The 287,605-nt window shown below is 43.5% G+C and overlaps 3 protein-coding genes across 15 annotated transcripts; 1 reads left to right on the top strand and 2 right to left on the bottom strand.

The window, feature by feature from the left end:
- Window positions 1-41,136: 41,136 nt before the first annotated feature.
- On the bottom strand, window positions 41,137-51,609 carry LOC138662317 (cholesterol 7-desaturase nvd-like). Its single transcript, XM_069747800.1, has 7 exons — window positions 51,181-51,609; window positions 47,044-47,232; window positions 44,547-44,725; window positions 43,942-44,067; window positions 42,927-43,046; window positions 42,093-42,269; window positions 41,137-41,924 (listed from the first exon to the last, which is right to left on the bottom strand). The coding sequence occupies exons 1-7, from the start codon at window positions 51,581-51,583 to the stop codon at window positions 41,763-41,765; spliced, it is 1,356 nt and encodes a 451-aa protein (XP_069603901.1). The 5' UTR covers window positions 51,584-51,609; the 3' UTR covers window positions 41,137-41,762.
- Window positions 51,610-78,802: 27,193 nt separating this feature from the next.
- On the top strand, window positions 78,803-236,571 carry GRIN1 (glutamate ionotropic receptor NMDA type subunit 1). Of its 13 annotated transcripts, none has more exons than XM_069747793.1 (21): window positions 78,811-79,643; window positions 135,391-135,525; window positions 135,653-135,829; window positions 157,164-157,226; window positions 158,092-158,192; window positions 170,041-170,162; window positions 170,301-170,475; window positions 171,962-172,106; window positions 172,416-172,499; window positions 193,929-194,064; window positions 194,147-194,274; window positions 195,043-195,207; window positions 199,915-200,033; window positions 200,297-200,409; window positions 201,353-201,501; window positions 205,732-205,889; window positions 207,257-207,418; window positions 214,641-214,750; window positions 216,273-216,418; window positions 217,881-217,929; window positions 218,013-218,446. In XM_069747793.1, the coding sequence occupies exons 1-20, from the start codon at window positions 79,194-79,196 to the stop codon at window positions 217,881-217,883; spliced, it is 2,841 nt and encodes a 946-aa protein (XP_069603894.1). In that variant the 5' UTR covers window positions 78,811-79,193; the 3' UTR covers window positions 217,884-217,929; window positions 218,013-218,446. The 13 variants fall into 13 exon arrangements, with proteins under 13 accessions (XP_069603898.1, XP_069603887.1, XP_069603899.1 ...); XM_069747785.1 differs by lacking the exons at window positions 217,881-217,929; window positions 218,013-218,446 and adding exons at window positions 220,983-221,093; window positions 235,063-235,222 and having other exon boundaries at window positions 79,097-79,643; XM_069747787.1 differs by lacking the exons at window positions 217,881-217,929; window positions 218,013-218,446 and adding exons at window positions 220,983-221,093; window positions 234,962-235,032 and having other exon boundaries at window positions 79,097-79,643.
- A 6,595-nt stretch (window positions 236,572-243,166) lies between these two features.
- Window positions 243,167-245,538, bottom strand: LRRC26 (leucine rich repeat containing 26). Its single transcript, XM_069747799.1, has 2 exons — window positions 244,749-245,538; window positions 243,167-243,749 (listed from the first exon to the last, which is right to left on the bottom strand). The coding sequence occupies exons 1-2, from the start codon at window positions 245,359-245,361 to the stop codon at window positions 243,481-243,483; spliced, it is 882 nt and encodes a 293-aa protein (XP_069603900.1). The 5' UTR covers window positions 245,362-245,538; the 3' UTR covers window positions 243,167-243,480.
- Window positions 245,539-287,605: the final 42,067 nt, after the last annotated feature.

Below are 287,605 nucleotides of genomic sequence, written 5' to 3'. Positions count from 1 at the left end.
ACTACAAACCTACTGACACATGGCCATCCACCTGACATCCCAAGCAAGGAGAGCCGAGAGGCCCATGGTCATTCTGGAGGAGCTGCAGAGATCCACAGTTCAGGTGGGAGAATCTGTCATCAGTGCAACCATTAGTCATGTACTCCACAAATCTGTCCTTTATAGAATAGTGGCAAGGAGCAAACCATAAGAGTATGTGCACACGTTGCGGATTCCATTTTGGATTTTTCTGCGCGGATTCTGCAGAAGGGGCTCTGGTCAGATGAGAACAAAGTAGAACTTTTTGTGAAAAATGCAAAATGATAAGTGTGGCAGAAAACTAACAAGGCACATCACCTTGAAAGCACCATCCCTACCATCTCACATTGGTGGCCACATCATGCTGTGGAGAGGGAGGCTTTTCTTCAGCAGGGACAGGGAGTTGGTCAGAGTTGATGGGAAGATGGATACAAATACAGGGCAATTCTGGAGGAAAACCTGGGAAGGCTGCAAAAGACACGAGACTGAGTAGTAGATACACTTTCCAGCAGGACAACGACCCTAAACACACTGCCAGAGCTACAATGGATGGGTTAGATCAGAGAATTGGAGGGGAACCTTTTTTCTGCCAAGGGTCCTTTGAATATTGAAGCCTTCCTTCGGGGGCTGTACAAATTGTGTACTAATTTCGCTTACACAGTAAGTTGTGATGCTGGCATCAGGATGTAATCTTTCATTGCACGCACCTCAGTAGTGAATGCCGCGTGGCCTGTGGCTATGAAAGCACAGCTGCTGGCTCAAGCACTATGATCCCCAGAAATCTGACCGAGAGCTGAAGAAATCGCCTGAGGTTCCCCACCCCTGGTTTAGCTCAAAGCATATTCATGTGTGTGAACGGCACAGTCACAGTCCACACTGAAATCCCAGTGATTATCTGTTCTAAGACTTGAATATTGCTGATCACAGACCTCTTCATGCAATCTCACCGAAGTAGAGCACGTGTTCAAAAGGGGGCAAAAATATCACCTCTACATGTGCAAAGCTGGTAGAGCCAGACCCCAAAAGGCTTACAGCAGTAATTGCAGCGAAAGGTGGTTCTACAAAGTATTGACTCAGGGGCTGAATACAAATGCACCTCACATTTTTCGGATTTATATTTTTAAATATTTAGAAAACCAGGAATCATTTCCTTTACACTTCACAAATACTTGCTACTTTTGTGTTGGTAAATCACATAAAATTCCAATAGAATATTTAATATTGTAGGTGTAACGGGAAGAAATTTAGAAAAATGTTCACAGGGTATGAATACTTTTTCAAGGCATTGTATCTTTGTCTGTGTATAAAAAATATATAGTTTTATTTTTTAGGAGGGGGTTTAGTACCACTACTTGCTTAGTAATCTCATTTACTGTTAGGCAATGAGCAACTATCCAACACTTTATAATTGAATTTGAGAAACATGGAGGCAAGGCAGTCTGTCTCTAAAATATTACTACATCATATAATAACACTTTAAATATCAATAAGGATAGATAGTAATATAGAAACATCAAGATTATTAATGAAGGACAACGGTAAGACGAATCCAGCTAGGGTCAACACTAGTGATGAGCGAGGGTACTCGTTGCTTGGGTTTTCCAGAGCACGCTCGGGTGGTCTCCGAGTATTTGTTAGTGTTCGGAGATTTACTTTTTGTTGACTCAGCTGCATGATTTATGGCTGCTGGACAGGCTGAATACATGTGAGGATTCCCTAGCAAGCAGGCAACCCCCACATGTATTCAGGCTGGCTAGAAGCCGTAAATCATGCAGCTGCGTCAACAAAAACTAAATCTCCGAGCAGTCACAAATACTCGGAGACCACCCGAGCGTGCTGGGGGAAACCCGAGCAACGAGTACACTCGCTCATCACTAGTCAACACATAATATAACGATCTGGGGGAATGATGTTCCTGAATCAAGAAGGCAGTCTCCATCCCAATTTGTAAATATATGAATTTACCTTTAAAAGTCTATATATTAGGACAAGTGTCCGAACTATCGATCTACGTGGTGCAGTAAACTTACATTCATGTTGATAGACTAAAAATGAACCTGTAAAGGACATGTTTGTAAACTAACTAGTTCTTACCCATATGGACCCCTGTGTGACTCCAGAGTCACGGCCCCAACGCGCATTTCACGTGGGATTCCTCAGGGGGCCGTATGAGGAAGCCCACGCAAAACGTGCATTTGGGCTGTGAATCTGGATTCACACAGGGATCCATATGGGCAGCACGGTGGCTCAGTGGTTAGCACTGCAGCCTTGCAGCGCAGGAGTCCTGGGTTCAAACCCCACCAAGGACAACATCTGCAAAGAGTTTGTATGTTCTCTCTGTGTTTGCGTGGGTTTCCTCCGGGATCTCCGGTTTCCTCCCACATTCCAAAGACATACTGATAGGGAATTTACATTGTGAGCGATTATCAGCGATGATAATGTGTGCAACCTGTAAAGCGCTGCGGAATATGTTAGCGCTATATAAAAATAAATATTAACTATTCTTGAACTATTTAGTTTACAAACATGACTCCAATCGGAACTGAATTTTGAAAATTTCTCTCAACTCCAATAGACTCCCTTCTTGATTCAGGAATACCATTCACCCTATCCTTATATCATCATGTGTTGACACTAGATTCGTCTTACCGTTGTCCTTCATTAATAATCTTGATATTTCTCAGTTGCGATCTATTCTTATTGATATTTAAAAAGTTATATGATGTAATAATAAGATTTGTGCATTTTATATACAGACTGCCTTGACTCCATGTTCCTCAGTATTCAATTGTATATTTCGGAGTGTTCTGTTGCATACGTTTCTATGTGGCTGCTAAGCCCTGATTCACATTTTTTTTGCTATGATTGTTGTTCTGACATATGTTTCTATACCACAATTTATGTAATGACTCCAGTATATGAACAAAAATATATCAACACAGAAATGCAATGAGGATATTCAGGTAGCCGGGTTGTGTAGAAGGTCAGCGCTCCGCAGAGTTACGTACTGATCTGCTGGGACTATAGAAATCTGCCCACCACCGGTGGGAAGGGAAAGAAAACGATCTTTCTGCTTATCATGAATTATTCATTTTGTCATATTTAGGCATTTGCTTTGGTTGCTAGGGTTGGCTGTGTATAGCAATCGGCTCATCTTCACGTCATTAGAGGAGCTTTTAACTAGGCTTAAACTGGGCGATTTTTTTTTTTCTAGTTGTGTGCATTCAGCCAAGTTTTACTTATTTTTTCCCAAAACACTTCTCTGATGGAACCAAAGCTAATTTAGATTTTAGGTAACCAAAGGGTAGATTGGGGCTTTAAGAGGAAGGGGGGGAATAAATCTGATGGGGTTCCTCCCCCCCCCCCCCCCCCTTGTTTTTGAGATGATTATCCATTTATCTGACATTCTGCACGATTCAAGGATGATACATTGAACCTCGCAGTCTACACCTATGGTTGTCCACAGCTGAGATTTAGAAAATACCAGTGAGCCTCTTCATTGCTTAATTGTAAAGTGCTGCGGAATATGTTGGCGCTATATAAATAAAAATTATTATTATTGCCAGTGCCCTGTCCACATTGTACTGGCCTCTAGCAATAGATACAGCATTGCACACCGGTGTATGGAAATTTGGTGGAACATTATGGAAATAACAGTGAAATACTAAACAACTTACTGGTAGCAGAAAACTGCAATCAAAGGCATTATCTGTTCCCACTCACTTCTGATGCACTGATGACCCCTTTAAATTATTTACAAAGAAGTGAACGGCCCAAAAAAATTAGAAAAATTCTAAATAAAAAGATACGTTAACTGACTTTTAGGGATGCACACACATCGCCTCAGTTTCCCATCATCATTTTAGTGCCACAGAAGCCTTAAAGTATATGTTTACCTCACACAACAGCTAGGAGGGCAGCTATTCTGTAGGATGTGCTAATTTATGGAGAAATGATGTGACTTGCTCCTACCTTGCCACCTCCTACTGTGGTGAGGACATACACCGCAGACCTTAGGCAGCGGGTACCTTACAGGGCACTGGAATATAAGGTGAAGCCAAAAAATTCTCTGAACTCTACAAGTTTTCTAGTGAGCTTTAACTTGAGGATTAACCAAATTATCTACGGTTGTACTAGGCTTTCACAGAAGCAGGGTGCAGAATAACACGTCTATCTCATGACAATACACTGACCCACCCCCTTTTTATATAGCAAATATATGAAATTTAATTTTTTTTTGTACGGCTAAAATTCCGAATTGTGTAATTGATTTTGTGTCATTTGCTTGCCAGAATACTCCTTACCTCTGTGTGGTGCGTCTATAATCTATATGGAGAATTGTGCCGATCCTGTACATATTTAGCATCTACAGAGAACCTTTAGTCCACGCCGATAATGCTGCCGTATGGTCAAATTTCAGCAAAATCTTGGGTGGTTTGCCAGTCTGAGAAATTTGATAGATGATATGGACTTTGCACTTTGTTAAGATGGAGCCCAATTGAGAAAATACTCAGCGGAAAATGTGCGTGTGGCAAATCGGCAAAAAAAAAAAACAAACCTAATATTTTTTTACTTTTGTCTTGTAAATGTTTTCAAAATGTTAAGAGATAATGTGAAGGGAAGGGTGTGATGAAAGAAGGAGGGGGGAAAAAAAAAACACAAAGTTGATGGCAATACCACATGTTCACTCCACAGCTCGACAAGAGTCCGGACAGAAACCAAGAATCACACAATAGATTTTCTACGCCGGGTTTTCTACAGGTATTAACAAATATTTTTCGTAATTCTTTTTCCGTTTGGTGTGTAATATTTCTTAATACCGGTAGTGTGCGTTCCTTTCTACTTTTTTAGTAACAATATTTTTCTACAGATCACATTGGCCTGCGCGGTGCTGCCGGTTGGGACGTGCCGTGCATCAGCTCCACATACTGTTCGTCTGGTCAGATCGCTCTGAAAACTTACTGTCTTACAAAATACTTGTTTGTTTTGTTGGCGCAGAGCAAGAATCTCACACATGAGAGCAATACTGCATGATGAGCAGTCAGCTTGTTGGAGGGTTTCTTTGGGTCTTTTCATAAAAATAAAAAAAACTGAAAAAAAAAAATTTATTTGTAAATTTTTGGTAAAATGTGCAGCCGCGAGGTAAAAATTGGAGTTGTAAAAAAGTTTCAATTTGCGGAGTTAAAAAAAAAATTAGCTTTATTTATTTATTTTTTTTTGAATCTCCATGTGATCTTAGGGAAGTGCCATTTTATAACAGATTCACCAATATTGTTAGGTGGTACTAATAGTTACCATGTTATATTGTTGTAAATGGTTTATCATTGACCAGATTCTTTTTTTATTTAAGGATTATTTAGGCTGTATCACATTGAAGGCTGTACTATATAATTATCGGGTAAGATTATCAAAGTGCTACATTTAAATTAAAAAAAAACAACAAACTTCTTCCCTTCTCGTGTTGTACGAAGGCTTCCTGACGTTGCAGATTTACAAGCAGCCACAAGGACAGCACGTGGTTTTCTGTCCTTTATGATGCTGGTATCGACGAGAAGCTGTTTTTGTTTTGTTTTTTACATATACGGACACTTCACAAAAGTTCTATATTAAGAATTCTATAAATAACTATATACAAAACTGAACAGTTTTTCAGTTTTACCAGCTCCTTGTATAAGTTCCATACTGATGGTCCAGGATCACAGGGCGATCACTAGGGGGAAAATAGAGAGCTCATGAATAGTTAATGCAGCAAATATTTTCTGATGCCAAGACAGACGACACATTGTACATGTGAGGACGACCCAGTTGCTCGCTGACTTTGTCTGTGATGTATTTATGGTTTTACAATAAAATTCAGTTCTAAAAATAAAATGTGGTCTCGCATTATATGGGTGGGGGTCTTGATCATTATGTTCATAAACAAAAGTTGAAAAAGTAGCGGCACTCACCAGTCTGCTCAAAATTATGTCTTTAATGTGTCTTCAATCCATAGTACAGATTATGCGGACACAATGCAGGTAGTTACGAGGGTGCGGGGAGTGAAGGGGGACGACGGCCGTTTCGTGCGCTCTGCACTTCGATTAGACCCGTCGAAGTGCAGAGCGCACGAAACGGCCGTCGTCCCCCTTCACTCCCCGCACCTTCGTAACTACCTGCATTGTGTCCGCATAATCTGTACTATGGATTGAAGACACATTAAAGACATAATTTTGAGCAGACTGGTGAGTGCCGCTACTTTTTCAACTTTTGTTTATGAAGATTGGTATTACCTTATTAGCTGAGCACCGCATTTCAGTGGCTCTTTGCATACCGCATGTGTGAGCGATCCATGTAATGAGTGCGAGGAATATAAAGCTGCAATTGATATCCTAGTGCCATTCCCTTCTCCAAGGAATTCTCTTGATCATTATGTGTTGGTCACAACTTCAGGATTTCTGTTCCAGCCAGAGAGGCATGGAGATTGGCATGAACCTGGCCTCATGAGAAGAGAAGTAATATAATGTGTACAGTAGTGTTCAAAATAACAGCAGTGTCCAAAAACATGAGTTAATCACAAAATCTTTATACTAGTTTTTATGTCCATGCATTGGGAACATTGCACACTGTTTTTCTAATTTAGAACATTAAGAGAAATGTATTACAGAAAATAAAAAAAAACATTGGGCTGCTAAGAGAAATAGCAGTGTCTGCATTAGTCTTTACAAACTCACAATGTGTACTATTTTGTGGATTTAGCGTTCCTGTGAATCATTGACCTAATATTTAGTTGTATATTCACAGGTTGTTTTCTTTTTTAGAATGGTTTCACATCTATGTTCTATTCACATGTGTTCTATTGGATTTGAAGTCTGGGGATTGGGCTGGCCACTCCATAACCTCAATTTTGGTGGTCTGGACCCAAGATTTTGCCCGTTTACTGGTGTGTTTAGGGTCAATGTCTTGTTGAAACACCCATTTCAACATCCTCTTCAGCATAAGGCATCAGAACCTCTTCAAGTATTTTAATATATGCAAACTGTTCCATGATCCCTGGTATGCGGTAAATAGGTCAGGCACCATAGTAAGAGAAACATGCCCATATGATGCTTACACCACCATGCTTCACTGTCTTCAGAGTGCATTGTGGCTTGGATGCAGAGTTTGGGGGTCGTCAGGCAAACTGTCTGTGGCCCTTGGACCCATTACTTTCAGCAGTCCAAAAATGTTTCTCCGTTTCTCTTGAGGCCAGTTGATTTTTTTTTATTTTTTTTATTTTTTTTTTGTTGGGGGGGGGGAATTGTATCCACTTCAGTATTTATTTTTTTTAACAGTGGGACTTTGCGGTGACTTCTTGCTAAGAAATTAGCTTCACACAGGTGTCTTCTAACAGTCACAGTGCTCACAGGTAACTTGAGACGGTCTTTGATCATTCTTGAGCTGATCATTGCCTGAGCCATTGCCATTCTGGCTAGTCTTCCATCCAATCAAATGGTAGGCTTCTGTTTTCTTCCGCATCGCTCTGGTTTGGCTTTCCATTTTAAAGCATTGGAGATCATTTTAGCTGAGCAGCTGATCATTGTCTGCACATAATAAGTTTTACCCTCTCCAATCAACTTTTTAATCAAAGTACATGGCTCTTGCAAACCATGTCTTGAACGACCCATAGTTCTTAGGCTTTGGGCTCCTTTTCACTTGCGAGAAATACGTCCGAGTCTCACAGGTTAAAACCCTCCTCTGGCGCCGGCACTCCAGAGCGGAGCGTGCGGCTGCACAGCAACACATGGAGCTGTACGCTCCACTCCCAAGTGCCGGCGCCAGAGCTTAGTTTTAACCTGCGAGACTCGCACATATTTTTCACAAGTGAAAAGGAGCCTTTAGGCTGGTTTCACACGTCAGTGGCTCCGGTACGTGAAGTGACAGTTTCCTCACGTAGCGGAGACACTGACTCACGTAGACACATTAAAATCAATGTATCTCTGCACATGTCAGCGTGTTTTCACGGACCGTGTGTCCGTTTGAAAAACACGGAGACATGTCAGTGTTCGTGGGAGCGCACGTATTACATGGACCCATTAAAGTCAATGGGTCCGTGTAAAACACGTACCGCACACGGATGCTGTCCGTGTGCCGTGCAGGAGACAGTGCTACAGTAAGCGCTGTCCCCTCAGCATGGTGCTGAAGCCGCCATTCATTTCTTCTCTCCAGCAGCGTTCGCTGGAGAGAAGATATGAAAAAAAATTTTTTTTTTTTTTTTTGGTGTTTAAAAAAAAAAAATCCCTGTCCCCAACCCCCTCCCCCCCCCCTGTGCGCCACCCCCTCCCCCTCCCCCGCTGTTAATAAAATACCCGACTCCCTCTCCTCGCCGCAGCTTCTCCTGTATAAGCGGTCACGTGGTGCTGCCCATTACAGTGATGACTATGCGGCTCCACCTCCCATAGGGGTGGAGCCACATTCATCACTGTAATGAGCGGTACCACGTGACCTCTCATACAGGAGAGGAAGCAGCGAGGGAGCCGGGTAAGTATTTTATTAACAGCGGGGGGGGGGGGGGGGGTGGGAGGGGGTTGGGGACAGGGATCTTTTTTTTTTTTTTTTTTTAACAAAAAAAAAGTTCATATCTTCTCTCCAGCGAACGCTGCTGGAGAGGAGAAATGAATGGCGGCTTCAGCACCAGATGCAGGGAACGGCGCTTAACTGTAGCGCTGTCTCCTGCACGGTGCATGTGGTACCCAGTCGGCACACGGATGCCGCACGTTTGCCATACTGATGTCCCACGTGAGGACACGGATAATTCCGGTACCGATTTTTCTGGTACCGGAATTATCTGGACGTATGGGACAGGCCTTAGAAGGAGAAATGCATGTACAACATGTCCTGGGTTCACCCTTAAATAAGGGCCACCTGATTCACACCTGTTTCTTGACAGAATGATTGACCTCATTACTCGAACTCCACACTGCTATTATTTTTAACCCCCTAATGACCACTAATACATTTTTACTGACCTGAAATTAAGAGAATAGCATCCCCATACAGGTGACAATCCAGCAGCAGTCGGATGTGCACTATAGCTGACAACGTACTGCATTAGCCACGATCAGTGTTGGCACCATCCATATGTTTAACCCCTTAGATGCTGCTGTCAATAGTGACTACATCAGATAAATTGTTAAGTGTGAGGGCCTCCTCTTTATTCCCATCGGCACCCTGAGAACATGATTGTGTGATTTTAATCAGGGCTGTGGCGTAGGAGTAGGAGCCCATTTTAGTGTAGTCTGAGTTGGTATAAAATGGACCGGCTCCAAAAATATAAATTGGGTACAGTAGTTCAATGCAGTTTGTGGGGAATATTTTTTTCATAAGAATTTGGGAAAGTTATGAAATGATCTAAGGTCTAGACCAGTGTTTTCCAAACTCCAGTCCTCCCAGACCCCAACAGGTCATGTTTTCAGGATTTCCTTAGTATTGTATCAGTGATGGAAGTATCAGGAGTTTTCCCACTTGTGCAGCACTATGGAAATCCTGAAAACATGGCCTGTTGGGAGCCGTGAGGACTGGAGTTTGGGAAATACTGGTCTAGACTTTTAGCTGAAATGCTGCAGTTTATGTTCATGAAAAATAGTGACGGTCCTCTACAGATAAGGGGGAAAAATAAAAAAAACCACAGGGACGGAATGCCTGCATTCATCTCAGAACTTCCGAAGTCAACAGGAAAGCAGGATTAAGGTAAGGGTTAAAGCATATCTAAACTTTCAATACACTGTGCATAAATCAATAGTTCAGTACATGTTGTCGCTGTATGCTTGATGTTTTAGTTTGTTTTTCCTCTTCTTTCATGTTTGGGGAAGTTAGCTGCTCTGATGACTTACATTCCATGTATAGTGTGTATATATAAGGAGAAAAACTTTTCTAACGTCTCAGATTCAGAAATACAGTAACCTGATCAATGAGGAGTATATTTTTTTGTGTGTGTGTTCTGGAATATGATTCAACACAAACATGTTCCTTCCCTCCCTCCTCTCTTCATAGACTGAAGAAATGTGATGTGAAGCATTTAGTGAGCTGTACCCTTAGACAAGCCTGACTGTGAAAGTTCAAAGTAAACCTAACACATATTTTACAAACTTTATACTTATCGGTCTTATTGATTTATGCAAAGATTGTTTTATTTCTAGCCTAAATTATACAGTGCATAATTTCCTATTCTTGCAAAAATTACAATATATATATTTTTTTTTACAGGACAAAGTTTTGAGAGCGAATTTACATAATTAAAGTGTGTAAGAAGCATCTTATGAAGTCAGCTGTATTTGGGCATTTCACAGTGACTCAAGATAAAAAAATAAGTAAATAATGTATGTCAGTGTATGTGACCTTGATGAAAACAAATGCTGTGATGCCAAAAATCTGTGCATACTCAGGCAGTGATAAAAATGCTCCTTCAAGAACTTCCAATCTAAAAAGACATTTACAACGCTGCCACCCAGAAGTTTACAAAGCTGTGATTGAAAAAGATCACAGCAGCACCAAGAAACCAGAGACCAGCACTTCTAACCAGGCAAAGGAGGAGGAAAGAGCATCTCAAACATCAGTTACAATATATTTTGTAAGTGACAAAGTTACTGTAACAATGACAGATGTGTTTAAAAAAAAACAACAGCTTATCAAGCTTGTTGTGAAGGACAATGTACCATTATTATTTGCACAACCAGCTTTTACAGCTCTTAATGGAGAAATGTCCTGCAAACTTTATTTCTCTGGCCAGAGAAAGTATTAGAAAATTAGTGATTGAAGAAGACCTTAACCAAAAGGAAGATCTTAAAAAGACTCTCGAGACGCTTTGTGTTTCTTAAAATGGATGCCTGCACACGTCACAGAGTGAACTATGTGACAATAAAAATTGTTACTAGGAGGCTGGCAGTAAAAGATACTAAAGCTCATCACAACAGCCAGTTTCTCCAGACCTTAGTGGAAAAAAGTTATGCAAGATTATAAACTCAAAAAAAGCATTAAGCTACTTACTGGTAGCTGCATTTTTCAGAGGCCCATGACAGCACACGAGAGAGGGGATCCGCCCTTAAGGAACAGGAAACCTACAGATACAAAAGGGCGGCACCTCTCCCCATGCATCAGTTGTATTTCAGAGCCTGAGAGGACTGCCGCGGTTAGTGGTACACAAATATACATTATATACATTATATACATTTGAAACAAAATAACCCATTATTGTAATAAGACACCATACGTGAGATTTACATATTACGCTATATACATATCAGGAAGTGCTACCCCCACGTGAATAGGGAGGGAACTAAGGGTGCTGTCATGGGCCTCCGAAAAATGCCGCTACCAGTAAGTAGCTTAATGCTTTATTCGGACTCCCATGACAGCACACGAGAGATTTACAGAGATGTAAGCTACCTTAGGGAGGGACTATAGATTGTAGCACCCTTAACCCAAAGGAAAGATCAGAGGAGGACCCCAAATCCAACCGATAGTGTTTAAAGAAAGTGGAAGGGGATGACCATGTGGCCGCCTTACATATCTGCTCCACTGACACTCCAGATCTTTCTGCCCAGGATGACGCCATGGCCCGGGTGGAATGTGCCTTTAGGTTCTGCGGAGCTGGCCCCCCACCTGCTGTATAAGCTAGAGAGATAGTTTCCCTAATCCATTTAGCCAGTAAATATTTCGATACTCTAAACCCTTTCCTTGGACCTTGGAAGGAAAGAAGCAGTGCCCCATCTTTCTTCCAATTATCAGTAGCTGAAATATACTGAAGAAGAGATCTCCTGACGTCTAACGTATGAAGCTCCTGCTCTTTAGGATTAGAGGGATTAGGAATAAAGGACGGCAAAACTATCTCCTGTGATCTATGGAACCGTGTCGCCACCTTTGGCAGATATGCTGGGTCTGGTCTAAGGACTACTGTCTGACAAGATTTCAGTGTATGGAGGAGCTCTGGAAAGTGCCTGTATATCCCCTATCCTGCGAGCTGAGGTTATGGCGATCAGGAAGGCTGTCTTAAGTGTCAACATTTTGATCGAGGCCTCCTGCAGAGGTTCAAAGGGGGGTTTAGTTAGAGAGGACAGAACTAAATTTAAATCCCATGGAACTGTTCTGTCTTTATGCAGTGGTGTAGATCTACTAACTGCCTTCATAAACCTCGCTATCCAGTAGTTATTCGCTATATTACAGGAAAATAGGGCACCTAAAGCTGAGACCTGTACCCTAAGGGTACTAGGAGAGAGTTTTAACTCGAACCCCTTCTGTAGGAACTCTAGGATTTGTTGTACTGGCACCCCGTCTTGGACATTAAACTTTGAACAAGACAAGAACTTTCTCCAAGTCCTAGAGTAGATTCTCGTAGTTATTTGCTTTCTACTCTTTAGGAGCTTCTCCACCAAGTTTGGAGAGAAGCCTTTCCCCACTAATAGTGACCGTTCAAACTCCATGCCGTCAAATGGAGCCCCGCCACTTGTGGATGGGAGATCGGTCCCTGAGAAAGCAAGTTCGGGATCTCTGGCAGTACCCAGGGGACCGCTACAGACATTGTCTTGAGCCAGGCAAACCAGGTTCTTCTGGGCCAAAAGGGGGCGATAAGGATGACTTTCGCTCGATCCTCCCTGATTTTCCTCACCACTAGAGGTATCAGGTTCAGTGGTGGGAAAGCATAGGCCAGTGGAAAATCCCATTTTATGAGAAACGCGTCTACCGCCAGGGGATTCTCCCTGGGATTTAGGGAGCAAAAAAGTTTTACTTTTCTGTTGTTTCTGGTGGCGAATAGATCCACCACTGGTTGACCCCATCTGCGGACGACGAGATTGAAAATGTCCTCGTTGAGAGACCACTCTCCCTGTTTTAACACATTTCGGCTGAGGAAATCTGCTGCCACATTTTCTTTTCCCTTGATGTGAAGAGCTGTCAAAGATAGAAAATTGAGCTCTGCCACCTGGAACAACCGATCCGTGATCTGCATTAAAGTTTCGGAACGAGTTCCCCCTTGCCGGTTTATGTAAGCGACCGCCACTCTGTTGTCCGACAGAATTCTGACGTGCTGGCCCTGCAGATATACGAGGAATTTTTTAACAGCCAGTTCAACCGCCAACAACTCTCTTTGATTTGATGAAAATGTTGTGAAGGGTTCCCACTGTCCCTGGACCACCATGTCCCCCATATAGGCTCCCCACCCTGAAGAGCTGGCATCCGTGGTTATCACGTGGGTGACCTCTACCATCCAGGGAACCCCTGCTGATAAATTTTGTTTATCTAGCCACCATCTAAGGGAATTCAATGTTATCGGCCTCAATGTCAATTTCCCATTCAATGCGCCTCCTAAGGCTCTGTCATGGAACAGGACTTCTTTTTGTAGGGACCTGGTGTGGAACTGAGCCCACTTAACTGCTGGGATGCAAGATGTGAGTGACCCAAGTAGAGACATTGCTTGTCTAAGTGTCATGGAAGGTGTATTGATTGCTCTTAATACAAAACTCTGAATTTGGTCCATTTTCTCTACAGGGAGGAGACACTGCTGTGTCACTGAATTCAACATTAACCCCAGGAATTTTTGAACATTTAGGGGCTGTAATTTTGATTTTTCAAAGTTTATGATCCAACCCAACCGTTCTAGTTTGGTTTTAGCAATCTCCCATTGTGACAGACAATGATCTACCAAGTTACCTACAATGAGGAAATCGTCTAAGTAGGGGACTATAAGGATATTTGACTCTCTTAAATGCGCCATGACTTCCGCAATTATTTTAGTAAACACCCTAGGTGCCGAGGTGATCCCAAAGGGGAGCGCTCTGAATTGAAAATGTTGAATCCTACCCCCCATTAGTATCGCTACCCTCAGGTACCGTTGGAAATCAGCATGAATGGGTACATGATAGTAGGCATCTTTCAAATCCACTACTACCATGAAACAGTTGTTGAAAAGCATTTTTATTGCCGAATTGATGGACTCCATTTTGAAAGTGTGTTTCACCAAAAACTTATTGAGACCCTTAAGATTTATAATGGTCCTGTAAGATTTATCAGGCTTCTGGATTAGGAACAGGGGAGAGTAAAACCCTTCCCCTGCCTGAGAATACGGCACTTCTACCAAAACATTTTTGGAACAAAGAGTCCTCACTTCCTCTTCTAGGGCGAATTGTTCACTGGGAGATGAGCGCCAGGGTGTTAAACTAAATTTGTCCTGCGGAATATGAACAAATTCCAGCTTGAGACCATGGGAAACAGTGTCTTTTATCCAAACGCTGTTTGTGATTTTCGACCACTCTGCCGAGAAACGCAATAGTCTCCCTCCCACTGGAATTGCCAGTCATTGGTCTTGTTTTTTATTTTCCGTCTGGTTACGGCGAAACATGAGACCTGTACCTCGCTTTCGCCTATCCTCCCATCTGGGACGATCTCCCTGGTGAAAAGGCTCGCTTTCCTCCCCGGTTGAACCTTCTTTTGTTGAAGGGACGACGGTATGGATTGAACAGGTTGGGAAACTTTTTCTTATCATCTCCTGCTTTCTCCAGGAGTTCATCCAGGGTAGGCCCAAATAAATACTCGCCTTTACAAGGGATAGCGCAGAGCTTCGCTTTTGCCTGCATATCCCCCGGCCAGCATTTCAGCCATAGGGCTCTCCTTGCAGCATTAGAAAGTCCTGCTGCTCTAGCTGCCAACTTTACGGAGTCAATTGAGGCGTCTGATAAAAAAGCCGCCCCCTCCTGGATTACAGGTAATGCTGAGAGAATGGAATCTCTAGAGGCCCCTTGTTTTAATTGGGTCTCCAACTGGTCCAGCCAGACCATCATTGACCTTGCCGTGCAGGTTGAAGCTACCGCAGGTCTTAAGGAGCCAGCTGCCATCTCCCAGGTTCCCTTCAGGAAGGTATCCACTTTCCTATCCAGGGGGTCTTTAAGTGTTCCCATATCTTCAAATGGGAGAGAAGATCGTTTAGCTACCTTGGCAATTGCTGCATCCAGCTTTGGTGCTTTCTCCCAGTTACCTACTGCTGGGTCATCAAAAGGGTATCGACGTTTTTGCGCAGGTGGTAAGGAGCCTTTTCTCTCCGGTTTTCTCCACTCCCTATTAATAAGATCTTGTATTTTCTCATTTAAAGGAAACACTCTGCGCTTCTTTTGCTCCAATCCACTGAACATCATTTGTTCTTTGGATAGTTGAGGCTTGGGTTCCAATATACCCATTGTGCCTCTGACCGCCTTTACCAATTTGTCTATCCTTTCTAGGGGTAGGCAAAACCGAGCAGCGTCTTCTTCCGAAGAGGAGGATGATGCTGCTGAATTGTCTGATTCTTCGGACTTGTCCTTTTCCATAGACGAATCAGATGCCCACTCAGTTCTCTGCCTAGAACCTCCTGACTGTGAAAGGTTTTTAAAGGACTCTTTAACCTCCATTCTAATCATCTCCTAGAGACTGGCCGTAATAGAGGAGGATTCTTCGGCTACCTACGGGGATAAGTAAGGTAGACTAGAGTGTAAGATCTACATGCTATACCCCCTCCCCTCCTTCCAGAACCTCACCGTCTGCTGGATACAGGGGTCACATAGTTTTTTAGGGTGTGAGTTAGGCAAGGGAACCCCGCAGATGGCACATTCCCTATGCTTCGCCTTACTGACGTTTTTCCTTCCCTACATAAAAACACATGAGGGGAGACTAGTCACTAAGTGAACTTTCTCGAAGATCACTTACCAGTGGCTGCTCACACCCAGAAATACCGAAGCACGAGGGGGATCCTTTTTGGCTGACCCTCCAGACCCCTGTCTGGAGGAGCTTCTGCGGCCCGAACCATCGCTCCTCTTTTCATGTTCCTTCTCCTTGGGTTTCTGGGATGCTTGTTCCAGCAGCACAACCTGCTGATCCTGATCTGAATCCATTTTCAGTAAATTGGAGCCAGAACCCGGGAACATGCTGCTGGAGCCGCCTTATAAAGCCCCTCCTTCGGTCAGCGCATCCTGCCCAGCTTGCTTGTTTAATTTTCCCGCCCTCCCGCAGCTGTGAGGAATCAATCGTCACTCCGGAGGGATTGCGGCATGATCTCCGGTGGGCGCCGCCATCTTGGAGCCCCCGCGCATGCGCAGGAGCTCACCGATCCGGAAGACGTCGCCGGCTCCGCCCCCCGACGTCACCACAGCTTTCAGCGCTTCCTGTCAGCGCTGCAGCCCTCGTGGAACGCCGAGGCCGGCCAGCTACGATCCGATCGGCGCCCCCTAGATGCCGCCGCGCCCCCCCCGTCCAGAGAGACCCACAGCCCACGGGAAGGGCGACTTACCAGACGCTGGCCCCGGAGACCGGACACCCCCTGGCGACCGCTCCTCGCTGCCTAGTCACCGCCGTGCCGCCCTGCCAGGGCCACCGTGACTACATCAGGTACCCGCACCGGCCGAAGTGGGAGACCCCCTCGCCACCAGAATCGGTCCGGCCGGCCTGGACTCCTGTAGATTCTATAGGCATCCAGTCCCTTCAGGAACAGGAAACCAACTGATGCATGGGGAGAGGTGCCGCCCTTTTGTATCTGTAGGTTTCCTGTTCCTTAAGGGCGGATCCCCTCTCTCGTGTGCTGTCATGGGAGTCCGAATAAAGAGGTTATTTCTATTGTAACTGATAATGCTTCAAACATGATAATTACAATTAAACTGATGAGAATAGTAGATGGGGAAAGTCTCCTTCAATCAGTGGAAAAAATTAGTGAACGATATAATTCCATATGAGAACATATTATACAGGAACAGAGGATGTCCCCAGAAATTTCACAGAATTTGGGAAAGGTGGTGCGATTCACCCCTGACGCACCTAGCCCCTGGTGCTGTGATTTCTTTAATCGTGAGATATAATCCCAGTTTCTTTTTCAGTGCATGAACGTGATGCTCTATGTGGACTCAGGAATAATTGCTTACTATAACCTGAACTGTTACACGCTCAGAACCTTGATAAAGAACTTCTTGGCTGATGGTGCTGCTGAGAAAACATTGTGTTTAATGTTCTATTTTACTTATTTCATTTGTTTTGTCATTGAAAGTATGACTTTATCATTGATATTTTGAATGATAATTTGTTGGATTACTCTGATTTTACACTGCAATGTCACTTGCCTGTTATATTATTTTGTGGACTCTTTCAATAAAAGATTAAAAAAACTGATGAGAATAATGAAGGTGAACAGCAGCTTAGAAGAACATTTCACATTCAGTATGTTGGATATGGAAGGCCACAGTCCTGTTCCCATAACGGAGGAACAAACAGATATTACTTCCGAAGAACAGCAAAATGATTCTTTACAATTAGATGATTTTATGAAGCCACTTCACACCTCTTTTCTATTCATCACATGCGCTGTGTTGTGCACACTGCAGCTGGCAATAAGAGATAGTCTGCTACTCAGTTCCAGCATGTCCCTCTTGCAAAGTGAGGAAATTGGCTATTGCTGCCAGAACACCAAAAATTGTTCCATCTTGAAGAGATGTGCTGGAAAAGGGGCAACTGTGGATCAAGCCACTCGGTGGGGCTGCACCTACTTAATGATTGAGCGATTGCTTGAGCTGAAACCCTCAGGTAACATTACATGAAGGTCAATGGACACAGGTGGCTGAACTGAAGGAATTGCTTCATCACCCATTTACAGTGACTAAAATCCTCAGCTTGTAACCTTTTAATTTTTTTTTTATTTACAAAGGAGTGGAAGAGCTTCTTTTGCCTGTCCCAAAGAGGAGGTTTAATCGCAGATAGCATCGTTGCTTCAATGAAATGGAGAGACACTGCCATTAGAAAATAAAATTCTTCTGGCAGCTGTTTATGTGGACCCGAGTCATCGTATATTGCTGGATGATGAACCGCTTACTAAAGAAAAATCGTAGTTACTTACCGATAATTACAGGTAATTCTCTGATCCCATGACGGCACCATGGAAAGAGAGGGATCTGCCCCTCAGGGACAGGAAAACCTACAGATAAAAAGGCGGTACCTTTCTCCCGCATCAGTTGGTTTACAGAGCATTATCAGAATTAGACTACAAAAAATTATTGACCAAAATATTTGTCAATAAGGTAAACTTAATACAGGCACCGCGTGGCTAAATGTTCAATTAACTAACTAGTTTCAGTGTGCACACCCACACGTGAAGGGAGGGAATGTACGGGTGCCATCATGGGATCAGAGAAATACCGTTATCGGTAAGTAACTATGATTTTCTCTTTCCCCCATGATGGCACCACGGAGAGAATTACATAGATTGTACATTAGGGTGGGACCACCGCCTCCAGGACCCTTCTCCCAAAAGTAAAGTCTGAAGAGGCCAGGTCTAGCCGGTAGTGGTTGAAGAATGTAGAGGGAGAAGACCAAATAGCTGCTCTACATATCTGCTCTATCGAGGCTCCGGCTCTCTGCCCAGGAGGCCGCCACAGCTCTGGTCGAATGGGCTCTGATCCCTTCTGGAACAGTTGCGTTACACTAGGAATATGAAAGGATGATAGCGTCTCTTATCCATCTCGCCAGTGTGGCCTTCGATGCTTTCTGTCCTTTCTTAGGTCTCTTTGTGTGCTTCCAGGGTCCAATCAGATACTAGACTAGGCATCTTCTAATGTGTGTAGAACTTCCTCTTTTTTATTTCTGGGGTTGGAACAGAAGGAGGGCAGGGATATTTCTTGTGACCTGTGGAACTGCGATGCAACTTTTGGAAGTTAAGTTGGGTCGGTCTTAAGGACAACTCTATCGTCCAGTATCCGAGTTAGAGGTGGGTACACTGACAAAGCCTGTATATCACTAATTCTGCGTGCTGATGTTAGAGGTACCAGTAGAGAGGTTTTGAGGAATATGATTTTCAGTGAGGCTTGTGAAAGTGGTTCAAAGGGAGCTTTGGTTAACGCGAAGAGTACGAAGTTCAAATCTCAGGCAGAAGTAGTGTGATGGGAAATGGGTCTAGATCTACTTGAGGCCATAATAAAGCTTGCTACCCAGCGATTCCCGGCTAGGTCGCAGTTGTAAAGAGCCCCTAGCGCTGCAACTTGAACTTTTAGGCTATGTGCACACTTTGCAGATTCCACTGCGGATTTTTCCGCAGTGGAATTCCAAAATCCGCAGTGAAAACCAGTCGTGGTTTTTACTGGGGATTTATCTACAGTACCCAGATAGATTAGCGAAATTAGGATTATTTAGTCTAGAAAAAAGACGACTGAGGGGCGATCTAATAACCATGTATAAGTATATAAGGGGACAATACAAATATCTCGCTGAGGATCTGTTTATACCAAGGAAGGTGACGGGCACAAGGGGGCATTCTTTGCGTCTGGAGGAGAGAAGGTTTTTCCACCAACATAGAAGAGGATTCTTTACTGTTAGGGCAGTGAGAATCTGGAATTGCTTGCCTGAGGAGGTGGTGATGGCGAACTCAGTCGAGGGGTTCAAGAGAGGCCTGGATGTCTTCCTGGAGCAGAACAATATTGTATCATACAATTATTAGGTTCTGTAGAAGGACGTAGATCTGGGTATTTATTATAATGGAATACAGGCTGAACTGGATGGACAAATGTCTTTTTTCGGCCTTACTAACTATGTTACTATGTTACTATGTTATCGCGGTTTTTACTGCGGTTTCTTCTGCGGATTTTCATCTGCAGTTTCCTATTGGAGCAGGTGAAAATCCGCAGAAAAGTGACATGCTGCGGAATGTAAACCGCAGCGTTTCCGCGCGTTTTTTTCCGCAGCATGTGCACCGTTTTTTGTTTCCCATAGGTTTACATTGTACTGTAAACTCATGGGAAACTGCGGCAAATCCGCTGCGGATCCGCAGCAAAATCCGCAAAGTGTGAATATAGCCTTAGTGTGCTCGTGGCTAAGCCCTGTTCAAGCCCATTCTGAAGGAACTCTAGAATTTTTTGATTGGCACCTGAGACAAATAAATCTCCTCCAAACCTTCCCATATGCTCAGGTAGTCACAGGTTTCCTACTTAGAAGAGTGGAGACTAGGTTTGAAGAGAACCCCCTCTTAAAGGGAACCTGTCACCTGAATTTGGTGGGTCCTTTTTTGGGGCATATGGGTGGTGTTTTCGGGTCTTTTATTAACTCCTTGTTTTTCCCGCTGGCCGCACGCTGGTCTCGAAATTGACCTGCCGTTGATTCACTTTTCTCCCTAGTTAACGCGTGCCCAAAGCAATCTTGCCTTGCACACGTGCAGTATGCTTTGCCCAACTGCGGGTAAAGCCGAAAACTATTAGTGCGCATGCGCCGGCGCACTATGTCCCGGAAGTATATTGCTTTGCGCACGCGTTAACTAGGGAGGAAAGCGAATCAATGGCAAGTCAATTTCGCGACCAGCGGGAAAAAGGGTAAATAAGACCTGAAAACCCCACCCATATGACCCAAAAAAGGACCCCCCAAATTCAGGTGACAGGTTCCCTCTAAATCAGAAGATCCCTTTCAAATTCCAGGCCGTCATATGCAAATTTTTTATTTACGGATGAATTACCGGCCCCTGAGACAATCTGTTCGGAATGTCTGGGAGAACCCAAGGGTCGGATATGGACATTATCCTCAGCCACAAAAACCCATGCTCTCTTTGGCCAAAAGGGGGGCTATTACAATCACTCTCGCTTTGTCCTCTCGAATCTTCCTCAATACTAAAGGGAATTAGGGCTATCGGAGGGAAGGCGTAAGCTAGCTGGAAGTTCCAGGGAATTGAAAAAGCATCCATAGTCACCGGACTCCCCCAGGGGTCGATCAAACAGAACGTGTGTTTTCCGGTTTAGGCTGTTTGCGAATAGATCTATTTCTGGACGACCCCAAAGCTCTACTATCTGATTGAAGATTTCCTGATTCAATTACCACTCCCCCAGTTGTGAAGATTTCCTGATTCAATTAGACTCCCCCTGCCTCAGTTGTGTTCGACTTAAAAAAATCTGCCGTCCGAATTTCCATGCCTTTTATGTGGAGGGCTGATAATGAACCTAGTCTGGTCTCTAACAGAAGCATGGATTTAGATCAGGGGTGTCAAACTGCATTCCTCGAGGGCCGCAAACAGGTCATGTTTTCAGGATTTCCTTGTATTGCACAGGTGCTAATTTAATCACCTGCACAGAATGATTCCAGCACCTTGTGTAATGCAAAGGAAATCTTGAAAACACGCATGGTCTGAGGCCCTCGAGGAATGCAGTTTGACACCCCTGATTTAGATACCTACATCAATGTTCGAGACGTGGTGCCACCCTGGTGGTTCAAATATGCCACCACCACCCTGTTGTCTGAGAACACCCTCACATGGTGGGATTGAAGGGAGTTTAGAAAGTGGATGATAGCATATTTTACCGCCAATAGTTCCTTCATGTTTGAGGAAACGAGTTTTTGTTCCTCTGACCAAGGACCTTAAGCAATCTGATCTTCTAGGTGTGCCCAACCCCAGGGGCTCGTGTCCGAGGTTAGAGTTTTGGATATTGGCCATACCCAAAGGACACCCCTGGCTAGGATGTCTGGATCTACCCACCATGCTATGGAGCGTACCATTTTTATAAGATGTTTAACTGCTTTTCTAATTCTCTGAGTGTCCCTGCTTCTAGTATTTCCCACTGTAGCTTGTTCAGGTATGGCTCTGGGCCCACAGGACCGCCGGAATACAGGCTGTCATTGACCCTAGTATAGACATTGCTTTGCGCAAAGAGGTGACATGGGAGATTCTCAACTGTGATGCCAGCTATATCATATTCAAAATTTTTCCCCGTGGGAGATGGCATTCTTTTCTCTTCAAGTCTATCATTAGTCCCAGGTACTCTTGTACTTGCGTTGGAATAATTCGGGACTTGGCTAAATTTAACAGCCATCCTAGGTTTGTCAAGAGATCTCATCACCTTGTCCAGTTGTTGTTTGAAATGATGAGAGGATTTGCCTATTACCAGGAGGTTGTCCAGGTATGGAACTATCAGGAAGTCTTGTTCTTTTATGGGGGCCATGACCTCTGCCATTATTTTGGTAAACACCCTTGGGGCTATGGCTAGGCTGAAGGGGAGAGCCCTGAACTGGTAGTGTCTTAGTTCCCCTTGAATTGTTGCTGCTACCCTGAGGAATTTGATGATCTGAGTGGATGGGCACATGGTAATATGCGTCTTTCAAGTCTATCACAGTCATGAAACAAGACGGAAAAAGAATTCTTACACACGTCTTTATTGTCTCCATTTGGAAATGTTGAGTTACCAGACTTGTTTCTTCAGACAAAACCAGACGGAACATACAGGACAATTATAAATTAAAAAAAATAATAAACAGAGGGGAGTAAAATCCCTTACCTTTTTCCTGGTCGGGGACGTCTTGCAGGACATTTTTTTCTATCAAACTTAGGATCTCCTTCTGGAGACCTAATTGTTCGGCCTCTACACTTCTTTGAGGAGTTATCACAATAAACACATGCCTAAAGCTAAAATTCCATATCATTCCTTTATGTCTAAAATCCATGCACTCCTGGATATTTTTTCCCAGGCTGGGAGAAAATAGGCCAATCTTCCTCCCACCTGGGGAACACCTTCATTGGGGTTTTTGTTATCTGGTTTGTTGAACATGAACCCCTTTCCTCTAATTCTTTTGTCCTCCCAACCCTCCTTCTGATCTTTTGGGGGCTTTCTCCGCATAAATCTTCTGACTCGAAAGGGCCATCTATAAGACTGGCTGGGAAACCCTGGGACAGCTTTTTTCTTATCTCCTGCTTTGTCAAAAATGTCATCTAGCGCTGGCCCAAATAAGAACTCGCCTTCGCAGGGGATGGAGCACAATTTAGATTTCATTTACAGGTCTCCTGGCCAGAATTTAAGCCATAAAGCCCACCTTGCCGCGTTTGAAAAGGAAGTGGATCTTGCTGCTAATCTAACTGAATCTACAGAGGCGTCTGCTAGGAACGCTGCTGCTGCTACTTTCATTATTGAAACTGAATCCAATCAGCTGTGATTCTAAGTGGTCCAGCCACACCAGTTAGGGTACCGTCACACTTTAGCGACGCTGCAGCGATACCGACAACGATCCGGATCGCTGCAGCGTCGCTGTTTGGTCGCTGGGGAGCTGTCACACAGACAGCTCTCCAGCGACCAACGATCCCGAGGTCCCCGGTAACCAGGGTAAACATCGGGTAACTAAGCGCAGGGCCGCGCTTAGTAACCCGATGTTTACCCTGGTTACCAGCGTAAAAAAACAAACAGTACATACTTACATTCAGCTGTCTGTCCCTTGCCGTCTGGTTCCTGCACTGACTGCTGGCCGTAAAGTGAAAGCAGAGCACAGCCACAGCGGTGACTCACCGCTGTGTGACTCACCGCTGTGCTGTGCTTTCACTTTCACTTTACGGCCAGCAGTCAGTGCAGGAGCAGACGGCAAGGGACAGACAGCTGAATGTAAGTATGTACTGTTTGTTTTTTTACGCTGGTAACCAGGGTAAACATCGGGTTACTAAGCGCGGCCCTGCGCTTAGTTACCCGATGTTTACCCTGGTTACCAGCGAAGACATCGCTGAATCGGCGTCACACACGCCGATTCAGCGATGTCAGCGGGACCTCAACGATCAAAAAATGGCCCAGGCCATTCCGACACGACCAGCGATCTCACAGCAGGGGCCTGATCGCTGGTACGTGTCACATATAGCGAGATCGCTACTGAGATCGCTGTTGCGTCACAAAACTCAGCGATCTCGCTGTGTGTGACGGGGGCTTAAGACTCTGGCAGTGCACGTGGCGGCTATGGCTGGTTTTAATCCCCCCCAGCTGCTTTCCACGAGCTCTTTAAAAATAATATTTCTGCTTTTTTTTTTATCCATGGGGTCTTTTAGTGTCCCCCATGTACTCAAAAGGCAGGGCGAATTTATTTGAGGCTTTTGCAATCGCTACGTCCAATTTTGGCACTTTCCTCCAGAAAGAGCATACGGGATCATCAAAGGGGTACTTCCTTTTTGGGATTAGGAGGACTTGTCTGGTCGTTTCCATTCCCTTTTAATCAAAGACTGTATTTTCTCATTTATTGGAAATGCCCTTCGTTTCCTCTGTTCTAGCCCACTAAACATTAAGTCCTGAGCCGTGCTTTAAGGGCTTGTTTCCACTTGTGAGCGGAGCGTGTGGCTCCATGTGTTGTTATGCGGCCACACGCTCCGCTCTGGAGTGCCGGCGCCAGAGCTTGGTTTTCACATGCGAGACACGGACGTGTTTCTCGCAAATGGAAAAGAGCCCTTAGGCCGAGTCTCTACAAGCCTCATCGTTGTTCTGATGGCCTTCACTAGGGCGTCTGTTTCCTCAATCTGGAAGCAGCTGCGACCCCCTTCTGAGGATGAAGAGGACGAAGGTGAAGAAAGTGAGTTGCTCGAGCTAGAAAGGTTGCTTTCGCCCTCACTTGATTCTGGGGATCTATGTCTGTATCTGCGCTTCCTCTTTGAACCTTTAAGACCCTTAAAAGCATCTTGTACCTGATTTTTAATAAGCTCCTTTAGGTCTGATGCAAATTTTGGAGATTCTTCACATATAGTTTGTTCTATGCATATAGGGCAGAGCTTTTTCCTCCCATGCTCCATGTTTGGATTTTGCTGCGCATTTCTTTCCCTAAGACAGTGTTCTCCAAGTCCGGTCCTCAAGAGCCACCAACAGGTCATGTTTTCAGTATTTCCTTAGTATTGCACAGGTGATAATTGCATCACCTGCACAGGCAATAATTCCAGCACCTGTGCAATACTAAGGAAATCCTGAAAACATGAGCTGTTGGTGGCTCTTGAGGACCGGACTTGGGGAGCACTGCCCTAAAAAGACACAACAAACCCCAATTTAAAAAAATGAACCTTCACGAAGGTCACTTACCCTCCTGCTGTAAGGGAGGTACCGGCTCTGGCCTGAGGTTTGTTTCCACTACTTCACCCGCTTTTGGCCTTTCGGATCCACCGGAGCCTCTGCTGCGCTGGTATCCTAAATGACTGCCCCTGCTGCGACGCTGATAAGAACCATCCCCGTTGCTGTCGCCGCTGCAGGTGTTGGCGCTGCTGCTGTTGTCAGTGTTTCTTTGGAGGGGACTGCTCCTGTAGGATCTGCTCCTCCGGTTGCTCCTGATCACTGAGATTTTTGAGCACCGGGTTTGTGCTGGCGCCCTTTTTAACGCTTCTTCCGGTTCTTCCCTGCATGCGGTGCTTCAGATCACCGATTACGCAGTGATGCACCGTGCTGACCCCGGAAATGACTCCCGCACATGCGCACTACAGAGTGCCAGTAATGCATTGCGGCGGCGTGCGCACCGCACATTTCCGGCGGCCAGCTTCCTGGAGGGACCGTCGAACGCGCCCAGAGGTAACCTCCGTTACCTTATTCCTGGGTGTTGATGGCGCTTCCCTTCAGGCGGCCGCTGCCACCTCAGTGCCCTTGAGCCGTGGATGGCCTGGCGGTGGAGCCCCCACCTATTTGCCGGACATAGGAATATACATCAGGGAGAGGCAGACTGGATCTTTCTTCACTGCCTCTCCCCCCGCACACCCACAAGGCCCGCTGACCTTGGTACTGTGGTGCTTTGGGGAAGAATTGAAACCACTCCAACCGAGAATCGGCCGGATGGCCACTGGCATCCCACGACGATCTTACAGGTATGCTGTAAGTTCCCCGTCAAGGAACTAATGCGGGAGAGATGTCCCGCCTTTTTAATCTGTAGGTTTTCCTATCCCTGAGAGGTGGATCCCTCTCTCTCCATGGTGCCGTCATGGGGGAAAGAAGTTCTGACTGAGGTAGCAGAATGAGTGGGCTACAGGACAGCCAAGAGCAAGAGGACTCGGGTCCTGCCAGTGCTGCAGCTTTTAAACTCCTTATGAGGATGAATTTTTGAAGAGTATTAGGACAAGAAGGAGCAGCAAAGCGTTGCTGCAGGAAGAAGGAAAGAAAAAAGAAAAAAAAAAAAAATGAAATTGTTAGAGATGTTGCCCATGTGGTTATCGCTCTGCCACCATCCCAAGCTAGTGTAGAGAGGTTGTTCTCTAGCCTTAAAATAATTGAGGTCATCTATGAAGGAGGAATTGATGAAGGCAATACTATTTTTCAGAACAAATTGATGAAGTGCGCAAATGTTATTCAGTACATTTTTGTTGAAAACTTTTTTCCCTCCTGAGGGAAGGGCCCCTTTGGGTTACCCTGTGAGTTGAAGGTTCCCTCTATAGTTTACCACAATATCTCTTCTAGGATCACAAGTTTGATTCTATTAACATATCACAAATAGTGGTTTACTTGAGATATCGATGCCATCTGTAAGTCTATGGATACACCTGGTTTAGGTCTTGTTCCTTTTAGTCTGTTTATTGTGTTATATTCCCCTTGTTATTTGTACAAGCTCATGTGTATAACTATGTTTATACAGGAGACAACGTTCACTATAATCTATCGAACTGTGAGTTTACCTTCTTTGTATATTTAAAATTTACAAATAAAGAATTTAAGAAAAAACTGTTCCCCCCACCACTTACTGCATAGTGTATAATGAATTGTAAATATGCAAACGTTTTCGTTCTAAAGTTGTATTCCAATAAATGTATTTTATGTTCTATCTAAATGGCTTGGATATTGTATCATAATGATTAGAAGCCAGATGTTACCATTTTACTACAGTAAATTTTTTCACTTAAACATGGGCCATGTATGAGGAAGTCCTGGAAATTGAGGAGTTGGAGGTTTGGCTTACCGACTCCACAGCCCTGGTTTTAATGTTTGCCATGGCAATTTACATCCAAATAGCAGCCTTAGAGTCTGCTGGCTATAGCGGCCTTGTCAGAAGTTAGCGTCACTTAGGTGGTAAAAATTCACTTTTTCATTCCAGTCATGTCACTTTTCAGTAATTAAATGCAAAGCACATGAAGGGTTAATCTACCTGACAGCAGTTTTAAATACATCAAGGGGCGCGGTTTTTAAAATGGTATCACTGCTGGGTGGGTTACAATATGGGACCTCCAAAGTCACTTCAAATCTGGATTGGTCCCGAAAAAGTTTTTTAAAATTTCCTTGGAAAAAGGAAAAAAAAATTGCTGCTACATTTTTAAAACTCCTAAAATGCTAACAAAATAAAACAACATTTTACAAATGGTGCTGATGTAAAGAAGACATGAGGGAAATGTTATTTATTAATGGTTTACTAAGGTATGATTATATGGATTAAAGGGATAATCAGTCAAAGTTGCTAAATTGACAAATGTAATTTTTTTTTTTAATAAACACTATGATAATGGTAAATTTAGGTCGATATGTTTAAAGTAGTATGTGGCAGGAAAAAAAATAAAAAACACAATCTCAATCAATGGGATACATTGAAGTGTTCCAGAGTTACCGTATACTCGAGTATAAGCCAAGATACCCAATTTTGCCATGGAAAACTGGGTAAGCTTATTGACTCGAGTATAAGCCAGGTATGCATTGTCCCCTCATCCCTGTCCTGCTCTGCGTGACTCTTCCATCATATGCATGGCTCCCCAGTCATACTCGCCCCTTCTCGATCCGTTGCTGCACATCCCTGCATCTCCGTTGTCCTGGCACGGAACTGGCAGCTCTCCTGTGCTGAGCGGTCACGTGGTACCATTCATTAAGGCAATGAATATGTGCTCCACGCCTACGGGAGTGGAGATGCATACATATTCATTACCATAATGAGCGGTACCACGTGACCGCTCCACACAGGAAGAGCTGCTGCGCCTGGACAACAGAGATGCAGGGACCTTCAGCAATGGACCGAGGAGGGAGAGTATGATGTCAGAGCCAACAGCTCCTGCTGACGTTCTGGGACATTAACTCATTGTCACGGTTCACGGGGAGGATACAGTTATCATCCCCACCACTCACACCAATTTATCCAGAGTTTGGTTGACCCTGGTTCTCTCTGAAGGGGATTTATCTATATCCCACTTCCGGTTTGGAACTTGCAGCTCTCTGGCACCCCCCTCACGTCAGACAGGGTACTGCACCTAGGATAGTCACCAGAAAGGCTGCCTTACTTTGTACTGGCTTATGGGCACACTGCAGTGAGGGCGATACAACTGCTCCCACTCAGGCAGGAACAATAATCATCAATTCCATTAATCGCTACAAAGCCTCCCAAACGCACAAGACAAAGCTGCTGCCACCAGCTCCAATTTCTTAATTATTAACAGGTCCGGAGCCCACCCAAATTTGTAGCGCAATTCACTTCAGAGGACATGACCGTACATTATAGAGCTAGGAGAGAAAGCTAGTAATTTTATATTTTACGCCAATAAAGGTAGGCAGTGTTTACAAAAGTATAAAAAGCTTATAAAATTAGACAAGTCATATGTACAGTAAGTTGAAAAAACCTTACATTTTTGGTTATAACATTTCATCTCATGGCTGACCATGTGCTGTGGGGGATGGGCGAATATATATCCAGATGCATTACACCCGTGTCGCAGCTAGACCCAGGACAAAAGACACTGGAAGACTGATGTCCCACTCAGTTATCTCCCAGCTCAAAACCAAGCACTCACCCTGTGGTGACCTCACTCAGAGGCTGAATCCTCCCCTTAGAGCTGTGACAAACCATTTTTATACATAGCTTGCTTTATGAACCTTGTATCCTTACCACACAATGATCAGGATGTGCACCACATCGGAGGGGATTCTTTAAAGTGTCAACACAGCCTAGTTACATGAACTACTACGGAGAAACCTGCTCCTTGCACTCATTGGATTTAGCTCCTAGCGATTTCCATGAGCTATAGATCTCTCGATGGCCATCTAGAATATATATTCCTAGAACTGATCGGTGCCAATATACCTAGCTTTACCAGAACAAAAAAGACTCCCATGCTTGTCCAGTGTTAGCCAGTATCAGGTGGGGAGGGTGGATGAGGAGTTTAAGGAGCCTGGCGTTCGCAGCACCAAGCCATATAAAATTCCTGAAGGAGGGTGGGGGGTGCCGGGGAGAAGTATAGGATTACACATGCAGGCAGAGTGAGAAGGAGAAAAGTTTTTTTCTAAGGCGAAGGAAGGCTGTCATCACCCACAGGCATGTGTCTGAAAAGCCATAGACCTTATAGGTATATACTCAAAACCAGTTTTTACGTACCGGTATTAGGATTTTACAGAGTCCACGACAGCACCCACAACGAGAGAGGGGATCCGCCCACCTTCCGGACAGGAACCTACAGGTTAAAAAGGGGCGGTCCCCCTCGCCCTCCAGTTTGTGTTCCAGAGTACAAGGGATACCGCCAATGAATCAGTACATGACAATATTATCTTAAACACTACTAAATACCACCACCTCTATAGAGTGATCTCTAAGGCACACCTTCCAACAGAGTGCAGGAATAAGCAACTAAATACGGGGGGGAATGTATGGGTGCTGTCGTGGACTCTGTAAAATCCTAATACCGGTACGTAAAAACCGGTTTTCCTATCGCCACGACAGCACCCACAACGAGAGACTTTCAAAGACTATTTAACTGGGAGGGACCACAGCACTAAGTACTGAACGGCCAAACTGTAAGCTGGAATTAGCAGATAGATCAAGGCGATAGTGCTTATAAAAGGTGGAAGGTGATGACCAAGTTGCCGCCTTACATATCATTTCAATGGGGACATCTGCCTTCTCCGCCCAGGATGATGCCATAGCACGAGTAGAGTGCGCTTTGATGCCCTCTGGTGGTGTTACTCCCCTGGCAGAGTAGGCAAGACATATTGCTTCTCTAATCCATCTAGCGATAGTTCTTCGTGACACCAGAACCCTTTTTCCGATTCTGGAAAGAAACAAACAGAGCCCTACTCTGTCTCCAGCTTTGTGTCCTATCCAAGTATTCTAATATCGCCCTCTTTACATCTAGGGTATGATATATTTTCTCCTCTTCTGAACCTGGATTTCCATAGAAAGATGGTAAATAAATCTCCTGACTTCTATGAAATTTAGTTGCTACTTTTGGCAAGTATGCAGGATCAGGTTTTAAGACAATCTTATCCTGGAGAATTATTAGATAGGGAGGATCTACTGACAACGCATGTATATCACTGACCCTCCTGGCAGACGTTAATGCTAAAAGTAGAGCGGTTTTTAAGGTTAAATTTTTTATCGAAATAGAGTCTAATGGCTCCAAAGGAGGTTCAGTCAACGCTTCAAGCACCAAATTTAAATCCCAAGGGGGGTATTCTTACAATATGGATTGGGTTAGAACGCCGACATGCCTTAATAAACCTAGCAACCCATCTATTACCAGCTATATCACTGTTATACAGAGCCCCCAAGGCTGAAACATGAACTCTTAGAGTGTTGACTGCTAAACCCAATTCCCAGCCTTTCTGAAGGAATTCTAAAATAGCTGAAATCGGAGCCTTATCTCCTAATGGTTGCTGATAAAACATAAGGAATTTTTTCCAAATTTTTGTATAGATCTTTGTAGTGACCTCCTTTCTGCTTTTCAATAAGGTGGCTATTAAAGCACTAGAGAACCCCCTCTCCCTCAGAAGCTCCCTCTCAAGTTCCAAGCCGTTAAGTGAAGAGTCTCCAAATTTGGATGACGAAATGGACCTTGAGAGAGGAGTTCCGGAACCACTGGCAACACCCAGGGATCGGTGACAGATATTGTCCTGAGGAGAGAGAACCAAGGCCTCCTGGGCCAGAAGGGGGCGATTAAAATCACTCTGGCTCTTTCCTCCCTGATTTTTCTGAGAACTATCGGAATCAGACACATTGGGGGAAAGGCATATGTCAGCTGGAAGTCCCAACGGACACGAAGGGAATCCACTATGAATGGTTGGTCTGCTATGTGTAAAGATGCGAACCTCCTGACCTTCCTGTTCTTCCTTGTAGCAAATAGATCTATTATCGGCAATCCCCACAGATTGACTATCTGATCGAATATCTGTTGGTTTAGGGACCACTCTCCCTGACGAAGGGAATGGCGACTGAGATAGTCCACCTCTATATTGAGTTCCCCTTTTATATGAACTGCCGACAGGGATTGTAAGTGATTCTCGGCCAGAGACAATATCTGTGCTGTAGTGGTCATTAGGGATCGTGACCTTGTCCCCCCCTGATGATTTATGTAGGCCACCACAGTCATATTGTCGGTTTCTATCTGTACATGCGAATTCCTCAGGGATGGTAGTAAGCAAAGAAGAGCCTGATTGACCGCAGCAAGCTCTCAGATTTGAGGAATTCTGGGACTCTTGAATCGACCATCGCCCTTGGGTTAGAATGTCTCCCATATGGGCTCCCCAACCGAACGGACTGGCATCTGTTGTAACTACGTTGTCCGGAGTGATGGTCCAGAGAACTCCTTTTGATAAATGTGCTAGATTGAGCCACCATCTCAGATCGTGAAGAGTGGCGGGTGATAATTTGAACTTTCTGCTTAGAGCACCGTGAAGATCTTTCTCTGCTTGAAGAACTTCGTATTGAAGCATTCGGGTATGAGCCTGAGCCCATCTCACCGCCGATATACACGCAGTCAAAGATCCTAGTAGAGACATTGCGTCTCTTAAACTTAAGTTTGGAACTTTTCTTACGGCCATGATCCTTTGAATGATCTTCTGCTTCTTCTCTTCCAGTAGGAAGGATGACTGATCTTCTGAGTCTAGAAGAACTCCTAGGAACATTTGACGTCTTGTGGGTTCCAGTTTTGACTTTTCCCAGTTGATTATCCATCCGAGTTCCTGTAGGGATGATATTATGGCATTTACCCTAGTCGTACACTGAGCAATTGAATTCCCAACTATTAAAAAATCGTCTAGATAGGGCACTACAAGGGTTTCCTTTTCCCTGATATGGGCCATTACTTCCGAAACAACCTTTGTAAAAACTCTAGGTGCCATAGACAGGCCAAAGGGCATTGCCAAAAATTGGAAATGTTTAATCTGATGGTTTACCCATACTGCCATCCTGAGGAATTGCTGGTGATTTCTGTGAACTGGAAGATGGTAGTACGCATCTTTTAGATCCAAGACCGACATGTAGCACCTAGGAAACAAAAGCTTAGTTGTTGATTTAATGGATTCCATCTTAAAAGCGTGGTACTGAAGATATTTATTCAATTTACGTAAATTTATGATAGTCCTAAAGGACCCATCAGGTTTAGAGATTAAGAATAGCGGAGAATAAAAGCCCGTCTTCTCCTGATGTTTTGGTACTTCTTCAATAACTCGCTTTGTAAGCAATTGTTGAATCTCCAATTCTAAGGCCTGTTGTTGGGCCGGAGTGTCCAGCGATGTTATTACAAAATGATTTGGGGGAGTTCTCAAAAATCTAATTTTAACCCTGACTCGACTACCCCCATTATCCAGGCACTAGAAGTTATCTTTTTCCATTCCTCTGCGAAGAACCTTAGTCTTCTCCCTACTGGTAGATCTGTTCTATCTGTAATTACGTCTACGTCTTGAGAAAGATAAAGGGTTCTTATAGTATCCACCTTTCTTCTTTTGATCCGAGGTCTCCCAGTCACGATTATATCCCTGCTGGTCTGACTGGAATTTTCTGAAGGGCATGCGTCTCCGGAAGGCATTCCTAAAAGTGGGATTAAATGTTTTAGGAAATCCCTTCTTTCTGTCTTCTGCCTTTGCAAGGATGTCATCCAGCACCGGGCCGAATAGGTACTCACCCCTACACGGAATGGAGCACAATTTGGCTTTTGCCTGAGCATCCCCCTTCCAGGTCTTTAGCCATAGTGCCCGTCGGGCTGCATTTGAAAGACCCGCCGATCTTGCAGCTAATTTCAGGGAATCAATCCTGGCATCCGCTAGATAAGCCGCTCCTTCTCTGACCGGAGACAGGGAATTTAACAATTTATCCCTGGGTACTTTAGCTTTAAGCTGTTCTTCCAGTTGAGTTACCCAGACCATAATTGATCTAGCCGTACAGGTGCCTGCGATTGCGGGCTTAAAGGCTCCAGATGATGCTTCCCACAACTTCTTAAGGAGCATGTCAGCCTTTCTGTCTGAAGGATCTTTAAGGAGTCCTACATCCTCTAATGGTAGCGAGGCTGTTTTCGAGGTAGAGGCTACTGCCGCATCTACTTTTGGGATCTTCATCCACTGGGATAAGGTGTCATCCTCAAAGGGGTACCTTCTTTTTGCGGCCGAAGGTAAGAACCCTTTATCCAGCTTGTCCCACTCCCGTTTGACCAGATCTTTAATAGAATCTACTACCGGGAAAGCTTTGCAACTTCTCTGGCTCAACCCTGCGAACATGATCTCCTGGGTTGTTTTCGGTTCTTTACTCTCTGCAACCCCCATAGTTGCACGGACTGCCTTAATTAAAGTCTCCATATTATCAGCGGAAAAGCAAGGCCTTCCCTCCTCATCTGAGGAGGATGGTGAAGAACTCTCCGAGCACTCGCCCTCTTGCAACGAAGGGCTGGAATCGGATACCATCTCCATACTGCTCTTCTCATGCCGTCTAGATTTAAGGGACGATTTTATTTCTTCCCTTATTACTTCCCTCAAATCCGATACACGGAGGGGGGCCTCTTCCTCTAACGTACGACATATACACGTTTGACATAATTTCTTTAAATAAGTGTCAGGTAGAGGCTCCGTGCATAACGCACACTGCTTATGCTTAGATTTTGAGACCTTATTCCCCTATAACAAAGCATAGTATAGAAGACAGTTGTATCAGCCAATGGCTCAGATATAACACTCACCACTGCTGTTGCAATTAGAGTACCGGTTTCTGAGGGGGTCAGGTGCGACGTGACGTCGGGTTGCCAGGGTCCTGCTGCCCACGTGCCACATCTCCACTATGAGATCTGCTGCTGCTCCTCTGTTCTCCTAACTGTCGGTGTTCGGCGTCTCCTGTGGAAGACATGTTGCCGCACACCACTCACCAAGCGCTGCCTTCTTTTCAAAGGTCCCGCGCTCCTCCTCCCGGCCTCCTCCGGAAGTCGTTGGTTCACTTCCGGGTCATAAGCGCCGACCTGCTCCTGCAGCGTCACGCGCGCACGCGTGGACGACCCAGGGCGGCATGCCTTCCCCCGGGAACGCCACCGCTCCTTGCCAGACGAGGGGGGAAGCTGGACACAGGACTTCCCCCGACGCTGCTTCCGGGCCCCCAACTCTGCCGTTCTCACCTGGACACCGCACAGAGGCTTGGCGGACCCGGGTAAGCGAATGAAACCTGTAGGCTCCCGCCGTCCGGACAGGAACCCAAACTGGAGGGCGAGGGGGGACCGCCCCTTTTTAACCTGTAGGTTCCTGTCCGGAAGGTGGGCGGATCCCCTCTCTCGTTGTGGGTGCTGTCGTGGCGATAGGAAAACATGGCATATTCATATTATTGTGACACTCGTGTATTAGCCGAGGGGCACTTTCAGCACAAAAAAAAAAGTGCTGAAAATCTCAGTTTATATACGGTATTAACACAAAGTGTCACTGGTCAGATTTAAACAATTTGGCCCGGACACTAAAGGGGTTAACACCACCTTTCAATTAAATTATTAGCCACCCACACATTAGACCTGGTCTTCACCTGTTTATGCTCCCTAACTTCACAACCTTCCCTCCATCTGACCACCATATACTCACTTTCTCATCCCTGTCCTCCTCACCTATCACCCATGTCCAGCACCATGCGCACCCATACAGGAACCTCGCAAACCTAGACACCCACACACTGACTATCCTACCCTGTCCTCTATATCCTCACTCCACGACAGACACCGCTTTCTACAATGCCACTCTTGCATCAGCTATTGACATGGTCACCCCTGTCATGCATACGTAAAAACCGGTTTTCCTATCGCCACGACAGCACCCACAACGAGAGACTTTCAAAGACTATTTAACTGGGAGGGACCACAGCACTAAGTACTGAATGGCCAAACTGTAAGCTGGAATTAGCAGATAGATCAAGGCGATAGTGCTTATAAAAGGTGGAAGGTGATGACCAAGTTGCCGCCTTACATATCATTTCAATGGGGACATCTGCCTTCTCCGCCCAGGATGATGCCATAGCACGAGTAGAGTGCGCTTTGATGCCCTTTGGTGGTGTTACTCCCCTGGCAGAGTAGGCAAGACATATTGCTTCTCTAATCCATCTAGCGATAGTTCTTCGTGACACCAGAACCCTTTTTCCGATTCTGGAAAGAAACAAACAGAGCCCTACTCTGTCTCCAGCTTTGTGTCCTATCCAAGTATTCTAATATCGCCCTCTTTACATCTAGGGTATGATATATTTTCTCCTCTTCTGAACCTGGATTTCCATAGAAAGATGGTAAATAAATCTCCTGACTTCTATGAAATTTAGTTGCTACTTTTGGCAAGTATGCAGGATCAGGTTTTAAGACAATCTTATCCTGGAGAATTATTAGATAGGGAGGATCTACTGACAACGCATGTATATCACTGACCCTCCTGGCAGACGTTAATGCTAAAAGTAGAGCTGTTTTTAACCCTGCTGTTCTGTTCGGTCTGGGGAGACCTATTTTGAACTTTGGTATTTTTTGGGGTGTTCAAGATGCGGTTCTGAAACTTGTGGTTGATTGACTTAAATGAGGATGGGTCGGTCGGCCACGGGTTTCAGAGCCGCATCTTGAATATTTTAAAGAATATTGAAGTTCAAAGTCGGTCATTTTTGACCAACAACACAGCAGGGTTAAGGTTAAATTTATCGAAATAGAGTCTAATGGCTCGAAAGGAGGTTCAGTCAACGCTTCAAGCACCAAATTTAAATCCCAAGGGGGGTATTCTTACAATATGGATTGGGTTAGAACGCCGACATGCCTTAATAAACCTAGCAACCCATCTATTACCAGCTATATCACTGTTATACAGAGCCCCCAAGGCTGAAACATGAACTCTTAGAGTGTTGACTGCTAAACCCAATTCCCAGCCTTTCTGAAGGAATTCTAAAATAGCTGAAATCGGAGCCTTATCTCCTAATGGTTGCTGATAAAACATAAGGAATTTTTTCCAAATTTTTGTATAGATCTTTGTAGTGACCTCCTTTCTGCTTTTCAATAAGGTGGCTATTAAAGCACTAGAGAACCCCCTCTCCCTCAGAAGCTCCCTCTCAAGTTCCAAGCCGTTAAGTGAAGAGTCTCCAAATTTGGATGACGAAATGGACCTTGAGAGAGGAGTTCCGGAACCACTGGCAACACCCAGGGATCGGTGACAGATATTGTCCTGAGGAGAGAGAACCAAGGCCTCCTGGGCCAGAAGGGGGCGATTAAAATCACTCTGGCTCTTTCCTCCCTGATTTTTCTGAGAACTATCGGAATCAGACACATTGGGGGAAAGGCATATGTCAGCTGGAAGTCCCAACGGACACGAAGGGAATCCACTATGAATGGTTGGTCTGCTATGTGTAAAGATGCGAACCTCCTGACCTTCCTGTTCTTCCTCGTAGCAAATAGATCTATTATCGGCAATCCCCACAGATTGACTATCTGATCGAATATCTGTTGGTTTAGGGACCACTCTCCCTGACGAAGGGAATGGCGACTGAGATAGTCCACCTCTATATTGAGTTCCCCTTTTATATGAACTGCCGACAGGGATTGTAAGTGATTCTCGGCCAGAGACAATATCTGTGCTGTAGTGGTCATTAGGGATCGTGACCTTGTCCCCCCCTGATGATTTATGTAGGCCACCACAGTCATATTGTCGGTTTCTATCTGTACATGCGAATTCCTCAGGGATGGTAGTAAGCAAAGAAGAGCCTGATTGACCGCAGCAAGCTCTCAGATTTGAGGAATTCTGGGACTCTTGAATCGACCATCGCCCTTGGGTTAGAATGTCTCCCATATGGGCTCCCCAACCGAACGGACTGGCATCTGTTGTAACTACGTTGTCCGGAGTGATGGTCCAGAGAACTCCTTTTGATAAATGTGCTAGATTGAGCCACCATCTCAGATCGTGAAGAGTGGCGGGTGATAATTTGAACTTTCTGCTTAGAGCACCGTGAAGATCTTTCTCTGCTTGAAGAACTTCGTATTGAAGCATTCGGGTATGAGCCTGAGCCCATCTCACCGCCGATATACACGCAGTCAAAGATCCTAGTAGAGACATTGCGTCTCTTAAACTTAAGTTTGGAACTTTTCTTACGGCCATGATCCTTTGAATGATCTTCTGCTTCTTCTCTTCCAGTAGGAAGGATGACTGATCTTCTGAGTCTAGAAGAACTCCTAGGAACATTTGACGTCAGACACCGCTTTCTACAATGCCACTCTTGCATCAGCTATTGACATGGTCACCCCTGTCATGCATAGCAGAGTGCAACGAACCAATAGACAACCCTGGCACAATAACATCACTAAAAAGCGTCGGCAAGTATCGAGATTTGCAGAACGGTGTTGGAATGATTTCACTGCACTCAAACAAGCAACACTGGCATTCAAATTGGCTGTCACCTCTGCTAAACAGGCTTACTTCACAACCCTCGTATCTTCCTTATCCCACAACCAGTTGTTCAACACTTAACTCCCTCCTCCGCCCACCACTGCCCCCTCGGAGTTCCCTAGTCGTTGCCGAGGACTTGCAACGCACTTCAAAAGTAAGATAGACCAAACAAGGCAAGTCTTATTTGTCCAACCACCACAACCCCTTTGTATGAGATACCAATGCCCAAACCCCATAACTTCAATCTCCAAAATCTCTGAAGGGGAGCTTGCTCATCTCTCCAAATCACACCTCACCACTTGGGCACTTGACCCCATCCCACCTCCTCACCAACACACTAATCCCATCCCCAACCTTTCACTAAATTCTGGTACCTTCCTCTGCTTTCAAATATGCCACAGTAACACCTATCCTCAAAAAGCCATCCCTTGACCCAAGCGGTATGTCCAGCTATCGCCCCATATCTTTGCTCCCAAACTCCTTGAGCAGCGCTGAACTTTCCTCTCACTTTGCATCTAACTCTCTTTGACAACCTACAATCTGCCTTCCGTCCTCACCAGTCCACTGAGACGGCCCTGACCAAAATTACTAACGACTTACAGCCAAAGCCAACAGACAATTCTCTATACTCCCTCGTACTACAGATCCTTTCTTCCTTTGGGGTCAAAGACCTTGCCCTATCTTGGATCTCCTCATACCTTGCCAACCGCACATTTAGCGTTTCCTACTCCCATACTACCTCCATCTCGCCCTCTCTCTGTTGGAGTCCCCCAAGGCTCTGTTCTAGGACCCATACTCTTAATCTATACACTCGGCCTGGGACAACTCATAAGGTCCTATGGCTTCCAGTACCATCTATATGCCGATGACACTCAGATCTACCTCTCTGGCCCAGATGTCACCTCTCTGCTCTGCAGAATCCCAAAGTGTCTATCGGCCATATCCTCCTTCTCCTCTTGCTTCCTCAAGCTCAATGTGGACAAATCTGAACTCATTATCTTTCCTCCATCTCGCATATCTTCCCTACGTGATCCATCTATCAAAATAAATTAAATCACACTTTCCCCTGTCCCCAAAATCCGCTGTCTCGGAGTAACCCATGACTCTGCCCTGTCCTTCAAATCGCACATCCAAGCTCTCGCCACCTCCAGCTCAAAAATATTTCCAGAATCCGTTCTTTCCTCAACCCACACTACCAAAATGCTCGTGCATGCCCTAATCATCTCCCGCCTCGACTACTGCAACATATTACTTTGTGGCCTACCTTCTAACACTCTTGCACCCCTCCAGTCCATCCTTAACTCTGCTGCCCGACTAATTAATCTCTCTCCTCGCTACACTCCTGCTTCCCTCTTTGCAAATCCCTTCAATGGCTCCCAATTTCCCAGCATATCCTGTTTAAACTACTAACACTGACCTACAAAGACATCCATAATCTTTCTCCTCCATATATTTCCACACTAATCTCAATAGCTTCCCTCACGTAATCTCCGGTCCTCCCAAGACCTACTCCTCTCCTCCACGCTTATTCGCTCCTCACCCAATCGCCTCCAAGACTTCTCCCGAATATCACCCATCCTCTGGAATTCTGTGCCCCAACACGTCTGGTTATCCACTACTTTTGGATCCTTCAAAAGAAACCTGAAAACCCACCTCTTCAAAGAAGCTTACAGCCTGTGAAGACCACACGGACACCTCAACACCATTGGAGCTACTGCAACCCTCAACCTACTGTCTCCTTACCTATAATCCTGTAGAATGTAAGCCCGCAAGGTAAGGGTCCTCTTCCCTCTGTATTAGTCCGTCATTGTTAGTTTTGTTTACTGTAAGTGATATATGTATTTTGATGTAACCCCTTCTCATGTACAACACCATGGAATTAATGGTGCTATATAAAATAATAATAATATTATACAGACTCAAAAACCTGCAAATCATGAATGCTGAGCCTGCTGAATTACTTAGAATCTATTGCACCAACTGGTAAATTTGTTTTACATGGGGCAATATAATTTATACCAAAAACCCGTGATTAATCTGAGTCATATTGGACTGCTATTATTTTGAACATTACTGTATACTTTCAAGAAGTAATCCAACATTCTTTAGTGCCAGCTCATTTAATGGTACATACACTTCATACTGGAGTTGGCAGCACTTTCCCCCCAACGCAATGTATGAGGCCCATGAAGGTTATGTTTCTTCCTATATCAATTTCATATAAAATTTTAATCTAAAATAAACTGTGGCACCCTGCTATTAAGTCATAAAGGCCTTTGCCTAGGAAACGTGATAAAGATCTATACAGATAATCAGATTTAGCCTTCATGCACCTGCCAAACCAGTGTGGCAGCTTTTACAGTCTTTCCACGTATCCTATGTGGAAGAAGGGTTTGTGAAGGATGACACCCATGTATTAGAACATAGGTCCCCAACCATTTTGACCTAGAGAGCCACATTCAGCTCTGAGAGGGGGGTCACAAGCAGCATCCTGCTCCTGTCCCCAACATAGTGTCAAAGTCCCCATTACGGGTATAATGATAACCGAAGCTTTTCCACAGAAATCACCCCAAAGCAGTGCACCGAGATCCAAGGGTTACCAAAATGCTCCAATTCAGCATTCTCCCATCAAGGACTCCCAACACACTGTCACATTCAGGTTCAAGAACCGGCTCTAACAGGTAATATTCCCCCATACCTAAAACATCTTTAAACCCCTAAGACCAGTAGATGAGCATCCAGATCTGCACCTCTGAAGGGCTACTCAAAAAAAAAACATTTTGAGATGTACTCTTCATACCCGTTTCCTAGACCTGGAGCTAATGCACCAAGCTGGCAGAGAGTTGCGAGCCACAATTCATGGGACCGTGAGCCACATGTGGCTCCTGAGCTACAGGTTGGGGAGCCCTGCATTAGAATAACCATTAGTAACATGTGTGGGCTGTTCTCTCCCCAAATATCAATGGGGAAAAATTCAAACTACACAAAAGTAGAGTTTAAATAAACAGAGGCCATATACACAGTGGCAGAGAGAAGAAAAAAAATAAATCACCACTAGAGTGATGCGATAGCAGGGTGCGGGCAGTAACCTCATGAGAAAGTTTACACCCATTAGCCAGTCAGTGGCACAAGATGTGATGCTGTGACTGATCTCAGCCAGGGGCTGTGTTTAAAGGACTGACCATCACTGCATTTTTAGCAACTCGTCAGCATTTACCATCCCCTACTCTCCAACCATTATAACCAGAAAACGAGTGGCGGCCCGGACCACATGGTGCATAATCAGAGTTCACATCTGTCAGCGATTAACGGTGTCGGAGTCCAGCAACAACCTGGGGCTAGTACACTAGAGCGGGATGCTCTCACGAGTTGTACCCTAGATCCTGCAGATATTTATTTTTGCTCTGCACAAAAAAAAAAACCTACGGTAAATCAAATTAATTATGTGCAGATTCAGACACAGGTTTAAAAACTGGTTTTATTGCGGGGTGGAGTAGCCATGCTGGCACCAGCAGCTGCATAGGGACAAAGCTTGTACATTTGAGGCAGGAGGAAGTCTATATTAAAAAAAAAACAAAAAAAAAAAAAAAAAAACTACTAATGCAAAACATTTATGTACAAACAACCGGAGACGAAAAAGTCCTCAGATGCCAAGCAAACCTGCTGAACTCCCTTCCCCCAGTCCTGATCCAGGAAAGGGGAGGCTATCAGGCTACTTACCACCCACACAAGTGACTGACTTCACCCCTGCTTAGTCTTTACACCATGATTCATTGAGTTTATACAATCCAACCAATCTCATGAAAGAAAAATATATATCTACAAAATATAAAAAGAGCACATTACCCTTTATTCCCAGCACATATTAAGCCATACTGAACTAGAAAACCCAACACAAGAGGTGATCTCATTTGTATCCAGTCACACTGTGGTATAGTTCCTCAAGGGTGTGGTCTCCAAGACACCACCCAACATGCCTACATTACCGTATCATTCCAGCGTGAACTGAGCTTTTTGGTACTTGGTAATGTCTGTTACCCAGAATCCTTCAGTCCAGCAATGGTGACTCAGTCCTGGTCGTACCATGACATTTAAGTGCACAGAGGTATCAGCACAAGAACTAGGAAAGTCCATTTGGCACTTTTAGAGTAAAGGATAGAGTCAGGGTTTATATGATAGAAGGCACTTGAAACATAAGAGGAAGAATTTCCAGATCAGCCCAGTGGCATCAAATGCCATCCAAGGATTGCAATACTGTGTCTGTTCAGCACCACAATCAACCATAAGGCTCTGGTGCTCCACCTAGTGGTGGAATAGAGAGTGCAGAAGTCTTAGCTTTGTGTGTAAAAAAAAAAAAAAAAAAAAATAGATTAATAAATATGAGAATAGTCCATACCATCCTTGGGATAATTTCTCTTCTTTAATACAATGCCTTTGTTAACAATCACTTCATCTTCACCAATCCAAGCTATCCTCTTGGAAAGAAAGTTGGGGGCTGTTCTCACTGTAAAACTGTGAATACCAGCGGCGGTGTTTCTGGATGGCAGAGTCCTCCTTCACCAAAAGTGGCTTAGAAATATATTTCTTGTTGTTCCAGACCATCACATCCCGCTCAAACTGAAAGATAACCAATGTATTAGTCAGAGCGATCAAGCTAGAGCCTACTGCTCTTCTACTCCAAATGACAACTCCAGTATAAGTCTGCGGAATGGCAGGCAATGAGATGCCAGTGACCATTCCGGCTTGCAGGAGTTACATGAATTGGGCACCCCTCATGGCACCTACCTGGATGCACTCAGCCTTCAGAATAAACTTCGGGACGATGGCAGGGATATTCTTCTGGTAGTAGATGCTGTGCGATACTTTCTGCAGCAGGGGCTCCACGGGCGTTACACCCTGCAGAATGATCCCTTGGCCAAGGAAGGCATGAGAGAAATGCAAGAACACAACACCAGGACCGACCTATGGAGGTGAAGAAGAGACTGAGCGAGAAGACAGGCCCCTGGATGGTACAATGGGCACAGACCAATCACATTTACCCAATCAAGAAAGATTAAAAAAAATTAAAAAAAAAAAGGGGGGGGGAGGGACACTGTACAAGCCATGGTGTGATGGAGCCAAGGTGCAAGTTGGCAGAGCCTTATACCGTACAAGCCATGGTGTGATGGAGCCAAGGTGCAAGTTGGCAGAGCTTTATACTGTACAAGCCATGGTGTGATGGAGCCAAGGTGCAAGTTGGCAGAGCCTTATACTGTACAAGCCATGGTGTGATGGAGCCAAGGTGCAAGTTGGCAGCCTTATACTGTGCAGCCACCAGTCTCGCTTTAGTTAGATCAGAAAAAAATGACAGCAATAAAACCACATTAAGTAGCTCAGTAGAAGCAGCCTAGATCTAAGCTTCCCTATGCATTGTCAAAATTATGACCTGAATCTTTTGGGGTTTGCAAAAAAAAAAAAAAAAGTTTACGTTTATTTTTTATATACACATCACTGTGCTAGAAAAAAAAAATACAAGTAAAGGATCTAAGCAGCCTGCACTTCTTGACGGCCAGTCATTAACTAGTGGGTGAAACCGCTAACGTGCCACCTATTGACAGACATCAAGTCTTCAGATCTCACCTGGCGGGCGACAACATCCACATCAAGCAGGGAGACATGCTTCCCAAAGACCATAGAGGCATGATGCAGGAACATTTGAGAGCAGTGCTTGTTGGGGGCTGGTTCTGGTTCCCACCGGACCTGGAATGAGGAAAGCTCTAATTGGAGGTGTAATGGTGTGATATGCTATGTGGGTATCATTTTTGTGTATATTTCTATTTTACTTATTTTCATGGTGTTCTCTTGTAGAAGGAGTTATTTGCTAATTGATGAATGGCTGTGGTTGCCATCTGATAATCAGCCCCCACAGCACTGTATGATTTGCCAATATGCTAATGACATGATGACCTAGCTTGTTGAAACAATGAGCCACTGAGACATTGCCCCCCCTAACCTGTGAATGAGGAGGGAGACTTGAAATGTAAGGGAGGTGAGACACAGATCAGTCCTGTGTGGAATGATGATGTGTTCACAGCATCTCAGAGAGAAAGAAGAGTATATGGACTATGCTATCCTCTGTCTGCTGGATTGTTGGACTTTTATCCTGTTACTGAACTGCATTCGTGTTCTGGACCATTTTATCTTTTGTTGGGTGGATTGTATATAGACCTTTCGTATTTTTGCCTAAATAAATGTCTTGTGATTGTTCACTCTTCGCTGGCTCTTGATTGTGAAGTACCGGAGAAGGACCCCGTAACAGGAGGTATCACATACAGATGCCCGACTGGGGAGAGGCAAAGAGCTGCCTAAACTCTACCCAATGACAGCGCTTACTGGATCAACATTTCCATCCCCCATAAGTGTCACTTTGCTTGCACATGGGCAGCAGCCATTGTGTTTATCATAAATACCATCCATGCCAATATCCACCATGTCACTAATCTGGCCCAGAGGTGTTGTCATGGGGCCCTTCCTGTAACCACTCCGTCACAGAATCTCATCTCTGATTATCCTACACTCAGGCTGAGTTCTCTGCTGTGCCTCCTCTAGGTCCTGGTGAACAATGCATTTCATCAGCAGCTAGGAGGATTCTTACCTGCCAAGTGTGCTTTAAAAAATCCCAGATGCGTGACTTTGTGTACCGGAGGTCGATCCCACTAAGAATGCCAGGTTCATGCAGGAAAGCAAGATGAGCAATGTCTGCAGCATTCTCTGGGATCTCCTGCAATCAGATGAGACATGGTGAAAATCAGCACTGTAGGCAGGGAGGACATTGCTGCACCTCAAAGGCAGCTTCTTAGGTTTGCATATTAGCAGCATATGGGAAGGGAAGGGAAGGGAAGGGGGGGGGGGGGTTTAAATTAGAAGCAATTGCAGAGAAAGGCCTGTATACAGTTCTTTCAGGGCAGGGGGAACCTGGGAATGCTGACTAGAATTGATATTGTTGGCAAGGGGTGAACTCAAGAAAATAGCCAAAAATGACTGATAACAGCAATCAATAAGTCGTAGTCAATTAATGCAGAGTTGGGCTCTCATATGGTTTTGGTTCAATGCAGATAAATAATGTAAAAAAGGGAAAGTTTTTGAATTTAATGTTACCACATTCTCAGTGTGTAAAGTCACATTCCAGAAGAGGAGCGGCTGCATTCTCTGTACAATAGGAACAGCAGAGATGAGCTGGTGATCACAGCGACCCCTCACCTCTATATGAGAGTTGACGTAATGCTCGGTGCGACCTCTGTATATCCACTTCTTACTAGTGATCTCTTCCTGCTCCGGGATTTTCCATGTCGGCTCGATCCGGTCACAGTGATACCAGATGAAAATCATCTCGTTAATATCACAGCATGGCCAGGTCTTGATTTTGGCAAATTCTGGAACTGCAGGAGATTGTCATGTTATAGAGTCCTAACCATAACAGTCAGCAGTGTTCAAAATTAAACTTGGCCCCTGTCATCCAGAAATCGTGCCACAGATGTTCACAGGTTGTGCGTGGAGTTACATTACAGAGCCACCAGACTTGAGCTGCAAAAGCACCACCTGTCACAGGAAGGCACCATTATGGAAGACAGTGGACATGTTTCGCATGAAGTCCATACCCCATAGTATAATTCAGGTTTATTTCCCTCCCATGTGATGCATTATACACTGCTCAAAAAAAATATATAAAGGGAACGCTTAAACAGAATATAACTCCAAGTAAATCAAACTTCTGTGAAATCAAACCGTCCACTTAGGAAGCAACACTGATTGACAATCAATTTCACATGTTGTGCAAATTGAACAGACAACAGATGGAAATTATTGGCAATCATCAAGACACTCAAAGGAGTGGCTGTGCAGGTGGTGACCACAGACCACATCTCAGTACCACTGCTTTCTGGCTGATGTTCTGGTCACTTGAATGCTGGTTGTGCTTTCACACTCGTGGTAGCATGAGACGGACTCCATAACCCACACAAGTGGCTCAGGCAGTGCAGCTCATCCAGGATGGCACATCAATGTGAGCTATGGCAAGAAGGTTTGCTGTGTATGTTAGCGTAGTGTCCAGAGGCAGGAGGCACTACCAGGAGACATGGAGGGGCCGTAGGAGGACAACAACCCAGCAGAAGGACAACTACCTCAGCCTTTGTGCAAGTAGGAACAGGAGGAGCACTGCCAGAGCCCTGCAAAATGACCTCCAGCAGGCCACAGATGTGCATGTGTCTGAACAAGCTGTTCGAAACAGACTCCATAAAGATGGTCTGAGTGCCCGACGTCCACAGATGGGGATTATGCTCACAGTCCAACAACGTGCAAGATGCTTGGCATTTGCCACAGAACACCAGGATTGTCAAATTCGCCACTGGCATCCTGTGCTCTTCACAGATGAAAGCGGGTTCACACTGAGCACATGTGACAGACGTGACAGAGTATGGAGACACCGTGGAGAGCGATTTACTGCCAGCAACATTCTTCAACATGACCGATTTGGCAGTGGGTCAGTAATGGTGTGGCGTGGCATTTCTTTGGAGGGCCGCACAGCTTTCCATGTGCTCGCCAGAGGTAGCCTGACTGCCATTAGGTACCGAGATGAGATCCTCAGACCCCTTGTGAGACCATATGCGGGTGCGGTTGGCCCTGGGTTCATCCTAATGCAGGACAATGCCAGACCTCATGTGGCATTGAAGCTATGGACTGGTCGCCCGTTCCCCAGACCTGAATCCGATTGAACACTGGGACATAATGTCTCGCACCATCCAGCAATGTCACGTTGCATCACAGACTGTCCAGGAGTTGGTGGATGCTTAAAGGTATCGTCACATTAAGCGACGCTGCAGCGATATAGACAACGAGCCGATCGCTTCAGCGTCGCTGTTTAGGTCGCTAGGAGACGTCAAACATGGCAACAGCAGAACGATGCAGGAGCGATTCAGTGACGTACTTATCGTTCTTGCTGGTTGTTCGCTCCATGAAAAAACATTGCAGGCATCTTTGCTTTTGCTGTCAAACATGACGAATCACGCCGACCTGACGACCAAATAAAGTTCCGGACTTCTAGCTACGACCAGCGATGTCACAGCGGGATCCAGATCGCTGCTGCGTGTCAAACACAACAAGATCGCTATCCAGGACGCTGCAACGTCACAGATCGTTGTCGATCTCGGTGAAAAGTTGCTCAGTGTGAAGGTACCTTTATTTGTCCAGGTCTGGGAGGAGATCCCTCATGAGACCATCCACCACCTCATCAGGAGCATGCCCAGGCATTGTAGGGAGGTCATACAGGTATGTGGAGGCCACACACACACATACTACTGAGCATTTCCTTGTCTTGAGGCATTTCCACTGTAACTTCATTTTCTATTTTGATCTTGAGCATGATTCCAACTCCAGACCTCCGTGGGATATTACTTGTGATTTACATTGATAATTTTTAGGTTTTATAGGTTTTAGTGTTCTCAACACATTCCACTATGTAATGAATAAAGATTTACAACTAGAATATTTCATTCAGTGATATCTAGGATGTGGGATTTTAGTGTTCCCTTTAATTTTTGAGCAGTGTATATTAGTTCATGCCTGGCAACCTTTTTACTTCCTGTCTGGTGACACCCATTTATCTACCAGAAGTTCTGCTGTATAGTGCACTGCATTTCCACAGCACACAGACTTGTTTAAAGCTCAGATATCAAGTTTGTTTGCATAGAGTGCTTCCTACCTTTTTCAGCATAGGGTATCCTGGCACATTTGCCATCTTCTCCACAGAACTGCCAACCATGGAAAGGACATTCAATGCAGTCTCCAACTACTCTACCTCCCACAGCAAGATTAGCACCAAGGTGAGGACAGTAAGCATCTACAGCGTATACTTTGCCATCCAGGGTACGGTACACTGCGATCTGCTCACCTGCAAGGCCAAAAGAGTGGCATGAGCTTACCACAGCAGCCAGGCTGTCAATAAGTAAGTACTAGCACAAAAGAAACATTTTTTGCATACATTCCTTGTTACTACGGCTTGGGCTCACACTCAGCATCCCCGTCTTCTGTAGGAGACCTACTGGTGCATTCTCACCAGCAGGTCATGTTATGGTATAAATCTGGTAACAAGTGACCTTTAAGGCAGAAAGTACAGAGCCTTGGCTGTATATGTGGAGTTCCTCCTCGTCACCAGCACTGTATGGGGATAGTTTTGGCTTTTTAATGCAGCCAAATATTCTACCATGTGAACCTAATGACACCCAAAAACCATCAGCTCGGGCCAAATACTGAGCTGGGGCCCAAGGTAACACTGAACGTGCAGATCAGATGTGGAGACATTACATAACAGGTGATAAGCCCACCATGCCATCGCCAGCACACCCAGCTTCCACCCATGCCCTCGGCACCACGCTCCTGCCCCCCCATGCCCTCACCATCACGTTCCTGCCCATCACCCCACCCATGCCCTCAACACCACGCTCCTGCCCCCCCCACCCATGCCCTCAACACAAGTCCCAACATTCTCATCTTTTTGATATGCCTCATCTGTTCTGATGTTGACAGTCAGACAAACTGGAGGATTGGCGAGATCATTAGTCAACTCGCACCAATACTAGCCATATAGTAAAATTAGTAAAGCGCTACAGACACTGATTTATGCTTGGAAATAGTCAACATGCAACCTAGCTACAGGTTCCAGCTCCTACCAAGGAACAGGCTAAGAGCACAAGGCTGTATCTAACAAGAATGTAAAAACCACGGATGCCTTCTTCGAAAAACTGCACCACATCTGTCAGACCATCTGTGGCAGCTCAGCGCCATTTACTTTTATAGTGCCAACATGCATTTCCAAACAACTTGCAGACAGGTGAAGTAGTCTTTCTACCTCTGCACCCCCTTTAAAGCCATCCCATAACGAGATGTACACTCACATACTTGTGGTACATCACAATACAGTAGAAGGGCACCTATGAAGAAGCACTGGCATCACCAGTGCAACGTCAGTCCAGCAGCAGCCTACAACTTAGACAATGCTCAGTGGGGAGGGTGGTCAATGGTGTTTAAAAAGGGAACTCTAGTAATTGGTAAAAATCCAGCACACCTATGGAGTGGGGACACCCTTGCTCTCATACTGGCCCCTGGGGATCTGCATGTATGATACCCAAAGAACAGAAGACATCACTGGTCAGTGAGGGAAACCAATTTATGCCACCAGTCATAATAAAGAAACTGGGGTGATATTTCAAGATGCCAACAGGTGTGGGATGTAATTTGGGGGGCACTCTCACATGTGCTGTTGTAAGTGCTTTGCTACCCCACGAAAAAAAAAGTGCCAAGAAGCCACCAATCTGCTTCTGCCAATGTGGTGTCCACTAGATACATCCCCTTCCTGTTAAAGAAGCTGTGTGCCATGATCTGACCCTATGCTAAGTGGAATATAACAGCCTCCCTCAGCCACACCATCCATTGTGGCACCTGCTCACCAGGGTCCCTCAGTCACACCATCCATTGTGGCACCTACTCACCAGCTTCCCTCAGTCACACCATCCATTGTGGCACCTGCTCAGCAGGGTCGCTCAGTCACACCATCCATTGTGGCACCTGCTCACCAGCCTCCCTCAGTCACACCATCCATTGTGGCACCCGCTCACCAGCCTCCCTCAGTCACACCATCCATTGTGGCACCTGCTCACCGGCCTCCCTCAGTCACACCATCCATTGTGGCACCCGCTCTCCAGCCTCCCTCAGTCACACCATCCATTGTGGCACCTGCTCACCAGCCTCCCTCAGTCACACCATCCATTGTGGCACCTGCTCACCAGGGTCCCTCAGTCACACCATCTATTGTGGCACCTGCTCACCAGCCTCCCTCAGCCACACCATCCATTGTGGCACCTGCTCACCAGCTTCCCTCAGTCACACCATCCATTGTGGCACCTGCTCACCAGCCTCCCTCAGTCACACCATCCTTTGTGGCACCTGCTCACCAGCCTCCAGTCACACCATCCATTGTGGCACCTGCTCACCAGCCTCCCTCAGTCACACCATCCATTGTGCCACCTGCTCACCAGCCTCCCTCAGTCACACCATCCATTGTGGCACCCGCTCACCAGCCTCCCTCAGTCACACCATCCATTGTGGCACCTGCTCACCAGGGTCCCTCAGTCACACCATCCATTGTGGCACCTGCTCACCAGCCTCCCTCAGTCACACCATCCATTGTGGCACCTGCTCACCAGCCTCCCTCAGTCACACCATCCATTGTGGCACCTACTCACCAGCTTCCCTCAGTCACACCATCCATTGTGGCACCTGCTCACCAGGGTCCCTCAGTCACACCATCTATTGTGGCACCTGCTCACCAGCCTCCATCAGTCACACCATCCATTGTGGCACCTACTCACCAGCTTCCCTCAGTCACACCATCCATTGTGGCACCTGCTCAGCAGGGTCGCTCAGTCACACCATCCATTGTGGCACCTGCTCACCAGCCTCCAGTCACACCATCAATTGTGGCACCTGCTCACCGGCCTCCCTCAGTCACACCATCCATTGTGGCACCTGCCAAGGCAATTGGACAGAATAGGGGTAGATTTTATTTATAAACCATTTTGCCATTCACTGACAGCCAGCAGGGATCTTTAGGGTGGTGCACAAGGTGTATTAGAAAATAGTGGACAATTACTGACATATCTGATCTAAACATACATGGTCCAGACAAATTGATTTGTCAAGGACTAAAGAAAGCACCAATTCGCATAATGTGATCCTACAAAAAGAGTGGAGTAACGTGCCACAATAAAGTGAGGTTACAGCCATACCAATAATGATATAGAAGATAGTTATTTCATTATTACACAGCTCACATACATATACTGAAGTGGGTGTGTACAAACAGTAGGGGGAATACAGTAGGGGGAATACAGTAGGGGGAATACAGTAGGGGGAATACAGTAGGGGGAATACAGTAGGGGGAATACAGTAGGGGGAATACAGTAGGGGGAATAGCCCAGCAGCAGTCACTCAGGTCTCATGACCCCAAGTAAATACACCGTCACCCAGAGCAGAACGGTACATTAGAAAGTTGTATTAAGATTATGCTCCGAGACGCACTCGTGACCAAACCACAACTACTTCCATTGCTCTGCATTGGAGCTGAGAACTTTCTGCAGAATGAACTAGAATCCCCTTCTAAATGGCACAAAACACAAACTGCTCCGATCCCACATTCCTGACTGGGGGAAACTGGTTCTACCAGAATTACTGAGTACGGGACAAAGGTAACGAGAGTGGATGGTTCCCGTCACTGGGATTATCGCCACCAGCGGCACTGTCAGCATGGACCGCAGCAGGGTGATGGCACCTGCCCCATGTACACCGCTGCCACCCACCGGACGCTGATGGTAGACATGTCACCCCGGTCACAAGGCAACAGATTCACAAGTAGCGCAGTGGGAAACCAGATGACAGACCCCACTCTGCTACATTGGTGAGTTACCATTAACCCCGGATTTCCCAAACTCCAGTCCTCAGACCCCAACAGGTCATGTATTCAGGATTTCCATAGTGCTGCACAAGTGAGAGCTCCTGATACTTCCATCAATAGTAAGGAAATCCTGAAAACATGACCTGTGGGTCCGTGAGCCTGAGATCTACAGCCAAGCTCTGCCCCTCTGCCACCTCCAGGACACCCCAGCCCAGGCAGCTCTGCTAGATCCGGACCCTCCACATCACTCCCAGCATCACCAGAACCTCTGCCTGCCCTCCACCACATCACTAGCTGCTGGGACTTGTAGTCCTCCTCCCGGGAGCAGCCTGCTCACAGCCGGTCCACACTGACACTAGTCCACCCAGTGCCCGGCAGCAGCGCTCTTACCGCACACGGTGAGGTTGTGCACGGCTCCAGGCAGCAGCAGCGGGGAGTCCAGGACATGGTACCAGCCGTTGGGGTAGACCGGGGGCAGGTCGCCCTTCTTCCGCCTCCTCCGGACCATGTTGGCGGTCTGCCCCCGGCTCCTGCCCCGCTCCGGGATGTAGCCCACATCGTCCGGGCTCCGCAGCACCTCCAGCGGGCGGCTCAGCAGCCGCCACCCCCAGAGCCCGAGCGGGAGCAGCGCCAGGCAGAGCAGCACAGGGCTCCTGGCGGGGGAGCTGGAGGCTGCGGAGCGGGGCAGCAGGCGGGCGCTGAGGAGCAGACTCCCGGCACTGGCCAGCAGCACGGCGCCGAGCACACACAGCACGGACAGGGCGAGCAGCGACCGCGGGACCGACTCCATCATCCCCGCCGACACCTGTGTGACAGCCCCGCCCCCGCTCCGCCCTCTTATACCTGCCGTCTCCCCGCAACGCCGCCTCCATGGCAACCGTAGCTACCCACATGACCCACACACCTGCGCTACGTGCCACCGGCCACCTGTTACCACGTGACTACAGAGGTAACTCCACAACTAGCGCTTCCATAGTGATACCGCGATCCACCGTCAGAGGGCGCCAGACATGGGGACAATGTGCGTCTCATGCCAAAATACCATCGGGGTCGCTCCTGCTACCACATCTCAGCACCAGGCGACATGTCGCGACCTGGCCACTGTTTATTTGCATGTGTGGTACATTTTACCCTTTTTGTGCCGTTTTCTAGACTGTAAGGGTATGTGCACACGTATCTGTGAGGGCGGAAACGCAGCGGTTTAGGTTCCGCAGCATGTCACTTTTTTGTGCGGATTCCGCTGCGGTTTTACACCTGCTCCAATAGGAAACTGCAGGTGTAAACCCGCAGCGGAATCCGCAATAGAAACGGCGATAAATCCGCAGGAAAAATCCGCAGCCCTCACAGATACGTGTGCACATACCCTTAGAGCTACCATGTACCACTGATAATCCCTGCCCTGAAGGATGGCGCGGGCCAGGATACCCGCCGTATTAACGACCGTAGGCGTACAGAGCTGAGCGCGGCGCCATCCGCAGCCGTCTAACTACAGACTCCGCTCTGCTACATCTGTCTGGTGTCCTTGTGTCATGTCGCCTCTTATCTGCAGTGAACTGGGTCAGGACTGCGGCTTCCGCACAGGGGGCACGATTTGGGGGGAATTCATATTTTATTAGCTAATGTGTAGCACTCCATCAAATGATGCAGATGCTAAGGAGATGGTTGCTAGGGAACAGGACAGAGCAGTCAGCGAGCAGATGCAAAGCGTCAGTGGGAACAACCAGGATTTGTGATGAGAAAGCAGGTTTAATATCCGAGAACCCTGTAGCTGGCGGCGGCCATAGTGAGATGTCGGGGGCACAGGATGGCCGCACCTCAGTGATGGCACGGAGAGAATAACACCCCCACCCTCTGTGTGCCCGACACATTGTCCACAGAGGTAATGCCGCTATTGCCATGCCACTTACACCTGCTGTACACTTACTCATGGCCATCCCATGGAATCTACAAGATAGGTCCTCCAGGCCTAAAGGCTCCCACTGGTTGCCCCTCCTATCCTACCTTGGGCGAGGAGCCTGGGTGCAAGGTCAGGAGAACCATGGCCTGTCACCAGCTGAAATATTGTCTGGGGGGTCACTGCCCATGTTCTCCCGTCATGGCCAGGATGCCGTGCTGGTCTGTACGTCTCAGCTTGCCAGGGCTTTCTCCCCACTAGTGAGAGACTCGTCCTTCCTGAGCTCTTATGATCGGCCCGCAGGAGAGTGGGAGTATGAAGACCACCATGATGACGACAGCATATCACCGCAGGGGAAGGGGTCCATCCTGGTGATTCTCGTCTTTTCTATAGCACTGAATCTTAAAGGCCCAGGCGCCTGCTGAGAGAAGCCATAGTAAAGAGAACCCCACATCTGATGAGAGCCAAAGCCAAGGGACGTGTGCTCCCATCTGCCCATGAGGTCCTTCAGCTTGATAACCAGGGATCTCACCAGCTTTCTACATTAACTGCTCCTTCTAGTCCATTTCAGGTCTTTCTGGACCAAGTTTTCTGTTTTTTCTTCATAGATATCAATTCATATCCACCAGGGGGAGGTATGCTATTGGTGCAAGCTGTGCAGCCCCCAGGGGCCGAGGAGGTAAGGGGGCCACTACCATTTCCAAAGCAGGTGGAATTGTGCATTTGATGGGTTATTGGACTACGATGGGCCCTTATCCTGTTCTCGCTCAGGTGCCTCTTCAACCTGTGTCTGCTCCTAAATCCACTCTATGAGGTGTCAGCAACCTATGGCACATGGGGCATATTTAGGGTGCATGTAAACTGATGTGCTCATTGATACTACTGCAGGTTGGCCAATGACCAGGGCACTTAGGAGTGTTAGCCATTGACAAGCCGTGAGCGAAGGCTTTTTGGCCACAGCCAGATGGTGTACCAATATCAAGGAAGGTGACGGTCACAAGGGGCATTCTCTGCGTCTGGAGAGAGAAGGTTCTTCCACCAACATAGAAGAGGATTCTTTCCTGTTAGGGTGGTGACAGCAGCTGAGGGGTTCAAGCGAGGTCTGGATGTCTTCCTGGAGCGTAACAATATTGTGTCTTACAGTGATTAGGTTCTTTAGAAGGACGTAGATCTGGGGATTTATTCTGACAGAATATAGGCTGAACTTGATGGACAGATGTCTTTTTTTTTGGCCTTGCTAACTATGTTACTAGAATAACTACCTTTGTCATAAAGATAACCAGGTGGGTATAATACCAGGCTGGCTAGGCGCATAATGCCCAGTTAAGCTTAATGGGAGAATGCCAAGGTATGCAATGGGCAAGTGTGGCTGAGGCTGGTGAGGTGTGTGGAGCCCTTGCATAAAGTAACACTGCACCTGGCATCACCGTTGGCACTAAATTTTGGACATGTCCCTCGGTGCTGGATTATCAGAGCAATTCTGAAAATAATGTGATAAGTTGCTATTTGAGCCATTCCTCCACGCTATGATTTGAGGGACGTGCAGCACAGCACATGGCCGGGTCGCCAGCATAGCGTGCCATTGTGTGCACAAGTCTCGGAGCAGCCCGTACAACCTCAGCCCTGCAGGAATCTTTACGAGAACAGAAAAGCGCTCAGCGGCTCCATTCTTTCTATCAGCTGCACGGAGGGGAGCAGCACTTGTCTCTCGTGTCATCTTCTATAGCCGAGATCGTCAGAGAGCGGAGACATCTTGTATGGTCACATCTACAATGTTCTATTGTGTTACTGCTGCCAAACCACAGATACACATTCAGCATCAGAGAGATCTGGGGGGCACCAAACCCACAGTCAAGTAGTGACTGTATATGGGGGGACTGGTAGATGGTAATGCTGCTGGAGAAATGAAATCCTCACACAAGGTCTATTGAATGTAATGTGCCTTCTGTAAAGAAGTCCTTCAACCATACAACGCTAGTATAACTGCCCTGCGCCTGGACATCCTAGTCGTGCACTCATTTCCTAATTAGCTTGGAAGACATGTTCTTCCAGACACCAACAGCATGACCACCTGGTGTACGGCTGGATGTGACTGTTCCAGGTGACACTGGCAGGGCACACACCCTCCAGCCTTGACTTTGTACCTGGATACAGAGAAGCTGCTTGTACTTCTGCAAACAAACCCTGACATTGCTACTCGTCACCTGTTCTCAGGTTACTTGGGTTCAATGTCAGCTACTAATCAGAGCACCCAAGATACAGTAGAGTAGGGGCTACCAAACATGGGTCCCAAGCTATCCGGCACACTTGTAGGAGATTATCTAGATGATATAACTGTGCATCCTTGGCTCAGCATTGGTGGAAGCCTGTAACTATGCCAATCTAAAAGACAAACTCTGACTGCCACGTGAAATCATTCCCACCACCCATCCTTGCTTTGCCCAAACGCCAAAAATGGAATAAAGGGGAGGAAGATTTCTAAGAATAAGAAGAGTAGGACAGCGCCAACTGAGCATATTATTAGATGAAATTATATGTGTGGTGAAAGAAATAAACTCTCACCTGTAAAGGTTGTGCAACACAGGACACAACTTCATAGTGTACAATGACTACACGGTATTGCAATCAGGTGCAGCCCTCCTAATCGGTCGCAGGCGACTGCTCCAAGTTAGGGCCTGGCAGCCAATGAATAGAAGAGGTGAGGTGTCTAGGTGACCTGGCACTCCCAAAAGACAACCACCATTAATTGTATGCAGCTTTATTTTAAACATGAATAAAAATAACTGATGACGGGTGGATGAAGTCGAAACGCATTGTATGTACAGGCAGTAACACAGATTTATATGCACATCTTATATGGATGGGCGGAGTTGCCACATACATGTATGTGTATATATATTGTGAAGTGGCTGTTAGACACATAGTGGAAGGGAGATAAACCTGGAGTAATGCTTTAGTACATACAGGACGAAAAGGGGTCATGACGGGTTGATTATGAGCAGCTGAATTGCTGGTCACCATGTCTCCACCTTTGGGTGTGGTTCATTTTGTAAAATGAGACCTGTTTGTCTCACACAGCTCAGTGGGTATAGTGGTGTGCAGATCTCCTGGATTAGGTGCATTTGCTAAAGGACTAAGAAACAGGACTTTAAGTCAGGCAGGCTAACCAGCACCATTGTATGGACTTGTTGCTTTATGTTTTACTTTATCCTGGACAAGGGCTGTATTTGAGTTTCCTGTGATGTGGTTTATGCATGGAGTGAAAAAAAAACTGCCAAATGTCACGACTTTGTTGTCGGGTGACCCGGGACCAGGGGCTCCTTCCCTGTCCTAATGCTAGGGGGCACCCTAGCTCACCCTATTCCCCGGGTTATTTCTGAAGGTGAGGATGCAGGTACCTTGCCTTATCTCCTGAATCTGACCTCTGTCTGTACTCTTCTCCCAACCAGGGAAGAGGGGATTAGTTGTATACTGTAGTACACCAACCAGACAAACAAGGTAACACGAACAGGGGAAACGGAAAATACCAGGCATACAAACATACATTCACATATAACAGAGAAATGCATTGGGGAGTGGAGGATGGGGGAAAAAAAACTAGGAGAAGAAAAGGGAATATCACACTTACAGTGGGGCAAAAAAGTATTTAGTCAGTCAGCAATAGTGCAAGTTCCACCACTTAAAAAGATGAGAGGCGTCTGTAATTTACATCATAGGTAGACCTCAACTATGGGAGACAAACTGAGAAAAAAAAATCCAGAAAATCACATTGTCTGTTTTTTTAACATTTTATTTGCATATTATGGTGGAAAATAAGTATTTGGTCAGAAACAAAATTTTATCTCAATACTTTGTAATATATCCTTTGTTTGCAATGACAGAGGTCAAACGTTTTCTGTAAGTCTTCACAAGGTTGCCACACACTGTTGTTGGTATGTTGGCCCATTCCTCCATGCAGATCTCCTCTAGAGCAGTGATGTTTTTGGCTTTTCGCTTGGCAACACCGACTTTCAACTCCCTCCAAAGGTTTTCTATAGGGTTGAGATCTGGAGACTGGCTAGGCCACTCCAGGACCTTGAAATGCTTCTTACGAAGCCACTCCTTCGTTGCCCTGGTGGTGTGCTTTGGATCATTGTCATGTTGAAAGACCCAGCCACGTTTCATCTTCAATGCCCTTGCTGATGGAAGGAGGTTTGCACTCAAAATCTCACGATACATGGCCCCATTCATTCTTTCATGTACCCGGATCAGTCGTCCTGGCCCCTTTGCAGAGAAACAGCCCCAAAGCATGATGTTTCCACCACCATGCTTTACAGTAGGTATGGTGTTTGATGGATGCAACTCAGTATTCTTTTTCCTCCAAACACGACAAGTTGTGTTTCTACCAAACAGTTCCAGTTTGGTTTCATCAGACCATAGGACATTCTCCCAAAACTCCTCTGGATCATCTAAATGCTCTCTAGCAAACTTCAGACGGGCCCGGACATGTACTGGCTTAAGCAGTGGGACACGTCTGGCACTGCAGGATCTGAGTCCATGGTGGCGTAGTGTGTTACTTATGGTAGGCCTTGTTACATTGGTCCCAGCTCTCTGCAGTTCATTCACTAGGTCCCCCGCATGGTTCTGGGATTTTTGCTCACCGTTCTTGTGATCATTCTGACCCCACGGGGTGGGATTTTGCGTGGAGCCCCAGATCGAGGGAGATTATCAGTGTTCTTGTATGTCTTCCATTTTCTAATTATTGCTCCCACTGTTGATTTCTTCACTCCAAGCTGGTTGGCTATTGCAGATTCAGTCTTCCCAGCCTGGTGCATGGCTACAATTTTGTTTCTGGTGTCCTTTGACAGCTCTTTGGTCTCCACCATAGTGGAGTTTGGAGTCAGACTGTTTGAGGGTGTGCACAGGTGTCTTTTTATACTGATAACAAGTTTAAACAGGTGCCATTACTACAGGTAATGAGTGGAGGAAAGAGGAGACTCTTAAAGAAGAAGTTACAGGTCTGTGAGAGCCAGAAATCTTGTTTGTTTGTTTCTGACCAAATACTTATTTTCCACCATAATATGCAAATAAAATGTTAAAAAAACAGACAATGTGATTTTCTGGATTTTTTTTTCTCAGTTTGTCTCCCATAGTTGAGGTCTACCTATGATGTAAATTACAGACGCCTCTCATCTTTTTAAGTGGTGGAACTTGCACTATTGCTGACTGACTAAATACTTTTTTGCCCCACTGTACTAAACCCATCAATAGTCACTGATAAACTCATCAAATGCATTCTCATATAACCACCAACTTCTATCTTCCCAAACATGCAACAAAAGCTACTCTGACCATGTGTGTCAGTCAGGACCAGATTATATAGGGGATAGGACTTGCTAACTGTGCTCAGCTGAGAGCCTTAGCCCCCAGAGCTCTCAACATGGCTGACTAACCCCTGTACTGCCAAAAGAAATTTACACCATTTCTTTTCAGAGTAGGAGCAATCAGACCCTGCAGTCATCTGCTCCTCTCTGTCGCGGTAACCCAGTGACACTGGACTTTAAATAGAATTGGTTCCTGTCATACCTCAGTTGCTGCCAAGGAAGTAGCATTGTTACAAGTGGTGTTAGAAGTCCAGGCATGTCCCCAGGGAACACATATGACTGCTACAGAAGTACTGCATGTCATGGATGAAGGCAGCTATAAGCCAGAGAACAACGTCAGACAGCAAGGAGGACATGATTAAACGCCTGGTTCAAATTCAACAGGAGACAAGTTAGCAGCTCATGCAATAGCTACAGCAGCAACAACAGCTGGCACAATGGGAGTCAAATAAACTTTATGCAAAAGCTTCAGCAACAGCATCAGCAACAGATCCAGCAAAAGCAGCATCAACAAAACCAGACACCGGCAACAGCAGATTGAACTACTTCGAGAGGTTGGTTTGTGGCATGACAGCAGATTCGACTTCAGGGTCAGCTGATGATTATTCTATCTGGAAGCCGGTGAGGAGAGACTTGTAGGAAATGATCCCAGGTGATGACTTAGAGGCTTTTTTAACCTTTTTGAAAGGGTCGCCGAAAGGGAGAAATTCCTACCAGAGCAGTGGGCGGAAGTCCTGGCATCATACTTAATGTGGGGAGCCACAAAAGGCCTACTATAATTTAGCTTTACAGGATTCTAAAGAATATGCAAAATTGAAAATGGAAACATTGGCACAACGGGTCCACCACTGGGCATATCACCATGACAAACCTCCTCGCTCCCAAATGTTTGATCTGCTGCACCTCATCCAAAAGTGGTTGCAGCCAGAGTCCTCTACCACAGCGCAGATGGTAAAGTGAGTTGTAATGGACTGGTTCATGCACTCCCGTCCGAGCCCGATGCAGACTTGGGTGGCCCAGGGAGATCGCTGGAACACCAATGACTTGCTCGGACTGGTCGAAGGCAATCTACTCCATTCTGGGGGTCCCATCTGGGGGGTGGAGGGCTTAGGCTAAAAAGGGGTGAAGTGTCGAAAGTCCAAGGGGGCGACAGAGGTCATCCTGAGGGTCTCATCGGGGGGGGGGATGTAATTTGCTGGAGATGTCATGGCCCGGATCATATAGGTGCGTATTGCCCCATGACCACCGATCAAATGGACTGTAGCATGAGACACCAGTGTTTATTCTACGCACATCTGGCCTGTACTGTGGATTCCACCCGGCGAGGGGCCCCAAGCTTGTCCTGTAAAAGTGAATGGTCTGCAAATTACTGGACTACTAGACTAAGGGAGTTTGGTGAGGGCCACACTGCCTATCCAATTAATACCTGGGAAGAAGGTTGGTGTCCACTGCATTCACAGAGGATGCTAAAGACTTATCTGGTAGCCAAAATGGTCAATGAGAAGCCCGAGGTACGGAGTCCCATGAGGTCAGTGTGGTCCAAGATTTATTGCACCCAATTATCAAAGGCTTGGACTTGAGTTGTTTTGGGACTTGGGGAGGAACGGAGACCTCGATTACTCTGGCAAGAGACGGGTTGGTCCTAGAGAAATCCCACCAACCCCAGAGCCTGACAGCATTCCCTTCTGTGCTTCTGTGTAATGGGAGGAGATGAGGAGGTAGTATCCCTGGAAGCTGACATTCCTGAAATAGTGGATAGTGACTGAAGAAAATTTGGGGTCCGCATAATATAGGGACCTAACTTTAAAAGAAGCATTCAACAAGATAACCGTTATAAACGGCATAGCACAGGAGCCGGAGACTATCACCAGGTTTCCTTATTTCATGTTGAGTAGGGACTTATTGTACCGGGTTACTAGAGTGAGGGAGGTGATAGTGGAACAATTGCTAGTACCAGGACCTTATAAACAGAGGGTGTTGGACACGGCTTATTCACATCTCTTGGATGGCCATTTGTGGGTGGACAAAACTCAAGAATGGGTCATGCGGAGGTTCTATTTGTTAGGACTCGAGTTCCCGTCGCTGCACAGGGGTAATCTCGAACCATGTCCACAGCGGTCTCCCATTCTGCATCAGCCGCAGTGGAGCCTGCTCAGCGGAGACGTCGGTCCCAGCGTCTCACTCAGTCTGGTATTGTGCAAAGAGTTACTGCTGCCTTTTCAGGCCCTGCTATTGTACCCTTTACTGGTCTGCAGCAAGCAGGCTTTTCACACACTGAGCATACCCACGGGAGGACCTCTCATTGGAGGTCGAGGGTTACACGCTCAGGCCCTGTAGCAGCTCCCATTGGCCCTCCAGGAAGGTCCTGTAGAGCTGCAACTATAGTAACAAAGCAAAATCTGTGTAATAAATACAATCATATAAATAATCCTATAAACAGTAATCCCAATACAGCAAGAAGGACTAATAAAACGTAACTTTTAATACTAAAAAGTAACCTAAAAGACAAATCACCCAAGTGAAAAATAAACCAAAAAAACAGGGCTAGGTCTCTACCATATAACGTAATGGTCCATAGAGACTAGTGAGCCCTATAAAGGATAAAAAAGAACTCGACTGCAACAACAACAGCCAGAATCCTTATTACTGAGGCAATGAACATGAAAAAGCTGTGCCACCAGTGTCATATGTGATCACAGCAAATCTCCTGCACTCAGTCACATAAGACCAAAAAAGACAGTCATAGCATGTATTGTAAACAATGCCTGCTGGTATTTAATAAATATAAATATAAATAAGGAACGGTCTCACCAATTCCACAACGAGGGCAACGGAGCACCGGATAATCCCCTGTCAGGTAGACATCCCTTGTAAGGGCAGGAGCTTTGGGGATAGACTATTGACAGCCCCATAGGGATTGATATAGGGACTGTCATCCCTTCGTATCCTGGATGTCTACATAACAGGGGATTATCCGGTGCTCCGTTGCCCTCGTTGTGGAATTGGTGAGACCGTGCCTTATTTATATTTACTAAATACCAGCAGGCATTGTTTACAATACATGCTATGAGAGCTTGGAAGCGAAGGAGGGCAATTTGACTTTTCAATGCAAAATTGACAGGAATTGAGATGGGACGCCATGTTGCGTTTGGAGAGCCCCTGATGTGCCTAAACAGTGGAAACCCCCACAAGTGACACCATTTTGGAAAGTAGACCCCCTAAGGAACTTATCTAGAGGTGTGGTGAGCACTTTGACCCACCAAGTGCTTCACAGAAGTTTATAATGCAGAACCGTAAAAATAAAAAAATCATATTTTTTCACAAAAATCATCTTTTTGCCCCCAATTTTTTATTTTCCCAAGGGTAAGTGAAGAATTTGGACCCCAAAAGTTGTTGTCCAATTTGTCCTGAGTACGCTGATACCCCATATGTAGGGGTAAACCACTGTTTGGGCGCATGGGAGAGCTCAGAAGGGAAGGAGCGCCGTTTGACTTTTCAATGCAAAATTGACAGGAATTGAGATGGGACGCCATGTTGCATTTGGAGAGCCACTGATGTGCCTAAACATTGAAACCCCCCACAAGTGACACCATTTTGGAAAGTAGACCCCCTAAGGAACTTATCTGGATGTGTGGTGAGCACTTTGACCCACCAAGGGCTTCACAGAAGTTTATAATGCAGAGCCGTAAAAATAAAACAAAAATGTTTTCCCACAAAAATTATTTTTTAGCCACAAGTTTTGTATTTTCCCGAGGGTAACAGGAGAAATTGGACCCCAAAAGTTGTTGTTCAATTTGTCCTGAGTACACTGAAACCCCATATGTGGGGGGGAACCACCGTTTGGGCGCATGGGAGGGCTCGGAAGGGAAGGAGCGCCATTTGGAATGCAGACTTAGATGGAATGGTCTGCAGGCGTCACATTGCGTTTGCAGAGCCCCTAATGTACCTAAACAGTAGAAACCCCCCACAAGTGACCCCATATTGGAAACTAGACCCCCCAAAGAAATTATCTAGATGTGTTGTGAGAACTTTAAACCCCCAAGTGTTTCACTACAGTTTATAACGCAGAGCCGTGAAAATAAAAAAAAAAATTTCCCCCAAAAATTATTTTTTAGCCCGCAGTTTTGTATTTTTCCAAGGGTAACAGCAGAAATTGGACCCTAAATGCTGTTGTCCAAATTGTCCTGAGTACGCTGATACCAGATATGTGGGGGGGAACCAACGTTTGAGCACATGGCAGAGCTCGTAAGAGAAGGAGCATCATTTGGAATGCCGACTTAGATGGATTGGTCTGCAGGCGTCACATTGCGTTTGCAGAGCCCCTAATGTACCTAAACAGTAGAAACCTCCCACAAGTGACCCCATATTGGAAACTAGACCCCCCAAGGAACTTATCTAGATGTGTTGTGAGAACTTTGAACCCCCAAATGTTTCACTACAGTTTATAACACAGAGCCGAGAAAATAAAAAATCTTTTTTTTTCCCACAAAAATTATTTTTTAGCCCCCAGTTTTGTATTTTTCCAAGGGTAACAGGAGAAATTAGACCCCAAAAGTTGTTGTCCAATTTGTCCTGAGTATGCTGATACCCCATATGTTGGGGTAAACACCTGTTTGGGCACCCGGGAGAGCTTTTTCAACACAGAATTGGCTGGAACTGAGATCGGACGCCATGTCGTGTTTGGAGAGCCCCTGATGTGCCTAAACAGTGGAAACCCCTCAATTATAACTGAAACCCTAATCCAAACACACCCCTAGCCCTATTCCCAATGGTAACCCTAACCACACCCCTAACCCAGACACACCCCTAACCCTAATCCCAACCCTATTCCCAACCGTAAATGTAATCCAAACCTTAACCCTAACTTTAGCCCCAACCCTAACTGTAGCCTTAACCTTAGCCCTAACCCTAGCCCTAACCCTAGCCCTAACCCTAACCCTAGCTCTAACCCTAGCCCTAACCCTAGCCCTAACCCTAGCCCTAACCCTAGCCCTAACCTTAGCCCTAACCCTAGCCCTAACCCTAATGGGAAAATGGAAATAAATACATGTTTTTAATTTTTCTATTTTTCCCTAACTAAGGGGGTGATGAAGGGGGGTTTGATTTACTTTTATAGCGGGTTTTTTAGCGGATTTTTATGATTGGCAGCCGTCACACACTGAAAGACGCTTTTTATTGCAAAAAATATTTTGAGAGCTATAATTTTTCCATATTTGAGTCCACAGAGTCATGTGAGGTCTTGTTTTTTGCGGGACGAGTTGACGTTTTTAATGGTAACATTTTCGGGCACATGACATTTTTTGATTGCTTTTTATTCCGATTTTTATGAGGCAAAATGATCGAAAACCAGCTATTCATGAACTTCTTTTGGGGGAGGCGTTTATACCGTTCCGCGTTTGGTAAAATGGATAAAGCAGTTCTATTCTTCGGGTCAGTACGATTACAGCGATACCTCATTTATATAATTTTTTTATGTTTTGGCGCTTTTATATGATAAAAACTATTTTACAGAAAAAATAATTATTTTTGCATCGCTTGATTCTGAGGACTATAACTTTTTTATTTTTTCGCTGATGATGCTGTGTGGTGGCTCGTTTTTTGCGGGACAAGATGACGTTTTCAGCAGTACCATGGTTATTTATATCCATCTTTTTGATCGCGTGTTATTCCACTTTTTGTTCGGCGGTATGATAATAAAGCGTTTTTTGCCTCGTTTTTTTTTTTTTTTACGGTGTTCATTGAAGGGGTTAACTAGTGATATATCGTTTTATAGGTGGGGTCGTTACGGACGCGGCGATACTAAATGTGTGTACTTTTATTGTTTTTTTTATTATTATTTAGATAAAGAAATGTATTTATGGGAATAATTTTTTTTTTTTTTCATTATTTAGGAATTATTTTTTTTTTTTTTTTTTTTTTACAAATTTGGAAAAAAATTGTTTTCACTTTTTTACTTTGTCCCAGGGGGGGACATCACAGATCGGTGATCTGACAGTTTGCACAGCACTCTGTCAGATCACCGATCTGGCTAGTGCTGCAGGCTTACCAAGCGCCTGCTCTGAGCAGGCACTTGGTAAGCCACCTCCCTCCCTGCAGGACCCAGATGCCGCGGCCATCTTGGATCCGGGCCTGAAGCAGGGAGGGAGGTAGGGAGACCCTCGTAGCAACGCGATCACATCGCGTTGCTGCGGGGGTCTCAGGGAAGCCCGCAGGGAGCCCCCTCCCTGCGCGATGCTTCCCTATACTGCTGGCACACCGCGATTATGTTTGATCGCGGTGTGTCGGGGGTTAATGTGCTGGGAGCAGTCCGTGACCGCTCATGGCACATTGTGCCGGATGTCAGCTGCGATAGGTAGCTGACACCCGGCCGCGATCGGCCGTGCTCCCCCCGTGAGCGCGGCCGATTGCTATGACTTACTATCCCGTCGAGGGTCAGATAGGCCCAGGGCACCTCGACGGGATAGTACGTCTAAGGTCAGAGAGGGGTTAAAGGTGGAAGAAAGGGTAGGAGAAACCAAATAGGAGAGGATGAGGATATGCAAACAAACAAAACTCCAAGCAACAATCTCCAAACACTGACTCCAAATTCCAGAACCAGGCAGTAAGAACTAACACTGGCAATTCCTAAGTGCCAGAGGCAAACATATACAGTGGGGCAAAAAAGTATTTAGTCAGTCAGCAATAGTGCAAGTTCCACCACTTAAAAAGATGAGAGGCGTCTGTAATTTACATCATAGGTAGACCTCAACTATGGGAGACAAACTGAGAAAAAAAAATCCAGAAAATCACATTGTCTGTTTTTTTATCATTTTTTTTGCATATTATGGTGGAAAATAAGTATTTGGTCAGAAACAAACAATCAAGATTTCTGGCTCTCACAGACCTGTAACTTCTTCTTTAAGAGTCTCCTCTTTCCTCCACTCATTACCTGTAGTAATGGCACCTGTTTAAACTTGTTATCAGTATAAAAAGACACCTGTGCACACCCTCAAACAGTCTGACTCCAAACTCCACTATGGTGAAGACCAAAGAGCTGTCAAAGGACACCAGAAACAAAATTGTAGCCCTGCACCAGGCTGGGAAGACTGAATCTGCAATAGCCAACCAGCTTGGAGTGAAGAAATCAACAGTGGGAGCAATAATTAGAAAATGGAAGACATACAAGACCACTGATAATCTCCCTTGATCTGGGGCTCCACGCAAAATCCCACCCCGTGGGGTCAGAATGATCACAAGAACGATGAGCAAAAATCCCAGAACCACGCGGGGGGACCTAATGAATGAACTGCAGAGAGCTGGGACCAATGTAACAAGGCCTACCATAAGTAACACACTACGCCACCATGGACTCAGATCCTGCAGTGCCAGACGTGTCCCACTGCTTAAGCCAGTACATGTTCGGGCCCGTCTGAAGTTTGCTAGAGAGCATTTGGATGATCCAGAGGAGTTTTGGGAGAATGTCCTATGGTCTGATGAAACCAAACTTGAACTGTTTGGTAGAAACACAACTTGTCGTGTTTGGAGGAAAAAGAATACTGAGTTGCATCCATCAAACACCATACCTACTGTAAAGCATGGTGGTGGAAACATCATGCTTTGGGGCTGTTTCTCTGCAAAGGGGCCAGGACGACTGATCCGGGTACATGAAAGAATGAATGGGGCCATGTATCGTGAGATTTTGAGTGCAAACCTCCTTGCATCAGCAAGGGCATTGAAGATGAAACGTGGCTGGGTCTTTCAACATGACAATGATCCAAAGCAAGTCCGTGTTGCCAAGCGAAAAGCCAAAAACATCACTGCTCTAGAGGAGATCTGCATGGAGGAATGGGCCAACATACCAACAACAGTGTGTGGCAACCTTGTGAAGACCTACAGAAAACGTTTGACCTCTGTCATTGCCAACAAAGGATATATTACAAAGTATTGAGATGAAATTTTGTTTCTGACCAAATACTTATTTTTCACCATAATATGCAAATAAAATGTTAAAAAAACAGACAGTGTGATTTTCTGGATTTTTTTTTCTCATTTTGTCTCCCATAGTTGAGGTCTACCTATGATGTAAATTACAGATGCCGCTCATCTTTTTAAGTGGTGGAACTTGCACTATTGCTGACTGACTAAATACTTTTTTGCCCCACTGTATATCAGAGGGGAGTAGCCAGCACTGAACAGCTGAAGCTATCCAAGTGAAAACTCCAGGAGATCAGCTGAACTGATTAACCCTTGCACTGCTAGCAAGGAAAAAACCTACACTATTTAATACAATGGTGAAGTGCTTTTAATAAGTGCTGGAGTTCGTGAAACCAGACAATGCAGTCTTCTGGACCTTCTCTGTCACGGTATACCCGTGACTGAACCCACTCTTCTAAGAGGAACCTCCGGAACCTCAGGGCCAGGTTTATCAGGGTGTTTCCTGTGAAAAAAATGGATCAACCTGACCACATGGACATCGGATGCTGGTACCTACATTCTCTGTTCAGGACTATAACCCTTCCAGTGTACCAGATACTGGAGAAATCGACGAACCAAGCGAGAATTAATAATCTTAGCTATATGAAATTCCAAATTCCCATCAACAATGACCGGGAAAGGAAGGTGGTGGTGGGGATGGTCCTGAGGACGCAATGTATTTTTTGAGTAGAGACCGGTGAAACACATTGTGAATCCTAAAAGTGTGTGGCAAAGCAAGGCGAAATACTACTGGATTGACGACTGCCACAATTTTATAGGTACTGATGAACCTGAGTCCCAATTTCCAAGAAGGAACCTTCCACTTAACGTTCCTCAAGGACGACCACACCAAATCACCAACACACAGGTCCGGACCCACCAAACGTCTCCGATCAGCCACACTCTTATATTTAGACCCCATCCTCCTCAAATTATCCAGAACACCTTATCACAGTAATGTAATAGACAAAGAAAGCCATTCCTCCTCAGGCACTACTGAAGAATGATTCCTATTGAAGAAGCAGAATTGAGGATGAAAACCGTATGCCCTAAAGAACAGGGACTTGCTAGTAGACTTATGACAATGGTTATTCATGGTGAATTAAGCTAGAGGTAAGTAAGTAGCCCAATCTTCCCGATTCTCAGACACAAAACACCTAAGATAAGTCTCAAGAATACATTCTAGTCTACACATTCTGTTTCCCCATTAGACTGTGGATGAAAGGCTGGAGAAAACACCAAACAAGCACAAAATGCTTTCCAAAATTTACAAATAAATTGCACCCCCTAGTCAGAAACAATATCAGTAGGAATCCCTTGTACATACACCATTTCTTTGATTAAAATTTGAGCCAGGGTCTCAGGGCGTGAGGTAAAGCAGTTAGCGCAATAAAATGACATCTTATTGAATCTGTCCCCTCAATATTACTCTACTACCTGAAGATATGGGTAGATCCGTGATGAAATCTACCGGCAAATGAGTCCAAGGTCTACTGGGAATTGCCAATGTTTGAAGAGTCCCAGACGGACGAGTATGACTGGACATAGAACACCCATAAACACTGCAGAAAGCTACATACACCCGAACATCCTGGTGCACCCCAAACCACCAAAAACACAGAGTAAGGAGATCTGTGGTGGCTTTACTGCCAGAATGCCCGGCCAAGAACAAATCATGATGTTCGCTTAAAATTTTAGGTCAGAGGGTGGTGCTCTCCCCTTTTTTACGAGAAATTTGGCTCTGTTCCTTAAACATGGTAACAGAAAAATTAATATATCTTCCATACCTGGCCCCTTAACACCAGTCTTTCATAACCCAGCTTTCCCTATAGGCATAAATAAAACTATTTTCCTACACAAACATAAAGACAATCATCCGATGATGATTGTTTATGATTACACTGGATGGTGGCCCGATTCTAACGCATCGGGTATTCTAGAATATGTATGTAGTTTATTTATGAAGTTTTCAGAATAATGCAATTTATACACAGGATTCGGTCGGCCGGGCGCGACCAGTTAGCGAAGCGTGGTTCAAATTCCGCACCAATTCGCGGCTGGACTGCGACTGTCGCTGATTGGTCACGCCCGGCCGCGAACAATCAGTTAGCCAGGGCCTGCTCCAGATTTTTGAGGGCCCCGGGTGAAAGAGTCTCATTGGGCCCCCCTCTTTAACACATACCACAATTCATGATGCACAGATGTTGCAGAGAAATATAGCACAGCCAAGTAGCATACAGCCCACGTAGTATATAACACAGCCCACATAGTAAATAGCACAGCCTACGTAGTATATAGCACAGACACGTAGTATATTGCCCAGCCACATAGTATATTGCCCAGCCATGTAGTATATAGCACAGACACGTAGTATATAGCACATACATGTAGTATATTGCCCAGCCACGTAGTATATGGCCCAGCCACGTAGTATATAGCACAGCCACATAGTATATAGCACAGCCACATAGTATATAGCACAGCCACATAGTATATAGCACAGCCACATAGTATATTGCCCAGCCACGTAATATATTGCACAGTCACGTAGTATATTGCACAGCCACGTAATATATTGCCCAGCCACGTAGTATATAGCACAGCCACGTAGTATATAACACAGGCAGCCCACGTACGTAGTATATAACACAGGAAGCCCATGTAGTATATAACACAGGCAGCCGAGGCACGTACGTAGTATATAACACAGGCAGCCCCCGTACGTAGTATATAACACAGGCAGCCTCGTAGCATATAGCACAGCCACGTAGTATATAACACAGGCAGCCCACGTAGTATATAACACAGGCAGCCCATGTAGTATATAACACAGGCAGCCCAGCTCACCCGCCACCACGCCACCGCCGTCGCCCCCGACCGTTGTGGACACAGGATCTGCGCACATGCACTGACGAATTCTGCTTGTCTTCTGCTGCTCGCTGCACTGGAACTGGACGGTGGACCCGGGTCCCGGACCGTGTCGCGACGCGATCTGTGTGTCAGCGCTGCTCTTGTTAGGATTGACGAGCTACTCACTCTCACCCGGAAGTGACGACCGCCGGCCCGAAAGTGACTCTTCTATCCCCATGGACGGTGACTGGTGAGTATTCCTGCTGCAGTAAGTCCCAGTCAGTGAGTCCCGCCTCCTGCTGCTAGTGGCGGGAATCATATATCAGCTCCAACTCGCCTCCGAGTCCTGGCTGGAGTCACACACAGCACACTAGCATAGGGAGGGAGGATGTAGTCCGGCTTCGGGGGCCCCCAGGAGCACATGATGCGCTGCGCATCAGTGTCGGCAATGCCGGCATAATAAGTGTCTTACTGTTAAGGGCCCCCCAGTCTCGCCAGGGCCCCAACACTTGCCCGGGTGCGCCGGGTGCTGACGCCGGCCCTACATCCGCTGTTCACCATATGTTCCCGACAACGCCAGACATATGTTGGAGGTGTTGGAAGGAAAAGGGCACATATTCACATATATGGTGGTCATGTCCACCTATTAAAAACTTCTGGTCGGCTGTTTTCGACCTATACAATAAATTGTCACTCTATGAAATTTTGCCCACAATGGAATTGGCCTTACTATCTTTATGTGACATCCCCATCTCCAAATTTAAAAAAGGCTTACTTAGACATTTCTTAAAGGGAACCTGTCACCCCGTTTTTTCAATATGAGATAAAAACACCGTTAAATAGGGCCTGAGCTGTGCTTTACAATAGTGTATTTTTTGTCCCCTGATTCCCCACCTATGCTGCCGAAATACCTTACTAAAGTTGCCGTTTTCGCCTGTCAATCACGCTGGTCTGGTCAAATGGGCGTGGTTAAATCCATTTCTCCCCCCGCTCCTCGGCATGTCTGACGTAAATTCGATCTGTGAATCGCACAGATCGCGCTCTTTTTTGGCAGTTGCGCAGTACATTCTGCTCTTGCGCATTATGCTTTGCCCAACTGTGGGGCACAGCACATCCCACCTCAGCAAAAGAACACTCCCCCTTTACGATGAACTACAGGAGAACCAGAAAAACAAGTTGTCCCTCTCAACTGCACGGGTTCCTCAGTTGACTCAGCATTAACTTCCCTAGAACCGTGGCCCCCCGAATGTTGGAATGTCTCTTAAGGTCTCTGACAAAGGCGATAGTCCACATGAGTAGACAGATACATGGCCAGCTCCAGAGAACTCGAGATCGCATGCAGAGCAAAGGCATCCTTTACCCCCCCAGAAAGCCCAACTGAACTGAGTATGGAGCCCAGGGTCATTCTTCTTAGTATCCGTGGACCACCTACGGAACTCAGAACAATATTCCTCCGCTGGGCGGTCTCCCTGCCGAACCTGACAATGTGTAGAATATACAAAATTAGTTGCACTCTATCATGCTAAAACATGTCAATTTGAAATATGTGAAATTTGAATAGCAATACGGCTTTGGAGGATTAGGAAAAAATATGAGATGCTTAGCATAAAATTTGGCCAAATATTATGTGCCCATCAACCATTGTCAAGGTGATCTCAGTCTGATGGTTCCCGGACTTGTGTGAATACCTCTCTAAATAAGGCTGATGACTGAATTCCTGGGTGAATGTGAACACCTCTGTCAGCAATGCCTGCATTTATGGGTAAGTAGGGACCTGCTATAATTAAAATCACCACCTGGTGGATGGTGGAGAGCTCGGTCAGTAAGCTAACATACAAAAGACAAAAAACTGACTGGCACATCCAGACGAGTGTGAATAGGTGCATACAAGGAGAGGCTACCTCCATATACAATATACAAATTGGGGGTTTACACGTTCTGTAAAAGCGAAATGTCTCCTCACCCCCACTAAAAGAAATTCAACAAATTCTGTACTCCCAAATCCAAATGCCCCCATTCCTTCTGAGCCCCAGTGTGCCGAAAACACATTTAGCACCCACATGTTTGGCATTTCTGTATCGATGAGAGCTCACCTAATTTACAGGTGTGTGTCTCCAGAAGAATGAGTTGGTCACTACAACGTACTGGTCACTACAATGGCAGTTTGCAATTTTCACTCTGCAACATTCACTGCTTCTTGTTTCTGGAAAACACTCATGGAGTCAAAATCATCACTGCACCTGTAGATAAAGTATAATTTCCAAAATGCTGTCACTTGATAAGGGATTCTGCTTTTCTAGCACTTGGGGCCTAGTAATTAAAGTCTGCAAACTATTCTAGGGAAATCTGCACTACAGGAGGCAAATAGCACTATGCCCCTCACGAGTCTCGCTGTACGGCTAAGCAGTACTGTACAGTCACATATGGGATATGTCTACATTCACCAGAAATTGGGGGACAAATTTTGTTACCATTTTTGCCCATTTCATCTTGTGAAAATTTAAAATCTGGAGCTAAAACTAAATTTTGGTGGTAAAAATGTAATAATTTTTTCTTCACTGCCCAGTGGTATCAAATTCTGTGACAAACCTGTGGTGTCACATGATCACTGCACCTCTGGATGAATTAATTGAAAAGTGTAGTTTGTAAAATAGGGTCACTTATGTGGGGTTCTGCTGTTCTGGCGCCTCAAGGAATCTGCCATAGTGACATGGGACCCTCAAACCATTCCAGCAAAATCTGAACTCCAATATGGTTCTTCTTCCCGTCTGACCTTTGCACTGTACCTCAAAAATAGAACCAGAAATACATGGGCTACTTGCACAGTGAACAAGTCTGTAGTAACCTGTTCATGCAGGGCCCAGAGTCCTGGTCGTTGCAGTAATGTCGCTCTGCCACTAAGGGGAGTGATATTATGTCTGATTGCACTAAAGGAGTTCACCTGACCAGGTATCACAGTCACACATTACACTTCACACTCCGGCCACCAGGGGGAGCAAAAGGCACTATGTATTAGGCCACTCCTCACACTGGTAAAACTGGGGGTCGGATAGGAGGTTAGAACAGAACGCAGCCTGGGAGAGCTCCAGGGAGGACCTGTCAGGGGTGGGTTCCTGGCAGGTACCTAGCAGAAAGAGTGGAAAGTGACGGAGCTGCGCCTGCACTACCTTGCGGCGGCATCTTAAGAAAGGACATGAAGAGAAGGATATTGTGGAGAAGTGAGAAACGAGATCAAAGCACAAAGGAGAGCCAGTAGGAGTCGTGCCCCGAGAACGGCAACATCCCACTGAGGCGCGTAGCCGGTGGCCGGAACACCGAGGAAGTAACTGACTCCAAGCATTACTTCAAACAGCGGCAGGACAGTTGATTCTAGGTTGGCTGTCTATCATACATCACCTAAGAAGACATAGAGGGCAAGCATGGAGAGGGGCGTCTCTAGGGTCCCAGAATAGCTCCGAGCCTTCCCGTCAAACGGGTGCGTCCTATCCAGATAAACTTGGGGGACGGAGAGAGAGAGAAAGAACGAATACGAAAGTTGTGAGGACTATCCCGAATGCTCAGCAGGGAAGAACTACAACACACAGGCGCTAGTGGTAGGCACTGATTTCCACCTGCAAAGGGAACTCTGGATGTGCCTTCGGACCGGCCGGTCTCAGCCAGCCCTGTTAGCAGTGCTCTGGATTGCGGATCCCGAAGCCTTCAGTAAAAGGTAAAGAGACTGCAACCCTGTGTCTTCGTTATTAACCGCGCTTCACATCATCACCACCTACACCACTGGGAAGCCCTGGGGATATACTTCACCTGTGGGAAGGTATACCATCTAGCTGCCATAACACCACCCTAGTGGGCCCCAAGCAGCGTCGGTCATCCTGACCGAATACCACAGGTGGCGTCACGAAACCTTGGCGAGAGGACCGGTATCGAGTAACCCGCGGCCCTGCGTCTGGGGGCGCTCCATTCACACACCACCAAGAAACTTGAAGACACAAAAGAGCACAGTGAGGTCAAAAATACTCTGTTGTAAAAAAAATCACAGTAATAAGCAAGTGCTAGTCAAAAGATGGAAAAAAACATGGTATTTAGTTGATACGTTTTTTTGCAAAAAAATGTATACTAAGCTGCTCCACCAATCGTCAAGGTATACCCATATAGAGCAGTCCTATCTAAGGCTACGTTCAGAATAGCGTTGCGACGCGTGCGTCGTTTTTTTTACGAAATCGGACGCAAGAAAAATGCAACTTGTTGCATTTTCTTGCGTCCGACGCGAGTGTCAAAAACGACGCACGTGTCGGAAAATGCAACAAGAAAAACGCATGCGTCCCCCATGTTAAACATAGGGGCGCATGACGCGTGCGTCGCCGCTGCGTTTCCCGACGCAGCGTCGGGAAACGCTAATCTGAACGTAGCCTAATGTATATAATCCCTATCTGATGTATTTAAAAACCTGATCATCTGTATAGTACCTGTATAAGCAGGGTTCAGAGAGGGAATATCCATGTGGACATGCTGGATGGAACAGCTTTGATGCAAAAAAACGTATCAACTAAATACCCTGTTTTTTTCCATGTTTTGACTAGCACTTGCTTATTACTGTAATTTTTTTTTACAACAGAGTATTTTTGACCTCACTGTGCTCTTTTGTCTTCACTGTACCTCAAAAGTAGTTTTGAACCACATATGGGGTATCAGTGTAGTTAGGAAAAATTGCACAACAATTTTTGGGTTCCATTTTGTCCTGTTACTCTCGTGAAAAAAATGGTGCTAAAATAACATTTTAGTGGGAAAATGTGATTTTTTATTTTCAAAGCTCAACATAAACTTCTGTGAAGCACCTGGCAGTTCAAGGTGCTCACCACACATCTAGATACGTTTCTTGAGGGATCTAGTTTCTAAAATGGTGGGAAGTTTAAACAGATTAGGCACATCAGGTGCTCTCCAAACACAACATGGTGTCTGCTAATTATTTCAGCAAATTTTGCATTCAAAAAGTCAAATGGCGCCCCTTCCCTTCCAAGCCCTGCAGTGCACCCAAACAATAGTTTTCCTCCACATATGGGGTATCAGCATACTCCGGAGACATTGCACAGCAAATGGTATGGTGCAATTTCTCCTGTTCCCTTGTTAAAATGCTCAATTTGGGGCCAAAAGAACATGTTTGTGGGAAAATGTGATTTTTTTTTTATTTTTATGACTCAACGTTATAAACTTCTGTGAAGTACCTGGGGGTTCAAGGTGCTCACCACACATCTAGATAAGTTCCCTGAGAAGTCTAGTTTCCAAAATGGTTTCACTTGTTAGGGGTTTCCACTGTTTAGGCACTTCAGGGGCTCTCCAAAAGGCAAAGGGCACTCCTCTTCCGAGCCTTGCTGTGCGCTCAAACAGTAGTTATCCCCCTCATAAGAGATATCGGTGTGCTCAGGAGAAATTGCACAATAAAGTTTGGGGTCCATCCAATATTTCATAAAAAAAATTCTAAATCAGTGGGATCTGTTGAAGCGTTCCAGAGTTATTAACTCAAAGTGACACTGGTCAGAATTATAAAATTTTGCCTGGTCATGAAGATGAAAACATGATTGGGGATGGAGGGGTTAAACGTACATGACCATGCTTTTTATTAAGCAATGGAATCTTTTGGGGGTAAAAAAAACCCACAAAGCCTTTTGGAAAAGGCTAAGAAATATTTTAATTTCAATATATTAAAAATATTAATCTCATCTCCTGAGATCTTGGTGCCGAGATCTCCAACTGCACATGTGCCGCCCCCGGGGACCCGTCGAAGCACTTAGTGTGCGAAACGGCCGTCGTCCATACTCCAATACAGCACCCTCCTGTATACCTGATGTCCTGACGGATGTACTTCATATACTTTCTCCAATAAAGTTCACGATTTCCACTGCTAATTTGGGGTGAGTGCCGCATATTTTCTCTTATCTTGATCGCATATGGACTTCTGTTACACATTTTGTATGCAGAGCACCACAACCCCTAGCATTCGTGACGCCTGACAGTCGTTTGTCCGTCATCAGTCCTGCTTACTGGGAATCGTATTGCTCTAGTGCTGTTCTTTTCTTTATACTCGCTGTGGCTAATCATATATTGCAGAGCCTGCACCCTGAGTGCTTCAATGATGTGGAGGAGCAAGTCTAATCCTCTGCTTCTTCCTTCCATTCACTGCCGCCATCAAGGTGTGAAACATGATTAAATTGCAATGCTTTTCAATGCATTTTGAATCATATCGGCGTTCGTAATATATAGGTTATATACATTAAAGGCAACTTGTGCATTCATTTGTGTTTATGTGTATGTTACCATTGTATTTAGTTGTGTCGTATAGAAATCTAGTTTTTATCGCATATAACTAATTAAACCAAGATACAATGATTTGATCCTTATTTTCATGCAATATACACCTCCACAAAATACAACACAACCTTTTTTTATATTCCTTTAATTTTTACTGTATATATATATATATATATATGAATGATTATATATAACTTGTATATAACGTATTCCACTTTTTTTTCCAGCCGTAACCCCGCTAATTTAGGATGTGTGTTTAAATCTGCTGTTACTATCTGTACACACCTGATGAAGGCTGGATGAACCCGAAACACTTGAGAAGCAGGTGGTGAGAGAGCGGCAGTTCTTACTTCTTCCAGGTGCCAGTTTTGTCGGAAGAAAGTGAGAGTAAAGTGGGCGCTGACTGGCTGCAGGGCTTACGTGACATAATAACGTCATGTGAGCCCTGGGAGACCTGACATCACAGGAACAGCACCAGCATTGAAGATGAGTATAATGTTATAATAATATGTTATTTTATACGGAGGAATATAGCAATTGAGAAGGGGGTTGTTCGAGTAGTGGACAACCCCTTTAAGTACATTGACACACCCTCTGTGCACTTCCAGTCTGATATGCACATGGTTTCTACACTAGATTTCTCATGACCGCCACATCAGATCTCTACATAAAAAGTATCATTATTGGGGGAGAAACATATACAGCTAAACCGCTACTTGCACTACTGATAGGTTCCATTCAAAAAGCTGAACATATTAAACATCTGCCAAAAACTGGAGACAAGTGTGACAGCTGCTCAGGAAGAGTCTATCAGGGCATGTCAGGAGTATAGCACGATGATATAGTATATAAAGCCTACTACATTATAGATAATACAGTTTACCGATATAATCTATAATTTCCTGACACTTGGAAGACGTAACGCTCCTATTGTTCTAAGCACTTGGTTTCCATGGTAACTGATCAGTGGGATTTTTAGCTCAGAATAGTGTGGGCCTCTGTAGAGAGGGTGTCGTTAAATATAGCGCCAGAAAGGAACGCCATTCATATACATACACTAAGAATGAAGCAGAATTACAAGGGTGGTCTGCGTAATTGTGTCCTTTATTTCTGACCTGTGGTGAAGTGACAGATGAGGGGCCCCTTAGTGCAGGTAACAAATGTGGCTGCCCTACATGAAGTTGTCAGTGAAGAGCACATCAATCTGAAAATAAATGCTCAGAAATTTCCTCATACAAAAAAAGAGACAATTGAAGGGAAGGGATGAGGGGGCTGTAGCACAGTATCCTCCCCTCAGTGCATATCTGGGAATGATGCTGTGAGAGAGGAGGAAGAGCAGCAGAGACCAGCTCCTCACCAGGAAAAGCATGGGCCCCATCACAAGGTCTCCAGCTGCAATGGAGCAAACAGGAAGACCCAGGAAAAAGTCTGAACCTCATTAGCAATGTGAGTCTTCCATCACTTACTGTTCCTAGAAAAGTAAAATTCCTATAACAGTGATAGCTGTAGCACCCGATACTAGTTACAGTCACAGCAACCCCATACCGTGACAGCATCCCAATAAGTGACAGCCACAGCACCTCCATACCAGTGACAGCATCCCAATAAGTGACAGTCACAGCAACCCCATACCGTGACAGCACCCCAATAAGTGACAGCCACAGCACCCCATATTGTGACAGCACCCCAATGAGTGACAGCCACAGCACCTCCATTCCAGTGGCAGCACCTCCATTCCAGTGACAGCCACAGCACTTCCATACCAATGACAGCACCTCCATACCAGTGACAGTACCACCATACCAGTGACAGCACCCCAATAAGTGACAGCCACAGCACCTCCATACCAGTGACAGCACCACAATAAGTGACAGCCACAGCCCCTCCATACCAGTGACAGCACCCCAATAAGTGACAGCTATAGCACTTCCATACCAGTGACAGCACCACAATAAGTGACAGCTATAGCACCTCCATACCAGTGACAGCACCACAATAAGTGACAGCCACAGCTCCTCCATACCAGTGACAGCACCACAATAAGTGACAGCTATAGCACCTCCATAGTAGTGACAGCACCACAATAAGTGACAGCCACAGCACCTCCATACCAGTGACAGCACCACAATAAGTGACAGCCACAGCACCTCCATACCAGTGACAGCACCCCAATAAGTGACAGCTATAGCACCTCCATACCAGTGACAGCACCACTATAAGTGACAGCCACAGCACCTCCATACCAGTGACAGCACCACAATAACAATGACAGCACCCGGATTACAGTGACAGCTACATTGCCCCCATAAGAGTAAATCCACAGCACCCTTATAATGTGACATCCAAAGCACCTCCATAACAGTAATAACACTGAGTGCCGAAGTGCCCCCATTTCAGTGGATTGCTATTACATTACTGGTGCCAGCAACCCAAGTCCAGGATTAAAGACCTTCTCTGATGACTGCAAAACAGGGAAACCCTCCATAGAGGTAATTGCACCCAAATACACAATGATCCTGTGGTGAAAGGACAGACAGTGTGTGCCTCACCGTGTATCATGGAGGATACCCCACTGGGGCTCCTGACAGCAGCCCACCCTGTCTGCCCCTCAGTGATTGTAGCTGCTTGGTCCTGGGCTCCCTCTACAGAGCATTGCTCGAGTCCTAGGTACCTGGAAGCCACCAGGACTGTCACAACCTACAGCTCCTCAGTGCAGACCTCCATTACTGTCACAACCTACAGCTCCTCAGTGCAGACCTCCATTACTGTCACAACCTACAGCTCCTCACTGCAGACCTCCATTACTGTCACAACCTACAGCTCCTCACTCCAGACCTCCATTACTGTCACAACCTACAGCTCCTCAGTGCAGACCTCCATTACTGTCACAACCTACAGCTCCTCACTGCAGACCTCCATTACTGTCACAACCTACAGCTCCTCAGCGCAGACCTCCATTACTGTCACAACCTATAGCTCCTCACTGCAGACCTCCATTACTGTCACAACCTACAGCTCCTCAGTGCAGACCTCCATTACTGTCACAACCTACAGCTCCTCACTGCAGACCTCCATTACTGTCACAACCTACAGCTCCTCAGTGCAGACCTCCATTACTGTCACAACCTACAGCTCCTCAGTGCAGACCTCCATTACTGTCACAACCTACAGCTCCTCAGTGCAGACCTCCATTACTGTCACAACCTACAGCTCCTCAGTGCAGACCTCCATTACTGTCACAACCTACAGCTCCTCACTGCAGACCTCCATTACTGTCACAACCTACAGCTCCTCAGTGCAGACCTCCATTACTGGTGGAAATCAGCCAGTGCTCCTCATTGCTCCTCTGGGCAGCCCATACGATTATATATTCCCTATATCCACCATTCTGCTTCAGCCTCATAGTGCAGGAAATACTAAGGGGTCAGTGTATGATGGCTATAGTGCTCTGGACAGAATCTCTAACATTGCCCCAGTTACCTAGTCACCCGCGTATTCTGCGCTAATGACTGCTCAAGACAACGGAGGGGGAAGAAGTAGGTCTATGCAATGGCAGGCGGCGCACTAGGGGTTAACGTGGCAGCGGGTCTGTGGGTGGGTTTGTTATTTGGGAGAGAGACCCCCCCTCCTCTCTATTGGTGGAGAGTGTGTCACTGCAGAGCAGACAGAGAGGGAATCAGCCGCAGCTCTCATTTCAGCACCAAGGACAGCGGCAGCCCCTCCATAGAGCAGAGGTCTTCTGCAGCCACCCTCCTGCCCATCACTGATCATCCATGATAGCACCCAGACACCCCAGGATTCTGCCCTTGTCACCATCACCCCAATCTCATCTTCACCCCCATCATACACCCCACCGTCAGCTCTGCCTCTGAGCCCTGTGATGTCCATGACTACCATCTGTAGACTTGACCATTGACACCATCTACTCCATTATCTCCCACATTATCTCTCCATCCTCAGAGACACCTGAGATCTCAGGAGATCTGGAAGAGGAGTGACCAAGATTGCTCAGGACTTCTACCTAGCAAGGACATTTATGCATGGTCTCCTCTCCTCTGAATTCTCAAGACCTCGGCTCCTCACCGACTACCATTCCTCCACCCACAGCCCACCCCTTCATCTTGCAGAAAATCAAGGTGTCTCCCAGACTGTGGCGTATCGGCTTCACCCTGTTTGGAGCTGGGGAGCCCCCCAAATACAGGACGTTGGCTCAGCCGGGGTGTGCAAAACCCATGGACAGAATGCGCCTTTTCCTTTTGGCCGTTCTATTCTTGTTCTCATTCGCTAGAGCTGGGTGCGACCCCAAAATTGTGAACATCGGGGCGGTTTTGAGCACTAAAAAACATGAACAGATTTTTAGGGAAGCAGTGAACCAAGCCAACAAGAGACATGGCACCTGGAAGATCCAACTCAATGCTACCTCAGTCACCCACAGGCCCAATGCCATCCAGATGGCACTGTCTGTATGCGAGGACCTCATCTCCAGCCAGGTAAATGTGGGCAAAGATGGCAGGGAATGGGCACTGGGTAACGTCTGGCATGTGAATGCCGTCTTATCAATGTGATTGTAGGCATAATATGAGCAACTGAATCAATGGAGGTACTGGCATACCAGTCAGTGTGGGCAAAAGAGAATGTATGGCATCACCAGGACTGGAGTACATGGACCAATACGTGGCACAGGGCAATCTCTAACCAGGCTGTAATCTTTAACTGGGAGATCGATAATCTTCAGAAATCTCCATAGAAAGATTATTTACTTGGACACTGGACTGTGAGTGTAACACTGTAAGATGCATCCACATCATGTATATATAGTATATATGTATATCTATAGTATACAATGTACTTCATCATGTATATCAGGTGTATGGACTATCCTCTATATACCACACATCACGTTTATGTGTATCAGGTGTATGGACTATCCTCTATATATCACACATCACATATATGTACAGCAGGTGTAAGGACTATCCTCTATATACCACAGATCACATTTATATACAGTAGATCAGGTGTATGGACTATCCTCTATATACCACACATCACATTTATGTATATCAGGCGTATGGACTATCCTCTATATACCACACATCACATTTATGTATATCAGATGTATGGACTATCGTCTATATGCTACACATCACATTTATGTGTGTTAGGTCTATGGACTATCCTCTATATACCACACATCACATTTATGTGTATCAGATGTATGGACTATCCTCTATATACCACAAATCGCATTTATGTGTATCTGGTGTATGGACTATCCTCTATATACTACACATCACATTTACGTATATCAGGTGTATGGACTATCCTCTATATACCACACATCACATTTACGTATATCAGGTGTATGGACTATCCTCTATATGCTACACATCACATTTACGTATATCAGGTGTATGGACTATCCTCCATATACCACACATCACTTTTATGTATATCAGGCGTATGGACTATCCTCTATATGCTACACATCACATTTATGTGTGTTAGGTCTATGGACTATCCTCTATATACTACACATCACATTTATGTATATCAGATGTATGGACTATCCTCTATATACCACACATCACATTTATGTATATCAGATGTATGGACTATCCTCTATATGCTACACATCACATTTATGTGTGTTAGGTCTATGGACTATCCTCTATATACCACACATCACATTTATGTATATCAGATGTATGGACTATCCTCTATATGCTACACATCACATTTATGTGTGTTAGGTCTATGGACTATCCTCTATATACTACACATCACATTTATGTATATCAGGTGTATGGACTATCCTCTATATACCACACATCACATTTATGTATATCAGATGTATGGACTATCCTCTATATGCTACACATCACATTTATGTGTGTTAGGTCTATGGACTATCCTCTATATACTACACATCACATTTATGTATATCAGGTGTATGGACTATCTATATACCACACATCACATTTATGTATATCAGATGTATGGACTATCCTCTATATGCTACACATCACATTTATGTGTGTTAGGTCTATGGACTATCCTCTATATACCACACATCACATTTATGTATATCAGATGTATGGACTATCCTCTATATACTACACATCACATTTATGTATATCAGGTGTATGGACTATCCTCTATATGCTACACATCACATTTACGTATATACATGAGAGGTGCCCGAGGAGTAATAACTGATAGAACTGACCCTCATGGTGCTACAGTCTCCTCCCAGCAGCGCTGCGGTCTCTGCATTACCTGACACAATCCGTATTTATCTGATGAAGGCCCAAGTGGGACCAAAACGTTATAATCTTATGAAATCCTCCCATTTTCCCCTTGTGTCCTTCTGAGTGCACAGTCTTCATCCATCAGTCTGTCTCTGGCGCACACTTGGCGCTGCCTTGTAACACATGAATCGCTCTAATCATCACACTGTGACCATAGCGGCATGTGAAAGGTTAATTCCCACCTATACATAAAGCTACACCCCCTTCCTACTGCAATCCCCGAGGGGCATGGAAACTGTGAGGCTGGAACTACAACTCTCAGCATATGCTGGCAGTCACCGTCCTGCTGGGAGATGTATTTTCCAGGGAGGAGGCTGTAATCCCACAGGAGCGCCGTACACAGGAGCACACATACACAGGAGCGCCGTACACAGGAGCACACATACAAAGGAGCGCCGTACACAGGAGCACACATACACAGGAGCGCCGTACACAGGAGCACACATACAAAGGAGCGCACGTATATAGGAGCACACGTACACGGCGCCGTACACAGGAGCACACGTGTATAGGAGCACACATACACAGGAGCGCCGTACACAGGAGCACACGTATATAGGAGCGCCGTACACAGGAGCACACGTATATAGGAGCGCCGTACACAGGAGCACACATACAAAGGAGCGCACGTATATAGGAGCACACGTACACGGCGCCGTACACAGGAGCACACGTGTATAGGAGCACACATACACAGGAGCGCCGTACACAGGAGCACACGTATATAGGAGCGCCGTACACAGGAGCACACGTATATAGGAGCGCCGTACACAGGAAGACACGTATATAGGAGCGCCGTACACAGGAGCACACGTATATAGGAGCACACATACACAGGAGCACCGTACACAGGAGCACACGTATATAGGAGCGCCGTACACAGGAGCACACTACAGTCCTCCCTCCCCTGCCACCTACGAGCCGCCTTGATGAATTCCAATGAAGCACCATTTTCCGCATTGCAGCTGGTTACCGGGCCGGATCCCTGGATCCGATCACCCCAGCAGCGCCAGCTTGGCCCGCGGGTGTCTCCGTGTCCTGCACGGTGTCCTGGAGCGATCAGTAGCTTCATCTATTGTTACTCCACAGAAAGTGACACTACCAGGCCCCTCTATCGTGAAAGGACGCAGAGCGGACTATGATCACAGTTTGACCTGCGACATTTGTATGACACTCCGTATAGATCCCTGCAGCGCCCACCCTGACCTGGCAGCGTCCACACCCGAGGAGCAGGTAGAAAACACGGCCGTGTACAGCGTGGGCGACAGGTGGAGGCAAATAGGGAGGGACATGGACAAGTTGGTGGATATGGACCATGGATGACTGGGTCGGCACCTCACCAGTGTTATCTGTCTATTCAGCTCACAGCTCTCACTTATCTACTCATCAGTTCGTTTCATAGCGATCACTCTATTATGTATCTACCTTATGCATCTGTGTATATACCGAACACACACACACACACACACACACACACACACACACACACACACACACACACACACACACACACACACACACACACACACACCACACACCACACACCACACACAGCACACACACGGACACACACACACCACAACACAGACACACACAGCTCACACACCACACACACAGCTCACACACCACACACACAGCTCACACACCACACACACAGCTCACACACCACACACACAGCACACCACACCCACACACAAAACACACACACAGCACACATCACACCACACACACCACACTCACACACCACAACACAGACACACACACACCACACACACAGCACACACCACACCACACACACCACACTCACACACCACAACACAGACACACACACCACACACACACCACACACACAGCACACACCACACCACACACACCACACTCACGCACACCACACCCACACACACCATACACGACACCACACCACACACCCCACACACACAACACAGACACACACACGCACACACCACACATACACACCACACCCACACACACCACACCACACACCAATGTATCTAGCTATCAATTCATCAAATAGATAAATTCATGTCTATATATCCCATATTTGTCTATCAATTAATCTCATATCTATCTAAAGTATCATTTGTTTGCACATCAATTTCAGCCTGTCTATTCACCTCATATATATCTAATCCATCCATCCATCCATCCATCCATCTGTCCTAGTGCACTCTGCTTCTGTGCTCTACTGTGAAAGGAGGAACGAGGCCACCAAGCAGCACAGAGCATTTCAGGAGAGGTTGTGCTCCTCTTGAGAACAATGTCATTTTATAAGAGAATGGGGAGGCCACAGACTGATAGTGGAGGGAAGAGTATTTCAGCAGGGGATTGTGCTGCTCTCATGGGGGCATTGTCCGTGTGATGATGTCAGTGAGAACAGGGCACATGGTGATGGAGGATGTTATTTTATATGCGATTAATGATGGATTGGTAAAATCTGATTGTTTGATTTTATGGTCAGTTAATTTGCTGACAGGTCGTAAAGCTTCATCCTTATGAAAACCAGAGCGTTGTCTTTGCCAGATCCCAGGCGTCCATTAGAGATCTCACACAGGGGAACGCTGAGAGTGTGGTAAATGAAATGCTGCTCTGCGGTGTGACTGTCTGGGACTGGCAGAACAGAAGACACTGTGGGGAATGCCATGATTAAATGGATGGGGGCACAGTGGCAGTCTGATCACCTGTTTAGTTAATGGGCAGAGTGTCTCCCCTGTGGCTGACGTATCTACAGGGCGAAACGAGAGGTTACACAAGAGAAAGGACTCGTCTACTGGAGGCAGACATCTGTAATACGGACGTGCGCCATTAACTGAAAGTGGGGAAGCTGTTGGGAAAGGTTTCGTATGGCTTCACGAATTTTAATGATTTCATATTTCGCCTGTTTTGTGATGCCTGATTCACTCAAGCATGAAATCCCAGTCACCCCAGTCAGACGATCTTGCAGAAAGGCTATCAGATCGTTAGTCACGTTTTCATCAGTTTCGGTGGTCGGCGGAATAAGGCTGATCATCTATTAAAATGTCACCTCGATAAAACAAGAGAACCATTCATAAACTTGTGATTTACTCACGACAGCTTCATTATCGGCTGTTTATAGCGTAATCAGAGTTTCCAATGCTTTTTCTATCACAAAAGGAAAAAACTTGATGTTGTTGGGCAGGGCAGTGCGGTGGCTCAGTGGTTAGCACTGCGGTCCTGGGTTCAAAGCCACCAAGGACAACATCTTCAAGGAGTTTGTATGTTCTCCCAGTGTTTGCGTAGGTTTCCTCCCACATTCCAAAGACAAAGGGAATCTAGATTGTGAGCCCCAATGGAGACAGTGATGATAAAGTGTTCAAATTGTAAAGCGCTGTGGAATATGTTAGCGCTATATAAAAATAAAGATTATTATTGTAGGGCAATAAAGGGATCCGTAAACATTCACAGAGCAGACGGTACCTGCCCCTATAACTGCTCCCTCGTATAACAGATATGTCTGCTGACATTTTTCTATATTTGGCTCGATAAAGCCATCCATACTATTGTGGCCCAAACGTCGCATATTATTAGGCTATGTTATTGCTTAAATAAAGAATTTTTCACAGGATCACTCTGCTGACTTGGATACATTTCTGTGTAGATTGCTATATTCATCATTACTACGAGTAGGCCATAGAGGAGATACCTGTCATATTTGCTGTTTTACATTGTATCTGTGCACCCCCTAAAAGAAGACGTACAGCTCAGAGAGCAGGACTGAGTGTGCACAGGGTGTTATATACTGTATGCAAGCAAGAATCTATTCAGGCAGCAAAGACGGAGTTACTATGTATTATATACAGAATATAGAGGGAGATACTATGTATTATATACAGGATATAGAGGGAGTTACTATGTATTATATGTACAGGATATAAAGGTGGTTACTATGTATTATATACAAGATATAGAGGGGGTTACTATGTATTATATGTACAGGATATAAAGGTGGTTACTATCTATTATATACAGGATATAGAGGGAGTTACTATGTATTTTATACAGGATATAGAGGGGGTTACTATGTATTATATACAGGATATAGAGGGAGTTACTATGTATTATATGTACAGGATATAAAGGTGGTTACTATGTATTATATACAGGATATAGAGGGGGTTACTATGTATTATATACAAGATATAGTGGGAGTTACTATGTATTATATACAGGATATAGAGGGAGATACTATGTATTATATACAGGATATAGAGGGAGTTACTATGTATTATATGTACAGGATATAAAGGTGGTTACTATGTATTATATACAAGATATAGAGGGGGTTACTATGTATTATATGTACAGGATATAAAGGTGGTTACTATCTATTATATACAGGATATAGAGGGAGTTACTATGTATTTTATACAGGATATAGAGGGGGTTACTATGTATTATATACAGGATATAGAGGGAGTTACTATGTATTATATGTACAGGATATACAGGTGGTTACTATGTATTATATACAGGATATAGAGGGGGTTACTATGTATTATATACAGGATATAGAGGGGGTTACTATGTATTATATACAGGATATAGAGGGAGTTACTATGTATTATATACAGGATATAGAGGGAGTTACTATGTATTATATACAGGATATAGAGGGAGTTACTATGTATTATATACAGGATATAGAGGGAGTTACTATGTATTATATACAGGATATAAAGGAAGATAGTTACTATGTATTATATACAGGATATAGAGGGGGTTACTATGTATTATATACAGGATATAGCTGGAGATACTATGTATTACATACAGGATATAGAGGGAGTTACTATGTTTTATATACAGGATATAGAGGGGGTTACTATGTATTATATACAGGATATAGAGGAGGTTACTATGTATTATATACAGGATATAGAGGGAGTTACTATGTATTATATACAGGATATAGAGGGGGTTGCTATGTATTATATACAGGATATAGAGGGAGTTACTATGTATTATATACAGGATATAGAGGGAGTTACTATGTATTATATGTACAGGATATAAAAGTGGTTACTATGTATTATATACAGGATATAGAGGGGGTTACTATGTATTATATACAGGATATAGAGGGGGTTCCTATGTTTTATACACAGGATATAGAGGGAGTTACTATGTATTATATACAGGATATAGAGGGGGTTACTATGTATTATATACAGAATATAGAGGGAGTTACTATGTATTATATACAGGATATAGAGGGAGTTACTATGTATTATATACAGGATATAGAGGGGGTTACTATGTATTATATACAGGATATAGAGGGAGTTACTATGTATTATATACAGGATATAGAGGGAGTTACTATGTATTATATACAGGATATAGAAGGAGTTACTATGTATTATATACAGGATATAGAGGGAGTTACTATGTATTATATACAGGATATAGAGGGGGTTGCTATGTATTATATACAGGATATAGAGGGAGTTACTATGTATTATATACAGGATATAGAGGGAGTTACTATGTATTATATGTACAGGATATAAAAGTGGTTACTATGTATTATATACAGGATATAGAGGGGGTTACTATGTATTATATACAGGATATAGAGGGGGTTCCTATGTATTATATACAGGATATAGAGGGAGTTACTATGTATTATATACAGGATATAGAGGGAGTTACTATGTATTATATACAGGATATAGAGGGAGTTACTATGTATTATATACAGGATATAGAGGGGGTTACTATGTATTATATACAGGATATAGAGGGAGTTACTATGTATTATATGTACAGGATATAAAGGTGGTTACTATGTATTATATACAGGATATAGAGAGGGTTACTATGTATTATATACAGGATATAGAGGGGGTTACTATGTATTATATACAGGATATAGAGGGAGTTACTATGTATTATATACAGGATATAGAGGGAGTTACTATGTATTATATAAAGGATATAGCTAGAGATACAATGTATTATATACAGGATATAGAGGAAGTTACTATGTATTATATACAGGATATAGAGGAAGATAGTTACTATGTATTATATACAGGATATAGAGGGGGTTACTATGTATTATATACAGGATATAGCTGGAGATACTATGTATTACATACAGGATATAGAGGGAGTTACTATGTATTATATACAGGATATAGAGGGGGTTACTATGTATTATATACAGGATATAGAGGGAGTTACTATGTATTATATACAGGATATAGAGGGAGTTACTATGTATTATATACAGGATATAGAGGGGGTTACTATGTATTATATACAGGATATAGAGGGAGTTACTATGTATTATATGTACAGGATATAGAGGGAGTTACTATGTATTATATACAGGATATAGAGGGAGTTACTATGTATTATATGTACAGGATATAAAAGTGGTTACTATGTATTATATACAGGATATAGAGGGGGTTACTATGTATTATATACAGGATATAGAGGGGGTTCCTATGTATTATATACAGGATATAGAGGGAGTTACTATGTATTATATACAGGATATAGAGGGAGTTACTATGTATTATATACAGGATATAGAGGGAGTTACTATGTATTATATACAGGATATAGAGGGGGTTACTATGTATTATATACAGGATATAGAGGGAGTTACTATGTATTATATGTACAGGATATAAAGGTGGTTACTATGTATTATATACAGGATATAGAGAGGGTTACTATGTATTATATACAGGATATAGAGGGGGTTACTATGTATTATATACAGGATATAGAGGGAGTTACTATGTATTATATACAGGATATAGAGGGAGTTACTATGTATTATATAAAGGATATAGCTAGAGATACAATGTATTATATACAGGATATAGAGGAAGTTACTATGTATTATATACAGGATATAGAGGAAGATAGTTACTATGTATTATATACAGGATATAGAGGGGGTTACTATGTATTATATACAGGATATAGCTGGAGATACTATGTATTACATACAGGATATAGAGGGAGTTACTATGTATTATATACAGGATATAGAGGGGGTTACTATGTATTATATACAGGATATAGAGGGAGTTACTATGTATTATATACAGGATATAGAGGGAGTTACTATGTATTATATACAGGATATAGAGGGGGTTACTATGTATTATATACAGGATATAGAGGGAGTTACTATGTATTATATGTACAGGATATAAAGGTGGTTACTATGTATTATATACAGGATATAGAGGGAGTTACTATGTATTATATACAGGATATAGAGGGGGTTGCTATGTATTATATACAGGATATAGAGGGAGTTACTATGTATTATATACAGGATATAGGGGGAGTTACTATGTATTATATGTACAGGATATAAATGTGGTTACTATGTATTATATACAGGATATAGAGGGGGTTACTATGTATTATATACAGGATATAGAGGGAGTTACTATGTATTATATACAGGATATAGAGGGAGTTACTATGTATTATATACAGGATATAGAGGGGGATACTATGTATTATATACAGGATATAGAGGGAGTTACTATGTATTATATGTACCGGATATAAAGGTGGTTACTATGTATTATATACAGGATTTAGAGGGGGTTACTATGTATTATATACAGGATATAGAGGGGGTTACTATGTATTATATACAGGATATAGAGGGAGTTACTATGTATTATATACAGGATATAGAGGGAGTTACTATGTATTATATACAGGATATAGAGGGAGTTACTATGTATTATATACAGGATATAGAGGGAGTTACTATGTATTATATACAGGATATAGCTAGAGATACAATGTATTATATACAGGATATAGAGGGAGTTACTATGTATTATATACAGGATATAGAGGGAGTTACTATGTATTATATACAGGATATAGAGGGAGATACTATGTATTATATACAGGATATAGAGGGAGTTACTATGTATTATATGTACAGGATATAAAGGTGGTTACTATGTATTATATACAAGATATAGAGGGGGTTACTATGTATTATATGTACAGGATATAAAGGTGGTTACTATGTATTATATACGATACGATACGATACGATACGATACGATACGATACACTTTATTGATCCCGTGGGAAATTATGGTATCACAGCAGCACAACTTAAATCATAAAAATCATAAAGGAATTCCATAGTTGACATGACAGTTTGTTGACAGAAGAACATTATACATTATACATTAGAATAGGACATACACAACGAGTGAACTGAATGTAGAGAAATAAGTAGACATTCACCTTGGTGGTTTAACCCTAATGTTATTGTTGTACATTCCCATGGCAGTTGGCACAAACGATTTCCTATATTTTTCCTTCTTACACCTCAGAAGTATTAGCCGGTTGCTGAAGGTGCTCTTCTGTCTCATGAATAGCTCATATAATGGATGTGCATTATTGTTCATAATTGCCATACACTTTTTCAGAGTTCTTCTCTCCACTACCTCCCCAAAAGAGTCCAGATTGCAGCCCACAGCAGAACTTGCCTTCTTAATAATCTTATTCAGCTTATTAGCATCAGAGGCCCGCACACTACTACCCCAGCACGTGATTGCAAAAAAGATGGCACTTGCCACCACAGATTGGTAGAACATTTCTAACATTTTGCTACACACATTAAAAGACCTCAGTTTCCTTAGGAAATACAGTCTGCTCATCCCCTTCTTGTAGACAAACTCTGAGTGGCATCTCCAGTCCAGTTTGCTATCCAAATGGACCCCCAAATATTTGTAACTCTCCACCTGCTCTACCTCCTGACCAGCAATAGTGATCGGTAAGCATTCCAACTTTATCCTGCTATAGTTGGCCACCAACTCCTTGGTTTTCTTAACATTTAGCTGCAGATAGTTACCATTGCACCAATCCACGAAATTCGACACCACCCTTCTATATTCCTCATCCCCCTGATCTCCCCTAATGCATCCCACAACCACAGAGTCATCCGAAAATTTTTGAAGATGGCAAAGTTCAGATTTATACAGGATATAGAGGGAGTTACTATGTATTTTATACAGGATATAGAGGGGGTTACTATGTATTATATACAGGATATAGAGGGAGTTACTATGTATTATATGTACAGGATATAAAGGTGGTTACTATGTATTATATACAGGATATAGAGGGGGTTACTATGTATTATATACAAGATATAGAGGGAGTTACTATGTATTATATACAGGATATAGAGGGAGATACTATGTATTATATACAGGATATAGAGGGAGTTACTATGTATTATATGTACAGGATATAAAGGTGGTTACTATGTATTATATACAGGATATAGAGGGGGTTACTATGTATTATATGTACAGGATATAAAGGTGGTTACTATGTATTATAAACAGGATATAGAGGGAGTTACTATGTATTTTATACAGGATATAGAGGGCGTTACTATGTATTATATACAGGATATAGAGGGAGTTACTATGTATTATATGTACAGGATATAAAGGTGGTTACTATGTATTATATACAGGATATAGAGGGGGTTACTATGTATTATATACAGGATATAGAGGGGGTTACTATGTATTATATACAGGATATAGAGGGAGTTACTATGTATTATATGTACAGGATATAAAGGTGGTTACTATGTATTATATACAGGATATAGAGGGGGTTACTATGTATTATATACAGGATATAGAGGGGGTTACTATGTATTATATACAGGATATAGAGGGAGTTACTATGTATTATATACAGGATATAGAGGGAGTTACAATGTATTATATACAGGATATAGAGGGAGTTACTATGTATTATATACAGGATATAGAGGGAGTTACTATGTATTATATACAGGATATAGAGGAAGATAGTTATTATGTATTATATACAGGATATAGAGGGGGTTACTATGTATTATATACAGGATATAGCTGGAGATACTATGTATTACATACAGGATATAGAGGGAGTTACTATGTATTATATACAGGATATAGAGGGGGTTACTATGTATTATATACAGGATATAGAGGGAGTTACTATGTATTATATACAGGATATAGAGGAGGTTACTATGTATTATATATAGGATATAGAGGGAGTTACTATGTATTATATACAGGATATAGAGGGGGTTGCTATGTATTATATACAGGATATAGAGGGAGTTACTATGTATTATATACAGGATATAGAGGGAGTTACTATGTGTTATATGTACAGGATATAAAAGTGGTTACTATGTATTATATACAGGATATAGAGGGGGTTACTATGCATTATATACAGGATATAGAGGGGGTTCTTATGTATTATATACAGGATATAGAGGGAGTTACTATGTATTATATACAGGATACAGAGGGAGTTACTATGTATTATATACAGGATATAGAGGGGGTTACTATGTATTATATGCAGGATATAGAGGGAGTTACTATGTATTATATGTACAGGATATAAAGGTGGTTACTATGTATTATATACAGGATATAGAGGGGGTTACTATGTATTATATACAGGATATAGAGGGGGTTACTATGTATTATATACAGGATATAGAGGGAGTTACTATGTATTATATACAGGATATAGAGGGAGTTACTATGTATTATATACAGGATATAGCTAGAGATACAATGTATTATATACAGGATATAGAGGGAGCTACTATGTATTATATACAGGATATAGAGGAAGATAGTTAATATGTATTATATACAGGATATATAGGGGGTTACTATGTATTATATACAGGATATAGCTGGAGATACTATGTATTACATACAGGATATAGAGGGAGTTACTATGTATTATATACAGGATATAGAGGGGGTTACTATGTATTATATACAGGATATAGAGGGAGTTACTATGTATTATATACAGGATATAGAGGGAGTTACTATGTGTTATGTACAGGATATAGAGGGGGTTACTATGTATTATATACAGGATATAGAGGGAGTTACTATGTATTATATGTATATGATATAAAGGTGGTTACTATGTATTATATACAGGATATAGAGGGAGTTACTATGTATTATATACAGGATATAGAGGGGGTTGCTATGTATTATATACAGGATATAGAGGGAGTTACTATGTATTATATACAGGATATAGGGGGAGTTACTATGTATTATATGTACAGGATATAAAGGTGGTTACTATGTATTATATACAGGATATAGAGGGGGTTACTATGTATTATATACAGGATATAGAGGGAGTTACTATGTATTATATACAGGATATAGAGGGAGTTACTATGTATTATATACAGGATATAGAGGGGGTTACTATGTATTATATACAGGATATAGAGGGAGTTACTATGTATTATATGTACAGGATATAAAGGTGGTTACTATGTATTATATACAGGATATAGAGGGGGTTACTATGTATTATATACAGGATATAGAGGGGGTTACTATGTATTATATACAGGATATAGAGGGAGTTACTATGTATTATATACATGATATAGAGGGAGTTACTATGTATTATATACAGGATATAGAGGGAGTTACTATGTATTATATACAGGATATATAGGGAGTTACTATGTATTATATACAGGATATAGCTAGAGATACAATGTATTATATACAGGATATAGAGGGAGTTACTATTATATACAGGATATAGAGGAAGATAGTTACTATGTATTATATACAGGATATAGAGGGGGTTACTATGTATTATATACAGGATATAGCTGGAGATACTTTGTATTACATACAGGATATAGAGGGAGTTACTATGTATTATATATAGGATATAGAGGGGGTTAGTATGTATTATATACAGGATATAGAGGAAGTTACTATGTATTATATACAGGATATAGAGGAGGTTACTATGTATTATATACAGGATATAGAGGGAGTTACTATGTATTATATACAGGATATAGAGGGGGTTACTATGTATTATATACAGGATATAGAGGGAGTTACTATGTATTATATACAGGATACAGAAGGAGTTACTATGTATTATATACAGAATATAGAGGGGGTTACTATGTATTATATACAGGATATAGAGGGAGTTACTATGTATTATATACAGGATATAGAGGGAGTTACTATGTATTATATACAGGATATAGAGGGAGTTACTATGTATTATATACAGGATATAGAGGGAGTTACTATGTATTATATACAGGATATAGAGGAAGATAGTTACTATGTATTATATACAGGATATAGAGGGAGTTACTATGTATTATATACAGGATATAGCTGGAGATACTATGTATTACATACAGGATATAGAGGGAGTTACTATGTATTATATACAGGATATAGAGGAGGTTACTATGTATTATATACAGGATATAGAGGGAGTTACTATGTATTATATGTACAGGATATAAAGGTGGTTACTATGTATTATATACAGGATATAGAGGGGGTTAATATGTATTATATACAGGATATAGAGGGGTTACTATGTATTATATACAGGATATAGAGGGAGTTACTATGTATTATATACAGGATATAGAGGGGGTTGCTATGTATTATATACAGGATATAGAGGGAGTTACTATGTATTACATACAGGATATAGAGGGGGTTGCTATGTATTATATACAGGATTTAGAGGGAGTTACTATGTATTATATACAGGATATAGAGGGAGTTACTATGTATTATATATACAGGATATAAAGGTGGTTACTATGTATTATATACAGGATATAGAGGGTGTTACTATGTATTATATACAGGATATAGAGGGGGTTGCTATGTATTATATACAGGATATAGAGGGAGTTACTATGTATTATATACAGGATATAGAGTGAGTTACTATGTATTATATGTACAGGATATAAAGATGGTTACTATGTATTATAAACAGGATATAGAGGGGGTTACTATGTATTATATACAGGATATAGAGGGGGTTACTATGTATTATATACAGGATATAGAGGGAGTTACTATGTATTATATACAGGATATAGAGGGGGTTACTATATTATATACAGGATATAGAGGGAGTTACTATGTATTACATACAGGATATAGAGGGAGTTACTATGTATTATATACAGGATATAGAGGGAGTTACTATGTATTATATACAGGATATAGAGGGGGTTGCTATGTATTATATACAGGATATAGAGGGGGTTACTATGTATTATATACAGGATATAGAGGGAGTTACTATGTATTATATACAGCAGTGTTTTTCAACCAGTGTGCCGCGGCACACTAGTGTGCCGCGACACATGGTCGGGTGTGCCGCGGGGAACGGGAGTCAGCTGTTCTCTGTGCCGACTGTCAAGCTCAGGCTCCCGGAGATCAATTGTACTCGCAGACATCTACCAGCTGCGAGTACAATTGAGGCTCTGACCGCTGGGTCGGAGCGATGCCAGCAGCGTGATCAAGTCATGTGATCACGCTGCTGACGTCACTATCCGGCGCGCAGGAGACAGAAGACACTTGGTGGTAAGTGCTCCTGTGCTGTGGAGCTGAAGACACCGAAGATTCAGCGTGGGGTGGGTTTATGGGGAGTATGTGGGGGGATTTATTAAGTGTGTGGGGGGATTTATTAAGTGTGTGGGGGGATTTATTAAGTGTGGGGGGATTTATTCAGTGTGTGGGGGGGATTTATTCAGTGTGTGGGGGGGATTTATTCAGTGTGTTTGGGGGGATTTATTCAGTGTGTGGGGGGGATTTATTCAGTGTGTTTGGGGGGGATTTATTAAGTGTGTGGGGGGATTTATTAAGTGTGGGGGGATTTATTCAGTGTGTTTGGGGGGGATTTATTCAGTGTGTGGGGGGGATTTATTCAGTGTGTGGGGGGATTTATTCAGTGTGTGGGGGGGATTTATTCAGTGTGTGGGGGGGATTTATTCAGTGTGTGGGGGGGATTTATTCAGTGTGTACGTGGGGGGGGCTGGAATTTATTTAGCATGTGTGGGGCAGGGTGCATTTATTCTGTGGAAGGGGATGGATTTATTCTATCGGAAGGGCAGTGGATATATTCTGTGGGGGTGAGTGGGGAGATGGGGGTGGACACAGTAGCGAGGGGAAAAATGTGTGCTGACAGTACTGGGAGCAACGGTGATGGGATGTGTGAGGACAGTATGGGGAGTCGGGGGAATATGTGAGGGGGGGATGTGTGAGGAGGAAATATGGAGAGAGCAAAGGGGTATGTTAGCAGGGGGGGATGTACAGGAGGAGGCTATTAGAAATGTGTGCAGACAGTATGGGGGGATGAAAGTGTGAGTGGACACATAATAGATACTGAGTAGTGTGAGGGTAACAGCCAGGAGGAGACAGTATGCCAAGTAGGAGGAGTGTAATGAAGGGGCACAGTAGAGAGACTGGGCTCTCTATGAGGGACACAGTATGAGAAGGCAGCGTGAAGTATGGAAAAGAGAGAGAGGGCAGTGTGGATGGCATGTACCATAAGAGGGACAGTGAGGGTCATATTATGTGCTGGGAATAAAGTGAGGGGCAATTATTTACTCAGGGGCTCAGCCTAGGGCAGATATTGTTATTCTGGAGCATTATAATAACACTGCTATCTTTAAGGGTGTTGTGTCGGGATGTGCTGCAGAAGACAGGAGAAGATGGAAGTCTGCAGAAACGAGCTCTGCCGGTGGATGAGAAGAGTCATCATGGCATCTGGACAAGGTGAAGATGAAAAGAAAGAGGCGACTCCACAAACAACGTCATCTATCAGGTACCTGGATGTAAATGTGTTTTTTTTGTGATACTAATTCTCATTTTTATTTGTTAGGAACATTAAAGGGGATGTCCAAGGTTGTGATGAGTCTGCAGTCATACTATGTGACTGCAGACTTCTGAATTCTCACAGTGCACACTGCTATCATAATTCTCTGATGTTGGTGATTTACATACATGCGGTCACGTGCTGACTAGACATGTGTGGCCTCATTCAATGAAAATGAATTGACTGAGGCCGGACACGTCTAGTTAGAATGTGGCCAGAAGTATCCAAATCACATACTTGTGCTGTCATGACCGTCCACTCTGGCCACCGGCAAGGGAGAATCCTGAAAGTGTGCAGTGCTTGCGCTGTGAGAATTCAGAAGCCTGCAGTCACATAGAATGACTGCAGACTTTCATCTCAAACCTGGACGCACCATTTTGTGCCATTTTGGTTGGTGGTGTGCCTCGGGATTTTTTAAGTATAAAAAGTGTGCCGCGGCTCAAAAAAGGTTGAAAATCACTGATATACAGGATACAGAAGGAGTTACTATGTATTATATACAGGATATTGAGGGAGTTACTATGTATTATATACAGAATATAGAGGGAGTTACTATGTATTATATACAGGATATAGAGGAAGATAGTTACTATGTATTATATACAGGATATAGAGGGAGTTACTATGTATAATTATATACAGGATATAGAGGGAGTTACTATGTATTATATACAGGATATAGCTGGAGATACAATGTATTATATACAGGATATAGAGGGAGTTACTATGTATTATATGCAGGATATAGAGGGAGTTACTATGTATTATATACAGAATATAGAGGAGGTTACTATGTATTATATACAGAATATAGAGGAGGTTACTATGTATTATATACAGGATATAGAGGGAGTTACTATGTATTATATACAGGATATAGAGGGAGTTACTATGTATTATATGTACAGGATATAAAGGTGGTTATTATGTATTATATACAGGATATAGAGGTGGTTATTATGTATTATATACAGGATATAGAGGGGGTTACTATGTATTATATACAGGATATAGAGGGGGTTACTATGTATTATATACAGGATATAGAGGGGGTTACTATGTATTATATACAGGATATAGAGGGAATTACTATGTATTATATGTACAGGATATAAAGGTGGTTACTATGTATTATATACAGGATATAGAGGGGGTTACTATGTATTATATACAGGATATAGAGGGGGTTACTATGTATTATATACCGGATATAGAGGGAGTTACTATGTATTATATACAGGATATAGAGGGAGTTACTATGTATTATATACAGTATATAGAGGGAGTTACTATGTATAATATACAGGATATAGAGGGAGTTACTATGTATTATATACAGGATATAGAGGGAGTTACTATGTATTATATACAGGATATAGAGGGAGTTACTATGTATTATATACAGGATATAGAGGGAGTTACTATGTATTATATACAGGATATAGCTGGAGATACAATGTATTATATACAGGATATAGAGGGAGTTACTATGTATTATATACAGGATATAGAGGAAGATAGTTACTATGTATTATATACAGGATATAGAGGGGGTTACTATGTATTATATACAGGATATAGCTGGAGATACTATGTATTACATACAGGATATAGAGGGAGTTACTATGTATTATATACAGGATATAGAGGAAGATAGTTACTATGTATTATATACAGGATATAGAGGGGGTTACTATGTATTATATACAGGATATAGAGGGAGTTACTATGTATTATATACAGGATATAGAGGAGGTTACTATGTATTATATACAGGATATAGAGGGAGTTACTATGTATTATATACAGGATATAGAGGGAGTTACTATGTATTATATGTACAGGATATAAAGGTGGTTATTATGTATTATATGCAGGATATAGAGGGGGTTACTATGTATTATATACGGGATATAGAGGGGGTTACTATGTATTATATACAGGATATAGAGGGAGTTACTATGTATTATATGTACAGGATATAAAGGTGGTTACTATGTATTATATACAGGATATAGAGGGGGTTACTATGTATTATATACAGGATATAGAGGGGGTTACTATGTATTATATACAGGATATAGAGGGGGTTGCTATGTATTATATACAGTATATAGAGGGAGTTACTATGTATTATATACAGGATATAGAGGGAGTTACTATGTATTATATACAGGATATAGAGGGGGTTACTATGTATTATATACAGTATATAGAGGGAGTTACTATGTATTATATACAGGATATAGAGGGAGTTACTATGTATTATATACAGGATATAGAGGGAGTTACTATGTATTATATACAGGATATAGAGGGAGTTACTATGTATTATATACAGGATATAGAGGGAGTTACTATGTATTATATACAGGATATAGCTGGAGATACAATGTATTATATACAGGATATAGAGGGAGTTACTATGTATTATATACAGGATATAGAGGAAGATAGTTACTATGTATTATATACAGGATATAGAGGGGGTTACTATGTATTATATACAGGATATAGAGGGGGTTGCTATGTATTATATACAGGATATAGAGGGAGTTACTATGTATTATATACAGGATATAGAGGAGGTTACTATGTATTATATACAGGATATAGAGGGAGTTACTATGTATTATATACAGGATATAGAGGGGGTTACTATGTATTATATACAGGATATAGAGGGAGTTACTATGTATTATATACAGGATACAGAAGGAGTTACTATGTATTATATACAGAATATAGAGGGGGTTACTATGTATTATATACAGGATATAGAGGGAGTTACTATGTATTATATACAGGATATAGAGGGAGTTACTATATATTATATACAGGATATAGAGGGGGTTACTATGTATTATATACAGGATATAGCTGGAGATACTATGTCTTACATACAGGATATAGAGGGGGTTACTATGTATTATATACAGGATATAGAGGGAGTTACTATGTATTATATGTACAGAATATAAAGGTGGTTACTATGTATTGTATACAGGATACAGAAGGAGTTACTATGTATTATATACAGAATATAGAGGGGGTTACTATGTATTATATACAGGATATAGAGGGAGTTACTATGAATTATATACAGGATACAGAAGGAGTTACTATGTATTATATACAGAATATAGAGGGGGGTTACTATGTATTATATACAGGATATAGAGGGAGTTACTATGTATTATATACAGGATATAGAGGGAGTTACTATGTATTATATACAGGATATAGAGGGAGTTACTATGTATTATATACAGGATATAGAGGGAGTTACTATGTATTATATACAGGATATAGAGGAAGTTACTATGTATTATACACAGGATATAGAGGGAGTTACTATGTATTATATACAGGATACAGAGGGAGTTACTATGTATTATATATAAGATATAGAGGGAGTTACTATGTATTATATACAGAATATAGAGGGGGTTACTATGTATTATATACAGGATATAGAGGGAGTTACTATGTATTATATACAAGATATAGAGGGAGTTACTATGTATTATATACAGGATATAGAGGGAGTTACTATGTATTATATACAGGATATAGAGGGAGTTACTATGTATTATATACAAGATATAGAGGGGGTTACTATGTATTATATACAGGATATAGAGGGAGTTACTATGTATTATACACAGGATATAGAGGGAGTTACTATGTATTATATACAGGATATAGAGGGAGTTACTATGTATTATATACAGGATATAGAGGGAGTTACTATGTATTATATACAAGATATAGAGGGGGTTACTATGTATTATATACAGGATATAGAGGGAGTTGCTATGTATTATACACAGGATATAGAGGGAGTTACTATGTATTATATACAAGATATAGAGGGAGTTACTATGTATTATACACAGGATAGAGAGGGAATGACTATGTACAGGCAGCCACTGCTATCTTCTGGGTCTTTAGAAGTCCCTGGAATAGCTCCTCCATCTCTGCGGCGAGGAGCTCCGAGTCCAGGGTAGGTTGCAGGTCCGAGGTTTCTTGCCGCTGCGGACCAGGGTCATCTTTCAGGGTATCTGCTAGTTCTGGCTGCGCTTCTCTGCTGTCCACCAGGGTCTTAACCAGGTTGCGTGCAGCCATCTTGCTGCCACGCTGTTCCTCGTGCTTCTGTCTCACATGTCCAGGGCTCCTTTTACAGTGCTTCCTGCACTTTCCCGCCAGCCATCTCCGGGGGCGGACCCGTCCTGGTGACGGACATCTTTGTGTCGCATTAGAGTCTCTGAAGGGGGTTTCTCCACACAGGTTCGAATCCTGTTTGTGACGCCAAAGTTGAGTCGCCCAGCCAGGGCAGTGGGGTACTCGGTACCAGGTCCGGTCTGCAACAGGGGATGTCACGGTGGCTGCAATCCGCTCTGTGGCTCTGGGGCTCAACGTTAAAGGGGAACAGTCTTTAAAGGGGAGAATGTTAAAAGTCTGTCGTGACGCCACCTGTGGTGTTCGGTCAGTAGTGGGACCGAAGCTACATTGAAGGAGTCCCCTGGGGGATGTTGCGGCAGCACTGGTTTTACACTTCACACAGGTGCAGCGGGGTCCCCAGGGGTCCTATGGTGTGTGGCCAAGATGATGGTATGTGCCGATGAATAAATGGAGGAGACAAGTTGTAAGTCTTTACCTGGTTTACTGTAGTTAGCAGGCCACAGTCCGGGGTACCAGGCACGGATGATGGCATGGGCCGGCCGGCCCAGAGGCAATGGAGGGTCCCCTTTCCCACTAGAGGTCCGTGAGCCTTTCCAACTAGCACCTGCTGTGTATGAAGTCCCTGCTGCCTGAAGCTTTCTGCAGAGTCCTCTATTCCCCCTGTCCTGAGATAGGTAACTGCATGACGGGCTGCTTGAGCTTTTTTACAGGGACTCTATAATGCTCCGGGCTCCTCAGGTGCTGCTGCGTCTCAGGTGTGGTTTGGGGCAATCACATAAAGTTCTTAGACCTCCGGTTCTGCCAAGTGTCATACAGTTCCACTAAGGCCTGGGGCTCCCGGTACCCGGCTTCTGCGCTATGGCTCTGAGGGTGCCCGGTCACAGTTCCCCTCAGAGCCCTGTTCCTCTCCTGTGCCCCTTTCCTTCCAGCTACCCCGCTAGCCCACATTCAACCATTCCAGGTTATCTGTCCTTTCTGAGGCTGCAGCTCCCTCGTGGCTGCCAGGCCTCTCACATCTGCTCCAGACGTCCTTCGACTTCAGTGTCTCTCCCAGACTGTTCTAACTCCTCCAGGCCAGGATACATATAGCTTAGGGAAGCTCCCCTGAATCCGGGTCCTGAGCTCCCCCTCCTGGCCTGGATTCAGAATGTGTTGCATGTGTGTGCCTTACTTGGTGAAGAGAACTCGATTGCATGACAGTACCTTCCCCGAAGGAAAAGCAACATCACTGCAGCAACCGGTTACCTGGGGTGCTGCACTATCACCGCCTGTACCTTTGGTATGTGACTTTCCCAGTCTGCACTGTACACAACAATATCATCCAGATAGGCTAAGGCATAACGGCAATGGGGGCAGGGAACAATATCCATTAACCGCTGGAACATCGCTGGCGTGCCATGCAAACCAAAGGGTAATACTTTATACTGGAATAGCCCCTCTAGCGTTACAAAGGCCGTTTTTTCCTTAGCTGCCTCTGTTAGGGGCACTTGCCAGTATCCTTTTGTCAGGTCATGGGTTGAAAAATACCGTGCCTACCCAAACCGCTCTATCAATTCATCTACCAGGGGCAGAGGGTAAGCGTCAAATTTTGAAACTTCATTAAGTTTTCTGAAGTCATTACAGAACCTTAGTGTACCATCACGTTTAGGTATTATGACTATTGGGCTGGCCCACTCACTTTGGCACTCTTCAATTACCCCTAACTGTAGCATAGTTTTCACCTCCTCCGAGATGATTTGTCGCCGGGCCTCAGGCACCCGATACGGCTTTAGTTGGATTTTGACCTGTGGCTCCGTGACAGTGTAATATTGGAATAGTGAGGTTCGTCCAGGGAGCTCAGAGAAAAAAATCTGTATTTCGGCTAACAAATAGGGTTGAGCGAAACGGATCGGACAAATTCAAAAATCGCCGACTTTTGGAAAAGTCGGGTTTCATGAAACCTGACCAGATCCTAGTGTGGGATCAGCCATGAGGTCGGCAATCTGCGCGCAAAAGTCGCGTTTTGTATGACGCTTTTAGCGCCATTTTTCAGCCAATGAAGGAGGACGCAGAGTGTGGGCAGCGTGATGACATAGGACTCGGTCCTCACCATCTTAGAGAAGGGCATGACAATGATTGGCTTGCTTTCTGCGGCGTCACAGGGGCTATAAAGGGGCGTGCACACCAGCCGCCATCTTACTTCTGCCGATCTTAGTATAGGGAGAGGTTGCTGCAGCTTCATCAGAAGACGGGATATAGTTAGGGAGGGAAGATTAACCCCCAAACTGCTTGTGCTGTAGCGATTTCCACTGTCCAACACCACCATTTTTTTTTGCAGGGACAGTGGAGGATATATTTTTGTGCATCAGCTCTGTAGCTTATTAGGCTGCCTTATAAGGCTCCCTGATAGCTGCATTGCTGTTTGCACGCTGCTGTGCAAACCAACTGCTTTTTTAAAAGCAAAAATCCTGTTGCTCCTTTCTGCACAGTTCTCTTCTTTATTTGTCCACCCTTTTGTGTGCAGCAGTCCTTTTTATTGCTGCCATTCTTTTCCTGAGATCATTGTACGGAGATTGAAATTGTACTACAGTCCTTGTATTTTTTCATATATCTTCCAGCCACTTTCTGCCACTTACATTGTGTTGTTTTATGCACTGGGCTTGAGTTTTGGTTCAGTCTCCCCCAAAAAAGGGAGATTCAAATTCTCACAAAGTGGATATACTTCAGTCCTGTTAGTTTGTCTTATATCAGCCAGCCACTTTCTGCCACTTACATTAAATTGTTGTTTTATACGCTGGGCCTGAGTTTTGGTTTAGTCTCCTCAATAAAAGTGAGATTCAAATTCTTGCAAAGTGGATATTCTGCAGTTCTGTTAGTTTGTCGTATGTCAGCCAGCCACTTTCTGCCACTTAGATTGCGTTGTTATATACACTGGGCCAGAGTTTTTGTTCAGTCTCCCCAAAAAAAAGTGAGATTCAAATTCTCACAAAGTGGATATACTTCTGTCCTGTTAGGCTGGTTTCACATTGGCGTTTTTTGGGGTGCGTTTTTGCGGTAAAAAACGCAAAAAAACGCATGGTGAAAAACGCATGTAAACGCGTGTAAACGCTGCGTTTTTTTGACGCATGCGTTTTTGCATGTGGTGAAAAAAACGCGGCGTTTTGACGCGTTTACATGCGTTTTTACATGCGTTTGCGTTTTTTAAATGCATGCTGAGAAATGTGTGACAGCTGTCAATCATCAAAAAAAAGTAAAAAAACCCACTATAAACAGAAACAGGGTTAGGGTTAGGGGTAGGGGTAGGGATCATAACCCTAACCCTAACCCTAAAGGGATCCTACCCCTAACCCTACCCCTAACCCTAACCCTAAGGGATCCTAACCCTAACCCTACCCCTAACAATAACCCTAAGGGATCCTAACCCTAACCCTAACCCTACCCCTAACCCTAACCCTACCCCTAACCCTAAGGGATCCTAACCCTAAACCTAACCCTAACCCTACCCCTAACCCTAACCCTAAGGGATCCTAACCCTACCCCTAACCCTACCCCTAACCCTAACCATAAAGGGATTAGGATTAGGGTTAGGGTTAGGATCCCTTAGGGTTAGGGGTAGGGTTAGGGTTAGGGGTAGGGTTAGGGGTAGGGTTAGGATCCCTTAGGGTTAGGGTTAGGGGTAGGGTTAGGGGTAGGGTTAGGTTCCCTTTATCACCTTTATGTTGGGGGGTGGCATATCAGTGTGTTTTCTGTTTTTTTTAATAAAAAAACGCATGCGTTTTTTACCGCAAAAAACGCATGCACCAAAAAACGCATGCGTCCCCATTGACTCCAATGTATTTTTTGACCCAAAAAAAACGCATGAAAACGCATGCGTTTTTTTATGGTCCAAAAAACGCTTCTAAAAATACTACAAGTAGCATTTCAGAAAATGAACGCATGCAGTAAAAAAACGCATGCGTCAAAAAACGCGACCAAACGCGTACACAAAAAAACACATGCGTTTTCAATGTTAAAGATAGGGAAAAAAAACGCATGCGTTTTTTTGAAAAAAAACGCTGCAGACAAAAACGCAAGTGTGAAACCACCCTTAGTTTGTCGTATATCAGCCAGCCACTTTCTGCCATTTACATTGTGTTGTTTTATGCACAGGGCCTGAGTTTTGGTTCAGTCTCCTCAAAAAAAGTGAGATTCAAATTCTCACAAAGTGGATATACTTCAGCCCTGTTAGTTTGCCGTATGTCAGCCAGTCACTTTCTGCCACTTAGATTGCGTTGTTACTCACTGGGCCTGAGTTTTGGTTCAGTCTCCCCCAAAAAAGTGAGATTCAAATTCTCACAAAGTGGATATACTTCAGTCCTGTTAGTTTGTCGTATGTCAGCCAGCCACTTTCTGCCACTTAGATTGCGTTGTTATATACACTGGGCCTGAGTTTTGGTTCAGTCTCCCCAAAAAAAGGGAGATTCTAATTCCCACAAAGTGGATATACTGCAGTCCTGTTAGTTTGTCGTATGTCAGCCACTTTCTGCCACTTAGTGTTAGGGGTCGGGTTCCCGCCTCTGCACAGGGGGAATCTCGGGATATCTCCGCTGCAGTCTCCCATTATTCTCCTGCCACAGTGGAGCCTGCTCAGCGGAGACGTCAGTCCCAGCATCTTGCTCAGTCTGACTCTATACAAAGAGTTTCTGCTGCTTTTCCTGCTTCTGCCATTGAAGCCAGTGCTGGGCAGCGGCGAGCAGACACTTCTAGGACTAAGTCCTGCTTTTCTCTTTCTGAGCATGCCCAGAGTACGATCTCTCAGTGGAGATCGAGGGTCACATGTTCAGATACTGCAGCTAAATCCATTGGTCCTTCAGAAAGGTCCTGTAGGTGCTCAGGCTCTGTGGCAGCCTCTCATTGGTCCTTCTAGGAAGGTCATGTACTTGCTGCAACTATTTAAAGCTCGCATGGCTGCATGGCCATGTGCTAGTATCTTTCTAAGTTATGTGCTTTGTGCCAGTGTGGTCATGTAAGATTGTGTTCAGGGACCCGGCTGAAATAAGCCCCTAGAATGCTGGCACCTCCGGCGAGGAGTTTTGTGTGCATGCATGACCACTGACTGCTCTCAGTTGGGTAGTTAGCCTGTGCCTCTGTGAAGTCTAACAGGGCACAGTGCTTTGCTTTCACGGCTACTCTGTGAAATAACAGAGCTAGTTCATACCACCATGCATGGTGGACCCCGGGCTTCGAACGCATCTATAACAATAAAACATCTATATTTACTCGGTGCCTTCCGCTGGCCCTAACAGAATACTAGCGCCAGGGTCTGGCTAGTAAATGGCGGACATTCAGCAATCCTTGCGGCATATCCAGCAGCTGGAGGGTAGGTTGGCGGCTCTCGAGAGCACAACCTCAGCTGTGGATGTTACCGCAGTTGCTGTACAGGCTGCTAGCGTGGCTGCGGCAACCTTGTCCACTGCCACCCCTGTTCCGACATTATCTCGCCTCCCACTGCCAGAAAAATTTTCTGGAGATAGTAAATCTTGTAGGGGATTCGTGAGTCAGTGCTCTATTTACCTCGAGCTCCTGGCTGCACATTTTCCCACAGAGCAGGCAAAGGTGGGATTTATTGTGTCTCTCTTGTCGGACAGGGCGCTGGAATGGGCTACGCCGCTGTGGGAGCATGGCGATCATGTGGTGCAGAGTGCTCCATTGTTCCTGAGCACTCTGAAACAGGTCTTTTTAGGACCTTGAGTCACTCATGACACGGCGCTCCAACTGCTGGCATTCAATCAGGGTTTGTCCTTGGTCAGCCATTTTGCCGTCCACTTCCGTACCCTAGCATCTGAGCTGGAGTGGTCAGATAAATCCCTTATCCCCATATTTGGAGGGGGCTGGCTGACCACGTGAAGGACGCTCTGACCACTAGGGAGATTCCTGCCACACTGGAGGAGTTAATAGCTGTATCCACTCATATTGACCTCTGTTTTAACGAGCGGAGGTTAGAGCGAGCCCAGTGTAGGCAGAGGTTTCGGCTGGCTCCCACTTTCGCCAAACCTCTGGAATCCCCGGTCCTGGTCCCCGAGTCACATGAGACCATGGAAGTGTCACGAGCGGGATCTAATTCCCGGACCGCTTGTGCACTCAAGGTCTGTCATGTTTGCCAGCAGTCAGGGCATCTTGCCACCAGATGTCCCCAGCGGTCGAGGAAACCTCAGCGTCTAGTGGTAGTAGGTGGAGGTACACTAGACATGGCGACGTTTGCCTCCAAATTGTCCTTTAAGGGGACAATTACTATAGGCTCATCCTCCCACTTGGTAGAGCTCTGCGTGGATTCTGGGGCGGAGGGCAATTTTATGTCTTCTGCCTTCGCCCAACATCACGCAATACCCCTGGTAATGCTAGCTCAACCAGTAACAGTACGAGTGGTGAATGGGTCGACACTGCCCTCACAGATAACACACCAGATCATCCCTTTTACTCTGTCCATGTCGCCATCTCATCAGGAGATTATATCTCTGCTCATCATTCCTGAGGGAATTGATGAGGTCCTGTTGGGGATACCTTGGCTACGGTACCACTCTCCTCATATCGAGTGGTCCTCAGGCAGAATTTTGGGTTAGGGTGAATCTTGTGGGGGTAGGTGTCAGAGGGAGTGCGTTCAGGTTGCTACTACAGAGGTACCCGCAGATCTATCCTCTCTCCCCAAGCAATATTGGTCCTATGCGGACGTGTTCTCCAAAAAGGCAGCGGAGACCCTTCCGCCCCATCGCCCCTATGACTGTCCTATTGATCTCTTGCCTGGTGCTGAGCCTCCCCGGGGTCGAGTCTATCCGTTATCTCTCCTTGAGACGGAGGCAATGTCTCAGTACATTCAAGAGAATCTGGCAAGAGGGTTCATCAAGAAGTCAGTGTCACCTGCTGGGGCAGGGTTCTTTTTCGTGCAGAAGAAGAATGGGGAACTACATCCATGCATAGATTATAGGGGTCTTAACGCCATCACCGTTAAGAATAAGTATCCTTTGCCCCTGATATCTGAGCTTTTTGATAGGCTTCGGGGAGCAAGGGTATTTACTAAATTAGATCTGCGGGGTGCTTACAACCTGATTCGCATCCATGAGGGGGACGAATGGAAAACGGCTTTTAACACCAGGGATGGGCACTATGAATATCTGATGATGCCCTTCGGGCTCTGCAATGCCCCAGCCGTTTTCCAAGACTTTGTGAACGACATCTTCCGGGATATGCTCTCCACCTCACTCTTAGTCTATCTGGATGATATTCTCATCTACTCTCCAGATATTGACTCCCACCGGAGAGATGTTTGCAAAGTCTTCGACCTCCTACGGGCAAACTCCCTCTATGCCAAGTTGGAGAAGTGTGTTCGAGCAGGAGTCCTTACCTTTCCTGGGCTATATCATCTCCACCCAGGGATTGGCTATGGATCCTGCCAAACTACAGGCTGTGATGGACTGGCAGGAACCCCATTCTCTTAAAGCGGTGCAGCGCTTTATGGGGTTCATTAACTACTATCGCCAGTTCATTCCACACTTCTCAACTTTGGTAGCTCCCTTGGTTGCCCGCACCAAGAAGGGAGCAAATCCCAAATTGTGGTCTGAGGAGGTCTCCAAGGCCTTTATCTCCATTAAGTCACACTTCGCTAGCGCTCCCATACTACATCGCCCCGATGTAGACAAGCCATTTATAATGGAGGTGGATGCCTCATCTGTTGGTGCTGGAGCAGTCCTTTTCCAAAAGGATGCTCAAGGTCGGAAGCATCCTTGCTTCTTCTTCTCTAAGACCTTCTCACCAGCAGAGAGGAATTATTCCATCGGGGACAGGGAGTTGCTAGCCATGAAGTTGGCTTTCTCGGAGTGGAGACATCTCTTGGAGGGAGCTCGTTTTCCCTTCCAAGTCTTCACAGATCACAAGAATTTGGTTTACCTGCAGACAGCCCAGCGGTTAAATTCTCGCCAGGCCAGATGGTCCTTGTTTTTCTCCCGCTTTCATGTTACCCTTCATTTCCTTTCTGGGGAGAAGAACATTCGTGCCGACGCTCTCTCTCGCTCCGTTGTATCATCTGTGGAGGAGGAAGAGGAGCCCCGGCTTATTGTCCCCACCGAGAGCCTGATAACTGTGGCCCCTGTTTTGCTAGAGTCTGTGCCTCTGGGTAAGACTTTTGTACCATCCAGTTTGCGACCGGAAGTTCTCTCTTGGGCTCACTCGTCCAGGGTGGGTGGACATTTTGGTTCCAAAAGGACATCTGAGTTACTGGCGAGGACATACTGGTGGCCGCATATGGCTCGTGATGTCGCAGACTATGTTCGGGCGTGTGTCTCTTGCACCAAGAACAAGTCTCCTAGGCAACGGCCAGCTGCGTTGCTTTATCCTCTGCCGGTGGTGGACAGGCCCTGGGAGATGGTCGGGATGGACTTTGTGGTAGGCTTACCCAAGTCTCATAGCTGCACCATTATCTGGGTGATCACCGACCATTTTTCCAAAATGGTTCATTTGGTGCCTCTGCCACGGCTACCTTCTGCACGGGCTCTGGCAGCATTGTTCATCAAGCATATCTTTCGCCTACACGGTATGCCGGACAAGATTGTCAGTGACCGGGGTCCCCAGTTAGCGTCTCGGTTCTGGAGAGAGCTTTGTCGTCTGCTCAGTATTGAGTTGAATCTCTCCTCGGCTTATCATCTCGAGACGATTGGGTTGGTTGAAAGGGCCAATCAGACTCTGGTCACATATTTACGACATTTTGTTTCTGACAGGCAGGATGACTGGTCATCCTTGTTATCTTGGGCAGTTAGCCCTTAACAACGCTGTAGCGGACTCCACCGGTCAGACTCCTTTCCTCCTTAATTACGGCCAACACCAACGGGTTCCTGTGCCTATGCCCGTGACCTCTGCTGACTACAGGGTGACAGACTGGGCAGTGGAGGCACGGGACATTTGGGACCGCAATCAGGAGGCCATCTGAGCCTCCAAGGAGAGAATGAGGTCCTCCGCTGATGCACATCGGCGCCCTGCCCCGACCTTTGCTCCTGGCCACTTAGTGGGTCCCTTCAAGGTCCTCGAACAGGTTAATCCTGTTGTCTACCGTCTAGCCCTTCCTCCATGCCTTGGTGTCACCGACACCTTTCATGTGTCCCTCCTTAAGCCCATATATATGTCCCGGTTTTCTGAGTCATCTGCCGGGACATCGGGTTCGTCTACGGACGATTACGAGGTGAACGCTAGTTTGGGGTGCAAGGTGGTACGTGGCAAAACATTTTTTTTGGTGGACTGGAAGGGTTACGGTCCTGAGGATAGGTCCTGGGAGCCTGCTGAGCACATTCAGGCTCCGCAGCTCATTGCCGCCTTCGAGCTTAGCGAGGCCCAAGGAGGGGGAGGCCTAGGAGGGGGGGGGGGTAATGTTAGGGGTCGGGTTCCCACCTCTGAAAGGGGGAATCTCGGGCCATGCATGCATGACCACTGACTGCTCTCAGTTGGGTAGTTAGCCTGTGCCTCTGTGAAGTCTAACAAGTCACAGTGCTTTGCTTTAACAGCTACTTTGTGAAATAACAGAGCTAGTTCATACCGCCATATAGTGCTGCCGTTTGCTAGCAGCAGGTTCTCCTGCACGGTGGACCCCGGGCAGCGAACGCATCTTTAACAATAAAACATCTATATTTACTCGGTGCGTTCCGCTAGCCCTAACACTTAGATTGCGTTGTTATATACACTGGGCCTGAGTTTTGGTTCAGTCTCCTCAAAAAAAGTGAGATTCAAATTCTCACAAAGTGGATATACTGCAGTTCTGTTAGTTTGTCGTATGTCAGCCAGCCACTTTATGCCACTTAGATTGCGTTGTTATATACACTGGGCCTGAGTTTTGGTTCAGTCTCCCCCCAAAAAATGGAGATTCTAAGTCTCACAAACTGGATATACTTCAGTCCTGTTAGTTTGTCCTATATCAGCCAGCCACTTTCTGCCACTTAGATTGCGTTTTTATATACACTGGGCCTGAGTTTTGGTTCAGTCTCCCAAAAAAGAAAGGGAGATTCTAATTCTCACAAAGTGGATATACTTCAGTCCTGTTAGTTTGTCGTATATCAGCCAGCCACATTCTGCCACTTACATTGTGTTGTTTTATACACTGGGCCTGAGTTTTGGTTCAGTCTCCCAAAAAAAAGGGAGATTTAAAATCTCAACAAGTTTATATACACCTTCTACCTTGTTTTACAGTACCATATAACGGTTGTTATTTTGGTTAGATTTTCCAAAAAATGAGGAAGTCTGGTGGAAGAGCCCATGGGCGGTGGTTGCCAGCTGGTACTGATGGTGGTGGTGGTGGTGGTGCATCTGGTGGTAGTGGAAAAAGCACAATAGCAACTAAGGCTGGAGGTGTTGAGCCAGTGTCATCGTCTGGCTACACAAGGCCTCGAAGGCTCCCTTATGTGGGAGTAGGAAAACAGCTTTTAAAGCCGGAGCAGCAGGAAAAAGTTTTGGCTTTCCTTGCTGACTCAGTCTCTAGCTCTTTCGCCTCCTCTTCAGAAAGTTCCAAATATAAAAGCAGCGAGTCGTCAGTGGATGCTCCCGGTCAGGAACAAGACGTTTCCTTGTGTCCTTCACCCAAACCAAAAGTGAAGGATGCGTCAGGCGACACTACAGGTTACTCCATGGAGCTCTTTACACATACCGTGCCTGGGTTAGAAAGGGAAATTGTTAACTGCCCATTACAAGAAGAATCGGACATGGAGTGCACTGATGCACAGCCACAGCTAGATTATTATGCTGTTCCATTGACTCAGATCACTACATTGCCCTTGCAGTGTACTGAGCCAGAATCTGACCCTGCTGAAACTATGGTACCCTGTCCCGAATGCTATAGCACCTTACACGGTGACACAGAGGAAGGTACACATGACATTGAAGAGGAGGTGATAGATGACCCAGTTGTTGACCCAGATTGGCAGCCATTGGGGGAAGAGGGTGCCTGTTATGATCTGGTGGTTTAGGAACAACATGAGACAAGCTCTGAAGGAGGTGGTATCTGTACTGACCGCAAACCCTGAACCTAGCAGCGCAACTAAAAATAGCCGTGGGGGGTACCTGACGCTCCCTAGACCCCTCGGCACAGCCTAAGATCTAACTTCCCCTAAAGATGGAAACAGGAAACCTATCTTGCCTCAGAGAAAATCCCCAAAGGAAAGATAGCCCGCCACAAATATTGACGGTGAGAGGAGGGGAAAATAACATACGCAGAAATTAAATCAGATTTTAGCATAGGAGGCCAGTCTAGCTTGATAGATAGGACAGGAAAGGATACTGTGCGGTCAGTATAAAAACTACAAAACAATCCACACAGAGTTTACAAAATCTCCACACCTGACTAAAGGTGTGGAGGGTAAATCTGCTTCCCAGAGCTTCCAGCTAGCAGAAATAATTCATACTGACAAGCTGGACAAATATAGAATGCACAGAACAATAAGTTCACAACATGTGGACAGAAATGAGCAAAGCCAGAACTTATCTTTGCAGAACTGGTCAGGAAACCAGGAGAATCCAAGCAGAGATGTGAATCCAGCCAGGAAACATTGACAAGTGGCACAGGCTGAAGAAAGAGCCAGACTTATATAGCGGACGATAAGTGGAGGCAGCTGATGACAGCTAACTCCAAGGAGCAGCCATACCACTAGAAACCACAAAAGGGAGCCCAAGAGCAGAACTCACAAAAGTGCCACTTACAACCACCGGAGGGAGCCCAAGAGCGGAATTCACAACAGTACCCCCCTCCCCCTTGAGGAGGGGTCACCGAACCCTCACCAGAGCCCCCAGGCCGATCAGGACGAGCCAAGTGAAAAGCACGAACCAAATCGGTAGCATGGACATCGGAGGCAACAACCCAAGAATTATCCTCCTGGCCATAACCCTTCCACTTGACAAGATACTGAAGCCTCCGCCTCGAAAAACGAGAATCCAAAATCTTCTCAACCTCATATTCCAACTCTCCCTCAACTAACACTGGGGCAGGAGGGTCAACCGAGGGAACAACGGGCACCACATATCTCCGCAACAAAGATCTATGGAACACATCATGAATGGCAAAAGAGGCAGGAAGAGCCAAACGAAAAGACACCGGATTAATAATTTCAGAAATTTTATAAGGACCAATAAACCGAGGCTTAAACTTAGGAGAAGAAACCTTCATAGGAGCATGATGAGAAGACAACCAAACCAAATCCCCCACACGAAGCCGGGGACCAACACACCGACGGCGGTTAGCAAAACGTTGAGCCCTTTCCTGAGACAACGTCAAATTGTCCACCACATGAGTCCAAATCTGCTGCAGCCTGTCCACCACAGAATTAACACCAGGACAATCAGAAGGCTCAACCTGCCCAGAAGAAAAACGAGGATGAAAACCAAAATTACAAAAGAAAGGTGAAACCAAAGTAGCCGAACTAGCCCGATTATTAAGGGCAAACTCGGCCAACGGCAAGAAAGACACCCAATCATCCTGATCAGCAGACACAAAGCATCTCAAATAGGTCTCCAAGGTCTGATTAGTTCGCTCAGTTTGGCCATTAGTCTGAGGATGAAACGCCGAAGAAAAAGACAAATCAATGCCCATCCTAGCACAAAAGGTCCGCCAAAATCTAGAGACAAACTGAGAACCTCTGTCAGACACAATATTCTCCGGAATGCCATGTGTTGTGAATTCTGTTGTTAAGCTCCCTCCTGTGGTCATGAATGGTTCTTCGGCTGGTTCTGTCCATGGGCTTCCTCTGGTGGCTGTGAGTGGAGCTGCTGCTTCTGAGTTTCCTTCCACAGGTGACGAGGTTAATTCGTTAGCTGCTGCTCTATTTAACTCCACTTAGATCATTGCTCCATGCCACCTGTCAATGTTCCAGTATTGGTCTAGTTCGCTCCTGGATCGTTCTTGTGACCTGTCTTCCCAGCAGAAGTTCCTGCTTGTTTTTCTCTGGTTTGCTATTTTTCTGTCCAGCTTGCTATTTTGATTTTTGTCTTGCTTGCTGGAAGCTCTGGGACGCAGAGGGAGCGCTTCCGCACCATAAGTCGGTGCGGAGGGTCTTTTTGCGCCCTCTGCGTAGTCTTTTTGTAGTTTTTGTGCTGACCGCAAAGTTACCTTTCCTATCCTCTGTCTGTTCAGTAAGTCGGGCCTCTCTTTGCTATATCTATTTCATCTCTGTGTTTGTAATTTTCATCTTAACTCACAGTCATTATATGTGGGGGGCTGCCTTTTCCTTTGGGGAATTTCTCTGAGGCAAGGTAGGCTTTATTTTTCTATCTTTAGGGCTAGCTAGTTTCTTAGGCTGTGACGAGTTGCATAGGGAGCGTTAGGAGCAATCCACGGCTATTTCTAGTGTGTGTGATAGGATTAGGGATTGCGGTCAGCAGAGTTCCCACGTCCCAGAGCTTGTCCTGTATTATTAGTAACTATCAGGTCATTCCGTGTGCTCTTAACCACCAGGTCCATTATTGTCCTAACCACCAGGTCATAACAGCCATGCAAACGAACCACATGCTGAAAAAACAATGGAACCAGATCTGAGGAGGAAGGCAACTTAGGCAAAGGTACCAGATGGACCATTTTAGAGAACCGGTCACAAACAACCCAGATAACAGACATCTTCTGGGAAACAGGAAGATCCGAAATAAAATCCATGGAAATATGCGTCCAGGGCCTCTCAGGGACCGGCAAAGGCAAAAGCAACCCACTAGCGCGGGAACAGCAAGGCTTGGCCCGGGCGCAAGTCCCACAGGACTGCACAAAAGCACGCACATCGCGAGACAAGGAAGGCCACCAAAAGGACCTAGCAACCAAATCTCTGGTACCAAAAATCCCAGGATGACCAGCCAACACTGAACAATGAACCTCAGAAATTACCTTACTTGTCCATCTATCAGGAACAAACAGCTTCCCCACAGGACAGCGGTCAGGCCTATCAGCCTGAAATTCCTGAAGCACCCGCCGCAAATCAGGGGAGATAGCAGAAAGAATCACCCCCTCCTTAAGAATGCCAACCGGCTCCAGGACTCCAGGAGAATCAGGCGAAAAACTCCTAGAGAGGGCATCAGCCTTAACATTCTTTGATCCCGGAAGATACGAGATCACAAAATCAAAACGGGAGAAAAACAGGGACCATCGAGCCTGTCTAGGATTCAGCCGCTTGGCCGACTCGAGGTAAATCAGATTCTTATGATCGGTCAGGACCACAACACGGTGTTTAGCTCCCTCAAGCCAATGTCACCACTCCTCAAACGCCCACTGCATAGCCAACAACTCCCGATTGCCGACATCATAATTGCGTTCCGCAGGCGAAAACTTTCTGGAAAAAAAAGCACACGGTTTCATCAAAGAACCATCAGACTCCCTCTGAGACAAAACGGCCCCTGCCCCAATCTCAGAAGCGTCGACCTCAACCTGAAAAGGAAGAGAAACATCCGGTTGTCGCAACACAGGGGCAGAAGTAAATCGGCGTTTAAGCTCCTGAAAGGCCTCAACAGCCTCAGAGGACCAATTCGTCACATCAGCGCCTTTCTTCGTCAAATCAGTAAGGGGCTTAACCACACTGGAAAAGTTGGCAATGAAACGGCGATAGAAATTAGCAAAGCCCAAAAATTTTTGAAGTCCCTTCACAGATGTGGGTTGGATCCAGTCATGAATAGCTTGGACCTTAACAGGATCCATTTCTATAGACGAGGGAGAAAAAGTAAAACCCAAAAAAAGAGACCTTCTGAACTCCGAATAGGCACTTAGACCCCTTCACAAATAAAGCATTATCACGAAGGATCTGGAACACCATCCTGACCTGCTTCACATGAGACTCCCAATCATTGGAAAAAATCAAAATATCATCCAAATATACGACCATGAATTTATCAAGATAATTGCGGAAAATATCATGCATGAAAGACTGGAACACAGATGGAGCATTAGAGAGCCCAAATGGCATCACAAGGTATTCAAAATGGCCTTCAGGCGTATTAAATGCAGTTTTCCATTCGTCACCCTGTTTAATACGAACAAGATTATATGCCCCTCGGAGGTCAATCTTAGTAAACCAACTAGCCCCCTTAATCTGAGCAAACAAATCAGTAAGCAGAGGCAAGGGGTATTGGAATTTAACGGTGATCTGATTAATAAGACGATAATCAATACAGGGTCTCAAGGAGCCATCTTTCTTAGCAACAAAAAAGAAACCCGCTCCCAATGGTGACGAAGAGGGCCGAATATGCCCTTTCTCCAAAGATTCCTTAACATAGCTCCGCATGGCGGCATGCTCTGGCACAGACAGATTGAAAAGTCGGCCCTTAGGGAACTTACAACCAGGAATCAAGTTAATAGCACAATCACAGTCCCTATGTGGAGGAAGGGAACTGGACTTGGGCTCATCAAATACATCCTGGAAATCCAACAAAAACTCAGGGACCTCAGAAGAGGGGGAAGAGGAAATTGACATCAAAGGAACATCACTATGTACTCCTTGACAACCCCAACTAGTCACCGACATAGTTTTCCAATCCAGCACCGGATTATGTTCCTGTTACCATGGAAATCCCAGCACAACAACATCATGCAGGTTATGCAACACCAGAAAACGGCAATCTTCCTGATGTGCAGGAGCCATGTACATAGTCATCTGTGTCCAGTACTGAGGTTTATCCTTGGCCAAGGGTGTAGCATCAATGCCCCTCAAAGGAATAGGGCTCTGCAAAGGCTGCAAGGAAAAACCACAGCGCCTGGCGAATTCTAAGTCCATTAAGGTCAGGGCAGCGCCTGAATCCACAAATGCCATGACAGAAAAGGACGACAATGAGCAAATCAGGGTCACAGATAAGAGAAATTTAGGCTGTATAGTACTAATGGTAACAGACCTAGCGACTCTCTTAGTACGCTTAGGGCAATCAGAGATAACATGAGCCGAATCACCACAGTAAAAACACAGCCTATTCTGACGTCTGAATTCCTGCCGTTCTATTCCAGTCAAAATCCTATCACATTGCATAGGTTCAGGACTATGCTCAGATGATACTGCCATATGGTGCACAGCTTTGCGCTCGCGCAGACGCCGATCAATCTGAATGGCTAGAGACATAGATTCGCTCAAACCGGCAGGCGTAGGAAAGCCCACCATAACATCTTTAAGGGTTTCAGAAAGACCTTGTCTGAAAATAGCAGCCAGAGCCTCTTCATTCCATTTAGTGAGCACAGACCATTTTCTAAATTTCTGGCAGTATAACTCTGCCGCTTCCTGACCTTGACACAAGGCCAACAGGGTTTTTTCTGCATGATCCACAGAATTAGGTTCGTCATACAATAATCCGAGCGCTTGAAAAAATGCATCTACATTCAATAATGCCGGATCCCCTGTTTGAAGAGAAAAAGCGCAGTCTTGAGGGTCACCACGCAGCAAGGCTATGATGATTTTCACCTGCTGAATGGGATCACCAGAAGAACGGGGTTTCAAAGCAAAAAAACAATTTGCAGTTATTTTTAAAGTTCAAAAACTTGGATCTGTCCCCAAAAAAACAAATCAGGAGTAGAAATTCTGGGCTCTAAAGCCGGAGTCTGAACAACATAGTCCTGGATACTCTGTACTCTTGCAGCAAGTTGATCCACACGAGAAAACAAACCCTGAACATCCATGCCAAAACATATATCCTGAACCACCCAGATATCAAGAGGAAAAAAAAAAGACAAACCAAAGCACAGAAAAAAAATGGTTCAGAACTTTCTTTTCCTTCTTTTGAGATACATTTAATTCATTTTTGGCCACTTGTACTGTTATGATCTGGTGGTTTAGGAACAACATGAGACAAGCTCTGAAGGAGGTGGTATCTGTACTGACCGCAAACCCTGAACCTAGCAGCGCAACTAAAAATAGCCGTGGGGGGTACCTGACGCTCCCTAGACCCCTCGGCACAGCCTAAGATCTAACTTCCCCTAAAGATGGAAACAGGAAACCTATCTTGCCTCAGAGAAAATCCCCAAAGGAAAGATAGCCCGCCACAAATATTGACGGTGAGAGGAGGGGAAATTAAATCAGATTTTAGCATAGAAGGCCAGTCTAGCTTGATAGATAGGACAGGAAAGGATACTGTGTGGTCAGTATAAAAACTACAAAACAATCCACACAGAGTTTACAAAATCTCCACACCTGACTAAAGGTGTGGAGGGTAAATCTGCTTCCCAGAGCTTCCAGCTAACAGAAATAATCCATACTGACAAGCTGGACAAATATAGAATGCACAGAACAATAAGTCCACAACATGTGGACAGAAATGAGCAAAGCCAGAACTTCTCTTTGCAGAACTGGTCAGGAAACCAGGAGAATCAAAGCAGAGATGTGAATCCAGCCAGGAAACATTGACAAGTGGCACAGGCTGAAGAAAGAGCCAGACTTAAATAGCGGACGATAAGTGGAGGCAGCTGATGACAGCTAACTCCAAGGAGCAGCCATACCACTAGAAACCACAAGAGGGAGCCCAAGAGCAGAACTCACAAAAGTGCCACTTACAACCACCGGAGGGAGCCCAAGAGTGGAATTCACAACAGGTGCCGCTGCCAGTAGCTTAGAAGCGGAGGAGGATGATCCGCAGCAGCCATCTACATCGCACCAGCTGTCATCTAGCAGGCCCATATCAGGCCAAAAACGTTTGTCAAAAACAAAAACAGTTTTAGGACAGCGTGGCCAACCGGTCAAAGTAGCACAGCGTGTAATGCCTGAAAAGGTATTCCATAGTAGGAAGAGTGTAGTGTGGCAATTTTATAACCAAGATCCGAATGATCAGTCAAAAGTTATCTGTAAGAAATGCTCAAAGACCTTTAGCAGAGGGAAGAATCTTCAAAATGTAAATACAACGTGCATGCTTAGACATTTAACTAGCATGCACTTGCAAGCCTGGACTAACTACCAAACGTCCCTGTTGTGAATTCTGCTCTTGGGCTCCCTCCGGTGGTTATGAATGGTAGTGCTGCGGTAGTTGGATCACACCATTTAACAGGTGTATCTATTTTTTGCAATTTGGGCTGGGCTATATAGCCTTGCTTGATCCTTCCTATGAAGGTTTCTTCCCCTAAGTTCAAGCCTCGGTTTATTGGTCCTTATAGGATTTCTGAGATTATCAATCCAGTGTCTTTTCGTTTGGCCCTTCCAGCCTCTTTTTCCATCCATAATGTGTTCCATAGATCTTTGTTGCGGAAGTATGTAGTGCCCGTTGTTCCCTCTGTTGATCCTCCGGCCCCGGTGTTGATTGATGGGGAGTTGGAGTATGTGGTTGAGAAGATTTTGGATTCTCGTTTTTCGAGGCGGAGGCTTCAGTATCTGGTCAAATGGAAGGGTTATGGCCAGGAGGATAATTCTTGGGTTGTTGCCTCCGATGTTCATGCTGACGATTTGGTTCATGCCTTTCATTTGGCTTGTCCTGATCGGCCTGGGGGCTCTGGTGAGGGTTCGGTGACCCCTCCTCAAGGGGGGGTACTGTTGTGAATTCTGCTCTTGGGCTCCCTCCGGTGGTTATGAATGGTAGTGCTGCAGTAGTTGGATCACAGCATTTATCAGGTGTATCTATTTTTTGCAATTTGGGCTGGGCTATATAGCCTTGCTTGATCCTTTAGTCAGTGCCAGTTGTCCATTGTTTATGGAGGATTCACATGCCTTCTGGTCTCTCCTGTTCGCTGTGCTTTTCTTCAAAGATAAGTCCTGGCTTTGTTTTTGCTGTCCACTTGCTGTGGACCTTATAGTTCTGTGCATTTTTCATGTTTTGTCTTGTCCAGCTCTGTTGTAAAGGATTTTTTTGCAGCTTAGCTGTGTCTCTGGAGATGCAGATATACCCTCCATGTCTTTAGTCAGATGTGGTGTTTTGTATTTTTCTGTGGTGGATATTTTCTAGTGTTTTTATACTGACCGCATAGTACTCCGTCCTATCCTTTCTATTTAGCTAGTGTGGCCTCCTATGCTAAATCCTGATTTCATGTCTGCGTATGTTATTTCCCTCTCCTCTCACAGTCAATATTTGTGGGGGGCTCTCTATCCTTTGGGGATTTTCTCTGAGGCAAGATAGGTTTCCTGTTTCTGTCTTTAGGGGTAGTTAATTCTTAGGCTGTGTCGAGGGGTCTAGGGAGCATTAGGTACCCCCCACGGCTGCTTCTAGTTGTGCTGCTAGTTCAGGGTTTGCGGTCAGTACAGGTGCCACCTTCTCCAGAGTACGTCTCATGCTGCTCCAAGGCCACCAGATCATAACACGTCCCGTAACGTTGGTGCAACTGCTCAGAATGAAGGTAGTCAGCAATGCTACAATGCTTCCTTCACTGTAAGGCCACCGGGTAGGACACCACCAGCAGCAAATGTGGAGGTATCGTCGCAAGGCCAAATCAATCAGGGAAGCACAAGGTTATTGGTAGGAAACATTGTATGTAGGCCAACATCAAGAATACCATCACCAACCCTCTCTCAATCCGCCATGTCCACCACCACCACCGCTAGTTCCACCATATGCAGCTCTCCAGTCCAGCTCACCCTACAAGAGACTCTCGTTAGGAAAAGAAAGTACTCATCCTCTCATCCGCGTACACATGGTTTGAACGCCCACATTGCTATACCAATCTCGTTAGAGATGATGCCCTACCGGCTGGTTGAAAGCAAAGCTTTCAAAGACCTGATGGCCTACGCAGTACCACGCTATGACCTACCTAGTCTGCACTTCTTTACGAGAAAAGCCATCCCAGCCCTCCACCAGCATGTCAAAGACCGCATTGTCCATGCACTGAGGCAATCAGTCAGTGGAAAGGTGCACCTCACAACAGATGCATGGACCAGTAGACACAATATTAATTCCCTTGCTTAAAATTTTAGCAGTTTTTTCATCTTCCAATAATACAGGCAGGCGCTTATGAATAATAGACTTAATGTCTGAAAATTGGGGGCTAAATTGAAGGCACACAAATGGTTTTTCTTTTCTTTTGTTAATATTATTTTTGTTCTTATTTTTCTGTATTAACAAATCAGCCCTCTCTTTTTTGTCCACTATTTTGCGAGCCCTATCAAGACACCACTTGGGGTATTTGCGTTTTATTAGTTTATTTTCAAGGGCATCAAATTCTTTAATCCTATCGTCTTCCTTGAAGCAATTTATTGTAAATTCCCCGATTGGTATAGACTTTATTGTATGCGTAGGATGGCTACTTTTAGCGTGCAGCACTGTGTTGCCGCTAATTGGTTTAATAAATGTTCTACTGTTAATTATTTCCCCACCAATCCCACTCAATTCCAAATCCAAAAATGATATCTGATTTTTGTCGCACATATGGGTGAATCTAATACCAAGCTCATTAGTGTTGATATATTCAATAAACCCAGGTATGGCAGATACATCGCCGCCCCAAATAATGAGTAAATCGTCGATGTATCTGCCATACCATACGAGATCTGCCAAATGGGGATTGTCCACCGAATATATGTATTCCTTCTCCCAGAAAGACATAGTTAAATTAGCAAGGGACGGGAAGTATCTCGCTCCCATAGGCACTCCAGTCTTCTGTGCAAAAATAGCATTATCAAATGAAAAAATATTGTGTTTCAAAAGAAAAAAAGTAACTTGAAATTAAATTAATATTAACAAAAGAAAAGAAAAACCATTTGTGTGCCTTCAATTTAGCCCCCAATTTTCAGACATTAAGTCTATTATTCATAAGCGCCTGCCTGTATTATTGGAAGATGAAGAAACTTCTAAAATTTTAAGCAAGGGAATTAATATTGTGTCACGTAGAGCCCCCACAATTGGTAATATAATTTCACCAGGATTGTTCCTATCCAGAAAAACCAAATCACAATAATGCGGAATCCCAGAAAAACATATACACCAACTTTGAAAAACAGAGATCCCTAAAAAATAACTTTTATTAATATGATTAAAAAAGACTATATTTATCCACAAACAATATAAAACAGTATTAAATGTACCTAGTAGACCCTAGACCGAGCTACAATGCACCCTGCCTGACAGTGGAGGTTGGCACCCTACTTTGCTGCGGTAGGCGCCCCCACTCCTCGACGGCTAGCCCTTACAAGCCCTATAAGGACCTGTAATTAAAGAAAGACTAATTAGCCCTACTGAAATCTATGCTAGTACCCTGCCTAACAGTGGAGGTTGGCACCCTAATTTTCTGCGGTAGGCGCCCCCACTCAACGACGGCTAGCCCTAGGGTCCCTAACAGTCCCTCAAAGTTCGGGATAGACAAAGAGATATGTCCCACAAACACCACTGATACCCGTAAAGGAGAAAAAACAAAAATAGAAAAAATATATCCAAAACAAAGAATAAGTATATATCAAAAAAATTCTATATATACTAGCTCCTTATAATACTAGTGTAGAAAGATGCTATGATGGAAAAAACATATACTTCAGGTGTTGTACAGTAAAGATACCTTAACCCAAATACGGGTATACTGGATGTAATAATATGTCCACACAAGATAATACACAGCACTTAGATGAAGTCCATCTTTGTTACACTACAAGAGTGCAAATGCTTGATGTAAAATAACCAGTAGTGCATGTCCATAAAATATGGCACAATTACAATGACAAAAAATGGACCAAAAAACAAAAACGAGGAAAACACCTCTAAAAGGCACACAGTCAGAACCACAACCACCACTCGATAATAATATAGCGAGAACTCCTCAGAGTACTTATAATGAGGGAAAAAGGACTCAATCGTCCTATTTATGCAAATAGACAATCAGATGCATATTATAGCCAATGTACTCATCTATTTGCTGAAATCTCATGGTGTGGGTCCGGCTGTTGCCAAAAGGACACAGGGCGATTATGTGTAGATGAACATCACCAGCGTCTGTCAGATATTTCCCCAGCAATGCCCAACGCGTTTCCCCCCCATAGGGAATGGCGGGGGTTCATCAGGGGTAATGCAGTCACACATACAATGACGATGCTGTTGTAGTATGAGCCACTCACCAGGTACGCCTTTATATATACCCAAGAGTCACATTATCGAGGAGTCGGCAGCGTTACACACGTGGAGTGTGCCGGAAATGACGCCGCTAAAGCGCCCAGAATGCATAGCGCTGCATCTTGCAAATCACAGAGAAAATAGAAGGGCGGCTGAAGATGGACTACACAAAAATGGCCGATATTACTGCGCAACCGCACTGCTAACCAAAGCGCTCTGTAAGAAAAAGTTAGCAGAGCTACGCTCCCAGACGCTGGCCGGAGTAGCGGCGCATGCGCACAGCCAAACAAGCGCAGCAGGAGCTAGATGTAAATAAAAGCAGGATTAACCATGTAAAGTCATAATACTGGCCAGCGTAGCAGCGCAGGCGTAATCAAGACATACAGCACTATAGTGTCGAAACAAAGTGCTCATAAAGGCAGACCAGCGGTGAAGATAGATATCCCCACACGCACAGTGAAGTATATTACAATAAGACCACCGTTAGACACTATACCATGATCTAACACCTGATGAATGGTAAGTGGCTTTTTTGGACAAAAAAAGAAAGAATAAATAAAGTAAAAAAATATCACAGTATAAACAAGGTCGGACCATACGACCATACCAGTAAATAGAATATATAAATATACATGGCCATGAATACAAATGCAGCGACCCACCATATAAGACTAAACGAAACTAGCAAAGGACAACTGCTCATTAAGGCCCAGAGGACTCACAGATCTCAGTAAATATATCCACGTGGACTCACGTTGTAGTATTTTCCTGTCAAAGTCCCCACGTCTAACCGTTGGAGTAATCACTTCTATGACCTTAAACGATAGACAGCCAATATCACCCCCATGTTCAGTATTGACGTGTCTCGCCAATGGTGTATCCCTGTTGTGTCTGATATCACCGAGGTGTTCGCTCATACGAACCCGTAGTTCCCGTTTGGTTTTTCCAACATAATCTCTGGGACAGGAACACGTACAGAGATACACCGGGCCCACAGTTCTACAATTGGCAAACTGTCTGATGGAAAAAATTCTACCAGTGGCCCAGCTTCTGAAGGTTTTAGACACGTCAATATATTTACAAAACGAGCAATGGCCACATTTGAAAGTGCCCGTAGATCTATTGGCAAGCCACGTACTCTGTTTCTTAGGGGGAATGAAATGACTGTGAACAATGCTGTCTTTTATAGATCTCCCCCTCCTATATGTGATTGATGGATGAGGAGATACAAATTTACCAATTACAGGGTCTGATTTGAGTATCTGCCAGTGTCGTTTGAAGATCTCATAGACCTTACTAGATTGATCATCGAAGGTCCCTATTAGCCGTGTAACAGTTGATTCCTCAGTTTTAGTTTTCGGTACCAACAATGATGTTCTATTGGATCTACGTGCTATATGATAAGCAGAATCAATTACATCATGCGGATAGCCCCTTGCCCTGAAACGGTCCTTGAGTTCCAATGACTTATTCTCAAAGTCATTCAGGGAGGAACAGTTCCTCCGAAGTCGCAGGAATTGTCCCTTAGGGATACCCCTCTTTTGCGGAAAGGGGTGGTGGCTCTCCCATCTCAACAAGCTATTAGTAGCTGTTGGTTTTCGAAAAATGGTTGTACTGAGGGAGCCATCCACTTGTCTACAGATATTATCATCAAGGAAATTGATGCTCTGCCTCCCAATCTCAAAAGTAAATAATAAACCTTCAATAGTGGTGTTGAGATATGCTACAAAATTAGTAAAGGAGCAGGCGTCCCCCCTCCAGAGGACCAAGATATCGTCGATGAAACGGCCCCAGAAAATAATTCTGGGGCTCCACATCTCATCCTCATCCTTGAAAATCAAAGTATCCTCCCACCAGCCCAGGAGCAAATTAGCATAAGTGGGGGCACAAGGGCTCCCCATCGCTGTGCCCCTGAGCTGGTGGTAGTACTTTCCGCCAAAAAGAAAATAATTCCGCTGCAAAACAAAGTCGAGGAGTTCCAGTAGAAATATATTATGGCGTCCACATTCGACCCCTCTACTGCTGATGTAATGTCCAATAGCCCCAAGCCCATCCTTGTGTCGGATGCTGCTGTATAAGGCCTCCACATCTATGGAGGCAATGATAGTATCGGACTCAACCACAACCCCCTCCAATTTTGTCAACAGATCACTTGTGTCCCTTATGTAGGAGGGGAGGGCCGTGACAAAAGGTCTTAAAAGTCTATCCAGATAGATGCTTGAGTTTTGAGACAGAGCATCTATCCCCGACACTATAGGACGCCCCTTAAGGGGATTAAACCCCTTATGGATCTTAGGTAAGGCGTAGAAGGTTGACACCATAGGGAACTTTGGTAAAAGAAAACTGAATTCACTTTTAGATATAAGTTTAGAATCAAAGGCCCGTGTCAAAATTCTCGACAACTCCGCAGTATACTCAACCGTAGGGTCACCCCTCAGTACCAATTTACGAATAAGGAGGAAGCCCTTAAAAACTCTGTAGAAAAATTCCATCTAGAAATTAAGGAGAGGAAACATAAGCGTTTCGTAAAGGACTGCTTGAAATTTAAGGAAAAGAGAGCATATCCCTCCTTACAGATCACTACAACAACAGGGACGGATATTTCCTCCTCGGATATTGATTCTTCGGATATAGACTCAGCACCTAGGGGGGCAGTGTCCAGACAATTTTCTAGACCAAAAAATCGTAGTCGTAGGGGTGGACGGAGATGGCAAAATTATGGATCGGACAGGGGTTATCAACCCTCTACCTCCTCATCTTCCTCTTTTTTAGAGGATCGGGGGGGAGTATTTATCACCTGCGGAATCGAAATCCCATCAGCCACCAAAAACAGTGATGAGACTTGAAGAGGACAATAATCAGATCATTAATCTTTCGTCTCATTTACTCACTATATCTGAGAAACAAGTGCTGAAAAAGGGTCTGACTTTTGTTCCAACTATGCGTTTAGATCCATTCACTTGGATCAAAGACCTCAACCTCTTCACTAGAAAGCTCAGGTGGAGAAATTTCTTTCATAAAAATGATGTACAGAAATGTCAACAATTGGGTGTCTCATTTGAGGACCTAAGTGATCTTGAAATCCTTACTGAGCTCAGTGAGGAAGGTAACCGGGTTGCGGGTGAGGGTCCTTTCTCGGACCTCAAACCAATCAGCAATAGGATGCCACCGTCTAGTGAGTTTGGCAGCATTGATGTGTTCCAAAAATTGGTAACGGATGAGATTAATAGTATCATTCCGAGTTTTGACTCGACTCATCCGAATTTGACGTATTCTGAGAGAAAATCTTTGAATGATCTTAGGAATAACACCTCCTTAGTCATTAAGCCTTCCGATAAAGGCGGTAATATTGTTGTCATGGATCATGAGAATTATACTCGGTTGTGTATCTCTATTCTGTCTGATGAGTCATCTTATGAGGTACTGAGGGGTGACCCTACGGTTGAGTATACTGCGGAGTTGTCGAGAATTTTGACACGGGCCTTTGATTCTAAACTTATATCTAAAAGTGAATTCAGTTTTCTTTTACCAAAGTTCCCTATGGTGTCAACCTTCTACGCCTTACCTAAGATCCATAAGGGGTTTAATCCCCTTATGGGGCGTCCTATAGTGTCGGGGATAGATGCTCTGTCTCAAAACTCAAGCATCTATCTGGATAGACTTTTAAGACCTTTTGTCACGGCCCTCCCCTCCTATATAAGGGACACAAGTGATCTGTTGACAAAATTGGAGGGGGTTGTGGTTGAGTCCGATACTATCGTTGCCTCCATAGATGTGGAGGCCTTATACAGCAGCATCCGACACAAGGATGGGCTTGGGGCTATTGGACATTACATCAGCAGTAGAGGGGTCGAATGTGGACGCCATAATATATTTCTACTGGAACTCCTCGACTTTGTTTTGCAGCGGAATTATTTTCTTTTTGGCGGAAAGTACTACCACCAGCTCAGGGGCACAGCGATGGGGAGCCCTTGTGCCCCCACTTATGCTAATTTGCTCCTGGGCTGGTGGGAGGATACTTTGATTTTCAAGGATGAGGATGAGATGTGGAGCCCCAGAATTATTTTCTGGGGCCGTTTCATCGACGATATCTTGGTCCTCTGGAGGGGGGACGCCTGCTCCTTTACTAATTTTGTAGCATATCTCAACACCACTATTGAAGGTTTATTATTTACTTTTGAGATTGGGAGGCAGAGCATCAATTTCCTTGATGTTAATATCTGTAGACAAGTGGATGGCTCCCTCAGTACAACCATTTTTCGAAAACCAACAGCTACTAATAGCTTGTTGAGATGGGAGAGCCACCACCCCTTTCCGCAAAAGAGGGGTATCCCTAAGGGACAATTCCTGCGACTTCGGAGGAACTGTTCCTCCCTGAATGACTTTGAGAATAAGTCATTGGAACTCAAGGACCGTTTCAGGGCAAGGGGCTATCCGCATGATGTAATTGATTCTGCTTATCATATAGCACGCAGATCCAATAGAACATCATTGTTGGTACCGAAAACTAAAACTGAGGAATCAACTGTTACACGGCTAATAGGGACCTTCGATGATCAATCTAGTAAGGTCTATGAGATCTTCAAACGACACTGGCAGATACTCAAATCAGACCCTGTAATTGGTAAATCTGTATCTCCTCATCCATCAATCACATATAGGAGGGGGAGATCTATAAAAGACAGCATTGTTCACAGTCATTTCATTCCCCCTAAGAAACAGAGTACGTGGCTTGCCAATAGATCTACGGGCACTTTCAAATGTGGCCATTGCTCGTTTTGTAAATATATTGACGTGTCTAAAACCTTCAGAAGCTGGGCCACTGGTAGAATTTTTTCCATCAGACAGTTTGCCAATTGTAGAACTGTGGGCCTGGTGTATCTCTGTACGTGTTCCTGTCCCAGAGATTATGTTGGAAAAACCAAACGGGAACTACGGGTTCGTATGAGCGAACACCTCGGTGATATCAGACACAACAGGGATACACCATTGGCGAGACACGTCAATACTGAACATGGGGGTGATATTGGCTGTCTATCGTTTAAGGTCATAGAAGTGATTACTCCAACGGTTAGACGTGGGGACTTTGACAGGAAAATACTACAACGTGAGTCCACGTGGATATATTTACTGAGATCTGTGAGTCCTCTGGGCCTTAATGAGCAGTTGTCCTTTGCTAGTTTCGTTTAGTCTTATATGGTGGGTCGCTGCATTTGTATTCATGGCCATGTATATTTATATATTCTATTTACTGGTATGGTCGTATGGTCCGACCTTGTTTATACTGTGATATTTTTTTACTTTATTTATTCTTTCTTTTTTTGTCCAAAAAAGCCACTTACCATTCATCAGGTGTTAGATCATGGTATAGTGTCTAACGGTGGTCTTATTGTAATATACTTCACTGTGCGTGTGGGGATATCTATCTTCACCGCTGGTCTGCCTTTATGAGCACTTTGTTTCGACACTATAGTGCTGTATGTCTTGATTACGCCTGCGCTGCTACGCTGGCCAGTATTATGACTTTACATGGTTAATCCTGCTTTTATTTACATCTAGCTCCTGCTGCGCTTGTTTGGCTGTGCGCATGCGCCGCTACTCCGGCCAGCGTCTGGGAGCGTAGCTCTGCTAACTTTTTCTTACAGAGCGCTTTGGTTAGCAGTGCGGTTGCGCAGTAATATCGGCCATTTTTGTGTAGTCCATCTTCAGCCGCCCTTCTATTTTCTCTGTGATTTGCAAGATGCAGCGCTATGCATTCTGGGCGCTTTAGCGGCGTCATTTCCGGCACACTCCACGTGTGTAACGCTGCCGACTCCTCGATAATGTGACTCTTGGGTATATATAAAGGCGTACCTGGTGAGTGGCTCATACTACAACAGCATCGTCATTGTATGTGTGACTGCATTACCCCTGATGAACCCCCGCCATTCCCTATGGGGGGGAAACGCGTTGGGCATTGCTGGGGAAATATCTGACAGACGCTGGTGATGTTCATCTACACATAATCGCCCTGTGTCCTTTTGGCAACAGCCGGACCCACACCATGAGATTTCAGCAAATAGATGAGTACATTGGCTATAATATGCATCTGATTGTCTATTTGCATAAATAGGACGATTGAGTCCTTTTTCCCTCATTATAAGTACTCTGAGGAGTTCTCGCTATATTATTATCGAGTGGTGGTTGTGGTTCTGACTGTGTGCCTTTTAGAGGTGTTTTCCTCGTTTTTGTTTTTTGGTCCATTTTTTGTCATTGTAATTGTGCCATATTTTATGGACATGCACTACTGGTTATTTTACATCAAGCATTTGCACTCTTGTAGTGTAACAAAGATGGACTTCATCTAAGTGCTGTGTATTATCTTGTGTGGACATATTATTGCATCCAGTATACCCGTATTTGGGTTAAGGTATCTTTACTGTACAACACCTGAAGTATATGTTTTTTCCATCATAGCATCTTTCTACACTAGTATTATAAGGAGCTAGTATATATAGAATTTTTTTGATATATACTTAGTCTTTGTTTTGGATATATTTTTTCTATTTTTGTTTTTTCTCCTTTACGGGTATCAGTGGTGTTTGTGGGACATATCTCTTTGTCTATCCCGAACTTTGAGGGACTGTTAGGGACCCTAGGGCTAGCCGTCGTTGAGTGGGGGCGCCTACCGCAGAAAATTAGGGTGCCAACCTCCACTGTTAGGCAGGGTACTAGCATAGATTTCAGTAGGGCTAATTAGTCTTTCTTTAATTACAGGTCCTTATAGGGCTTGTAAGGGCTAGCCGTCGAGGAGTGGGGGCGCCTACCGCAGCAAAGTAGGGTGCCAACCTCCACTGTCAGGCAGGGTGCATTGTAGCTCGGTCTAGGGTCTACTAGGTACATTTAATACTGTTTTATATTGTTTGTGGATAAATATAGTCTTTTTTAATCATATTAATAAAAGTTATTTTTTAGGGATCTCTGTTTTTCAAAGTTGGTGTAATTGTTCCTATCCAGACCTAGATCCCAAACCTGGCTGGATTGCAAAGGGTTTTATAAGTGCGGCACTACGTCTTGCACCACTTGTGCTCACAGCCTTTAATGCCATTAATAGAAATATATCTATGGTCTCAAAACATTTTGCACCGCACCATGAAGGTAATATTTCTGCCATGTTCATTCAGGGGATTGAGCTATTAAAGAAGTCTGTCCGTGGAGGAGACATTAAGAGACGCCTCCTCACAAGGGAGGCATACTGGATATACAGTTAGGGCCAGAAATATTTGGACAGTGACACAATTTTCGCGAGTTGGGCTCTGCATGCCACCACATTGGATTTGAAATGAAACCTCTACAACAGAATTCAAGTGCAGATTGTAACGTTTAATTTGAAGGGTTGAACAAAAATATCTGATAGAAAATGTAGGAATTGTACACATTTCTTTACAAACACTCCACATTTTAGGAGGTCAAAAGTAATTGGACAAATAAACATAACCCAAACAAAATATTTTTATTTTCAATATTTTGTTGCAAATCCTTTGGAGGCAATCACTGCCTTAAGTCTGGAACCCATGGACATCACCAAACGCTGGGTTTCCTCCTTCTTAATGCTTTGCCAGGCCTTTACAGCCGCAGCCTTCAGGTCTTGCTTGTTTGTGGGTCTTTCCGTCTTAAGTCTGGATTTGAGCAAGTGAAATGCATGCTCAATTGGGTTTAGATCTGGAGATTGACTTGGCCATTGCAGAATGTTCCACTTTTTGGCACTCATGAACTCCTGGGTAGCTTTGGATGTATGCTTGGGGTCATTGTCCATCTGTACTATGAAGCGCCGTCCAATCAACTTTGCAGCATTTGGCTGAATCTGGGCTGAAAGTATATCCCGGTACACTTCAGAATTCATCCGGCTACTCTTGTCTGCTCTTATGTCATCAATAAACACAAGTGACCCAGTGCCATTGAAAGCCATGCATGCCCATGCCATCACGTTGCCTCCACCATGTTTTACAGAGGATGTGGTGTGCCTTGGATCATGTGCCGTTCCCTTTCTTCTCCAAACTTTTTTCTTCCCATCATTCTGGTACAGGTTGATCTTTGTCTCATCTGTCCATAGAATACTTTTCCAGAACTGAGCTGGCTTCTTGAGGTGTTTTTCTGCAAATTTAACTCTGGCCTGTCTATTTTTGGTATTGATGAATGGTTTGCATCTAGATGTGAACCCTTTGTATTTACTGTCATGGAGTCTTCTCTTTACTGTTGACTTAGAGACAGATACACCTACTTCACTGAGAGTGTTCTAGAATTCAGTTGATGTTGTGAACTGGTTCTTCTTCACCAAATTAAGTATGCGGCGATCATCCACCACTGTTGTCATCCGTGGACGCCCAGGCCTTTTTGAGTTCCCAAGTTCACCAGTCAATTCCTTTTTTCTCAGAATGTACCCAACTGTTGATTTTGCTATTCCAAGCATGTCTGCTATCTCTCTGATGGATTTTTTCTTTTTTTTCAGCCTCTGGATGTTCTGCTTCACCTCAATTGAGAGTTCCTTTGACCGCATGTTGTCTGCTCACAGCAACAGCTTCCAAATGCAAAACCACACACCTGGAATCCACCCCTGACCTTTTAACTACTTCAGTGATTACAGGTTAACGAGGGAGACGCCTTCAGAGTTAATTGCAGCCCTTAGAGTCCATTGTCCAATTACTTTTGGTCCCTTGAAAAAGAGGACGCTATGCATTACAGAGCTATGATTCCTAAACCCTTTCTCCGATTTGGATGTGGAAACTATCATATTGCAGCTGGGAGTGTGAACTTTCAGCCCATATTATATATATAATTGTATTTCTGAACATGTTTTTGTAAACAGCTAAAATAACAAAACTTGTGTCACTGTCCAAATATTTCTGGCCCTAACTGTATAATTTACAAACTAGATTGCCTTTGGGACTTAACAAAAGGAACGAAATTATGTACCATTATTGTTAAAATGTCAATTTTAATCTACTATTGCTCTTTTTTATTGTTATTAAATGGTTTTTGCATGTTTGCATCGCCTGCAGGACCTGCGATCAGATCATGTGATCTGAAATTTTCACTGTGATTTGCTAAAGCATTGTATATACTTCCTCTGCATTTGTGCTTGCAGGACCTGCGATTAGACCATGTGATCTGAAGTTTCACTGTGATTTGCTAAAGCATTGTATATATACTTCCTTTGCATTTGTGTGTAGATAGCCTTGATGAAGATCTTTTAGATCGAAACTCGTTGCTATTAGCAGGTTTTTGCCGCTGTTCACATTCCCTTTTGTGCAGGGATGATTTTTAAGGATATGGATCAATAAAGGACGTTTAATCGAAAAGGAGCTGGAACAATCTTCACATTTCTTACGTCTTCAAGCTACTGCTACGTCTGGGTCAGGACGGGTTCACGTGCTCCTGTGATCTGTTGGAGAGCTGACTGGGCCTTTGGCCCCTGTATTTCTTTCTATTGATATATGACTCCATCATAAGCATGAGCATCCCACTAATGCTTCTGCTGATGCAAAGTTTGATGCACATTAAGGAGCTGGCGTCTGCAGCCGAGGAGGAGGGAAGCCTTGATGACAGTCAGCCATTGTCTGCTCAGGGAATGCTCCTGGACGAGGTGGCAGACGAAGAGGAGGATGATGGGGATGAATATTTATGGGAGGAGGATGCTACTCAGGGGGCAATACAAACAGGTGGTGTTGCAAGGTCAGGTACAGGGTTTTTGCGGGACACAACTGATGTTGATTTGCAAGAAAGTGCTCCTCAACTCAGCACAAGCAGTGAATTGACACCTGGAACATTGGCCCACATGGCTGAGTATGCCTTGCGTATCCTAAAAAGCAACCCCTGCATTATCAAAATGATGACAGATGACGATTACTGATTGGCCTGCCTCCTGGATCCATGATATAAAGGAAAATTACAAAACATCATGCCACATGAGAACCTTGAGCAAATATTGGCTACCAAACAAGCAACTCTTGTAGACCGTTTTGTTCAGGCATTCCCAGCACACAGCGGCGGTGATGGTTCTCACACGAGCCGTAGGGGGCAACATGGCAGAGGTGTTAGAGGTGCACAAATCCAAAGTTGCGTTGGACAGAGGGGTTTTATGACCAGTTTGTGGAGTGATTTCGCAATGACCGCTGACACGACAGGTACTGCTGCATCGATTCAAAGTGTCAGGAGACAGCATTTGTCCAGTATGGTTACGAACTACTTTTCCTTCCTTATCGGTGTTCTCCCTCATAGTTCATTCCCCTTTGATTACTGGGCATCTAAAATAGACACCTGGCCAGAATTGGCAGAATATGCATTACAGGAGCTCGCTTGCCCTGCTGCTAGTGTGCTATCAGAAAGAGTCTTCAGTGCTGCTGGTTCAATACTGACCGAAAAAAGGACACGTCTGGCTACCCAGAATGTTGATGATCTAACCTTCATTAAAATGAACCAATCATGGATTTCAAATTATTTTGCCCCACCTTCCCCTGCTGACACGTAGCTTGCCGGAAAAATGTCTTGCTTTGGCCTCCTCTTACTGACTTCTCCAATTCCTCCATTTGCAGCTGCTGAATGTCCACCATAAGCCATTTTTATACCTCCCTAAATGGGCTGACTCCCCCCACAGGGCTGTGGTCACCACCTGGCGCAAGCACCCGTGCGAGTGCCGTTTGCCTGGACAGGTGGGTGTGCCCACTCTTTGGCAACAGCACTGGCAGAGGGTCCCTCATAGTACAATGAAGTGTCTCTGATGGTGGTGGTGCACAGCCAACGTCAGACTCGTAATATGAGGGGCCCTGTGCCAGTACCGCCACCCACGAGAGAGTGTTGCCCCCCAGCTCAAACAGTCCTCTGCCACTTGCAATACTTACCTCTCCCTGCTCCACCACTGTGTAGTCTTTGCTGTTAAATCCTTCAATGGCACTGCCAATACAAATTTGTTGAAATGATAGATGATAGTTAAAATATACAGGGGCCCTGGCCTCCATTTAGACCAGTTAATACTTTGCGCCTACTACCACTTTCTGCTACTCAGCAGAGGAGCCCACCCCTGTACCTAGCTATTCCACCTGTTTAGTCCTGTTACCAATTTTGAACTGCATTTAGCCTACTTTATTATTTGGGCCTACTAACTGTGTCTGTCACTCATTACAGTTGTCCTCCACTGAACAAAGCAATGCCGCCTGTTTAGTCCTGTTACCAATTTTGAACTGCATTTAGCCTACTTTATTATTTGGGCCTATATCTGTGTTTCCTCCTCATCCTGCCCATTGCCCAGCCACTGCTAGATAAGTCTGCTGGTACATTGACCCAGACCACTACATTCCCCTTGCACTCTACACAGCCAGAATCTGACCCTGCTGAAAGTCAGGTTCCCCTTCCCGCATACTATACCACCTTACACGGGGGCAAAGAGGAAGGTGCAGCTGAAAGTGCAGGTTCCTTCATCAGGTGGGGGGAAACACTCGTTGGCGACAAGACTGGCACAGGGCCCCTCATAGTAGGCAAAAGTGTATCTGGCAGTGGGAGGCGCCACCCGCCGTCAAACACACTGCCGTACTATGAGGGGCCCTGTGCCAGTGCCAACGAGTGGGGGTCCCCCCTGCTTGCTCTGGATCACAGCACTTGCAAAGTTGAAATACTTACCTCTCCCTGCTCCACCGCCGTGACGTATTCCGCGTTTCCTGGGCCCACAAAAATCTTGAGCCAGCCTTACCCCCCCCCCCACAACTTTAGCCAAATTACCCCCAGTTTTCAATGCCTAACTATTATTATAAAGTAAATTAAGATTGACAAGCTTAAGTAATAAGAATTGATGTTTTTGGTATTAAAATGGGCACTGGAGGTGTTTTCCTGTCCTCCACTCACTGCCGACTTTGATTCCCCATTGACTTGCATTGGGTTTCGTGTTTCAGTCGGCCCCCGACTTTTCGCAATAATCGGCCGATTTCACCCGACCCGACTTTTGACAAAGTCGGGTTTCGCGAAACCCGACCCGATCCGAAAAAAGTAAAAGTCGCTCAACTCTACTAACAAACACTTGGACCTCCTGAACCTGTTTAAGAGACAAAGTATCTGCTATTTTAACTACGGAGAAGGTTTCTACTGACACACCCAGAGGTAACGGAGCTTTCTCTTCAGGAAATGCACTGTGTGCTCCCTAAAGCAATCACCTGGTTCGGGCATGTGAAATACAGGTCTTTCAACCTACTTATGGATATCTCTTGAACAATACACTTCAGATTTAACAAATTGCACCCCCAGGGAAGAGAAAATCCCTGTCTAGAAGAGATTACCTATTGAATGCAACTGTCGTGAAAAAGGCCTGTTTGGCCGAAACGCGTTGACACTCAAATGTTGCTCTTCTGTTTTGAACAGTAAGGTTATGTGCACACATTGCGGATTTCCTGCGGATCCGCAGTGTTTTTTTTTCCGTGCAGAAACGCTGCAGATCCGCAAAGTGATTTACAGTACAATGTAAATCAATAGGAAAAAAAAAAATGCTGTGCTAATGGTGCGGAAAATTCAGCACGGAAAACGCAGGGGATTGAAAGAAGGAGCATGTAATTTCTCTTGTGCGGGTCTGCAGCGTTTCTGCACCCATTCCATTATAGAAATCCGCAGGGGTAAAAAACGCATGAAATCCGCAGGAAAAATGCACAACATTGCATAAAAAAAACACATCAAATCTGCACCTGCATTTTCTGCCAGGAGATGCAGATTTTGTTCAGAAAATTCAGCACCCAAATCTGCAATGTGTGCACATACCCTTATAAAAGAAATTTTGTTTGCATCCAAAAGGAGTGTGCAATTTATATTTATTCAATATAATCTATGAGGGACCTCACCAATCCCCTCATTTGGCACCTCCATCACTGAAATACCTCAGTGTGCACGCCAATATCTATTTTTCATAAAACCTTAATACAGTATTCTACTGTACATAATAGAGAGTATTGAACAGATTGATGTAAATTATTACAATTGTCTTTATATATTCCATGTGCAGGTCTATGCCATATTGGTCAGTCACCCTCCGGCACCAACAGATCACCTGACGCCGACACCAGTCTCATACACTGCCGGATTCTACCGGATCCCAGTCATCGGTCTTACAACTCGGATGTCTATATACTCTGATAAGGTATGTTACACCTCATTCTTATATAAAGACATAGTGTATGTAATATCTTTCATATAGTGTAATAAAATTATATTTTTTCTGTTACCAGTGTGCTTTAGGCCATATCTCTCTGATTCTTCCTTTCCAGAGCATACATCTTTCGTTCCTGCGCACAGTTCCTCCATATTCCCATCAGGCTCTGGTATGGTTTGAGATGATGCGCATCTTTGGCTGGAATCACGTAATTCTTATAGTGAGCGATGACCACGAAGGTCGGGCCGCCCAGAAGAAGCTAGAGACACTGCTGGAAGAAAAGGAGTCCAAGGTTAGCATTGGATGCACTCGATGACTTTTGTTTTAACCCCGTTATTGTTCCTCAGACTGCGACCTTTATGTAGACTTCTATATGTTAAGACATGTTTCTCTTCTCATTGTAACATGACAGCATTGTGCTTATACATCTAGAGTGTGTCACTAGCACCAGACGAACTGTTGTACTAGAAATCATTCCACATGCTTTGCCATAGGCCAAATCTCCTACGGTTAAGTCAATCAATACAAGGGAATAGCCTGGAGCTTTGCAAATCTAATCACAACACCCACATCATACAGATTTCACAACAGTTTGGCGTCACATGGCAGGAACACCTCACGTGGCCAGCAGCTTGGTGAATTGGCTAGTGAAGACTAAAAACAAGCTGGAACTTTTTGAGTTGTTTCCGCGTGGTGCCGTTTCTCAGAGGAGCTCTTGCTGTTACATCATTGACATTTGCTCCATCATCTCCATCCAACACGCTGTCAACATGGCTTTTGCTGACATTGCTCATGCGATAGATTGGAAACCCCCCGCTGGCTGCTCAGCTCCCTGAGAAAATGCACTGTGCTTGATTTGGCTTAGATGATTAGACACCCCCAAAAAATATACAGGATATATTAATGGTTTAGCATGCTGCTGAGCCAACGAATCAGGCCATGTAATTACATGTAGGCTGTACATGATACATGCTCATTGCCACGCGTTTCACAACTTTTGGAAAATGTATTCAAGTTGTTAAATAATGGATTAAAGCGGGGACTAGAAGTTATGATTTTCACATCATTCTCTGACATTTTAAAGGGAATGTTCAGGACCATATTATTGATGTTCTACCCCTTATGATAAGAAAAAAACTTGATGGTGTTCCTTGTACAGGTCATTAATATGAGATGGTGGGGTACTGGCTGTTGGACCCCCACTGGTCAGGTGTTTGCCGGCTCCAGGAGTGCACATTATAAGAAGTCAGAACACCACTGTGCCGTACACTGAGTAGCGGCCATTTTCAGGTACTGCAAGTTCCTTCCTATTTAAACCAGTGGGAGTTGAGCTGCAGTAATCACTACACAGTGTATGGTGCTGCACTGTCCCCGTATACTGTGTACCTCTTGCTAACAGCTGGTTACCGGGTGCCGGACCTCCACTAGTCTGATTAGGTGACCTAAGTTATGCAACAACCATTAATATCCAAGTCATCGACAACCCCATTAACAAAAACTTATATGTCCTATCGGTTTGACACAGCTATGCCCCATGCACCATTTCCATGGGCAATGTGGACCAGCTTTTTTCCGCCTCTCCAAAGTTTCCATAGCTGATAAAGTGGCAATAGTCCATGGGTCATGTTATTTTTTGATACACTGAAAGGCCCTAATGTCCCACGTTGGTGTGGTACAGGTGCCCAATACTAGGGGAAGGGGCCTAATTTTGATATTAACTATAGACCCATCTATCTAATCCCATGGGCCATGATTTCTTCACAATAAGAATTAGTGATTAGAGAACGAGTGACTGGTACGAAGGTATGATAAGTTAGAATATTCACATAGTCAAAGGAGCACGGAGTATTTCAGCTGGGTCACAATTTATGAAATTAATGCAACTGATTCAGATAATCAACCCAATATACTATATATTTCAGGAAGCCCTAAGTAGCCATATCAGTCTCCCATTCTTCTCTTGATAGAAGATTTTAATTCATTGACGTCTTTATCTGTGTCCTCCTGGTTTTCTTCAGTCCTGTTTGTATTACGGGGTCACCTATAAGATTTTCCACCAAAGATGAGTTATTGGTGCATCTGTACCAAGTAAGTGACCCTTAAAATCATGGTCAGAGGGCTGAAGTCCTTTTAAAGGACTTTTCGAGGATTAGATTAAAAGAAAGAGTCTGCCAAAAGAACAATACCTGCAAATGTTGTGGCTGTCTAACAGCCGCAACACATGCAGCCGCTGGGACTCGAACATATTATTTGAGCACGCTCAAGATACTCAGATAACACCCAAGCATGCTAGGAGAACACCTTATCCGAGCACGCTCGCTCATCACTAATAATAACCCATTAGTACATAGGTGTATGTGACAAACACGCGGTGACATCTCCTGGTAACAGCAGTTTGTTTGGGAGTCGTTACAGTGTGATAACATCATACGCCTTCTCCATACACTCAGCTTTGTCTGCAAATATCTCATAAATCACTGAAGCCAATATGCAGCACATACACTGCACTAGAATATAGGTCATTACATAGCACCTGCACATTAAAATTAAATCCTAAAAATTATTATTAGAAATAAAAACTGAGAATGTCGCATATAAAAAGCAAACATTTTAAGCAAATGTAAATACCGTATATTAAATATATATTTTTTTATTATTTAAAAATTACACATATAGTCATTTTACATTTTTTTTATTTTAGAAATTATTTTTAATATTGTATTGTAACAATATTGATACAATAAGCATGTACGAAATAAATTCATTGTAACACTTTGGGATTACTAATATTTGTTTTGATTAATTACTTGCCAATCTCTGTAATAATATATGTTTAGATATCAGAGCACACTATTTTTGCACCTTCAGTATGAGCTCATTAAAAATGAATTTACTTTCTTAACGGAGAGAAATGACTTAATATTGAGTATTAATCTGACAGGTATTTACAAGGATTCTTGTTTTGTTTATTCATGACCTTTAATTCTTTAGTTTAATTAAAGACAATTCTTCATCAAATTTGCTGAAGAATTAAAATAAAAATAAAATATGTATATAAAAATAAATGTTAAAAAGATTAACACATAAATGTTAAAAAGACTTCAATATCACATTAGTAATGTCATTGGAAGTACTACACTGGGCACTTTTTTCCTATTTTGCAACATTTTCATCAAACTACTTGGACTTAAACATTTCTGATCTATATAATATATTTTAAAACAATCTATTAATTAACAGTTGTTGTTTTTTTTTTTTAATAAACTGAAACATATTTACAGTTTTTAAAGAACAGGAAATGTTATGTAAATATTAGTTTATTCTATAATGATTGCTTTTATATTATTTCTTACACTTTATAGAATCTGGGATATTTAGCATTAATACATTCATGGAAATAAAAAAAATATACGGTATATGGGCCAGTTGTTACAAATATAATTGTATTTAATTTAATTTTTAAAACATATTTGAATAGTTTTTCAAATATTTTTGATATGCTGTAACCTGTGCTAATTACGTCATCGGTTGTTCACACCAAGAAACAACGACACTTAGCTCTATGTGTTCAGTTTATATTGCATTTCATGCATTTGAACGTGACTTGAGCTCTTTTTCCTCTTGGTTTGAGTAGTCCGTGAGGGTTGCAATAGTAATTAATAGTAATAGTAATAGTAATTACGGTAATATGGGAAAGAGTTTTTAAAAATTTTGTTAAAGTTTAAATAATTTTTCTTTTTTTTAAACTTATCGTTAGTAAACAGAACATGTGCATGCTAGTCTCTGATACATATTTTGCGAGGATGCTGGTAGGATTATCATTGTATATCCATAGGATACATAGATTTTTGTTGCATATCACAAACATACGTTTTAAAGGGAGCTGGGGTACAATATCGCAGGGTTGTATAGGTAGGTTTTCTTTCACCTGGGTCCTAGACCTGTAACCAAAGATCCTGGACGAGGCCACATGGCATGTTGATGTCACCCATCAAATCAGGCCAATGCACACATAACCCTCCTCCTAGCTATAGTCCTGCGACATGGAATGACATAAAATAATGAAATAAATCATCTAAGAAAATTTTTATTTCAGGGCTCAGCAATGTTATGAAGAGCTGTGATATAAAACATCATAGTTTTTTTTTGTTTAAATAATTTTCTGCTAACCCCTTAACGACCGCCAATACGTCTTTTTACTGACCTGAGATATAAGAGACTAGCCTCACCATACAGGTGACAATCCAGCAGCTGTCGGCTGTACACTATAGCTGACAACTTGGTGCACCAGCCACAATCAGTGTTGGCACGTCCATATCTGTTTAACCCCTTAGATGTTGCTGTCAATAACGACTACATCATATAACAAAGTGTGGGGGCTTCCTATGAATAGCAATTCACGGCAAAATAGCGGCCTTAGAGTTTCCAGGCTACAGCGGCTTGTTCAGAAGTTAGGTGGTAAAAATACAATTTTTCATTTCTGTCATGCCACTTTATATTAATTCCTAAAATCACCTAAAGGGTAAATAAACTACCTAACAGCAGTTTTCAATATGTCGGGGGGGGGTGCTGTTTTTAAAATGTTATCATATTTGGGGGTCTTCCAATATATAGGACCCTCAAAGTCACTTCAAACCTGGATAGGTCCCTAAAAAAATAAATTTTGTACTTTGAAAAAATGAAAATGTGCTGCTACATTTTTAAACCTCCTAAAATGCAAACTAAATAACGTAACACTTTACAAATGGTGCTGATATAAAGCAGACATGGGGGATAATAATTTTTTTCTGCGGTATGACCATCTGGATTAAAGGGATAATCATTCAAAGTTTGAAAAATGCAATTTTTTTTTACATTTTTGTCAACATTTTTTATAAATAAACACAAAACATATTGACCTAAATTTATCATTATCATAAATGATAATGTGTCACGAAAAAATAATCTCAAAATCACTGGGATTTGTTGAAGAATTTTAGAGTTATTACAACATAAAGTGACACAGGTCAGATTTCAAAAATTTGGCTCCGTCATTTATAGCGTTGGATTTGTCTCATAAGCAACAGGTGATTGCTGCATGTCCGATCATTGGTATTTCTACTGATCATGAGGTCATAAAGTCCCCTGCCTGACTAGACTGGTGTGCTGGTCTCTATAAGCAGAGGAATGGTCATACAGTTAGGTCCATATATATTTGGACAGAGACAACATTTTTCTAATTTTGGTTATAGACATTACCACAATGAATTTTAACCCTGCTGTTCTGTTCGGTCTGGGGAGACCTATTTTGAACTTTGGTATTTTTTGGGGTGTTCAAGATGCGGTTCTGAAACTTGTGGTTGATTGACTTAAATGAGGATGGGTCGGTCGGCCACGGGTTTCAGAGCCGCATCTTGAATATTTTAAAGAATATTGAAGTTCAAAGTCGGTCATTTTTGACCAACAGAACAGCAGGGTTAAACAAAACAATTCAGATGCAGTTGAAGTTCAGACTTTCAGCTTTCATTTGAGGGTATCCACATTAAAATTGGATAAAGGGTTTAGGAGTTTCAGCTCCTTAACATGTGCCACCCTGTTTTTAAAGGGACCAAAAGTAATTGGACAATTGACTCCAATGCTATTTCATGGACAGGTGTAAGCAATCCCTTCGTTATGTCATTCTCAATTAAGCAGATAAAAGGCCTGTAGTTGATTTGAGGTGTGTTGCTTGCATTTGGAAGGTTTTGCTGTGAAGTAAACATGCAGTCAAAGGAGCTCTCCATGCAGGTGAAACAAGCCTTCCTTAAGCTGCGAAAACAGAAAAAACCCATCCGAGAAATTGCTACAATATTAGGAGTGGCAAAATCTACAGTTTGGTACATCCTGAGTAAGAAAGAAAGCACTGGTAAACTCATCAATGCAAAAAGACCTGGGTGCCCACGGAAGACAACAGTGGTTGATGATTGCAGAATAATCTCCATGGTGAAGAGAAACCCCTTCACAACAGCCGACCAAGTGAACAACACTCTCCAGGAGGTCGGCGTATCAAAATCAAAATCTACCATAAAGAGAAGACTGCATGAAAGTAAATACAGAGGGTTCACTGCATGGTGCAAGCCACTCATAAGCATCAAGAATAAAAAGGCTAGACTGGACTTTGCTAAAAAACATCTAAAAAAGCCAGAACAGTTCTGGAAGAACATTCTTTGGACAGATGAAACCAATATCAACCTCTACCAGAATGGTGGAAAGAGAAAAGTATGGTAAAGGCGAGGTACAGCTCATGCTCCGAAGCATACCACATCATCTGTAAAACCTGACGGATGCAGTGTGATGGCTTGGGCATGCATGGCTGCCAGTGGCACTGGGTCACTAGTGTTTATTAATGATGTGACACAGGACAGAAGCAGCCGAATGAATTCTGAGGTATTCAGAGACATACTGTGTGCTCAGATCCAGCCAAATGCAGCCAAACTGATTGGTCGTCGTTTCATACTACAGATGGACAATGACCCAAAACATAAAGCCAAAGCAACCCAGTAGTTTATTAAAGCAAAGAAGTGGAATATTCTTGAATGGCCAAATCAGTCACCTGATCTCAACCAAATTGAGCATGCATTTCACTTGTTAAAGATTAAACTTCACACAGAAAGGCCCACAAACAAACAGCAACTGAAAATCACTGTAGTGTAGGCCGGGCAGAGCATCAAAAAGGAGGAAACACAGCGTCTGGTGATGTCCATGAGTTCAAGACTTCAGGCAGTCATTACCAACAAAGGGTTTTCAACCAAGTACTAAAAATGAACATTTTATTTATAATTATTGAATCTGTCCAATTACTTTTGGTCCCTTTAAAAATAGGGGTGGCACATGTTAAGGAGCTGAAACTCCTAAACTCTTCATCCAATTTTAATGTGGATACCCTCAAATGAAAGCTGAAAGTCTGTACTTCAACTGCATCTGAATTGTTTTGTTTAAAATTCATTGTGGTAATGTCTATAACCAAAATTAGAAAAATGTTGTCTCTGTCCAAATATATATGGACCTAACTGTAAATGTGCACTACTGCTCCAATCACACAGGAGACTTTGGTACCTCTTAATTGCTGAGTGTCCCAGGAGTCAGGTCATTTCCAATCCTCAAGCAATCATACTATAATCCACAGGATAGGTGATAAATGAGGTTTTGTATATTTACCCTTTAAAAGAAATGTGGCATCAAACCACAACTTGTTATTTAAATCGAGATTCTATCTTAAATTCAATTTTGTAAAAAAATTCTTTAATTTTTTTGTTCAACATTCCACATAATTATCTATCTCTAAATGTTGCAGTGTAAACATTGTCCACTGGGCCTAATACTGGACTCATACTTCCTGGTTTGTATAGATGACCTTTCTGCTGTCATTCTCATCACAGACAGGGTAACAATGACTGATAACACCTCTATATACATCAGAAAATACGGGATATACCATTCACAATAGGTTATGTCACATCTCACCTCATCCCTCTCCTGTACAATGACTGATAACACCTCTCTATACAGTAGATAACACAGGATCCACCATTCACAATAGGTGATGTCACAGCTCACCTCCTCCTGTATAATGACTGATAACACCTCTGTATACATCAGATAATACGGGATATACCATTCACAATAGGTTATGTCACAGCTCACCTCCTCCCCCTCCTGTACAATGACTGATAACACCTCTATATACAGTAGATAACACAGGATCCACCATTCACAATAGGTGAAGTCACAGCTCCCCTCCTCCTCCTGTACAATGACTGATAACACCTCTATATAGAGTAGACAACACAGGATCCACCATTCACAATAGGTGATGTCACAACTCACCTTCTCCCCCCCCCCTGTGCAATGACTAATAACTAGAGATGAACAAACCCATGGATATTTGGGTTTCCCGGTTCGACGAATATACAGTAAAAAGTTTGCTTTGGGTCCAAACTTGACCCCAGACCTAAACCAAATAGAAGTCAATGAGGACCCAAACTTCAGTGCTATAAAATGATCACTCTCAGGCTAGGAGGCTGCAAAAGGAAGCTAGATGGGGGTAAGAGCAGGACAGTTGCCCTGCAAACAAATGTGAATAGGGAAATTACTTAAAGAGGTTCTGTCGCCATTGCAATCAACGTAAAATAGGAAGTAAATGAATAACATAAAAATGTTAAGAGCGCCCGCACAGAGACTGAGGCTAGCTACTTCCAGTCCAGTTAAAAATGTCACCCCCGGAGCATGAGGTAGAGTACCCTCTCAGAAGCAGCTTACAAATTTCACCCACAGAGCATGGGGCACAGTACCCCCCCACAGCTCCAAAATGGTTCCTCTAGTAGTCAACGTTCCAAATGCAGTCAATGAAAAGCTTGTAGTATGATCTTTGATCGAGCTGGCGGTCCACAGCGAGGCTTGCTACCAGCAGTCCAGTTAAAATTTCACCCAAAGAGAATGTTTCCACATTTCCCCCACAGAAGCTGATAAATTTCACACCCAGACAATGGCCCACAGAACCCCCACAGGCAGGGTTCCAGAGTACACACAGCAGCTTAAAGGCACATTACTCCCACAGATACGGGTTAAAGAATAGACACAGCGGCTTTTGTCACAGTACTCCCACAGACATGTGCTAAAGAATACACACAGCAGCTTTTGGCAAAGTACTATCACAGAGATGGTTGCCTAAGGCTGTGTGCACACGTTGCGGTTTTTTCGCGGTTTTTCCCGATAAAAACGCTATAAAACCGCAAAAAAACATACAATAAGCATCCCATCATTTAGAATCAATTCCGCATGTTTTGTGCACATGATGCGTTTTTTTCCACGAAAAAAACGGATCGTGGTAAAAACAGCAGCATGTTCATTAATTTTGCGTTTTTTTTGCGGATTTCCCACTACAAAATGCATTGGGAAGTTTCCGGAAAAAAACGCGGCAAAACGTGGAAAAATTGCGGCAAAAACCCATGCGGTTTTCTTGCGGATTTCTTGCAGAAAATGTCCGGTTTTTCTCAGGAATTTTCTGCGAGAAATCCTGAACGTGTGCACATAGCCTAAGAGTAGTAAAATATATGTAAACACACATCACTCCCACCGACTTCATTGAAGATTATTAAAACTTTTGGCTATGCCCGGTACTGTCACACATGGGTGCAGAGTAAACAGAGTGTTTTTGTTAAATGCGCACGCACAAAACCTAATACTATCCCTCACTACAGCTGGGTCCTGTCCCTTTGCTAAGCAGAGTAAAAAAAAAAAAAGAATCTTTAACCAGGAGGAACAGGTCCAAGTAGAGGAGGAGGTAGACGTGGCGGAAAAGGTGAAAGAGGCGGTGGAGTAGGTAGCCATCACAGTTTTTTTTGTGGAGGAGGCCTTTAAATGAAACAAATGGCAAATAGAGTTGAAGACGGGCTGGGTGCGGCTGTTATAGTTGTCTAGTCATCTAAAGGCTTGGACAAAGTCCCGTGGGATCCACGCCTGATTAATTTTAAGGAGTGTTAGATTCTCCAACATTGAATGTGGATAGGAGGATGCGCCTGTCTGTGATTACACCCCATGTAGTACTAAACAAACATTCCGACAGTTCACTTGCTGCAGGGCAGGTCAGCACCTTCAAGGCATAGAGAGCAAGTTCAGGCCATGTGTCCATTTTGGTGACCCAGAAGTTAAATGGGGCAGACCTAGCTGTTAGTATGTGGAGACGTGTGGTCACATACTCTTCCACCATGTTGTTGTAATGATGCCTCCTGCTACTACGGACCATATCAGATGGTGTGCCGGATGTTGTGGCTTACTCATAAAGTGTTTCCACATTTTGGACATGCTAACCATGCCTTCTGAGGTGCTGGTGTAACACCCCAGGTAACCGGTTGTTACAGTGATGTTGCCTTTCCTTCAGGGAGGGTAATATCTTGCTTGGAGGCAATGGAATTCTCATTACCAGGTAAGGAAACCACACACAACACATTCCAAATCCAGGCCAGAAGGAGGAGCTCAGGACCCGGATTCAGGGGAGCTTCCCTGGGCTATAGGCTTCCTGGTCTGGAGGAGGAAGTAGACAGTTGGTCCAGGGAGACCAAGGAGAGCAGACATCTAGGAGAGACGCAGACTAGACAGCAGAGCTGGCAGCTAGGATTGAGCTGCAGCTCCAGGAAGGACAGAGAACCCGAGGGGTTGAATGTGGTCGAGCTACAGAGGAAAGGAGCAGAGGATAGATAAAAGGGCTCTGAGGGGAACTGCGACCGGGCACCCTAATAGCCAGAGCATAGAAACTGGGCACCGAGAGCCCGAGGCTTTAGTGGGACTCTAGGACACTTATCAGAACCAGAGGGCTAAGAACTTTAAGTGATCGGCCCACACCACACCTGAGACGCAGCAGCACCTGAAGAGCCTGGGGCATGATCGAGTCCCTGTAAAATGTCTCAAGCTGCCCGTCATGCAGGTACCTGTTCCAGGACAGGGGAAAAGAGGACTTTGCCAGTAAGCTTCAGGCACCAGGGACCTCATACAACAGCGCAAGGAGGAAAGGCTCACAGACCTCAACTGGGAAAGAGATTCTCTCATTGCCTCTGAGCCAGCCGGACCACAGGACACCTGTACCTGGTACCCTGGACTGCGGACTACTACCACTAGTAAACCAGGTAAAGACTTTACAACTTGTGTCCTCCACTTATTCGTCAGTATACAACATCCTTGCCACACACCTTGGGAGCTCTGAGGACCCAGCTTTACCTGTGGGAAGCGTCACCATCCAGCCGCCATGCCATCACCCCAGAGGACTCCTTTGAGCGGCGTCGGTTCCTAATGACCGAGAACCACAAGTGGCGTCACGAACAATAGACTTTATTCACAAATTCCGTTAAAAGACCTTTTCCCTTTAATTGGGTGCCCAGGGCCACGGACCAGGTCGCAGCCACCGTGACATCCCTCTTAAGACCGGACCAGGTACCGAGTATCCCCACGGCCCTGGCAGGTGTTCCACTGGTGGTGCCCGAGCTGCGTTGGTGACTTCCTCCTCCGCTTCTGCTTAGTTGTTCCACTGAGCTGAAACTCCACTATTGCCTGCTGCTTGTTCTCAAAGTCTCTCTAGCCTTTGCCTTTTTGATACGTCACATGTTAGCAAATGAGCGGGAAGGAAGAAGTGATGCTGCAGCACAGACAGGTGAGCAGCAGCAGGGTGAGAACGCCGAAAGTGCGCACACACTGCCCGCACTTTCAGCAGAAGCTCTGACACATGTGGGTAGTTTCCCAGGAAGCTCTGCACCACCAAGTTTAGCATATGTGACAGGCAAGGGATGCGCGTCAAACCGGCTGGGCCCAGAGCTACTATAAGTTCTCACCAGTTATTGCACACCACCAAGTCTGGCTTGAGGTTCACCGGCACCATCCACTCATCTGTCTGCTGTTTGATCCCAGTCCACAGCTCCTGCACGTTGTGAGATTTGTCCCCCATACAGAAGAGTTTAAGAACAGAGTGCTGTCGTTTCCCCTTGGCTGGCTTAAGTTGCTTGTGCAGGTCTTCTTGTGACCGAATGAGGAGGAGTTGGAGGAAGAAGAGTAGCCGGAGGAGACAACCTGGACAGATAAGCAATACCAGGTAGTGGTAGGACATGAGCTAGAACACCTTCCACCTCTGCCCCAGCCACCACTACATTTACCCAGTGGGCAGTTAGGGAGATGTAACTTCCCTGGCCGTGCTTTATGGTCCAGTTATCGGTGGTTATGTGGACCTTGCCACTGATAGCATTGCGCATCGCGCACTTAATTTGGTCCACAGTATATTTGTGCAGGGCTGGGATGGCCCACCTGGAAAGGAAGTGGCAGTTGGGAACAATGTACTGCAGGACAGCCACCGACATCAGATTTTTTATAACTCTCCGTCTCCACCAGGCGGAATGGCAGAAATTCAAATGCAAGTAATTTGGTAATGCTGTCATTAAGGACCACGACTTGAGTGGCTACGTTGGAATCCCCTCTTTCTCTTGAGTATTTGGGGGATGGAAAGCTGAATACTTCCATGGGACGGTGTGGAGATGCTCGATGACAGTGGTGATGGTGGTGATGCTGTTACATCCTCTCTATGTGGGGAGGCAGGTGGCCCTATTGATCATGAGCGGAAGGAAGAGGCTAAGACCGCAGAAAAAGAGGGTTTGCGAAGAAGCCCAGATCTCTCATGCTTTTTAAGGTGTGTACTCAACTGCACTTCGTGCTTGCAATTCAGATGCCTCATCATACAGGTGGTGCAGAGATTCAGAACATTTATGACATCACAGACGGCACAGAGTGCAAACCACCTGTTGCTTCCCTCAAGAAGTGCCACGCCAGGTAGCTCTCTTGAGCTGTCTCTGGTGTGCTTATATCAGTGGTTCGGTGGGCAGTAGCAGCCGATGTACTGGCTAGGGGCTGCCTGCTGTGCCTTTGCACCCTGCTCCCTATTTTGCTGTGCTACTGTGGCAGTGTGACCACCTCCTCTTCCTCTGAACTGCGCACTTCACTACATTATCTTCCCCCGACCCCTCAACTCTGCCCTCCTTGCCAATCTGCACACCTCATAAAGACGCTGCAGTTGGCAACTGAGTTTCGTCATCATCTGACATGTGCTGCGGTGGTCCATTAGCCCTCCCACATACTGGTTATCCAACCTAACAAGTGGTTGGGCATCAGTGCACTCAGTTTCTTCCGCTTCTGGAGCAGGGGCAGGTGGATGGGCCACGGAACCTCAGCCAGCGGAGTGATCAAAAAGAAGAAGAGACTGCAGCATGACTTGGTGCTCAGGCTGCATGGCTGATTTGCAAGGGGTGAGGTGGAAGCCGGATAACCATGTTCCTCAGGTGCCACTTTCTGCACTGGACCGTCTGGAAGATAATGCGAAAGAACTGGAGCCACTCTCAGCCATCTGGTCTCACACCTTTTCAGTATCCTGTGGCCTACAAAAAGAAGCATAACGTCCTGTCGCCTATGTGCACCAGAGGAAGATGTGTTGTATTAGGGCACGTAGCAGGTACAGTACGACCACGCCCTCTCCCTGCATCAGCTGCACCACTACCACCATCAACAGCAGCTATAACAGCACCACCATGGCCATAGCCCGTATTTGATGCTCTCCTAACTTTTGGAAGTTCATTTTCTAAGCACTACTCGCAAAGATATGGCAAAAGAGTAGATTTATTTAGTTGCAACAGTACTAGAAAAAAACACAGTGGTCCTGAAAAAATTATTTCTTTGGCCTAGAAATGGCAACTAGATGGCTGATGCCAATTATTTTTTTCCCAGACTAATAAAAAACGCACAACAGTTAACAGAAATTTTTTCTTGTGCCTAGAAATGACAACTAGACGGCTGATGCCAATTATGTCCTAGACTAATAAAAACATACACCAGTCCATAAAAATTCTCTTTGGGGTCTAGAAATGGCAAAAAGACAGCTGATTTGAAAAACTACTAGGAAAACACAGAGCGGTCATGAAAAATGATTTAATTGGCATACTAATGGCAATGAGATGGGTGATGCCAATTATTTATGTCTCACACTACTACAAAATACACAGCGGCTTAAATTAACAGTACTCCCAGGGGCAGGGGGATGAAAAGTACACACAGCAGCTTAAATGACAGTATTCCTACATGTGGGGGGTGCATATACACAGCAGCTTAGAGAACAGTACTCCCACAGGTGGGGTGGGGGTGCAGAGTTCACACAGTGGCTTAAGGGACAGTACTCCCACAGTAGGGGTGGTGCAGAGTACATCAACGGCTTAAAGGACAGTACTCCCACAGATATGGGTGCAGAGTACACACAGTGGCTTAAAGGACAGTACTCCCTGTTGTGAATTCTGTTGTCGAACTCCCTCCTGTGGTCGTGAATGGTACTTCGGCGAGTTCTGTCTATGGGCTCCCTCTGGTGGCTATGAGTGAAGCTGCTGCTTCTGAGGTTCCTTACACAGGTGACGTAATTTATCCTTTGGTTGGCTGCTCTATTTAACTCCTCTCAGATCGTTACTCCATGCCAGCTGTCAATGTTTTTGCATTGGTTCAGTTCGCTCCTGGATCTCTCTGGTTACCTGCCTTCTCCTGCTGAAGCTAAGTTCCTGATCGTCATTATTTGTTCACTGTTTTCTTGTCCAGCTGGTTATCATGATTTTGTCTTGCTAGCTGGAAGCTCTGGGATGCAGAGTGGCCCCTCCGCACCGTGAGTCGGTGCTGAGGTCCTTTTTGCACACTCTGCGTGGTCTTTTGTAGGTTTTTGTGCTGATCGCAAAGTTACCTTTCCTATCCTCTGTCTATTTAGTAAGTCTGGCCTCCCTTTGCTGAAACCTGTTTCATTTCTGCGTTTGTGACTTTCATCTTTACTCACAGTCAATATATGTGGGGGGGCTTCCTTTACCTTTGGGGAATTTCTCTGAGGCAAGGTAGGCTTTATTTTCTATCTCTAGGGCTAGATAGTTCTTAGGCTGTGACGAGGCGCCTAGGTCTGGTCAGGAGCGCTCCACGGCTATTTCTAGTGTGTGTGATAGGATTAGGGCTTGCGGTCAGCAGAGCTCCCACATCCCAGAGCTCGTCCTGTATGAGGTTTAACTATCAGGTCATTCCGGGTGCTCCTAACCACCAGGTCATAACAGTACAGCTGGCCCAAAGTATTAATACATCTCAATAAAGGGATGAGAGAACTTCTGAGACCATTTTTTTTTCTTTGCACTGTGTTTTGTCTTTCTTTTCCCCTAGACCTTTGGGTGGTTCAGGACACAGGTGTAGATATGGACATTCAAGGTCTGTCCTCTTGTGTGGATCATCTCACTGCAAGGGTACAAAACATTCAAGATTTTGTGGTTCAGAATCCTATGTTGTGAGCCTAGAATTCCTATTCCTGACTTATTTTCTGGGGATAGATCTAGGTTCTTGAATTTCAAAAATAATTGTAAACTGTTTCTAGCTTTGAAACCCCGCTCCTCTGGTGACCCCGTTCAACAGGTAAAAATCATTATTTCTTTCTTGGGTGGTGACCCTCAAGACTGGGCATTTTCCCTTGCGCCAGGAGATCCTGCATTGCGTGATGTTGATGCGTTTTTTCTGGCGCTTGGATTGCTTTATGATGAACCAAATTCAGTCAATCAGGCAGAGAAAATCTTGCTGGCTTTGTGTCAGGGTCAGGATGAAGCGGAGGTGTACTGTCAGAAGTTTAGAAAGTGGTCTGTGCTTACTCAGTGGAATGAATGTGCCCTGGCGGCAATTTTCAGAAAGGGTCTTTCTGAAGCCCTTAAGGATGTCATGGTGGGATTTCCCACGCCTGCTGGTCTGAATGAGTCTATGTCTTTGGCCATTCAGATCGATCGGCGCATGCGTGAGCGCAAAGCTGTGCACCATCTGGCGGTATTCTCTGAGCATAGGCCTGAGCCTATGCAGTGTGATAGGACTTTGACCAGAGCTGAACGGCAAGAACACAGACGTCGGATTGGGCTGTGTTTTTACTGTGGTGAATCCACTCATGCTATCTCCGATTGTCCTAAGCGCACTAAGCGGTTCACTAGGTCTGCCATCATTGGTACGGTACAGTCTAAATTTCTTTTGTCTGTTACTCTGATTTGCTCTCTGTCATCCTATTCTGTAATGGCATTTGTGGATTCAGGCGCTGCCCTGAATTTGATGGACTTGGAGTTTGCCAGGCACTGTGGTTTTTTCTTGGAGCCCTTGCAGTATCCTATTCCATTGAGAGGAATTGATGCTACGCCTTTGGCCAAGAATAAGCCTCAGTACTGGACTCAATTGACCATGTGCATGGCTCCTGCACATCAGGAGGATATTCGCTTTTTGGTGTTGCATAATCTGCATGATGTGGTCGTTTTGGGGTTGCCATGGCTACAGGTCCATAATCCAGTGTTGGATTGGAAATCTATGTCTGTGTCCAGCTGGGGTTGTCAGGGGGTACATGGTGATGTTCCATTGCTGTCAATTTCGCCTTCCACTCCTTCTGAAGTCCCTGAGTTTTTATCTGATTACCGGGATGTATTTGAAGAGCCCAAATCTGGTGCCCTACCTCCTCATAGGGATTGCGACTGTGCTATTAATTTGATTCCTTGTAGTAAGTTTCCTAAGGGCTGTCTGTTTAATTTATCTGTGCCAGAGCACGTCGCTATGCGGAGTTATATAAAGGAATCCTTGGAGAAGGGTCATATTAGTCCATCGTCGTGACCATTGGGAGCAGGGTTCTTTTTTGTGGCCAAGAAGGATGGTTCTTTGAGACCTTGTATTGATTACCGCCTTCTTAATAAGATCACAGTCAAATTTCAGTATCCTTTGCTGTTGTCTGATTTATTTGCTCGGATTAAGGGGGCTAGTTTGTTCACCAACATAGATCTGCGTGGTGCGTATAATCTTGTGCGAATTAAACAGGGTGATGAATGGAAAATGGCATTTAATACGCCCGAGGGCCATTTTGAATACCTGGTTATGCCATTCGGGCTTTCTAATGCTCCATCTGTGTTTCAGTCCTTTATGCATGACATCTTCCGAGAGTACCTGGATAGATTCATGATTGTATATTTGGATGACATTTTGGTCTTTTCGGATGATTGGGAGTCTCATGTGAAGCAGGTCAGAATGGTGTTCCAGGTCCTTCGTGCGAATTCCTTGTTTGTGAAGAGGTGAAAGTGTCTCTTTGGAGTTCAGAAGGTTTCATTTTTGGGTTTCATTTTTTCCCCTTCTACTATCGAGATGGACCCTGTTAAAGTTCAGGCCATTTACAATTGGACTCAGCCGACATCTGTGAAGAGCTTGGAGAAATTCCTGGGCTTTGCTAATTTTTATCGTCGCTTCATCGCTAATTTTTCCAGTATTGCTAAACCGTTGACTGATTTGACCAAGAAAGGTGCTGATGTGGTTAATTGGTCCTCTGCGGCAGTAGAGGCTTTTCAGGAGTTGAAGTGTCGTTTTGCTTCTGCCCCTGTGTTGTGCCAGCCAGATGTTTCGCTCCCTTTTCAGGTTGAGGTTGATGCTTCTGAAATTGGAGCAGGGGCTGTTTTGTCACAAAGAAGTTCTGATGGCTCGGTGATGAAACCCTGTGCCTTCTTTTCTAGAAAATTCTCGCCTGCTGAGCGCAATTATGATGTGGGCAATCGGGAGTTGTTGGCCATGAAGTGGGCATTTGAGGAGTGGCGACATTGGCTTGAAGGAGCTAAACATCGCGTGGTGGTCTTGACGGATCACAAGAATTTGACTTATCTCGAGTCTGCCAAACGCTTGAATCCAAGACAGGCTCGATGGTCGCTTTTTTTCTCCCGTTTTGATTTTGTGGTTTCATACCTTCCGGGATCTAAGAATGTGAAGGCTGACGCCCTGTCGAGGAGTTTTGTGCCTGACTCTCCAGGTGTTCCGGAGCCGGCGGGTATTATTAAAGAAGGGGTATTTTGTCTGCCATTTCCCCTGATTTGCGGCATGTGCTGCAAAAGTTTCAGGCTGATAGACCTGACCGTTGTCCTACGGAGAAACTGTTTGTCCCTGATAGATGGACTAGTAGAGTTATCTCTGAGATTCATTGTTCAGTGTTGGCTGGTCATCCTGGAATCTTTGGTACCAGAGATTTGGTGGCTAGATCCTTTTGGTGGCCTTCTTTGTCACGGGATGTGCGTTCTTTTGTGCAGTCCTGTGGGACTTGTGCTCGGGCTAAGCCCTGCTGTTCTCGTGCCAGTGGGTTGCTTTTGCCCTTGCCGATCCCGAAAAGGCCCTGGACGCATATTTCCATAGATTTTATTTCTGATCTCCCTGTTTCTCAAAAGATGTCGGTCATTTGGGTGGTTTGTGATCGCTTCTCTAAGATGGTCCATTTGGTACCCTTATCTAAATTGCCTTCCTCCTCTGATTTGGTGCCTTTGTTTTTCCAGCATGTGGTTCGTTTACATGGCATTCCAGAGAACATCATCTCGGACAGAGGTTCCAAGTTTGTTTCGAGGTTTTGGCGGTCCTTTTGCGCTAAGATGGGCATTGATTTGTCTTTTTCTTCGGCTTTCCATCCTCAGACTAATGGTCAAACCGAACGAACTAATCAGACTTTGGAGACATATCTGAGATGCTTTGTTTCTGCTGATCAGGATGATTGGGTGTCCTTCTTGCCTTTGGCTGAGTTCGCCCTTAATAATCGGCCCAGCTCGGCTACTTTAGTTTCTCCTTTTTTCTGTAATTCTGGTTTCCATCCTCGTTTTTCTTCAGGGCAGGTTGAGCCTTCGGACTGTCCTGGTGTGGATGCGGTGGTGGACAGGTTGCAGCAGATTTGGACTCATGTGGTGGACAATTTGACATTGTCCCAGGAGAAGGCTCAACGTTTCGCTAACCGCGGGCGTTGTGTTGGTCCCCGACTTCGTGTTGGGGATTTGGTTTGGTTGTCATCTCGTCACGTTCCTATGAAGGTTTCCTCTCCTAAGTTTAAGCCTCGTTTCATTGGGCCATATAAGATTTCTGAAGTTCTTAATCCTGTGTCATTTCGTTTGGACCTTCCAGCTTCTTTTGCCATCCATAATGTGTTCCATAGGTCGTTGTTGCGGAGATACGTGGCACCTATGGTTCCCTCCGTTGATCCTCCTGCCCCGGTGTTGGTCGAGGGGGAGTTGGAGTATGTGGTGGAGAAGATTTTGGATTCTCGTGTTTCGAGACGGAAACTCCAGTACCTGGTCAAGTGGAAGGGTTATGGTCAGGAAGATAATTCCTGGGTTTTTGCCTCTGATGTTCATGCTGCCGATCTTGTTCGTGCCTTTCATTTGGCTCATCCTGATCGGCCTGGGGGCTCTGGTGAGGGTTCGGTGACCCCTCCTCAAGGGGGGGGTACTGTTGTGAATTCTGTTGTCGAACTCCCTCCTGTGGTCGTGAATGGTACTTCGGCGAGTTCTGTCTATGGGCTCCCTCTGGTGGCTATGAGTGAAGCTGCTGCTTCTGAGGTTCCTTACACAGGTGACGTAATTTATCCTTTGGTTGGCTGCTCTATTTAACTCCTCTCAGATCGTTACTCCATGCCAGCTGTCAATGTTTTTGCATTGGTTCAGTTCACTCCTGGATCTCTCTGGTTACCTGCCTTCTCCTGCTGAAGCTAAGTTCCTGATCGTCATTATTTGTTCACTGTATTTTTGTCCAGCTGGTTACCATGATTTTGTCTTGCTAGCTGGAAGCTCTGGGATGCAGAGTGGCCCCTCCGCACCGTGAGTCGGTGCTGAGGTCCTTTTTGCACACTCTGCGTGGTCTTTTGTAGGTTTTTGTGCTGATCGCAAAGTTACCTTTCCTATCCTCTGTCTATTTAGTAAGTCTGGCCTCCCTTTGCTGAAACCTGTTTCATTTCTGCGTTTGTGACTTTCATCTTTACTCACAGTCAATATATGTGGGGGGGCTTCCTTTACCTTTGGGGAATTTCTCTGAGGCAAGGTAGGCTTTATTTTCTATCTCTAGGGCTAGATAGTTCTTAGGCTGTGACGAGGCGCCTAGGTCTGGTCAGGAGCGCTCCACGGCTATTTCTAGTGTGTGTGATAGGATTAGGGCTTGCGGTCAGCAGAGCTCCCACATCCCAGAGCTCGTCCTGTATGAGGTTTAACTATCAGGTCATTCCGGGTGCTCCTAACCACCAGGTCATAACAACTCCCACAGGCGGGAGAGTGCAGAGTACAGACAGTGACTTTTAGCACAGTACTAGCACAGTACTAGCACATATATGGGTCCCAGAGTACACACAGCGGCTTAAAGGACAGTACTCTCACAGGCAGGAGGGTGTAGAGTATGCACAGCTACTTATGACAGTACTCGCAATAGGCGGGGATGCAGAGTACACATGGCAGCTTAAAAGGACAGCACTCCTACACATATGAGTGCAGAGTACATACAGCAGCTTAAAGGACAGTAGTCCCACAGTCCCACAGGTGTGGGGGTGCAGAGTACACACAGCGGTTTAAAGGACAGTACTCCCACAGATATGGGTGTAGAGTACACACAGTGGCTTTTAGCGCAGTACTAGCACAGATATGGGTCCTAGAGTACACACAGTGGCTTAAAGGATAGTACTCCAACAGGCAGGGGGGTGCAGAGTACACACAGCTGCTTATGACAGTACTCCCACAGGCGGGGTGCAGAGTACACATGGCAGCTTAAAGGACAGTACTCCCACACATATGAGTTCTGAGTACGCACAGATGCTTAAAAGATAGTAGTCCCACAGGTGGGAGGATGCAGAGTACACACAGCGGTTTAAAGGACAGTACTCGCACAGGCAGGGAGGTGCAGAGGACACACGGCACCTTAAAGAACAGTACTGCCACAGATATGGGTGCAGAGTACAGACAGCAGCTTTTAGCACAGTACTAGCACACTACTGCCACAGATATGGGTTGCAGAGTACACACAGCAGCTTAAAGGACAGTACTCCCACAGGCAGGGGTTGGTGCAGGGTACACACAGCGGCTTAAAGGACAGTACTCCCACAGGCAGGGGTTGGTGCAGGGTACACAGTGGCTTAAAGGACAGTACTCACACAGGCGGGGGTTGGTGCAGGGTACACATAGCAGCTTAAAGGACAGTAGTCCCACAGATATGAGTGCAGAGTACACACAGGGGCTTAAAGGACAGTAGTCCCACAGGTGGGGTGCAGAGTACATGCAGCCGCTTAACGGACAGTACTCCTACAGGCAAGGGGGTACAGAGTACACACAGCGGTTGCAGCTTTTTCAAGAGGCTTTATTAGCTTGGCGAACCCAAACAGGAAACTGGACATACATTGCAGTAAAATGTCCGTGTTCGGGGTTTGGTACTTCGGTTCAGGTTCGCTCGTCCCTACTGATAAAACCTCTATATACAGTAAGTAACACAGCCTCCACCATCCACAGTGGGAGATGTCACAGCTTACATCCTTCTCCTTTACAATGATAGATAACATCTCTATACAATAGATTACACAGGATTTGCCATTCACTTTGATGATGTAATAGCTCAGCTCCTCCTCCTGTACAATGTTAGAGACCGCCTCTATATAGAGTATATGACACAGGTTCTACTATTCATAATAGATTATGTAATAGCTCACCTTCTACTCCTGCACAATGTCAGAGACCTCTATATAGAGTAGATAGCACAGGATCTATCATTCACAATAGGTGATGTCGTAGCTCACCTCCTTCCCCTCTGTTCACAATAACAATTGGCCATTCTACAGCATGCTCAGACAATGCTTCAATTAAATAGCAGCGTCCGAGCCAGTCTATTGCTGCTAATGCCCATGTGAAGAACAGAAAGTAGGAGTCTAATATTAGGGCTAGTGGCCAATCTGAAATTTACAAGATTTTTTTATAATTACTTTTTTATATAAGTAGTAATAAAAAAAAGCCATAAAAATACATATAACATTTGATTTAATCAATAGGTCATTTTCTGAAGACACAATCCCTTTAAGTTGACCTCAACTTTCTGCGTACAACAGTTCCGCTGACTACGGTCCAAGTTCACTGATACACATCATGTTTTTTTTTGCAAGCTCCAGTGTTATTATCACCCTTTAGCTGAGGTGAAGAGATGAGGTGGATGTTGGATTGCTTTTCTACACACCATATTCAACTGTTTATAATATTCTTCTGTGTCTACATATTTTCTCTGTGCACATTATTCATCAGAGTAAAAAAAGGAACTATGAAAACCTCGAACAACTTTCCTATGACAACAAGCGTGGACCCAAGGTATATATGCATGGAAAATGCACGTAGCCCACCGGTTCTAACCAAGTCACAGACACCCCAAAACCAAAAACAATGCAATCTAAATTCCTCCCTTGCCCCCCACCTAAATTAGGTGGTCCGTGACTGTCTGCTATTTTTGTGCAATCCGGTAATGGATTGGACAAGACAATGGAAAATGTAAGTGCTGAGCCTGCCCCTGCAGTGAACTCTGTTTATTCTTTGATGCTGGAGGGGCTAGCAAAAAAATAAAATAAAAATATCTAAAAAATATATACTAATATTAAAAAAAAATCAATTGTGGGCACCTCCAGCAGCTAAAGTTTGTTAGGAATGCATGTGAACCAATGAATTAACCTGCAAGTTTTTTTTATCATTATTATTTTTTTTAATTAAGGAAGATTTGATTCTACAGTCTAAAAAAAAAAATCACTTTTATTCTTCAAAGGTCAATTCTGTGTTAAAAAAAACCATTTTTTTCTCTTTTTTTATTTCTGATATATTCTTTTTGGCTTTTTGATTTTGGGACGAGGACACTCATTGGATTTTTTTTATTTTTAAATTGCATTTCCAGAGTTTTTCTCCTAATATCTTATAAAATGCACGTCTCTTTTTTTTTTTTGTTTTTTTTCTTTTTGGGTCTTGGCGAACTTCAGTTTGCATGCAGAGTGCAAAATGAAAGCAAGGAAAAAAAATAAAGGAAAAAGGAAAAAATAATGAAAGAAAATATTGGACATAGATTTAATAAAAAAAAGGTCTCTGCTTACTGTAAGAAGAGTGTGTAACCTTCTTTTTCTAGATAGCATGGCTCTCTTTCAGGAAGGTATGTATTACCCCTGCTAATTCCATTTGCTCACACTAATCACAGGCAGAAAAAGTTCTTCACTTTGAACCTGGGACCAAAAATGTGACTGCTCTTCTGACCGAAGCGAAAGGACTGGAAGCCAGAGTGATCATCCTCTCTGCTAGGTAAGCTGGCACCCTCAACATCTGGATCTGTGTAACAGACTGACATTTTGGAAGTGTTCCTTCTCTCCCTCCCCACTATTTGCTGACAGAGCATCTTTTATATTATTTAGAGTTTTTCTTATAAACAGGAACTGCCTGCTATATTTAACATGTTAAGTAAAGCCAAGCTTAGACAGAAACATGTCTCCTGATGAACTTTACAATATGCATTTTTTTCATCCTAAAAATATTCTTATGATATTGTAATGAAGCCATTAATATTTTGTCCTCAGCTCCTTGTTGACCAGAAATATATGCACTACTGTCCTAGTTCACGTATCCTTAGCAAACCTTCTTTGTTTTATTAAATTTTTAGTTATTTTTATTAGGTGTAGCGTACTATGTTTCCTATTGGTTGCTGAGTTCTTTATCAAGATTGGTTCATTGTATATTTCTACCCACTAGCATCCAATGAAAACACAGTTTAATAATCTCTGATTATTGATTTATATCTAGCTAAAATCCTTTACATATCAGGGTCATATCAGTCTACAGTATTGATCAATCTCCTATCTATTTATCTATATAATGTAAGTTTATGAATCTTTATATCTGTCCACCTTCTCTCTTTATGTCACATCTTTATCAGCATTGTTTCAAAATATATTCCTAGGTGGGGAGCGTCTCCAATAGCATCCAATGAAAACACATAATTTCAGAATTCCTGGTTGGTTCATTATTTATTCATATCTATCTACATACAGTGGGGAAAATACGTATTTTGATACTTTGCTGATTTAGCAAGTTTTCCCACCTACAAAGAATGCAGAGATCTGTAATTTTTATCTTAGGTACCCTTCAACTATGAGAGACAGAATCTAAAACTAATCAAACAGAAAATCGCATAAGTATTTGACACAATTAAAAAAAAATAGAACTGAATCACCTTCCCAACATTTGCAGTACATATACGTGATGATCGGGAAGACTTTCCCTACAGATGCAGTATATGTACGTCATGTCAATCATGTTTCCCACAGCAGGGAACATGGTGCCTTCGTTCTGGGGTGTGGCGCCGTCTCCCCGCAACTACGATCGCTGTGATTGGCTGTTCAATCCTGAACATGATGACATTGATCTCACTAACCAGAGCTCACAGAGGCACTGTGACGTGCAAGTGGCCACCCCGTACATCCTCAGTCTGGCTTCAGATTTGTACAGGGCGGTCACTCAGTTTGTCTGTGCACCATGCTGGGCCTTGTGTTGCCACAGAAGCCTGTGCCATCACTGAGATTGCTACCGCTGCTCCTCTTGTTGATCCTGTAAAAGAAGCTAGAAGAAAGAAGAGTTCCTGGTCCCTCCCTGATCTTTCCCTAATCCCCATCTCCCACCGTCCCCTCTTTTACCACCTCACCTCCTCCCCTTCTCCAGCCGATCAGTATTTGATCGCTTGTTTTTTTTTGTTCGTACATCCTTCAGCTGTCCTGCAATTCACTGATCAACGTCCGTGCTCGCTGGTTTCCAGGACTTTTTTTTTTTGGTTGCAGGAGAGAGGTGTGGGAGCTGCAGATGTGATGAGAAAATCCAGCTAAATGAGGTTGAGTCCAATCACCAATACACAGGTGGGTGCCAATCCCGCTGGAGAGCATAGCAACAACAACGAAGAGAAGGGATTGAAGGAGGCACTCCAAACCTGGTGCTAAAATGATAAAAAAAAAACTGTATTCAAGGCATGTCAGCCATGTTTAAAAACGTGAAAAAACACCTGATGCGTTTCAGGCGCGTCAGCTGCGCCTTTAGTCATAGGATGTCTACAATCAAATGAATCAAGCCTTAAATACACGCATACTTGAAAATTTTAGGAACAGGTTTGGAGTGCCTCCTTCAATCCCTTCTCTTCATTGACTTTTTTTTTGCCTCTGTCCATCCAACCCCCCTTTGCACCACCTCCGTGTGTGCATCCTACAGCTGCTGGGCGTTTATCATTGATGCAAAACTGTTCTTCAACAGTCAACACTCGTGCTCGCTGTTTTCCACAACTTTTTTTTTCACTAACTATAGATTTTAAGAATTTTAGAATATCATCAAAAAGTTATTTTATTTCAGTTTTTCAATAAAAAAGTGAAACTCATATATTGTATAGAGTCATTACAAACAGGATAACCTCAGCCTTGAAAGGATTGTTAAGAAAAGGTCATTCAAAAATTTGGGGGAGATTCACAAGGAGTGAACTGCTGCTGGAGTCATTGGTTCAAGAGCCGCCACACACAGACGTGTCCAGGACATGGGCTACAAGTGTCACATTCCTTGTGTCAAGCCACTCATGACCAGTATACAAAGCGTCTTACCTGAGCCAAGGAGAAAAATAACTGGACTGTTGCTCAGTGGTCCAAGGTGTTTTCAGATGAAAGCAAATTTTGCATTTCATTTGGAAATCAATGTCCCAGAGTTTAGAGGAAGAGCGGAGAGGCCACAATCCAAGCTGCTTGAGGTCTAGTGTGAAGTGTCCACACTCAGTGATGGTTTGGGGAGCCATGTCATCTGCTGGTGTAGGTCCACTGTGTTTTATCAAGACCAAAGTCAGCGCAGCTGTCTACCAGGAAATTATAGAGCACTTCATGCTTCCCTCTGCTGACAAGCTTTTTGGAGATGGAAATTTCATTCTCCAGCAGGACTTGGCACCTGTCGACACTGCCAAAAGTACCAATACCTGGTTTAAAAACAACAGTATCACTGTGCTTGATTAGCCAGCAAACTCGCCTGACCTTAACACAATAGAGAATTTATGGAGTATTGTCAAGAGGAAGATGAGAGACACCAAACACAACAATGCAGATGAGCTGAAGGCTGCTATCAAAGCAACCTGGGCTTCCATAACACCTCAGCAACGCCACAGGCTGATCGCCTCCATGCCACGCCGCATTAATGTAGTAATTGATGTAAAAAAAAGTCCCAACTAAGTATTGAGTGCATTTACTGAACATACATTTCAGTAGGCCAACATTTTGAGTTTTAAAATAATTTTTCAAGCTGGTGCTATAAAGTATTCTCATTTCCTGAGATAATGACTTTTAGGTTTTCATTGGTGTAAGCCATAATCATCAACATTAACAGAAATAAACACTTGAAATAGATCACTCTGTTTGTAATGACTCTGTAAAATATATGAGTTTCACTTTTTGTATTGAAGAACTGAAATAAATTAACTTTTTGATGAAATTCTAATTTTCTGAGAAGCACCTGTATTTCCCCTACCACTTTGCACCACTCCTTGTGTGCTTCCTAAAGCTGACGAGCCGCTGATCAGACATTAGCACTTGTACTTGTTTTTGGCAGGGACATTTTTTTCCTGTCTATTATTATTTTTATCCCTTTTTTGTACCATATCCATTCGTGCATTCTTCAGCCGTCGAGCACTGGTCGGTGACGAACATCACTGATCTGGCCTCAAGTTGTTGTTTTTTTTTGTGAAAAGGGAATCAAGAAGAAAATCATTTAGATCAGTTGATAGGCAGGGGCGTACATGAATGGGCCCCCCTGAAAAAAAAAATTCACCACCGGGCCCAGCTCACCGTCTTGCGTCTTCACACAGCCTCAGCTCTTTACGCTCCGCCTCCAACAGCCGGTAGCTGTCCTCACATGTGCAACTACTACAGCTGGACCCAGCATACACTGCTCTCTCTGGTTGGAAAGCTACGTCAGCCAGGAAGCGAGGTGTCCTTAGGCAAAACCAGCCAGAGAGTTCAGACGAGAGCAGTGCAGGGCTAGAAAAGAGAAGTTAGTAGGAGCCAGGTACAGAGTGACGGCGGCGTGCACATTTAATTAAAGGCACACGGCACAACACAGCCCAGGGGCGGACACTGACAGCTTGGAGCCCCTGTGCAAGAAATGCATCTGGGCCCCCTCCTTTTATGGCGACAAAGCTACGTATATATAAATATATATACAGCTCTGGCAAAAATTAAGAGACCACTGAAAAATTTTCTGTTTGCCTGATTTTTCTCTTTATAGGTATATTTTTGAGTAAAATGTAAATTGCTCTTTTATTCTATAAACTACTGACAAAATGTCTCCGAAGTTCCAAGCAATACATTTTGTATTTACTTGAGAAAATGGTCAAAATAACAAAAAAATGCATTGCTTGCAGACCTCAAATAATGCTCAGGAAGAGTTTAGAAAGCAATATTTTGTGGAATAACCATGATTTTTAATCACAGCTTTCATGCATCTAGGCATGCTTTCCACCAGTCTTTCACACTGCTTTTGAGTGACCTTATGCCACTCCTGGTACAAAAATTTAAGCAGTTCTTTGTTTGATGGCTTGTGACTATCCATCTTCCTCTTGATTACATTCCAGAGGTTTTCAATGGGGTTCAGGTCTGGAGATGGCCATGATAGGGATTTGATATGGTGGTCCTTTATCCACACCTTGATTGACCTAGCTGTGTGGCATGGCGCATTGTCCTGCTGGAAAAACCAGTCCTCAGAGTTGGGGAACATTGCCAGAGCAGAAGGAATCAATTGGATTTCCAAGATAACCTTGTATGCGGCTTGATTTATACTGATGCTGAAGCATCCCCAGATCATCACCAATCCTCCACCAAATTTCACAGTGGGTGCAAGACACTGTGGCTTGTATGCCTCTCCAGGTCTCCGTCTAAGCATTAGAGGGCCAGGTGTTGGGCAAAGCTGAAAATTAGACTCATCAGAGAAGATTACCCTACTCCAGACCTCTATGATCCAATCCTTATGGTCTTTGGCAAACTTCAGCCTGGTTCTCCTTTGCTTCTCATTGATGAAAGGCTTTTTCCTAGCTTTACATGACTTGAGTCCTGCCTCTCGTAGCCTGTTACGAACTGTTCTTGCCATGAACTTCACCCCAGCTGCCATTTGCCATTCCTTTTGTAGGTCACTTGACGTCATCCTGCAGTTGCTGAGAGACATTCGAATAAGATGACGGTCATCCCGGTCAGTGGATAGTCGATTTCGCCCTCTGCCGGTCTGTAGCTTTATTTTCCCCAATGTCTGCTGCTTGTTATGGACTGCCGTATTAGAAATTTTAAGGATGGAGGCAACATGGCACTCACTGTGTCCCTCTACTATTAAACCCAGAATTGAGCCCTTCTTTTCCTCACTCAAGACTTTTCTTTTCAACTCCTTTGGCATGGTTAAAAGTTATTTTTCATTCCTATTACTTTTGGGATATTACTAGCACTTGTTTTGCCATCCATCTTGTCCTATTGCAAGAGGACTGTGAACACCACAGCAGTGTTTTTTATACATTCCTTTGTTAAATAAGATTTGGTTCAGGTGATCCCCTAATAAGAAGCACATTAGAGTGAGGTGTCCCCTGGTTGGAATTCAACTGACACTGGCTGTCAGACATGTAGAGAAGCTGATTTTTTATAAAACTGTGCAGTGGTCTCTTAATTTTTGCCACAGCAGTATATATAGCTCCTCCATCAGCAGTCATTTTATATCAGAGCGGACTATGTAATAAAAGAGGGTGCTGTGAATAACAAAAATAACAAGAATACACTGTACATAAGAGCAGAGGAAGCTATATGATAAGAAACGTCACCATATACAACTAGAGAGGATGGTATGTAATAAGGGATGGTGTTATACATGATAAAAGAGGAAACTATGTAACTAAGGATGGTGTTATACATAATAAGTGAGTACACTGTATACTAAGGGACTGTGTTAGACATAATAAGTGAGTACACTATATACTAAGGGACTGTGCTATACAAAAGTGAGTACACTATATACTAAGGGACTGCACTATACATAAAAAGTGACTACACTATATACTGAGGGATGGCGCTATACATAATAAGTGAGTGCACTATATGCTAAGGGACTGTGCTATACATAATAAGTAGGTACACTATATACTAAGGGGCTGTGCTATGTATAATAAGTGAGTACACTATATTCTAAGGGATTGTGTTAAACATAATAAGAGATAATAACATCTTTCTCCACCTCCCCCTATTCTTAAATCCATTATAAATCCCCCTTCCTCCCTTTCCAATCCTCCACCCCTGATTGTCCTCCTCCCCGCATCCCATTATTGTCCTCTCCCCCACTCCATCATTGCCTTCTCCCCCAACACCCCATCATTGCCCTTTCCACCACCTCTATCATTGCTTCCTCCCCACCACCCCATCATTGCCCATTCCACCACTTCCATCATTGCCTTCTCCCCCACCACCTCCATCATTGCCCATTCCACCACCTCCTTCATTTCCTACTCCCCTATCACCCCCATCATTGCCCTTTCCACCATCATTGTCCTTTCCACTACCACCATCATTGCCTTTTCCCAACCACAACATCATTGTCTATTCTACCACCTCCATCATTGCTTTCTCCCTACCCCATCATTGTCCTTTCCACCACCTCCATCATTGCTTTCTCCCCACCACCCCCATCATCGCCCTTTCCACCACCTCCATCCTTGCTTTCTCCTCCACCACTCCCATCATTGCCCTCTCACCCACCACCGCCTTCTTCCTCACCACCTCCATCATTGCCTCCTTCCCCACCACCCCATCATTGTCCTTTCCACTGCCACCATCATTGCCCTCTCACCCATCACCCCATCATTGCCTTCTTCCCCACTACCTCATCATTGCTTCCTTCCCCACCCCCACCATCATTGTCCTTTCCATTGCCACCATCATTACCTTCTGCCACCATCATTACCTTCTTCCCCACCACCTCCATAATTTCCTCATCCCCCACATCCCCATCATTGCCCTTTCCACCACCACCATCATTACCTTTTCCCCCACCACCCCATCATTGCCCATTCCACCACCTCCATCATTTCCTCCCCCCACCCAATTATTGCCCTTTCAACAACCAATATCATTGTCCTTTTCACCACCTCCATCATTGCCTTCTCTCCCACCACCAACATCATTGCCCAATCCACCACCTTCATCATTTCCTCCTCCATCACCCCCATTATTGCCCTTTCCCCACCCCATCATTGCTTTCTCCTTCACCACCCCCATCATTGCCCTCTCCGTCACCCCCATCATTGCCTTCTCCCCAACACCCCCATCATTGCCCTCTCCTCCACCTACACACACAGCACCATTTACCTCTCTGCATGTTCCCCCACAGCGCTACGCATGCATGTACACACACACCACCACTCATCTCTACACACACTCACACACGTACGTACACACACACACAGCAGACAGCACCTCTCACCTCCACATGCTCTCCCACAGCCACAGCATCACCGTCACCACCAGCTTCCTCTCACTGGCACAGCGGCCATGGCGCTGAATGATGATGTCATCCAGCCGCACTGCTGACTGCTGTGTGAGACAGGAAGCGCATGTAGGAAACAGACAGATCGCTGCAGCTCCACTGCCATTTTCTCTTGTAGGCATTGGAGCTGCAGGGATCTGAGGGCAATCTGGCCAGGGGCCCCCCGGAGCCTTGGGGTCGGATAAACCGGCCAGACTGCCCTCATTATTAGGTGCCCTGCAGAGCCCTCAGGTGCCTCTGGGCCCCGTGCAGCCGCACCAGCTACACACGAGGTATGTCCACCCCTTTCACAGCCATTGCGGTCTGACTCTGGTGGGCTCCCTCACCCCTCGGGACCCCATAGCAGTCGCGTGGCCTGCCGCCATTGGCGGTATGCCACTACTGATAGGATTAGATTAGTTAGGGACAGTAAAAAATATACTGTAGTAATCATCGTTTACTACAGTAATTTTTACTAAATTGAGTTAGTGTCAGTAAAGAGAAAAAAAAATTAGATTAGTTGATAGGATTAGATTAGGGACAGTAAAGATATGAAGTAGTACTCATCGACTACAGTAGTTTTTATTGAATTTAATCAGGTTTAGTGTCAGTTGTGGGTGCTCAGTAATTTGTTTTTTACTGACGTTCGTTTAGTAACTTTGTTTTTTATTTTACCAAATTTTTATATTTTTCTTTCTATATTCTACTTTTTGCTCTTCTAAATAAAAAAGAAGTTTACACCAACCACTCATAAACACACCTGAATAAAATTTGGTACAAACACCGTATACGTGAAAGAAATGTCATCCAGCTCGTCCCAAACCCATCCCAAATGCTTTCCTTGCCTCTGACACTGACAGTGAGGGAGAGGATCCCACCTTCCTTTATTTTTCCTCCTCCTCTTCCTCTAGTGATACAGAAAAAATGAACCTCCTGAAAGTTATGAGCCACAGATTCCTGATTTTGTGGTGCAATCAGGAATCCAGTTTGACACCACCAGCCTCACAGAAATTTACTTTTTCAAAGTCTTTTTCGCTGAAGATTTTGTAAATCTCATGGTGTCACATGCCAATTTGTATGCCCAGCAATTATCCCAAAATCCGACGTCATCATTTGCCAACTGGACCCCTGTATACGCCATAAAAATTATTACGTTTTGGGGCCTAGTTCTTCACATGGAGATAATGAAGAAGCCAGAAATTCGGCAATACTGGAGTGTTGACGTTTTGTATAACACTTCAGTGTTCCGCATGGCTAGGGCATGGACACACTTTCAGGCTATCCACAAAACCTTGCATTACAGTGATAATGCACAATGTCCTCCATGAGATGACCCCAACTTTAACCGACTTGCGGCCAGTCATTGAACACTTCAGCAACAAGTTTGCTGAGGTGTACAACCCCCAAAGGGACATCTGTGTGGATGAGTCCCTAATCCATTTCAAGGGGAGGTGCAAATTCCAGCAATACCTGCTCAGTAAGAGGGCCAGGTACAGAACTAAGCTGTAGAGTTTATGAAGGGAAGGACACCCGGATTCAACCCCCTGAATGTCCCAATGTCCTGGGAGTGACTGGGAAAATTGTGTCGGATTTGGTTCCGAACTGCTGGATCAAGGTTATCACCTCTATGTAGATTGTAGATAACTTTTATACCAGCATCCCCTGTTCAAGTCCCTCTCTGCTTGAGCTACTGCAGCCTGCGGTACTGTCTGCAAAAATCAGAGGCCTCCCTAGGATGATAATTGGGCAGCTGCTCAGAAAGGGCGAGAGAAGAGACCAATGTAGCGACAACATGCTGGAATGTCCTTTTATTGACCACCATACATGGTGATGGCAGCACCCCCAGCATTGTACAAGATACCTCTATACAGGTTCACAAACCAAACTATGTACTGGGGTACAACAAGAACATGGGGAGAATTGATCTCTCTGATCAAGTCCTCCAGCAGTTCAGCGCATGAGAAAAGACAAGGTGTGGTACAAGAAGCTGCCGTGCACATCATACAGATGGCAATGTACCGCCTTCGTGCTATCACGATGTGCAGGCCAGACCGCTTCCTTCTTTTTCAGGAAGTAGTAACATAGTAACATAGTTATTAAGGTTGAAGGAAGACTGTAAGTCCATCTAGTTCACCCCATAGCCTAACCTAACATGCCCTAACATGTTGATCCAGAGGAAGGCAAAAAAAAACCATGTGGCAAAGAGTAAGCTCCACATTAGGGAAAAAAAAAGCCTTCCGGACTCCACATACGGCAATCAGACTAGTTCCCTGGATCAACGCCCTATCAAGATATCTAGTAATGATGAAGGCTTTAATATTAGGCAGTCAGGAAGGAGCAGGAGCCTAATACTTGGGGCAGTGGATTGCCATAAATACCCTTCCGTGTGATTCCGTCTAATGGCCTGGGGCAACTTCAAGATGGACATCGGGGGCCAGAGGCACACTCAGCTTGTGAAGCTACAGGGAAAGATTGACTCAGACTATGTGAGGCAGAAGGTATTGCAATCAGCATATACTGCTAGCGTTGAAAAAAATTCCCTAGCTCTACGAAAGCCAGTGAGAGAGACATGCCACCTATACTGAGAACCAGGGCTGAAGTTGTATCTGGTACCTGTGGGAAAGATGACAACCCGTTGGGCCTTATCCTTTGAATCTGCTTGTAAATACTATACACACTGCCAGTCTCAAAGTAAAAGTTTGTTTTTTTATGAACCAAGTGTCTCCTGGATTAATTGCTGCACTGGTTCCAGAAGAAGGATTCCTGTGGTCAGAAAAAGGCCTGCAGGTCAAAAGTAAGTGGAAAGCACCACATACTCAGCAGCATACCGGGACTGAGACACACCTTGTCTGTAGGATGCCAGAGCGAGTGGGGACCGAAGCTCGCCCACGACTACCTTGCTTGGGCATCTTACACAAAGACTAATAAATTTATTTCTGACTTACACAACTCACATATGCCATTCTGACGCAAACCACACAACTAATATTCCAACCTGATGCACTCTACACTACTCACATATGCCAAACTGACGAACACTACATAACTCATGTATGCCACCACAAAACATACCAGGAAAACACTAGATCAATTCCAATATAGGGTCACTAGTGGGGGTTTTCCACTGTTGCACATCAGGGGCTCTCCAAACACGACATGATGCCCACAGACCATTCCATCAAAGTGCAAAATGTCACTCCTTCCCTTCCGAACCCTGCTGAAGGATTTGGGGATCCATTTTCTCCTGTTACCCTTGTGAAAATAATAAAAATTGTGGCTAAAAGATCATTTTTGTGGAAAAAAAATGTAATTTTTGAATTCTCACAACTCAACGTTATAATTTTCTGTGAAGCACCTGGGGGTTCAAGGTGCTCACCACACATTTACATAAACTCCTTGAGGTTCTAGTTTCCAAAATGGGGTCACTTGTGGGGTTTTTTCATTGTTTAACCCCTTCACGACATGCACAGTAAATGTATGACGCATGTCGGGTCTCCCCCTTTGATGTGGGTTTCGGCGCTGAACCCACATCTTTTCTGTCACATGTCAGCTGATTTCAGCAGCTGACATGTGCCCCTAACAGCCGAAGGTGGAATCGCAATCCATCCACGGCTGTTAACCTGTTAAATGCTGCTGTCAATTTTGCAAAGATAACAGTACAATATGCTGTAGGAGCTGATATAAGAGGTAAATAACAATCATTCATCCATTTACAAATATTAATTCAACCGACAAAACGAGTCAATACTTATGACAACAGTCTATGATTGTGGGCATACGGAATTTATGTCTGGCATAATTAAGAAGAAATCCTGTGTCGTCACAGTGATCTTCTGGATTTTTTTTAAGATTATGTCTTTCACAGTTGAAGTGTACCTATGATAAAAATTACAGACCTCTCCATTCTTCGTAGGTGCAAAATTGGCAGTGTATCAAACACTTATTTCCCTCGCTGTATCTCATATCTATCTCCTATCTACAGTATTTATTGAACATCTATCTCATATCAGTTGATTATCTATTGCTGAAAAAAACTTTTCCTCAAGTGGGTGGTGCTGAAACATCGCTGCTGCAAGTCTTGGATTAGAAAAGGCATCTTCACTTTTTTATACCAGAATTTTGTCAAAACTGCAAAAGAATGATAACTACAATCATAATAATCTGTATCAGTTTCTCCACCTTCAAAAAAATTCACAGATTAAACAATTTTTTTTATGGACAGGAAAAATTGTGCCCTATTTTTATTGAATGTTACAGAATTTTTTGGACGTTTGGCAACCATGCCTGGAAGATCTCCATGTTCATTCCTCTGATGTAAACCATACGGTAACTCTAGACCTCATAGCTGCCTCGCTTGTCCACTTTGATATTTCTTTTGTCGTCTTAGTATATAATGTAAATATTCTGCTTCATGCTGAGACTTGTAGCAAAGTTAATGGAAGTCAGTGAACGAGTCCAGAACATTTCATGGTGGAATCTGAGATGGGAGCAATTGCCCTTATTAAATTGCACTCAATACTATGTGAGGTGGCAGTCCTCTGATGTCTTTTATATGCTTTTTTTCCATCTTTGCCTTGCTTTCTTTCCTTTTCAGTGAGGATGATGCCAGCACCATATATAAAACAGCACTGGTCCTAGAAATGACCGGGCCCGGTTATGTCTGGTTGGTGGGTGAACGGGAGATCTCAGGAAGTGCCCTGCGATACGCTCCTGATGGTAACGTAATGAGCTTCCCCGAATGTTGTTATTTTTATTAACATTTTAGAGAATTGTTTGTTATTATGGGTAAGGTTCAAAGCTATTGGATCATTGGGTGAGGGCCGACCTATAATGATCTGTCTCGTCTTCCGGCAGGAGTCATCGGTCTTCAGCTGATCAATGGGAAAAACGAGTCCGCTCATATCAGTGACGCTGTTGCGATCGTGGCTCAGGCGATTCATGATTTGTTTGAAAAGGAAAATATTACTGATCCACCGAGAGGTTGTGTGGGAAACACCAATATATGGAAAACAGGGCCACTCTTTAAGAGGTGCTTTTATATCTACTGTGGTCATGGGATAGGGGGAGGAGGAAGGCCCTGCTCCAGCATAATAAAGTGATAATAAAGGGTTCCTGTGTTCCCCTGATAACATTTCCTGCCCTTGTTCAACCATTGGGTATGTGGATCCAAATACCAATAATATCAGTTTCAACATCTCTCCTAACTCTGAAGGACAGGGATGAAGAACTGTCATATTTTTTCAGCTAAGCCACACACCTAACCCTGTCGAGCCCTTTTTGCACACCCATAAAGAAATAGAGGCTCTAGTGAAGACCCTTAGTGTTTTCAGAATTTATTACCCCTTTTATGACTTCCATGCGGTATAACACCCCCAAAATGGACCCTCGATACAATGTAAAGTCTCATATATGCCCCTCGCACACATTAATGTCCACATATTGCCCCTTTATCAACACAGTATTATGCCTGATAAGTGCCCTCACGCACAGTATGATGCCCCATACACAGTATGATGCACCCATGGTACATCACAAAATGAGCCCCTTCTACTAGCTAATAAAAGAAAATAATAATCTAGAACCATTCTTACAACGAAAGGCGCACCTCTCCACTTTGTGTGTACTGAGGCAGTAGGTGCAATTTAGTAGAGTCCACCCACTACTCCTAAAAGGTATGTACAGTTAAATGAAGGCCATGAAGCAGACTTAACTGGGCAGAGGAACAGCTAACCAAACCAGGGAGCGTCCCACTGGATCCTGGACGGTTGAGGGGTATAGTGTTGACTAAAATCACTTAAAAAGGGGTTGATTCAAAAAGATTGAATTAGGATCCAAAAGGAGCAGGGAGAACCTTATGAGTCAAAGCTGGTAACAAACTTGTTACAACTCTCCAATTTGGGAAAGTGACTTTTACAAAGACCACTTTTGAGGCAAATTGGAGTGTGGACATTGATATGGATGGGTACAGATCTGTATCATGTCACTATGACAAGTACTAGGCAGGAAGTGTTGTCATGAGGAAACAGGAGTATAGTAGGCTTGCGTACGAAGCTTATGTGAAAATGTCGTTCAGTCTTTGCAAAAATCATAGCAAAAAAGTTCCAGCACCAGGCGTCTCTTCATAAAATCTTCAGTATTGTATTCTCATGTCAAGAAAGTAAACAAAGTTCTTAGTCATAGGCATATGCCTTCGCCTATGACTAAGAACTTTGTTCGAAACGCGTCAGGAGTTTAGAGGCTGTGTCCCCACATGATGTTTTCGTTCTTGACCTGAGAATAAAATACTGAAGATTTTATGAAGAGACACCTGGTGCTGGAACTTTTTTCCTTTTTTGCTGTTGCTACTAAGTGGTATCCAGCCACTTGTTCCTGGCACTTGTGTTCATCTGGATTCCAGTGAGGCACCACTAATCCCTTTCCCTGCTCCCTGTATGATGTTTGCAAAAGTTACCGTGCTAAAGTTTTTCTGAATTGGGCAGGTCAATAGATTTCCATTCTATACTCTGTTGCTATAGGGTTCTCATGTCTTCCAAGTATCCCGAGGGAGTAACAGGACGAGTAGAGTTTAATGAGGATGGAGATAGAAAATTTGCTAATTATAGCATCATGAACCTGCAGAACCGGAAACTCGTCCAAGTCGGTATATTCAACGGAAGTCATGTGAGTCGGGACATAGTGGACATTTTGCAATCATATTTAATTCCTAAAATAAATCCTACATATCTGTTTAGTAAATGTGATTTATTTTTTTAGCTAGAATTTTTTTTGACTATCTATCTACTCTAATTTTAGATTATATTGTCATGAAAGTCTATGCCATTAATTTTTGCTTTTCATTCAGTTTTCTACTAGAATTTGCAGTTAAAGGGTTCTTCAATCTTCCCAAATAATATGAAGATGCCTTTTCTGTTGCCCTATCTAATAGGATTGTAGTTGACTCAGTTATGGTAATTATTTTCCCCTTTTTAGATTTTACAGAATGATAGAAAAATAATTTGGCCAGGCGGTGAAACAGAGAAACCACAAGGTTACAAAATGTCAACGAATTTGAAGGTAAAAGGGTTTTCTTTGGTCATTTTTCCATGTAGAAAAAAAAAATCCTATTAAATGAAATGCTAATTTATTGTAATAATATGTTATGCCTTAAAATGAGTGGTTAATATCTTCAAGGGACACTATAGTAGTATTTTATATCAGCGAGGGCCTTAGTTTACCCAATCAGGACTACAGTGTACTTAGAAGCAAATTGGGATATTGAAACTAGCATTTAATAAGAAAATATATTAAAACCTAACATATAATTAAAGTGCAATGGTGCAAAAAGAAAAGTGCAAGTGTCAAAATAAGTGCAAGTAAAATATACAAAATGCGGTATACCGCCGTCAATTCTGCAATACTATCAAAAAAGAGTCGTTACCAACTCAGTGAAAAAAGACACTTATACATACTACATAGTTTTCAAATATCATGAGCAACACCTCTTTTGTATTTTTGGGTTGCCTCTATATATGTCATATATTATCGACACATTAAATTAGACCATTCATTCTTAAATAGCCATATCATAACAAGTCCATTGGGATATGGATGCAGCTACAACTCTAGGGGGCATCAAACTCCTTAAATCCTAGTAATCAGCCATATATCTGCATATGCAAATTAATCATGAATTAGAGGCGGTATCAGTTGAGCAACCTGATCGAATCATCAGGGGAATAATGACATCTATCCTGCTGTATGCATGTTGTGTGCTTATTGTTAGATTGCTTGCCTTAAATAAACCAGTGCACTTTACCCCACTGTATGTTTACAGACGCCAGGAGTGTCGTTTCCGGCTCTTGGAATGCAGGCGTTGTATCGTGAAATGCTCGCGTCACTTCCTGTGCCTGGCATGCAGGCGGTCTCTCATAAACCGCTTGTGGAGCGCCCCCACGTCAGGGCAGCGGGGTACTCGGATCCGGGCCCTTCTGTAGTCAGTGGGGACAGGGCCGGCTCCAGGTTTTTGAGGGCCCCGGGCGAAAGAGTCTCAGTGGGCCCCCCCTTTAACACATACCATGATTCATAATCGCATATACCACAGCCATGTAGTATACAGTTAGGTCCATATATATTTGGACAGAGACATCATTTTTCTAATTTTGGTTATAGTCCTTACCACAATAAATTTTAAGCAAAACAATTCAGATGCAGTTGAAGTTCAGACTTTCAGCTTTCATTTGAGGGTATCCACATTAAAATTGGATGAAGGGTTTAGAAGTTTCAGCTCCTTAACATGTGCCACCCTGTTTTTAAAGGGGTCAAAAGTAATTGGACAGATTCAATAATTTTAAATAAAATGTTCATTTTTATTACTTGGTTGAAAACCCTTTGTTTGCAATAACTGCCTGAAGTCTTGAACTCATGGACATCACCAGACGCTGTGTTTCCTCCTTTTTGATGCTCTGCCAGGCCTTTTCTGCAGTGGTTCTCAGTTGCTGTTTGTTTGTGGGCATTTCTGTCTGAAGTTTAGTCTTTAACAAGTGAAATGCATGCTCAATTTGGTTGAGATCAGGTGACTGACTTGGCCATTCAAGAATATTCCACTTCTTTGCTTTAATAAACTCCTGGGTTGCTTTGGCTTTCTGTTTTGGGTCATTGGTCGTCGTTTCATACTACAAATGGACAATCAGTTTTGCTGCACTTGGCTGGATCTGAGCACACAGTATGTCTCTGAATACCTCAGAATTCATTTGGCTGCTTCTGTCCTGTGTCACATCATCAATAAACACTAGTGGCCCAGTAACACTGGCAGCCATGGATGCCCAAGCCATCACACTGCCTCCGCCGTGTTTTACAGATGATGTGGTATGCTTTGGATCATGAGCTGTACCACGCCTTCACCATACTTTTCTCTTTCCATCATTCTGGTAGAGGTTGATCTTGGTTTCATCTGTCCAAAGAATGTTCTTCCAGAACTGTGCTGGCTTTTTTAGATGTTTTTTAGCAATGTCCAGTCTAGCCTTTTTATTCTTGATGCTTATGAGTGGCTTGCACCGTGCAGTGAACCCTCTGTATTTACTTTCATGCAGTCTTCTCTTTATGGTAGATTTGGATATTGATACGCCGACCTCCTGGAGAGTGTTGTTCACTTGGTTGGCTGTTGTGAAGGGGTTTCTCTTCACCATGGAGATTATTCTGCGATCATCCACCACTGTTGTCTTCCGTGGGCGCCCAGGTCTTTTTGCATTGATGAATACACCAGTGCTTTCTTTCTTTCTCAGGATGTACCAAACTCTAGATTTTGCCACTCCTAATATTGTGGCAATTTCTCGGATGGGTTTTTTCTGTTTTCGCAGCTTAAGGATGGCTTGTTTCAACTGCATGGAGAGCTCCTCTGACTGCATGTTTACTTCACAGCAAAATCTTCCAAATGCAAGCACCACACCTCAAATCAACTCCAGGCCTTTTGTCTGCTTAATTGAGAATGACATAACGAAGGGATTGCCCACACCTTTCCATGAAATAGCCTTGGAGTCAATTGTCCAATTACTTTTGGTCCCTTTAAAAACAGGGTGGCACGTGTTAAAGAGCTGAAACTCCTAAACCCTTCATCCAATTTTAAAGTGGATACCCTCAAATGAAAGCTGAAATTCTGAATTTCAACTGCATCTGAATTGTTTTGTTTAAAATTCATTGTGGTAATGTCTAGAACCAAAATTAGAAAAATGTTTTCTCTGTCCAAATATATATGGACCTAACTGTATAACACAGCCCACGTAGTATATAGAACAGCCATGTAGTACATAGCACAGCCCACGTAGCATATAACAGCCCACGTAGTATATAACATGGCCCACGTAGTATGTAGAACAGCCATGTAGAATATAGCACAGCCCACATAGCATATAACAGCCCATATAGTATATAGCACAGGCATAGTATATAACACAGCCTTCGTGCACCATCACACAAGCTTTATCCACTATCAGACAGGCTCTTTACATTGCTAGACAGCCTTCTTGCATAACCATACTGGCTTTATCCATTACCGTACAGGCTGCACACACTGCCATACAGCCGTTGTGCATCACCATGCAGACTTTATCCTTTACTGTACCGGCTCTGCACACTGCCATACAGGCTCTACACATTGCCATAAAGCCATCATGCACCATCATACAGGCTTTATCCACTACCGTACAGGTTCTACACACTGCCATTAAGGCTCTACACACTGCCATACAGGCTACATGTGTGGAAATCCTTACACTGCCATATAGGCTCCATGCACTGCAGTAATGGCTTTATACATTGCCATATAAGCTCAGTCCACTATACAGACACCCTGAGTTACCATTTAAGTTCTTTTAACTGATGGACAGACTCCACCCACAAGATCCATGTATGGGCATACTGGCTCCATGCACTGCAATACAGATTGCACTGCCATGCAGGCTTCATGCACTGTAATACAGGCTCCTTGTGTTGCCATGCACAGGCTTCTTGCCTAATGCAGAGGCTCCATTTGTGACCGTTCCAGCTTCATACACATGTACAGAATCGCAGCTTTGCCACACAGACTCTGTACACTGCTGTACAGTGTCTGTGCACTACCATGATGCATGCTCCATTGCTCCATGCATTGCCGTATACACTCCCACAAAGGCTCTCTGTGTTGCCATACAGGCTTCATGTACTCCCATGCAATGCTGTGGTTGGTGTCCCAGGCACAGCAGGCTGCATCCCCCAGCCCCCGCAATGAATTGGGACCGAAGACTCACTCACTGCTAGAAGCGGCGCCGTGGCCCCTTTGTGGACACAGGGACAGGGTACACCGACCGTGCACCTGACAGCAGCTGCTGCTCGTCTTCTGCTTGGCGCTGCCACTGGACCTGTCCTGGAGGGTGGATGAGGAATGGATGATCTTCTCTGAGCTCTTGCCTCTTAGGACGACGAGCTCTCACCCGACCGGAAGTGACAGGACAGATGACCGCCGGCCCGGAAGTGACTCTCTTCGTATCCATGGTGATGGTAGAGGTGAGTATGTATTGCAGCTGCGCAGCGCCAGCAAAACCATCAGAGAGCTCTGTGGATGTGCTCCGCCAGAGTCCTGGCTGGGAGAGGGATTTGAATGACTGAGTGACAGTCACACACAGCAGGGATGTAGTCTGGCTGCGGGGCCCCCAGGAGCGCATGTGTGTGTACAGCACTTGTAAAGTTACTACCATAAATGGGCCCCCCCGTCTCGCCAGGGCCCCGGCACTTGCCTGGGTATGCCGGCCCTGAGTGGGGATGTCACGGTGGCTAGACCCGGTCCGTGGCCCTTTGAGGGGCGTCCAATAAAAGGGCAACAGTTTATAGTATAGTGTTCGTGACGCCACCTGTTATGATTAGGTGGCCTTGGAGCAGCATGAAAACCTTCACTGGAGTAGGTGGTAACTATACTGACCGCAAACCCTGATCTTATCACCGCAACTAGAAGTAGCCGTGGGGTGTGCCTAACAAAACCTAGACACCTCGACACAGCCGGAGGACTAAATTCCCCTAAAGATGGAAATAGGAAAACTATCTTGCCTCAGAGTAGACCCCCAAAGGATAGGCAGCCCCCCACAAATAATGACTGTGAGTTGGAGAGGAAAAGACACACGCAGGCAGAAAACAGGCTTAGCAAAGGAGGCCACTTCTAGCTAAAATAGAAAAGGACAGGACAGGATACTAAGCGGTCAGCATAAAAATACTACAAAAATATCCACAGCAGAAAATACAAAACTCCACCACCTAACTAAAGATATGGAGAGTGTTATGACCTGGTGGTTAGGAGCACCCGACCTGATAGTTAAACTCATACAGGACGAGCTCTGGGATGTGGGAGCTCTGCTGACCGCAAGCCCTAATCCTATCGCACACACTAGAAATAGCCGTGGAGCGCTCCTGACGCTAGCTAGCCCTAGAGAAGAAAATAAAGCCTACCTTGCCTCAGAGAAATTCCCCAAAGGAATAGGCAGCCCCCCACATGTAATGACTGTGAGTAAAGATGAAAGTCACAAACGCAGAAATGAGATAGGGAGGCACGACTTACTAAATAGACAGAGGATAGGAAAGGAATCTTTGCGGTCAGCACAAAAACCTACAAAAGACCACCCAGAGTGTGCAAAAGGGTCCTCCGCACCGACTCACGGTGCGGGGGTGCCACCCTGCATCCCAGAGCTTCCAGCTAGCAAGACAAAATCAAGATAACCAGCTGGACAAAGAAACAAGAAAAATAATAACAATCAGGAACTTAGCTTCTGCAGGAGAAGACAGGACACCAGACAGATCCAGGAGCGAACTGAACCAATGCTAAAACATTGACAGCTGGCATGGATAAACGATCTGAGTGGAGTTAAATAGAGAAGCCAACCAAAGGATAAACCACGTCACCTGTGTAAGGAACCTCAGAAGCAGCAGCTCCACTCACAGCCACCAGAGGGAGCCCACGGACCGAACTCACCGAAGTACCATTCATGACCACAGGAGGGAGCTTGACAACAGAATTCACAACAGGAGAGTATATCTGCAACTCCAGAGAATCCAACCAGACTGAGAAAAACAACTGACACAGTCTAAGCTGGACAAATAGAAACAAAAGATCAGCACTGAAAATAAGCACACAGCAAGTGTGCTTCAGAAAAAGAAACAGACACTTATCTTTGCTGAACTGGCAGATAAGCAGGAGAGGCCAGGCAGAGATCCAACACATCCAAAGAAACATTGACAACTGGCCAGGACTAAAGAGTCCTGAAAAGCTAAATAGCCCAGTCAGAATTGCAATTAGCGGATACACCTGTCCAAGACTGCGGCCCGGAGACAACTGCATTACTATCTACAACCACCGGAGGGAGCCAAAAAGCAGAATTCACAACAGCCACCTGTGGTATTCGGTCAGGGTGACCGACGCTGCTTAGGGGTCCACAGGTGAAGTATGTCCCCAGGGCTTCCCAGAGTGTAGATGGTGGATGGTGCAAGGCACAGTGAATAACGAGGACACAAGGGTGCAGTCTCTTTACCTTTACTGAAGGCTTCAGCATCCACAGTCCAGGGTAGGGACCACAGGGTAGGCAGAGTCCGGCCGGTCTGAAGGAAAATCCAGAGTCCCCTTATCCAGGAGGAATTCAATAGCCTTTCCCTAGCGCACAGTAACACAGTAGGTCCCTACCTGCATGAGCTCCAATAAGGTCCTCACTGTTATTACTCCTCTCTGTCCCCCAGCTGGTGTGGATAGGACAAACCCTTATGACTGATGGCCTGAGGCTTTTTATAGGGACCCTAGAGACGCCCCGGCCTCCACAAGTTGCCACCGTGTCTTCTTAGGTATTAAGGTCGGGCAGCTAACGTAGAATTAACTGTCCTGCCAGTCTCTGAAGTAACGGCATAGAGCTCTTTATTCCCTCGGTGTTCTGGCTACCGGATCTGCGCTTCAGATGGAGGCAGCCTGCTTCTAGCTGGTCTCCCACTGATGTTTCACTCCTGTTGCTATTGTAGCGCCCCAGAGACCTGGTCGTTGCAGTATGGCACTCTGCCGCTAAGGGGAGTGGCGGTACGTCTGATGGCACTAAGGAGTTCTCCTGACCAGGTATCACCAGAACACATTACATTTCACACTCCGGCCACTAGGGGGAGAAAAAGGCTTTATTTAATGGGCCACTCCTCACACTGGTAAAACTAGGGGCTGGGGAGGAAGTTAGTCAGAAGCTGACTGGGTTGGATTCAGGCAACATCCCGTGGCAGGGGGTGTTGCAGGGAGAAGGCACAGGGGGGCCCCTGTCAGGCGTGGGAACCTGGCAGGTGCCTAGCGAACAGAACGTAACGGAACCGCGCCTGCACACCCTGCGGCGGTATCCTAAGATAGAGACACGAAGGGAAGGATATTGTGGAACAGTGTAAACGAGATCAAGCACAAAGGAGAGCCAGTAAGAGTCGTGCAGAGAGAGAGAGAGGCAACATCTTACTGAGGCGCGTAGTCGGTGGCCGGAACACCGTAGGAGTAACTGACTTCAGGCCTTACTTCAAACTCCGCTGGACAGTTAATTATAGGTTGGCTGTCTACCTTAAATTTCCTAAAAAGACATTGGGGGCAACATTGGGAGAGGGGTGTCTCTAGGGTCCCGGAAGACCTCCAAGCCTTCCCGTCATACGGGTGAGTCCTAGCCAAAATATACCTGGGGGACGAGAAACTAGTAACATCTGGAACTAAAGAGAACGAAAGAGAGCTGTAGAGAACGAACAAACGAGAACAGCAGTTGTGAGGACTATTCCGAATGCTCAGCAGGGTAGGACTACAACACACAGGCGCTAGTGGTAGGCAACGATTTCCATCTGCGAAGGAAACTCTGGATGTGCCCATCGGACCGGCCGGTCTCTGAGAGCCCTGTTAAACGTACTCTGGATTGAGGATCCTGAAGCCTTCAGTAAAGAGGTAAAGAGACTGCAACCTTGTGTCCTCGTTATTGACTGCACCTCACACCATCGCCACCTACACCACTGGGAAGCCCTGGGGACATACTTCACCTGTGGGAAGGTATACCATCTGGCTGCCATTCCATCACCCCAGCGGACCCCATAGCAGCGTCGGTCACCCTGACCAAACACCACAGGTGGCGTCACGAACCCCTGACAGACTGTTTCACTACTTTCATTGGACGCCCCTTAGCAGGGTCGCGGACCGGGTCTAGCCACCGTGACAGCCTCAGAACCGAACCAGAGAGGCCCGGTACCGAAACGCGTGGCCCTGTGTCTGGGGGCGCTCCACTATGACTTCTTTTCTCACTCACTACAGCACAATTCTCTTCGTGTCCTTGCCTGGGATGCTGCCGCATGGGATGCAGCGCAGCTCCGTGTACCCTCGTCTTCCTCAGACCGCAGTCTGGATCTGACTGGAGATCACTCCAGCCAGCTCGACCTGGAGACCTTTCCTCGTCGGTCCCCAGCCAGGAACTGCCTCTCACTTCCTCCCCAACCCACCAGTTTTACCCTAATGTGAGGAGTGGCCTAGTAGATAGAACCTTTGCTCCCCCTGGTGGACTGGAGTGTGAAGTGTATGTAATGGTTATGATACCTGGACAGAAGATCTCCTTCATTGCCTTCAGATGTAACATCACTCCCCCTGGTGGAAGAATAACATTACTGCAACGAACCAGGACTCTGGGGTGCTGCACTTGCGTCATATCCGGCACAGTCTGCCCACCGCACATCCAACGATGCACATCATATGGAAATGCACATTCAAAGCGGCACTCGTGTCGGGACAAGGCTCATGTTGCATTCATTCATCAAGAGCCTATTAGACGGATCAATAATAAAGATCAGTCTATCTCTGGTGTACATTAGGTCAGTTATGACAACAATTGTTAATTTACCCTTAAAAGACATTTACAGGTATTCAAAAATCCAAATACTTTCCTTTTTTATACATCCAAAAGGATTTGGACCTATATTGACAAGTTAATACAGTATCCACACATATTAAACACAGCCATCTATTAGGAAATGGAGATGAGGACATTTTAGGATCGTTTTGAATCAATGACATTAAGGTGTTTACTGCAATCCAGAGAAATGAAATGTATAATAAAGGGAAAGAAGAAGGGGGGACACGACAGACCCACCTATGGAACTGCACAGTCAGGAAAGACAGAAAAGGGTGCCCTAACACCTCTCCCTAATAGAGTACCTAACTATTGATGCCCTACCTAACGCGGAGTTTGTATGTGGATATTTCACCTACAAACTATGAACCCCAAAGGACTCAAAGAACTATTGACTTTTTCTTCCTTCCTTTAGATTGAGTGTGTAATAGGGTTGGTTACATTAGGGACAGCCGCCGTCGAGAGGGGGCGCCAGTGCACAGGTTATAGGGTGCCAACCTCCGCGTTAGGTTGGAAACGACACTCCTGGCATCCGGAAACATGCGGTGGGGTAAAGTACGCACTGGTTTACTTAAGGCAATCAATCTAACAATAAGCCCGCAACATGCATATAGCAGCATAGGTGTTGTGAATTCCGCTCTTGGGCTCCCTCCGATGGTTGTAAGTGGCACTTTTGTGAGTTCTGCTCTTGGGCTCCCTCTTGTGGTTTCTAGTGGTATGGCTGCTCCTTGGAGTTAGCTGTCATCAGCTGCCTCCACTTATCTTCTCTTCTGCTCGGCTATTTAGGTCTGGCTCTGTCTTCGGCCAGTGCCACTTGTAAATGGTTCCTGGTTGGATTCACATCTCTTTGGAGTTCCCTGTTATCCTGACCAGTTCAGCTAAGCTAAGTTTTTGCTTGCTCTTTTCTGTCCATAGATTGTGGACTTGTCCATTCTGTGCTTTTTGTAGTGTTTTATACTGACCGCACAGTATTCCATCCTGTCCTATCTATTTAGCTAGACTGGCCTCCTGTGTTCATCCTGGTTTCATTCTGTGTATGTCTTTTCCCTCTCCACTCACAGTCATTATTTGTGGGGGGCTAATCTATCCTTTGGGGATTTTCTCTGAGGCAAGATAGTTTTCCTGCTTCTTTCTTTAGGGGTAGTTAGCTGTTAGGCTGTGACGAGATGCCTAGGGAGAGTTAGGAGCATTCCACGGCTACTTCTAGTGTTGTGTTGAGCTTAGGGACTGCGGTCAGTACAGTTATCACGTCCTTCAGAGTTCGTTCCATGTTGCTCCTAGACCACCGTATCATAACAGTACAAGTGGCCAAAAATGAATTAAATGCATCTCAAAAGAAGGAAAAGAAAGTTCTGAACCATTTTTTTTTATGTGCTTTGGTTTGTCTTTTTTTTCCTCTTGATATCTGGGTGGTTCAGGATATATGCTTTGGCATGGATGTTCAGGGTTTGTTTTCTCATGTGGATCAACTTGCTGCAAGAGTACAGAGTATCCAGGACTATGTTGTCCAGACTCCGGCTTTAGAGCCCAGAATTCCTACTCCTGATTTGTTTTTTGGGAACAGATCCAAGTTTTTGAACTTTAAAAATAACTGCAAATTGTTTTTTGCTTTGAAACCCCGTTCTTCTGGTGATCCCATTCAGCAAGTAAAAATCATAATTTCCTTGCTGCGTGGTGACCCTCAAGACTGGGCTTTTTCTCTTGAAACAGGGGATCTGGCATATTGAATGTAGATGCATTTTTTCAAGCGCTCGGATTATTGTATGACGAACCTAATTCTGTGGAACATGCAGAAAAAACCCTGTTGGCCTCGTGTCAAGGTCAGGAAGCGGCAGAGTTCTACTGCCAGAAATTTAGAAAATGGTCTGTGCTCACTAAATGGAATGAAGAGGCTCTGGCTGCTATTTTCAGACAACGTCTTTCTGAAACCCTTAAAGATGTTATGGTGGGCTTTCCTACGCTTGCCGGTTTGAGCGAATCTATGTCTCTAGCCATTCAGATTGATCGGCGTCTGCGCGAGCGCAAAGCTGTGCACCATATGGCAGTATCCTCTGAGCAAAGTCCTGAACCTATGCAATGTGATAGGATTTTGACTAGAATAGAACGGCAGGAATTCAGACGTCAGAATAGGCTGTGTTTTTACTGTGGTGATTCGGCTCATGTTATCTCTGATTGCCCTAAGCGTACTAAGAGAGTCGCTAGGTCTGTTACCATTAGTACTATACAGCCTAAATTTCTCTTATCTGTGACCCTGATTTGCTCATTGTCGTCCTTTTCTGTCATGGCATTTGTGGATTCAGCGCTGCCCTGAACTTAATGGACTTAGAATTCGCCAGGCGCTGTGGTTTTTCCTTGCAGCCTTTGCAGAGCCCTATTCCTTTGAGGGGCATTGATGCTACACCCTTGGCCAAGGATAAACCTCAGTACTGGACACAGATGACTATGTACATGGCTCCTGCACATCAGGAAGATTGCCGTTTTCTGGTGTTGCATAACCTGCATGATGTTGTTGTACTGGGATTTCCATGGTTACAGGAACATAATCCGGTGCTGGATTGGAAAACTATGTCGGTGACTAGTTGGGGTTGTCAAGGAGTACATAGTGATGTTCCTTTGATGTCAATTTCCTCTTCCCCCTCTTCTGAGGTCCCTGAGTTTTTGTCGGATTTCCAGGATGTATTTGATGAGCCCAAGTCCAGTTCCCTTCCTCCACATAGGGACTGTGATTGTGCTATTAACTTGATTCCTGGTTGTAAGTTCCCTAAGGGCCGACTTTTCAATCTGTCAGTGCCAGAGCATGCCGCCATGCGGAGCTATGTTAAGGAATCTTTGGAGAAAGGGCATATTCGGCCCTCTTCGTCACCATTGGGAGTGGGTTTCTTTTTTGTTGCTAAGAAGGATGGCTCCTTGAGACCCTGTATTGATTATCGTCTTCTTAATAAGATCATGGTCAAATTCCAATACCCCTTGCCTTTGCTTACTGATTTGTTTGCTCGGATTAAGGGGGCTAGTTGGTTTACTAAGATTGACCTCCGAGGGGCATATAATCTTGTTCGTATTAAACAGGGTGACGAATGGAAAACTGCATTTAATACGCCCGAAGGCCATTTTGAATACCTTGTGATGCCATTTGGGCTCTCTAATGCTCCATCTGTGTTCCAGTCTTTCATGCATGATATTTTCCGCAATTATCTTGATAAATTCATGGTCGTATATTTGGATGATATTTTGATTTTTTCCGATGATTGGGAGTCTCATGTGAAGCAGGTCAAGATGGTGTTCCAGATCCTTCGTGATAATGCTTTATTTGTGAAGGGGTCTAAGTGCCTATTCGGAGTTCAGAAGGTCTTTTTTTTGTTTTTTATTTTTTCTCCTTCGTCTATAGAAATGGATCCTGTTAAGGTCCAAGCTATTCATGACTGGATCCAACCCACATCTGTGAAGGGTCTTCAAAAATTTTTGGGCATTGCTAATTTCTATCGCCGTTTCATTGCCAATTTTTCCAGTGTGGTTAAGCCCCTTACTGATTTGACGAAGAAAGGCGCTGATGTGACTAATTGGTCCTCTGAGGCTGTTGAGGCCTTTCAGGAGCTTAAACGCCGATTTACTTCTGCCCCTGTGTTGCGTCAACCGGATGTTTCTCTTCCTTTTCAGGTTGAGGTCGACACTTCTGAGATTGGGGCAGGGGCCGTTTTGTCTCAGAGGGAGTCTGATGGTTCTTTGATGAAACCGTGTGCTTTTTTTTCCAGAATGTTTTCGCCTGCGGAACGCAATTATGATGTCGGCAATCAGGAGTTGTTGGCTATGAAGTGGGCGTTTGAGGAGTGGCGACATTGGCTTGAGGGAGCTAAACACCGTGTTGTGGTCCTGACCGATCATAAGAATCTGATTTACCTCGAGTCGGCCAAGCGGCTGAATCCTAGACAGGCTTGATGGTCCCTGTTTTTCTCCCGTTTTGATTTTGTGATCTCGTATCTTCCGGGATCTAAGAATGTTAAGGCTGATGCCCTCTCTAGGAGTTTTTCGCCTGATTCTCCTGGAGTCCTTGAGCCGGTTGGCATTCTTAAGGAGGGGGTGATTCTTTCTGCTATCTCCCCTGATTTGCGGCGGGTGCTTCAGGAATTTCAGGCTGATAGGCCTGACCGCTGTCCAGTGGGGAAGCTGTTTGTTCCTGATAGATGGACAAGTAAGGTAATTTCTGAGGTTCATTGTTCAGTGTTGGCTGGTCATCCTGGGATTTTTGGTACCAGAGATTTGGTTGCTAGGTCCTTTTGGTGACCTTCCTTGTCGCGCGATGTGCGTGCTTTTGTGCAGTCTGTTGTGAATTCTGTTGTCGAGCTCCCTCCTGTGGTCGTGAATGGTACTTCGGTGAGTTCTGTCCGTGGGCTCTCTCTGGTGGCTGTGAGTGGAGCTGCTGCTTCTGAGGTTCCTTACACAGGTGACGGGGTTTATCCTTTGGTTTGCTGCTCTATTTAACTCCACTTAGATCGTTACTCCATGCCAGCTGTCAATGTTTCTGCATTGCTTCAGTTCGCTCTTGGATCTTTCTGAGACCTGTCTCTTCCTGCAAGAAGCTAAGTCCCCGTTTGTTATTTTCTGTTCATGGTTTTCTAGTCCAGCTTGCTTTCATTATTTTGTCTTGCTAGCTGGAAGCTCTGGGATGTAGGGTGGCGCCTCCGCACCGTGAGTCGGTGCGGGGGTCTTTTTGCACACTCTGCGTTGTCTTTTTGTAGTTTTTGTGCTGACCGCAAAGATACCTTTCCTATCCTCTGTCTATTTAGTTAGTCTGGCCTCCCTGTGCTACAACGTGTTTCATTTCTGTGTTTGTGACTTTCATCTTAACTCACAGTTAATATATGTGGGGGGCTGCCTTTTCCTTTGGGGAATTTCTCTGAGGCAAGGTAGGCTTTACTTTCTTTCTCTAGGGCTAGCTAGTTCTTAGGCTGTGACGAGGCGCCTAGGGAGCGTCAGGAGCGCTCCACGGCTATTTCTAGTGTGTGTGATAGGATTAGGGATTGCGGTCAGCAGAGCTCCCACATACCAGAGCTTGTCCTGTTTGAGGTTTAACTATCAGGTCATTCCTGGTGCTCCTAACCACCAGGTCATAACAGCAGTCCTGTGGGACTTACGCCCGGGCCAAGCCTTGCTGTTCCCGCGCTAGTGGGTTGCTTTTGCCTTTGCCGGTCCCTGAGAGGCCCTGGACGCATATTTCCATGGATTTTATTTCGGATCTTCCTGTTTCCCAGAAGATGTCTGTTATCTGGGTTGTTTGTGACCGGTTCTCTAAAATGGTCCATCTGGTACCTTTACCTAAGTTGCCTTCCTCCTCAGATCTGGTTCCATTATTTTTTCAGCATGTGGTTTGTTTGCATGGCATTCCGGAGAATATTGTGTCTGACAGAGGTTCTCAGTTTGTCTCTAGATTTTGGCGGGCCTTTTGTGCTAGGATGGGCATTGATTTGTCTTTTTCTTCGGCATTTCATCCTCAGACTAATGGCCAAACTGGGCGAACTAATCAGACCTTGGAGACCTATTTGAGATGCTTTGTGTCTGCTGATCAGGATGATTGGGTGTCTTTCTTGCCGTTGGCCGAGTTCGCACTTAATAATCGGGCTAGTTCGGCTACTTTGGTTTCACCTTTCTTTTGCAATTTTGGTTTTCATCCTCGTTTTTCTTCTGGGCAGGTTGAACCTTCTGATTGTCCTGGTGTTAATTCTGTGGTGGACAGGCTGCAGCAGATTTGGACTCATGTGGTGGACAATTTGACGTTGTCTCAGGAAAGGGCTAAACGTTTTGCTAACCGCCGTCGGTGTGTTGGTCCCCGGCTTCGTGTGGGGGATTTGGTTTGGTTGTCTTCTCGTTATGTTCCTATGAAGGTTTCTTCTCCTAAGTTTAAGCCTCGGTTTATTGGTCCTTATAAAATTTCTGAAATTATTAATCCGGTGTCTTTTCGTTTGGCTCTTCCTGCCTCTTTTGCCATTCATAATGTTTTCCATAGATCTTTGTTGCGGAGATATGTGGTGCCCGTTGTTCCCTCGGTTGACCCTCCTGCCCCGGTGTTGGTGGAGGGAGAGTTGGAATATGAGGTTAAGAAGATTTTGGATTCTCGTTTTTCGAGGCGGAGGCTTCAGTATCTTGTCAAGTGGAAGGGTTATGGCCAGGAGGATAATTCTTGGGTTGTTGCCTCCAATGTCCATGCCACCGATTTGGTTCGTGCTTTTCACTTGGCTCATCCTGATCGGCCTGGGGGCTCTGGTGAGGGTTCGGTGACCCCTCCTCAAGGGAGGGGTACTGTTGTGAAATCCGCTCTTGGGCTCCCTCCGGTGGTTGTAAGTGGCACTTTTGTTAGTTCTGCTCTTGGGCTCCCTCTTGTGGTTTCTAGTGGTATGGCTGCTCCTTGGACTTAGCTGTCATCAGCTGCCTCCACTTATCTTCTCTTCTGCTCGGCTATTTAGGTCTGGCTCTGTCTTCAGGCAGTGCCACTTGTAAATGGTTCCTGGTTGGATTCACATCTCTTTGGAGTTCCCTATTATCCTGACCAGTTCAGCTAAGCTAAGTTTTTGCTTGCTCTTTTCTGTCCATAGATTGTGGACTTGTCCATTCTGTGCTTTCTGTGTTTTTCCAGCTTATCAGTGTGAATTAATTATGTCTTGCTGGAAGCTCTGGGAGGCAGATTTGCCCTCCACACCTTTAGTCAGGTGTGGAGTTTTTTTGTAAGCTCTGCGTTGATTTTTGTAGTGTTTTATACTGACCGCACAGTATTCCATCCTGTCCTATCTATTTAGCTAGACTGGCCTCCTGTGCTCATCCTGGTTTCATTCTGTGTATGTATTTTCCTTCACCACTCACAGTCATTATTTGTGGGGGGCTAATCTATCCTTTGGGGATTTTCTCTGAGGCAAGATAGCTTTCCTGCTTCTTTCTTTAGGGGTAGTTAGCTATTAGGCTGTGACGAGATGCCTAGGGAGAGTTAGGAGCATTCCACGGCTACTTCTAGTGTTGTGTTGAGCTTAGGGACTGCGGTCAGTACAGTTACCACGTCCTTCAGAGCTCGTTCCATGTTGCTCCTAGACCACCGTATCATAACACATAGGTGTCATTATTCCCCTGATGATTTGATCTATGATGAAACGCGTTGTGAGACACTATTCATAAAAGAGGCCACTTGGCGAGGCTCTGAGCTGTGTACTCCGCTGAGAATGGGGCCTCCTTAACTAGAATGGAAGAACCGGCGTGTATTACCGGTTCTGTAGATGAGTATAAAAATTATAAGGTTTGATAGAACTCACTATGAGAACTGAGTAAAAGTATGCCACAAATGAATGTAAGATAGGGCATATACATGTCTTAGTATCTCTGGAAGTGAATACATATATGATATATATGCATGGGACATACTTAGAACTAAGGTCCCAGGCTGTATGGTAATTGTCAGCATGATTGCTCAATTGATACCGCCTCTAATTCATGATTAATTTGCATATGCGGATATATGGCTAATTACTAGGATTTAAGGGTTTTGATGCCCCCCAGAGTTGTATCTGCATGCATATACCAATGGACTTGTTATGATAAGGCTATTTAAGAATGAATGGTCTAATTTAATGTGTCTGATAATATACTACATACTGTATATAGAGGCAACCCAGAAATACAAAAGAGGTGTTGTTCATGATATTTGAATACTTTGTAGTATGTATAAGTGTCTTATTTCACTGAGTTGTTAGCAGACTCTTTTTTTGATAGTATTGCAGAATTGACGGCGGTATACCGCATTTTGTATATTTTACTTGCACTTGTTTTGACACTTGCACTTTTTGCACCATTGCACTTTAATTATATGTTAGGTTTTAATATATTTTCTTATTAAATGTTAAGTTTTAATATCCCAATTTGCTGCTAAGGACACTACAGTAGTGTTGAGCAAGTGTGCTCGTTACTCAGGTTTCCGAGCATTCTCTCCCTATTTGTTGGCTGCGGATTAATCTCTGTGTTGTCCAGCTGTTTAACAGTGTATATATTTATTCAGGAACAAAGCTAACACAGCTTACAACTGGTATTTCTTATAGCTTATCCCCTTTCCGACTGTACATCGGTGGTCGGTGCTCATAGCAAGTGAGTAATTCTGCTACATACAGGCAATCTGATGTATGTATGTAGCAGAGCCAATCGGGTTATGGCAGATTCTAGTCTTGCATGGAGGCTATTAAAGCATGCCAAGAGTAAAAAGAAAATGTTTTTAAAAATGGTAAAAAAATGAAAAAATATATAAAAGTTCAAATCACCCTCCTTTCATTCCATTCAAAATAAAACAATAAAGAAAAATCAAACCTACACATATTTGGCATAGCCGCATGCAGAATCGCCTGATCTATCAATAACAAAAAGGATTACCCTGATTGCTAAATGGTGTAGCGAGAAAAAGTCAAAACACCAGAATTACGGGGTTTTTTGTTGCCGCGCCATTGTATTAACCCCTTAACCCCGGAGCGTTTTTTCGGTTATGCGTTTTCCTGTTTCGCTCCCCTTCTTCTCAGAGCCAGAACTTTTTTATTTTTCGTCAATAGTCAATATGGCCATGTGAGGGCTTGTTTTTTGCGGGACGAGTTCCACTTTTGAATGACACCATTGGTTTTACCTTGTAATATACTAGAAAACGGGAAAAAAATCCCAAGTGCAGTGAAATTGCAAAAAAGAGTGCAACCCCACACTATTTTTCTGTTTGGCTTTTTTAATATGCTCACTAAATGCTAAAACTGACCTGCCATTATGAATGTCCAAGTCATTACGAGTTCATAGACACCAAACATGTCTAGGTACTTTTTTTTATCTGAGTGGTGAAAAAAAATCCAAACTTTGTTAAGAAAAAAAAAATTGTGCCATTTTCCAATACCCGTAGCGTCTCCATTTTTCGGGATCTCGGGTCGGGTGAGGGCTTATTTTTTTGTGTACCGAGCTGACGTTTTTAATGATACCATTTTGGTGCAGATACGATCTTTGGATCCCCCGTTACTGCATTTTAATGCAAAGTCGCGGCGACCAAAAAAACGTAATTCTGGGGTTTTGACTTTTTTCTCATTACGCCATTTAGCGATCAGGTTAATCCTTATTTTTATTGATAGATGAGTCAATTCTGAACACAGTGATACCAAATATGTGTATGTTTGATTTTATTGTTTTATTTTGAATGTGGCGATAGGGGGGTGATTTGAACTTTTATTTTTTTATAATCTTAAAAACATTTTCTTTTTACTTTTGGCATGCTTCAGTAGTCTCCATAGGAGACTAGAAGCTGACACAACCCGATTGGCTCTGCTCCATAGAGGTGATGCTCAGATCTCCTCTATATAGCAGATTTACTCACTTGCTATGAGCGCCGAACACTGGGTGGCACTCACAGCAAGCCGGCATTGACAACCATAGAAGTCTCCAGGAGAACTCCGGTTGTCATGCCAATACACCGGTGACCCGCGATCATGTGACGGGTGTCACCAGTGTGCATATTTCCGGCGCGATTGCCGGAAGCGCTTGTTAAATGCCGCTGTCAGAGTTTGACAGCGGCATTTAACTGGTTAATAGCCACGGGTGGATCGCGATTCCACCAGCGGCTATTGCGGGCACATGTCAGTTGTTCAAAGCTTTGACAAAGAACACAGCACGTATTCGAAAAACGTAGCTGCGCATTTGGGTGCCATGTAACCATTTTTATGAATTTGGAATGAAGACAAGCCTTTTTATCAGCTGGACTCATCCTGCTTTTTTCATAAGTATTCAGACACTCCTATTTAAGTCACATGCTGTCCATTTCCTTGTGATCCTCCTTGAGATGGTTCTACTCCTTCATTGTAGTCCAGCTGTGTTTAATTAAACTGATAGGACTTGATTTGGAAAGGCGCACACCTGTCTATATAAGACCTCACAGCTCACAATGCATGTCGGACCAAATGAGAATTATGAGGTCAAAGAAACTGGCCAAGGAGCTGAGAGACAGAATTGTGGCAAGGCACAGATCTGGCCAAGGTTACAACAGAATTTCTGCAGTACTCAAGGTTCCTGAGAGCACAGTGGCCTCCATAATCCTTAACTGGTTTGAGACCACCAGAAGTCTTAATAGACCTGGTTGTCCAGCCAAACTGAGCAACAGCAGGAGAAGAGCCTTGGTAAGAGAGGTAAAGAAGAACCCCAAGATCACTGTGGCTGAGCTCCAGAGATGCAGTAGGGAGATGGGAGAAAGTTCCACAAAGTCAACTATCACTGCAGCCCTCCACCAGTCAGGCCTTTATGGCAGAGTGAACTGACGGATGCCTCTCCTCAGTGCAAGACATATGAAAGCCTACATAGAGTTTGCTAAAAAACACATCAAGGACTCCCAGACAATGAGAAATAAGATTCTCTAGTCTCATGAAATGAAGATAGACCTTTGTTGTGATAATTCTATGCAGTATGTGTGGAGAAAACCAGGCACTGCTCATCACCTGCCCAATACAATCCCAACAGTAAAACACGATGGTGGCAGCATCATGCTATGGGGGTGTTTTTCAGCTGCAGAGACAGGAAGACTGGTTGTCATTGAAGGAAACATGAATGCGGCCAAGTACAGAGATATCCTGGATGAAAACCTCTTCCAGAGTGCTCTGGACCTCAGACTTGGCAGAAGGTTCACTTTCCAACAAGACAATGACCACAAGCACACAACTATAATAACAAAGGAATGGCTTCAGAACAACTCTGTGACCATTCTTGACTGGCCCAGCCAGAGCTCTGACCTAAACCTAATTGAGCATCTCTGGAGAGACCTGAAAATGGCTGTCCACCAACGTTCACCATCCAACCTGACAGAACTGGAGAGGATCTGCAAGGAAGAATGGCAGAGGATCCCGAAATCCAGGGGTGAAAAACTTGTTGCATAATTCCCAAGAAGACTCATGGCTCTACTAGCTCAAAAGGTGCTTCTACTCAATACTGAGCAAGGGGTCTGAATATTTATGACCATGTGATATTTCAGTTTTTCTTTTTTAATAAATTTGCAAAAATTACTACATTTCTGTTTTTTCTCAGTCAAGATGGGGTGCAGAGTGTACATTAATGAGAACAAAAATGAACTTTTTTTAATTTACCAAATGGCTGCAATGAAATAAAGAGTGGAAATTTTAAAGGGGTCTGAATACTTTCCATACCCACTGTAATTTTAATCTCTAGGATTGGTAGTTCTTGTTAGTTAGATGCAGCACAGTGAACTTCACAGATTTGCTGCTGGTGGCCATCTTTGCTTTTTATGCTTTGTGCACTGTTGTTATCTCTCCTCTGGGCGGTTCTCTGGGTCTTTGGGTTTCTGGGTCCATAACCTGTTGGCAGCAGATTAGGCTACTTTCACACTAGCGTCGGAATCTCCCCGTCGCAATGCGTCGGGCAGAGATTCCGACGCTAGCGTTTAACGCACTGCACAACGGAGGCAGCGGATGCATTTCTCCGGCGCATCCGCTGCCCCATTGTAAGGTGCGGGGAGGTGGGGGCGGAGTTCCGGCCGCGCATGCGCCGTCGGAAAAAGCGGTCCGTCAGGAGCAAAAAACGTTACATTTAACGTTTTTTGCTCCCGGCAGTCCGCCACAACACGGCGCAACCGTCGCACGATGGTTGCGACGTGTGGCAAAGCGTCGCAATGCGTCACTAATGTTAATCTATGGGGCAAAAACGCATCCTGCAAACAACTTTGCAGGATGCGTTTTTTGCCATAAACGACGCATTGCGACGTCTGGCAAAAAACGCCAGTGTGAAAGTAGCCTTAATCTCTGTACTGTTCAGTAGGGTTGAGCGACCTTTACTTTTATAGGATCGGGTCGGGTTTCACGAAACTCGACTTTCTCAAAAGTTGGGTCGAGTGAAATCGGCCGATCCTATAAAAAAGTCGGGGTCGGGGTCGGCCGAAACCCGAAACCCAATGCATTGCATTGGGTTACTATGGTTCCCAGGGTCTGAAGGAGAGGAAACTCTCCTTCAGGCCCTGCGATCCATATTTAAGTGTAAAAGAAAGAATTAAAATAAAAAATATTGCTATACTCACCCTCTGACGCGCCCTGGTACTAACCGGCAGTCTTCCTTCCTTAGAATCAGCGCTTGAAAGACCTTCGGTGACGTCGCGGCTTGTGATTGGTCGCGCGACGGCCCATGTGACCGCTCACGCGACCAATCACAAGCCGCGACGTCACCGAAGGTCCTTCAAGCGCTGATTCTTAGGAAGGAAGGCTGTTGGAAAGAAGCAGGGTGCGTCCGAGGGTGAGTATATACCTAATAAGAATATACTCACCCTCGGACGCGCCCTGCTTCTTTCCGGCAGCCTTCCTTCCTAAGAATCAGCGCTTGAAGGACCTTCGGTGACGTCGCGGCTTGTGATTGGTCACGTGAGCGGTCACATGGGCCGTCGCGCGACCAATCACAAGCCGCGACATCACCGAAGGTCTTTCAAGCGCTGATTCTAAGGAAGGAAGACTGCCGGTTAGTACCAGGACGCGTCAGAGGGTGAGTATAGAAATATTTTTTATTTTAATTCTTTCTTTTACACTTAAATATGGATTCCGATACCGATTTCCGATATTGCAAACATATCGGAACTCGGTATCGGAATTCCGATACCAGATTCAGAAGATCGCCGACCTCATGGCCGACCCCACACAGGGGTCGGGTCGGGTTTCATGAAACCCGACCTTGCCAAAAGTCGGCGACTTCTGAAAATTACCGACCCGTTTCGCTCAACCCTACTGTTCAGCTGTTCAACCGTGAATATATATTTACTCACAAACAAAGATAACAAAGCTTACAACTGGTATTAATCATAGCTTAGGATCTTAGCATTGTGTCTGTCCACTTGCAAAGTGAAAGAATGTGCTCCAGCTACACACACCATGACCAGGAACTTTTTGTTGTTTTTTTTGTTTGTTTGTTTTTTTTAAAAACAGTGATTTTTTGGCAATATAACATTTTTGCTGGAGACAGAAACTCATGCACTATTAAACAGTAGTAACTAGCAGTTGATTGAATATGTACAATAATAAGCATTATTTCAACACTATTCTCATTTTATTCACTGCCGTTTCTCTCACAGATAGTTACAATTCATCAAGAACCCTTTGTGTATGTGAAACCGGCTCTGCCGGACGGGTCCTGTAAGGAAGAATATGCCATAACTGGGGACCTGATAAAAAAGGTGCCATGTTTAGGACCCAATGACACCATTCCAGGTAGAGGATTTTCCGAGTGAGTGGATTTGACTCTCTTTCTATATTGCTATGCTATATTCTGATCTTCATCATTCGTTACTAGGTCGACCCACCGTACCCCAGTGCTGTTATGGCTTCTGTATTGATTTATTACTCAAACTCGCCAAGGAAATGAGCTTCAATTATGAGTTTCACCTAGTGGCTGATGGGAAGTTTGGTACCCAGGAGCGGGTGAGTTGAGTGGAGGTCATCAGCTAATTATTCACATCCATTATTTACGACAATTTATATGTTCACCATTCTAGCCAATAAAATGTTACCATGAATGGAGAGTGACTTATACCAATAAGCCTGAAAGTGGGTGTTTTTTTTTTTAAATTATACCCAAAGTTGTTGGAATGAGGTCTATGATTTGTACCATGAAGGGCCAAGATCATGGTCCAAACGCTTTTACCCAAATCTGCACCCTTCGCTTTTAAAGTCATATTCGACACTTATCAATCTGGAGGTGGGGCAGACAAGGACTCACATAGACCTGAAGCCAACACACATACAAATGTAAGAGGTTCTTCCCAAATGGCCACCCTTGGGTAAAGTATTGGACTCTGTTTACAACCCTGGTTGAATGGACTTCAATGGCAGGCAAAATAAGAGATTATATCTGTGAATAAATATTCACCATGTAGATATGCATGCATAGTCTGGCAGACTGTGCAGGAATTGGAGCTACATTAGAGCATTGAATCCAGAATGAAGTGACTGACCCTGCAGGCCGGGTGGGACGACATGCCACTGGCTCATCCACTTGTCAGATTACGTGCAGCTGCTGGTGGATTAATCTGGGATATCTGACAAATTCTATTTGTCTCTTAGACTCTTTTGTTGTCAGATGTTCCTAATGTTATAAAACGTGCACTTATAATCATCTTTGATTAACCTGATAATAGAGTCCGTCTGCGCTGGGATCGAGAATAAAGCGTGGCCATCGTTTCATTTCAGGTTAATAACAGTAATAAGAAAGAATGGAATGGGATGATGGGTGAGCTACTGAGCGGGCAAGCTGACATGATCGTCGCCCCGCTGACCATCAACAACGAGCGCGCTCAATACATCGAATTCTCAAAACCATTCAAGTACCAGGGGCTGACCATCCTTGTGAAAAAGGTAGGTGGGGTAGAATTTGGTGAGAATGAACAAGAACAATATGGGGACTTATACTGGTGCTGGTCACCACACCCTTCTCAGAACTGGCCAGTACGGAACTAATCGATTCTCCTACCAATCTTGCAGAGAGATGTTGCTTTGGGGCTAATTTACCCTAATGTGGAGCTCCACATTGAAAAGGAAACGTGTGCATGAAAAATTGTTAGGAAACATGTCCCCTTTTACAGGCCATACCCCCTCTCAGACACATTTTTGTCCCCTGACTGAGCATCTGAATGTCAGAACGGAGCCTGGTGAAATTTAGGGAGCGATGCTTTGCTGATAGCTTTTGCAACACCTGGAAAATTTGCCAATTTTCTGAAAATGTGGGTCATCTCTCCTTTTCTGAGAGCCTCCAGGTGGACACTTCTTTGTAAGGGCTATGCATCCTAGTCCATGTGTATTGAGGTAGTCGGGTTGGGGCAACCAATTAAAGGCATTCTCAAGGACAAGGTAACTAAAGTTCATTGACTTTGCACTGTGTAGTTTGTTTATGTAATGAGCAGAATACCAAAAGAAAAAAATCTAGAAAAAAACAAGTCTATCTGGCTACAAAGCGAGGCATGACTTTTATTTATATGGCAAAAAATGCAAAGTAAAACATGATAAGTATTCAGATAAAATGTAAAAAATTTAACATTCAAATAAGTAAAAGAAAATGCACTTTGCCTTAAATTGCAGAGGAAAAACATAGACCAACTAGAATATTATTCAGAAATTAAAGGGGTTGGTTATTGGAGGACTTACAGTGAGTGTATAGTATATACACCTCTGATTCCATTGCATTATATATATATATATATATATATATATATATATATATATATATATATCTACTATATAAAGCTGAATGTGTGTGTGTGTGTATGTGTGTGTGTATGTCCGGGATTGGCATCTGCACCGTTGCAGCTACAGCCACCAAATTTTGCACAGTCACACGTCTGGACCCCGAGAGCGTCATAGGCTATATTGTGAGGCGAAATTTTAACCCCGCGTGTTCCAATTCACCAAACAATTTTGCCCCTATCTACATAATGGGGAAAAAAGTGAAAGGAAAAGTGTTGGAAGCGTCGCAGCTACAGCAACAAAATTTTACACAGTCACACGTCTGGACCCTGAGAGCGTCATAGGCTACGTTGTGAGGTGAAATTTTAACCCCGCGCTTTCCAATTCACCAAACAATTTTGCCCCTATCTACATAATGGGGAAAAAAGTGAAAGGAAAAGTGTTGGAGGCGTCGCAGCTACAGAAACAAAATTTTGCAAAGTCACACGTCTGGACCCTGAGAGCGTCATAGGCTACGTTGTGAGGTGAAATTTTAACCCCGCGCTTTCCAATTCACCAAACAATTTTGCCCCTATCTACATAATGGGGAAAAAGTGAAAGGAAAAGTGTTGGAAGCGTCGCAGCTACAGCCACAAAATTTTGCACAGTCACACGTCTGGACCCTGAGAGCGTCATAGGCTATGTTGTGAGGTGAAATTTTAACTCCGCGCTTTCCAATTCACCAAACTATTTTTCCCCTATCTACATAATGGGGAAAAGTGAAAGGAAAAGTGTTGGAGGCAAATTGACAGCTGCCAGATGTGAACAAGGGGGACTTAAAGAATGAGAGCGATGGCGCAAAAGAGTATATACCGTACAGTTGCTAAGGTGGGGCCCCGACATGAGATACTCACCACACACGGGGATATGAACACACACACAAAATGCGCCACACACTACCACGTGCTTGAACACATATACCACCCTCAGCACACATTTCACCACACATACACCAACCTCGCCACATAAAAGTCGAAACACAAAAGTCGCCGCTCAAAACTCGCCACGCGCAAAACTCGCCACAGGCAAAAACTAGGCTCACGCAAAACTCGCCACAAGTGCAAAACTCTCCTCATGGAAAACTCGCCACACGCAAAACTTGCACACGCGGAAAAATTGCCACATGCACAAAATTTGCAACACATGCAAAATTTGCCTCACACAAAACTTGCACATACTCAAAAGGCACCACACATAAAACTCGCCACGCGCAAAACTCGCCATGCGCAAAACTTGCTGCACACAACTTGCTACACTAACCTGTCACATGCAACTCAACACACAAAAAGTTGCTACACGCATGTTGCCACACAAAACTCATCTCACAAAAGTCGCTACATGCATGTCGCCACACACAACTCAACACACACAACTTGACAAACGAAACTCGCCCTAAAACACACACAAGTCTGGTATTATCCTTCAAAAATAAAAATCTGATTAATAAGCAGACAAACTACAAGAGCAACAAATGTACCATATAGGAAATACGGCAGCTGTCAGTCACATGACCTGTCTATTATGTGTATGTGTGAGCTAATATATACTGCCAGGGGGAGGGCTTCCTGTTGGCTGGGGATTTATCAGGCTGCCAATTTATCTTACAAATACTGAGGTAAAAATACTGAGCAAATAACGTGTGAATGAGGTCTAATACAGGAGATCACACAGGTATATACTATATACAGGGGAGATGACACACAGATATATACTATATACAGGAGAGATGACACACAGGTATATACTATATAGAGGAGGAGATGACATACAGGTACATACTATATACAGGAGGAGATGACATACAGATATATACTATATACAGGAGGAGATGACACACAGGTATATACTATATACAGGAGCAGATTACCTACAGGTATATACTATATACAGGAGGAGATGACATACAGGTATATGCTATATATAGAAGATAACATACAGGTATATACTATAAAAATAAAGATTATTATAAAATAAAGATTATTATTATATATACAGGAGGAGATGACACACAGATATATACTATATACAGGGGAGATAACACACAGGTATATACTATATACATGAGGAGATGACATACAGGTATATACTATATATAGAAGATGACATACAGGTATATACCATATATAGGAGGAGATGACATACAGGTATATACTATATACAGGGGAGATGACACACAGCAGGTATATACTATATACAGGGGAGATGACATACAGGTATATACAGGAGATGAAATACAGGTGTATACTATATATAAGGGAGATGACAAACATGTATATACTGAGGTGAAAATGAGAGGTGTGAGGTGAAAATGAAAAGGTGTGAGTGCAAAATGAGAAGAGTGAGGGAAAATAGTGGAGTGATCGGAAAATGACAGATGTGAGGTCGAAATGACAAGTGTTAGGGGGGAATGAGAGGAGTGAGGGAGAAAATGAGGTGTGAGGGAGAAAATGAGAGATGTGAGGGGGAAAATTAAAGATGTGATTGGGAAAATGAGAGGCGTGATGGGAAAATAAGAGAAGTGAGGTGCTATAACTAACCACAGATATTTACTATGCCCAGGCAACGCTGGGCTCTTCAGCTAGTATATATATATATATATATATATATATATATATATATATATATACGTATATCTCAATACAATCACTGCTCACTCCACAATAACAAAAGGGAACTACTAGCTGCCACCACCAATCATTACGGGTAGCATATGGCTTCAAGGGTGCAGTTTCCAGACTAAGAAGTATAGAACTATTACAATTTATATATTTAATCCAGAAAGATATGCAGGGTTTATAAAAAATATACAAAGAGAATAGAAAATGGGAACAAAACAATATGGTATATATAATTACATAACATAAAAGGGATAACAAATTAAAACGACTAAACCTGATGTCACGGAAATGGCTCTGAGCTTAGCGAAAGGAGGTACTCCTTAAGAAAACGGCATGCTGCACCTTCCAGGACTGACAAATGACCAAACCCTAATTCTGCTTTTTATTATATCAGGGCTACCCCTACATACCTCCTCTTGGTGAGCTCATGTGGGGGGTAGGTGTGGAATGTGCTAGGTCTTTCAGAATGTTATGAAATCCCCAACTTACAGGATATCTTCGCCCCTGGAGTACCCAGGCTGTAGCTATTGTTGTTATGTTTCCTATTGCAATTTTACCTTTATATAGGCAAGAAACATGGCCTGGATAGCATCATCCATCTTCCCGTTATTAAGTTAGACGTGTTAGAATGGCCTAATAGTGATGTGAGTGAATGTGTTACATTTGTCCCTTCACTACAATGCCAAAAATATATCTCCCACAAATGTCGGATCACTGTAAACCCCAATATTCATCACTGACCACTGGCCCCAAAAGGTCTGGAAGCCATTCTTTGATAAGAGGAAATTTATGTCTGGGAAGCGTACTTCCCGTGTCCAATGTGGAGTCCTTCAATGGAGGTTGAAGTGTTAGTCCTTTCTCTCTTCGCCAGTTATAATTAATCCCATATGTTCAATGTGACAGAGATATGTCCCCTCTCTAGAGATGTCTTATGGATTTTTAATTTTTGACTATGTCACATATGTACAGCTGGTATAAATAGTTATATGGATCATGCTGGTATAACCTGGGCATTGTTATAAAATGATATATTGCATGCACTGCTGGTATAACCAAGGCATCTCTTGTAGATACTTATATATGTACAGTCTGTATGACCCGAACATCTTCTGTACATAGTTATATATTTACAGCTGGTATATCCTTGGTATTTCCTGTATATAATTATATATATAAAGCATTAAACATTTAAACATAATAATAATAACAACATCTGTTGTTACAGGAAATCCCCAGGAGTACACTGGACTCATTTATGCAGCCTTTCCAGAGTACTCTATGGCTCCTGGTTGGCCTCTCTGTACACGTGGTGGCAGTTATGCTGTATCTACTGGATCGGTTCAGGTCAGCCTTACAGCTTGATTTGTATACTTTATACTATTGAAATGAATTAAAGACCAATGACCTAGGAGGTATCATGTATCTCTACACATAATGTCCTAATGATTCCTTGGATGCTGAGCTCTACATAAAGCCTCTCTTGTTGCATCTCACGTGTGGTCTGGAGTACTCAGCATCCTCAATTGCCTACTAACACGAATATATTTTACATTTACATGGTTTGCATATACTAACCTACACAATGTAAAAAAAACTTTAAATTCCAGTCCGTTTGGTCGTTTCAAAGTGAACACCGAAGAGGAAGAGGAGGATGCTCTGACACTGTCTTCTGCTATGTGGTTCTCCTGGGGTGTCCTTCTGAACTCTGGAATTGGAGAAGGTGAATTTCATATATGTGATCTAAGTAGATCTATTCATAATTAGCAGCAAGTAGTGAGTATTCTCCTGTGTAGCTCGATATCGCCTATTATTAGTTGCCCCCTGGGCACAGGAGCAACTATCCAAATACTTACCATAAGAAAGGAATAATTTGTCACATGAGAGATGTTCCTTTTCAATAATGTATTGTTTTTACCAGCTCTGGGCACAAAGAGCTGCTTCTGTCGTTGGCTATCGGCATAGTCCTAATGTGTGTCATGTCATATTTAGCTTTGGATCCAGTTGGATAAACACGTAGGTGGGCTGAGCTGCTGGAGTAAATCCTTCAGAAAAGATAATGAGGAAAATACTTTTTATTCCCAACGCGTTTCAATATCGTACTTACACCTTTTTCAAGTGATAAAGTATTTTTTTTTTCCACTGGAGAAAAACGCCGGTGTGAATAAAAAGCCTCTTCCTCATCATCTTTTCTTAAGAACTGATTTAGTCAAGCTACGCAGCCAACCTACGTGTTTATCCAATATCTCTTGGAGGTTTTATCCATCAGCCACTGGGCAGCAGCAGCCATTTCTCTTATAGGAGTTGTAGCTGTCACAACCCCACCAGGTGAGCGTAACCAGCACTCTCCTACTCTCTCTCCATAGGGTATCACCATATTGTGCGCTCTGTTTCCACTCCTAGATTTACACATATTTAGCTTTGGCATTCCCTGGACTTGCTGATAAAAGTGTATAGTAATAAGTACAGTGCTTCAATAAATGATGTTGTAGCACTTGGCAGCCATGAATGTTTATTTCCCATGATAGAACACATAATTAATTACCTGCTTCCCCTGCCTGCATTATATTCTGCATTGTCAGCTTCCCCAGTAGGGATCAGAATCTAAATGGTTGACATAAATCAAATGTTCCCATGGCAGAGACTAATGACGTCTTCTTTCACAGGGGCACCAAGAAGCTTCTCTGCCCGGATCTTGGGGATGGTATGGGCTGGATTTGCTATGATCATTGTAGCCTCCTACACTGCTAACCTCGCTGCCTTCCTGGTGCTGGACAGGCCAGAGGAAAGGATAACGGGGATCAATGACCCCCGGGTAAGTAATAGGACATAAGACAGCAGCAAACAATAACCAATAGTGCATGAACCAATGGTGGATGCATTGATAGGCTTCCAGGCCTTCTCACCAGATTCCTGTTCCTTGCTGGCAATCAGTGGCATGAGGCAGCGTAAGTTAGGAGCGACTCTTGTAGACATTCCTAGAAATGTGCATATCTGCTATTCATATAGGGGGGGAATGGATTTTTTATTTTCTTAAAATTACAACCATAGAAATGGCGACATTTGCAATTTTCAAATCCTAGTACAGATTAGCAACTATTTTGGACGCACCCTTACGGAAGGTGCACTTGTTGAGTATTTGCTTGCAGAAATTTCTGCAAGGTTTCTGTATCTCTTGGCAGCAAAAACGCTGAGGAAAATCTCAACATTTTTGCATGCGTTTTTTTAATACTTTTTTCCTGTGCATTCAATGGGTCAAAAACGCAGGCAAAAAGGCACAAAGAATTGACATGCTGCAGATTAAAACGCACAGCAAATCCTGAAAGGAAAAATACTGATCATGTGCACAACACTTCAGGATTCTCATTGACTTTGCTGGCATAAGCATTTTTGGGCCAATTCAACTAGGAAAAAAAAACACATAAAAAATACACCCTGTGCACACAACCTTTCAGTAAATGGAATGGGGTGAGATTTCCCGTTATCCCGTATCTAGAGATGTGCATCAGAGTTTAGATTGGGATCATTGCCCTTGTAATGGACTGATACAGGACATCAGACGGGAGCGGATGAAATATTGAACACCATTCTCCAACAGGTACAGCACAATGTGACTGCTGATCAGATAAGCCTCGCACATTGTCTCCTTATTGTGATTTACTACGTATGGGAAGGGAAATCCTTCCAGCCGGTCACAGATTCCACTCAATATGAGACGTTGGACTAGAGCAGGGTTTCCAAACTCCAGTCCTCACGGACCCCAACAGGTCGTGTTTTCAGGATTTCCTTAGTATGCACTAAAGAAAGAAAAAGAAGCGCAAAGAACGGTGCACACTGAGCCACAATACTATTAAATTACTAAATTTTTATTGAGACCAAAAAAACTGTGCATTGCATTTAAAAACATTTAAAAACCAGCATAAAACATATGCCTGTACACACTCAATAAATGCCCATTAAATATTGGGACATAATAAACAGACAGACCCCTAAGGAAAAATAATCCTGAAAAACATGCCTCCGTGAATTACATGCAGGATAAACCTATCTAGTGCAGGCAGATGTCCGCAGGAAAAGCTCCGGCATAATGTGTTAATTTGTGAAATTTGGCATCCTAAAGGATAGTGTAATATAATAAATAAATAATACAATTTCTGGCCAGCCAAATACCCAGCACAAATATACACTATGCAATATATCTAATATCCAATATGAAAGCATAAGCACACATTACCATGTTAAGTAATGCATGCAGCTGATAGCAAATATTGCCAGAGCGATCACTGCAGGCACTGCTTAGTATATGATGCAATGATCGTATGATAAATACTCACTAGGAGGTAGGTTCACAGACCCTACCTCCTAGTGAGTATTTATCATACGATCATTGCATCATATACTAAGCAGTGCCTGCAGTGATCGCTCTGGCAATATTTGCTATCAGCTGCATGCATTACTTAACATGGTAATGTGTGCTTATGCTTTCATATTGGATATTAGATATATTGCATAGTGTATATTTGTGCTGGGTATTTGGCTGGCCAGAAATTGTATTATTTATTTATTATATTACACTATCCTTTAGGATGCCAAATTTCACAAATTAACACAATATGCCGGAGCTTTTCCTGCGGACATCTGCCTGCACTAGATAGGTTTATCCTGCATGTAATTCACGGAGGCATGTTTTTCAGGATTATTTTTCCTTAGGGGTCTGTCTGTTTATTATGTCCCAATATTTAGTGGCCATTTATTGAGTGTGTACAGGCATATGTTTTATGCTGGTTTTTAAATGTTTTTAAATGCAATGCACAGTTTTTTTGGTCTCAATAAAAATTTGGTAATTTAATAGTATTGTGGCTCAGTGTGCACCGTTCTTTGTGCTTCTTTTTCTTTCTTTAGTGCATGATATTATAGGCGCACAGGTAGCACCGGGCATATAAGATGTCAAATACTTTGGTGGTGCCCGCTCAACTCTTTTCATTGTGTTTGTGATTTCTTTAGTATTGCACAGGTGATGGAAGTATCAGGAGCTCTCTCACTTGTGCAGCACTATGGAAATCCTGAAAACATGACCTGTTGGGGTCCGTGAGGACTGGAGTTTGGGAAATACTGGACTAGAGACTGTTTTTCAAATAACATAGCGTCTCTCCTTCGGGAGGACTCAGCACATTCATACATCATGTGGACATTCCAGTTAAAATCAATGGGAATTGAGTAATGCTTCACTTGTCCTGTGGTGGCACTGTAGGGAAAGTGTACATGGAGCACCCCACTAGGGCCTTAGGGTACTCGGTACTGGGCCTGTTTTTAAAGGGATGTGTCACGGTGGCAGTGACCTGGTCCGTGGTCCTGGGCATCCAATAAAAGGGGTTGAAGTAAATGTGAAATAAAGTTTATAAAGTTTGTTTGTGACGCCACCTGTGGTATTTGGTCAGGGATGACCGACGCTGCTTAAAGGGGTCCACTGGCGTGATGGTACTGCAGCAGGGATGGTATGGCTTCCCACAGGTGAAGCTTAGTCCCCAGGGCTCCCGATGTAGTAGGGTCAGGTGGTAGGTGGTGTAGAAAGAATTAGAGGACACAAAGTTTCAGTCTCTTTACCTTTTTTTCTGGTATAAGGCAGCCACAGTCCAGGGAAAGTATCACATGTGCTGGTGTGGTCCGGCCAGCTTGGAAGCGATTCGGGAATCCCCCTAGCCAGGTGGGGTTGGAAGCCTTCCTCTCTGCACTGTGTTGTAGTCCCTTGCTGCCTTAGGCCTCGCATAAGGTCCTCACTTTCTCTCTGTCCTTTTTAGTAGGACACTACCCGCATGGCAGGCAGCGCGAGCCTTTTTACAGGTGTCTTTTTACAAGTATGATTTCGGGCTCTATGTTCTGCCGTGCCTTTGGGTCTTAATGGTGGGAAGGCGACCTGCAATCTACTGTCCACCGATTTCTGCTGTGGGGCATACAGTTACCCCCCACAACCTCGGTCTTCTGGCTACCACTTTCTTTCGCTTCAGCGTGGAGGGAGCTCAGTCTCAGCTTCCCTCCAGCTCTTTACTTCTCCTGTGCTTCTCTTCCCCATCAGTCCCCTACAGACTGCTCTGTTTCTCTTCTCTCCGTCCAGGAGCTGCAGATCCACTTGTCTGCATGGCCCCAGCTTTCCTCTCTCAGACTCTCTCTGTCTGCTTCTTCTCTCCTCTGTCCCTCCGACAGACTCCTCTCACAGACTGCCTAACTCCTCCCCAGGCCAGAATATATAGGGAAGTTCCCCTGAATCCGGGTCTCAAGCTCCCCCTTCTGGCCTGGAGTCAGAACAGCGTTGCATGTACTGGTTACCTGTTACAGGGATCCTTCCTCGCTTCCAAGCATGGCATCACCCTCCCCAAGAGGAAAGCAACGCTACTGTAACAACCGGTTACCTGGCGTGTTACATACACTTGTTGACAAGTTCACTCTTAAATTACAACTGGGAGATGGGGAGATCTCAGAAGCCTGGAATTGCAAAAGGAGACACTGCTCAAGTTTGGCATAACAGAGTGATCAAAGACAATAAAGAGAGAATCCATACCAAGCTCTGCCCCTCAGGCCCTAAAATAGCAAAAATACAGTATCAATTTTACCCACAGTGCTCTTTCAGTAAGATTTTAAAGGGTTAATCCCATTTTCTGATCATCATGGACTCCCAGAGATCTGCAGCCCCATATTGAATGAAGCGGAGGTACACAAGCACATGCTCTGGTCCCACTGCTCCATTCATTGTCAGAGTGAAGCGTTCGGCTATTTCTGACCGTCCAATACACAATAAATAGATTTGATGTCGAGCACGTGAACTTCTGCTCCATTCAATATGGGGCTGCATTGCCTCGTTCTCGAGTTGTCAGGACCACTGGGACCACCAGCGATCAGCGAGTTGTTCCAAATCCTATGGATAGAGAATAACTTTTTTTTGTTGTCCCAAAGTTTTGTAAATTCCTAACAAAAAAAAACACCTAACCCGTCGATTTCTACCACTTTATCTTTTTTTTATGTGTGTATCTTTTATCGTTTATCTCTGCAGCTTCGCAACCCCAGTGACAAATTCATCTATGCCACAGTCAAGCAAAGCTCTGTGGACATTTACTTCAGGAGACAGGTGGAACTGAGCACGATGTATCGGCACATGGAGAAACATAACTACGAGAGTGCAGCCGAAGCCATACAGGCAGTACGTGATAAGTAAGTGCCCCTGTCTCTACACACTGCATTGTGGTCCTGTAAGAAACCTGTTGCACAAGCGAACTATGAGAAATTCAGCCCTCTGCGTCCGAATACCGATAATAATGTGGAATGTAAACGGACGGCATTGCTCACTGAGGTCATTGTATGATTCTTACAGAAATGTATGACAATACCTGATAGAATGACATACTGGTAATGTCTGAGTGTGCCCATAGAGGGCACTGCATCCTATGATTGCAAACACTAGTTTATAATGCCCCACCTAAGGCTACGTTCACATTAGCGTTACGCAACGCACGACGCACCAAAAACGCGCGCAAAAACGCTGCGTTTTGCGACGCGTGCGTCGTTTTTTGACGAAAATCGGACGCACGAAAAATGCAACTTGTTGCATTTTCTTGCGTCCGACGCTAGCGTCGAAAACGACGCACATGTCGGAAAACGCTACCAAAAAAACGCACGCGTCCCCCATGTTAAACATAGGGGCGCGTCGCCGACGCAACAGCGACGCACATTAGCGAAACGCTAATGTGAACGTAGCCTAATCTCACATGAAATTTACAATCTAAATTCACGGATTTACCCATGGGATGTTATATAATAGCAGATGCATTTCTGTGTGTCTGATTTTGATCTTTATGTAAGCAAGATTGTACAAAAGGAATTAAAAAACTTACAGATGACGAAAGCTACATACAGGACTTGATGCAGATTTTGCATTGGAGCTGAAAATCTTCAAGTTAAAAGGGTTGTCTGGGGGTGTCTCAGATGTCAGACCCCAGGGATTTTAAAATCGTTAAGAGAAATCTTTACTGTACAAGGTGGGATTGCTACTCTAAAGAGGATGTCAATAAAAAAATATATCACATATTCACTGGATAGATGACACATTTTGTATCACTGGTCTTCTGGCCACCCCTAATAATCACTAGAACAGGGGTCTGAAAGTGAATAGAGCAATAACGAGCATGTGTGACCCTGGTCTATTCACTGTCCGTAGGAAAGATGGGCACACATTTGCAGCCACTCCATTTAGAAAGCAGACTTTGACACCCCCTATTGCCAGAATCAATGGGGTTCTCAACAATGAGACCCCTAGCAGTCATACATGCATCATCTATCCAATGTTATTTATGGGACAAGCCTTTTAAGTCTCTACGGATAATGATTTTTTTTACTAATGTCTTCAGTTTATATACATAGTACATGCACAACATTTAACCCCAGGATGCATTTTTGTAGGGAAACCTGATGTACACATTTATAGGGGCATTTATCGCAGATATTTGTGGGATCTACAACCATCATAAAAACTGAGGTTTCAAAGGCATTTTTCCTTGAATTTTTCTTCTTATCTTTCTCAGTAAACTCCATGCCTTCATATGGGATTCTGCCGTATTGGAATTTGAGGCTTCCCAGAAATGTGATCTTGTCACTACAGGAGAACTGTTTTTCCGTTCTGGTTTTGGAATCGGTATGAGAAAGGACAGTCCTTGGAAGCAGAATGTGTCCCTCAACATTCTCAAGTATGTTCCAGACTTATCTAGAGCTGCCAATCACAACCGATATCAACAGAGATGTAAAAGTTCAATATCCGTAATGTTAACTAAATGTAAAACAAAGCTCTAGCTAAATATCTTATTGATCTAAATGTCACTTCTTACATGCCTCTAGATAAAGCACAGATTTCACTCAACACATACAAGAATATAACTACTATAATACTGCTCTTAGGTACAAGAATATAACTACTATAATACTACCCCTATGTACAAGAATATAACTACTATAATACTGCCCGTATGTACAAGAATATAACTACTATAATACTGCCCCCTATGTACAAGAATATAACTACTATAATACTGCTCTTAGGTACAAGAATATAACTAATATAATACTACCCCTATGTACAAGAATATAACTACTATAATACTGCTCTTAGGTACAAGAATATAACTACTATAATACTGCTCCTATGTACAAGAATATGACTACTATAATACTACCCCCATGTACAAGAATATAATTAATATAATACTGCCCCTATGTACAAGAATATAACTACTATAATACTGCCCTTATGTACAAAAATATAACTACTATAATACTGCCCCCTATGTACAAGAATATAACTACTATAATACTGCCCTTATGTACAAGAATATAACTACTATAATACTGCCCCCTATGTACAAGAATATAATTAATATAATACTGCCCCTATGTACAAGAATATAACTACTATAATACTGCCCTTATGTACAAGAATATAACTACTATAATACTGCCCCTACGTACAAGAATATAACTACTATAATACTGCCCCCTATGTACAAGAATATAACTACTATAATACTGCCCCTATGTACAAGAATATAACTACTATAATACTACCCACCAAGATACAAGAATATTACTACTATATTATTGCCTCTATGTACAAGAATATAACTGTGGTGCCCCTAGGGTCCAGTCACCACAGAGATACTGCACCTCATCCAGAGGTGTGGTATCCCACTCTCAGGTAAGGAGGGAGAACTACCCAGGACTCTAACACTCACATCCAACACACACCCCAGTTCAGTTGGGGTACCTGGGCATACCCTTAGGGAGGAAGGCTTCACCACAGGCTGGATAGGAATGGGTGTTGGGAGTGGGTGGGGTAGGTAGAGTAGGGGAGGAGCTAATTAGGAGGGAAAGTGAGAAGGAGGGAGGAAGTGGAGCTGAGCAGATGTGCAGGTCTTCAGCTCCTGACAGACAGAATGGACGACGAATGAAATAGAGATGGAAAGAAGCTCCCAGAAGGACAGAAGGGGTCCTAGGGGCACGGGAAGTGCAGAAGCCACCCATGGGGCCTGTATCCAGATGTGCAGGGACCAAGTCGCAGTAAGGGGTAACTTAATGAGAAACTGCAAGTCTAGCTAAGAAACCGGAGGCTGTGGCTTTTGCAAGAGTCACAGCCACATCCACCCACACTTCGCCAAAAAGGCAGACGGAGAGAATCCAGGGGAAGCAGGGAACGTCACCCGACCAGGCTCGTGGCTTTTGGCTTGTGACACTGTGGGTAAGGCGCTGGAGAAGTGGAAGCCAGCGTAGAGAGACGGCTAGAGAAAGGCATATGAAAGGAGTCCTGGAAAGGTGCATCCCAATCTACCTGGGAGTTTGCTGGACCATAGACCCGGAGGAAACAGCACACCCGGCTGGGTACCTTAAAGAACTGTGAGTAAAAGTCTGGAAACTGCCCTTGCTGTATCCTTTGCATTATTTCAATTGCAGCTGCCTGGCATAGCCACCACCGCCATCTTATACTTTTATACTACATCTGCCCTGGGGCTAGCTCTACCCGTGAAGTGCTGCACCAACTCTGCTGCATCACCATCTGCCCCAGAGGATCTGAACTGCAGCATCGGCCACCATCTCATTGCCAAACACCACGGGTGGCGTCACAAACATTTCCCCTTCTCCCTATAAACTTTATTCCCATTTTCCATTTACCACAAAAACATCACTTTATTATTGTATGCCTAGGGCCACGGACCGGGTCACTGCTGCCATGACCTTCCCCTTTAAGAGCTGCCCGGTACCGAGTACCCCAGGGCCCCATGGGGTGCGCGATAACTACTGTATTACTGCCCCTATGTAAAAGAATATAGCTGCTATAATACTGCCCCATTGTACAAGAATATAACTACTATAATACTGCCCCTAGATGCAAGACTATAACTACTATATTACTGACCCTATGTACAAGAATATAACTACTATAATACTGTCTCTTGTACAAGAATATAACTACTATAATACTGTCCCTATGTACAAGAATATAACTGCTATAATACTGCCCCTATGTACAAGAATATAACTACTATAATACTGCCACCCGTATGTACAAGAATATAACTACTATAATACTATTCCCTATGTACAAGAATATAATTACAGGGTGGGCCATTTATATGGATACACCTGGGTGGGCTATTTATAAAGTTCCATCTAAAATGGCCGACTTAAAAATAGCCACTATGGTCATCACCCATCTTGAAAAGTTTTCCCCCCTCCCATATACTAATGTGCCATAAAAATGAAGTTGATAACACCACCCATTTTATTTAGGTGCATCCATGTACATGGCCCACCCAGGTGTATCCATATAAATGGCCCACCCTGTACTATAATACTGCCCCAATGTACAATAATATACAATATATCACATTTTTGTGAATAATTTTTGTGAATAATTTATTTTATTTTTCCACGGGACAACACTGAAGATCTGACACTTTTGATACTATGTAAAGTAGTGTACAGCTTGTATAATAGTGTAAAATTGGTGTGCCCTGTACGGCAGCGGCTTTCCACCAGTGAATTTGCGAGATAGTGACCCAGTCAAGTTCAACAAAAAGGAACTTTATTTTTCAAATGTCACAACATAAAAGTAAATCACTCACCTCTGGATCACAGCTGGGAATGTGTGTATAAAGTTTAGTGCCATGAGCGCCTGCACCACTATTGGAATCTTGGATGCGTATATGGCGTTGCTCACATCTCTGGCACTTGCACCACCGTGTTTGACCTCACACAGCCAGGCAACACAGAATCTTCAGCTCTGCTGTTCCTGGAATCCACACACAAAACTAACACACTCAAACTTTTACTGAAGGTTTAAATGAAAACCATGGCAATGGGCCACTTGTAAGAGCCGGACTGGAGGAAGAGATCCGTCCTACTGCCATCCTACAGATTTCTCTAAAAATTACATCCCAAGACAAATTACAATGCACTCCAGTTGGTTCAGTATGCTTCTAAGCACATTCTGGGGGATACATAATGACCCTCGCATATAATTGCCCTCACTGTCTCACAGCACGCTAAATAACTCGACACACAGCTATTAATGTCTAAACTGCTGGCAACAAGCAAGTACACCCTTAGCTAAAATGGAGAAAGCAGAACAATCCAGCTCACAGATGAAATCCAAAAAAGAGCATTTTATTATCCAAGGTACATGAAGCAAAGATTAAAATGGTTTGATCACAAAAAGGAGAATACAGGCATCTTTTGACACGTTTAGAGCTACATGCGCTCTTTGTTAACTGAAAATGGCCAAATTGTGCCCAATGTGTCAATATTTTGTATGGTCACCATTATTTTCAAGCACTGCCATAACTCTCTTGGGCATGGAGTTCACCAGAGCTTCACAGGTTACCACTGGAATCCTCTTCCATCCTCCATGACGACATCACCGAGCTTGTGGATGATAGAGACCTTGCGGTCCTAAACCTTTTGTTTGAAGATGCCTCACAGATGCTCAATAGGGTTTAGGTCTGGAGACATGCTTGGCCAGTCCAGCACCTTTATCCTCAGTTTCTTTGGCAAGGCAGTGGTCATCTTGGAGGTGTGTTTGGGGTCCTTATCATGTTGGAATATTGCCCTGCGACCTAGTTTCCCTGCTCTGGTTCAGCATTTTACAGTGCATGTTGGAATTCATGGTTCCCTCAATGATCTGTAGCTCCCCACATCAGGCAGCACTCATGCATCCCCAAACCATGACACTCCCACCACCATGCTTGACAGGAGGCAAGACACACTTGTCTTTGTACTCCTCACCTTGTTGCAGCCACACATGCTTAAACCAAATAAGTTTATCTTGGTCCTCAGAACAAAGGACATGATTCTAGTAGTCTGTTTGTCTTCAGCAAAGCGTTTGCAGGCTTTCTTGTGCATCATCTATAGAAGAGGCTTCCTTCTGAGATGATAGTCATACAGACCAATTTGATGCAGTGGGTGGTGGGATATGGTCTGAGCACTGACAGGCGGACCCACACCCTTTTAACCTCTGCAGCAAAGCTGGCAGCCACCATATGTCTATTTTGAAAAGGCAACCTCTGGATATGACGCTGAGCACATGCTCAACTTCGTTGGTCGACCACAGCGAGGCAAGTTCTGAGTGGAACCTGTCTCGTTAAACCGCTGTTAGTCTTGGCCATTGTGCTTCAGCTCAGTTTCTGGGTGTTGGCAATCTTCGTATAGCCTAGGCCATCTTTATGTAGAGCAACAATTATTTTTTTCAGATCCTTGCCATGAGGTGCCATTATGAACTTCCAGTAACTAGTATGAGAGAGTGTGAGAGTGATAACACCAAATTTAACACACCTGTTCTCCACTCACACCTGAGACCTTGTAACACTAATGAGTCACATGACACCAGGGAGGGAAAATGTCTAATTGGGCACAATATGGCCATTTTCACTTAGTGGTGCACTCACTTTTGTTGCCAGTGGTTTAAACATTAATGGCTGTGTGTTGAGTTATTTACAGGGCACAACAAATTTACATTGTTACACAGGCTGTACACTGACTACATTATATGAAAGTATTGTATCTTCAGTGTTGTCCCGTGAAAAGATATAAAATATTTACAAAAGCGTGAAGGGTGTACTCACTTTTGTGATATACTGTAACTGCTATAAAACTGTCCCTATGTACAAGAATATATCTTCTATAATACTGCCCTCTATGTACAAGAATATAACTAATATTATACTGCTCCTATGTACAAGAATATAACTACTATAATACTGCCCCTATGTACAAGAATATAACTACTATAATACTGCCCCTATGTACAAGAATATAACTACAATAATATTGCCACTATGTACAATAATATAACTACTATAATATTGCTCTTATGTACAAGAATATAACTACTATACTACTGCTCCAATGTACAAGAATATAACTACTATAATACTGTACTCTATGCACAAGAATATAACTATTATAATACTGCCCCCTATGTAGAAGAATATAACTACTATAATACTGCTACTATGTACAAGAATATAACTACTATAATACTGCTCCTATGTACAAGAATATAACTGCTATAATACTGCCCCTATGTACAAGTATAACTACTATAATACTGCCCCTATGTACACGAATATAACTACTATAATACTGCCCCTTTGTACAAGAATATAACTACTATGATACTGCTCCTATGTACAAGAATATAACTACTATAATACTGCCCCCTATATACAAGAATATAACTACTATAATACCACCCCTATGTACAGGAATATAACTACTATAATACTGCCCCTATTTATAAGAATATACCTACTATAATACTGTCTGATATGTACAAGAATATAACTACTATAACACTGCCCCTATGTTCAAGAATATAACCACTTTAATACTGCTACTATGTACAAGAATATTACTATAATACTGCTCCTTATGTACAAGAATATAACTACTATAATACTGCCCCCATGTACAGGAATATAAGTACTATAATACTGCTCTTATGTACAAGAATATAACTACTATAATACTGCTCCTATGTACAAGAATATAACTACTATAATACTGCCCCCATGTACAGGAATATACAGTACCTACTATAATACTGTCTGATATGTACAAGAATATAACTACTATAATACTGACCCTATGTACAAGAATATAACTACTATAATACTGCTACTATGTACAAGAATATTACTATAATACTGACCCTATGTACAAGAATATAACTACTATAATACTGACCCTACAGTATGTACAAGAATATAACTGCTATAATACTGACCCATGTACAGGAATATAACTACCATAATATTGTACATCTTGCTGAATCTGAATTTAGAATGTGATATGCATTGCCCTTAAAGGGAACCTGTCACCCCGGTTTTTCAGTACGAGATAAAAATACTGTTAAATAGGGCCTGAGCTGTGCGTTACTATAGTGTATTTTGTGTACCCTGATTCCACCCCTAAGCTGCCGAAATAACTTACCAAAGTCGCCGTTTTCGCCTGTCAATCAGGCTGGTCAGGTCAGATGGGTGTGGCGACATCGCTGGTTCTTCCCCCAGATCTTGCATATATTTCCGTTGGTGGCGTAGTGGTTTTCGCATGCCCATCTTCTGAATCCACTGGGCAGGAGAAGAAAAAATGCGCGATCGGCGCTATTTCCCTGGTGATCTGTGGGGGCGGCCATCTTCCTGAGGCCGCGCGTGCGCATATTGAGTCCTCTGCTGCCCGGGGCTTCAGGAAAATGGCCGCGGGATGCCGCGCGTGTGCAGATGGAGATCGCGGCGGCCATTTTCCTGAAGTTGAGATGCGAACTCGGCTTCAGGAAAATGGCCGCCGCAATCTCCATCTGCGCACACGCTGCATACCGCGGCCATTTTCCTGAAGCCCCGGGCAGCAGAGGAGTCCATATGCACACGCGCGGCCTCAGGAAGATGGCCGCCCCCGCAGATCACCAGGGAAATAGCCCCGATCGCGCGTTTTTTCTTCTCCTGCCCAGTGGATTCGGAAGATGGGCATGCGCAAACCACTACGCCACCAACGGAAATATATGCAAGATCTGGGGGAAGATACAGCATATGTCGCCACGCCCATCTGACCTGACCAGCCTGACAGGCGAAAACGGCGACTTTGATAAGTTATTTCGGCAGCATAGGTGGGGAATCAGGGTACACAAAATACACTATAGTAACGCACAGCTCAGGCCCTATTTAACAGTATTTTTATCTCGTACTGAAAAACGGGGTGACAGGTTCCCTTTAAAATTGGCCAACACCAAATGTGTGTATAAGGGAATTGTATGTGTCTTCTGGGCTCAGATATTATGGAAAGACTGTATCCAGTAGTTTGTAATTGACTGGCATCCACCATTAATAAACGATATGGGATTCTAACTGTATATGATCTTTTTTTTCCTAGATCACATGAGAATGGTTTTATGGAAGATCTTGATAAGACTTGGGTCAGATATCAGGAATGTGACTCTCGCAGCAATGCCCCAGCTACACTAACTTTTGAGAACATGGCAGGTAGGTAATAATATTTGGAGCTTTTTATCAGGCACAGTCAGGGCTAAGCCTTCCTTCTTCCACCTTACCAAGGCACAGTGGCCTAATGATGCCCCCTGAGGACCTCAGTACCAAGGGAACATTCCCACCGCCTTCTCAGCTGTTCTCCCAGCACGGACATAGGCTGCTCATACACATACAGTATAATAGCAGTTGGCGCTCCTGCCTGCACAGTGACATATGATCAGGCACGTGGAAATCTATCATGCTGAACCTTTATTCTCTGACAACCTCAACCTGTCCAAGTGGATAAGCATTAATTTATGGAAGATTCCTTTAGTGTTTTTTATAGTGTATGTATATTTACAGTATACTCTTTTTATTTTAGTTTTTGATGTTTCTTAATATTACTCTTATATTAATTGAAGGACTTAAAATAATTCCTATGCTTTTCTCATACAATCTATGTGACAAGAGATTGCTAATGAATGATAGTTGTTCATTTATCCATTTTTTCAAATTGTAATTGGAAAATTACCTATTTAGATCAGTTCTAGAATTACAGTTATTTTTAAAAAAAAAATGTTTTTGTTTTTTTCACAGCACAATCTTTATAAAAAAAAAGAAAAAATAAGTAATCTTGCTAATTTTCACTCTGGGCACTTTAGACTTGTCTTGTCCTTTCACAAGAGTTTACAGCAGTCTCTTTATCATCAGAGGCAGGGTTAGAATGAACGCCAACACCTTTATGCACAGCTAATAACACAGGATACACCAATCATAGGTGATGTTACAGCTGACACTGCTTCTCCTTCACAATGACCTTTGGATATGTAGATGTGAATTTCCTAAAACAGCAGGAAGTTATATCTGAAAAGCCCTAGTGGCCGATGTGAAAACTGCAATGTAAAATGTTTTGTTTTTTTTTAATTACGATTGTGATATGGGAGAAAAAAAACATTGGCAAAAATAAATAAAAAGATGATAAAGGATCCTGATTTAAATAATAGGTAATTTTCTGATGGCACATTCCTTTTAAGCAGGAAACTAGAAATGTAGACAACACTGGCTCAGTGGTTAGCCTTATTACTTTGCAACGTTGGGTTTGTGGGTCCCACTCACAGAATCCAAAGACATCCTAATGGGAAATTTAGAATGTGAGACTCAATGGGGACAATAAACTATGGCAATATACTGTATGTAAAGTTCTGCATAATATGTTGGGGCAATATAAACAGCAATAATAAATAAATGTAACCCAAAAAGTCACAAGTGGTAATGAAAAAAAAAAATACATATAAACTATTGAAAGATAAAACTGGATAACATAAATATAATTAAAAATCTCTGAAAATAATATCAACTTAAATCAAAAAAAGAATTTTAAAGGAAACTTGAAAAAAATACTGAAAACTATATGTTCGATTATTTTTATGTAAATAAAAAAAAAGTAAAAGTTTTAGTATGTAGTTTTTTGGGATTTTTTTCATTCAAGGCATTTTTACATTTACATTTTTTTTCTTACCTGTTTTTTTCTCCCCAGGTGTCTTTATGCTTGTCGCTGGTGGTATTGTTGCCGGAATCTTCCTGATATTTATTGAAATAGCATACAAACGTCACAAGGATGCCCGGAGGAAGCAGATGCAACTCGCTTTTGCCGCCGTGAACGTTTGGCGAAAAAACCTGCAGGTATGACAAAACGTTTTAGAGAACTTAACCAACAGGTGCGTTTCCCGTTTCTTTGTCAGAGCCCTGATTCTTCACCATGGTCCAAGTCCTCGTCTTGTCCAGTCTACATTAAACCTTCTCCATTTCACTGTGGATTTGCGGGTGTAGCCATGTTACAATGTGTTGGTTTTTCGCCTTAGTTTCTGTGTTATGACCAGGTCAGTGTCAGAAGATGGCCGAAAATCGGACTTCCTGACACTGAACAGGTCATTTCTGTCTCACATTTACTTTTTATTTTTTTCTTAAAAGACATTTGTTGTCCATTGTGAATACAAGATACTAAAACTGCAGTTAGGGAAACAGCGAGGGAAGACATATACTGGTTGCTATAGAGTCACGGCCTAACAACAACACAATTTTATATGAAGTTGTCAGGCAACAAAATCCCAAGCAACCAGCAGTTTTTCAAATTCAAAATCTTGACTTACTCTTCTTCCTAACATATCAAAATGGGTATTAGGTATCATACTTTGCTTATATGTCTTAAAGGATTTCTCCACCTAGACCTAGACATACAGTCTGTAGAAGAAAGACTGAAATATTCGAGCCTTCCTGTTCCTTCACTAATCTTAGTAGAGACCAAAGACTGGTGGCTAGGGAAAAGCTGCCTGACAACCTCTTCTGTTGTTAGGCAGTTGATTTATAGCAGCCAGTCTGTTACCTGTTTATTCCTCTGAGGCCAGGTGTATAGGTGATAAAGACGTCGGCAGATTTAAGTAATAAGCATCTTGAAAGGGTCTCTTCCATATCAAGCCTCAAATGGAAAAAATACAAAAAAATGTGTGCACCTTGACATTTATCAGCTCTTGAATGTTAAATATAAGGGAATATAGAAGTTATATTCTAAAGCAGTGGCTCAGTGAGGGTTGCCCCCGAAGTCAGTTCTTATGCCCCCTTAAAAAGCAATGATCTACGGAGTGCCACCTCCAAAAGAAATAATGCTACCTATGTACCACCCCCAACAAAAAAACTAATTTATACTCAGCTAATTAGAGCAACGGAGTCCCCTTCTTCCCTCACCAGGAATCCATCATTGGGCTATGAGGCTGACCTGGTAGAGATTGGTAGGGCCTTTGGCTCTCTGCTCTAACATAGGCCCCAACTGTATTGGTCTATGCTCTTGCCAATAAAATGGCTCTCGATCCAGAGATCCGGGGCACGCAGCTCCAAGTCTGGGGTTTGTGCACTGCCCTGGGTCTTCGGTAGTGATCTCACTTCCTAGGGGTGCAAAATTTCAAAAGGAGTTTTGAGCCTCTAAAAAATTTTCACAGAGAGCAACCACTTGTGTTCCCTCTTCCTCTACATCACTGTTCCAGTTATTTAGGTACATGGGTGTAAGCAGAATGCATAGTATATTATATTATTATATGTGCCAGAAAAGATCAAAACAAATTTATTTACTAGAAATTATTTTTTATTTCAGTGATCTATCCGGTGAATACTGCAGTTTTAGTTTTTGTCTTTTGTAGCAGGTAATACTATTTCTCTATGTGTTTGTGTATTCAGGAATTCATATTCTGTTGAATGTGATGTCAGACTAATCCTTCCCTTTCAGCCGGGGCAACAAAGAATCGTGACCAAGTGAATCCATTTCATTGATGTTATATTGGACTGCACTTTCCTGATGGTCTACAGCATCCACATGGGTTCTTTACTGTTCCATTCAACCTCATATTTCCATACAAGCTCCATATACCACACTGAAACACAGCCCCACGGCTATCACACAACCATGTGTCTCAGTCACCAAGATATTGAGGCTCTTCAAACACCGACAGACCATTGCCGCAGAGTCAACCTGCTCCTCCACATATGTTGGTGACAAATGGATAATGAACCCATGTCTGTCCTGTAGCGTAATAGATGATAATTAGCCGCCATGTTGCTGTTAATCTACTGTTAAAAATTGAAGACAGATGCTGATTATTATAAAGTTCATATGAATATATATACCGGTATATATCTATATAAAATATAACAGGTTTGTGGAAAAAAATAAAAATATAAAAAAAATAAAGTGCAGTTGCAATCTACATAATCAAGATTAATCCATAATATTGTGGTGCATGTGCTCTTTCTGTGAGGTCCTGCAGACCTGGGAGACCTAGACAATGATTTATGGCGAGAGGGATATAATAACAGGGTAAATGTAATATATAGAAACTAAAAAATATCCTTAAAAAGGGTTATTACCCAATTAAATATTAAAAGGGCTAAAAAAACATCATTTTTGCCTTACATTGCAGCACAGCTGCATTGAAGTGAGTAACTTGGCATGTAATACCACAAGGAACCTGTGGATAGGAGTGGCGCTGTCCTGGAAGAAGGCAGCTTTGTTTTTCTAATCCTGAATAATTTGCTCTATTATCTCACGCAAAATATACATTTTGATTAAGTATTTTTTTTAAATGATCCTGTGCTCAGCTATTCAATACTTACATGTTATGCCGCCCCTGCTGCCCTTTTCATTACCTCTAGAACATCCGCGCAATGTGTGCATCGACGGTGAGAAGAAGCCAGTACTAGGGTGCTGATTCCTATTGGTAAGCATAATAGTAGCAGTCACTCCGTAGACAGTATACAAGAAGATGCGAGAGGCGGGGCTGAGCTACTGAGCATGTGTGACCACCGATACTGGGCACAGTTGGGTGAACATTCTAAGAGGAAATCAAAAGCGCATCATGGGGCCACTATAACAATATCTGGACAATGGAGTGTTTTTTTAGATCAATAAAATAATAAAAAAACATAATAATTACGAATAGTAATGTACTATTTATTTAACGGGATAACCCTTTTAAGTAGAGGGAGGGATCAGAGGTGCACCGTGACGTCTAGATCAGATGTGCACTTTCCAAGAGTCAAGAGTCCATATATGGAAATACAGAAATTATTTTTTTTTAGCATTTGATAATAAGGTATATTATATATTATACACATAATTCTGGATATAAAGTATGTATAGTATTAAAAAATATCAGTCTAGTAGAGCAGACTAATAAACTTCTCATTGGATTTTCTATAGAGTGTGACCCGCTGAAAAAAAGTGGTACAGAAATTAATTAGTGACCCAGATTCTTTGTAACCTCTTATACATAGGTGTATATATTTTTACACATAGCTTTTGAATTGAAATATTTAAAATTGCTTTTGATTTTTTTTTAAATTTTGTTGCACCTCCTCAAAAGTGCAGCCTGAATACAGATGGTAAGAGCTAATTTCAGGTGTCTGGTCTCTCGGGAACACTCTCCCTTTGTGTTTGTCCAGGGAGAAGTCTGCCGGACAGAGGTACTAGACTGTCACGAGCACCACAATTTTCACTTGCCAACCTTCTAGAAATCCCCTGCACCCCGTGTCAACGTAGGGGAATTTTTTCTTTCTACATGTTACGTGTGCATGTAACTCTGTGGGGACTGTGAAAAAAAACAAAAAAACAAAAACAATCTTACAATCTGAGACCTTTCCACAGGTGGGAACTGCAGAAAACAAAAGTCTGTCACGTTACTAGAAGGAAGGCAAGTGGAAAAAATCTATTTGTTTAAGCAAAAATTTGGATTTGGGATAATACATGGAGCAAAATATAGTCATTCCATGCCATCCATCCCGCTTAAACCCCATTTGTGCATGCTTATATAAAATGAGAACAACAAATCCCAAAATTTATCCCATTGATGGTGCCCAGGCACCTATGGAATAAATTTTTGTTATACTCAAAGTTGGTATAACAGAACAAGCCTCATCTTTTTTCTTTTCTCTCCCACCTTTTATGATTTCACAACATTTTCTTATGCAATATCAAAAATAGCTAATGCTTCTCTATTTTATTTGCTTTTCTTATCTTTCTTTTAAAAAAAATTATTATTTTAATATTTTTTGTTTTCTTTTTTTGGCTTTTGGAAGTAAAACAAACAAAATAAGCAAACGCTTTGCGCCAATGCACCATTAAAATTTTTTACTACATTTTTTACAGAAATCTCATACAATGGCTGCTTTCTAATGCCGTCTTCTATCTTTCTTGTGACTTTGCCTCCAGCTTAAAGATCCTCACCTTCTCTAGTTACCCTCACAGACCTTACACCCCTTACTTCCTTAGAATTTACCACTGTCCAATGCCAAAGCAGAGATTAGCGATAACATTTATGGTCACCGTTATTTTTCTTTTTACAAAATTGGCATTTTAATATGGACCGGTGAAACTTTAATGTCTCACTCAAGAACATTTACCCTAATTAACAAAGGCCATATGTAAAGTGGTAGTAAGTAGAGATAGATACACATTATCCTTATTTTGACTCCAGAAGACCTTGGTGGATGTCACCCAGTACCGCTAAAGAACGTTCTAATATATAACTGGTGACCAGTTTGTTAACATGTCCCTCCTGATGGTGAATCCACCGTAGCTACTCTTAAGTTGCCACAAAAGATAGGCCAACACCTCATCAGCTTGGACTATCTATATTCAGACTAGCGGTAGTTGAAGTAGAGACACATTAGGTATCTAATTGCTTATACATATTCATTTTAGGATAGAAAAATTGGTAGAGCAGAACCTGACCCTAAAAAGAAAGCCTCTTTTAGGTCCATCACCTCAACCCTGGCCTCCAGCTTCAAGAGACGTAGGTCCTGCAAAGACACGGTAAGGAAGAAGAATCAGCTCTCTCTCTCTTTCTCTCTTACTCTTTCTCTTGCTTGCACTCTCAGAGGAAGAGCTTTGCTCTCTCTTTTTCTGTCTCTCGCTTGCTCTCTTTTCTGTATGGCTCAACCTCTCATCTTCTCTTCTGACTCTACGTCTTTGTCTTCTGCTCTTTTCTATCTCTCTGTTCCTTAATTTTCTCTACCATTTCATTGGTTGCCAAACGCCCATCCAGAAGCTGAGCATTGTACATGCAAGTACATTCCAGCCCCATGTTTTCGTCAACAGTCAGTCATGGAAAAAAAAAAATCTAGGCAAATTTAATTTTCTGGGCTCCATCAAGAAAAGTGGAGCCGTTCTATACGTTTTTGGTCAGTTTTAAGAAGCTGCTAAATGCATTTTTTTTAATTCTTTAAAAAAATAAAAATAAATAAAATACTTTGCGTTTATTGGTGCCAATTTCAAACCGAGACATTTTTGTGTTAATTTTTTTCTTATCTTTTCTTATTATTTTTTTTTTACGTGTTCCTTCCTGTTCGTTGTTGTACACCTTCTGGACACACTCTATTTTTGTTATTTTGGCAAAGTTTCACATCACTGAGAGTCATGTTCGTGTTACAAGTTTGTGTACTTTTTTGTTTGTGATGACAGCATTTTGCTGACAAGACCCCTTCTCTTTCCCACACCAAGAAATTAAACCCCTTTTAAATCTCAATCCCTTTCCAGATATGTTCCATTAATTCCAAATGCAACAATTTGCTTGATTAAAGACCTTACAAAACCTTCTTTATAGGATTATACCAACACAAAAAAAACTCAGAATTGTCAAATTGTATGTTACCGGTTTTTACTGTGTTTATAAATGTGAAAAAAAATGTGAAAAAATAATTGTGTGGATGTACCATGTGCTAGGTTTGTATACCTTGTAAATTGTCACAGTTTAACCAAACTTGTATACCCTATGTCTGCTCACACTATGATAACATACAGTCTATACATATCAGGTTACGTACTACTCAGCATAGGCAATCCCTTAGGTAATGGGTAAATTGGTGCCTTCTTATACTGTACCATTAGGGTTGTATTTTACAAACTTTCCAATATATGCTACAAGTAGGGAGAAACCATATTACAGATTAACAATCCAATTACGGTGGCCAGTAACCGTGCAGCTATTGGCCATTGTGAGTGAGCAGAGTTTTAGCGACATGATCAGCCGCACTTTAGGATCTCATCCTTACTGAAGTATTTTGTCATCCTCTGTGGCATACAGTTATGTGAAAAAGTGTTTGCCCCCTTCTTGATTTCCTATTCTTTTGCATGTTTGTCACACTTAAATATTGCAGATCACCAAACAAATTTAAATATTAGACAAAGATGCAGTTTTAAATGAAGGTCTTTATTATTAAGGGAAAAAGAAATCCAAACCTACATGGCCCTGTGTGAAAAAGTGATTGCACGCTTCTGAAAACATAAATTAACTGTGGTTTATCACATCTTTGGGAAGCAGAGTTCACATTCCCTAGCCACTCGCATGCCTGATTACTGCCACACCTGTTCTCAATCAAGAAATCACTTAAATGGGACCTGCCTGACAAAGTAAACCAAAAGAACCTTAAAATCTAGACATCATGCTGTAATCCAAATAAATTCTGGAACAAATGAGAAGCAAAGTAATTGAGATCAATCAGTCTGGAAAAGGTTATAAAGCTGCTTTTCAAGCTTTGGGACTCCAGCGAACAATAGTGAGAGCCATTATCCACAAACGGCAAAAACAAAATATAGAACAGCAGTGAACCTTCCCAGAAGTGGCCGACCGATCAAAATTACCCTGACAGCACAGCGACGACTCATCCAAGAGGTGACAAAAAACCTCACAGCAACATCCAAAGAACTGCAGGCCTCACTTGCCTTAAGGTCAATGTTCATGACGTCACAGTAAGGGCACAGACAGACTGCCGTATTTCTCGTGCAAGAATCTCATCGCACTGCACGCACTGGCCTGGCACCTCTCCTGACATTAGCAAGACAGTATGATGTATTTCTATGCAGCTCTCAAGCTCATGTCGACAGCCAGTACGAGGTTTACGATGCGATTCTCGCATGAGAAATACGGCAGTCGGTCTCTGCCCTAAGAAAGACACTGGTCAAAAATAGCCTGCATGGCAGAGTTCCAAGACGAAAACCACTGCTGAGCAGAAAGAACATAAAGGCTCGTCTCAGTTTTGCCAGAAAACATCTTGATTATCCCCAATACTTTTGGGAAAATACTCTATGGGCTCATGACACAAAAGTTGAACTTTTTGGAAGGTGTATGTTCCATTATATGTGGCATAGAAGTATCACAGTATTTCAGAAAAGGAACATCATACCAACAGTAAAATATGTTGGTGGTAGTGTGATGGTCTGGGGGCCGTTTTGCTGCTTCATTACCTGGAAGACTTATTATGGAAAATGGAACCATAAATTCTGCTGTTTACAATCCTGAAGGAGAATATCCAGCCATCTGTTCATGACCTTAAGCTGAAGCGCACTTGGTTTATGCAGCAGAACAATGATTCAAAACACACCAGCAAGTCCACCTCTTAATGGCTTAAGAAAAACAAATGTAAGACTTTGGAGTGGCCTAGTCAAACTCCAGACCTTAATCCGATTGAGATGCTGTGGCATGACCTTAAAAAAGGCGGTTCATGCTCGGAAACCCTCCAGTGTGGTTGAATTACAACAATTCTGAAAAGATGAGTAGGACACAATGCCTCCAGAGCATTGTAAAAGACTCATTTCCAGTTATCGCTAATGCTTGTTTGCAGTTGTTGCTGCTAAGAGTGGCTCAATCAGTTATTAGGTTTAGGGGGAAATCACTTTTTCACACAGGCCACTGTAGATTTGGATTTCTTTTCCCTTAATAATGAAGACCTTCATTTAAAAACTGCATTTTGTGTTTACTTGTGTTATTTTTGTCTAGTATTTAAATTTGTTTGGTGATCTGAAACATTGACAAACATGCAAAGGAATAGGAAATCAGGGAGGGGGAAAACACTTTTTAACACAACTGTAAAACTGATTTTACACATTGACTACTGTAACCTACATAGGGTGGCCCATGTTTCAAAAAATCCAAAAGTCAACTAGACATGTTCCAGGTGGTGAGTGGTTCATTATTAAATTTAAACTCTGGATAAGGAGGCAGAGCAAAGCCTAGAAAGAACAACATTGGAAAGTGTATACTAATTACCGTAGTTCAGAGCAATCACCTGGACACCTTCGGGCTATCTAATCATAGAACTGGCACATGCTCAATTTCGTTTGCCCTGTTTTGGGCAGAGATATTGACTTTCACTTGCCCATGCATCAATGTCATTTTTAGGTCATTAACTTCATAACTCACTGTAGCCACAGCTATGCAAAATAGAGGCTAATTCTTTGAAAGGCTTGGAGACTGCAACCACGGCGAGTGATAAAATTGATTGCCCAGAAACGGTTGATACACATGTGTGAACACTTATCTGTCCAGAGAAAGGTTAGGTAGAGGGGCATATAAGCTAACGTAAGAACATCACCTACATCAATCATGAGGAGATGCCTTTGTAGGATTCCAGGTGGCAGCTTGCATGATTTGGACACACCCAGCGGACTCTTCTGAACTTAATAGCATGTATCAAAAGGAGTTTTACAAACTACTCTTTCTAATACAACGACTGACCAGAAAAGTAATTTAAAGCCAGAAATAGTAGTAGGAATGCATTAGAAATTAGACATCTGGGGGCAGGTTTTCTTAAAGAGCCTATAACACAAAGCAAATAGATAGACAAGTGCTCGCAAAAGCCATCAAAATGACCACAAAACTTCGATCAATGCTACATAGAAAAGGAATCTTAGAAAATTAATAAAATACAACTTAAGAGGATTCTCATTTCAGAGAATTTAGCATATTGTAGAAAATCAGCCATCTCTGACTTGCCTTTATAAATATATGGCTCCTCTAAAAAAAAGTTTTCTTGTGTTATTGCTTCTGAATTAATCAAGTCTGTCTCCTATCAAATAGGTTTGGGTGTTACTACCCTAAGATAGTGCACTAACAATGCAGGAGACAACACTATTGTTACCATCTTCAAAGATGAACCATGCCTACACAAAACCTCATACAGAGCCCAAAGTTGTATGTTTTGGACTCTGAAATCTAAGCACCTGTTGGGAGCGCGTTTGAATCCCATTTTTTGGTACTTCAGACAGCTGTCTTGACGGTGTCACAAACTTGTGGTTCTTTTACAAGTAAGGCTACTTTCACACTAGCGTTTTCTGCAATCCGTCACAATGCGTCGTTTTGCAGAAAAAACGCATCCTGCAAAAGTGCTTGCAGGATGCGTTTTTTCCCCATAGACTTGCATTGACGACGCATTTGCGACGGATTGCCACACGTCGCACGGATGCGTCGTGCTTTTGCGGACCGTCGGGAGAAAAAAACGCTACATGTAACGTTTTTTTCTCCTGACGGACCGCTTTTTCCGACAGCGCATGGGTGGCCGGAACTCCGCCCCCACCTCCCCGCACCTTACAATGGGGCAGCGGATGCGCCGGAAAAATGCATCCGCTGCACCCATTGTGCAATGCAGCAAACGCTAGCGTCGGAATCTCTCCCCGACGCATTGCGACGGGGAGATTCCGACGCTAGTGTGAAAGGAGCCTTAAATAGTGACTTACAGGGTAGTTATCTATCAGTGGTGCCTCAGACAGTTTTTATCCATCCAGGGGAGAGAGATTTTGCATGCTTCTCCTTTTAAATGGGTTGTTTCAAGAGAGCAACATCTGCCTTTTGCCCTATAATGATTTGTAGATGAGAGGTCCTATAAAGAGCAGCTCCAGGTCTGACTAATGGAGCACATCTCTGCATCACATAGATGGCCAAAGTGTGGCTGCCTATGGCCTTTACTACCAGGATTATAGAGGGTCAGATATGTCAGATTTGTTATAATCTGCTATTCCTGTATGAGATATCATTAATAAAAGCTGTTAATACTCCATCTAATAACACATCTATCAATGTGAGGCTAGCATCGCCATGTAGGTACTATACAGAGTCAGTCGGAGACAGCAGTAATACAAGCCCATATTGAGCGAGTGCTTTGACGGCAGCGGAGCATACAGAGCGCACACTGTGCACAGATCAGACAGGCACACAATGGTGCTTTTTCTTCTGACACATTGTGACTTTTCCTTGCCTTTCACTGAGTTTGCTGAACACAGTCTCCCCTGCCAGGGCGGCACAATAGAAGGCAGATGTATTTTAACCTTCTATTCTAGACAGAAATAAGGGAAGGATGCTGGGAAGGGAAGGATGGTGGCAAATGCTGAAAATCCCAGATTCAGTCTTAACTTAATTCACCCTTGTACTTATTACCAAACAGAAGAATTTTCACAAACAAAAGGGAGTCTCTCAGATGAATTACACCTTCTTAAACATCAATAGGGTCAGAAAGAAAAAGTTGAATCATACCATATATTGTTAGGTAATAATAATAATCTTTATTTATATAGCGCCAACATATTCCGCAGCGCTTTACAGTTTAGGTAAATGCACTTTAAAAGCCTTAGCTGATGTGCAAATATATTAGAAGTAGAACAAAAATTACTTACATCCATCACCTCTAGCTAAGTCTTCAAGCACACTTTAAAGGGCCTTTCCTCGCTCACAAGAAATTTCTGCACTCACTACATATAAATGCAGACTGTCGAACCCTGCAAGTGCGCAATGTGCACCCTCCCTATTAGGTTACCCCTCTATTTCCAGCACAGGAGGGTGGTCACATGTGCTATTGAGAGAAGCAGATGAGAATCTAGACAGCAGCACGCGACATCCCACTCAGACTAGAAATTTAGGTGAATCCTGAAAGTGTGCACATCTACACTCACATAGAATGAATGCAGAAACTACTCTTGAACCTGGAAAACAAGCAAAAAGGTCTGTAAGAAAAAGGGTCCTCCGCTAGAGTATTTCTTACTATGATTTATTATAGTATATTTTTGTACATAGGACCAGTATTATGGTAGTTATATTCTTGTACATAGAGGCAGTATTATAGTAGTTATATTCTTGTACATAGGAGCAGTATTACAGTAGTTATATTCTTGTACATAGGGGGCAGTATTATAGTAGTTATATTCTTGTACATAGGAGCAGTATTACAGTAGTTATATTCTTGTACATAGGGGGCAGTATTATAGTAGTTATATTCTTGTACATAGGGGGCAGTATTATAGTAGTTATATTCTTGTATATAAGAGCAGTATTACAGTAGTTTTATTCTTGTTCACAGTGGTCAGAATTCTAGTAGTTATATTCTTATACATAGGAGCAGTATTATAGGTATTTTCATTCTTGAACACAGAGGCAGTATTATAGTAGCTATATTCTTGTACATAGGGGGCAGTATTATAGTACTTATATTCTTGTACATGGGAGCAGTATTATAGTAGTTATATTACATAGGGGCAGTATTATAGTAGTTATATTCTTGTATATGGGGCAGTATTATAGCAGTTATGTTATTTTACAAAGGGGAAGTATTATAGTAGTTATATTCTTGTACATGGAGGCAGTATTATAGTAGTTATATTCTTGTACATATGGCCAGTATTATAGCAGTTATATTCCTGTACATAGGGGGCAGTATTATAGTAGTTATATTGTTTTACATAGGGGAAGTATCATTAGTAGTTATATTGTACATAGGGGCAGTATTATAGTAGTTATATTCTTGTACATGGAGGCAGTATTATAGTAGTTATGTTCTTGAAAATAGAGGAAACATTATAGTAGTTATATTCTTTTAGATAGTTGCAGTATTATAGTAGTTATATTGTATATAGGGGCAGTATTATATCAGTTATGTTCTTGTACATAGGGGACAGTATTATAGTGGTTATATTCTTATACATAGGGGACAGTATTATAGTAGTTATATTCTTATACATAGGAGCAGTATTATAGTAGTTATATTCGTGTACATAGGGGCAGTATTCTAGTAGTTATATTCTTGTATATAGGAGCAGTATTATAGTAGTTATATTCTTGTACATAGGAACAGTATTATAAAAGTTATATTCTTGTACATAGGGGCAGTATTATAGTAGTTATATTCTTGTACATAGGGGGAGTATTATAGTAGCTATATTCTTGCACATAGGAGCAGTATTATAGTAGTTATATTCTTGTACATAGGAGCAGTATTATGGTAGTTATATTCTTGTACATAGGAGCAGTATTATGGTAGTTATATTCTTGTCTATAGGGGGCAGTATTATAGTAGTTATATTTTCTTGTATATAGGAGCAGTATTATAGTAGTTTTATTCTAGTTCACAGTGGGCAGTATTCTAGTATTTATATTCTTAGACATAGGAGCAGTATTATAGGTAGTTTCATTCTTGAACATAGAGGCAGTATTATAGTAGTTATATTCTTGTACATAATGGGCAGTATTATAGCAGTTATATTCTTGGACATATAACAGTACTATGGTAGTTATATTCTTGGACATAGGGGCAGTATTGTAGTAGTTATATTCTTGTACATAGGGGCAGTATTATAGTAGTTATATTCTTGTACATGGGGCAGTATTATAGTAGTTATATTCTTGTACATAGGAGCAGTATTATGGTAGTTATATTCTTGTGCATAGGAGCAGTATTATGGTAGTTATATTCTTGTACATAGGAGCAGTATTATGGTACTTATATTCTTGTCTATAGGGGGCAGTATAATAGTAGCTATATTCTTGTACATAAGTGCAGGATTATAGTAGTTTTATTCTTCTTCATTGTTAGCAGCATTCTAGTAGTTATATTCTTGCACATAGGAGCAGTATTATAGTAGTTATAGTCTTGTACATAGGAGCAGTATTATGGTAGTTATAATCTTGTCTATAGGGGAGCAGTATTATGGTAGTTATATTCTTGTCTATAGGGGGCAGTATTATAGTAGCTATATTCTTGTACATAGGGGCAGTATTATAGTAGCTATATTCTTGCACATAGGAGCAGTATTATAGTAGTTATATTCTTGTACATAGGAGCAGTATTATGGTAGTTATATTCTTGTCTATAGGGGGCAGTATAATAGTAGCTATATTCTTGTACATAAGTGCAGGATTATAGTAGTTTTATTCTTGTTCATCGTGAGCAGCATTCTAGTAGTTATATCTTGCACATAGGAGCAGTATTATAGTAGTTATAGTCTTGTACATAGGAGCAGTATTATGGTATTTATATTCTTGTCTATAGGGGGCAGTATTATAGTAGCTATATACTTGTACATAGGGGCAGTATTATAGTAGTTATATTCGTGTACATAGGGGCAGTATTATAGTAGTTATATTCTTGTATATAGGAACAGTATTATAGTAGTTATATTCTTGTACATAGGAACAGTATTATAAAAGTTATGTTCTTGTACATAGAGGCAGTATTATAGTAGTTATATTCTTGTACATAGAGGACAGTATTATAGTACTTATATTCTTGTACATAGGGGCAGTATTATAGTAGCTATATTCTTGTACATAGCGGCAGTATTATAGTAGCTATATTCTTGCGCATAGGAGCAGTATTATAGTAGTTATATTCTTGTACATAGGAGCAGTATTATGGTAGTTATATTCTTGTGCATAGGAGCAGTATTATGGTAGTTATATTCTTGTACATAGGAGCAGTATTATGGTAGTTATATTCTTGTCTATAGGGGCAGTATAATAGTAGCTATATTCTTGTACATAAGTGCAGGATTATAGTAGTTTTATTCTTGTTCATCGTGAGCAGCATTCTAGTAGTTATATTCTTGCACATAGGAACAGTATTATAGTAGTTATAGTCTTGTACATAGGAGCAGTATTATGGTAGTTATATTCTTGTCTATAGGGGGCAGTATTATAGTAGCTATATTCTTGTGCATAAGTGGAGTATTATAGTAGTTATATTCTTATACATAGGAGCAGTATTATAGGTATTTTCATTCTTGAACACAGAGGCAGTATTATAGTAGCTATATTCTTGTACATAGGGGGCAGTAGTATAGTAGTTATATTCTTGGACATAGCGGGCAGTATTATAGTACTTATATTCTTGTACATGGGAGCAGTATTATAGTAGTTATATTATTGTACATAGGGGCAGTATTTTAGTAGTTATATTCCTGTATATGGGGCAGTATTATAGCAGTTATGTTATTTTACAAAGGGGAAGTATTATAGTAGTTATATTCTTGTACATATGGCCAGTATTATAGCAGTTATATTCCTGTACATAGGGGGCAGTATTATAGTAGTTATATTGTTTTACATAGAGGAAGTATTATTAGTAGTTATATTCTTTTAGATATGTGCAGTATTATAGTAGTTACGGTATATTTCCGTACATAGAAGGCAGTATTATAGTAGTTATATTCTTTTACATAGGGGCAGTATTATAGTAGTTAAATTCGTATACATGGGGAAGCATTATAGTAGTTATATTCTTATACATAGAGGCAGTATTATAGTAGTTATATTCTTTTACATAGGGGCAGTATTATAGTAGTTATATTCTTATACATAGGGGCAGTATTATTGTAGTTATATTCTTGTACATAGAGGCAGTATTATAGTATTTATATTCTTTTACATAGAAGCAGTATTATAGTAGTTATATTCTTATACATAGGGGCAGTATTATAGTAGTTATATTCTTGTACATAGGGGACAGTATTATAGTAGTTATATTCTTGTACATAGGGGACAGTATTATAGCAGTTATATTCCTGTACATAGGGGGCAGTATTATAGTAGTTATATTCTTTCACATAGGGGAAGTATTATAGTAGTTATATTCTATTAGATAGTTGCAGTATTATAGTAGTTACGCTATATACCTGTGCATAGAGGGCAGAATTATAGTGTTAGGGCTTGCGGAACGCACCAAATAATAAGACAGATAGTGTATGGTGCGTTCGCAGCCCGGGGTCCACCGTGCAGAGATGGAACCTGCTGCTAAGTAATGACGGACTATATGGCGGTACTCATAAGTATACACACGTGGGTTAAACTTCACCCAGCGTGAAGGAAGCGATCCTGTTGCGTCACAGGATCGCGGTACCGCACATAGAAGGCGAGCAAGTAGTCAGCGAACTCAACCCCAACTAGGATTGAAGTCCGATTAGACCCTTGCTGGCACAACACCGCAACTGGGTGTGTAAGGAAGCTGAATAACAATATTAGGGCACAAGAGTGCATGCGGTGCCGCACTGACGAACGCCACTAACCACCCAGGCTTGGGTAAGGAAAGCACAGAGGAAGTGCACGGCGCCGTACGGGCGGTCACAGCAACTGGACGCTGTAACGTGTGATTAGTGCTGTAGGATAAGTCGGGCGCTAGATAGCAACCATACACCTTCCGCGAACAGACATTCAATAGGGAAGGGGTATCAAAGGACGACTTGCACTCACAACAAACACACGTAAGCAAATGTACACTAGCGCATGGCCGTGCGGTCATGCGCAGTTTATATAGTTGCAGCACAGGAAGTGGCCACAGAAACTTTGCCCTTCCAAGACCTGCCAAGAGGACCAATGGAATGTGCTGCAGAGCCTGAGCACATGACCCTCGATCTCCAACGGGAGATCTTGCCCTGGGCATGCTCAGTGTGTGCAGACAAGGACTTAGTCTCAGAGAAGTCCGCTCGCTGCTGACCAGCACTGGCTTTAATGGCAGAAGCTGAAGAAGCAGCAGTGACTCTCTGTACAGAGTGAGACTGAGCAAGACGCTGGGACCGACGTCCCTGCTGAGCAGACTCCACTGCGGCTGGATAAGAATGGGAGACCGCAGCGGAGATGGCTCGAGATTCCCCCTGTGCAGAAGTGGGAACTCGAGACCTAACATATAGTAGTTATATTATTGTACATGGGGCAGTATTATAGTAGTTATATTCTTGTACATAGAGGCAGTTTTATAGTAGTTATATTCTTGTATATGGGGCAGTATTATAGTAATTATATTCTTGTACACAGGGGGCAGTATTATAGTAGTGATATTATTGGAATATGGGGCAGTACTCTAGTAGTTATATTCTTGTACATAGGGGGCAGTGTTATAGTAGTTATATTCTTGTACATAGGAGCAGTATTATAGTAGCTATATTCCTGTACATAGGGGGCAGTATTATAGTAATTATATTCTTGTACATTGGTTCAGTATTATAGTAGTGATATTCTTGTACATTAGGGCAGTATTATAGCATCATATTCTTGCACATAGGAGCAGTATTATAGTAGTTACCGTATATACCCGAGTATAAGCCGACCCGAGTTTAAGCCGAGACCCCGAATTTTGTCAAAAAAAAAAAACTGGGAAAACTTAATGACTCGAGTATAAGCCTAGGGTGGAAAATGCAGCAACTACTGGTACATTTCAAAAATAAAAATAGATACTAATAAAAGTAAAATTAATTGAGACATCAGTAGGTTAAGTGTTTTTGAATATCCATATTGAATCAGGAGCCCCATATAATGCTCCATACAATTCATGATGGGCCCCATAAGATGCTCCATACAAAATTCGCCCCATATAATGCTCCATACAGTTTATGATGGGCCCCATAAGATGCTCCATATTAAAATATGCCCCATATAATGCTGCACAAATGCTGATTATGGCCCCATAAGATGCTCCATAGACACATTTGCCCCGTATAATGCTCCACAAATGCTGATTATGGCCCCATAAGATGCTCCATATAATGCTGCACATGGCCCCAAACAGATATTTGCCCCATATAACGCTGCACATGGCCCCATAAGATGCTACGTACAGATATTTGCCCCGTGTAATGCTGCACATGGCCCCATAAGATGCTCCATAAAGACATTTGCCCCATATGCTGTTGCTGCGATAAAAAAAAAAAAAATCACATACTCACCTCTCAGGCCCCCGGCACTTGCTATATTCACCTGCTCCGTGTTCCACCGTCAGCGCTGCTGTGTCTTCCGCATCTTCTACACTGACGTTCAGGCAGAGGGCGGCGTGCACACTAATCGAGTCACTGCGCCCTCTGACCTGAGTGTCACTGCAGAGGACGTGGAAGACGCAGCGGCGGCCGGCGGCAATGGAACGGGGAGCAGGTGAATATCGCGCACTGCGTTATACTCACCTGTTCCTGGCACGGTCCCTGCACGTCCCTGGTTCCCCGGCGTCGGCAGCTTCTTCCTGTATTGAGCGGTCACATGGTACCGCTCATTACAGTAATGAATATGCGGTTCCACCCCTATGGGAGTGGAGTCGGGTCCATATTCATTACTGTAATGAGCGGTACCATGTGACCGCTCAATACAGAAAGAAGCTGCCGATGCTGGAGAACCAGGGACACCACGCCAGGAGCAGGTGAGTATTATTACACAGCTGCCCCTTCCCTGCCGACCCCTGGGTATGACTCGAGTATAAGCCGAGAGGGGCAATTTCACCCTAAAAAAATGGGATGAAATTCTCGGCTTATACTCGAGTATATACGGTGTATTCTTGGACATATGGGGCAGTATTATAGTAGTTATATTGTATATGGGGCAGTATTCTAGTAGTTGTATTCTTGTACATAGGAGCAGTATTATAGGTAGTTATGTTCTTGAACATAGAGGCAGTATTATAGTAGTTATACTCTTGCATATGGGGCAATATTATAGTAGTTATATTCTTGTACATAGGGTGCTGTATTATAGTAGCTATATTCTTGTACATGGGGCAGTATTATAGTAGTTATATTATTGTACATTAGGGCAGTATTATAGCATTATATTCTTGTACATAGGGGCAGTATTATAGTAGTTATATTCCTGTACATAGGGGGCAGTATTATAGTAGTTATATTCTTTTACATAGGGGCAGTATTATAGTACTTATATTCTTGTACATATGGGCAGTATAATAGTAGTTACATTCTTGTACATTGGGGCAGTATTATAGTAGTTATATTCTTGAACATTGGGGCAGTATTATAGTAGTTATATTCTTCTATATGAAGCAGTATTATAGTAGTTATATTCTTGTACATTGGGGCAGTATTATAGCAGCTTATTCTTGTACATAGGAGCAGTATTATAGTAGTTATATTCTTGTAAATAGGGGGCAGTATTATAGTAGTTAAATTCTTGCACATAGGGGCCGTATTATAGTAGTTATATTCTTGTACATAGTGGGGAGTATTATAGTAGTTATATTCTTGTACATAGGGGACAGTATTATAGTAGTTATATTCTTGCACATAGTGGGCAGTATTATAGTAGTTATACTCTTGAACATAGGGGACAGTATTATAGTAGTTATATTCTTGTACATTGTGGATAGTATTATAGTAGTTATATGCTTGTACATAGGGGCAGTATTATAGTAGTTATATTCTTATATATAGGAGCAGTATTATAGTCGGATTCTTGTACTTTAGGGCAGTATTAAATGTAGTTTATTCTTGTACACAGGGGCAGTATTATATTAGTTATATTCTTCTACATAGTGGGCAGTATTATAGTAGTTATATTCTTGTACATAGGAGCAGTATTATAGTCACATTCTTGTACTTAAGAGGCAGGATTACAATAGTCATTTTCACACCGTAGACATTTTACAGCAGCATTATATTATTAGCAGCCGGGATTTCAAACACTCTCTCTTTATAGTACAACTTTTTGCACTTCTCATACATTAATACACTTACATCTTCCAGTTGTAATACATATCAAATAGAGACAGTGACTTCCAATGTGTGTCCTGTATATTGTTATTAGTGTAACAAATGTTCTAAGCAGCCAGTAAACCATCAGAGTATATAACTGGCCCACCGTATTGTCATTTTTACAGACATAAAACTCTGCAGAATGAAACAGAAGCTACATCGGCAGAGTCCAGGCTTGGCCCCAGTTGATCCTCACCTTTCCTCTCTGTATATTTGTATTTTACAGCAATACCATCCAACTGACATCACGGGTCAGCTAAATCTGTCCGATCCCTCTGTTAGCACTGTGGTGTAGTACAAAGAAGAGAGACAGTGACTGTTCTGGCTTGTGGATGGTATATAATGGACCTAAGAGCAACGCAATTCACATTTGCATAACTGGTAAGAAAGAGGTCACAACAGGACTCTGGGACTGCATGTTTTCCACATATACCCCCATACCCCTTTGCTCACTACACCTGGCTCGATGGTTGGATTTTACACTTCAAACCTTTACTGGAGAGAAATGAACAGATGTATTTTTTCCGCCTACTAAATTTGCCCTTCTCTCCACCTTTTTTCCTATTTTTTTAAATCTGTAAATCAAGCATTTAAATGGACGAACAGAACAATATTTGAATATTTTTATTTATTTATTTTTATTTTGTTTTTATATATATTTTTTGCTGCTGTATCTGTGTTATTATCGTAATGCAAATCATCATCACCTTCTTTTTTTCCCATCAGCAAAAAATGTCTTTAATACGCATGGGATGTATATTTCTGCACATGTATTATACGAAATGTGAAAATCTGCTCTTGACAGTCTCTTAGGTTTTACTTTTACAATTAAAGAAGCCCTGCTCCTCCCATGAAAATTTTTATCCTCTTAATATATTGCAGTCATCATATTATTTATATGGCACTGTGTATTTTCAATTGCTCAGTTTGCGTTTCTACCCATCTAATTGTTCTCTTTTCCATTAGGTCTATGACATCACGTATTAAAAACTGACTAGCTGAATCCTTCTAAGCTCTTTGTACAAAAAGGAGATCAATTTTCACCATATGACTCATACGTCACAGCAAAAGTCCCTGACGGGGAGGAGGGAGCAGCAGGGTCAAGAGTTAAAGAGGGAAATAATTTCTACAGGGACAGGAGACCTCCAGTTTCAACATAGAGCAGAGAGAAGAATTAGCTAGGTAGAAAGACAAAATGAGCAATTGTAAGTACATAGTGCTATATAATATGATTGCAACATATTAAGAGGATAAATATTTTTTATGGGAGTGTTTCTTTGAAAGGGCTTGCCCCAATTCAGCAAGTTATCACCTATCTGCAGGCTATCTGCTGTAGTCCCATACGCGATGAATTAGAGAGGAGCGTTTTGGAGCTCTGTTTTTGGAATCGGTTGGATCAACTCAGCTGTGGATAGGTGATAACTTCCTGAGTTGGGACATTCCCTTAAACGGTGAGGAAAAAAGGAGTATTTTTGTTGTTTTTACTGGAAGTGATGCACCTCTTGTCGATGGTTTGAGTGCCATATTGCAGCTCATTTATTTCTATGTAATTACCACAGTATTGAGCTGTAATGCCAGACACCACCCATGGACAGAGTGCTGTAGTGTCTGGAAAAGAAGCAAAGCGTTGTTTGTTAGTTTTTTAATCTTTGACAATTCCTTTAAGAATTTAACTTGTATTCTTGTGTAAGTATATGTAGATTTGAGAACCAGTCGTAAAAAGATGGCCAATCAGATCAGGACTCTCATTTCCGTATCTTGGGTAAAAAATTTCAGCTGGGAACTGATTGATTTCACATCCATGCTTCATGCAACATTTTTTTTCCAATTTTCACCATGTAGTATGACGGAAGCAAACATTTTTCACAGACATCCTAACTGGCCATTACTTGGGCTTGTCACATGTAATCTCAGTGGGAGGCCATTATATTTTTTAGTAAAAATAATATTTTCAAGCACGTTACCTTTTCATTTAGGTATGTCTCCATAAAGTGTTATATCTGGCTATAAAAATGGCCATTTTCATGGATTATCTGTAATCTGTGTGAGAAAAAAAGTGACTTTAGTTAACAATATTACCCCACCATTTACAGTTATTACTATATGTATTTTTGACTGTAGTTATATATAATTGTCTGACCTTCTTTAATATCAAGAGGAGATATGCAAGATAAGTGCAGCTATAATGTCATCTTTGCATAGGCCTGTGGTCTTCACCCTGCAGCTCTCCAGATGGTACCAAAATTACTGACCGTCCCAATTCAGACCGGACAAATTCGGCATGCCCTACATTGAAAAGGGTGGAGCTTACGTAATCCTTTCCCAAAAGTGGGCTTTCCTGGCAGGTTCAAGGGAGTTCCTGGATGGCATTGGAGGTGGGATTTAAACAGCACTGCTGACAGCCTGGAAAGTCCACAGCTATCTGGACATGCTAGGAGTTGTAGTTTCACAGCAGCAGGAGAGCTACAAGAAATAGACAACAGGTTTATGCTGTACAATTACTTAGGGACTAATAGATTATTAACGGATCCACTATCAGGTTTTGATGGAATTGTTTTAATATCAGAACCAGGAATCATTGAAGGTCCATCTAGTTCCCTGGTGGACCAAACTAATTGCAGGTGTAGTATCAAACAATTGCAGGAAAAAGAAGAAACTTTCCAGCTTCTGGTAACATTTTCAGAGTAATCTTTATTCCATAAAAAAAAATTAAAAAAAATATAGTGGACAGGAACAGGAGCAAGCAACGCGTTTCTAACACGGTTGTTCTATATCAAGCTTGATAAAAACAACAACCGTGTTTGAAGCGCGTCGCTTGTTCCTGTTCACTATATTTTTTAATTGTTTTTTTTTTTTTGATGGAATAAAGATTACTCTGAAAATGTTACCAGAAGCTGGAACATTTCTTCTTTTTCCTGCAATTGCTAAACATCAATGGTCGTGCACGCTGGCCTCCTATAAACTGCAACTGTGAGTTGGCACTATCCTTTTCTGTTTATTGCCATTTTTTTCCTTCAGAAAAATACCGAAATACAGCTCTGGCAAAAATTAAGAGATCAATGCAAAATGTTCAGTTTCTCTAATTTTTCACTTTATAGGTAATTTTTTGAGTGAAATGTACATTTTTAATCCCAGCTTTCATGCATCTTGGCATGCTTTCCACCAGTCTTTCACACTGCTTCTGGCGCAAAAATGTAAGCAGTTCTTCTTTGTTTGATGGCTTGTGACTATCCCTCATCCTCTTGATTACATTCCAGAGGTTTTTCGTGGGGTTCAGGTCTGGAGATTGGGCTGCCCATGACAGGGTTTTGATGTGGTGGTCTCTTAATTTTTGCCAGAGCTGTATATCTGGTGCCAGATTGGGATCCTTCGAGCCCAACTGGGGACATGTTTCTGTGGGTCCTTATCCTATTTATACATAATATGTGCTTGTTTCAATTATAGCATGAGGAATGCATAAATAAGGAGGAATTCATTAGGCTATGTTCACACGTTGCATTTTTGCTGCGTTTTTTTCCTAAGGCAAAACCTGCTCTCTGGGCAGTAAGAAACTTGCCTCAAAAAGTAGGTTTTGCATAGTTTTTGTTGCATTCTTTGCTTTTTGTTGTTGCTTTTTTACTCTGTTTTTGTAAGGGCACATTTGTCTCCTGCGTATGCTGATAAAGTTTAGTGCATAAAAAAAATCTGATTCTACTTCATCAGATTTTGGCACCAAAAACAAAGCAGAACTTGATACCTGCATTTTATGCATCACACATTCCTTTCAACGGGTGAAAAACGATGAAAAAAGTGACATGCTGCATTTGGCAAAAAAACAAGGTTTTGCACAAAATACTGAGAAAAAAAAACAAGCTCTGTGCATGAGATTTCTGAAACGTCATAGACTTTGTTGGTACTGTAAACCAAAGCTGAAAATTTGCATAAAAACGCTGAAAATACACAACGCGTGAACATTGTTTAAAAAATTTTTTTATACTTTTTGGTAAGCTCGTCACTTTTTTTTTTTTTTAAAGAACAGGGCTGGTGCAAAAAATGCCACTTGTGATGTTTGTGACTTTTCAATGCCAGTAAATGATAAATTTTCTCTAAAGGATATGTCACCAACATGGTCCATAAGGTTATTTGGGAATCAACAAATACGAAATAAACGATGGGGGGAAGTGATTTTTCCAGAGTCTACTCCAAATGACCTTTAAAGCCCACTATTATGCTTTTGGGGTACTCCTGGTATTTTGACACTGTCAAACTCTGAATTATATAATTTACTTGTCAACTAATATAAAATTACCATATCACAACAAATCCTCAGTTGACAGGTCATGCTGCTCCTTGTCATTTCTGCTTCATAATGACAGGCGCTGACAGCGCATATAATAGAGTCTGAATGGTTTTTTTGTAGAGTCCGCCATCTTGGTGGAAAGAATAGCGCTGCAAGTTGCTCAATTCTTACCACCAAATGGGGCAGAATCTGTGTTGGATCATCAGATGTAGATATAAAATCACTGTAGACCCTAATTATGAGTTGGGCAGAATTTAAAAAATGTTGCAACCCAAATTTACATATAGCAATCGATGGACCTCATATATCAAAAAGAGAGATGTGAACCAATCAGAATGCACTTTTAGCTATTTTTTGTATTGCCTTTGGAAAATGACAGATTTATGATTTGCTTTGAGCAACTTTTGTTGCCAGTTTTGATACACAAGGACATGTATTTTCAGGTGCCTTCCCCTTGGATATTGAGGCTATTTTAAGTTTTTGAATCAAGACTACCAATTCAATATTAAAATCATAACATTTTTATATCCGCCTCTAACACCTGGGAATGCATAGGATGTATGGAGTTGTAACTCTATAGCATGACAATTGTTGGAAGAGCCCAACTTTACAAAGTCTAACTGGCAAAATTAAAAATTCTTATAGTCCACCACCTAATGGTCCAATGCTAACAAAAAATGTTTGATCATTTAATTCATATTTCTTTCCATACCTTAATCTGGTTTTGGAGGTACTTGGGTTGTTAGAAGTGATTTTGTTTTGTAACATTACAGTCATTTGACATTACTATATCTATATAATGTATGAAGTCATCGCCAAATTATTATTTTATATGCTTATTTTACGGTTTTCTTATAGCTAATCTTGCTGATAATGTACTCACCCACTCGACGGTTTCGTATGATAATGACGTCTTTTTCGTTATCTAAAGCAGTAGCAATTTACTGGCCCATTTCATCTGGACTGAGTGGTTTTTAGGTGACTGTGGCTAGTAAACTAGTTGCCGCCTCTGTGTTACATTCGTGCATTCACTTATATATTTTATTAATACATTTATTAAATCCTCCCCTTATAAAATTGTAACAAAAATCCCATACTCCCCTCGTAAAGGCCGATTTCACACATTTGAAATTCATGATCTGAGTACTGTGGTCTCTTGCCCTGAACTCAAAAGTCTCGTGGGCATTTATGAGGTTGTTGAGTGCGGGTCAGGAGACCTCCAGCCAGTCCGGAGATTGAGGACAGTACTCAAAGCGAACATGCCATACAAGTGCAACCGGCGTAAGGGTAGGTTCCCATCGGGCATGTCCTTGAAATATGGTGTAGTAAAGCAGCATGTTTCACTCTTTGTAATGAAAATAGCATCCGCAGGATACATTGAAATGCTACGGATACAATTTTGGAAGAAAATAAAAACCTTTATAAACACCAGCAAGATTTCTGTCTTGGAAACTTAAATGGAAAATCTCCTGCATTTATGTTACATGGCAACCTACCCTAAAGGTTATTTTCACTTCAAAATTACAGTATAATAACTCCGTTGCCGCTCGTTTAAAAGCCCTTTTTTACATGACCAATCCAAACTCCGTATTGCTAATACGATAATGCGGTCCATACAGAGCGTGCGTATTATAAGCAGCATACACTGTTTTATGGGGCAATGTGCTGCTGACAATGATAATCTTTTAAAAGATGAAAGCGAGTGCTACAGTCTGATCAATGACATGTTTCCATGGGTCAATAAGTAGAAGATTTAGACCTCTGGACCTATACAAAATGCCCAGCCTCTCTAGGTAATTGATTTACACAGTAAAATAACTGGCGTCAGCCACAATGCCGCAGCAGGAGCTTTACTGCACCATGACCAAGGGGATTTCTACTTTAGACAATCTTTTATTTTGCTACAAATAATTAAATCTACTTAATTGTCATGCTGCTGAGACCATTAGCGATCACCTGTGATCTGTAAGAAAACTGGCAGAAAGTGTACCATTTCAGTGCCCCTACAGGTGAAATAAATGATTATATGGTAATGAAATTAATAGCCTAGTCCCTGTAATTTATGGACTTGCCAGGTCCTTCAAAGCTAGATACACTCTTAACGGGTTTTTTTATTTGCCTATTTTTGAATGGGTTTTCTAAATCAGACATCCCCTTTAACTCCTGATATTTAATATATGTCATGTTTTATCATTAATTTTTTTTTTATTTTTTCTTCCTTTCTATTGTATGTATTGGCAATTCTGTAATATTTTATTATTATGGATGTGTTCCTCATGGTTTGCTGCTTTCATATTTACTTACACTATATTGTATGTATGACCATCATATACCTAATTTCCTCACTTTAATTAACTATAGTCTAGATTGGTCTGTGTGCTACATGATAAAAAGAATATAAAAACTGACTGGGAAATGACATATGATGATTAGTGATGAGCGAGTGTACTCGTTGCTCGGGTTTTCCAGAGCACGCTCGGGTGATCTCCGAGTATTTGTTGGTGTTCGGAGATTTAGTTTTCATCGCCGCTGTTGAATGATTTACAGCTACTAGCCAGCTTGATTACATGTGGGGATTCCCTAGCAACCAGGCAACCCCCACATGTACTCAGCCTGGCTAGTAGCTGTAAATCATTCAACAGCGGCGATGAAAACTAAATCTCCGAGCACTAAAAAATACTCGGAGACCACCCGAGCGTGCTCTGGAAAACCCGAGCAACGAGTGCACTCGCTCATCACTAATGATGACGCTTTGGACTACATAGAATTTACCCTTGCACATGAACGGTGTCGCTGTCTATGTGTAATTACACTCTACAGAACATTTAGGGCATGTAAGTCTGTACATGACAATTTATTTTCACTGAAGTAACACGATTTACAGTAAACAAGGCTTACTCTACCTCTGACTTGTCAGTTGTGGTGGAACTACATGTCCCTGCCATGATGTGACTTGTAGTTCCACAGCTACTGGCGATCACAGGTGATAAGCCATCATTCCAGGCTTGAGTCTCTAGTATGAGGGGTGATGTCAGATGTATGTTTATATATATTACGGTATATATATTTCCTATATAAATATATATTGCTATAATTTGTTTTTACAGATTTGTATTTCAGACTATATTCTTGAGTGCTCAGTCATTACGTTCTCTGGGTAACCATTTCTGTATATGCCACTCAATGTGAACATTATTTAAAGGAGATTTATAAATAAAAGTTCTTGAAAAATCAGTTTTCATGTATTTAATTCCTATGACTTTTTTACGTCCTGAAATATGGGAAAAGCCAGTCTGAGAGATACAGAAGTCTTCTTCCATCGCCATTTTCCTCTTGCCAGTCCTCCTGTGTTTTTGGCTGAGATAGTTTGGATTGGTTTTGACAGAAGGTTGGGGTATAATTTTCTTGGTTGCAATTACAGACGCATAGAACCAGTTTTGGATTGTGGTGTCATGGTCCCAATAGAGTCCCTCTATGCGGGATATGTGTTTGTCCACCCATAAATACATCCCTGCTCCATTTACAGAGACCCCAGACCACACCATTCATATAACCCCCACCCCAAAAAAAAAAAACTATTCAGACCCCACAATAATTCAGCATCAGATCAGGGCACCCTAAGTGTGACTGCAAAATGCGAGCTTTATGGATTAGGATTGCACCTGATGATTCAGTATAATCCTAGCCCGGCGACATGGCTTCTGCAGTATTATTATTATTTATTATTATTATTATTATTATTATTATTTATTTATATAGCACCATTGATTCCATGGTGCTGTACATGAGAAGGTGTTACATACAAGTTACAGATATCACATACAGTAAACAAACTAACAATGACGGACTGACACAGAGGGGCGAGGACACTGCCCTTGCGGGGTTACATTCTACAGGATTATGGGGAAGGAGACAGTAGGTTGAGGGTTGCAGGAGCTCCGGTGTTGGTGAGTATCTCCTACTTGTCAATTTCAGCTTTGCTCAAAATACCTGGAAACTCTTCCATAGGTATGAAAGGTCTTTTCTTTCTATGGGCTTTCTATTTCTTTTTAATTGGACTTTCTATTTCTTTTTCATTGGACTTTCTAGTGCTCTGCCCTCCATTGGGCAGTCAAAGCCCTTTTCCAAAATTGTAGTGGAGACACAATGGATGTGTACTAAGGAATACATAAAATATATTTTTGGATTGCAATTTTAGATAGACGGGGTCATAGAAGAGGAGATTATGATGTTTAAAATAAAGTAATATATTTCCTTATTTTGTAACTGAAGGGTTCCGTAACATTTTCATCAAGCAAATACATGAGCAGGTAAGGTCCTAATTTTCTCTCTATATACAGCATACTGGTATGTGCTGGCCATTGGTTACATTGTCCCGCTTCCTGCCTTCCTCCTATACACATGTGGTTTTCTTTGGGTTTTTAGCAACAACCGTTCATAAGAAACAATGAGTGACCCAGTTGCCAAGCAGAGGATAATGCTGCTCAGGAAAAGCGCCATGCCGATTAGCAGGAAATATAGGTATTCATAGAGCGTGAAGAAGTGCTGGCAGTGGTCAAAAGAATCACTCTCAATTTCCAGGATTGGATACTGGTCCAGATATTTTGGGACACCACATAAAGTTCGTTCTTTTTCTGAAAGACAAACAAAAACCCTAAAATAAAATAAATATATATATATTTTGTAGAGGCGTACCTGATAAAACCTTGGTCTTTCTACCCTTAATCTCCCGCAATTTAAAGATTCTTCTGGTTCACATCTTAGTCCAATATGTATGGGAACTGTCCTGATTTTTCAGCACTAGAACTTGCCATCTAATGGGTGGTTCTTCTTCATTCACATTCTCCCAGCACTATGGGTGCAAGAACTTTCTTTCCTTGATTTCTCAGTCTAAATTGATCCTGGCACAGTCAACTGGCTTACCTGCTGTAATCTAAAAGTTGCCTTTCTGTGATGCATGTATGTAAACGACTCTCAAAGACCCCCCACGAAGACCCTCTACTACTTCTTGCAGAGACAAAGACCCACCCCACATTTCCTGTACAAAGATTAGCCCCCCTCTTATAGCAACAAAGATCCATCTCCACTTTCTGTAGAGATAAAAGTCCTGCCTACATTTCCTGCAAATAGACAAAAACCCACCCCTCACTTCCTGTAGAGAGAAAAAGCCACTCCCTCTAGAGAAAAAAAATGCCACTAATTTTTATAATCTGTCTTGCTGACTACTAATAGAGATAGACTACATTTGACAACAAGTAATTTACAGCACCCCATTGTAGTGATTATTGTAGGTCGGATGCCCCTCCAATCTAGAACGTATCACCTAATTACACATTTAATGAGATGTGCGGCTTAATAGTCCTAGCCAAATGATCGTCTTTTAAGGCTGTGAACATAATCTCATCTCAATCACAGCATTTAGTAGGTGCCCTAGTTGGGGTTTGTCAAATATTAAGAATAGTCTTAGCTAGAGAACAGTACATTACATCTTTGTGAACTGAATCAAGTCTCCCAAATAATCTAAAGTCTTCCAATTATTGGACGAGAAGCCATCCTTAGAAAGACACAGCCTCAATAACGTTGCCTCAGTATACCTGATCCTGTAGGACAAATTATCCTAAGTAGACTCTTACCATAAATTTTCTCTGCATTTTCTATCATCCAAGACAACAGATACTGAATCTGACAGGTGCATACCCAGGGGTTTCCATCCAATCTTAGATGTGTTAAGGCTGGTAGATTATATAAAATGTCCACCCTTAGGCCAGTCAAGGCATTGTTGTGTATATAAAGCGTGGTAAGATTTCCGAGGGTCTCCAGGACGTTCCCCGACAGCCAAGAAATACGGTTGTTCCCCAAGTTTAAGGTTTTTAGACTGGACAATGGCTTCAAAACCTCTGGTTTTAAGGTGGACAACTGGTTGCTGCTGAGATCCAAGTAGCTAAGGTTCTGAAGGTTCTTTAAGGCCTGAGAATCAATGTAGGATATTAGGTTATTCTGTAACTCCAGGCGATTAAGGTGTGGATAATTATGAAATGATAACATCTTCAGGGCAGTGAGTTTATTATAGGCGAGGAGAATGGTATGAGTGTCCTCATTCAAATCCTCTGGGATGAAATAGAGACCTCTTCCATAGCAGTCTACAACTCCTGGAGAACAGCTGCAGATGTCTGGACATCTGGAGGTCAGTAGGCTGGCCAAACTCATTAGAGTCATTAGGATGATGATCTCCAGGTATCCCCTCATATCAGCATTCAATCTTTTGTCAATCAGGGCAACATCGGTTAATCTTCAAAAAAATATGTGATCCCCAAAACTGTGTGCAAAACACTGATCTTCTTCATTTCATGGCTGCATCCTGTTCTGCCCAGATTTCCTGAAAATCGTCCTACAAGTTTAAAACCGAAAACTTTCTCCAAACTTGTACTAATTTCTTAAGTAAATGAAGGGTCACATGAGCTGTACAAATATTAACCGGGATTAATGTAAGGTTAGGTGGCAGCCGAGTACTCGCTCATTGTTCTCCTATTGAAAGGGATAATTAACTCCACCCAACAGAATAAAGAAAAAAAAAAGTCTTACCAAGAAAAGGCAGAACATAGGAGATTAGTGAGGTGGACGGGAGAATCGGTAAAACTTTCATTGTTTAAATTACTATACATACTTTCGATTCAGACCATGCCTTATTTAGAGGTGGGTGGGGGGATCACAAGCAGATGACCCCTCTCTATGACATTCACATACTAAAGAGCTATTTCTCCTGACTTTCCCCCATTAAGATGCTTGCTTATCTGTGACTATCATGCATGTGTTCTCCATGGGGAGAGGTGAATAAAGCACTGGGCACCTCTGCTGGTGTTTTATTACTAGTGAAAATAAAGATTTTCACTCTTTGTTCTGCCATGATCTGCTGGTAGATGGGCGGCATGGTGGCGCGGTGACGGCTTGGCACGGTGGCGCAGTGGTTAGCACAGCAGCCTTGCAGCGCTGGAGTCCTGAGTTCAAACCCCACCAAGGACAACATCTGCAAAGAGTTTGTATGTTCTCTCCGTGTTTGCGTGGGTTTCCTCCGGGCACTCCGGTTTCCTTCCACATTCCAAAGACATACTGATAGGGAATTTAGATTGTGAGCCCCAACGGGGACAGCGATGATAATGTGTGCAAAATGTAAAGCGCTGTGGAATATGTTAGCACTATATAAAAAAAAAAAAAAAAAAAATATTATTATAAAAAAATAAAGATTATTATTATTATATTATGGTAGGAAGAATCTGGCACCCCTATTGTATGGATTCTCCTCCCCTCGTGATGGCCTACTAAATGATGATGCCATAGAGTTCAGCCAGGTCTCATGACTCTAATTTTTCAATACCAGCTTTGATGCCATCACTTTATAAAGCAGTGAGGTTTTTTCCTCTGATAATGACAATTTAGCCTAAATAAGAATTAGGTTTGTTATTCCATACATAGTGGTTCCCCCACCCATTGTGAATGTGAACAGCAGTAAATGGGGACTTGGTTACAGTTCATTTTTAAGATTGGAGGCAATCCCAATGTTCACAAAGTGACACCATATTCTAACTATGCCACCACTTAGCTGTCATTTAAAGGAGTATTCAGATCTGACTATCATCAGAAAATGACCTATCCTTAAAATCAGGTTTTTATGTTTTTTTTTTATTGTTATTTTTTCCCCGAACTACAATCTGTATTAAAAATAAAAAGCAAAAATCTTGCAATTCTCACACTGGCCACTGGGGTTGTTTTTTTAGACCTTAACTTCCTGCTGTTTCAGTTAACGACACATGTACATAGCCACAATGGTCATACCTAGCTCCTATCTTTTATATTGAAGCAGCTAATGAGCATGTGCAAAAGTCAAGGTGAAGAAAGAGGGAGAAAGTTGGCTGTGATATCGCCTATTGTGACTAGAGAATCCTGTATTATCAGCTGTGTGTAGATGTTACCTGTCATTGTAATCATGCCTCTGATGATAAAGAACCTGTTGAAAACTTCCCAAAAGAACAGGAAGTATGAGTCTAAAAAAAGTCCAGTTGTAAATTGCAAGGTCCCTAATTTTGTAATTTATTACACATTGAACATTAAAATAAGAACCAAATAAATATATGCAAAATAAAAACCTGATTTAAACAGCAGGTCATTTTCTGATGACACATTCCCTTTAATTTAGGAGAATTTAATGCAGCAGAAAATGAAATTACTTTTAAACATCACAGAACTCATCAGCATTTCGGCAGCAATGAACGTAAAACACAATGTGAAATGAACCTACTGGAACCCTGCCCGGATTTATACAGCCGAGTCGTTGGTAAACACAACCCCTGGCACACAGTGTGTAGATTCCTTGGGAAATATAGAGTTTACTTACCAGTAAATCCTTGTGGTTTTCAGGCCTGAGACGGGGATTTCATTTCTAATCATGTTTGGGTGAATAAGATTAACAACTTGAACTATTTAATGTTTTGTGGTGTCAGTATTGCCAGCTTGCTGTAGGGCAAGGTGCTAATCAAATACCAGCATTGTGACCTGTAAGGGCGCCTTACAAGATGAGTGATTCTCTAACATAATATTATTATGAGAATTTTTGTCTTAGGCCGGGATTACACACAGCGAGATACGGCCGAGTCTCGCTGGTTAAAACCAAGCTCTGACATCTGCACTCCAAAGCGGAGCGTGCGGCCGCATAGCAATACATGGAGCCGCACGCTCCGCTCCGGAGTGCCGGTGCCAGAGCTTGGTTTTAACCTGCGAGACTCAGCTGTATCTCGCTGTAGTGTGATCCCGGCCTTACAGGTAGGAAAATATCCAATAGCAGGTACAAAGAAAGTAAGGCTGGGTTCACATTGCGTTAAGTGCAGTCCGCTGACGGCATCCGTTACATAGCGGCACTAACGCTATGTAACGGATGCGTTAGCGCACCCATTGACTGCTATTATGTAGTGCATCGCTAACGCATGTCATAATCGGCATGCGTTAGTGATGTGCCGTCATTCTGTGACGGACCCTCGGACGCAGTCTGCAGCGTTTTCGGGTCCGTCACCGCTAGCACAGATAGAGCATCTGTGCTAGCGCGATCGCATAAACGCGATCTTTTTTGGCACTTGCGTTAACGCAGTCCGTCAGCGTATGCGCTGAACGGACTGCACTTAACGCAATGTGAACATAACCTAAGAGATATTGCCCTTTAAGTAACTATTACTAACAGGGTATTTTAGCACAGGTCATGTAATGCAGACATGTCCTTGGGGAAATGGGGCCCAGCCATGGTTTTTCCAACTCGGTTTGTAATAGGGCCTCAAGAACCTGTGCAGAATGCCCCTCTGCAATATTGGCAATCATGTAGGAGGGATTTAGTATGAGGGTCACATTCCTAGCAATCAGCAGAGGTCTTGTGCAAAAAAAAAAACAAACAAAAAAACTAAAGCCAATTTCCTAACCTTGAAACAAGAGTTTTACTTCCTCCTGGGATATAAATTACATAACTAATTCTCTTACTCAAACACTGTCAGATCCATAAAACGTTATCCCTATTCTTCTGACACTTTAACAAGTTGGTGAGTATAAGCTACTAGGTGATGAAATAGGTGCCAAAAGGTAATTAAGTCTATGCCCTATTCACACCATGTCTGAGCCTTCCTTCAGATATATCCAGTATATCACAAAAGTGAGAACACCTCTCACAATGTAATACAGTTTATATAGCAGTGTAAATTTGGTGTATCCACTAAATAACTAAACGCACAGCCAATATGTCACCACTATTGTCAGGTGAACTGGGAACAGGGGCTCATTCCCTGTCCCTAACACTAGGGGGCACCCTAGCTCACCCTGTACCCTGTTCAGGATACTTCTGAAGGTGAAGATGCAGGTACCTTGCCTTATCTCCTGAATCCGCTCTCCGTCTGTACCCTTCCCCCACCAGGGAAGAGGGGAGTAGCAGTGCACAGTAGTACACCAACCAGATAAGCAAGGTAATACAAACAGGGGAACCGGAAAATACCAGGCATACAAATATACACTCATATATAACAGGTATGCACCAGGGAGTGGAGGATGGTGTAAAACCAAAGTAGGAGAAGAAAGGGAATTATCACACTTACTAAACCAAACAACAGTCACAGATAAATCCACCAAACCCCTTCTCATATAACCATTAACTACTATCCTCCCAGCCATGCAGTATAAGCTAGCTCTGATGATGTGCATCAATCAGAACCCAGATTATATAGGGGATAGGAGTGGGTAATAGTGCTCAGCCTTAGCTCCCAGCAGAGCAAATTAACTCCTGCACTGCCAAAATAAATTTACACCATTTAATAAGAAGGTGAAGTGTTTCTATTCAGAGCAGGGATAGGCGCAATCAAACGCTGCGGTCTTCTGGCTCCTCTCTGTCGCGGTAACCCTGTGACCCAATAATGTCTAAACCACTGGAAACAAAAGTGAGTATGCCCCTAAGAGAAAATGGCCAAATTGTGTCCAAAGTGTCAATATTTTGTGTGACCACCATTATTTTCAGTCACTGCCTTAACTCCCTTGTCCATGGAGGTTGTTATGACCTGGTGGTTAGGAGCACCCGGCACGACCTGATAGTTAAACTCACACAGGACAAGCTCTGGGATGTGGGAGCTCTGCTGACCGCAGGCCCTATTCCTATCACAACAACTAGAAATAGCCGTGGAGCGTTCCTGACACTCCCTAGACGCCTCTTCACAGCCTAAGAGCTAGCTAGCACTAGAGATAGAAAATAAAGCCTACCTTGCCTCAGAGAAATTCCCCAAAGGAAAAGGCAGCCCCCCACATATATTGACTGTGAGTAAAGATGAAAGTCACAAACGCAGAAATGAAACAGGTTTCAGCAAAGGGAGGCCAGACTTACTAAACAGACTGAGGATAGGAAAGGTATCTTTGCGGTCAGCACAAAAAACTACAAAAGACCACGCAGAGTGTGCAAAAAGACCTCCGCACCGACTAATGGTGCGGAGATGCCACTCTGCATCCCAGAGCTTCCAGCAAGCAAGACAAAATCATGATAACCAGCTGGACAAAGAAACAATGAACAAATAATAACTATCAGGAACTTAGCTTCTGCTGGAGAAGACAGGTCACCAGAAAGATCCAAAAGCGAACTGAACCAATGCAGGAACATTGACAGCTGGCATGGAGTAACGATCTGAGTGGAGTTAAATAGAGCAACCAACCAAAGGATAAACCACGTCACCTGTGTAAGGAACCTCAGAAGCAGCAGCTTCACTCACAGCCACCAAAGGGACTCCATGGACAGAACTCGCCGAAGTACCATTCACGACCACAGGAGGGAGTTCGACAACAGAATTCACAACAGTACCCCCCCCCTTGAGGAGGGGTCACCGAACCCTCACCAGAGCCCCCAGGCCGATCAGGATGAGCCAAATGAAAGGCACGAACTAGATCGGCAGCATGAACATCAGAGGCAAAAACCCAGGAATTATCTTCCTGACCATAACCCTTCCACTTGACCAGGTACTGGAGTTTCCGTCTCAAAACACGAGAATCCAAAATCTTCTCCACCACATACTCCAACTCCCCCTCGACCAACACCGGGGCAGGAGGATCAACGGAGGGAACCATAGGCGCCACGTATCTCCGCAATAACGACCTATGGAACACATTATGGATGGCAAAAGCAGCTGGAAGGTCCAAATGAAATGACACAGGATTAAGAACTTCAGAAATCTTATATGGCCCAATGAAACGAGGCTTAAACTTAGGAGAGGAAACCTTCATAGGAACATGACGAGATGACAACCAAACCAAATCCCCAACACGAAGTCGGGGACCAACACAGCGCCGGCGGTTAGCGAAACGTTGAGCCTTCTCCTGGGACAATGTCAAATTGTCCACCACATGAGTCCAAATCTGCTGCAACCTATCCACTACAGAATCAACACCAGGACAGTCCGAAGGCTCAACCTGCCCTGAAGAAAAACGAGGATGGAAACCAGAATTACAGAAAAAAGGAGAAACTAAAGTAGCCGAGCTGGGCCGATTATTAAGGGCGAACTCAGCCAAAGGCAAGAAGGACACCCAATCATCCTGATCAGCAGAAACAAAGCATCTCAGATATGTTTCCAAAGTCTGATTAGTTCGTTCGGTTTGGCCATTAGTCTGAGGATGGAAAGTCGAAGAAAAAGACAAATCAATGCCCATCTTAGCACAAAAGGACCGCCAAAACCTCGAAACAAACTGGGAACCTCTGTCCGAGACGATGTTCTTTGGAATGCCATGCAAACGAACCACATGCTGGAAAAACAATGGCACCAAATCAGAGGAGGAAGGCAATTTAGACAAGGGTACCAAATGGACCATCTTAGAGAAGCGATCACAACTACCCAAATGACCGACATCCTTTGAGAAACAGGGAGATCAGAAATAAAATCCATGGAAATATGCGTCCAGGGCCTCTTCGGGATCGGCAAGGGCAAAAGCAACCCACTGGCACGAGAACAGCAGGGCTTAGCCCGAGCACAAGTCCCACAGGACTGCACAAAAGAACGCACATCCCGTGACAAAGAAGGCCACCAAAAGGATCTAGCCACCAAATCTCTGGTACTAAAGATTCCAGAATGACCAGTCAACACCGAACAATGAACCTCAGAGATAACTCTACTAGTCCATCTATCAGGGACAAACAGTTTCTCCGTAGGACAACGGTCAGGTCTATCAGCCTGAAACTTCTGCAGCACGCGCCGCAAATCAGGGGAGATGGCAGACAAAATTACCCCCTCTTTAAGAATACCCGCCGGCTCCGGAACACCCGGAGAGTCAGGCACAAAACTCCTTGACAGGGCATCAGCCTTCACATTCTTAGATCCTGGAATGTATGAAACCACAAAATCAAAACGGGAGAAAAAGAGCGAACATCGAGCCTGTCTAGGATTCAACCGTTTGGCAGACTCGAGATAAGTCAAATTCTTGTGATCCGACTCAAGACCACCACGCGATGTTTAGCTCCTTCAAGCCAATGTCGCCACTCCTCGAATGCCCACTTCATGGCCAACAACTCTCAATTGCCAACATCATAATTGCGCTCAGCAGGCGAGAATTTTCTAGAAAAGAAGGCACATGGTTTCATCACCGAGCCATCAGAACTTCTTTGCGACAAAACAGCCCCTGCTCCAATCTCAGAAGCATCAACCTCGACCTGAAACGGGAGCGAAACATCTGGCTGGCACAACACAGGGGCAGAAGAAAAACGATGCTTCAACTCCTGAAAAGCCTCTACAGCCGCAGAGGACCAATTGACCATATCAGCACCCTTCTTGGTCAAATCAGTCAACGGTTTAGCAACAGTAGAAAAATTAGCGATGAAGCGCCGATAAAAATTAGCAAAGCCCAGGAACTTTTGCAGGCTCTTCACAGATGTCGGCTGAGTCCAATCATAAATGGCCTGAACTTTAACAGGGTCCATCTCGATAGTAGAAGGGGAAAAAATGAAACCCAAAAATGAAACCTTCTGAACTCCAAAGAGACACTTTGACCCCTTCACAAAAAAGGAATTCGCACGAAGGACCTGGAACACCATTCTGACCTGCTTCACATGAGACTCCCAATCATCCGAAAAGACCAAAATGTCATCCAAATATACAATCATGAATCTATCCAGGTACTCTCGGAAGATGTCATGCATAAAGGACTGAAACACAGATGGAGCATTAGAAAGCCCAAATGGCATAACCAGGTACTCAAAATGGCCCTCGGGCGTATTAAATGCTGTTTTCCATTCATCGCCCTGTTTAATTCGCACAAGATTATACGCCCCTTGAAGATCTATCTTGGTGAACCAACTAGCCCCCTTAATCCGAGCAAACAAATCAGACAGCAGCGGCAAAGGATACTGAAATTTGACTGTGATCTTATTAAGAAGGCGGTAATCAATACAAGGTCTCAAAGAGCCATCCTTCTTGGCCACAAAAAAGAACCCTGCTCCCAATGGTGACGACGACGGGCGAATATGACCTTTCTCCAAGGATTCCTTTATATATCTCCGCATAGCGGTGTGCTCTGGCACAGATAAATTAAACAGACGGCCCTTAGGAAACTTACTACCAGGAATCAAATTAATAGCACAATCGCAATCCCTATGAGGAGGTCGGGCACTGGATTTGGGCTCTTCAAATACATCCCGGTAATCTGATAAAAACTCAGGGACTTCAGAAGGAGTGGAAGGCGAAATTGACAACAATGGAACATCACCATGTACCCCCTGACAACCCCAGCCGGACACAGACATAGATTTCCAATCCAACACTGGATTATGGACCTGTAGCCATGGCAACCCCAAAACGACCACATCATGCAGATTATGCAACACCAAAAAGCGAATATCCTCCTGATGTGCAGGAGCCATGCACATGGTCAATTGAGTCCAGTACTGAGGCTTATTCTTGGCCAAAGGCGTAGCATCAATTCCTCTCAATGGAATAGGATACTGCAAGGGCTCCAAGAAAAAACCACAGCGCCTGGCAAACTCCAAGTCCATCAAATTCAGGGCAGCGCCTGAATCCACAAATGCCATAACAGAATAAGACGACAGAGAGCAAATCAGAGTAACGGACAAAAGAAATTTAGACTGTACCGTACCAATGGTGGCAGACCTAGCGAACCGCTTAGTGCGCTTAGGACAATCGGAGATAGCATGAGTGGATTCACCACAGTAAAAACACAGCCCATTCCGATGTCTGTGTTCTTGCCGTTCAGCTCTGGTCAAAGTCCTATCACACTGCATAGGCTCAGGCCTATGCTCAGAGAATACCGCCAAATGGTGCACAGCTTTGCGCTCACGCAAGCGCCGATCGATCTGAATGGCCAAGGACATAGACTCATTGAGACCAGCAGGCATGGGAAATCCCACCATGACATCCTTAAGGGCTTCAGAAAGACCCTTTCTGAAAATTGCCGCCAGGGCACACTCACTCCACTGAGTAAGCACAGACCACTTTCTAAACTTCTGACAGTACACCTCCGCTTCATCCTAACCCTGACACAAAGCCAGCAAGATTTTCTCTGCCTGATCCACTGAATTTGGTTCATCATAAAGCAATCCAAGCGCCAGAAAAAACGCATCAACATCACGCAATGCAGGATCTCCTGGCGCAAGGGAAAATGCCCAGTCTTGAGGGTCACCACGCAACAAAGAAATAATGATTTTTACTTGTTGAACGGGGTCACCAGAGGAGCGGGGTTTCAAAGCTAGAAACAGTTTACAATTATTTTTGAAATTCAAGAACTTAGATCTATTCCCAGAAAATAAATCAGGAATAGGAATTCTAGGCTCTAACATCGGATTCTGAACCACAAAATCTTGAATGTTTTGTACCCTTGCAGTGAGATGATCCACACAAGAGGACAGACCTTGAATGTCCATATCTACACCTGTGTCCTGAACCACCCAAAGGTTTAGGGGAAAAGAAAGACAAAACACAGTGCAAAGAAAAAAAAATGATCTCAGAACTTCTCTTATCCCTCTATTGAGATGCATTAATACTTTGGGCCAGCTGTACTGTTATGACCTGGTGGTTAGGAGCACCCGGCACGACCTGATAGTTAAACTCACACAGGACAAGCTCTGGGATGTGGGAGCTCTGCTGACCGCAGGCCCTAATCCTATCACAACAACTAGAAATACCCGTGGAGCGTTCCTGACACTCCCTAGACGCCTCTTCACAGCCTAAGAGCTAGCTAGCCCTAGAGATAGAAAATAAAGCCTACCTTGCCTCAGAGAAATTCCCCAAAGGAAAAGGCAGCCCCCCACATATATTGACTGTGAGTAAAGATGAAAGTCACAAACGCAGAAATGAAACAGGTTTCAGCAAAGGGAGGCCAGACTTACTAAACAGACTGAGGATAGGAAAGGTATCTTTGCGGTCAGCACAAAAAACTACAAAAGACCACGCAGAGTGTGCAAAAAGACCTCCGCACCAACTAACGGTGCGGAGATGCCACTCTGCATCCCAGAGCTTCCAGCAAGCAAGACAAAATCATGATAACCAGCTGGACAAAGAAACAATGAACAAATAATAACTATCAGGAACTTAGCTTCTGCTGGAGAAGACAGGTCACCAGAAAGATCCCAAAGCGAACTGAACCAATGCAGGAACATTGACAGCTGGCATGGAGTTACGATCTGAGTGGAGTTAAATAGAGCAACCAACCAAAAGATAAACCACGTCACCTGTGTATGGAACCTCAGAAGCAGCAGCTTCACTCACAGCCACCAGAGGGAGTACATGGACAGAACTCGCCGAAGTACCATTCACGACCACAGGAGGGAGTTCGACAACAGAATTCACAACAGGAGGTCACTAGAGCTTCACAGGTTGCCACTGGAATCCTCTTCCCTCCTGCATTACAACATCATGGAGCTGGTGGATGCTGGAGATCTTGTGCTACTCCACCTTCCATTTGAAGATGCCTCACAGATGCTCAACAGGGTTTAGGTCTGGAGACATGCTTGGCCAGTCCAGCACCTTTACCTTCAGTTTCTTTAGCAAGGCAGTGGAATCTTGGAGGTGTGTTTGGGGTCGTTATCATGTTGGAATACTGCCCTGCGGTCCAGTTTTCAAAGGGAGGGGATCAGGCTCTGCTTCATTATGTCACAGTACATGTTGGAATTCATGGTTCCCTCTAGAAAAATATTTAGAATTGAGAGTCCTCAGTGGTTGATACCTTTTAATGGCTAACTGAAAAGATGGTAACAAATTGCAAGCTTTCGAGACTACGCAGGTCTCTTCATCAAGAGTAGACTAAAAGAAATTCTGGAGAATCACATATTTAAGCACAACACATTCTGCTTCATGTCACATGTCTTATTCATGTTTTGTTTTTGTTTTTCTGTTATGTGTTGTGCATAAATATGTGATTCTCCAGAATTTCTTTTAGTCTATGCCTGATGAAGGGACCTGAGTAGTATTGAAAGCTTGCAATTTGTTACCATCTTTTCAGTTAGCCATTAAAAGGTATCAACCACTGAGGATGCTCAATTCTAAATATTTTTCTATATACTGGCTAACACGGTACCAAGATATATATCTTTCCTGGTTCCCTCTATGAATTGTAGCTCCACACAGCCAGCAGCTCTCACACAGCCCCAAACCATGACACTTCACCATGCTTGACATACGACACACTTGTCTTTGTGCTCCTCACCTAGTTGCTGCCACACACGCTTGACACTATGTGAACTAAATAAGTTTATCCTCTTCTCATCAGACCACAGGACATGATTCCAGTAAGACATGTCCTTAGTCCGCTTGTCTTCAGCAAACTGTTTGCGGGGTTTCTTGTGCACCATCTTTAGAAGAGGCTCCTTCTGGGACGACAGCTATGCAAACCAATTCAATGCAATGTGCGGCGTCTTGTCTAAGCACTGACAGGCAGAACCCACATCCCTTGAACCTTTGCAGCAATACTAGCAGTACTCATATGTCTATTTTGAAAAGACGACCTCTTGATATGACGTTGAGCACATGCACTCAACTTCTTTGGTCGACAATGGCAAGCCCTGTTCTGAGTGGAACCTGTCTTGTTAAACCACTGTATGGTCTTAGCCAACGTGCTGCAGTTTAGTTTCAGAATGTTGGCAATCATCTTAGAGCCTATGCCATCTTTATGTCAAGCAAAAATTCTTTTTTTCAGATCCTCAGAGAGTTCATTGCCATGAGGTGCCATGTTGAACTTCCAGTGACCAGTATGAGAGCGATAACACCATTCACACCTGAGACCTTGTAACAATAATAAGTCATTATATAAGAAAAAAAGTAGCAGGATAAACAGCACTCACCCAATCCTTCTTTCAAGATGTGGTTTTAATCCATAAAATTGGTCACATTGATATTAGCGGAGGTGCAGGTGTCAGGGGAGTTTTTTCATGAACAGTGAGACCTGTCCGGCAGGTCTCACTGTTCATGAAAAAACTCCCTTGACACCTGCACCTCCGTTAATATCATTGTAACCAATTTTATGGATTAAAACCACATCCTGAAACAAAGATTGAGTAAGTGCTGTTTTTCTTGTTACTTTTTCTGATATAATACATATTCTTTATGCATGCACCACCCAGAAGAGATCCGACGAGGCTATTTCTGAGGATTTGGGTTGAAATAACACACAGAAAAAAGTGACTTGGTACCAGGAATAACCCTCCATTTTTGAAACACTAATAAGTCACATGACAACGGGGAGGGAAAATGACTAAATGGGCAAAATTTGGCCATTTTCACTTAGGGGTGTGATCAATTTTGTTAATATACTATACATTGGGAATACTGCACAACAAATACCTCTGACAGAGTTGTACAAACGTCTACTGTGCGGTAACAGGTTTTTTTTGCTAGATAAAAGGTATGTGTAAATGACAGATTTTTTTCAGTGGAAGACGATTCAGGAAACGTCAATGTTTTTGTACCATTTTTTATAACACTACAAAAGAAGCCATATTTTTTCCATCTGTTTTTTTTGGACTCCCCATACACTGAGTTTGTAGCATCTTCCAAGCAGAATATGCCATAAGAATGGTCAGGTCAAATATTATAATAGTTTTGTGTCTTAGAGGTCAGTTTACAGGGGAAAAAAAGTGTACAAACATATATTGGCCCAAGAGGACATGCTTTTTCCCTGTGTTTTGGGTGAATGTAACACTATACAGTACTGCAAAAAAAAAACAACTTTACATGTAAAATCTGTATCATGTGTGAGGGATCGGCTCTGAGGTAGGCGCTGCTTCACACGGGACGTCGTTTGTTGGTTTAAAATAAATACCGTAAACTGTTTATTCAAAGTTCATAAACTGTCAGTGGTAACAAAAATAAAACAGTTTCTTCCAGTGAAACAAAGGTATCACAGAACAAACCAGAAAAAATAAGTCCATATTACACACGGGCTCAGCCGTTTAAGGCTGCCGTCACACTAGCAGTATTTGGTCAGTATTTTACATCAGTATTTGTAAGCCAAAACCAGGAGTGGAACAATTAGAGGAAAAGTATAATAGAACCATATGCACCACTTCTGCATTTATCACCCACTCCTGGTTTTGGCTGAGGAATACTGATGTAAAATACTGACCAAATACTGATAGTGTGACGGCAGCCTAAATGTGAGTCTTTTCTTTACAGACTCCAGCAGAGTTTGAGCAGCCCGCAGTTGCGTATCTAGGGGGGGCAGCCGGGGCATGTGCCCCTGGCGCAGCCAGCAGGGGGCGCAGTTGGGACGCCTAATGTGGCGATCCGCAGCGTCTCCCCCGGCGGCTGCATTTTGCCGCCCCCGGTCTGGGAGTCAGCTATTCTCTGTGCCGACTGTCAAGCTGATGATGTCATCATTCAGCGGCCGGCTGTGTCAGAGGAAGGCGATGGAGATGCTGCGGCAGAGCGCGAGGAGAGGTGAGATGGATGTGTGTGTGTGTGTGTGTGCGCGTGCATGCGTGTGTGTGTTGCGCGCTGCAGGGGAATGTGCAGAGAAGTAAATGGTGTGCGTGTGTGTGTGTGTGTGTAGGGGGAGGAGAGGGCAATGATGGGGATGGTGGTGGAGGAGGAAATGATGGAAGTGGTGGAATGGGCAAGGATGGGGATGGTGGTGGAGGAGGAAATGATGGAAGTGGTGGAATGGGCAAGGATGGGGATGGTGGTGGAGGAGGAAATGATGGAAGTGGTGGAATGGGCAAGGATGGGGATGGTGGTGGAGGAGGAAATGATGGTAGTGGTGGAATGGGCAAGGATGGGGATGGTGGGGGAGGAGGAAATGATGGAAGTGGTGGAATGGGCAAGGATGGGGATGGGGGAGGAGGAAATGATGGAAGTGGTGGAATAGGCAAGGATGGGGATGGTGGAGGAGGAGGAAATGATGGATGTGGTGGAAAGGGCAATGATGGGATTGCTGGGGAGGAAATGCTGGAGGTGGTGAAATGGGCAATGATGGGCATGACGGAGAAGGCAATGATGGAGGTGGTGAAGAGAGCAATGATGGGGTGGGGTAGAGGACAATAATATGTATGTGGACAATTTGAGTGGGGATAGGGGGATTTATTATGTGTGGGGAGAATTTGGGGATGGGGGAATTTATTATATGTGGGGTGGGATTTGTAGTGGGGATGGGGGATTTAATGTGTGTGGGAGACTTGAGGACACAAAATAAAGAGCAATGGGGGGCATATATGAGGAAACAGTACAGGGGAATTGGGGGCGTGTTGTTATGAAAGGTAATTCAGTACCACAATGGACATAGAGGTCAGCGCACATACAGTGACCTGGCAATAACCCAAAAAACAAGAACGAGCTCTGAGACGTGGGAACTCTGTTGACCGCAATCCCTAATCCTCTCCAACCACACTAAAGGCAGCCGTGGATTGCGCCTAATGCTCCCTATGCAACTCGGCACAGCCTGAGAAACTAGCTAGCCTGAAGATAGAAAATAAGCCTACCTTGCCTCAGAGAAATACCCCAAAGGAAAAGGCAGCCCCCCACATATAATGACTGTGAGTAAGATGAAAAGACAAACGCAGAGATTAAATAGATTTAGCAAAGTGAGGCCCGACTTTCTGAACAGAACGAGGATAGGAAAGGTAACTTTGCGGTCAACACAAAACCCTACAAACAACCACGCAAAGGGGGCAAAAAGACCCTCCGTACCGAACTAACGGCACGGAGGTACACCCTCTGCGTCCCAGAGCTTCCAGCAAGCAGAAAAAAACAAATTGACAAGCTGGACAGAAAAAAACAGCAAACAAATAGCAAAGAGGAACTTAGCTATGCAGAGCAGCAGGCCACAGGAACGATCCAGGAGGAAACAGGTCCAATACTAGAACATTGACTGGAGGCCAGGATCAAAGCACTAGGTGGAGTTTAATAGAGCAGCACCTAACGACTTCACCACATCACCTGAGGAAGGAAACTCAGAAGCCGCAGTACCACTTTCCTCCACCAACGGAAGCTCACAGAGAGAACCAGCCGAAGTACCACTTGTGACCACAGGAGGGAGCTCTGCCACAGAATTCACAACAGTACCCCCCCCCCCTTAAGGAGGGGTGTTATGTTTGCTAATGACAGGTGTTATGAAGGCAATCCAGAAACACAGTGTGCTTAGCAATCAGAGCGCACACAGTGATCTGACAAATACCCAAAAATACAAGAACGAGCTCTGAGACGTGGAAACTCTGTAGACTGCACACCTGATCCTATCCTAAACACAACTAAAAGCGGCTGTGGATTGCGCCTAACAACTACCTAGGCAACTCGGCACAGCCTAACAAACTAGCTAGCCTGAAGATAGAAAAATAGGCCTGACTTGCCCCAGAGAAATTCCCCAAAGGAAAAGGCAGCCCCCCACATATAATGACTGTGAGTAAGATGAAAAGACAAAACGTAGGGATGAAATAGATTCAGCAAAGTGGGGCCCGATATTCTAGGACAGAGCGAGGACAGTAAAGCGAACTTTGCAGTCTACAAAAAACCCTAAAGCAAAACCACGCAAAGGGGGCAAAAAAAACCCACCGTGCCGAACTAACGGCACGGCGGTACATCCTTTGCGTCTCAGAGCTTCCAGCAAAACAAAAGACAAGCTGGACAGAAAAAAAGCAACATAAAAACAAACAAAAAGCATTTAGCTATACAGAGCAGCAGGTCACAGGAACAATCAGGAGAAGCTCAGATCCAACACTGAAACACTGACAAGGAGCAAGGATAGCAGCATCAGGCGGAGTTAAGTAATGAAGCAGTTAACGAGCTCACCAGAACACCTGAGGGAGGAAGCTCAGAAGCTGCAGTACCACTTGTGACCACAGGAGTGAATTCAGCCACAGAATTCACAACAGTACCCCCCCCTTGAGGAGGGGTCACCGAACCCTCACCAGAGCCCCCAGGCCGACCAGGATGAGCTGCATGAAAGGCACGAACAAGATTGGAAGCATGAACATCAGAGGCAAAAACCCAGGAATTATCTTCCTGAGCATAACCCTTCCATTTAACCAGATACTGGAGTTTCCGTCTAGAAACACGAGAATCCAAAATCTTCTCCACAATATACTCCAATTCCCCCTCCACCAAAACCGGGGCAGGAGGCTCAACAGATGGAACCATAGGTGCCACGTATCTCCGCAACAACGACCTATGGAATACATTATGTATGGAAAAGGAGTCTGGGAGGGTCAAACGAAAAGACACAGGATTGAGAACCTCAGAAATCCTATACGGACCAATAAAACGAGGTTTAAATTTAGGAGAGGAAACCTTCATAGGAATATGACGAGAAGATAACCAAACCAGATCCCCAACACGAAGTCGGGGACCCACACGGCGTCTGCGATTAGCGAAAAGTTGAGCTTTCTCCTGGGACAAGATCAAATTGTTCACTACCTGAGTCCAGATCTGCTGCAACCTATCCACCACAGAATCCACACCAGGACAGTCCGAAGACTCAACCTGTCCTGAAGAGAAACGAGGATGGAACCCAGAATTGCAAAAAAATGGAGAAACCAAGGTAGCCGAGCTGGCCCGATTATTAAGGGCGAACTCAGCCAACGGCAAAAAGGACACCCAATCATCCTGGTCTGCAGAAACAAAACATCTCAGATATGTTTCCAAGGTCTGATTGGTTCGTTCGGTCTGGCCATTAGTCTGAGGATGGAAAGCCGAGGAAAAGGATAGGTCAATGCCCATCCTACCACAAAAGGCTCGCCAAAACCTTGAAACAAACTGGGAACCTCTGTCAGAAACAATATTCTCAGGAATGCCATGCAACCGAACCACATGCTGAAAGAACAAAGGTACCAAATCAGAGGAGGAAGGCAATTTAGCCAAGGGCACCAGATGGACCATTTTAGAAAAGCGATCACAGACCACCCAAATGACTGACATCTTTTGAGAAACGGGAAGGTCAGAAATGAAATCCATCGAAATATGTGTCCAAGGCCTCTTTGGGACCGGCAAGGGCAAAAGCAACCCACTGGCACGAGAACAGCAGGGCTTAGCCCTAGCACAAATCCCACAGGACTGCACAAAAGTACGTACATCCCGTGACAGAGATGGCCACCAGAAGGATCTAGCCACTAACTCTCTGGTACCAAAGATTCCAGGATGACCAGCCAACACCGAACAATGAAGTTCAGAGATAAGTTTATTAGTCCACCTATCAGGGACGAACAGTTTCTCTGCTGGACAACGATCAGGTTTATTCGCCTGAAATTTTTGCAGCACCCGCCGCAAATCAGGGAAGAAGGCAGACACAATGACTCCTTCCTTGAGGATACCCGCTGGCTCAGATAAACCCGGAGAGTCGGGCACAAAACTCCTAGACAGAGCATCCGCCTTCACATTTTTAGAGCCCGGAAGGTACGAGATCACAAAGTCGAAGCGGGCAAAAAATAACGACCAACGGGCCTGTCTAGGATTCAAGCGCTTGGCAGACTCGAGATAAGTCAAGTTCTTATGATCAGTCAATACCACCACGCGATGCTTAGCTCCTTCAAGCCAATGACGCCACTCCTCGAATGCCCACTTCATGGCCAGCAACTCTCGATTGCCCACATCATAATTACGCTCAGCGGGCGAAAACTTCCTGGAAAAGAAAGCACATGGTTTCATCACTGAGCAATCAGAACCTCTCTGTGACAAAACCGCCCCTGCTCCAATCTCAGAAGCATCAACCTCGACCTGGAACGGAAGAGAAACATCTGGCTGACACAACACAGGGGCAGAACAAAAACGACGCTTCAACTCCTGAAAAGCTTCCACAGCAGCAGAAGACCAATTAACCAAATCAGCACCCTTCTTGGTCAAATCGGTCAATGGTTTGGCAATGCTAGAAAAATTACAGATGAAGCGACGATAAAAATTAGCAAAGCCCAGGAACTTTTGCAGACTTTTCAGAGATGTAGGCTGAATCCAATCCTGGATGGCTTGGACCTTAACTGGATCCATCTCGATAGTAGAAGGGGTAAAGATGAACCCCAAAAATGAAACTTTCTGCACACCGAAGAGACACTTTGATCCCTTCACAAACAAAGAGTTAGCACGCAGGACCTGAGAAACCATTCTGACCTGCTTCACATGAGACTCCCAATCATCTGAGAAGATCAAAATGTCATCCAAGTAAACAATCAGGAATTTATCCAGATACTCACGAAAGATGTCATGCATAAAAGACTGAAACACAGATGGAGCATTGGCAAGTCCGAACGGCATCACTAGATACTCAAAATGACCCTCGGGCGTATTGAATGCAGTTTTCCATTCATCTCCTTGCCTGATTCTCACCAGATTATACGCACCACGAAGATCTATCTTAGTGAACCAACTAGCCCCCTTAATCCGAGCAAACAAGTCAGATAACAATGGCAAGGGATACTGAAATTTAACAGTGATCTTATTAAGAAGGCGGTAATCAATACACGGTCTCAACGAACCATCCTTCTTGGCTACAAAGAAGAACCCTGCTCCCAGTGGTGAAGACGATGGGCGAATATGTCCCTTCTCCAGGGATTCCTTCACATAACTGCGCATAGCGGCGTGTTCGGGCACGGATAAATTAAATAATCGACCTTTAGGGAATTTACTACCAGGAATCAAATTGATAGCACAATCACAATCCCTATGCGGAGGTAGAGCATCGGACTTGGGCTCTTCAAATACATCCTGATAATCAGACAAGAACTCTGGGACCTCAGAAGGGGTGGATGACGAAATCGACAAAAATGGAACATCACCATGTACCCCCTGACAACCCCAGCTGGATACCGACATGGAATTCCAATCCAATACTGGATTATGGGTTTGTAGCCATGGCAACCCCAACACGACCACATCATGCAGATTATGCAACACCAGAAAGCGAATAACTTCCTGATGTGCAGGAGCCATGCACATGGTCAGCTGAGCCCAGTATTGAGGTTTATTCTTGGCCAAAGGTGTAGCATCAATTCCTCTCAATGGAATAGGACACTGCAAAGGCTCCAAAAAAAACCCACAACGTTTAGAATAATCCAAATCCATCAGATTCAGGGCAGCGCCCGAATCCACAAACGCCATGACAGAAAACGACCAAAAGAGCATATCAAGGTAATGGACAGAAGGAATTTGGACTGTACAGTACCAATGACGGCAGACCTAGCGGACCGCTTAGTGCGCTTAGGACAATCAGAAATAGCATGAGTGGAATCACCACAGTAGAAACACAGACCATTCAGACGTCTGTATTCCTGCCGTTCAACTCTAGTCATAGTCCTATCGCACTGCACAGGCTCAGGTTTAACCTCAGGCAGTACCGCCAAATGGTGCACAGATTTACGCTCACGCAAGCGTCGACCGATCTGAATGACCAAAGACAAAGACTCATTCAAACCAGCAGGCATAGGAAATCCCACCATGACATCCTTAAGAGCCTCAGAGAGACCCTTTCTGAACAAAGCTGCCAGCGCAGATTCATTCCACTGAGTGAGTACTGACCATTTCCTAAATTTCTGACAATATACTTCTATATCATCCTGACCCTGGCACAAAGCCAGCAAATTTTTCTCAGCCTGATCCACTGAATTAGGCTCATCGTACAGCAATCCGAGCGCCAGGAAAAACGCATCGACACTACTCAATGCAGGGTCTCCTGGCGCAAGAGAAAATGCCCAGTCTTGAGGGTCGCCGCGCAAAAAAGAAATAATAATCAAAACCTGTTGAATAGGATTACCAGAAGAATGAGGTTTCAAGGCCAGAAATAGCTTACAATTATTTTTGAAACTTAGAAACTTAGTTCTATCTCCAAAAAACAAATCAGGAATAGGAATTCTTGGTTCTAACATAGATTTCTGATCAATAGTATCTTGAATTTTTTGTACATTTATAACGAGATTATCCATTGAAGAGCACAGACCCTGAATATCCATGTCCACACCTGTGTCCAGAATCACCCAAATGTCTAGGGGAAAAAAAAAAGTGAACACAGAGCTGAGAAAAAAAAAAAAAAATGATGTCAGAACTTTCTCTTTCCCTCTATTGAGAATCATTAGTTCGGCTCCTTGTACTGTTATGTTTGCTAATGACAGGTGTTATGAAGGCAATCCAGAAACACAGTGTGCTTAGCGATCAGAGCGCACACAGTGATCTGACAAATACCCAAAAATACAAGAACGAGCTCTGAGACGTGGAAACTCTGTAGACTGCACACCTGATCCTATCCTAAACACAACTAAAAGCGGCTGTGGATTGCGCCTAACAACTACCTAGGCAACTCGGCACAGCCTAAGAAACTAGCTAGCCTGAAGATAGAAAAATAGGCCTGACTTGCCCCAGAGAAATTCCCCAAAGGAAAAGGCAGCCCCCCACATATAATGACTGTGAGTAAGATGAAAAGACAAAACGTAGGGATGAAATAGATTCAGCAAAGTGGGGCCCGATATTCTAGGACAGAGCGAGGACAGTAAAGCGAACTTTGCAGTCTACAAAAAACCCTAAAGCAAAACCACGCAAAGGGGGCAAAAAAAAACCACCGTGCCGAACTAACGGCACGGCGGTACACCCTTTGCGTCTCAGAGCTTCCAGCAAAACAAAAGACAAGCTGGACAGAAAAAAAAGCAACAAAAAAACAAACAAAAAGCACTTAGCTATACAGAGCAGCAGGTCACAGGAACAATCAGGAGAAGCTCAGATCCAACACTGAAACATTGACAAGGAGCAAGGATAGCAGCATCAGGCGGAGTTAAGTAATGAAGCAGTTAACGAGCTCACCAGAACACCTGAGGGAGGAAGCTCAGAAGCTGCAGTACCACTTGTGACCACAGGAGTGAATTCAGCCACAGAATTCACAACAGAGGGGTCACCGAACCCTCACCAGAGCTCCCAGGACGACTAGGATGAGCCATATGAAAGGCACGAACAAGATCGGGAGCATGGACATCAGAGGCAAAGACCCAGGAATTATCTTCCTGAGCATAACCCTTCCACTTAACCAGATACTGGAGTTTCCGCCTTGAAACACGAGAATCCAAAATCTTCTCCACAATATACTCCAACTCCCCCTCCACCAAAACCGGGGCAGGAGGATCAACAGATGGAACCATAGGTGCCACGTATCTCCGCAACAATGACCTATGGAATACGTTATGTATGGAAAAAGAATCTGGAAGGGTCAGACGAAAAGACACAGGATTAAGAACCTCGGAAATCCTATACGGACCAATAAAACGAGGTTTAAACTTAGGAGAGGAAACCTTCATAGGAATATGACGAGAAGATAACCAAACCAAGTCCCCAACCCGAAGTCGGGGACCCACACAGCGTCTGCGATTAGCGAAACGTTGAGCCTTCTCCTGGGACAAAGTCAAATTGTCCACTACATGAGTCCAAATCTGCTGCAACCTGTCCACCACAGTATCCACACCAGGACAGTCCGAAGACTCAACCTGCCCTGAAGAGAAACGAGGATGGAACCCAGAGTTGCAGAAAAACAGTGAAACCAAGGTAGCCGAGCTGGCCCGATTATTAAGGGCGAACTCAGCCAAAGGCAAAAAGGACACCCAGTCATCCTGATCAGCAGAAACAAAGCATCTCAGATATGTTTCCAAGGTCTGATTGGTTCGTTCGGTCTGGCCATTAGTCTGAGGATGGAAAGCCAAGGAAAAAGACAAGTCAATGCCCATCCTACCACAAAAGGCTCGCCAAAACCTCGAAACAAACTGGGAACCTCTGTCAGAAACGATATTCTCTGGAATGCCATGTAAACGAACCACATGCTGGAAAAACAATGGCACCAAATCAGAGGAGGAAGGCAATTTAGACAAGGGTACCAAATGGACCATCTTAGAGAAGCGATCACAGACCACCCAAATGACTGACATCTTTTGAGAGACGGGAAGATCTGAAATAAAATCCATAGAGATATGTGTCCAAGGCCTCTTCGGGACCGGCAAGGGCAAAAGCAACCCACTGGCACGAGAACAGCAGGGCTTAGCCCGAGCACAAATCCCACAGGACTGCACAAAAGCACGCACATCCCGCAACAGAGATGGCCACCAAAAGGATCTAGCCACTAACGCTCTGGCACCAAAGATTCCAGGATGACCAGCCAACACCGAATAATGAACCTCAGAGACAACTTTATTCGTCCACCTATCAGGGACAAACAACAGCTTCTCCGCTGGGCAACGATCAGGTTTATTAGCCTGAAATTTTTGCAGCACCCGCCGCAAATCAGGGGAGATGGCAGACACAATTACTCCCTCTTTGAGGATACCCGCCGGCTCAGATACACCCGGAGAGTCGGGCACAAAACTCCTAGACAGAGCATCCGCCTTCACATTTTTAGAGCCCGGAAGGTATGAAATCACAAAGTCAAAACGGGCAAAAAACAACGACCAACGAGCTTGTCTAGGATTCAACCGCTTGGCGGACTCGAGATAAGTCAAGTTCTTATGATCAGTCAAGACCACCACGCGATGCTTAGCTCCTTCAAGCCAATGACGCCACTCCTCGAATGCCCACTTCATGGCCAGCAACTCTCGATTGCCCACATCATAATTTCGCTCAGCAGGCGACAACTTCCTGGAAAAGAAGGCGCATGGTTTCATCACCGAGCAATCAGAACTTCTCTGCGACAAAACAGCCCCTGCTCCAATCTCAGAAGCATCAACCTCGACCTGGAACGGAAGCGAAACATCTGGTTGACACAACACAGGGGCAGAAGAAAAACGACGCTTCAACTCTTGAAAAGCTTCCACCGCAGCAGAAGACCAATTGACCAAATCAGCACCTTTCTTGGTCAAATCGGTCAATGGTTTAGCAATACTAGAAAAATTGCAGATGAAGCGACGATAAAAATTAGCAAAGCCCAGGAACTTTTGCAGACTTTTCAGAGATGTCGGCTGAGTCCAATTATGGATGGCTTGGACCTTAACAGGGTCCATCTCGATAGTAGAAGGGGAAAAGATGAACCCCAAAAATGAAACCTTCTGAACACCAAAGAGACACTTTGATCCCTTCACAAACAAAGAATTAGCACGCAGGACCTGAAACACCGTTCTGACCTGCTTCACATGAGACTCCCAATCATCCGAGAAGATCAAAATGTCATCCAAGTACACAATCAGGAATTTATCCAGGTGCTCTCGGAAGATGTCATGCATAAAGGACTGAAACACTGATGGAGCATTGGCAAGTCCGAATGGCATTACTAGATACTCAAAATGGCCCTCGGGCGTATTAAATGTTTTCCATTCATCGCCTCGCTTAATACGCACAAGATTATACGCACCACGAAGATCTATCTTGGTGAACCAACTAGCCCCCTTAATCCGAGCAAACAAATCAGATAACAATGGCAAGGGGTACTGAAATTTAACCGTGATCTTATTTAGAAGGCGGTAATCTATACAAGGTCTCAGTGAACCATCCTTCTTGGCTACAAAAAGAACCCTGCTCCTAATGGCGACGATGACGGGCGAATATGCCCCTTCTCCAAAGACTCCTTCACATAACTCCGCATAGCGGCGTGCTCAGGCACAGATAAATTAAACAGTCGACCTTTTGGGAATTTACTACCAGGAATCAAATCGATAGCACAATCACAATCCCTATGCGGAGGTAGGGTATCGGACTTGGGCTCATCAAATAAATCCCGGTAATCAGACAAGAACTCAGGAACCACAGAAGGGGTGGATGACGAAATAGTCAGAAATGGGACATCACCATGTACCCCCTGACAACCCCAGCTGGACACAGACATGGATTTCCAATCTAATACTGGATTATGGACTTGCAGCCATGGCAACCCCAACACGACCACATCATGCAGATTATGCAACACCAGAAAGCGAATAACCTCCTGATGTGCAGGAGCCATGCACATGGTCAGCTGGGTCCAGTACTGAGGCTTATTCTTGGCCAAAGGCGTAGCATCAATTCCTCTCAATGGAATAGGACACTGCAAGGGCTCCAAGAAAAACCCACAACGCCTAGCATACTCCAAGTCCATCAAATTCAGAGCAGCGCCTGAGTCCACAAATGCCATGACAGAATACGATGACAAAGAGCAGATTAAGGTAACAGACAGAAGAAATTTAGACTGTACCGTACCAATGGTGGCAGACCTAGCGAACCGCTTAGTGCGCTTAGGACAATCAGAGATAGCATGAGTGGAATCACCACAGTAGAAACACAGCCCATTCAGACGTCTGTGTTCTTGCCGTTCAACTCTGGTCAAAGTCATATCGCACTGCATAGGCTCAGGTTTAAGCTCAGGTAATACTGCCAAATGGTGCACAGATTTACGCTCGCGCAAGCGTCGACCGATCTGAATGGCCAAAGACATAGACTCATTCAGACCAGCAGGCATAGGAAATCCCACCATGACATCCTTAAGGGCTTCAGAGAGACCTTTTCTGAAAATAGCTGCGAGCGCACCTTCATTCCACTGAGTGAGTACGGACCACTTTCTAAATTTCTGACAATATACCTCTATTTCATCCTGACCCTGACACAGAGCCAGCAAATTCTTCTCTGCCTGATCCACAGAATTAGGCTCATCGTACAGCAATCCGAGCGCCAGGAAAAATGCATCGATATTACTTAATGCAGGATCTCCTGACGCAAGAGAAAATGCCCAGTCCTGAGGGTCGCCACGCAAAAAAGAAATAACGATCCTAACTTGTTGAACTGGGTCACCAGAGGAGCGAGGTTTCAAAGCCAGAAATAGTTTACAATTATTTTTGAAACTCAGAAATTTAGTTCTATCTCCAAAAAACAAATCAGGAATAGGAATTCTCGGTTCTAACATAGAATTCTGAACCACAAAGTCTTGAATACTTTGTACTCTTGCCGTGAGCTGATCCACACATGAAGACAGACCTTTAATGTCCATTGCTACACCTGTGTCCTGAACCACCCAAATGTCTAGGGGAAAAAAAAGGCAAAACACAGTGCAAAGAAAAAAAAATGGTCTCAGAACTTCTTTTTTCCCTCTATTGGGAATCATTAGTACTTTGGCCCCCAGTACTGTTATGAAAGGTAATTCAGTACCACAATGGACATAGAGGTCAGCGCACATACAGTGACCTGGCAATAACCCAAAAAACAAGAACGAGCTCTGAGACGTGGGAACTCTGTTGACCGCAATCCCTAATCCTCTCCAACCACACTAAAGGCAGCCGTGGATTGCGCCTAACGCTCCCTATGCAACTCGGCACAGCCTGAGAAACTAGCTAGCCTGAAGATAGAAAATAAGCCTACCTTGCCTCAGAGAAATACCCCAAAGGAAAAGGCAGCCCCCCACATATAATGACTGTGAGTAAGATGAAAAGACAAACGCAGAGATGAAATAGATTTAGCAAAGTGAGGCCCGACTTTCTGAACAGAGCGAGGATAGGAAAGGTAACTTTGCGGTTAACACAAAACCCTACAAACAACCACGCAAAGGGGGCAAAAAGACCCTCCGTACCGAACTAACGGCACGGAGGTACACCCTCTGCGTCCCAGAGCTTCCAGCAAGCAGAAAAAAACAAATTGACAAGCTGGACAGAAAAAAACAGCAAACAAATAGCAAAGAGGAACTTAGCTATGCAGAGCAGCAGGCCACAGGAACGATCCAGGAGGAAACAGGTCCAATACTAGAACATTGACTGGAGGCCAGGATCAAAGCACTAGGTGGAGTTAAATAGAGCAGCACCTAACGACTTCACCACATCACCTGAGGAAGGAAACTCAGAAGCCGCAGTACCACTTTCCTCCACCAACGGAAGCTCACAGAGAGAACCAGCCGAAGTACCACTTGTGACCACAGGAGGGAGCTCTGCCACAGAATTCACAACAGCGTGTATGAGGAAACAGTATGGGGGAATGAGGGCATGTATGAGGAAACAGTATTGGGGAATGGGGGGCATGTATGAGGAAACAGTATGGGGGAATGGGGGGCATGTATGAGGAAACAGTACGGGAGAATTGGGGGCATGTTTGAGAAAACAGTATGGGGGAATTGGGGGAATGAGGAAACAGAATGAGGGAATGGGGACATGTATTAGGAAACAATATGGGAGAATGAGGGCACAGTATGAAGAGCGATGTGAGAAATGTATGTGGATAGAGTATGTGAAGTGAGGGTGATGGGATGTGTGCAGACACAGCATGGGGAGTTAGGTGAGCAGGTAGTATAGAAAGTGAGGGGGTAAATATATGAGGAGACAGTATGGTGAACAGGAGGGATGTCAGAGGAGACAGTATAAGGAGGGAGGGGAATAGTGTGAGGAGACAGTATGGGGGGACAAAAGTGAGTGGGCACAGAATAGAAACTGAATAGTGGGGGTGTAACATGGAGGGACAGTGTGAGGGCACAGCCACGAGGGGACAGTATACCAGGAAGGGGGAGTTTGATGATAGAGTACAGTATAAATACTGGGCCCTATAAGGGGAACACAGTATGAGAGGACAATGTGAAGAGGGGACAGGTATGGAAAGGAGAGGTCAGTGTGAAGAGCATGAGAGGGACAGTGTGGGGGTCATATTTTGTGCAGACAATATAGTGAGGGGCAATTTTTTATTCAGGAGCATTTTAATGACACTTGTATCTTTAAGGGCGTCATGTGGCGATTTTCTGCAAAAGAACGGAGAAGATGGAAATCTGCCGATACGGCTGTGGATGAGAAAACTCATCATGGGGTCTGGACAAGATGAAGAAAAAAGGAGATCGGCTCCAGAGACGACGTCATCTATAAGTTACCTGGATGTAAATGTTATGTGTGATGTTAACTAATTCTCATGTTTTTATTTATGTTAGGAGCTTTAAACGGAATGTCCAGGTTTGTAATGAGTCTGCAGTTATTCTTTGTGACTGCAGATTTCTGAATTCTGACAGTACGCCCTGCACACTGTCAGGATTCTCTCATGCTGGTGATTTAGATACATGCGGTCACATGCTGACTAGACATGTGTGGCCTCACTCAATGAACTGAGCGAGGCCGGGCACGTCTAGTCGTAATGTGTTCAGAAGTATACAAATCGCATGCTTGTGCTGACATGACTGTCCACAGGCAAGGGAGAATCCTAAAAGTGTGCAGTGCATTCGTTGTGAGAATTCAGAAGCCTGCGATGTCAGGTTCCAGTAGTCGTCACATGAACACTTCACTCATATGCGACTTTCATACTTGTGGTCCTGCGACAACGAGCTTCTCTTCCGCTTCTCTCAGTTTTTCACAGATCATTGAGAGCATTGGGGAGAGGATCTCCTCAGTACATGACTAAGTGTGAAAATCGCATATGTTCTGGGGGGGGGGATGGGGGGAGGGGCCAAAATGAATTCTTGCCCCGGGTGCCAGAAACCCTAGATACACCTCAGGCAGCCCGTGCAAGGCTTAATGACCTTGCAAAACACAGAGACAGACTGAGTCAGCCCCAGCCACCTTAAATAAGACCATCCAAGAAATGGACTGGAGGTAAGTGAGCAGCCGATCCCATCCAGCTCTTTCAGCTGCTAGTAAAATTCAGACCCATAATCCGGGCTCATAAAAAGACTTCTCAGCACTGGACAGTGGGTACGGAAAGTATTCAGACCACTTTAAATTTTTCACTCTTTGTTTCATTGCAGCCATTTGGTAAATTAAAAAAAGTTAATTTTTTTTCACTTTAATGTTCACTCTGCACCCCATCTTGACTGATAAAATACAGAAATGTAGAATTTTTTTCAAATTTCATAGAAAAAGAAAAACTGAAATATCTCATCCACTGCGGATGTAAGCAGCATCCAACCCGCAGCGTTTACGGACCGTGGGAACATACCCTCAAAATGAAAATGGTGGAGGCTGACAAAACAGGAGAAGGCCATAAGAAGATAGCAAAGTGTTTTCAAGTTTCCCTTTCCTCAGTTTTACATGTAATTAAGAGATGGCAGTTAGCAGAAACAGTGGAAGTCAAGATAAGGTCTGCGTGTAGGATTGCTAGAGAGCCAAATCAGAACCCCCACTTGACTGCAAAAGACCTTCAGAAAGATTTAGCAGACTTTGGACTTGTGGTACATTGTTCTACTGTTCAGAAACACCTGCACAAATATGTCCTTCATGGAAGAAAACCTCTCCTGCATCCTCACCAAAAAATTCAGCGTCAGACATATGCAAAAGAACATCTAAACAACCTGGTGAATTTTGGAAACAAGTCCTGTGGACTGATGAGGTTAAAATAGAACACTCTGGCCACAATGATCAAATGATCAAAGGTATAGGTATATGTGTAGAAAAAAGGGCACAGGAATTTGAGGAAAAGAACATCTCACCAACCACTAAGCATGGGGGTGGATCAATCATGCTTTGGGGTTGTGTTGCAGCCAATGGCATGGGTAACAGTTCATGGATAGATGGAAGAATGGATTCAATGAAATTTCAACAAATTCTTGATGCAAACATAACACTATCTGTAAAAAAGCTGAAGATGAAAAGAGGATGGCTTCTACAAATGAATAATGTTCCTAACATACGTCAAAATCCACAATGGATGACCTTCAAGTTGAAGGTTTTACAACGGCCCTCACAGTCCATATCTCACAGAGAATCAAATAAAGTGTCCCCTATTTTAAACAATTCACCGACATATGACACCATAAAGGTACAGTAAATGACACCAATAAAACTTAACATTTACTAATACAAATATTAAAACAATACACCATACACGACCTAAAAAAACGTATAGCTGCTAATAAAGATACAGAGTGCACAAAATCCCTATAGGGCCAACTGTCTGTACCCTACCTTGCAGCGGAGGTTGGCACCCTATAAAACCTGCGCAATGGCGCCCCCGCTCAACGTAGACTAGCCCAATCTGACCCTAATAAGCCCTATCGTGTGAAAAATAGGGTACCACTCAGCAGACCATACAGACAGACAAGACAAACAAAAAACACTAGGACTAAGAGAAGATAATATTGCACATATATATAAGATACATTTATTGTGCAATAAAAAGGCTGTGCAACCAGTGTATAATGGAACACTCGTTATTTATGTAACACATATAACGCCTTACCCAGGAAAAACTAAGCTGTACCTATAAACAACGCCCTACCTGCCTGCGGGGGTTGGCACCCTAATAACCTGCGCATATGGCGCCCCCGCTCCCGTCGACTCTCCCTATTAAACCCTAAAATAGAGCAGACCAAAAAATTAGTCCAAGAAAACTATTTTTCTCTAAGGCAGGTGAACCAACAAGGCACAGAAAAAGTGCAATAATAGTGCAAAGAAAGTGCAAAAAATATTAACTTAGCCCCAATGACCAGATGTACTATCTCATAGCATTAAATCTGCTTTGCTCATATAAGCTTTTCCTATAGCATGGAGTATGCTTTGCTCGACGCGTTTCCCCTATGTAGGTTCATCAGGAGACATACCCATATCCAAACTAAAGAATGTAACTTATCTGACTGTATTCAGAGAAGCGCTATATCCTCTACCGCAGTGGGAAACAATGTCCATCCAGCAACTGCCGGTCTATATCAGCCTTGTAGTAAGTGTGGTAGCCATGCTCTTTATATCCTCGTGCGGTTATCATACCACGCCGACAGATGAACTTCCGGGTTACTAAGATAAAAGGCTCTACTATACGACGCAAGAGCGTTCTCTTCACGCATGCGCGACTTCATTAAGGATGCGTAATCAAACTGGAGCGCAAATGCGTCCCACCTCACGCCTGCGCTGTAAACCTTATCCAGGACGCTCAAGCGCATGCGTAATCTAAACTGGAGCGCAAATGCGCTCCACTTCACGCCTGCGCTGTAGACATTATCCAGGACGCTCAAAGAACGGTAATACGTATCATTTTGCTCACAAAAATATGCACACTTCAGAAGTATTTTCTTATATACATTGATGCGCTACAAATAGTGGAGCGATTAAGCGTCTGAGCCCAAACTATCATGCGCATGCGTAATCTAAACTGGAGCGCAAATGCCTTATCCAGGACGCTCAAAGAACGGTAATACGTATCATTTTACTCACAAAAATACGCACACTTCAGAAGTATTATTTATATATACATTGATACGCTACAAATAGTGGAGCGCTTAAGCGTCTGAGCCCAAAAAAATACCAAAACTACGTACAGTTCTGCGTATGCTTCATAAGCACTTACTCGCAGAACGTACACTTTTAGGAAATTGAGATATTGTATTGGTATATACCCGAAATTCTGTAAACAGCCACCTCTTACAAAAAGGACATACCCCCTCAAACTAAGACCGTGTGAAAAAAACACAAATAAATAAAGATACTATAAAATAATATAAATAACGACCAACATCCTATCCTGGAACAATGGGTCACAAAGACGGAGACTGACCATACGGGACTCATAGGGATTCATATAAAGCAACCGAAATGTAATTGATCGTTTAAACCCTTTGGTTTCATGCTTTTCATCCGAAAAATCCATTGGGCTTCCTTTTGGAGAATTAGCTTATCCCAATCTCCACCTCTTACTGATGGCATAACAACCTCAATCACGGAGAAACTACATATACTCAGGTCACCACCATGCACATTCCTCACATGTTCAGAGATAGGGGTATCCCTTTCATTCAGAATATCCCCTATGTGTTCCCCCACCCTTCTACGAAATTCTCGCTTCGTTTTACCCACATAATCCATGGGGCAACTACATTGAAAAAGATAAACTACACCTTCAGTTTTGCAATTAGCAAAATGTCTCATCTCATAAATCTTTTTTGTACTGGAGCTTACAAAAGTACTGCCCCTAGAGATATACCTGCAAAACTTGCATTTCCCACATCTGAAGGTGCCATTCTGTCTTCTCTCCAACCAGGTAGGGGATTTTTTAGGGGGGACAAAAGCACTATGCACCAATTGGTCCCTAATTGACCTACCTCTCCTAAATGTAATAGCAGGGACTTCAGGAATAACATCAGCAAGTTCTGGGTCCATTTTCAGAACACCCCAATATTTGTTAATCACCTCCCTCACTCGATGTGCCTGATTATCAAATGTGCCTATAATTCTCAAATCATTTTTGTCTTCCTCTCTAGTTCTTTTAACAAGTAGCGAGGACCTTTCCTTCGAACTCGAATTCTTAAAAGCTTCATTTAGTACATCCAAGGGATAACCCCTATCCACAACGGCCCTCATAGTCCCCTGATCTGAACATCATTGAAAATCTGTGACTAGACCTCAAAATAGCAAGACGACACTGGAATCTCACAGAACTGGAAGAATTTTCCAAGCAAGAATGGATGACAATCCCTCAAACAAGAATTTAAAGACTCTTGTCTGACTATACAAAAAGCGTTCACAAGCTGTGATACTTTCGAAAGGGGGTGCTACTAGGTACTAACCATGCAGAGTGCACAAACGCTGCATCAGCCCATTTTCCTTTTTGTAATTTTTAAAATGTAAAAAGATGAAAATATACAGTGCCAGCAAAAAAAATCTTTACAAGTTCAATGAAACCACAAAATCTTAAAACATTCAACCAATCGGAGTGCAGCTTTCATTTTACCTGAACAGTGTAAGAAGTGAAAGCTGAGCTTCAATTGGTTGCTATGGGTAACTAAGCCAGTTTTTCTATTAGACAGTTTTTGATTATCTCCCCCATTGTGTGCAGTTTTAGGCTGGCGTCACACACAGCGTATGAAAATACGGTCCGTATATTATGGCCGTAATACGCTGAAAAGTCCCGAAAATAGTGGTCCGTAGCTCCTCCATAGGCAGGGTGTGTCACCGTTTTTTGCGCATGGCATCCTCCATATGTAATCCGTATGGCAGCCGTAATGCGTGTTTTTATCACAGGCTTGCAAAACCGACATACGGCTATACAAGGGATCCATGTGTTAAAAAAAACAAAAACATATATACTGTCTCTATATATACAGTTAGGTCCATATATATTTGGACAGAGACAACATTTTTCTAATTTTGGTTCTAGACATTACCACAATGAATTTTAAGTAAAACAATTCAGATGCAGTTGAAGTTCAGACTTTCAGCTTTCATTTGAGGGTATCCACATTAAAATTGGATAAAGGGTTTAGGAGTTTCAGCTCCTTAACATGTGCCACCCTGTTTTAAAGGGACCAAAAGTAATTGGACAATTGACTCCAATGCTATTTCATGGACAGGTGTAAGCAATCCCTTCGTTATGTCATTCTCAATTAAGCAGATAAAAGGCCTGTAGTTGATTTGAGGTGTGTTGCTTGCATTTGGAAGGTTTTGCTGTGAAGTAAACATGCAGTCAAAGGAACTCTCCATGCAGGTGAAACAAGCCTTCCTTAAGCTGCGAAAACAGAAAAAACCCATCCGAGAAATTGCTACAATATTAGGAGTGGCAAAATCTACAGTTTGGTACATCCTGAGTAAGAAAGAAAGCACTGGTGAACTCATCAATGCTAAAAGACTTGGGCGCCCACGGAAGACAACAGTGGTGGATGATCGCAGAATAATCTCCAAGGTGAAGAGAAACCCCTTCACAAAAGCCAACCAAGTGAACAACACTCTCCAGGAGGTAGGCGTATCAATATTCAAATCTACCATAAAGAGAAGACTGCATGAAAGTAAATACAGAGGGATCACTGCACGGTGCAAGCCACTCATAAGCATCAAGAATAAAAAGGCTAGACTGGACTTTGATAAAAACCATCTAAAAAAGCCAGCACAGTTCTGGAAGAACATTCTTTGGACAGATGAAAACAAGATCAACCTCTACTAGAATGATGGAAAGAGAAAAGTATTGCGGAGGCGTGGTACAGCTCATGATCCAAAGCATACCACATCATCTGTAACACACGGCGGAGGCAGTGTGATGGCTTGGGCATGCATGGCTGCCAGTGGCACTGGGTCACTAGTGTTTATTGATGATGTGACACAGGACAGAAGCAGCTGAATGAATTCTGAGGTATTCAGGCCCATACTGTGTGCTCAGATCCAGCCAAATGCAGCCAAACTGATTGGTCATTGTTTCATACTACAGATGGACAATGACCCAAAGCATAAAGCCAAAGCAACCCAGGAGTTAATTATAGCAAAGAAGTGGAATATTCTTGAATGTCCAAGTCAGTCACCTGATCTCAACCCAATTAAGCATGCATTTCACTTGTTAAAGACTAAACTTCAGACAGAAAGGCCCACAAACAAACCGCAACTGAAAACCACTGCAGTGAAGGCCTTGCAGAGCATCAAAAAGGAGGAAACACAGTGTCTGGTGATGTCCATGAGTTCAAGACTTCAGGCAATCATTGCCAACAAAGGGTTTTCAACCAAGTACTAGAAATGAACATTTTATTTACAATTATTTAATTTGACCAATTACTTTTGGTCCCTTTAAAAACAGGGTGGCACATGTTAAGGAGCTGAAACTCCTAAACCCTTCATCCAATTTTAATGTGGATACCCTCAAATGAAAGCTGAAAGTCCGAACTTCAACTGCATCTGAATTGTTTTGTTTAAAATTCATTGTGGTAATGTCTAGAACCAAAATTAGAAAAATGTTGTCTCTGTCCAAATATATATGGACCTAACTGTATATATATCTATATATATGTCAGGGAGACACATATATGTATATATATTATTACTTCATACAGCGCGAGATAGCAGAAAGCCGGTAATTCAATTACCGGCTTTTGCTTTCTCCTTCCTAAAACCCGACATGATATGAGACCTGGTTTACATACAGTAAACCATCTCATATCCCCCTTTTTTTTGCATATTCCACACTACTAATGTCAGTAGTGTGTATATGCAAAATTTGGCCGTTCTAGCTAGTAAATTAAAGGGTTAAATGGCGGAAAAAATTGGCGTGGGCTCCTGCACAATTTTCTCCACCAGAGTAGTAAAGCCAGTGACTGAGGGCAGATATTAATAGCCTGGAGAGGATCCATGGTTATTGGCCCCCCCTGGCTAAAAACACCTGCCCCCAGCCACCCCTGAAAAGGCACATCTGGAAGATGCGCCTATTCTGGCACTTGGCCACTCTCTTCCCATTCCCGTGTAGCGGTGGGATATGGGGTAATGAAGGGTTAATGCCACCTTGCTATTGTAAGGTGACATTAAGCCTAATTAATAATGGAGAGGCGTCAATTATGACACCTATCCATTATTAATCCAATACTAGTAAAGGGTTAAAAAAAACACACACACATTATTAAAAAGTAATTTATTGAAAAAATCACAAAGGCTGTTGTATTAATTTATTCTACTCTCAATCCACTCACTGAAGACCCTCGATCTGTAAATTAAAAAAAAATAATAAACCAAGAATATACATACCTTCCGAGGATCTGGCACGTCCAACGATGTAGATCCATCTGAACGGGTTAAAATATTTTGCAGACACGAGCTCCGCTAATGCAGGATGCTCATTTCTGCAAAACCCCGGCGAATGAAGCTAAATATAGGTCAATGATCTATATTTAGCTTCATTTGCGGTGAGGCGCCCTCTGCTGGCTGTTCCTAGATCGTGGGAACTTTCCTAGAAAGCTCCCTTGCTCGAGATCATATGAGGACAACCAGCAGAGGGCGCCCTCTTATGATCTCGAGCAAGGGAGCTTTCTAGGAAAGTTCCCACGATCTAGGAACAGCCAGCAGAGGGCGCCTCACCGCAAATGAAGCTAAATATAGATCATTGACCTATATTTAGCTTCATTCGCGGGGGTTTTGCAGAAATGAGCATCCTGCATTAGCGGAGCTCGTGTCTGCAAAATATTTTAACCCGTTCAGATGGATCTACATCGTTGGACGTGCCAGATCCTCGGAAGGTATGTATATTCTTGGTTTATTATTTTTTTTTTAATTTACAGATCGAGGGTCTTCAGTGAGTGGATTGAGAGTAGAATAAATTAATACAACAGCCTTTGTGATTTTTTCAATAAATTACTTTTTAATAATGTGTGTGGTTTTTTTTTAACCCTTTACTAGTTTTGGATTAATAATGGATAGGTGTCATAATTGATGCCTCTCCATTATTAATCTGGCTTAATGTCACCTTACAATAGCAAGGTGGCATTAACCCTTCATTACCCCATATCCCACCGCTACACGGGAATGGGAAGAGAGTGGCCAAGTGCCAGAATAGGCGCATCTTACAGATGTGCCTTTTCTGGGGTGGCTGGGGGCAGGTGTTTTTAGCCAGGGGGGGGCAATAACCATGGACCCTCTCCAGGCTATTAATATCTGCCCTCAGTCACTGGCTTTACTACTCTGGCAGAGAAAATTGTGCGGGAGCCCACGCCAATTTTTTCCGCCATTTAACCCCTTATTTTACTAGCTAGAACGGCCAAATTTTGCATAGACACACTACTAACAGTAGTGTGGAATATGCAAAAAAAATGGTGATATGAGATGGTTTACTGTATGTAAACCATGTCTCATATCATGTCGGGTTTAGGAAGGAGAAAGCAAAAGCCGGTAATTGAATTACCGGCTTTTCTCTCTAACAGCGCTGCGTATTCCTCGCAAGTCACACTGCTGGTCCGTGTGTAATCCGTATTTTTGGGGCTTCCATAGACTTTCATTGACGTTTTATTTGCGCAATACAGTGACAAACGCAGCATGCTGCGATTTTCTACGGCCGTAGAAAGCCGTATAATACGGATCAGTTTAATACGGCAGATAGGAGCAGGGGCATAGAGAATAATTGTGCCGTATTTTTTGCGAGTTTTACGGACGTAGTTTCTGCGCTCTTACGTCCGTAAAACTCGCAAGTGTGACGCCGGCCTTAATGGTACTTGGCCATGATCAGGAAATAGCAGCGCTTTGGACGCAGCGTATTTTTGTTGCATCCAATCCGCATTTGTGTTCATTGAACACTGCATATTTAACGCATCCAATATATTCTATTGTGACAATTTCTGTTGCAGAGATTTGCGTCTCCACAACAGAAATTGTCATGCTGCAGCTTGTAAACATGCACAGCAGTTGAGTTTACGCTGTGTCAAATAGAAGCACAGTGGGCATGAGATTTCTATAAATTCCATCCACTGTGCTTGCATCGTAGAACGCAGCATTTTGGACGCAGCACAGGTGAGCTGCATTCAAAACGCTGCTATACCTGATCTTGGGCATGCACCCTTAGAACTTTAACTTTAGGCCTTTTAGAGATCATTTTATCTTCAACTTGTTTAACTGTTCACAATAACAGTATATTTGATCAGGGGTGCCCAAAATTTTACATGCCACTGTACTTGTCCTATTCTAATGGATAGAACAGGTGCACAATACTTGGTCAGAACCTACAAAACCCCCCAAAAAATTACTTTCCACTGTAAAGCTATCAACAAGAAAGTGGAGCAGAGCAGTACAGTATAATCAGGCCTATACTGCCCCCTAGTGAATATTTAGTTTATGCAGTATCTTGATGGTGGCACTGTTCATATATGTCACATCTCTGCTGGACGTTAATGACTGGAGTCAAGTATAAAAACCTATGTGCCAAAAAGGAGCGGAAAAGAAAGAGGACATCCTCTTTTCCCTGACAATGTTATATAGAGTGCAAGCTATACAGATATCCTGTAAAATATGGCACCATCATATTTGGAGGCATGTGAATGTCAAGTGTTGGTCCCTGGTGTAACTTTTTCTCAAAGAACCAGTTTGTGCCACCTCATATAAAATAAATGAATGGCAATAGGATAAAAAAAAGTTAGCAAAAAAATAAATCTCTTAAGAAAGTGGTCTCCTAACAAGGGCTCCTGAGCTGTGGCTGTGTTACAACTTAGCAGAGCAGGTTAGAATTTGCAGTTGGCAAGACCTAGGTTGGAGGTCTTAACAGAGTCAGATCCATGACTCTCCTGACCTAGAGAGACTCCATTAACTCTTACATCGGTAATTTCTAGCAAGTGTTTTGGGACCTCTGGATTGTCAGATGTTCTTGGCAGTGGATATAACGAGTATAAGTAGTTCTGGATGGTGATCAGCAGGAAATCAGAATGAGCCATAACCAGCGATCAGGGTTGTGAAGCTTATCAAATTTATCAGGAGGATCGGAGAACAACCATTTACTACTGAACAGTTCCGCAGATAGAATTCTCAGTAACAGACCGGAAATGTCTACTGGTCATCTGGAAAGAGGCTGCAGTGTGAAGGCTGCAAAATTCTAGAAGAAATACAGGTAATCACACAGTAAGATTATTATAGTCTCATGTACTATTGTTGCCAACTTGCATAAACCTACCTGCCACTAGAATTTCTCTCTGCTGTTTAATTGCCCCCAGAAATCAGCCTTGAAGGGGCCACATGGAGAGCACATTAGTGAATAATATATATCCACCTGGTGGTTGAGCTTTCTTCCTGGACCATCCAGTTGCCAGTCAATGGGCTGCATTTTGTGTTGATGAAATGTTATGAAGCAACCTGACATTTCACCATGTGTCCATGCATTAGGCCTCCATACACATTAGAGAAAACTTGGCCAAACCAGCTTGTTTTGGCGGGACCAGTCAACCATCTGTATGTATTAATGGTGCTATATAAGTAGTAATAATAATAATGTATGGGGGCCTTCCCACTCGGTGATGGATATAAGGATTGGGCCTTAGGAATTTCAATGCCTGATTCTTTATTTTTTCTTACCATGGTACATAAGGTGCTGCAATTAAAGGGTTTCAGTAATTTCAGTAAAAGCAGCTTTAAAGTAACAAACCAAGTAGCTTTAGTTATGAAACCAGAACACACCAATAGGAATTGTCAGAATAGAATTTCAAGATTCTAGGACTTCTGTTTCCTGGGATATAGGCGTCGTTCACACTTGGGTGTGTGTTACATTATAACTTGGCAGCATTCCTTCATCTATTATCGGCTCCAGAACGACATCTATAAATAAAATATCTAACATCACAACATTGACGGGAGGAAATAATTCTCATCAGTGATATTCTGAGAAAATGATTGTGCACAGACTCAGAGCAGTACTCGTAGCTCTAGCTCAGCAGATAGTATCATGGAGCGCCCCCACGTCAGGGCAATGGGGTACTCGGTACCGGGTCCCTCGGTTCGGGGAATAGGATGTCACGGTGGCTAGACCCGGTCCGTGGCCCTTTGAGGGGCGTCCAATAAAAGGACAACAGTTTATAGGATAATGTTCGTGACGCCACCTGTGGTATTCGGTCAGGGTGACCGACGCTGCTTAGGGGTCCGCTGGGGTGATGTTATGGCAGCTAGATGGTATACCTTCCCACAGGTGAAGTGTGTCCCCAGGGCTTCCCAGAGTGTAGATTATGAATGGTGGATGGTGGATGATGTAAGGCACAGGGAATAACGAGGACACAGGGTTGCAGTCTCTTTACCTTTACTGTAGGCTTCAGCATCCACAGTCCAGAGTAAGGACCACAGGGTAGGCAGAGTCCGGCCGGTCTGAAGGCAAATCCAGAGTCCCCTTATCCAAGTGGAAATCAATAGCCTTCCCCTAGCGCACAGTAATACAGTAGGTCCCTACATGCATAAGCTCCAATAAGGTCCTCACTGTTGTTACTCCTCTCACTGTTCCCCGTAGTCAGATAGAACAAAACACTTATGACCGGTGGCCTGAGGCTTTTTATAGGGACCCTAGAGACGCCCCGGCCCCCACAAGTTGCCACCGAGCCTCCTGTGTAGATGGTCGGGCAGCCAACATGGAATTAACTGTCCTGCCAGTCTCTGAAGTAACGGCATAGAGCTCTTTACTCCCTCGGTGTTCTGGCTACTGGTTCTGCGCTTCAGAAGGAGGCAGCCTGCTTCTAGCTGGTCTCGCTCTGATGTTTCACTCCTGTTGCTATGACTTCGTTGCTCACTCACTGCAACACACTTCCTTTCATGTCCTTTCTTAGGATGCTGCCGCATGGGATGCAGGCGCAGCTCCGTGTACCCTTGTCCTCCTCAGACCGCAGTCTGGATCTGACTGGAGATCACTCTAGCCAGCTCGACCTGGAGACCTTTCCTTGTCGGTCCCCAGCCAGGAACTCCCTAACTTTCCCTCCAACTACCAGTTTTACCCTGTGTGAGGAGTGGCCTAGTAGATAGAACCTTTGCTCCCCCTGGTGGACTGGATTGTGAAATGTATGTAGGTGGTTGTGATACCTGGACAGAAGATCTCCTTCATTGACTTCAGATTTAACATCACTCCCCCTGGTGGAAGAATAACATTACTGCAATGAACCAGGACTCTGGGGCGCTGCAATCACACAGGATCAGATACACAGCTCTGCAAGCTGTGTCACACAGGATGGGATTAGATACACAGCTCCAAAGACATACTGATAGGGATTCTAGATTGTGAGCACTATTGGGGACAGTGATGATAATGTGTGCAAACTGTAAAGCGCTGAGGAATATGTTATCGCTATATAAAAATAAAAATTATTATTATTATTATTATTATTACAGCTCAGCAGACAGTATCACACAGGATAGGATTAGATACACAGCTCAGCAGATGATATAACACAGGATGGGATTGGATACACAGCTCAGTAGATGGTATCACACAGGATGTGATTAGATAAACAGCTCAGTAGATGGTAACACACAGGATGTGATTAGGTACACTGCTCAGCAGATGGTATAACACAGGATGGGATTAGATACACAGCTCAGTAGATGGTATCACACAGGATGGAATTAGATACACAGCTCAGTAGATGGTATCACACAGAATGTGATTAGATACACAGCTCAGTAAATGGTATCACACAGGATGATATTAGATACACAGCTCAGTAGATGGTATCACACAGGATGGGATTAGATACACAGCTCAGTAAATGGTATCACACAGGATGGGATTAGATACACAGCTCAGTAGATAGTATCACACAGGAGGGGATTAGATACACAGCTCAGCAGATGGTATAACACAGGATAGGATTAGATACACAGCTCAGTAGATGGTATCACACAGGATGGGATTAGATACAAAGCAAAATGGCACCAATAAAAGCTACAACATGTGCAGAAAGAGATGAAACCCGATATGGCGCCATCGACTGAAAAATAAACACGTTTTAGGGCTACTGAAGGCAAGATGGAAAAATGGAAAGTGAAGAGCCCCCTGCCCCATGTACCCGGAGCCGGCCCTGCCAAGGACAGATACCGACGCCAGCTGTAGATGGGGTGTGTTACGCAGGACAACGGTGCTTTTACAGTTTTGTCGCAGTTTCCATCTCCATCTAATCTTTAAACTGTGGGAAACCACACGCCATCCTGTACAAGTCGTCACTAAGTACGAAAAATGTAAAATTGTGACAGAAAAACTCCATATAAAGGACCCTCAGGGCAGAAAATGGTAAACTAAACCGTTACCTGAGGTAAAAGAGCTAATCCTGAATGGAGTTCACCCAATCTGTGCTATAACACATCCCCCACTCAGCCTGAGCCGCCACCATACTCCTCAGCTGCCTCTGTCACTTTCCTGCTACCTTTATTCTGTCTCCAGTAGGCATACATGCTTGGAAATGCACACATTCGCTCTGCCGCCACCATTGCAGTCTATGGCCCCATCGGCACATACGTCCAAATCACGTTTTGTAGGGGCTTCAGCCATAAGCCCTGACAGGGACACTGAACGGGTGCCAGAACGCAATGTGAAAGCATCCTTATCCTCATCCTTATCCTCATCCTTATCCTCATCCTCATCCTTATCCTCATCCTTATAATCATCCTTATCCTCATTCTTCCTCCCTCCATTCCTCTTTCCTCAGAAACTTCCAGAACCTTCACTCACATCAGCAGCCTATCCTGTCAGTTCACCTCATTGGCCACATGTATGATCTCTGGACCCGCCCACTTACTGAGCCCATAGTAACAGCCTATTTGCTGAGGCATATACTCCCTGTGTTACCACTAGAGGCACTAAAACCATCCCTATATATTTACATTCATTTCCTCCCAACCAATCAGACTCCAGGTATCATTTTTCTAGAGCTGCTTGGCAAGTGAAAGCTGTCATGTGATTGGTTGCTAGGGAAAAAAAAAAAACCTGTTGGAAATATAAGTTGTGGCCTGATCTGTTGCTATGGGCAAACTGCAGCTTTAAGTAATGTAAAATGACTAATGAATAAAGAAACAATATTATTATTTACTAGATGGCAGCCCGATTCTAAAGAATCGGGAGTCTAGAATCCATATATACTTTATTTATTCAAATGTAAGAATAATACAATTAATAAATAATAGTAAGAAAGAACAAAAATAATAGGCAGTATATGGAGAAAACACCAAACAAAAGTTCAAAATTGGTGTGAAAATGTCACTGAACCACTTCACAACTAAATATATATAGTTTTGGTAAATGGTATTATCATTTTTTTTACGAAATTCGGCAGGAGCTTGAAGAGCAACGTCACTGGGCCCGCCTCCACGCAGTAGAAACTTGCTGTGAGGTAAAAATTCAAAAATCACACCAAAATGGCGGGCGGAGTGTGTCACAGTACGGCACGTTTCTGATTGGTCGCTCGCAGCAGGCGGCAACCAACCAGACACTGGACACTGTTGACGTCACTTATCTCCGGACATTAGCTCCGGACATTAGCTCCGGACATTAGCTCCGGACATTAGCTCCGGACATTAGCTCCGCACATTAGCTCCAGACATTAGCTCCGGACATTAGCTCCGGACAAAGCCACGGAAGTTGGCACAAATTGCAGGAAGTAGTATTCTAGGCAATTAATCTCCGGACATTAGCTCCGGACATTAGCTCCGGACATTAGCTCCGGACAAAGCCACGGAAGTTGGCACAAATTGCAGGAAGTAGTATTCTAGGCAATTATATATTAGATTATTATTATTATTATTATGAGAGGGCTTTAGCTTAAAAATGGCTTCAAAATGTGCGGACATAATCTAAAATGGCTGGACACAGTGTCTGCCCCTTTGTCACAAAAGTCATCATGACGATGTGAATTTGAACACACAGCTGTGTTTCCAGGGCTCTGGAGTGTAATAATAATAATATGGCAGTTTTCTCACTGTTTCCTGTACAGCCAAAAAAAAGCAGGGTGATAATAAGCAATGATGGCAGCCATATTGGTTGTCACCCAGCTTTCCCAGGAGCAGAAAATTGCTGAGAAAGCGCTGAATGTAAATACGTCTATGCTGTGTATTCTCATGGAATCAATGGTGCTCTACAAAGAAATAATAATAACAATCTCTGTGGTATCAGCGTTGATGGCGGCCTAGGGCTGCGGCGGAGGCACCGGCCTCAGTCGGGGACTGCCGGGGTTGTGTAATATCTCATGTCACCATGTAGAATAACCAGATATTTCCCCGCACCGCTTGTGGGCGACACGCCAGGAATTCATATCTCTCTGTAAAACAGAAAAACAAGAGAACACGAAGAACAGGTTTATTATCTGACTAATATCAGCCATTTTCCTCAGTCACCCAGGGTGAATACTACATACGGGGAGCACAGCAGAAAGCTCGTGCTAGCACTGTTTAAGGGAGCACGCTCTGCCTGGTACTCTTTATGGGGGCATTTTGTCTGGCACTGTTTAGGGGGGCAATTTCTGCATG

The sequence above is a fragment of the Ranitomeya imitator genome, chromosome 2 (genome assembly GCF_032444005.1).
Source record: "Ranitomeya imitator isolate aRanImi1 chromosome 2, aRanImi1.pri, whole genome shotgun sequence".
In the NCBI taxonomy this organism is placed as follows: Eukaryota; Metazoa; Chordata; class Amphibia; order Anura; family Dendrobatidae; genus Ranitomeya; species Ranitomeya imitator.
Note: the sequence above shows the minus strand (reverse complement) of the source record. Positions and strands in the feature narration are given on the sequence as shown.

What these genes read in the sequence shown, in the direction of transcription:
- GRIN1 (XM_069747785.1), top strand. Translation starts at nt 79,194, where the DNA reads ATGGTCTCCTCTCCTCTGAATTCTCAAGACCTCGGCTCCTCACCGACT. An exon ending in ACAACAAGCGTGGACCCAAG is followed by an intron (nt 157,227 to 158,091) that starts GTATATATGCAT and finishes CACTAATCACAG; the next exon opens with GCAGAAAAAGTTCTTCACTT. An exon ending in TTTGGCGAAAAAACCTGCAG is followed by an intron (nt 216,419 to 220,982) that starts GTATGACAAAAC and finishes TATTCATTTTAG; the next exon opens with GATAGAAAAATTGGTAGAGC.
- LRRC26 (XM_069747799.1), bottom strand. Translation starts at nt 245,361, where the DNA reads ATGAGGGGATACCTGGAGATCATCATCCTAATGACTCTAATGAGTTTG. An exon ending in AAATGCAGAGAAAATTTATG is followed by an intron (nt 243,750 to 244,748) that starts GTAAGAGTCTAC and finishes TTTGTCTTTCAG; the next exon opens with AAAAAGAACGAACTTTATGT.
- LOC138662317 (XM_069747800.1), bottom strand. Translation starts at nt 51,583, where the DNA reads ATGATGGAGTCGGTCCCGCGGTCGCTGCTCGCCCTGTCCGTGCTGTGT. An exon ending in ACGTCAACTCTCATATAGAG is followed by an intron (nt 44,068 to 44,546) that starts GTGAGGGGTCGC and finishes ATCTGATTGCAG; the next exon opens with GAGATCCCAGAGAATGCTGC. An exon ending in TGGATGTTGTCGCCCGCCAG is followed by an intron (nt 42,270 to 42,926) that starts GTGAGATCTGAA and finishes TCACCTCCATAG; the next exon opens with GTCGGTCCTGGTGTTGTGTT.